Genomic DNA, 288,358 nt, shown 5'->3' on the forward strand with positions numbered 1-288,358 from the left:
ATGATGCCGCGTTGTCTAGCGGTAGGGCGCTCCACAGTTACTGCCGGATTTGACCTTTCTCCACGCCGACGCCACACGCGTCTGCGGTGACTATCACTGACAGAACAGAAGCGTGACTCATCGGAGAACACGACGTTCCGGTTCCGCCATTCCTTCATCCAAGTCGCTCTAGCCCGGCACCATGCCAGGCGTGCACGTCTATGCTGTGGAGTCAATGGTAGTCTTCTGAGCGGACGCCGGGAGTGCAGGCCTCCTTCAACCAATCGACGGGAAATTGTTCTGGTCGATATTGGAACAGCCAGGGTGTCTTGCACATGCTGAAGAATGGCGGTTGACGTGGCGTGCGGGGCTGCCACCGCTTGGCGGCGGATGCGCCGATCCTCACGTGCTGACGTCACTCGGGCTGCGCCTAGACCCCTCGCACGTGCCACATGTCCCTGCGACAACCATCTTCGCCACAGGCGCTGCACCGTGGACACATCCCTATGGGTATCGGCTGCGATTTGACGAAGCGACCAACCTGCCCTTCTCAGCCCGATCACCATTCCCCTCGTAAAGTCGTCTGTCTGCTGGAAATGCCTCCGTTGACGGCGGCCTGGCATTCTTAGCTATACACGTGTCCTGTGGCACACGACAACACGTTCTACAATGACTGTCGGCTGAGAAATCACGGTACGAAGTGGGCCATTCGCCAACGCCGTGTCCCATTTATCGTTCGCTACGTGCGCAGCACAGCGGCACATTTCACATCATGAGCATACCTCAGTGACGTCAGTCTACCCTGCAATTGGCATAAAGTTCTGACCACTCCTTCTTGGTGTTGCATTTGCTCTGTCAGTCAGTGTATTTTAGACCTGTTCGATCGTTTTTGGCAATGGGCCTTATTCTGTTTAAAATTTAACGTTTAAAAATCTATCCTCAGACGTTTGTAGATTTATTCCCCGCATGCATACTTGACTTGCCTGGGTTGTGTGGTCGCTAGTGCATTGACGTTTGGAACTAAAGTTTCAAATTTGAGTTCGACCTTGCTCAGCTCTTCTTTCTTTTACTGATACATCTATTATTTTCTTTTATTTTTCTGTAATTTATTTGCTGTGGTCTCTTTTGTTTTAGAGCTACTTGCAGTAGCTTGTCGCTCGATGGTGTCGTAGGTTTATTCGTTTGGAATTTAAATGCAGTGCGGCAGGCGAAGCTAACGAATAAAACTTACGACACGTTCAACCGACAAGGACGAATACCGATTTAAAATATTGCGAATAGCTCTGTCCGCCTCTGTGGTGTAATGGTTAGTGCGATTAGCTGCCATCCCCGAAGGCCCAGGTTCTATTCCCAGCTGTGCTACGAAATTTGATAAGTTGTACCAGGGATGGAACGGGGTCTACTCAATCTCGGGAAGTCACCTCAGCCATCCTCAACGTGGTTTTCCGTGTTTTAACACTTCTCCTCCAGACAAATGCCGGGATGGTACCTAACTTAAGGCCACGGCCGCTTCGTTCCCTCTTCCTTCTTTATCCCTTCCAATCTTCGCATCTCCCTACAAGAGCGCAACCAGTACCTCGACCAGGCAGCCTCACCTGCCATGTTGAACAGAGGGCTTGTGGGGATGGGAATATTGGAAGGGATAGGCAAGGAAGAGGGAAGGAAACGGCCGTGGCCTTAAAATGGGCACTATGCATTTGCGTGGAGAAGAAGTGCGAAACCATGGAAAACCACTTCTACTCAGTTGACCTCACGAGGATGAGTGGGCCCGTTTCCAGTACTCGTACCACTTTTCAAATGTAGTAGCAAAGCCTGGAATCGAACCCGGGCCTCCGGGGGTTGCAGCCAATCACACTAACCACTACACCACAGAGGCGGACATGTTTTCTGTTGCGGTTATTTACTGCAACCTCTTTTAGTTCAGTCAATGTATAGTTATACATTTTAGTATTGTACCTTTCCCCTGTCCCAAATGGCCCAGCTCAGCGGAGACGCTGAGTGGTGCGTCCGAAAACCTCATATGTCTAACAAACTTACAATACAAGATTGGGACAGGATCTAGAACTCAGCAAGATAAAGGAGGTAAAATCATAATTTATTGAGTCTAAACCATAAAGTTCAAATTCAAACAAAAACTAAACCCCAGTGAAAACTCCAAATTATATACAACAAAGAAATTACAATGTAAAATTCGACACTAAAGGTCGTTCAAAGTATACGGGTCAAGAACCCGGGTATATGAAGTTCAATAACTTCGGAAACGTGAAATCTACCTATTTGTGAGGAGATCGAGATAAGTCGACTGTGATTAGCCCGTAGGCTGCGAATAAGAATCGTCTCTTCCATGAATACATTAATGATCGATTCAAATATTGGCCTAACTACACTATGTCCGAATTTGTTGGATTAAATCAGTTAAAAACTCTTTGTTTGGGACTGGCCCTAAATTCAAACCACCAAAAGCACACTGACTCTAATACACGATATTTGGAAACCTTGCAATCCGACTACAGCCAACGGACTTTGGAACACTAATCTACACAAATAATTGAAAACACTATCACACACATAAGACACATATAAACAGTGAACACTTATAAACCACATCTGAAAAAGAAATACATGAATGGTTCTCGTTCAACATCGGATCGAGCGGCAATCGCGGGTTCTGCGGGTTTTTTGTGACAGTCAGAGTCACATTACACAGGTTATTCTTCGCTACATATTCTCAAACAGGTGGTCAGCTGGTTGGCAAGGGAACAAACAATCACAACCTTGGTCTGCGGTGTTCAAGCAATCTCCAAGTACGGCCCTTTCAAGTTAACGGGACTTTGCGCAAACTTTCACTCAAGGCCTCGAGCGGTATATATTCATTTTTGCTCTGTACCTGGGAGACAAAACTTGCCCATTGTAAAGACCATCTCGGCATATAGGACCTTAAATATATCATTCATTATAACATCTGGTCTGGGGTATACACTCTCAAAACCAGGTACAACTTATTACGCAAGCCACAATACTATTTCGGATTCTAGGCCTCAACGCAATAATCATAGCTCATCACGGCCTCATATTCAATAGTCCCCGGTTCAATTCTGGAGCGCAGATAGGGTTTGTCTGCCACTTTTTATAAATGACCCTCACTAAATTCAAGGATGGGGATAGCCCACTGCACACATCGTCAGCTGAAAAACACATGCAATAATACTACTTCATGCATAGCCTGTCTATAGATTAGTTCTACACATCTGTAAGTTCCCGTTCGATCCTCGGGAGGTCCAGTGCTCTCCAATTTGCATAGATGACTTTGACATCTCTTCTACCTTAGTGTCTGCATGACACGAGTACACATAAGACACACAATAATAATAATAATAATAATAATAATAATAATAATAATAATAATAATAATAATAATAAGAAAGCTACACTACATCCTAACATAGCCCTCGTATCCCAACTCTAAATAACACTGAAATAAAACTGGAGTATAGCATGAATCCATCCCCAAACGTTGTACACACAATGAATGAAAACAAACCAATGCCACTCTGGCTTACATTACATTTACTATTTACATTATTCGAAAGGGCCACATATGAATCTGATCAGTACATTCCATGATCATAAACGGTTTAACTCATCTTTATTTCCATTTCTGCTATTAGCGTTACCCTTGAAACCGCCGCATTGGCGTAATTTATTTCATGACAGCGTTGCTGTCGTCGGATCTAGGAATCTGCTGGTTCGGTCCTTCTGGTTCCATGATGTGCTGCCTCCGGTCACGTGCTGCAGATGTGTTCCTGTAACCTGGTAACGGTTGTCAATCTCAATTCTCTTCACCACTTCGTACGTACACGAATACACTGTCACAACCGGGGTAAGGATACAATTGACAATATCCCCTGTCGAGACGTGATTCTGGTCAAACGATAGTTACCAAATTACGGGATACTACCCGGTTCCGATCAAGTCCTTCTCAGCGGTAAGCCGTCTATAGCCGCACGCGGAATTATTACACAGAGCGAACTTGTTTTAAAACATGATTAACGGAGTAAATGTTGCTCGGGTGAGCTTAAACACATCGTTACGAAGTCTGCTCTATCACTGATACAATAAGCTTTGTTGATCACGCTGAAAATACGCACTCCTCGAATATCACTTAGCTACTGCGGGCACTGAAGTACTGGAGACAAATGAGACCGTTGCATTATCGGTTCCGTCTTTTATAGACTGAGTGGAGGAACGCGCGTTACAGTACATCCCCGAGATACACTCGGCTCGACTTGTGTTCGGCTAGCTACCTTCAACGGATATTTCATACACGTTGAAATGAACAAAACAGGCACAGTTACATCATTTTAATGGCTTAATCTACTTCGAAAATATCAAAGGAATTGTCCTATTCTTGGAACTGTCTGATATTCCTCTGTGACATATTCAGGATCGAATTCAAATGATTCCAGACCTGGATATTTCATGTTAGAGGCTAGCCTGGCCTGTTCAGTAGTTCCCCGCTTTCAGATCTCTCGCTCTTTCTCCTGCACTCTGTTTGCCGACTCTCTCTTCTCCTCGCGTATCAAAGCCAACGACGGGGTTTACTGTACAACAGTAAACTTACGACATCTGCATTGGTCCGTCTGCGGGAACAGCATCGCACCTTGCTTGCTACGGTGCGTATATACACACGGTCACACAGCGTTCCTAAGCTCGTTCCTCAGCGCTAAATTCAAAATGTTCCACAGTGTTAACACAATTTAATTGAACCGCAATTTGATACGGTTCAGTATCATTTATCCCTTATCTTCAGTTAAAGCTGTCGGGCTGACAAGGGGAAGTCACCATATGGTTTTCGAGGTTGAGTTGACCCAGTTCCAGCGCTGGTTCAAATTTTCAAATTTCGTAGCAGAGCCGGGAACCGAACCCGGGCCTCCGGGGATGGCAGCTAATCACACTAACCTCTACACCACAGAGGCGGACAGAGCTATTCGCAATCTTTTAAATCGTAGTTCGTCTTTGTCGCTTGAACGTGTCGTAAGTTTTATTCGTCAGGGTCGCAATGCATTTACATTCCAAACGAATAAAACCTGAGACACCTTCAAGCGACAAGGACGAATAATGATGTTAAAACTTCACGCTATTTGCTACTCCTATTCACACGGTTCAAAAAACAAAAAAGTACGAGTTTCTGTATTTTTAGAAGAGATTCCGAATAACAGTTTTCATGTCTGTAACATCTTCAGTTTGTGAGATGTAAGTATCCTCATAAGAGGTATTCAACCATTTTTTCACCATCTTTTTCACGGGATTTTCCAAAAAATACGTGTTACTTTATTTTTAAAGGAGATTATAAATACCAATTTTTACGTTTGTAAACTTCTAAGTTTTTGAGATACAGATATGCTCATTTAAACAATTCACCCCCTTCTCAGCCCGTTAGCGATGAAATATCAAAAAGCCCTCCCTTAGTAAGAACTTACTCTCTAATATAAATGTATCTGCAAAATTTCATTGCTTTATGTCCAGTAGTTTTGGCTCGGCGATGATGTATCAGTCAGTCAGTCAGTCTGTCAGTCAGGACATCTTATTTTATACATATACCAGGTGGCTCTCGAACGCCGTACTTTCTACTTATAACTGCCCCGCATGCACAAGTGATGAATGGGATGTTTACCAACTGATTTTCACAGGGGAACTACTGCCAGCGGGCAGGTTACGTCAGAACGTGAAGAGATAAGAAACGGAGTGTCGCTAGCAGCATGTACCGGTCTAATGCACCCCTTGCATTAGTAAACATCGTTTTCGACCGCATAGTTCTAGGCTGGTGTGTGGTACAGCCGCACTATATTTGCTGTTTGCATATCGGCAATGGCTAGTGTGATCAGCAGCGACGAATACACAGACATTATTTTAATCTGGACAATTTGGTCGCAACAGAAGCTCCAAACAGGCTTCTACACACGCACCGAACAATATTAATTTTCGTTTCATACAAGCAACTCTTCCATCGAGTGGAATGTCTACACGTGTATAAATTAATAAGTTATTAGATTTCCTTTTCTGCATCTTTGGCGTGTCTACAACCCGTAACGGCGATTAGGGGGTGGGGCGAGGAGGGATAGTCGCCCCCCGCACTTTGTGGAGTTAACATCACATTTCTATTCCACTTTAGCCAGCTGGAAGTAGGAATTATTAAAAAAAAAGCTGTTTGTACAAACCTTGTTATCTTATGTGCTAATCCTTCCTTTATTTGCTTTAATTATTAACGTAAGTATTGACAGAAATACGCACAAAATGCTGTTCGTCGCGGCTAACCAATTTGTATAGCACTACGGCATGTGCTGTAAGGAAGGGCAGTAGGGGTACATATTCTTTTTTGCCAAGGTCGTGGCCACTGAGTTATAATTCACCCGCTTGCCGTGCGCATTCATCAGTCTAGCAGTCTCTTTAATGTCTGTTAGTTTCTCAGTGAATATTCAAATACTAAATGATTTTAATTGCATAATCATGCTGTACTTATATGTAATTGTACCGGGCGAGGTGGCCGTGGGGTTACGGGAGTGCAGCTGTGAGCTCGGTTAGCCGCGACAAACGGCGTTTCGTGTGTATTTTCGCCAAGAATTATGTTAAATAAAGAAAATAAAGGAAATATTTAGCATATAAGACAACAAGGCTTGAACAAATAGCTTTTTTAAAATAATTCCTAGTTCCAGCTGGCTAAAGTGGAATAAACTGTAATGTTTACTGTACAAAGTGGGATTGGGAGCGACAGTCCCTCCTCGTTCCACCCCCTAACCGCCGCTAGTGTTTGTAGACCCGCCAATGATGCAGTAAATGAAATCTAATAACTTAATAATTTATACACGTGTAGACATTCAACTCGATAAAAGAGTTGATTGTATGGAACAAAAGTTAATACTGTTCGGCGAAACACAGTACGTGTGTAGAATGCGTACGTCCGTTTGGAGCTTCTGTTGCACTCCGACCAGGTTGTCCAGTTTAAAATAATATCTGTGTATTCACCCCTGCTGATCACACTAGTCATTGCCGATATGCAGACAGCAAATATGTTGCGGCTGTACCATACATCAGCTTAGAACTATGCGGTCGAAAACGATGTTTACTAATACAAAGGGTGCATTAGAGCGGTAACATGCTGCCAGTGACACTCCGTTTCTTATCTCTTCATATTCTGACGTAACCTTCCCCTCTGGCAGTAGTTCCCCTGTGAAAATCAGTTGGTAGACATCTCATTCATCATTTGTGCATGCGGGACATTTATAAGTAGAAAGTACGGCGTTCGAGAGCCACCTGGTATACATATGATTGGATCTGTTACCTTTAATTACAACCTCGTTAATGTGATTACGCTATGGACCCGTAGGTACTTACAGTGATCTGCATGATGTATTTTCACTCCATCAACACAGGAATCAAAACTGAAGGGACTTTTTCTCTCGGTGAAACTTTTAGCCTGTCTTTTCACCCCATTTACCATCATGCCATTGTTTGGTGTCAACTCATAATTTTGTTGAGGCCTTTTTTGCAGTCGCTCACAATTATTTATACATTATAACATCATCTACAAATATCCATATATGTGATTCTTGTTCTTTTCTACTGTCATTTATATACCGTATATATGATGTATAAGGAAACATAAAGGTCAATAATACTGCAATGCCGAACTCACCCTCTTTTTGCATTACAGGATCAAATAATGCTTCACCTAATCTAATTCTCTGAGTTCTGCTTTCTGGGTATTTAACGACCCATTCAATGACTCTTTTCTCTAGTCCAATAACTTCCATATCCGTCAGTAGTCTCTCATGATCTCCTGTAACCAAAACGTTGGCTAGGTCAAGAGCGATACAGTTCATTTTACCTTCTGAATCTAAACTATCTGTTACATCTTTCTTGAATCCAGCAAGTTGAGCCTCACTGAAATAACATTTTCTAAACCCGAATTGTCTTCTAGAGAACCAATTATTAATTTCAAAAATGTGTCAAATATAATTAGAAAAAATACTTTCCGAGAGCTCACATGCAACACATGTCAAGCTGACTGATCTCTAATTATCCGCTGTATGTTTATCACCCGTTACTTACAGTGATCTGCATGATGTATTTTCACTCCATCAACACAGAAATCAAAACTGAAGGGACATTTTCTCTCGGTGAAACCTATAACCTGTCTTTTCACCCTATTTACCATCATGCCATTGTTTGGTGTCAACTCATAATTTTGTTGAGGCCTTTTTTGCAGTCGCTTAAGTGCGGCCAGTATCCAATATTCGGGAGACAGTGGATTCGAATCCAACTGTCGGTAGCCCTGAATATGGTTTTCCGTGGTTTCTCATTTTCACGCCTTAATTAAGGCCACGGCCGCTTCCTCCCCAGTCCTAGCCCTTTCCTGTCCCATCGTCGCGATAAGACCTATCTGTGTCGGTGCGACGTAAAACCAATAGCTTATAGCAACTCTCCATTCATTTGGTAGAGCTCCTTCATGCAAACATTGATCAAGTAGGTATTCTAGATATGGTACCATATCCCAATCCATTGCCATTACCAGAAATATCATACAGCTGCTATTTTGCCTTTCACATTTTTCATCCTTTTCAAAATATTTGTATAATGATAAGTACTGTTCAGTACTTCTCGAATATTAGTCATCTCCTCAACATGGACATTATTCTTATGTTCAACTATCTGTATCTACTGTTGATTAAATACTGTACAATCACGCTCCTTTATGATTTTCTTATCAAATGATTCCAGGTCATCGTCAGCATCATGACTTCCAAGTCTACATACCCCCAAAGCGTCAAGTTGCCTATCACCTTTAGATATAAGCCTTACGTCTATAATTTCAGGTTTCTTATCTATAACTTTTCCGTAGCTTAAAACTTCTTCTATCGCCAGTGAGAGTACTCTCTCATATATCGATTTTATCCCGTCTCTACGATAAATACTCCAGTTCCGAGATAGAATTTCCGTATCCGTAATAACACTTCTCATACAATATCCGTATCTATTAGAACACCTAGTAAAATTAAATCTATTCTCCTTCATTTCTTGAGCGTTTGTCCCGCCTGGTTGCGGGGTCCGCTGCATAGTTCTGCTGTCTGCATTTCGTTCAATATCGGGCCACATTTGGATTGATATTCACACTCTTGAGGTCATTACGCAGTGTGTAGACCCAAGGTGGCTTAGGTAGTATCTTTGGTCTTCTGCAGAAGATCTCTAGATTGTAGTTTCTTGGCAATTATGTCGGCTCCTGTTCGTAAAACGTGCTCAAACCATCGCAGACGGCTCTCGAGCATTTTCTCGTGGATTGATTCAACGCCAAACCGTTTCCTGATGCTGTACAGTAGTTCGAAATGCGATGTAATTTAGTGATGCCAACTGTCCACCTCAACATCTTTGTCTCCATTACGCTAAGCCGGCGCTCTGTCTCAGTTGTTATCGGCCAACATTTCCAGCCTTAGAGTGCGACAGGGTGGATGACTGTGAGGTAGATTTGTGATTGTATATGTTCTTCCATTCTGCGTTCGCAAGTGACTCCAGTTGTTGTTCACAAATTAATCCAGGCTAATTATTCTCGTGTTGACATCTTCGAAAAATCCACCTATCGTAGAACCAAGGTATTAAAGTATTTTCACTAGCAGCAGGTCATCGCTGTCTGCTTTGATGGTTCCGATTTTTTGTGCACCATATGTTCGGATTTAATCCTGTTGAGGCGCAGATCGTATTTCGTCAGTTGTACATTCCTGAATTTGGCGTTGTAGATCCAGCCTATTTTCTGCATCCAACATGACATCGACAGCATAGAGAAGGTTCCGAGGTAATGGCCAGTGCAGGTCAACTGTCACTGTGTCCATCACTAAGTTGAATAGGAGCAGTGATTGGGCGGAACCCGGTTGTACGCCAACTATGATGAGAAAGTCTTTGGAGGGTGCTGCAAGTTTCGATGTAGCCGCTCGGTTCTACATAAAGCAGCTGCATCCAGTTGACAAAATAGTCTGACACATCATGTTTTCTAAGTGCTAGACAAATGAGGCTGTATACTACTCGATCGAAGACCTTATCGAGATCCAAGAATGCGAGATGAAGCTTCTTGTCTTTCTCAAGGCATTTCTCGACTAAGAGCCGTGCAGCATGAATTGCATCAGTTGTACTGCAATTCTTCACAAATCCAGCTTAGATGTCGGTACGGTTAATGTTCTCATGAATCCCTCTGTCTAGAATACGCTCAGAGACCTCCATAACGTGGCACAGCAGCCTGACTGGACGATAATTAGCACACTCAGCGCGAAGACCTTTAATTTTAAAGGTGCGTGTTGTGATGCTCCGTTGCAATTCAGTCGGGGTTCGTCCCTCTTTGACAACACGGCTGAAGAGTGTGCTAACCATCCTGCTGCATCCAAACAGTGAGAATACTATAGTTCTGCTGGAAGGTCATCTGGACCGGTGGCCTCTATTGGCGTCATTTTCATGAGAGCAGCCTTGATCTCTTCGATTTCAATTTCTTTCTCAGGCCCTTGGACAGCCGAAGTGGTCGGGATTGGCGAGTAGGAGATTTCTTCAGTTGAGATCGTCGTGAAGTAGTTTTTCCAGCGTTCTTCCACTTTTCTTTAATCAGTCAGAATGTTAACATTTTCATCACTGATGCCGTAAAATCGATGGATGTCTTCTATTTTGCATTGTATTGATTTAGCGAATCGGTAGATGTCTCTCCCCACTTCACGTGTGCCAACTTTTGAATACAGATCTGTAAACCGTCCGGATTTTGATGTGGCTACCTTCTTCTTCGCTTCGCTACGAGGTTTTCTGTACGCTTTTTCAACGAGGCGGTGTTTTGTCGGCAAGAGACTCATGGTACAATCTTGTCTTTTGTTCACTACGTCTCTGATATCGTCCGATGGCCACGTTACTTTGTCGATCCACCGGCGTCCTGGTTGTGTTGTTCCAAGAATGATATGAGCAGCTTCATGGACAGCCCTTTTCAATTTCATCCAGCTTTCTTCTACGGTGGTAATCAGTGGGAGTATAATTCGTGCAACGACTTCGGCCTCCTTCCCTTTGAAGCGCCACCATTTGATTCTCGCAGGTCCAGTTCACTTTACTTGTTGGTTTGTTGGTGGCTTGATACTCAGCTTGCAGATCAAACTTCGGTGCTGTATCGTGACAGTTTTATGCGTCACTACGTTTGCTTCAAGCACATCTTTGAGATCTTTAAGTTTGACAAGGATGTAGTCAATCTGGGTTGCATTTCTTCCTCTGTAGTACGTGATTGGATGTGGACAACGCTTCTTGAACCAAGTGATCACGATGATCAGGTCATGAGTTTGAGAAAATCGAGGATTCGCTCTCCATCGTCATCCTTTACATCATACTGTACTCATGCCTACCTTGGGCAGCATGGTCGTCTTTTCTGCGACCTAAATGCCCATTTAGACCGCTAGAGATGATAAGGTAGACTTCTGGGTCACTTTGGCGGTTTTTTCGTTAAGTGCTGCCCAAGAGGCATATTTGGTGGAAGTCGTTTGGCCATCAGAAAATCTGGAATTCAATGCGACGGCGGATTGATCCATGTAGCACTGCTACCGGCGGGCATTTTGAACATTTCATGTAAGAATGTTTCATGTGGTATACTGGTAAGTTCTGTTCCAGTGTGCCTCCCATCATCAGTGTACTACATAAAGTGTTACGAAATGAGTTATAACATGGAGATAGAGCATTTCCGAACCCATGTCCGTATAACATATATTATTCTATGCGTGACGAATGTGTCTTCATAATTTGGCCGTACCTTATTAGTACATCCTGCAGACAATTTTCATCAGGCAATCATAATACCGTTGAACATAGAGGGCATTACCGTCAAATTTTTCAGATATGACAATACCAACACCTCCAGTGGTTCCGCGATTGCCGTACAACATTTTTTCTAACCGCATTCGATACCGTATGACTTATTTCCACTCCATTGTGTTTCTTAGACTGAGCATATCTCGATGTATCGGTTTTCGAGAGCTTTTGCTATCTCGTTGTACCTTCCTCACAGTGGGCGACGATAAACCTTGTATAATTTTCACGTTGAACGGGCCTTGCCAAAACGCGTCGCTTACAGGGAATGCCCTACCCTTTGTAGTAGATCTGTTAGACAAGAATCCATCAACGTGTGACTATGTTATTACGGCCGGCACGTCACACGCCTGTCGCCAAGCATTTTAGTGCTACTGCCAACAGAAATTTAGACCGCTCCTATCATGGAGACCAGACGTCTTTTGTAGTCGGTCCAATGGAGTACAGACGGGACAACTAACGGGATTTCAGCAGAATTTCCTCTACTGAAGATCCATTACTCTCCCACAAGGGTTCATCCGTCGCAAGCCGTGGACACTTGTAGAGTGTCAGGTTATTTCCCACCGTCTGGAACTCGCCGTTGAGTCGCTCGCTGCAAGGTCCACTCCATACTGTAGCAGGGTGAACTTAGTCAGACATGAGGTAAATACGAGTGTTTCGACAGAAGTCATGGCAAGTAGTTTTAGCTCATACTTCATGGTGTTACCATACAATGTCCTGGAAAGCTGACGCTCATAGTGCATGGACACAGCACGCGTTGCTCAGGGCGGTGGGACTGCAGTAGTGAGTCGGGCTCCATACAGAAAGAATGTAACGAGACAAGGAGAGAGTGGGAAGTACTGGAACACCCGCCATACTCACCAGACCTATCTCCGTACGATTTTGACCTCATCCCCAAAGTGAAGAATCATTGCGTGGAAGACGGTTTGGGACACGAGAGGATATTGCGAAAGCTCTGAATTACGAGACTGAAGAATTCACACAGGGTGAGGCGACTCGTATCCGACGTCTCTCGCATAGTTGGCAACATGTTGTGGACCATCTAGGGGCAACTTTGAGGGTATGCGGTAAAGGTAACATTATGTAGTACAAGGGTTTCATGGCAGACAGATTCCTCACTCTGGTAAACCAACTCGGCATTATTCATACATTCTACAGCACCTTACGCTCCGCACTCCCAACTGCGTATTTCCATTTGTTTCTTAGATCCCGAATTCGTACGAAAAAAATTAGTTTTTCATGACTTATGCCCCAACTCGTATATTGCACCCGTAATACTACAGGGAACAATGTATCTATTAAATTACTTAATTCTATTCCTTTCCCTACAATACGTCACAAGTTTAACTACTTTGTCATCCTTACTTGACTTCCAGCTGCGTGTACTCTCATCGGCGCTTCCTTGTCCTCCCCGTTTCCCTGAATTACTTCCCTATAACCATTCTGAACAAACCCCCTAAAGGCTTGGTTTCTCAGAACTGACGCATGCGAGGTGCGAGGTGCGAGACCGACGTTGCGTACTTTCGTCCCAATGACGCTGCGAGGCTCGTGGTTTCCCAGGCTGCGATGCGGATCAGTTGCCGAGCACATGTTTTGTTCATTGGATCTCGCAGCCTGTGCGCTACTGTTGGAAGAGGAAGCGGATTTTGTGTCAGTACTGGAGGGTTTTCTTCACCCCTATAGCAGTATCAATGGAAACTGTTGATGATCTTGTGATGTCAGCCTGTATCGTCCACACCTTCTCCGGAATGAGCGAATTCCTTGCCCAAATGAACACTTTATTGGCAATTTGGAATTAACAGAAGAAAACATGATTCCTCTGGCATCTGACAACGGAGGTAATTCTACACATGATGCTTTCATGATAAGAGACAGCTTCAAGAAATATTTTTGTAGCAGGGAGAGAGAATCGGTATGACAAAGAGAATAAGCTAACAGGGTGGAGTGACAGTTTTTTTCTAACGGACAAACATGTATTTGTTTACCTATAGTTTACTTTTTCTGTGACCCAGTTAGCATAATAACGGAATGAACACGTGATTTTATTAAATGAACAATACTGAACTCAAATTTTGTAAAATTATATATATTGGCATATTTTATATTAAAATAATGGATTTATTGGTTGATATATCATTTCTAAATCTGTTAATTATTTAATCCTTTGAAACTGAACTCATTATATTTGTTATAACATTAATAATAATAATAATAATAATAATTTAATAATAATAATAATAATAATAATAATAGACACCCTACCACCGATCCACAGAGGCAGCTACCACATCAATGAAAAAACAAAGAAACCCAAGAACGGAGGTTCCAAATGACAGTAAATTAACATTAATCGTCCGGTACCTCCGTTTTTGGAGTTTCTATTTTTACGAACTCTTTCCTTCTCAAGACCATCGTATAATACATAAAACTAGCAACATTTATTAGCTGTTCTATCCAACTTCAGTGATATCATTTTCCATAAGTTGTCTTTCACAACGTTGTTTTTGTAGCTCTTGTGTTGTAGGTTATACAACACTGGGAGTATTCGAACTTCTTCAATCAGTTCCTCGTCCATTTCGGCCGTAAAGCTCATCGTGTTGCACAAAACAGTGAAAACAAGAACAGAAACAATGTCGCCTCGCACTGCTCTCGCCTCGCACAAATCTGGCCGGACGAATCAGTGCGAGGTGACGCTGCGAGGTCTCACTGCGAGGTTGCGCACACTGCGCACCGCGCAGCTTGAGAAACCACTTGCATAAGCTCGTGTAGTCTGGATTTGTGCGAGGCGGGCCTCGCACCTCGCACCTCGCATGCGTCGGTTCTGAGAAACCAAGCCTTAACTCATACTTACCTATGCGGTTCAAGTGAAGGCCATCTGAGCACAGATCGCTATCACCTACCCACTCGTGCTCAGTCCCGCTTTCCCACATACCCACCCCATACTCCCATTTAAATCTCCGACCACACTGCATTCAGTGCCCTTCTACACAGTATCACACTCGCATTTAATTCCAGCCAAGAAACATATTGGCGTACTTAAAAAAATCTTACTTGACAGTTTGATAACTGAGCAATTAAGCATTTCCAGAGCCATATCGATTTCACCTGTTTTTCCTCTCTACGTGTGAAGACACCATTCCTGAAATTTCGCCCCTTATCTTTATTTTAGGGAGATATGCAAATGAAAAATAGGAGATATGTTCTTGTTACAGCGGGGTCATCTTGAAACCATCAGTTTGGCAATAATAATTTAATAATGCCTGAATCTGAGCGTACGGAAGCACTCCTGTAATCTCAACTGCGGTGTTCATTTGCGCCCGGACAAAATTAGGATTTAATGAAAATATTCGCCATAACTAAGAGGGTGCTCAAATCTTCGGCCACGATACCACTCAAAACGCCCTGCCGATATTAGGGCAAAATTCTCACAATTTCCTTGTTAACGACCGGCGACTCAAACGTTAAGCATGATCACCCGCCGGTTTTCCGACTCATTGGCTGAATGGTCAGCTAAGTGGCCTGCGGTACAGAGGGTCACGGGTTTGATTTCCGGCCGGGTCGGGGATTTTAACCTTCATTGGTTAATTCCAATGGCTCGGTGTTTGTGCTGTCCCCAACATCCCCGCAACTCACACATAACACTATCGTCTACGACAATAACACGCAGTTACCTAAACATGGGAGATTCCCCCCACCCTCATCGGAGGGTCTGCCTTACAAGGGCTGAACTCGGATAGAAATAGCCACACGACATTTAAAAAGAATTCACCCGCCGGTTCGACTGCTTACCAATAGAAGAAGACTTATGTACGGCTTAGCTGTGGGGCGTCTTTTTCTAAGCCAGATCCACAACCCCGCACATTGTTGCGTATCCCACTTTTGCTCTCAGTACTTAATGAGTTTGCTCTTTACCGCAACTGATAATCTACCCCTTGTTTGTTTTACTTTACTATTCCCAAACTCTCGCATAACTAAACCAGCAGTTTCTAGGCGAGAGATTGTTTTAGACAGATCTCTATCATTTGAAGCAATATAATTATGTTAGTTCTCCCGACAAATCATTCGAAAACAATTCCAGTACAATCGTTACTGATGATGCTTCACTACTGTCAATATCAGAAACAGTTTCTCGCATAGTTTCGTAGAATTGATAGCAGTACTCCACTGCGTAAAGCCACGTCCGCCATCGGGTGAACACTGGCTGAGGAGGAAGAGAAAGCGAAAGCGCAAGGTCAATGAATTAAGGTCAACATCAGGAATATTCTGCCATATTTCCTCGGAAACCCTGTAAAAACCGCGAGGAAAACGCGTTAAATAGGCCATTTTTTGGTAGAGTACCCCAAGTCCCCCTGCTGCTTTCACCGTCATGTGCATCATCGGTTACTATCAACAAGATTCGTTCTCGCTTAAATTCACCATCCCACAAAAGTTTCATGGCACTGTAAAAAACAGTACTGCAATCGTGGACTTATTAGCAGCATCTAGAACCTCTGAATAAAGTAAAAAAAATACATCACCCGGACGATCCACGAGAAGAGTTCCAATTACTACATTCGCAACCTACCTCCCGCAAACATCCATAGTATCATCAACGATACACAGGTGCTATTGTTGATTACATTTCTGAAGCGTCTGTTCATAACAGGAGGGCAATTAACATTTTCGCATTTTGTGTATGTGGTTAAGAATTTTCGGAAGTGCTCGTTGTTCACTTCATTAAACGGAATATTGACAGGTAGCAACATTTCGCAGGTGTCTTTTGAGAAATCGAAAGATTTGGTAGACGAATATTTCGCTGTATCAAACAAAACAGCCTGCCTGATGTGTTCAGAAGACTTTCGATTCACACAGTTTTTATGCTCAGCCGTAGAGCAATGCTGTTGAACATGATATCACTTTCCCTCCGCCACCTTAACTTTACACGCTTTATAAAAAGGAGTTTTGGACGCATATAACAGGTACCTTGTTAAAAACGACGCCTCAATTTAAACAATAATGTTTTTTTTGCTAGTTGTTTTACGTCGCACCGACACAGATAGGTTTTACGGCGACGATGGGACAGGAAAGGGCTAGGAGTGGGAAGGAGCGGCCGTGGCCTTAATTAAGGTACAGCCCCAGCATTTGCCTGGTGTGAAAATGGGAAACCACGGAAAACCATTTTCAGGGCTGCCGACAGTGGGGTTCGAACCTACTATCTCCCGAATACTGGATACTGGCCGCACTTAAGCGACTGCAGCTATCGAGCTCGGTAACAATAATGTTCAAAATATAACCGAATATGACATTAACCAAACCAAACCCCACGGCACTTAACGCCCTTGAAAGGGTCTTGGCCTGCCCAGCGACGGCTGCTCAGCCCGAAGGCCTGCAGATTACGAGGGGTCGTGTGGTCAGCACGACGCATCCTCTCGGTCGTTATTCTGGGCTTTCGAGACCGGGGCCGCCATTTCACCGTCAGATAGCTCCTCAGTTCTAATCACGTAGGCTGAGTGGACCTCGAACCAGCCCTCAGGTCGAGTGAAACATCCCTGACCTGGCCGGGAATCGAACCCGGGGCCTCCGGGTGAGAGGCAGGCACGCTACCCCTACACCACGGGGCCGGCAAATATGACATTACATCACTAAAATGAGCGAAGTATGATCAAAACAGTAAAAATTACCGAAACATGCACTTTTATGCGACATCAAATTGTTCTAAACGGGGTCAGGGACCCATCATTCACACTTTTTTTTTTCAAGATTTCGCGTAGAATGACTTCAGGAAAGAAATATAACTTTTCCTTAAATCCGAACCTTACTTATCAGCTAACGAAGAACGTTGAGGTGTGGCGTTATCGTCCATAACACGAACTCGGAGCCAATGACATCTCCGGACAGACGTACACGAGAAATGATTGCCTCATTTCAGTAAGGCTCACCAGTTATACTTTCTTCCAGTGCCTGAAGCTTAGTAGGTCTATAATCAGTACAAAGTCTCCCTAGACGAGAACACTTCGACCAAAAACCTACCCTCATCGCTGATACTTGTGATGCAAGACGGTGTTTCCATCTCTTGTTGGAATAACTGATGTCCAGAGTCGACAATGACACGGGATAAAAGCGTAGTTATCGAGGGAATCGCAACGAAATATTTATTATAGAGCGGCAACAGATCGAAAGCAACATGTATTAGTCCGACTTCGTGGCTGAAAGGTCGGATCTGGAACCCTGGCTTCGATTTTAGGTAGAGTCCCGGGATTCTTTCAGGGTCTTCGTCATGCCCCTAACATTCTTGCACTTCACACACACGCGTGCGGAATTTCATGTGCACGGCAAATGCCATCTGCTCTCGTTGGAGGGTCCGGCTTACGAAGGCTGCACCAGGCTGCTAATAAGGTCAGTCGTGGAAGGTCTGGACACGGTACCACAATCCTCGGCGTATTGAGCCTTAAGCATTATTTTTTTACAATTTGCTTTACGTCGCACTGACACAGACAGGTCTTATAGCGACGGTGGGATAGGAAATGGCTCGGAGTGGGAAGGAAGCGGCCGTGGCCTTAATTAAGGCACAGTCCCAGCATTTGCCTAGTGTGACAATGGGAAACCACGGAAAACCATCTTCAGGGCTGCCGACAGTGGGATTCGAACCCACTATCTCCCGGACACAAGCTCACAGCTGCGCGCCCCTAACCGCACGGCCAACTCGCCCGGTCTTGAGCATTGTTGTGATGTGGGCGAGTCCGATACTGTGCTATACTAAATTGTCAGAATAAGTCAACTAGCGGGTTTAGAGTTTTTAGCTTTCCAGTGATAAGCAATGGTAAGATCAGAGGGTACGGTACAAACCTGCAGGCGTGATAAGTGGCAATCTACATATAATTCTGTCTTGTGCGAGGTTAGTGAGTTATTACAATTAAATTTGTTACCGTGGTTTGGTGGATCAGCAGAGGTGAAAGAAGGTGCTGGGATGAATAGGTCTCAATACACGAAATTAAAGTTAATTTAAAATTTAACAGGGTTATATTTTCTTTTCAAGATCAAGAAATAACAAATATAACAGGTACTCAGTAGCCTAGCAACAAATCAAGAATGTACAATTACAATTTGTCAATGGTTTTGGGCTTCGAGCCCCCAGACACACAATCGTTGAGCAAAGAGCCCAACTTTACTTATGTATAAGGTTCAACAAAGGGGCAGAAAACCCCAATCATACCAAGGAGCACTAGCTCCCATTTACCCAGTAAAGCCTCCTCGAGGCACACAGAACCCAAATTTAAGAAAGAGCAACCCGCTCTCAAAGTTCAAGCCTATCAAAGGCCTCACCAAACTCCACCTTCAAGCTGTCCTCCAAGCACATGAAAACAGAGGTAAAAATACCCAACCTACTGAGGCCTATTCAATAAAGAAACAGGGCAATTACATGGCCCCCAAAATACCAACTTGAGAGGAGGCGTAACTGCACTCCTAATACACTTCTTTAAAACCTACTTGGCACTAGGCCGCTTATACAAGGGCTAATCCCAGACTACGGAGGTGACACGATAGAAAAATGTTATGACATTACGAGTAGAAGGGAAACTGTTATAAAAACGTAGTCGCCTCAAAACAAAATGAATGGGAGCTAGAGAGGGTTAGGCACTCTCTATCCCAATTTGTAGTTAAAGAGACAGAATTTATACCAAGTGTATTTTGCATTTTAAATATAGGTTACATGAGGAAAGTTTCGAACCCGCCCCGAGGGTTAAACTGCTGAGCTAGCAAACAAAGAAGTTATTAAAAGGCCATTACCTGATGGATGAACTGCCGTCTGAAGAAAGGGGCGCTTCCCGCCCCCTGCTATATAATCACACTAGGAAAGATGTTACGGAAGTCGCCCCGAGACCAGAAAATCAGCAGTTTATATATCCTCGCGGAAAATTCGAGACGTTTCATGAATGAGAACCCACACCCCCTCAACTTTATTGACTAGGATCAAGCAACATATCCATATTGGAGAAGACACACATTATTGGTTGAAAATTAATTAAAGAAATTCGGGATTGGCTAAATTCAAAACAAGCGGAAAGAGAAGGGTTATACTGCCAACCCAAAAAATGACTGAAAGAAATTTAACAAAGGACAAACTTATGAACACAAAATTTCTCAAAAAACAGTTCCTTCACTTCGCACCAGGGTGCGCAATTTTAGTTCTTAAGTGGTGCCATCTAGAAGAGAATGTTCACACTTCTCACTACAGAGAAAACAAATATAAATCGAAAAAGACAGTTCAGAACTCTTCAAAATTTACAGTAGAGACATCTTCTGAGAAACTTTAGAATTAACATGGTTGTTAAAGTTCAGGCTTCCTCCAGTAGAGGAGTTTCAACTGGCGCAATGTTTGAATTAGCGGAGCGGAGGTGTACCGCCCGGTACAGACTTATTCCTGAAGAATCGTATGTTTATTTGAACGATTTTTTTATGGGTTCCATTATGTATTTTCTTCTGACAACAGTTTGATGAATCGCAGTTTGTACAGAAGAGTGTAGATGGACGGAAATACTGAAGTGGAATTCCATCCCAAAAATGTTCCTAACCTACCCAAGTTCTTAAAATATTCTAGGAAACCCCCAAACAAATATGTTTTTTTTAAAGAAGCAATAAAGGTAATAGTAACTGTATAATCATATTATTGGTGTTTTCTTTTTCGAGCTAATTACCCAAGGGAGATTGTTTAGGAAAAATTAAAGTAAGGAGTCTGGCATAAGTAAGTAGAAGAAATGACAGGACTCAGCCCCGTGGTCGTCAACCCGCTTTTCCAAGTTAAGAGTCCCTGGGAACCCTTTGAGTCACCTCTTACGACAAGCAGGGAATACCGTCGGTGTTATTCCACCACACCCACCCACAGGGGGTAAAGCTTATGAAAGCCTATACAAATCGGTTCGCAGTTATCTACCACAAGTCTTATACCACTCCTACAAAAGTGAGACATGTGACTGGAATGATAACTGTAGCCCAATATTCACCTAATGTCTAAATCTTCTTATTCTCCTTCTTTAGCCGGGCTGAGTGCTTCAGGCGATTGAGACTCTGGCTTTCTGACTCCAGTTTGGCAGGTTATATCCTGGTTCAGTCCAGTGGTATTTGAAGGTGCTCAAATACGTCAACCTCGTGTCGGCAGATTTACCAACATTTAAAAGAACTCCTGCGGGACTAAATTTCGTCACCTCGGCGTCTCTGAAAACCGTAAAAATTGTTAGTGGGACGTAAAGCCAATAACATTATTATTATTATTATTATTATTATTATTATTATTATTATTGTTATTATTATTATCTTGATTTTTTCGTGCCAAAAGACAACTGAAAACTGCAGTCCTACAAGTTATGATCACCAGTTTTCAAATGATGTTGACATAAACATAATACAGATACCGGCTTTGTGCTATTTCGTCGGGGCGGTACAATACATCCATGCTATCCCCTATGTGTCATAAAATGCGACTAAAAGGGGTCCCAGGAACTCTTAAATTGGGAGCGTAGGTTGGTGACCACGCAGTTCGCAGTTATTTGAGTCCTGGCATTGTTTCCATTTACTTGTGCCAGGCTCCTCACTTTGTCTATCCTATCCGACCTCCCTTGATCAACTCTTGTTCTTTACCGACCCCGACTGTGATACAGTATTCGAGGCCCAGGGGGTCTTTGATTTTCATGAACTTCGTGGCTTCTGTCTTTCTTTGGCTGATACCTTCACTGTCGAAGTGTCGAAACCCTTCCATTTTCTCCCTCTGATTAGTCGTAATAGAGGATGGTTGCCCAGTTGTACTTCCTCTTAAAACAATCATAACCACCACCACCTTGTGTTATTTAGCTGCATTGGTTATCCATAAACTAGTAAGTAACTAAGAACATTACTTTCGATGTATACATGAAGAGTATTTTTGCCTCAGAACCTAAAAAATTTCCACATGAATGGATAACAACAGTTAGCAGACATAATTTAATGCACTCAACTCAAGAGGCATTCAGTTTTGTCAACATGCTGAAGTAACTTAACCTTTTTTAAATGCAGTACCCCTAACTACTTTCTTAATAAAGAATATCTTGAAGGTAATTTACTGTCTTTAAGTACATTAAGTTCAATATTTCATGTAAATATAATATAACAGAGGTACCGTTCAGATTTCCATGTTTCTGTCAATGAGATTACCTATTTCGACAGATGTTATTAATAAGAAAGTAACCTCCGTTGCATAGGCAGCAGCGCGTCGGCCTCTCACCGCTGGGTTCCGTGGTTGAAATCCCGGTCACTCCATGTGAGATTTGTGCTGGACAAAGCGGAGGCGGGACAGGTTTTTCTACGGGTACTCCGGTTTTTCCTATCGTCTTTCATTTCAGCAACACTATCATTTCATTTCATCTGTCAGTCATTAAACATTGCCCCAGTGGAGTGCGACAGGCTTCGGCAGCCGGCACAATTCCTATCCTCGCCGCAAGATGGGAGCTTCATTCATTCCATCCCTGACCCGGTCAATGATTGGAAAACAGGTTGTAGGTTTCATTAGGTTTCATTATTAATAAGAAATACAGTAAGACCAAGTTGTATGGAAGTAAAAGAGCATATAAGAGCACTTCTGTTGATTATTATTTCTCAAAAAAAGAAATTCAGATTCCGTTAATTATATTCCTATTCAAATAGCTCTGAATGTATTCATGTCCATTTGTTATACAGTTACAGTATATGAAGCAAAAAAAAAAAAAAAAAAAAGCAAAGTCATCTCCGTACAGGCCATGAAGGCCCTTGAAGGGATGGACGGTAAAGGCTTCCACTATCCGCAATCCTCGGCACTTGATGGGGTTGAGTGGTTAGCTCTACGCCCGGCCGCCTTTGCCCCCAGGAATTAACCTGGTACTCATTTTTGGTGTAGGCTGAGTGAACTTCAGGGCCATGTGCACCTCCAGAAGTGGAAATCTCGTTTCTTAAATTTTACGAATTCCTGACGGGGATTCGAACCCACGTCCTTCCGGGCGAACCGAGCACGAATTCACCGCCTCGGCCAGGCAGCCCCTATACAGTTATTTGGACGGTAGATGCCCAATTTAATCCTACATGAAAAATAGTAGCTTATTTGTTCTTATTTGAATATTTGGTACCTAAATCCTCTAAATTTGAATACATTTGCTTTTGGTTACGCTTACTTAAAGAATCAACATGGCGGTTCCATAAGTAACATTCGTATCTTGACCTCCCTAGACTGAACTTGGCTGGTAATAATCACACGACATTAAGAAACAAGGGTAAAATACTATGTCGCGCAATACACTGATCGGGACCTTGGTGGGGTAGATGGGGAATCACTCATAATGTTTGCAAGCAAATACCGGTATAGAATACATTTACAGTGTGGCGTACGGTATGTTTTGTGAGGACCATGAAAAACCCATACAGAGAGAAACAACTGTATTACATAAAGAAATAAGACGAAGCTGCTCCATGCAAGAGTCCACTAATGCACAGCGTACTAATAAGTTATAACAAATAAATACACCGTCGATTTGACACGAAATTTAACTCAAAAGGTAACATAGTTTTGATTTTGGAAAGAATGTTGATATACCCATTCCCAAGAAAGAAGGCGCTGTCAAGTATGAAAACTACCGCACCATTAGTATCTCACGCCTACAAAATTTTAGCGTGTATTATGTACAGAAGAATGGAAAGAGTAGTTGAAATAGAGTTGGGAGAAGATCAGTTTGGCTTCAGAAGAAATGCAGGAACACATGAAGCAATCCTGACTTACGTCTGGTCTTACAGGAACGAATTGAAAAGGCCAACTCTGCGTACATGGTTTTCGTAGAGCTGGAAAAGGCATTCGATAATGTTGATTGAACCAAGCTCTTTGGCATTTCAAACACCTCTAAACTAACTGAAAGAGTTTTCCGATCATGAGAGAAATTATGATAAAAATAACTGAAAACTAATTCGAGCTGGAGTTCTGATGTGACATGATTGGCTTGGATTGGACAAGAAGAAAAAAAAGGTAAAATTGTAATACCGCAAAAGAAGAATATTGGGCAAGATTGCGTCATACAGACCATAATCTGTGTTAATAACTCTTATTCTTGTCAACGATATCAACGAAATGAATAAGAAAAGACCAAGAGAGTTCGAACCCCATTGTCGGCAGCCATTACGATGGTTTTCGGTGGTTTCCCATTTTCTCACCAGGCAAATGCTGGGGCTGTAACTTAATTAAGGCCACGGCCGCTTCCTTCCCACTCCTAGCCCATCCCTATCCCCTCATCGCCATAAGACGTATCTGTGTCGATGCGACGTAAAGCAAAGCGTACAAAATAAATACGAAAAAAGTCGCGCATTGTTCTGTCCAGGAGGATTTAGGAACACAATATTTAATACCAATTATATCGGTTTTACGTCCTACTGAATACTTCTGAGATTTTCGGAGACGCCAGGTGCTGGCAAGTTTATCTCGCAGGATTTCTTGAAGTAAATCTATGGACAGGACGCTGGCGTATTTGAGCACTTTACCACTAGACTGAGCCCGGATCGATGCTGTCACCTTGAGCTCAGAAAGCCAGTGTTCTACTATGTCAGCCACTCAGCCCGCTGGGAATCCCAGGCGCCTTGGTAAAAAGCCACATATGTTGACACTCAAGTACCATGCCTCAATTCCAATAGCTTTCCGATGATGAGCGAATTCATGATAATAATAACTGAAAACTAATTCGGGCTGAAGTTTTGACGTGATGTGATTTGTTTGGATTGGATGAGAACAAAAACAGAAAAGTAAAATCGCAATAAATCCACGTGATAAAGAAGGTTCTCCCTTTAATAATAATAATAATAATAATAATAATAATAATAATAATAATAATAATAATAATAATAATAATAATAATAATAATAATAATAACAATAATAATAATAATAATAATGTCCGCCTCTGTAGTGTAGTGGTTAGTTTGATTAGCTGCCACCCCTGGAGGCCCGGGTTCGATTCCCAGCTCTGACACGAAATCTGAAAAGTGGTACGAGGGCTGCAACGGAGTCCATTAATCCTCGGGAGGTCGACTGAGTAGAGGGGGGTTCGATTCCCACCTCAGCCTTTCTTTAGGTGGTTTTCCATAGTTTCCCACTTCCCCTCCAATCAAATGCCGGTATGGTACCTAACGTACGGCCACGGCCGCTTCCTTTCCTCTTCTTTGTCTATCGCTTCCAATTCCACCCCCCCCCCCCCCAAGGCCCCTATTCAGCATAGCAGGTGAGGTCGCCTGGGAGAGTTACTGGTCTTTCTTCCCAGTTATATCCCCCGACCCAAAGTCTCACGCTCCAGGACACTACCCTTGAGGCGGTAGAGGTGGGATCCCTCGCTAAGTCCGAGGGGAAAACTAACCTTGGACGGTAAACAGATTAGGAAAGAAAGAAAGAAAGAAATAAAGAAAGTAAGAAAGAAAGACAGAAAGAATAATAATAATAATAATAATAATAATAATAATAATAATAATAATAATAATAATAATAATAATAATCGTATGGCCTCGGTAACCATGTTCAGGCATTTTAATTTCATTTCGGTTGCCTGCGATTCAATTTCAACGTTCCGTTCTATTCTATAAGATGACACAGAAGCTGACCTCCATTAATTTAGATTTACGTTACCAAGCGAGTTGTCACGTGGTTTGAGGCACCCAGCTGTCAGCTCGGATTCGGGAGATAGTGGGTTCGAATCCCGCTGTCGGCAGCCCTGAGGATGGTTTTCAGTAGTTTCCCATTTTCACACCAAGCAAATGCTGGAGCTTTACTTTAAGGCCACGGCCGCTTTTTTCCTGCTCCTAGCAGTTTCCTATCCCAACGTCTCCTTAAGAGGTATGTGTTTCGGCGCGACGTGAAGCAAATTCTAATAATAATAATAATAATAATAATAATAATAATAATAATAATAATAATAATAATAATAATTCTCTTTTACTTGCCGATCTCATACGAAGTGGAGTGCGAATTAACATTGTTTCCTGTGTTTTAAAAATCTGACTACTTCAGCCGGGTTTGAACACTCGGTCTTTGATGAAAAGGGCGACATTCTCTCACTGATCCACGGTGAGAACTGCTTTCATGGTGCGTTTTAATGGAACAAAACTTTTCTTGCCATTTCGCCAGGGTTATACCGTTCCCCGAAATAAGACTGTAGATCTATATTGCCTGGTCACACACATCTGCCTTCGTTTACGTCGGTGAGCAACAGGCATTTCGTCAGGTGTGATTCTGTAGAGGTGGGGAGCGCGCTTGAGGGGTATAAACAACCTGCTCTCTGCCTCGCGGTGATTGGAGCATCAAAGACTGTTTTAAATCCCAACTGCGATTTTCTTCTAAACAATGAAATCTGAGTGAGCTGTTAGCTGGTAGTATTTAGTCCAGTCGTAAAGGCTGGGTTTAAAACGAGCAGACTGCACAGTGAAGTTGGCTTGGCTAGGAGACGTAACAGTGGGCGGGGAGATAGCCTGAGACCTCACAGCTAAGACGACTCTCCTGCAATTAAGAGGGGGTGTGTTGGACGCAACAAGCGACTTCCCATCCACCGTGTGTCTGGTCCGTTGTCACTCATTATCAGTGATTAGTACAGCATTAAGTGGTAGATAAGTGGCAATCCTCGTTTTACGATAAGAAGATAATCACCTAGGTGCTAATCAGCGCGTGCTTTCATCAGCCTGTATTTCAAGGTAAGTAACGGTAAAGTCCCGCGAAATTTCATAATAACAAACATCAACTTGGTTCTAGGCCATGATGATTTACTATGACAATAATAATAGTGCCTTACATTCCTCAATTTGCCATTGTACTAGTTTATTTCCGAGAAACGTCCAGGCAATAACACAGCACCTACCCTTTCATTTTTATCCTACAGCAAACGGAATTTTCATTTTAAACGAAACTGCTTGAAAGTAATAATTTCTTCCTGGCCTTTTTTCTAGTTATGTAGGATTTTCATTAATGTAGATTCAGCCCAGATTTACGGCCGGATGTCCTTCCTGACACCAACCATATGTGAACGGTTGCATTCACTATTGTATGTTTCTGTAGGGTTATGTGTTCTCTGTAAATGGAGATGAGTATTAAGACAATGACGAACACCTAGCCACCGAGTTAGAGGAGTTAACCAGACGCGCCTTAACTCTCTGGTCTGGCCGGGAGTCGAACCCGAGATCCTATGAACCCAAGTCCACTACGCTGACCATTCAGCTAAAGAACCATGCCTTATAAATAAATAAATAAATAACTAAATAAAAATAAATAAATAAATTAATTAATTAAATAAATAAATAAAATAATGCTATTTGTTTAATATAGCTTTAATTTCTATAGATTTCAAGATATATCGGATTGTATTAATTTTGTCCGCTTAAGAAGCGCTGTAACATCTCGGAAGTCAACGATACGGAGCTGGCGCATTTCAGCTTCAAATGTCAGCGACCTTATCTAGGATTGAACCAACTATTAAAACAGAAGAATGATGACTTTGCCACGGAGCTCGGCAAAAGTAATGAATTCTGTCAAGTTCTTAAGTTCGGTGGAATAGCAAGTTAAGGGTAAGAAAATATCACCTGTTCCCTTATTTTCAGTGCTCTGCGTTCCCTTCGCATTTCACTCATAGCTCATCATCACTCTGAACTCTCTCACCCAAATATTAACCACAGAAATAGCCCGGACGACGAAACACGCGCCTATAAGCAAGGCTTGTGTTGTTAATGAGATCCGTGGTTCGAGCTGTCCTGCCTGCCATCTTGTGTGAGGGTTTCCCATCACTCACTTCAAGCAGCTGCTGGGATAGTCGCTTTTCCATTACATTATTTCTTTAAGAGCAATGGGCACCTGTAGGTCTCCTTCTGACAGTTAAGTGTAGCAATCAGCCACTGTTACTGTAGTGTCAGTAGTTGGATGGACACCTGTAGGGTTTAAAAATCTTTTCTTTCTTTCTTAATCCGTTTAACCTCCAGGGTTGATTTCCTCGGACTCAGCGAGGGATCTCACCTCTAACGCCTCAAGGGCAGTGTCCTGGAGCGTGAGACTTTGGGTTCGGAGGATACAGCTGGAGAGGAGGACCAGTACCTCGCCCAGGGGGCCTCACATGCTATGTTGAACAGGGGCCTTGTGGGTGGCATGGGAAGATCGGACGGGATACACCATGAAGAGGAAAGGAAGCGGCCGTGGTCTTAAGTTAGGTACCATCCCGGCATTTGCCTGGAGGAGAAGTGGGAAACCACGGAAAACCACTTCTAGGTTGGCTGAGGTGGGAATTGAACCTCTACTGAGATGACCTCTTGAGGCTGAGTGGACCCCGTTCCAGCCATCGTACCACTTTTCAAACTTCGTGGCAGAGCCAGGAATCGAACCCGGGCCTCCGGGGATGGCACGTAATCACACTAACCACTACACCACAGAGGCGGGCACAAGGTTTACAAAATATAATACCAATAATGTTTCCGGTATTTGTTTTACGCCCCACTAATTACCTTTGTGGTTTTGAGAGGTGCCGAGCTGTCACGATTCTTTCCCCCAGGAATTTTCTTACTTCCTTGTACAGTAAGTCTACCTATATAAGGATTTATTATCGAGATTCTGTATTTCGATTTTCAAGCATCACTCGCAAGTCACCCTACAAGCCAGCATTCAGAGTAGCTTTCTCGTATCATACATGGGATGTATGGATTCGAATCATTATAGAAACTACATTTTCTTCCTTTTCCTGCGCTTCTCTGTATTTCCTTAAGAGAATGCCCCGGATTTTCATTAACATGCTATTACTATTATTTGCCTGAAGCGAATAAAAGAAATATCCTTGCCATCGATGTCTTTTGAAAATCCACAGCCTGTTTCCAGTCATTCGACCGGGTCAGGAATGGAATTAATGAAGCCCCCATCTAGCAGCGAGGATGGGAATTGTGCCGGCTGCCGAAGCCTGCCGCACTCTTCTAGAATGCCTTTTACTACCCACAAAATATTATGCTCTGTACCTGCCTGGGTCTTAGTCCTTGATACGGTGTCCTTTAGATGAACATTTGCCATCCACACACATCTTGATACGTAGTAATTCGAGCTAGTTGGCTACGCGGTTCGATCAGTGCCACTAACTATTTTCATAGACGTCGATGTGCCGGAATTTTGTCCCGCAGGAGATCTTTTACGTGCAGATAAATCTACCGACACGAGGCTGGAGTATTTGAGCGCCTTCAAATACCACCGGACTGAGTCGGGGTCGAACTCGACAACGTGGGCTCAGAAATCCAGTGTTATACCGTCTGAGCCACTCAGCCAGGCCTTGATAGCAAGCTCCAAACAACCGAGCGAACTGGCCACACAGTGAAGGTCGTGTAGCTGTGACATGAGTGGGTGGGTTAGATCCCCCACAGTCGGCAGCTCCCCGAAGTTTCCGTGGTTTCCTATTTTCACACAATGCAAAGGTTACAACTGAACTCTAAATTCAGGCCGCGGCAGCTACTTCCCCTATCCTAAATCTTCCTTACTTCAATGTTCCAAAACAACTTGTATGTCCTAAAGTGACGTTAAACCATTAGCAAAGAATCGCATAACCTACTGTATTGTTTAAGAATTACGCATTAAAAATATTGTCTACAATAATATAGCCTACATCTAAGAAAATAACACCGGGTTGCAATCTGTGAATTAAAAAACAGATTTGTTTTTGTTGTTATTGATCTTGTTGGTGACGATGATTCAGGAGTCTAGAGTATTCTGTTCAAAATTACTTCCGTACTTCAATTCCGTAACCTGTGTTCTTGTGATGTCTTTCCTGCTGCATACCTGGAATTAATTGGAGCTGGAATTGGGAACAGGAAAACAAAGTAAGCTTGCAGTTTTACGTAACTGTGAGCTTTAGAGATAGGATCTATGGCTTTACGTGGAAACCTAATCACAGGGACGTGAAGTTTTATTAAAGAAATCGCACGTGTTTTGGCCAGGTGTTAATCTGCTATGGTAAGAAGCCAGTGAAATGCTAAGCAGCTATCACGTCTCTGTAGATATCAGGCTTCCAAGACCAAGGAAACTTATCACCATAGTATTTACATATAATTGAGATTAAATCACCATTAAAATCATCCACCTCCGTATGTAACGGGTTATTAGCCTATGTTACCCCTGTAGTCCGAGGGGTACCGGGTTCGATTCTCAGTCAGGTCGGGAATTTTAACCTTGATTGGCTAATTCCTCTGAATGGACTGTGTGCGTGTGTGTGCTTTCTATTGTTATTACTATAAAATTAATTTCAAGGATATCTGATGACGAAATTCAGTCACATACCTCTCGAGTCCATGAAATCGTTCTTTAACGGGTTAAACCGTTCTCGTCTGTGCAAATAAACCTTATTGTGCAGTAGGTGTACACTATGAAACTACTCCTCTGCTGTATTTATTTCAGTCTAATATTTGACTCATAAGTAAATATTCACAATAAAACACACCGTCAAACAATACCGTATTTATAACTACATTAGTGCATGAGACCATATACAGTATTTGAGGGGCACAAGTGGTTAGGAATTAATTCCCTTATTCAGAGGAAAGATATTGAATCCCTAACACTAAGTTGACCGGGCGAGTTGGCCGTGCGCGTTGAGGCGCGCGGCTGTGAGCTTGCATCCGGGAGATAGTAGGTTCGAATCCCACTATCGGCAGCCCTGAAAATGGTTTTCCGTGGTTTCCCATTTTCACACCAGGCAAATGCTGGGGCTGTACCTTAATTAAGGCCACGGCCGCTTACTTCCAACTCCTAGGCCTTTCCTATCCCATCGTCGCCATAAGACCTATCTGTGTCGGCGCGACGTAAAGCCCATAGCAAAAAAACACTAAGTTGGCATTTAAGGGTGCTTAAGTGGGACAGAGACCATAAACGGTAGATATTCAGTCACGCTAAAGAACTGCTTTTAAGAACGGCAAAATTCCGATGTCCCTTAAAATTGGTGTTAGTTGAAAGGACGTTAAACAATGTTATTACAGTATTGTATGGTTTTCAATTAAATAACAACAGACCATTGTCTGACAAAGCAAGATAAGCAGATTGTAGATGTCATTTCCATTCCAGAGAGTTAAGTAGGGAGTAAATTGGGGATATTTCACTTCATATGTCTACTTCTATTTTCTTTTATTTCGTTTAATTCCACCTTGGCTCTCGTTCCTCTCATGTTGTTGACTGAAAGCGGCATTCCTTGTAGGGAGGGAGGAGAGGAGGTGTGTTCCGTAGGCAAGTTCAAAAAACAAGCGTATAGAAAACAAAGGATGAAAATAAACTGGGAACTGCGCCTTGCCAAAACACAGAGGCTAAATCGTTCCAACACTCTTGTCGTTAGAACTAATCACTTTCGTTTGCAAGAAAATAAAACAAAGGAAGCCAATAAAATTACTACAACAAAAAGAGTATTTGTCAGTACGTTACTTGTTTTGATCTTGAGCAACCGTGACTGTGAAACCTAGATGAGCTGAAATTGCTGACGTTCTTTGGGGTGTGTTGTAAGCTGTACAGGTTATCATACAAATAACTCCTAAAAGTATACAGGGTGGCCGAAAACAACGTGTGAACTGGGGATATGAACGTTAGAGCGTTGGTCATGATGATAAATAACTTGAAAGAACGATATCTCGCACCATTGCAATTTTCAAAGACGAAAGTTATGGTCTGCGATAAAAAAGCAGACTCAAGTATGAAAATATTGGTGGGCAACAAAACACTGGAAAATGCTAAAGAATTTAAATATCTCGGAAGCAAAATTACCAAAGATGGAAGAAGCAAGAAGGAAATCAAAAGTAGAATTTTACAAGCCAAATTACTATTTTACAAAAAGAAACGTTTATTCACTACAAATTCCATTAATCTTAAAACAAGAAAAAAAGATGATTGAAAGCGTATGTTTGGAGCATTGCTCTTTTGGTGGACAATTGGAAAGGAAGCAGAAAGAAGGTCAATTCCTTTGAACAATGGTGTTATAGAAGAATGCTAAAGATTAGCTGGTCGGAAAAAATAACGAATGCTGAAGTGTTTAAGAAGGTGGAGGAAAATTATACCTTACGGAAAAGTATAAAGAGGAGGAGTACTAGACTGATAGGAAATATTTTGAGACACCATAGCCTGTTGGAAACGGCATTGGAGGGGATGGTTGAAGGCAAAAGACGTCGAGGAAGACCAATATGCGCAGCAAATCATGTCTGATGTAGAATGCAGAAGCTATGAAGAGATGAAGAGGAAAGCTATGCCGCAGACCAATCGATGGATTGAATAGTTAAGAAGAAGATTACAATTTCATCAGCTGCTCGAGATAACCAATCAGATCAGATCGCAGACGAATAAAATAATCTTTATGAGGGTGTGTTGCTAAATCTGTACGTGGCTAAAGACCAGTTGAAGAAAGAAACTTCGCCCGGGGAGCGGTTTGTATACAGACCTCCGAGCTACGGTGTGTTTGTGTTTGATGCTGATTTCTGGGCATGACTCTCAAGCCGTTCTTAAGTCACGTACAGATTTAGCAACATCGCCGCGCAAAACCCGTTTGAATTCGTCCGCGAAGCGATCTGATTGGCTAACTTCAGAAGCTGATAATGACCACGGCGCGAGATATGGAATTATCTTGTTTCTTTCTTAATCCGTTTACCCTCCAGTGTTGGTTTTTCCCTCGGATTCAGCGAGGGATCCCACCTCTACCGCCTCAAGGGCAGTGTCCTGGAGCGTGAGACATTTGGTCGGGGGTATACAACAGGGGAGGATGACCAGAACCTCGTCCAGGCGGCCTCACCAGCTATGCTGAAAAGGGGCCTTGTGGGGGATGGGAAGATTAGAAGATATGGCCAAGGAACGGGGAAGGAAGTGGTCGTTGCCTTAAGTTATGTACCACCCCGGTATTTGCCTGGAGGAGAAGTGGGAAGTCACGGAAAACCATTTCGAGGACAACTGAGGTGGGAGTCGAACCCTCCTCTACTCAGTTGACCTCACGAGGCTGAGTTGACCCCGTTCCAGCCCTCGTACCACTTTTTAAATTTCGTCGCAGAGCCTGGAATCGAACTCGGGCCTCCGGGGGTGGCAGCTAATCACACTAACCACTCACCACAGAGACGGACTGTCAGGTCTGCAACCAAATAATTTCCGAATGATTGATGAATCCCCGATTCCTATTCAACGCATACAGTATGCATACGGTACTTGGAGAGTTATACCACACGCAATCGGAGTTTTGGCCTAGTGGTCACCGTACCTGTTTGCGAAACTCGAAGACGTGAGGTCGAGTCTCGTCGCAGCTATGTTTCTTGTACAAAATAAATCAATATTCGAGGGAACTTGAAGGTAGAAATGGGAACAAAAGTATTACGCAAATTTCAGTACCCCTTATTTTCTACCTGAAATTAATATCGGCCTAAACGTTCTTACAGTTACTGCTGGATATATGCAGTGTATATTCACAGTTCAAAAGAGTTAGGGGAACATGTTTTGTAACGTCTGGTATGTGAACGTTAATTTCGTAGATAGGGTTCCGATGGTCGTACAGCATACCATGAGACCTCAACTACTCAGGGTATGTCAAATCGAAGTCATACTCCATCTGTAGGCGTAGCCATGCATTAAACTGTCAGGTGACCCCTCAAAACAAAGTGAATAGCGGTGCGCCCGTGTGTCGTTGTGAGGTACACAGACTACTGCTGTCATTTGAGCACGTTGTATGTCAACGAGCACATCCCATGAGACATCTTAACGAGGTTTAAGTCGCAAGGGCCGTCACTTTGATCCAGGAAGGATGGACTTTCCGTCGTGTTGCTGTGGATCTCAATGTCTCTCCGTCAGTTATTCACCGCTTGTGGAATCGCTACAGTGAGACAGGTCAGTTCAAAAGGGGGGTTGGACAAGTTCGTGGACATATGACAACCCCACAGGATGACCGATATCTGACCATCTGTGCGTTGCGGCATCATTCAGCAACTGCCAGAGAGCTGCAACAAGACCTCAGGAGGGTCACTGGAATCACGGTGTCTGTCCAGACAGTAAGGAACAGGTTAAGAGAAGTATCCTTACGACTCAGACGTCCTGTTCAAGTGCCCTGTTTAACGCAGTTACATCGCGCAGCTCGCGTGACCTTAAATAAGGTACAGCCCCAGCATTTTCCTGGTGTGAAAATGGGAAACCACGGAAAACCTTCTTCAGGGCTGCCGACAGTGGAAATCGAACCCGCTATCTCCCGGATGCAAGCTCACAGCTGCGCGCCCCTATCCGCACGGCCAACTCGCCCAGTCGCCTTCTGCTTACCCGTACCACGTCAACTGGCAACTTCGCCAATGGGGACCTATGTTGTTCACAGACGAGTCCAGATTTTCCCTGACATAGCGTGATTGACGTCAACGTGTATGGGGACGCCGTAGTGAGCAGTACATCCCAAATGTCCAGGAAAGCGATGGATTCGAACAAGCTTATGTGATGGTGTGGGGTGGCATCAGTATTGATGTCCGTACGGATCTTGTCGTCGTCCGTGGTAATCTTACCGCTGCGGAGAACATCGAACAGATACTGCTACAACATGTGTTGGTTGCTGCATACGGTGTTGGCCCTGAATTCATACTCATTATTCCACTCCCTAACTCCTCTTCCTTCTTCTTCTTCTTCTTCTCTGTAGCTTCCAGGGTCGGTTTTTCTCTCGGACTCAGCGAGGGATCCCACCTCTACCGCCTCAAGGGCAGTGTCCTGGAGCTTCAGACTCTGGGTCAGGGGAGACAACTGGGAAGGATGACCAGTACCTCGCCCAGGCGGCCTCACCTGCTATGCTGAACAGGGGCCTTGCAGGGGGATGGGAAGAATGGAACGGAGAGACAAGGAAGGGGGAACGAGGAGGACGTGGCCTTAAGTTAGGTACCATCCCGACATTTGCCTGGAGGAGAAGTGGGAAACCCCGGAAAACCACTTCCAGGATGGCTGAGGTGGGAATGGAACCCACTTCTAGTCAGTTGACCTCCAGAGGCTGAGTGGACCCCGTTCCAGCCCTCGTACCACTTTTCTAATTTCGTGGCAGAGCCGGGAATCGAACCCGGGCCTCCGGGGGTGGCAGCTAATCGCACTAACCACTACACCACAGAGGCTAAACGAATATTTGCCCCAGTTTGTCCTCCTGAATACCAAATTTATCTTCTCCTTTTTAAAACACTATACAGGCTTATTTATCTACTAATGTCATTCCACGCCATCTCTCTGCTGACAGTTCTGAACACACCGCTTAGACGAGCAGCTCGTCTCCTTTCTGCCAAGTCTTCCCAGCCTAAATTCGGCAACATTTTCGTAACGCGACTTTTTTTTTTGAAATAACCCAGAAAAAGTCACGCTGCATTTCTTTGGATTTATTTTTTCGAAGCAAGTAATACTGTTGAGGGTCCCATTAACTGGAACAATACTGTAACTGAGGTCTTACCAGACAATTATGTGCCCCCTCCCTCGCATCTTTATTACAATCGCTAAATAACCTCATAACTATGTGAAGTGATATCTAACCTTTATATACAGTCCCGTTAATGTGTTTGTCCCAAGTGAATGTTAACACCTGGGTACTTATGATGATCTTCATGAGGAACTTTCACATCATCAATGCAGTATCTAATTAAATCTTAAAAGACTTTACCTCTTTGTGAAACTCACAACCTGAGATTTCATCCCGATAATCATCATACCATTACCTGCTGTTCATCCCACAATATTGTCGAGGTCTTCTTGCAGTCACTCAGAATCTTGTTACTTTGTACCAGGGGTTCTCAAACTGTGGTACGCGCACCAGCGCTGTTACACGTGCCTTCAGATACCGGTACGCACGATTGGTAGAAATATACTGTACAATTTGTTAAATTAACAAAAGTACACTTTTTCTTCTTTACTTCAATATTCGCAGCCTCTTTATTATTATTATTATTATTATTATTATTATTATTATTATTATTATTATTATTATTATTATTATTATTATTATTATTATTATTATTATTATTAAAGGCGTATGTATGTATGTATGTATGTATGTATGTATGTATGTATGTATGTTCACTCCTCAGTCCGAAGGCTGGTTGGATCCTCAACAGATCCACCATTAGCTGTCATAGATGGCATAGGCATCACTGAAGATGCGTACTAGGGAAATGAGGAATAAGGTAGTTTTCCATTGCTTTCCACACTGAGCCAAAAATTATTGTTATTACATAATTTTATCAGTCTGCCAAGCCCACTGACATGCATGCACGAACCGACCCTATGAGCAACATTTTTAAACCATTGAATGCGAGGGTCCTCCTCTGTGCTGTAGTGGTTAATGTGATAAGCTGCCACCCCCGGAGGCCCGGGTTCGATTCCCGGCTCTGCCACGAAATTTGAAAAGTGGTACGAGGGCTGGAATGGGGGCCACTCAGCCTCGGGAGGTCAACTGAGTAGAGGTGGGTTCGATTCCCACCTCAGCCATCCTGGAAGTGGTTTTCCGTGGTTTCCCACTTCTCCTCCAGGCAAATGCCGGGATGGTACCTAACTTAAGGCCACGGCCGCTTCCTTCCCTCTTCCTTGTCTATTCCTTCCAATCTTCCCATCCCCCCCCCCCCAGAGGCCGCTGTTCAGCATGGCAGGTGAGGCAGCCTGAGCGAGGTACTGGTCATCCTCCCCAGTTGTATCCCCCGACCCAGAGTCTGAAGCTTCAGGACATTGCTCTTGAGGTGGTAGAGGTGGGATCCCTCGCTGAGTCCGAGGGAAAAACCGAACCTTGCGGGTAAACAAATAAAGAAGAATAATGCAAGGACTGGCTGCATAAGGAATGGCATTACTATAACTGAAAGTCAACTCAAGAGCTCCGCATGTGAGCACGTCTCCTGTTCCCCCTTCCCGTCTCCGTTCTCTATCTCCGCCACAACCAGCTTATTATTAACTTCGTGCGTCTATCTGACAAGTACTTCATTCTCAAATACTGAAGCATCAAAAGAAATCACTTCCTTTCACATAGCTGTACTTTGATTACGTACCAAACCTATTTATTCCTTTATTGACCATGTAAAAGCTACAGATAACTGACGAATGCCGAGGCAAGAGAAGCAAGGGTTATTTTTATTTCATAATGCCATTTGTGTGAGCCACACGGGGACTTGCAGCATAAGTATACGATTGAGCTCTCGTGCAACGACTGTCAGTGGCAGTTTCTCACAGTTCAACAAACTGAAAAACCCACCTGTGAGTGGGATTGCAAAATACAATGTTTCCAGGAATGTTGTAAATGTTATAGTCTCGTCATTCGGAAGGTAAAGACGAACTCATGATCCCCTCATGACAACATTTCTGCAGGTAGAGGGCGATTGCGAATACAGATTATTATTATTATTATTATTATTATTATTATTATTATTATTATTATTATTATTATTATTATTATTATTATTATTATTATTATTATTATTATCGAATACACCAAGGATCTTATCCCCATACCGTGTTATAAGGCCCTTCCTGTTTTATTTACGGCGAGTGCATATTTCGAACTGAGCTGACACATGGGCCTACTGACGAACAGCCAGCGTTACCAGCGTTACACTACGTTTCCTCAAGGTAATAAACCGTGCGCTCCTGTTTACGTTAATCCTTGATTGACCTTAGGTACTTGTGACACCACTGAATTAAATCCGCTCGTTCCAGTAAAGCTGAAGCTCTATTCCGCCTCTTAAAGACAAATTGTAAATCCGTCATCAACTTCCGAATTGTACTCTCACTGAAATTAGGTAGCTCGGCATCCATATTTACTGCAGTTGTCACTTTCTTGACAGTCGGAATTTCGTTCTTAAGAAAAAACTGTGCACTTTTTTCCTAACGCCACTTAAAACAAAATCAGAATATTGTGACACACGTACTCTTTTCCCTTTGGACGCCGGTCGACTTGTATTTTCCGTGGAGTTTAAATTCCACGCGAACGGCGTAAATACTGTACACAGAAACGCCGGTCAGCTGCGCGGTCTTTTTCACCACGTCTTCCACAGGCCACAGCGGATTCTCATTTCGTAGGCTACTGTAAACTTTTAAAACACCTTGGTTTAGATTTCTTACTTAATTTTTCTCTACTTTTGTTAGCTTTAAAGTATTTCACAGTGGACTCAAGCGCCACAGCATCACACACGTGTTGCTCACAGCTGGCAGCCATCATGAATACTGAAAATGCTGTTGCAACCAGTATTGCCAAAAGTTTTCTTGGATCCATCTTCAACGTCGCAAATATCATGCGAACTCATCAGCAATGGAATGAACTCGAACAAAGCTTACACAGTGCAGTAAGATATCAATCTCATATTAAATAATTATTATTTTGCTACATACACTACTGAGAACAATAACTGTTCATAGCCATCTACGTATGAAATATAAAAGTTGGTTTGGTAACGAACCCGAATAACATACAACCTGCGATATATTTTCCATATTTATACAGGGCAAACATTTTTAATTCGTCAAGTCAGTTCACCACAATATCTAACCAAACTGAAGTAAGCTCCTGACTTTAGAAACAAGTAACGAACCTAGGGAACTATTTAGCGCTGCGGAAGCCTTTTCACCGACCAGAAGTCTAACATCAAAGGGACCGCTTAGGTCTTGAGTTGACTCTCGGTATAGCATCCTTCTCACTTTCATACTGTCAAAGCCAGGGATAAGACTGAGACAGATCAATGAAAGTAACAAAATTACTCTAACCCGTACCAGAAGATATAGTGCACTGTAAAAACTAGACCTCGCCAGCAAAGGCATATTATTATTATTATTATTATTATTATTATTATTATTATTATTATTATTATTATTATTATTATTATTATTATTTCGAACCCCACTGTCGGCAGCCCTGAAGAAGGTTTTCCGTGGTTTCCCACTTTCACACCAGGCAAATGCTTGGGCTGTAGGTTCATTAAGGCCATGGGCATTTCCTTTCGCCTCCTAGCCCTTTCCTATCCCATCGTCGCTATAAGACCTTTTTGTGTCAGTGCGACGCAATGCAGCATGAAAATTATTATTATTATTATTATTATTATTATTATTATTATTATTATTATTATTATTATTATTATTATTATTATTATTATTATTGTCCCCATTCGTGAATGTAAGAACTACGTCTGCGCAGTTTCAGTCTTGAGAAAGTGTCTCACTGTCCGGCCCCGCGGTGTAGGGGGCAACGCAGGCCCGGACAGTGGGTTGTGTGACGGTTGGTAATACTGCGTATATGAGGAGGGGTATGCTGAGGCAAACACAAACCCTGACCCCCGAAAGAGAGGAATTAACTAGACACTCAAAAATCCCAGACCTGGTCAGGAATCAAACTTGCGACCGTCTGAACGAAAGGCCATAATGCTGACCGTTCAACCGAGGAGCTGGACTAATTCATTGCTCGATACTATTTAAAAATAATATTAAGGCGCTGTCTTCAAAACGGGATACTAGGCTTTAATGGGTTAATGTAGGCATACTGAAGAGCGTTATGGAAATTAATACCGAGAAAAGACGAGCTGAAAAAGAACAGACGTACACCCAACCGTATAAAAATTGGCGGTAGAAGAAGATAAATTTCTTTCAAAAATATCCTCTTGTATGAAATAGAATGAATATATTGTGCAAGCGGTAGGATTCCAAGTGGACTACCATCTCTTCGGCCACCAGCTGTCCACATTTTACGAACATCGTCGCGTTTCGAGAAAGCATACAATTAAGTATTTCTTTGCTGGCCACACCCGCCAACTAACGACTTCGGTAATAATGACTGATATTATGCCAAACGGAAATGAATACTTTTCCTTCAGCGGCGAAACAGCAATGGGACGCAGCAAGCATTATTAACAAACGTTCTTAGATAGACGATTCTTGGCTTTGAAGCTTCCGCGGTCTGTTGAACTACTTTATGTTCTTGCTTTATAATTTTATTTTAAGTCGCACAGACTGAGAGAGGTCTTACGGCGACGATGGGATAGGGCAGGATGTGCCACAACAAGATAAATATTTTAAGGGGGCCATGCCAAATAAATAATAAAATGTTATCGGTTTTACGTCCCACTAACTACCTTCTACCTCGGAGACGCTGAGGTGCCGGAGTTCTGTCCCGCGGAAGTTGTTTTAAGAGCCAGTAAATCTACTGACAGGAGGCTGACATATCTGAGCACCTTCAAATAGCACCGGACTGATTCAGGATCGACCCTGCCAAGCTGAGGTTAGAACGCCAGCGCCTCAACCATCCGCGCCACTCAGCCCAGCGGTGGGGTCAAATACTTGGTAAGGTCCAACACAGACGAAGAACGTATTAACAACACGTTGTCATATTATCACTATCAATGAACAAGCTAGCAACCTTCATACGGATCATAATGGCCCTTAGAAGATAGCAACATAAAGGCTTCTACTATCTGTAACGCTGCACTAAGTGAGATTGAGTGGTTAACCCTATGCACGGCTGCCCGTGCCCCCAGAAATTAACCTAATTTTCACTTGTGTAGGTTGTGTGAAGTTCTGGACCGTTTACCAGTTCGAAAGTGGAAATCTCGTTTCTTAAATTTTGCACTTTCTAACGGAGAATCGAACTCATGTCCAATTTGGTGAACCGAGTACGTATCATCGAACTATTGAATAAAATGTTAATCGTGCATCATACGTGCCAAACCAACCAAGGAAGTCCCCGCACTAAATGTGGATGGACTTTGCTTATTTGGTTAAAGCCATTTTGAAACGTATTTGTGGTTTGAAAGTCACAGAAACTTTTCCGTCGCATGTATCACATCAAAATAAACGGAGTCAGTGTCCGACTCGTTGGCTGAACGGTGGGCGTACTGGCCTTCGGTTCAGAGGGTCCCGAGTTCGATTCCCAGCTGGGTCGGAGATTTAACAATTGGTTAATTCCTATGGCACGGGGGCTGGGTGTATGTGCTGTCTTCATCATCATTTCATCCTCATCACGACGCGCAGGTCGCCTACGGGAGTCAAATAGAAAGACCTTCACCTGGCGAGCCGAACCCATTCTGGGATATCCCGGCACTAAAAGCCATACGACATTTAATTTCATTTCATTTTTCAACGGAGTCAGAAAAGTTCAACCCTGTCACGTCCAGACAACCTACAATTATTTATTCGTTCACAAAGGAGCTACACTGAGCAATTCTCACTTGACCCGCCAACACCCTACATGAATTAACGAACGTATACTTTGATAATAACACATCACAAGCATAACAAATGAGTGCCAGCCCCGTGATGTACGGATAGCATACCTGCCTTTCACCGGGAGTTCCGGGTTCGAATCCCGGCACCTCAGTATCATGAGATCTACTTAGGAGCTGTCTGATACGACGGACATCGCACCCGGCCGAGAAAGCCAAGAAATACGGCTGAGGATGCCATACGCTGACCACGTGGAGCTCTAATATCTTCACATCATCTGGTTGGGCAGAAGTCGTCTTGACAGGCCAATGCTGTCACGTCCCTTTTTTTTATAACAAACGAGTGACACGATCAAGTACTGTACAGGTGGTGGTGGTGATTATCGTTTTAAGAGGAAGTACAACTAGGCAATCATCCTCTTTTCTATATAACACTAATCAGAGAGAAAAACACAGAAGGGATCCGACACTTCGAAAAATGAAGGTATCAGCCAAAGAAAGGCAAGGGCCACGAAAGTCGTGAAAATGAAAGACTCCCTAGGTCTCGAATGCTCTAATAGCGCCAAGGTCGGAAAAGAACAAGAGTTGACCAAAAGAGGTCGGATAGAATAGCTGAAAGTGAGAAGCCTGACACAAGAAGCAATGACAGACTCAGCTAAGGAACCTGTGGTCGTGAAAACACGCTCCCAGGTTCAGAGCTCCCGGGGCCCCTTTTAGTCACGTCTTTTGACAGGCAGGAGTTACTGTGGGTGTTATTGTACCGCCCCCATCCACAGGGGATCAGGTACCGTACATATAAATAACAACAATCCAAATCGAAACCAAGGAAATGCCCACCTCCATAGTCAAGTCACCGTACGTCATAATGGTTACAAATCATTTCACATCAATGATTTGTAAGAGTGGTAGTGGCGGTGGTGATTACTGTTTTAAGAGAAATTACGACTGGGCAACCATCCTCTGTTAACACTAAAGTAAAAAAAGAAAAAAACTCGAGTCTTCATCCCAAGGTGGCGTAGCTCTTGTATGACACACCCCCGATGGAGGTGAGCTCAACCACATACCAGCCCTCATGCCATTCTTAAATTTCGGGCACCGGGCGAGCTGGCTGTGCGGTTAGGGGCGCGCAGCTGTGAGCTTGCATCCGGGAGATAGTGGGTTCGAATCCCACTGTCGGCAGCCCTGAAGATGGTTTTCCGTGGTTTCCCATGTTGACACCAGCAAATACTGGGGCTGTACCTTAATTAAGGCCAATGCCGCTGCCTTCCCACTCCTAGCCCTTTCCTATCCCATCGTCGCCATAAGATTTGACTCTATCGGTGCGACGTAAAGCCACTAGCAAAAAAATCTGGCAGTACCGGGAATCGAAGCCGGGCCTCCGAAGACGGCAGCTGATAGCGCTAACCGTTGCACTACGGAGGGGAGAAGCGAAGAGGCCCGACACTTCGAGCAAAGAAGATTTCGGCAAAAGAAAGGGAAGTGCCACCAAGGGCATGGGAATGAAAGACTCCCTGAGCCTCGAAAACCTAATATTGTCGGGCTCGGAAAAGAACAAGAGTTGACCAAGGGAGGTCGGATAGGAAAGATGAAAGTGTGGAGCCTGACATAAAAAGTCGAAGCAGTGCCAGATTCAGCTAAGGGAACTGTGGTCGCCAACACACGCTCCCCAGTTCAGAGCCCCTGGTTTATTTTTATTTTTACGATGTTATTTACTCTGTTCAGGAATTTATCTCTTTCCTTCTTTCTTTCTTTCTTTCTTTCTTTCTTTCTTTCTTTCTTTCTTTCTTTCTGGATCAGTTTACCGTCCAGGGTTGGTTTTTCCCTCTGAATTAGCGCTGGATCCCACCTCTACCACCTCAAGGGTGGTGGCCTAGAGCGTGAGACATTGGTTTGGGAGGATACAACGGGAAAGGAGGTCAAGTACCTCGCCTAGGCGGCCTCACCTGCTATGCTGAACACCTTGTGAGAGGATGGGAAAAGGGAATGAAGCAGCCGTGGCCTTAAGTTAGGTACCATCCCGGCATTTGGCTGAAGGAAAAGTGGGGAAACCATGGAAAACCACTTCGAGAAAGGCTGAGGTGGGAATCGAACCCACCTCTACTCAGTTGACCTCCCGAGGCTGAGTGGACCCCGTTCCAGCCCCCGTACCACTTTTCAAATTTCATAGCAGATCCGGGTATCGAATCCGGGCCTCCGGGGGGGCAGCTAATCACACTAACCACTACAACACAGAGGCGGACAGGAATTTATCTCTACTTGATGATAATGCAAGCACGTGTTCCTCGTTAATATTGTTCAAAAGTGTTACAAGACTGGATACGTTAGAAAACTCTGAGAGCTTCTGCAGGTATTGTAAGAAAACTATATTTTCAAGATTCTCAGGGTATAAAATCTGTGTTAAGGCTTACACCAGCCCAATTTCAGGAACTGTCGCGTTTAACGACGCAAATTATTACATGTTCTGAACCGCGGTCCCTATGCACTGCAAGGAAGAACAAGGTTAGCTCCAGGAACCAATTTTTGAATGCTGCCATTGCTTTTAGAGTCCCCAAACTAAATCAAAAATAATTCCTGCTGTGTGATATGTTATCCACGGCGTCTCGAAGAATTTCATGAAATTAAGTGACCTCAAATAGTGTAGAGCAAGATTTCCCAAACATTTTGTCTGTGAGGTTCCCCGAGCATATCGCACGCATGTCCGAGGAGCCCGCAGCCACAGAACATAATACTGCATCCAATGAACAAAATACAGAATTCTGTAATGACACCGTGTTTGATTTTATTATTATAATTTAGGACTAATATTTACTTTCTCTGAAAGTTTGATTTCACTTCACCGAGCTCGATAGCTGCAGTCGCTTAAGTGCGGCCAGTATCCAGTATTCGGGAGATAGTAGGTTCGAACCCCACTGTCGGCAGCCCTGAAGATGGTTTTCCGTGGTTTCCCATTTTCACACCAGGCAAATGCTGGGGCTGTACCTTAATTAAGGCCACGGCCGCTTCCTTCCCACTCCCAGCCCTTCCCTGTCCCATCGTCGCCGTAAGACCTATCTGTGTCGGTGCGACGTAAAACAACTAGCAAAAAAAGAAAAATGATTTCACTTCTTTTATATAAAGGTACTTTATTACATGCACAGAATTTATAAAATAATGCGACACCTGGCTAATAACACGGGTTATAAAGGATAGATATCTGACGTGATGTTTACAGTTTCCGGTGCAGTTTTTCATGCTGATTTCAAATCTGGAAACCGACTTGCTCTATCTTATCAGATTTTGAAGATGCTGACATAGTTTAATTTTTAACGGAACAGTGTTCATAGAGAATTGTTTTCATAGTTTTTCGTTATATTTCATGCAAAGCCGAATATTTTAATTTGCTTCTTTATTTTCAGTGACAGTGGACATTATGGGATCCAGAGGTTGCAAAAATTCACCTGATCTGTTTTGCTACGTGTTTGGCTATGTAACAAACAAATCCAGTATGTGCCATTTGCACTCGTCTTAGCTAAAACCATGTTAATAAACACTCTATGTAGCAATCAATGCTCTAGTGAAACCTCTGTCGTCTGCGAGTTGCTTTCCTTGATACAATGTTAAACTCGTGTAAATGGTTGATGTATATCTAAAGAACGGTAGTTGATAGAGACAAATGGTTTGCATATTTTGAATCAACGTGTTTCAGTTGTCCTTAAAACGTGTGTTGAATACCAAGAATTCCGCCGAAAGTCATATTTTGTTGATCAGTATAATTACAACAATCTGGATCTCGAAGCTTACTTGAAATAAATTCATTTGTTGTGGTTGTTGGATCAATTGAGTGCATGGTGCTGTTTTCCAAAGACCAAGTGTTTTACAAGCGTAGTCACTCAAACCGAAGATCAGCCTCTACGTTGGCTCTGTTTCTGTACTTCGTTCTCATTTGTGTGAGAGCAGAAAAGGTACACTCACACGGGTATGTAATCACGAAAGGCATTAAATGCAGTATATCCTTTCTAGAAATTGTAAGTTAAGGGGGATGTAATGGACTCAACAGTAGATCAGAGACGTGGAGTTGCATTAAATGCAGTATATCCTTTCTAGAAATTGTAAGTTAAGGGGGATGTAATGGACTCAAAAGTAGATCAGAGACGTGGAGTTATGGAACCGATACATTCATGGAAATTCCTGGAGCTAAACATACCACTCAAACACATTCTCTACCCATGTCATACTTCAATTTATATTTCGCTTTCTCTGTGCCAAGATACTTCGGCTAACTGATCTTCCTCAAGGAAGGGCAGTTCATGTTCAGTTCCAAAGAAGGGATTTCTGGTCCACGAGATTTTCTCAACCAGAGGCGGAAAATATGATCTGAGTGTGGATACTACCAATTCCAAATGTCTCACAATTACACCATTTACACTGCCTTGTAGTATTTCTTCATTTCCAGCTGCTAACTTCTACTATCTATCGGTCAAGTTAAGATTTACAATACTGTATGTAAGTTATACAACAGCAGTTGAGCAGTGGTGGATGCTGGGATCAAGACGTAGGCTACCACTAGACTTAGGTTACCCCTTTTCGATGGTTGGTTAGTGAACGTCAAGCCTTAAGCATTTTGAGCTGCATCCAATAGGCACCGCAGAAGCCTGCTGTGTTGTCAAGGCTGCTTCACAAGCTACTGCCCTGGCCTCTGCTACTGTCAATACTCAACACCTGACCAGTGGAGGTGGTAGCCTAAGGTTTAGCAAATTAAGGTCCTTATCAAATTAAAGTCTCAGAATCAGACCCCTCGTACTGTCAATTCCCATTGCTTGGGGACTGGGTTTTTATGACATCTTCGCCATTTATTTTATCCTCATTAGGTCACCACCAAGCCTATAGGCCTACAGATGTCGTGCACCATTATTATTATTAAATAAAAAATTTGAATTTTACAGAGGTCGTACCCATCGTTCGCTGGTTTATTAGCTTCCTCGGGAGATCAGTGGTTGTGTCCGACCCATGATGACGGGTTCAATGCCAACCAACGAAAGAGAATACTAAACCTGTGTCCGGCTCTATGGCTAAATGGTTAACTTGCTGGCGTTTGGTCACAAGGACCCCGTGTTCGATTCCCTGCAGGGTCGGGAATTTTAACCATCATTGGTTAATTTCTCTGGCACGGGGGCTGGGTGTATGTGTCATCTTCATCATCATTTATCCTCATCATGGCGCGCAGGTCGCCTACGGGGTCACATCGAAAGACCTGCACCTTGAGAGCCGAATATGTCCTCGGACACTCCCGGTACTAAAAGCCATACGCCATTTCATTTACTAAACTTGAAAGACTGCATTTCATTTCAGCAGGTCTACCTGTAAAAAAAAAGAAAAAGAAAAAACTATATTACTCCTGTAACAGCAGTCCTGCAGTGTCTTCCTTCAAAGATGTAGAACTAAACGGGAGTGAAATACCAGCACTCTGTTATCTATGTAATTAAGTCAGAAGTATGAGGTGAGGAAGTATATACGATGAGGAACGCAGCAGTGGCGATCTGATGGAGCGAAGCCTAGCACACCTATTCCCCAGCACCTAGCGGACATACAGCAGTAAGTCGCGCGGGGTGGGTCGGGGGGTAGAGAGACGCAGATCCTGGGCTGCAGAAATACGTGCGACGTTTCTTTCTCATTGCTTTCAAGTTTTGTAAATGGAACAATGTGTCAGATGCTTACTTTATAATGTGCTTTAGGTTTCCACCGTTCTCATTTGAGGTTCGGGCTTCACCGGTGCCTTGGTAGTCCTCAGTATGCGCCACTGGTGGGGAGATACGCCAGTTGCAGTCAATTCTATTATACATGATTTCACCCGAATGGATAGCTGCTGGTATACTGGCTTTTCCAGCGACTGGACATAGTTGTTTTCTTAATGACATCGAGCCAGTCATCCGCTAAATATCTGAGCTTCATCTCGGGTTCACGCAGTTGTGCGAAACATATGAAGATGATAGGTCGTCCATGTGGAATGTATCTTACTCCACTCTTCTCGGTCCACAGTCAAAATGGGCGGCGCGATGTCAGTCACGTGATGTGATTAAATTCCAGGGTATTCTCACACATGGGAGTGGTTACGAAGTGTGTGAGACCTCGAGGTCATACAGTGGAGATCAACTTACCGGTTAAAAAAAAAAAAAATAATAATAATAATAATAATAATAATAATAATAATAATAATAATAATTGTTACCGTGTTTTTGCGGTAGTTAGAGGTGAAAGAAGGTGCGGGTGTGAACGGGTCTCAAACTACGAAATTAAAGTTACTGTAAAATTTAACAAGGTTATATTCTCTTTCCAAAATTCAAAAATAACACGAAAGACAGGTACAGAGTAGCAAGGCAATAAAAATACAATTACAATATTTACAGGATTTGGGCTTCGAGCCCCAGCCTCACAATTCTTGAGCAATTAGCCCAGTTTTACCCCAAACACAAGTTTCAACAGAGGGGCAGAAAACCCCATTCATGCCTAGGAGCACTTGCTCCAAATTACACAGTAAGGCCTCCTTGAGGCGCGCAGAAAACGAAATTTTCGGGAAAAGAGCAACTTGCTCTCAAAATTCAGGCCTGTCAAAGGCCACACCTAATTCCACTTTCAAGCTGTCCTCTAAGGACATATACACAGGGGTAAAGTACCCAACCTACTGAGGTCTATTAAATGAGAAGAAGGTTAATTACATGACCTCTAAAATAACAATTTGAGAGGAGGCGATCTGCACTCCTAATGCATTTGTTTTAAAACCTCATCTGGCTCTAGGCCACTAATGCAAGGGCTAATCCCATACTACAGAGGTGACTTTAGAAAAGAACAATTTACTTTACATTAATGAAGAATCGGTTGTGAGAAATAAGTTCACCTCAAAACAAAATGAGTGGGAGCTCGAGAGGGTTAAGCACTCTCTATCCCAATATGTAGCCTTAAAAGATAATAGATGCTAAGAGTAGTTACATTTTAGGAAAAGGTTACATGGTAGAAACGCTTCGGACCCGCCCCGAGAGTTAAACTGCTGAGCTAGCAAGAAAAGAAGATATTAAAAGGCCATTACCTTGGTGTAGAACTGCTCCCCGAAGAAAGAGGCGCTTCCCGCCCCCTGCTATGTACTTTACACACTGAACGATGGTACAGAAGTGGCGCAGAGACCCTAAAATCAGCAGTTTATATACTCTCGCGGAAAGTTCGAGGCGTTTCAGGAAGGAAAACACCCGCCCACAATCCTTTTATTGGTGGACTAGCAAGATACCCGTGCTTCGCTACGGTATTATACTGAAATTTATAATTGAATGCTTAAAGTTTTATAAATAATCTTCCGAAATTCACGATTTGACTCGTTTTCTGAGAGATTACGGCAAAGTTCCTCACATTTTTCAATCCTTATTTGCAACAAACGATTTCGTACTTCCCGGGGTAGGTCTAGGTATTCCACGCGGTCAGTTGGGTCCCTAAATCATTGCCATCTTTTCCTATAAGCATTTTTAGTATGGATCAAATCCTGAAGGAGATCCGGCGTGGTGTCGTCTTGGGTGCCTTGGCGGTACTGAACCCGCGGCTGGACTGTATTCGTAGTCATTACCAGGCCAGCAGCCGTTTATAGCGCGGTTCGCACAATTTGACGACGGTCCAGAACATTATTATTATTATTATTATTATTATTATTATTATTATTATTATTATTACACCCCACCGCAGTTAAGATTATTTACCCCCCCCCCCAAAGAAAAATTGAAAGAAGGCGTGTTTCTTTAAAGGAAATTCCAAACACAAATGTTCACGTCTGTTACCTTCAGTTTTGAGATATAAGTATCCCCATAAAATTAATTAACATTTTTTCACTTCCTTTCACACTCCCCCCGCCCCAAGTGAATTTTCCGGCAAGAAATTACTTGTTTCTTTAATAGTAAAGGATCTTCTAAATACCAATTATCACGACTCTAACTATTTCAGTTTTTTGATTTATGTGTCCTCGTGAAAGGAATTCAACTGCTTTTCACTCCCGCCCCGCAAGATGGTTTCCCCCTAAACGCGTTTTTCTTTGTTTTTAAAGGAAATCCAAATACCAATGTTCACGTCTGTAACAACCTTATATTTATTAGATGTATGTATTGTCATACAATTAGGTAAATTAATTTTTCAATTCTTTCACCCCCCCCCCTTCATTGGATTTTCCGAAAATACGTGTTTCTTTACTTTTAAAGCAGATTCCAAATATCAAATTTCACGTCTGTAACATCTTCATTTTTGAGATATCAGTAGCCTAATTAAAAGAAATCAACACCATTTTCAGTCACTTTTACCCCCCCCCCTTCCACCCGAGTGGTATTTCCGAAAACTAAAAATACATGTTTCTTTATTTTGAATAGAGATTTAAAAAATACCATTTTCACTTCTGTAACATGTTAAGTTTTTTGACATATACTGCAGAATTTCTCATTTTAAAATTTCACCCCTTTTCATTTCCCCTTAAGGGGAGTTTCCAAAAACAAATCACCTATGTTTCTATACATTTACAGGAAATTACAAATACCCACTTTTTACGTCTGTAACATTTTACCTTTCTCAGATATTCTGTAGATATAGTCTTTCAAAAAATTCACCCCAACTTGTCACTCCTGTTTAACCGCTATTAATTGGATTTTCCAAAAACAAAAAAATACGTGTTTCTTTATGTTTAAAGTAGATCCCACATACAAATTTTTACATCTGTAAACTTTTAAAGTTTTAAGATGTAGACACACTCATTTTAAAAATTCACCCCCTTTTCAACCCCATTATTTGGATTTTCCTAAAACGAAAAAATACCTGCTTCTTTATTTTTAAAGTAGGTCCCAAATATCAATTTTCAGGTCTGTAATATCTTCAGGTTCTGAAGTATAAGTATCCCCATTAAAGGCATTCAACCCCTTTTCCCCCCTTTTCCACCCTTCACATTGGGATTCTTCGAAAACAAAATAATGCGTGTTTCTTTATTTTTAAAGGAGATTCTAAATACCAATTTTTACATGTATAAACTTTGAAAGTTTTGAGATATAGTTACACTTATTTTATAAATTCACCCCCTTTTCACGCCTCCCCCCCATTAATTGGATTTTCCAAAAACAAAAAATACATGTTTCTTTATTTTTAAAGGAGATCCAAATACCAATTTTCAGGTTCTGAAATATAAGTAGCCTCATTAAAGTCATTCAACCCATTTTCACCCTTTTCCACCATTCCTATTGTAATTTTCCGAAAACAAAAAATACGTGTTTCTTTATTTTTAAAGGAGATTCTAAATACCAATTTTTACATGTATAAACTTTGAAAGTTTTGAGATATAGATGCACTTATTTTATAAATTCACCCCCTTTTCACCCCTCCCCCCCATTAATTGGATTTTCCAAAAACAAAAAATACATGTTTCTTTATTTTTAAAGGAGATCCAAATACCAATTTTCAGGTTCTGAAATATAAGTAGCCTCATTAAAGTCATTCAACACATTTTCACCCTTTTCCACCATTCCTATTGTAATTGTTCCGAAAACAAAAAATACGTGTTTCTTTATTTTTAAAGGAGATTATAAATACCAATTTTTACATCTATAAACTTTAAAAGTTTTGAGATAGAGATACTATCATTTTAGAAATTCACCACCTTTTCACCCCCCCCCCATTAATTGAATGTTCAAAAAGCAAAAAAATACGTGTTTCTTTATTTTTAAAGGAGATCCCAAACACCAATTTTCAGGTCTGTAATAACTTCAGTTTCTGAGATATAAGTATCCTCATTAAAGGCTTTCAAACAATTTTTCACCCCTTTTCACCCCTCCTATTGGGATTTTCCGAAAACTAAAAAATACGTGTTTCTTTATTTTTAATGAAGATTCTAAATACCAATTTTTACATCTGTAAACTTAAAACGTTTTGAGATATACATGCACTCATTTTAAAAATTCACCACCCTTTTTACCCTCCCATTAATTGGATATTCCAAAAACAAAAAATATGTGTTTCTTTATTTTTAAAAGGGATTAAAATTACCAATTTTCAGGTCTCTAATATCCTCAGTTTCTGAGATATAAGTACCGGTATCCCGATTAAAGGCATTCAACCCCTTTTCCACCTTTTTCCCCCCACCTATTGGGATTTTCTTAAAACAAAAAAATACGTGTTTCCTCATTTTTAGAAAAGACTCTGAATACCAATTTTTACGTCTGAAAACTTTGCAAGTTTAGAGATTAAGATACACTCATTTTAAAAATTCACCCCCCTTTTCACCCCCTTAGCGACGGAATATCCAAAAATCTTCTCTTAGTGAGCACTTACATCTTAATATGAATGTATCCCCAAAATTTCATTTCTTTATGTCCAGTAGTTTTGGCTCGGCGATGATGAATCAGTCAGTCAGTCAGTCAGTCAGTCAGTCAGTCAGTCAGGACATGTTATTTTATATATATAGATAACGAAAACCCCTACACAATATGAAGAAGAAACACATTATTGGTGGAAAATTAATTAAATAAATTCGGGATTGGCTAGATACAAAACAAGGGGAAAGAGAGGGGTATACAGCCAACTTAAACAATAACAGAAAGAAATTTAACAAGAAACAAACTTTTGAAATAAAAATTTCTCCAAAAAAAAACAGTTCTTTCACGTCGCACGAGGGTGCACCATTGTAGTTTTTCAGTAGTGTCCTCTAGAAGAGAAAGTTCACACTTATTACTACCGGTAAAACAAAAGTACATCAAAAGCGGCACAGTTCAAAAACTTCAAACTTTCCACGTAGTGACATCTTCTGAGAAACTTGAAAATTAATACCGTCAATAAAGTTCAGACTTCCTCCAGCAGAGGAGTTTCAATTGGCGCACATTTTAAATTAGCGGCGTGGAGGTGTACCTCCCGGTACAGACCTCCCCTCCCAAAAGTTCCTCCAGGGGTGACACATGCAATTTGTTTGGAAACAAGGTCCAAGTTTTGATGTTGATATGGAGATTAATTGCAGAAGTATTTATAAGATTTTCTTAATGTGGTTTGATTCAGTTTCAAAATTTTGTTGTAACTGGTGAAGTAAAGTCTTTATGTTTGTAGAAGTTGAATTCAGAAGATAAACTTTTAATACTTGAAAGTGAAGAAAATTTTTGCAAGGTCCACCAAATATTGCTGTTGAATTCCCAAGTGTAGTAATTGCTGATAGTAACTGTCCATGTAGTTGATGTTGATTAAGTTGGATGGCCAGACCGGCCGTTGCAGCTTGCGTCCAAAGGCGGCTGCTCGGACCCCACAAGTACCCTGAGATACCGCTCGCCCGCACTATGAGGGGAGCAGTGGTGTTGAAGCACGCCGCGCCCGCGGTGAACATATACAGGCTGCGGGCAAGTAGCAGGTCGTGCGCCGCACATCAGCCTTGGCCGGGAGGAGGGCTCCGGCTCGCCGTACACTGGTCGACCTCGCTGGAAGAGAGGGGGCCCTTCCTCTATTCCAGTAGCGGTACAGCGCCGCGCGGCTGCGGGGGCACTGAAACATTAAAGCTAGGCGGCAGAATTTGTTGGACCATCATCTTTTTTGAGGGCACAGGCTTTGTGGAGAGGTTGAGGGGCCAGCGGCGTGCAGATATCCATGGCATTTTATATAAGCAAGCCACTGTGTGTAGTGGAGCAGGGGACGGGAGCGTGGTAATGGCCGTGGCAAGGACAGGATGGCAGTTCAGCTGATCGGGGGAGGTTTACAAAAATGCTGACATATAAAACAAAAGATTATAGAAGGGGCAGAAAGCCTTAAAAGTGAAACTTCTCAGAGAAAGAGAGAAAAAATATATAACCTTCCGATTTCTTTCGAAATAATATGAAGCAAATTAACACAGAAATTACACCGGTTTCACCTGTGACAGGTGAACCCTAAATATCCTCTCGGTGGCTGGATTACTTAATAACAACGTAACCGGCGTAAGGAAATCTAGAATAGTATACGGCCCATGAAATCTGGGGGCAAGCTTGCCCGCGGGAACAAAATTCTTGACCATCACTTGGTCGCCTACCTTCAAATTGGTGGGTCTCCGTCCACGATCATACCTTTCCCTAACCTTTTCATGAGACACTTTAAGATTGGCTTTAGCCTTCTTCCAAAGATCTTTAATGTTGTCCGGATCTATTGTCTCAGGTAGAATGTCACTCAGAGACCAGAGGTTAGAGAGCGGCGTGTTGGGAACAAACTTGAACATCAAAGAGGCTGGAGTAAATTTATGTGATTCATGAACCGCCGAATTCAAAGCAAAAGCTAACCAATGCAGGGACGTGTCCCACCTGGAATGATCTTCATGATGATAGGCAATAAGCGCGGACCTGAGATTACGGTTAACCCGTTCAGCCAGAGATGGTTGAGGGTAATAAGCAGAAGTAGTTACATGAGAGATGGACAAGTCAAAACAGAATTTACGAAAAAGATTTGATGTGAACGCCTTAGCATTATCAGACACAATATATTGGCACGGACCAAAAGAGGCAAAAATAGAATTTAAGCAAGTAATGGTGGACTGAGCGGTAGCCAGCTTAGTCGGAAATAACCAGGAAAATCTTGTAAAACCATCTACGCATACAAGGATGAACTTGTTGGCATTTCCCTTTGGCTGGGGGAAGGGTCCTACATAATCAATATACAGGCGTTCCATGGGGCGCGACGCTTGATGCGAAGACAGAAGGCCTACCTTGGTGGACATGGTGGGTTTACTGAGCAAACAAGATTTACAAGCTTTTACTAGTTCACGGATTTCACCGTCCATACCCTTCCAGATGAACCTTTCACGAATCTTTTCACGAGTTTTAAAGATTCCAAGATGCCCCCCTAATGGGGCCTCATGATAGTATTTGAAGATCATAGGCACAAGAACAGCTGGAACGACAACCTTCATCATCTTATCATGCCTCGAAGGGCAACATAGAACACCATTCCTCAGAACATAAGGGACAACATGTTCCCCAGAAGAAAGGGTTTCCATTATTGGAGCCAGCGTCAGATCTTCACGTTGGTATTTCTCGATATCCCTAAAGAGCATGGGAGCATCTGTTAAGATGGCATTAACATCAGATAGCATGGACTCGGGAGGAGATGAACTATCGACCGGTTCATGGTTCTCAACGTCGTTGGAAAACATACGGCTGAGTCCATCAGCAACAACATTTTCGGTACCTCTGATATGCCGGACATCGAATTGGAAGGCAGAAATACGGATGGCCCAACGGGCTATACGACCAGTACGACGCGGCCTACCTAAGACCCAGCTTAAGGCTTGATTATCTGTCTCCAGGTCGAATTTGACATGTTCCAGATAGAGACGGAACTTCTCTAAGGCAAATAAGACTGCCAACCCTTCGAGCTCATAGATAGAATACATGGCTTCTTCAGCCGATAGAGTCCTAGATGCATAGGCGATGGGTCGCCTCCCTAGTTCAGTCTCTTGAAGAAGGACTGCAGCTACTGCTGACAACGACGCGTCGGTTTGGACGATGAATTTCTTAGAGAAATCAGGCATAGCAAGTACAGGGGCATTACAGAGAGCTAATTTAAGATCCTCAAAAGCGGCTTGTTGAGAAGGTCCCCACTCGAATTTGATGCCTTTCCTACGAAGAAGGTTTAAGGGCGCCGCTCTATTAGCGAAGTTAGGAATAAACTTCCTGAAGAAATTCACCATACCAATGAACCTGGCGATACCTTTGATATCCTTAGGGGGTTTAAAATCACGGATGGCCAGTGTTCTAGAATGATCGACTGCCACACCATCAGGTGACACAATATGCCCTAGGAATGACATAGAAGGCTTAGCAAAGGCAACCTTGGACAACTTGACAGTTAACCCAGCCTTACGAAGGCGATTGAGAACTTCTCGCAGATGATCTAGATGTTCTTCAAAGGTCTCCGAAAATACGACGACATCATCCAAGTAGTGATACAAGTACTCAAATTTGATGTCGGAGAAGACCCTATCTAGCAGCCTAGTGAGTACAGCTGCTCCCGTGGGGAGCCCGAAAGGCACGCGGTTGTATTCGTATAAGTTCCAGTCCGTGGCAAACGCTGTAAGATGTTTAGACTCTTCGGCAAGGGGAATTTGATTATAGGCCTGATTCAAGTCCAAGATAGTAAAGAACTTGGCCTTACGAAACCATGAAAAACAAGAATGAAGGTCAGGAAGGGGCACAGATTGCAACACCACCTTCCGATTGAGAGCCCTATTATCAATGACAGGCCTGAAGCCTCCTTGGGGTTTCGGGACTAGAAAAATAGGCGAAGAATACGCCGACTTAGAGGGCCTAATAATACCATCCTTCAACATTTGATCGATGATTTCTTTCAATGCCTTCATTTTAGGTGGAGATAGCCTATATGGTGGAGAACGGACAGGAATCGAATCCGTGACCTCAATTTTGTATTCAATAAGGTCAGTAACACCAAGAGTATCAGAGAACACCTCTGGAAATGACTGACATAATTTACGAATACTATCAGCCTGCTCCTCAGGTAGATGTCTAAGGTCTAACAACATCTCGTCTTGGGTAGGCGAAATAGATGAACATGATACAGAATTACACTTTAACAAGGGAATTTTACAATTGGACAAATTTGAATGTGCACGACCTACTCTGAAGATCGAGCACAAGACCAGTGTAAGAAATGAAGTCGGCTCCCAATATAATGGGGCAAGACAAGTGCTTAGCCACAAACAATTTGATTTTCCATGTAAATTTAAAAATACGAATTTTGACATTTACAGAACCTAGGATTTCCAATGGGGATGAATTAGCCGAAACATATTGAACAGGAGATGAGATATAGTCAGGTAGTTTACAAACAGATTTCAATTTTGAATACCATTGGTCCGAAATAATTGAACAAACACTGCCTGAATCTAATAGAGCTGTTATAGGCTGGTTATTTAACTCAATCTTAAGAAAAGGAACAGGTGCGGGGTATCCGACGCAATCCTAAGACATTCTTTGGGGCATTCGAAAGATGAATTTGAAGATAGAACATTCCCTGAATTTTCGACCTGTTTACCAGGGGCTGAGCCTCGGGAAGAGGGATTAGTCGACTCAGCCGAAGCCACTAGTCATTTTTTATTATTGGCATTGGTGGAGTTTGCACCAGAAGTTGAGCAGGAGGGGGTGCTATTTGAATTTGGGCAATTTTTGGCGATATGTGAGAAAGCCCCACATTTAAAACAGCCTTGTGATGAACCAGCCCCATTCCTTGTCCAACTCGACTTGATCAGTGGACACTTATTGCGCAGATGGTCGGGCGACCCGCAAGCATAACATTTACGGGGTGTGACTGGTCGGCGAGGAGGAGGCCGAAGATTACTAAAAGAGGGAGGGGGTTCTTTCGCGACACGCAAAGAGTCGGCGTATCTAACTCCTTCCGCTGAGACGGCCAATGCTTCAAGTTCAGAGAAGGTTTGCGGGCACGCCGCGAAACACAAATATGACCTATAGGATGGTGAAATTCCTTCTACAATAGCCTGTACAATCTGATCTTCAGGAAAATGAAGGGCAAACACCCTAGTATAGAATTTAATAGCTTGGATGAAGTCTGCTAAGTTTTCATCCAAACGCTGTACACGATAATAGTACTTCTGAATAAGGGAGGATCTGGTCCTAGCCGGGATGAAGTTAGCTAGCAATTGGGCGTGGAAATCCTCAATAGATGATTGCTCGGCAATGGCTCTTACTATTTTGTCTGAGAGAATACTAATTGCATAGGGATAGATGATTTGCAAAATCTGACATGGGGACAGAGAAAACACAGGGGCATGATCCTGAAATTCAACTAAAAATCTTAAAAATGAAATTACGTCACTGGTGGTATTAACGGAAAACTTAGAGATACCTCTGAGCAACATTGCCAATGGATGAGGCAAGCTGCTAAACCCGGGTGACATAGTAGGTAAAGGTTTCAATGGCAAGGAAGTTAATTCAGAACGTATATTATTCAACGATGCACGGCGTTCAGACTCGTTGTCCAATGGGGCAGAGATAGTTTGAGCAGCAACGGTTAACCTATTGGCTTCTCCCTTAGGAGGCTCTTCCTCGCTACCTACATTCATCGTGGTGGGTTGATCAATTTTGGGAGAAACTTCCCCAGTTAACAATTGAGTGACCTTGCTAGATAATTCAGAAATACTTTCAAGCAACGTACTAGCTTCCTTCCTCTGAACGTCATTCAACTTCAGAGACAACAGATCGTTAACTCTATTTGAAAAATGATATAGCCTGGCTTGCACACGCTTAATTTGATTAGGAGAAGGATCATTTTCGTCAAAAAACTAACTACCGATGCTAGCCCAGTAGTATTCTCGGTGATCGTGGAAAGAGAGTCGTCAATTTCTTTCTCTCCCAAGGTGGGGATGGAAATGGGCAAATCAAGGGACTCTCTAAGCTTGTTGGTGTCTATCGCAACCGTGCCTCCAGATTGCACATTTCTGATAGTTAACTCATAGATCAACTCCTCCTTGCGCAAATAGTTAAGATGGAGAACATCGCGAGGGCCGGGCATGATGACAGAACAATTTTGAAAAAATCAGAAAATTCCAGCATCTGAGAAAATTGTTAGAGTTTGAATCAAAGCAATGTTTAGCCGTCAAAAGGGGCTAAATTGAGACCCATTCAACCGCGCTCTGCTACCACTTGTTACCGTGTTTTTGTGGTAGTTAGAGGTGAAAGAAGGTGCGGGTGTGAACGGGTCTCAAGCTACGAAATTATAGTGCATGTAAAATTAACAAGGTTATATTTTCTTTTCAAAATAAAGAAATAACAATCATGGCAGGTACAGAGTAGCAAGGCAAAAAAAATACAATTACAATATTTACAGGATTTGGGCTTCGAGCCCCAGCCTCACAATTCTTGAGCAATTAGCCCAGTTTTACCCCAAACACAAGTTTCAACAGAGGGGCAGAAAACCCCATTCATGCCTAGGAGCACTTGCTCCAAATTACACAGTAAGGCCTCCTTGAGGCGCGCAGAAAACAAAATTTTCGGGAAAAGAGCAACTTGCTCTCAAAATTCAGGCCTGTCAAAGGCCACACCTAATTCCACTTTCAAGCTGTCCTCTAAGGACATATACACAGGGGTAAAGTACCCAACCTACTGAGGTCTATTAAATGAGAAGAAGGTTAATTACATGACCTCTAAAATAACAATTTGAGAGGAGGCGATCTGCACTCCTAATGCATTTGTTTTAAAACCTCATCTGGCTCTAGGCCACTAATGCAAGGGCTAATCCCATACTACAGAGGTGACTTTAGAAAAGAACAATTTACTTTACATTAATGAAGAATCGGTTGTGAGAAATAAGTTCACCTCAAAACAAAATGAGTGGGAGCTCGAGAGGGTTAAGCACTCTCTATCCCAATATGTAGCCTTAAAAGATAATAGATGCTAAGAGTAGTTACATTTTAGGAAAAGGTTACATGGTAGAAACGCTTCGGACCCGCCCCGAGAGTTAAACTGCTGAGCTAGCAAGAAAAGAAGATATTAAAAGGCTATTACCTTGGTGTAGAACTGCTCCCCGAAGAAAGAGGCGCTTCCCGCCCCCTGCTATGTACTTTACACACTGAACGATGGTACAGAAGTGGCGCAGAGACCCTAAAATCAGCAGTTTATATACTCTTGCGGAAAGTTCGAGGCGTTTCAGGAAGGAAAACACCCGCCCACAATCCTTTTATTGGTGGATAACGAAAACCCTTACACAATATGAAGAAGAAACACATTATTGGTGGAAAATTAATTAAAGAAATTCGGGATTGGCTAGATACAAAACAAGGGGAAAGAGAGGGTTATACAGCCAACTTAAACAATAACAGAAAGAAATTTAACAAGAAACAAACTTTTGAAATAAAAATTTCTCCAAAAAAAACAGTTCTTTCACGTCGCACGAGGGTGCACCATTGTAGTTTTTCAGTAGTGTCCTCTAGAAGAGAAAGTTCACACTTATTACTACCGGTAAAACAAAAATACATCAAAAGTGGCACAGTTCAAAAACTTCAAACTTTCCACGTAGTGACATCTTCTGAGAAACTTGAAAATTAATACCGTCAATAAAGTTCAGACTTCCTCCAGCAGAGGAGTTTCAATTGGCGCACATTTTAAATTAGCGGCGTGGAGGTGTACCGCCCGGTACAATAATAATAATAATAATAATAATAATAATAATAATAATAATAATAATAATAATAATAATAATTGTATGTCCTCAGTTATCATGCACAGGCATTTTGATATGACGACATTTATGCTGCCTCTACGTCAGTTCCCATGTTCTGTTTTACTCTACCATGTTGCAGAGAATCCGAAATTGCTGAGTTTTAAATCAATTTGTTGGGTAAAAGTTGCTCTTGGAACAGATAATGTCCCAGTGGTGCTAAGGTTAAGGATGCCTGATCTGCATTTGGGCAGTCTCCCGGGTGGCAGATTCCCTATATGTTTTTTTACCATGTCTTTTCTTAAATAATCGCAAAGCACTTGGAAATTTATTGAACATCTCCCTTGGTAAATTATTCCAATTCCTAACTCCTCTTCTTATAAAATAATATTTGCCCCAATTTGTCCTCTTGAATTCCAACTTTACCTTCATAACGACGTGAAAAATACTTCTTTCTTTTCTTTCTTAATCCATTTACCCTCCAGCGTTGGTTTTCCCCTCAGACACAGCTACGGATCCCACCTCTACCGCCTCAAGGGCAGTGTCCTGGAGCGTGAGACTTTGGGTCGGAGGAAAAACTGGGGAGTAGGACCGGTACCTCGCCCAGGTGGCCTCACCTGCTATGCTGAACAGTGGCCTTGTGGGGGGATGGGGAGATTGGAAGGGATAGGCAAGGAATAGGGAAGGAAGCGGCCGTGGCCTTAGGTTAGGTGCCATCCCGGCATTTACCTGGAGGAGAAATGGGAAACACGGAAAACCACTTCGAGGATGGTTGAGGTGGGAATCGAACCCACCTCTACACCGTTGACCTCCCGAGGCTGAGTGGACCCCGTTCCAGCCCACGTACCACTTTTCGAATTTCGTGGCAGAGCCTGGAATCGAACCCGGGCCTCCGGGGGTGGCAGCTAATCACATTAACCACTACACCACAGAGGCGGTTAGATACACACTTTTACGGAGAACTGTCGGTAAATTATCGATATGTTGCGCAACTGCGGTATCGAAACACACTTCAAAACATGTAAAATAAATTCATAATCGATCTGTTCGAAGGACGACTGGTGTTTGTCATCTCACATTTCTAGTCCGAAATTGCGGGATTTTTAAAAATCGGGAGAATTAATATGTTAAGCGGGAGGGGGAAATGGTGCAAAATCGGGAGTCTCCCATCTAATCTGTGATTCCATCAGTAGAAATTAAACGTTACTCTAAGTCGGCCATGGAGAACGGAAAGAGAAATGTTGCACCCTGGACCAAAAAGCAAAATTATACGAGAAGTGGACAATAACCCACATACAACTAAAATTTAAATAGCTGGAGGTTTAGGAATTGCTTATACCTCACTTTGCATAATCATTAGTAAAAGAAACTCTATTTTAGAATAATCTTTAAACATTGGGTGCAAAATCAACAACCGAGCTCGATAGCTGCGGTCGCTTAAGTGCGGCCAGTATCCAGTATTCGGGAGATAGTAGGTTCGAACCCCACTGTCGGCAGCCCTGAAAATGGTTTTCCGTGATTTCCCATTTTCACACCAGGCAAATGCTAGGGCTGTACCTTAATTAAGGCCACGGCCGCTTCCTTCTCACTCCTAGCCCTTTCCTGTCCCATCGTCGGCATAAGACCAATCTGTGTCGGTGCGATATAAAGCAAAAAAAAAACCCAGCAAAATCAACAATTCTGATTAATAATGTCGCAAACATGATATGTTATTGAAATAACCTTTCTTTACTCTTTGTCCTGAAAATATGGGAAATTATTTTAATAATTGAAGACATAATAACTATACCGGATTTTTGTTAGGCCTATACGTAAAATCTGCTCTTAACCTTGATGTACGTCAGGCAAGTCACACGAACTTATTGACAACTCTGCTTGCACGAGAAACATCTGTTACGAGCGCTAGCCCAGGACGGTATAACATAGCGCAAGCCCGGGGGGGGGGTATATTATACTTTCTTAACTACGGTACTCCGTACAATAAGTGTACAATTATATTATTTCATATAAGAAAGTACATTATTCAAGGTGATCAACACGGCGAACAATATAATCACCACGTACCAGAGAAATACACTGACTGACAGAGCAAATGCAACACCAAGAAGGAGTGGTCAGAACTTTATGCCAATTGCAGGGTAGACTGACGTCACTGAGGTATGCTCATGATGTGAAATGCGCCGCTGTGCTGCGCACGTAGCGAACGATAAATGGGACACGGCGTTGGCGAATGGCCCACTTCGTACCGTGATTTCTCAGCCGACAGTCATTGTAGAACGTGTTGTCGTGTGCCACAGGACACGTGTATAGCTAAGAATGCCAGGCCGCCGTCAACGGAGGCATTTCCAGCAGACAGACGACTTTACGAGGGGTATGGTGATCGGGCTGAGAAGGGCAGGTTGGTCGCTTCCTCAAATCGCAGCCGGTACCCATAGGGATGTGTCCACAGTGCAGCGCCTGTGGCGAAGATGGTTGGCGCAGGGACATGTGGCACGTGCGAGGGGTCCAGGCGCAGCCCGAGTGACGTCAGCACGCGAGGATCGGCGCATCCGCCGCCAAGCGGTGGCAGCCCCGCACGCCACGTCAACCGCCATTCTTCAGCATGTGCAAGACACCCTGGCTGTTCCAATATCGACCAGAACAATTTCCCGTCGATTGGTTGAAGGAGGCCTGCACTCCCGGCGTCCGCTCAGAAGACTACCATTGACTCCACAGCATAGACGTGCACGCCTGGCATGGTGCCGGGCTAGAGCGACTTGGATGAGGGAATGGCGGAACGTCGTGTTCTCCGATGAGTCACGCTTCTGTTCTGTCAGTGATAGTCACCGCAGACGAGTGTGGCGTCGGCGTGGAGAAAGGTCAAATCCGGCAGTAACTGTGGAGCGCCCTACCGCTAGACAACGCGGCATCATGGTTTGGGGCGCTATTGCGTATGATTCCACGTCACCTCTAGTGCGTATTCAAGGCACGTTAAATGCCCACCGCTACATGCAGCATGTGCTGCGGCCGGTGGCACTCCCGTACCTTCAGGAGCTGCCCAATGCTCTGTTTCAGCAGGATAATGCCCGCCCACACACTGCTCGCATCTCCCAACAGGCTCTACGAGGTGTATAGATGCTTCCGTGGCCAGCGTACTCTCCGGATCTCTCACCAATCGAAGACGTGTGGGATCTCATTGGATGCCGTTTGCAAACTCTGCCCCAGCCTCGTACGGACGACCAACTGTGGCAAATGGTTGACAGAGAATGGAGAACCATCCCTCAGGACACCATCCGCACTCTTATTGACTCTGTACCTCGACGTGTTTCTGCGTGCATCGCCGATCGCGGTGGTCCTACATCCTACTGAGTCGATGCCGTGCGCATTGTGTAACCTGCATATCGGTTTGAAATAAACATCAATTATTCGTCCGTGCCGTCTCTGTTTTTTCCCCAACTTTCATCCCTTTCGAACCACTCCTTCTTGGTGTTGCATTTGCTCTGTCAGTCAGTGTAAATAATGTTTTAAAGGTTGCCATAAGCAATGAAGTAAAAATTAATAGGCATTTACTTTTTAGGGACATGCTCAATCTCCTGTGAACAATTATGAAGTAGAATAATACCCAATACTATGCCGCTACTACATCGCTTCCACAGCAAAACTTACACAAAATATCTTTCTTTCTTAATCTGCTTACCCTCCAGCGAGGGATCCCACTTCTACCGTCTCAAGGGCAGTGTCCGGGAGCTTCAGACTCTGGGTCGGGGATACAACTGGGGAGGATGACCAGTGCCTCGCCCAGGCAGCCTCACCTGCTATGCTGAACAGGGGCCTTGTGGGCGATGGGAAGATTGGAAGGGATTGACAAGGAAGAGGGAAGGAAGCGGCCGTGGCTTTAATTTAGGTACCATCCCGGCATTTGCCTGGAGGAGAAGTGGGAAACCACGGAAAACCACTTCCAGGATGGCTGAGGTGGGAATCGAACCCACCTCTACTCAGTTGACCTCCTGAGGCTGAGTGGACGCCGTTCCAGCCCTCGTACCACTTTTCAAATTTCGTGGCAGAGCCGGGAATCGAACCCGCGCCTCCGGGGGTGGCAGCTAATCACACTAACCACTACACCACAGAGGCGGACTACACAAAATATACTTTTTTTTTAAAAAAAGGAAGCCATACTTTCCAGTGTCCACTTAGTAAAATGTAACATAAAAACTTTCGAATCTGTCAAACACACAGCAATTTCAATATAAATTATAACACTATAAACATACCCGTCCCTGCGAACAGTATGCTATGCCCAAAATTTTCCATTAGTCTCTCATCACGTGAATACTTGTAAATCATTATTTGTCAATACTTGTTCATATTATCACCCAACTCCCTATCATTGACAAGTTTACGCAACGTAAACAATACTGTGCATACATACGCATGTTTTAAATATGATTTGATAGAATCTGAGGATGTTCTTGTAGAACAAAACGTGCCATTCTTTGTATAATAGTGTACATATTTTCAGGTATGTTTATAGTGTTATAATTTATGGTGTGTGTTTGACAGACTGGAAAGTTTTTATGTTACATGGTGATGCAAGAGTATCCAAATATAAGCACACAATAACAAATTAATGTGTCAGTCCTTATGTCACAGCCTATGCCGCTGTATGTTTCAGTCATTAATTGTAGATAAAATGGCGTATGGCTTTTAATGCCGGGTGTGTCCGAGGACATGTTCGGCTCGCTAGGCGCAGGTCTTTTGATTTGACTCCCGTAGGTGACCTGCGCGTCGTGATGAGGATTACATGATGATAAAGACGACACTTACACCCGTGCCAGCGAAATAACCAATGATGGTTAGAATTCACGACCATGCCGGGAATCGAACCCGGGACCCCTGTGACCAAAAGCCAGCACGCTAACCATTTAGCCATGGAGCTGGACATTAATTGTAGATCAAAACAGATAACTGGAGCCTCTCCCCGCCAGGCGTGCACAGCCCTGAGTCAGCAACGTGGGGAAGTACAAGCCGAATGAGCGGAAGCAACTTACGCCCTCGTGCACAGGTATTTCTAGTACGGGCACTGCGCGTACGGCGGGCAAGTTTTGACACCCGTGATATACTGTATGTTTGCCTGTGTGTGGTCGTATCGACATTTCATAGCGGAAGACGTCAGATTACTTGCTGCTATTGTACAGAATTGCTTCCTTCCTGCCCATGAAAGTCAAGCAATATGGATGTGGAGTCGTTAACCACGTGGCAGGCCAATATCTGCACGCTATAGCAGTCGCCTTGGGTGGTCCAAATCAGTTTATGAACTGCGTGTTTTCATATGTTCTTGTCGGGCTGCGCGGTACAAACGGTACAGTGGAGTCCAAGTTAGCAGGTTCGATCCCGGCTCAGTCCGGTGGTATTTGTAGATACTCAAATACTCCACCCTCGTTTCGGTAGATTTATCGGTATAAAAAATAACTTCTTCAGCGTCTCCGAAAATCATAAAAATACTGGGATGTAAAACTAATCACATTATTATTATCATTGTTATTGTTATTTTTGTTGTTATTATTGTTTTCTTGTGTATAACAGAATTAGTTAGAATATTAAACTTTTCTTTCTTTCTTTCTTTCTTTCTTTCTTTCTTTCTTTCTTTCTTTCTTTCTTTCTTAATCTGCTTACCCTCCAGGGTTTGTTTTTCCCTCGGACTCAGCATGAGAGATTGGGTCTGGGGATACAACTGTGGAGGATGGCCACTACCTCGCCCAGGCAGCCTCACCTGCTATGCTGAACAGGAGCCTTGGTGGGGGATGGGAAGATTGGAGGGGATAGACAAGAAAGAGGGAAGGAAACGGCCGTGGCCTTAAGTTAGGTACCATCCCGGCATCACGGAAAACCATTTCCAGGATGGCTGAGGTGGGAATCGAATCCACCTTTACTCAGTTGACCTCCCGAGGCTGAATGGACCCGGTTCCAGCCCTCGTACCACTTTTCATATTTCATGGCAGAGCCGAGAATCGAACCCGGGACTCCGGGGATGGCAGCTAATCACACTAACCACTACACCACAGAGGCGGACTATTTCTTTCTTTCTTAATCCATTTACCCTCTAGGATTGGTTTTCCCCTCGGACTCGGCGAGGGAACCTACCTCTACCGCTTCTAGGGTAGTGTCCTGGAGCGTCAGTCTCTTGGTCGGGCGATATAACTGGAAAAGTGCTCCAGTCCCTCCAGGGGGCCTCACCTGCTATGCTGAAGAGGGGCCTTGTGGGGGGATGGGAAGATCGGAAGGGATAGACAAAGAAGGGGGAAGGAAGCGGCCGTGGCCTTAAGTTCGGTACATCCCGGCATTTGCCTGGAAGAGAAGTGGGAAAACACGGAAAACCACTTCGAGAATGGTTGAGGTGGGAATCGAACCCCCTGTACTCAGTTGCCCTCTCGAACCACTTTTTAAATTTCGTGGCAGAGCCGGGAATCGAACCCGGGCCTGCGGAATTGGCAGCTAATCACACTAACCACTACACCTAGAGGTGGACATAATATTGAATGATGGTAAGATAATTTAGACTGAGTGCGTTGGCTACACGGTACGATCTTCCCTATTCTTAAAAACTCCATCCAAGCTTATTCGTCTACTGAAATGTCGTATGGCTTTTAGTGCCGGGATATCCCAGGACGGGTTCGGCTCGCCAAGTGCAGGTCTTTCTATTTGACACCCGTAGGTGACCTGCGCGTTGTGATGAGGATGAAATGATGATGAAGACAACACATACACCCAGCCCCCGTGCCATTGGAATTAACCAATGAAGGTTAAAATCCCCGACCGAGCCGGGAATCGAACCCGGGACTCTCTGAACCGAAGGCCAGTACGTTAACCGTTCAGCCAACGAGTCGGACATTCGTCTACTAATTTCATTCCACGCCACCCCTCCACCCACAGCTCGCAACATACCACTTACAATTAGTCGAGCAGCTCGTCTCCATCCTTAAGTCTTCACAGCCCGAAGTTTGCAACATTTTCGCAACACTACTCTTTTATCGGAAATCAGCCAGAAAAAATCGTGCTGTTTTTCTTTGGATCTTTCCCAGTTCTCGAATCAAATAATCCTGGTAACAGGTGACAGGTAACCCATGCGGAGGTAAAATATAATTCTGACCTTTTGGCTGTCCAATTAGGCTTCGGCGACAGCACCCTAAATTACATCCATTCCGTACCGTGCGATTTGGCCGTGCGGTTAAGGGCATGCAGCTGTGAGCTTGCATGTGGGAGGTAGTGGGTTCGAGCCCCGCTGTCGGCAGCGCTAGTGATGGTTACACCAGGCAAATGCTGGGGCTGTACCTTAATTAAGGCCACGGCCTCTTCCTTCCCATCCCTAGGCTTTTCCTGTCTCTTCGTCGCCGTAAGACATATCGGTGCCGGTGCGACGTAAAATCAATTTAAAAAATCTTCGTTACTATAAAAGCCACTCGACCTTCCTCTCGAAAACTTGTAACTTCTCCCATGTGCAATTTTCGAAATAGAAGGCACATCCTTCTAGTCGGGATTCTACGACAAACTGTACGCCCTATGCCTTTGATCGCAAGAGTAACAGTGACGTGAAGTCAATCTTGCTTGGCAAACGACACGGTTTGAATCCTGATACAAGGTGGACAAAATAAAAATTGGCCTGGAAAATATTTATAAGACTGACACAGAATTGACCCGTGTTAATGAACAGGAGAACTGCCCGTCATAGGAAAAGCTGGAAACCGTCATTTCGATGCACCACTCGATTGCTGTAACATGTCTGCGCGTGCGCATATCTCGCATGCTCTGTCCCGAGTACGTCGCTCTGTCGGTACGTGTAAGTGAGTGGGAAGAGCAGACGTGATTAGTGACCAGATGAATGAAACACAAAATGGCGATCACGATAAAACAGAGCGTGTTTGTTGTCGAATGTTATGAGAAGCACGATTCATGGAATACCTGTGCGGAACTGTTTGCGAAAGAGTTTATGAGTGGAAGGGTTTTGGCAAAACCTCCAGCAATGTCTGCAATGCAAAACTTAGTGACAAAATGGCGTTAAATGGCCTTTGTAGCGAATAAAATCCGTAACTATCCGAAAAGTGTTCGAACACCAGAAAACATTGCTCGAGTGAAAGAAAGCCTGGAACGAATTCTGATGAAATCTCAACGCCGTTTACCTGTGAAAGTGGAAATTACATCGTCGTGTCGAAACATTTTCAAAAAGGTCCTGCATCAGTAACCTTACAAATTTAGTTTTGTGCATGCTTTATAGAGCCCAGACGAACCTTCGCATGTTGAGTTCTGCCAGCGGTTTGTGAGTGAAGTGGAGTCAGGACTTTTGAATACTCAGTTTTTCATTTCTTCAGATGAGGCCATTTCCAGCATCTTCTGTGATGTTCATTAACCAGGGTCAATCCCGCATCAGTCCTATTGTAAATATTTTACGGGCCCATCCGATATATCCTTAACGAACACACAGTATAACTAGTTCAGTACACCGAACGACCTCGGGAGGTGGGCTTTTCTTCAGATCATAATTCCAGGACCTCGGCAAAAGCAAAATTGTTTCTCAAAGTTTAAAATGTCTCCTGATCATAAAAAAACAAGTAAAAGATAAGGTAAGGTAAGGGTGTATTCTGACCGAAGGCAGGTTCGAACCTCCGCAGAGGTGTGCCTGAGCCGGAGTTTACGTATGGTAGGTTGGCCAGTTCCTTTCCGCTCCTCCATTCCCTTACCCCCACCAACAGCGCGTGGCAACTTATTCAAATCTTCACCACGCCCAATGTTGCTTAACGTCGGTGATCTAACGGGATCTGGTGTTTCAACACGGCTACGGCCGTTGGCAGTAACATATAAGTAAATAATTACATTTTTCGATAACCACTGAACGGATTTACATAGTTGATGCGTTAAATCAAGAATGAAGTTTCAATATCAGTTCAAAATTTTAAACTCAAATACTGAGATGTATGCAGGGTGTAACAATAAAGTAGGCCAAACTTACAGGACACATTTCTCACACGTAGAAGAAGAAAATATGTTAGCTTATATGGACATGAGTCGGGAAGTGCTTTATATCCATGGTAAAGCTTATTTTCTGCAATTCTACATAGCACATTAATCATGGGAAACACACAGGAACAGAACGTACCAGCGTACCACATGCAACTCTTTCTCACAGGAAATGTTGAATATGCCCTCCGTGAGCTTTCATACATGCTTGTCACGGTCGTTCGTACTGATAACTGAAACAGTTGTTGTTACCTGTAAACAAGCAATGACGTAAGTCGCATAGCAACAGGGGCATGTAAAACAAAACAAAACACTGGCAGCGCACCTACCCTAATGATACCGTTACCAGACGTAACCAAGAATGCATGATTCCCATGATTAATGAGCTGGAGAAAATGAGGTGTAACATGGAAACAAAGCGTTTCCGGACCCATGTTTATATAACATAATTTCTTCATCTACGTGTGAGGAATGTGTTCTGCAACTTGTGCCGTGCATTTTTGTTACACTCTGTATACATCAACCTGTAGTCCGCGCATTTGGCATATTGGGAGTTTGGTCGTACCTTATTGTTACACCATATGTATTCAAATAAACCTTCTTCTCATTTTCAGCTCAATAGCTGAGCGTATAACCTGAGACGGTCGTCAAGGAGGGAGAATCATGTGATCGCCTAATGGTTGGCAGTTTCGAAACAACTTGACCGTTGGCCGTTCAGTTCTCTTGGTGCTTCCAGCGTATTCAACGGAATTGGCTTGCGTCTACTTTACTTGTGATGAGTACCGTTACATTAGGAAGGTCAACAAAACGCAGCCATGGTTTTCATAATGAATCTGAGCGAAGAAGTTTCGTACACACATGTGTTCTATTCATCTCAGGGTAGGTACATCGTACGCCGATCTGTCCTTTTGAAATCTGTGCTGGATGGCTACCACCTGCGAGTATTGCGTAAGTGCTATGCATGTTCAGTATGTCCACTGCCATCCCTTGCTGTTTATTAACGAGGCAGCTAGTGGTCTGTTCAATTCTTGACACACGGAAGTACTGCTGCAGAACGAATTAATCACCTTAGGTGCTTCCTGATTTTATTATAGAACAAGTCTTAATAAACTGGTTTCTCACTGCATTGAAATATATTTATAACTAGCAAGATACCCGTGCTTCGCTACGGTATTATACTGAAATTTATAATTGAATGCTTAACATTTTGTATACAATCCTCCGAAATTCGCGATCTGACTCGTTTTCTGAGAGAATACGCCAAAATTCGCGATCTGACTCGTTTTCTGAGAGATTACGGCATAGTTCCTCACATTTTCAATCTTTCTTTCCAGCAATCGATTTCTTACTTTCCGGGCTAGGTCCAGGTAGTCCACGTGGTCAGTTGGGTCCCTAAATCTTTCCCATCTTTTCCTATAAGCATTTTTAGTATGGATCAAATCCTGAAGGAGATCCGGCGTGGTGTCGTCTTGGGTGCCTTGGCGGCATTGAACCCGCGACCGGACTGTATTCGTAGTCATTACTAGACCAGGACCCGTTTCCAGTGCGGTCCGCAAAATTTGACGACGGTCCAGAACATTATTATTATTATTATTATTATTATTATTATTATTATTATTATTATTATTATTATTATTAGATGGTGTGGACCCCACAGCAAGATGCAAGACCGCTACTTGGCGGTAAATTACATCTGCTGCCATTGTCATTGTTGACAATGTGACCAGCAGCATTGTCGCGCGTACGCAAGTGTGCGGGATTTCTGGCGATACGAATGACATACTTCCGTGCATTAATGACATTATAGAGGTGAACAATTTGACGGTCAATCTCATTCCTATCGTTTATTTCAAATGTGTTTAATTTTTTTATTTATATGCCAGGAGAGTCTACTGTAATCTAAGAACGTTCTCCGAAGGAAAAGATGGCTGTTGAAATCGAACACAGGAAAGATTAAAAATGATCGGTTTATGATCAGAATAAGTACATCGAAAATCTACAGCCTGTTTCCAGTCATTCGACAGGGTCAGGAATGGAATAAATAAAGCCCCATCTAGTGACGACAATAGGAATTGTTCTGGCTGCCGAAGCACTCCTCTGGGGCAATGATCGATGAATGACAAATGATATAAGATATTGGACAGTATTGCTGGAATGAATGATGATAGGGAAAACCGGAGTATCCGGAGAAAAACCTGTCCCGCCTCCGTTTTGTCCAGCACGGATGTCACATGGAGTGACCGGGATTTGAACCACGGAACCAAGCTGTGAGAGGCCGGCGCGCTGCCGCCTGAGCAACGGAGGCTCCTTATAAGTACAAACACAAATGTTCACGTCTGTTACCTTCAGTTTTGAGATATAAGTATCTCCATAAAAATAATTCACTTTTTTCACTTCCTTTCACTCTCCTGCCCCCCCCCCCCCCGCAGTGAATTTTCCGGCAAAAAATCACTTGTTTCTTTAATGGTAAAGGATCTTCTAAATACCAATTATCACGCCACTAACTTCTTCAGTTTTTTATTTATGTGTCCTCGTGAAAGGAATTCAACTCCTTTTCACTCCCGCCCCGCAAGATGGTCCCCCCCTCACCAAACGTGTTTTTCTTTGTTTTTAAAGGAAATCCATATACCAAATTTCACGTCTGTAACAACTTTATTTTTATTAGATGTATGTATTCTCATACAATTAAGTCAATAAATTTTTCAGTTCTTTCACCCCCTCCCCCTCTTCATTGGATTTTCCGAAAATACGTGTTTCTTTACTTTTAAAGCAGATCCCAAATATCAAATTTCACGTCTGTAACATCTCCATTTTTGAGATATCAGTAGCCTAATTAAAAGAAATCAACACCATTTTTCAGTCACTTTTACCCCCCTCCTCCCAAGTGGTATTTTCGTAAACTAAAAACACACGTTTCTTTATTTTTAATAGAGATAAAAAATACAATTTTTCACTTCTGTAACATGTTAAGTTTTTTGAGATATACTGTAGAAATTCTCATTTTTAAATTTCACCCCTTTTTATTTCCCCTTAAGGGGAGTTTCCAAAAACTAATCACCTATGTTTCATTACATTTACAGGAAATTCCAAATACCCACTTTTTACGTCTGTAACATTTTACGTTTCTCAGATATTCTGTAGATACAGTCTTTCGAAAAATTCACCCCAATTTGTCACTCCTGTTTAACCGCCATTAATTGGATTTTCCATAAACAAAAAATACGTATTTCTTTATTTTTAAAGGAGATCCCATATACAAATTTACAGGTCTGTAATATCTTCAGGTTCTGAAATATAAGTAGCCTCATTAAGGCATTCAACCCATTTTTCACCCTTTTCTACCCTTCCTATTGGAATTTTCCGAAAACAAAAAGTACGTGTTTCTTTATTTTTAAAGGAGATTCTAAATACCAGTTTTTACATCTATAAACTTTAAAAGTTTTGAGATATAGATACACTCATTTTTAAAATTTTCACCTTTTCACCCCCCCCCCCCCAATAATTGGATTTTCCAAAAACAAATAATACGTGTTTCTTTATTTTTAAAGGAGATTCTAAATACCAATTTTTACTTCTATAAAATTTAAAATTTTTGATATATTGATACACTCATTTTAAAAATTGCCCCCTTTTTCACCCCCCGTTAATTGGATTTTCCAAAAACAAAAAATACGTATTTCTTTATTTTTAAAGGAGATCCCAAACACCAATTTTCAGGTCTGTAGTATCTTCAGTTTTTGAGATATAAGTATCCTCATTAAAGACAATTAACCCCCTTTTCACCGCTTTTTACCCCTCCTATTGGGATTTTCCGAAAACAAAAAATACGTATTTCTTTATTTTTAATGAAGATTCTAAGAACCAATTTTTACATCTGTAAACTTTAAAAGTTTTGAGATATAGATGCACTCATTTTAAAATTTCACCCCACTTTTCACCCTCCCAGTAATTGGATTTTCCAAAAACAAAAAAATGCGTGTTTCTTTATTTTTAAAAGCGATCAAATGTACCAATTTTTAGGTCTGTAATGTCATCAGTTTCTGAGATATGAGTAACGGTATCCTGATTAAAGGCATTCAACCCCTTTTTCACCCATTTTCACCCCTCCTATTGGGATTTTCTGAAAACAAAAAAATACGCGTTTCCTTATTTTTAAAGAAGATTCTAAATACCAATTTTCACATCTGTAAACTTTTAAAGTTTTGAGATATAGATACACTTATTTTAAAATTTCACCGCCCTTTTTTCCCACTTAGCGAGGGAATATCCAAAAATCCTCTCTTAGCGAGCACCTACATCTTAATATGAATATATCCCCAAAATTTCATTTCTTTATGTCCAGTAGTTTTGGCTCGGCGATGATGAATCAGTCAGTCAGTCAGTCAGGACAAGTTATTTTATATACATAGATAACAATGTTATAATGTTATTTGCTTTACGTACCACTAACTAATTTTACGGTTTTCGGAGACGCTGAGGTGCAGGAATTTAGTCCCGCTGGAGTTCTTTTACGTGCCAGTAAATCTATCGATACGAGGCTGTCGAATTTGAGCACCTTCAAATACCATCGGACTGGGCCAGGGTCGAACCTACCAAGTTGGGGTCAGAAGGTCAGCGCCTCAGCCGTCTGAGCCACTCAGCCCCGCGAAATATGTTTAAACACCCTCAATAAATTCGGGCTGCTCTTAGAAGCCACCAGACTTTAAGTCGGCACAAAAGTAGCTTTTTTTTCTCTCAAGCTATGACAGCGTTATTCAATATGAAGAAGGCTGATATTAAAGAGGATTATTGCAGCCCGTTATTGAACAACGTAGACAACATTGAAAATATTACCATCATTTCAGCAACGCCTAACGGATCATGGTGAAGCCCGTAAGGCAAACAAATAAGATCGCTACCTAAGGACTGGTGTAAAATAAGTATAAGGTATTTCCAGTCTGTTGTTGTATGCGGCAACTAAAAATAGATGAACCCGTAGAGACAGTGTGTATGATGACTTGGTGAGGTGAACTACATGTACTATTTTAAACGCGTACCAGACTCATAAATATGTGGCAGTGACGAGAATTGAATCTCGGCCGCAAAAACGAAAGCTAATAGAGCTTATGGAGTTATACGACTCGATCGTAAGTCATAAATATATTGTTTACGGAAGTTGATTAAAAATATGAAAATAGTAAAACACAATTTGCGCAAACACAGTAGTTCTGTATCTCTAAACATTCAGACGGATGTCTTAAATATGAAGAAGAATATAGTAATTTGAGGAAAATATTGAAAATGGAACGCAGTCTAGGAACTCCAAAACCAACTATATTTACAAATAATTGGAACACATGCATACTGTACATACCTACATACGTAGAGTACTCATTATAGATTGTTATGACTTTCAGAGTTCAGTCTGCGAGTGTCAGAAGTAAGTACCTCCGCAATCCTCTTTGGCAAATAGTATTGTGGCCTCGTTTAATTCCACAACTCGTATCATTAAATCATTAAAACTGAATTTAACATTCGTCGTCTTTGTCACCCTCTACATTATCTTTTAAAATTTGCAATTTGTTTTACGTCGCACCGACACAGACAGGTTTTATGGCGACGATGGGATAGGAAAGGTCTAGGAGTCGGAAGGAAGCGGCCATGGCCTAAATTAAGGTCCATCCCCAGCATTTGCCTGGTGTGAAAATGGGAACCACGGAAAACGATCTTCAGGGCTGCCGACAGTGGAGTTCGAACCAGCTATCTCCCGAATTCAAGCTCACAGCTGCGCAGCCCTAACCGCAAGACCAACTCGCTCGGTCCCTCCGCTTTTCCTTCCAGGTCCAAGTCCAGTATCCTCTTAGGCAACTTCCTTCACTCGCCTCACTTGCCCCCATCACTAAGGACGGTTTATGTGCATAGCTTCATCCATCGAGTTTATTTCTAACTTAGCCTTTATCTCCTCATTCTGAGTACCCTTCTGCCATTGCACCCACTTGTTTGTACCAGAAATAATTCTCACTATTTTCATGTCTGTTACTTCCAAGTTACGAATAAGATATCATGAGTCCACCAGCATTCACTCCCGTTCAGCGAAGTCGGCCTGAAAATAGACCCGATGTAAAGACAGCTTCGTCTGAGAACTTAGTTCTTCTTACAGAATACCTCTGATCACAAGTGCCAGCATACTTCCTTAACTTTACTGTACCGTGATTCAATTTCACTTAGTATACTACAATCCTTCCGTGGTTCAAATCCCGGTCAATCCGTGTGAGATTTGTGCTGGACAAAGAGGAGGCGGGATAGGTTTTTCTCCGGGTACTCCGGGTTTCCATGTCACCTTTCATTCCAGCAACACTCTCCACTATCATTTCATTCCATCTGTCAGTCATTAATCATTGCCCCAGAGGAGTGCGACAGGCTTCGGCAGCCGGCACAATTCCCATCCTCGCCGCTAGATGGGGCTTCATTCATTCCATTCCTGACCCGGTCGAATGACTGGAAACAGGCTGCGGACTTTCATTTACTTCATACTACCATCCTTGGAGAATGCTTTTGTTTCAATCATCAGTCCATAGACTGGTTTGATGCAGCTCTCCGTGACACCCTACCTGTGCTAATCGTTTATTTTCTAGGTAACTACTACATCGTACATTTGTTCCCAAGACGATGGGTTCCATCCTGATTGAGATCGGTTGCATTTGAAGCTGTCTAAATGCGACAACTCTGTGTCGTTGTCTTCCCCCACGTCCAAGAACTCACGTGGGACAAAATTCCGGCAGCCCAGATTCTATTAAAATCTATAGCAATTGAAGGTCACGATTGTAACATGTGGTAGATGTTTTTGGTGACTCCTATGAATCTGTCAAATTTCAGGACAGTTACCAACATAATGCGAAAATAGTCATACATACAAAACAGTTCTCTGCAAGGAAGACATCGAGTTGTTTACGAAATAATACCTGGAAAGTCTTATTCAGACTTTCAATTAATCAATAAACTTACATTCTTAACAGATTTTTATAATTCTTGATTTCGATTTCATGGAATATGTACCACTCGGACAATTATTTTATGATTCTCAAAGAACATTCTCCCATTTTCTGCGTATTTATAGGTTACCTCCTGTTAATAACAACGACAATAATAATAATAATAATAATAATAATAATAATAATAATAATAATAATAATAATAATAATAATAATAATAATATTACCATCAACAAGGCATCTACCTATTGTTAGGCAATACCTTAAACTCCTGAGGACGGCGAACTCTTCTGGAAAATTAATATACTGAACTTTTTGAAGAGTACGTGATTTTCTAGTTTATTTACAGATGTTACTACTTTTGGTTTTGGAGTGCCACTTAGGGACTTTGCCTGTGCACAACTTCGTAGAGTACTGTAAAAGTTTTGAGGGTTGGCACAAGAAAGCTTACGTCCTCTCTTTCTAAGTTACCACTATGGGTATTTCAATTCATTATTTTTTTGCTAGTGGCTTTACGTCGCACCGACACAGATAGGTCTTATCGCGACTATGGAATAGGAAAGGCCTAGGAGTTGGAAGGAAGCGGCCGTGGCCTTAAGCTACAGCCCAAGCATTTGCCTGGTGTGAAAATGGGAAACCACGAAAAACCATATTTATGATTACCGACAGTGGGATTCGAACCCACTATCTCCCGGATGTAAACTCACAGCTGCGCGCCCCTAACCGCACGGCCAACTCGCCCGGTGGTATTTCAAATTAAGCCAGCCAATTATCGCCCAGTTCGCACCTATAAATAAACAAATAGGGGCAATCTTGGACCTTATGTATCTATCTGGATCTTGACCAGTGCAGCAACAAGTGAAGTTCTCCTCACAGAAGACTACAGGCGAGCTGGGGCAGCATCTAATGTAAGCGGTAAGACTTTTTTTTCTCTATCATATGATAGATACGATATCAGCGTTCTCCTCCAGCATGTAATTGATAGGGTTGAGCCGCGTTTACCTTTATCTATATCTCCACTTCCTTTAAGTTTTTAACTTTTAGGTTTTTAGGTTGTCTTCGGATGGAGTGTGTCCACCCTAGTGGGTGTCACGTAATGTCTTAAGGATCTACGAGTGTGGACTCCCGTTTTCCCTTCGTTACTTTGCTTTATGGTGACTAAGTTTTCTAACCTCTAAATTTTCTATCTGCATTTCGATCTGTGATTGTCTTCCTTGGTCTTAGTCACCAACGTAGTATGGCTTATCGTCTGTGTCACCTGGCCTTCTGTCCCATTATGTTTTATGGTAAGTCCTATCACGGGATTGCTTGAGTGGGTTCAGCATCCCATTCTATTTTGTTCTCGGCCTTTCTATTAACCTTTGCCTTGCTCTTCCTTGGCCGTGTAGTACGGTATGAGCTTCTGTTCGTGCTTTTTCTGCATCCTTCCGATCCATATGTTGAGAGTTGTTTTCCTCTGAATTAAGGGCAGCGAATGTCAGATCGGTGTAAAGGCTGTTAAGATCTTAAGTGGACAAAAAGGTACCTTGATGTGAGGTTCAGGCTCGTTCAGGCCATTAATAGTGAAATTTTGGCGTTCTGTCTCCCTTTGCTTTGTGTAACTGAACTATTCGAAGCCTCCGCTTCTTGATTGCAAGACCAAAGATTCCTTTGCCAAAGATGTGTAAATACTAATAAGTCTTTTGAAATGGCAGCTTCCTCTCCTCTGTTGTTTATCTAGATCTGGAGGTTATTATTCTTAAAACATTCCCTTCTAATGTTTACTCCGTGTTAAATTATTGTTGCTGTTGTCATAGAAAATAAAATTGGAACAGTAAAATTAAGAAAAGAAGAGATAATTTAGGAAATATCTTCAAAATTTAATTTTTTGTGTGGTCATTTTTCCAGTAGCCTATGCCCTGCGATTCCATCCCCTCTCCTGCCCTTGTTGGTGTAATAATAATAATAATAAGAAGAAGAAGAAGAAGAAGAAGAAGAATACGGTAGTAATAATAATAATAATAACAACAATTGTTAGGTTTTTTGCTAGGGGCTATACGTCGCACCGACACAGATAGGTCTTATGGCGACGATGGGATAGGAAAGGCCTAGGAGTTGGAAGGAAGCGGCCGTGGTCTTATTTAAGGTACAGCCCCAGCATTTGCCTGGTGTGAAAATGGGAAACCACGGAAAACCATCTTCAGGGCTGCCGATAGTGGGATTCGAACCTACTATCTCCCGGATGCAAGCTCACAGCCGCGAGCCTCTACGCGCACGGCCAACTCGCCCTGCAATTGTTATATTAAATTATGCCACCATTGTAGTTGGACTACACCCTCCTGTTTTTATCCTGCGCTCCAACTACCTATTACGTCAAGAATTTGGTGCAGCAGACCTTTCGATACGACCGACGACCCTCCTTTACCCTTTTTTACTGTAGCCAATACTGTGCTCCAACTTGTCCTACCTCTTAAAACTTCCTGCCGTGATCAGTTTAATTTTTGGGGCTAGTATCTCCTTTCTTCGGAATTGTTAACATGGTACTAATTGTGCCCAATCACCTGCCAGCCTCTCGCCTATAAAAAGGCGGACCAGAGACTCAGTGGTGATAATCTCGGTCTCCTCTTCTTGTGAAACAGGTAAGGTCAAACTTCAAAAAGTGAAAAACTCCTATGTTCGACGCCACTCTTCTCCTGGTGCAGGGAGGTATTTTATAGACTTTTAATCTAAAGTGTAGGCGATCATGTAAAAGTTATGATATAGGATTTTCAGGGTATTCTAACTAAATCATGTAGGCAATAACTGTTACTTTTAACGAATTATGGGGCAAGTGTTGGCTCACCTTATGCGATTTTGCCATGTCATGCTAACGTAGCCATGTCACCAAAATGTTCGAGTGATGTACAGTTTCTTTCCTTTTTACAAATTATTTTACGCCACACCTACACAGGTAGGTCTTACGTCGACGATGGGTAGAGAAGGGCTAGAGGGGAGAAGGAAGCGCCCGTGGCGTTTACTTCCCTGTATTTACCTGGTGTGAGAACGGGAAACCACCGGAAACCATCTTCAGGGTTGCCGACAGTGGGGTTCGAACCCACTATCTCCCGAATGCAAGCTGACAGCTACGTGACCCAAGCCGCGCAGCCACTCATTCGGTCGTCTCTTTTCTCATATTGCGCCTAGGCGTTTTCAAAATTTAAAAATCTTGATCAATACTTTTAGGATTTTAATTTGCTTTTTCCTAATCGTAGCATAGTTTGGGCTAATCACCTGACTCGTGGCATTCGTGCCCAGTTAGGTAGTTTTCCTATGTCAATCTTTGGGGATTTCATATGGTATTTAACACCTACCCTTTTGCTATTTCTGCCCTTCTAAACGTTGCTTGCAATGGTTTTGGTGTACATTTTCGTTCCACTCATTTTGTAGTATGAGACTACTGAAGGTCTACAAAGAAATCCCAATTAGAATCGAATTTTTGAACCGTCGAGATTGCTGAGATGTAAATACTCGAAAATCTCCCTGAAGCACGTGAAAGTATCATGTTTACTGAGTAAAATTGGTTTCCTTCCTACTTTCTTTGAAACTGTATTGCTCTGTGAGGAAGGCAATCAGGAGACTGGATCTGTGATGTTTTTATTAACCTATATTAATTGTGTTTTGATGATTTCGCTTTATTTTCCTGTTATTAAGTACTGTACAGTATATAATTAATTACTCTTGTTAATTACTTTTTGATGCATTAAAATGAAATAAAAAACAAGAGTAGTTAAATAAGTTACATCTTACATTCAAGTGTTCTTTTCGCAACTGCCTTGTTCAGACATGAGGGCTTCCACTGCTGTTACAATGAAACGATCATCACACAAGAATGATTGGACAGTAATGGGTTAATGTAATAGAAGATATATTCAGTTCTATACTGAATTCTTAAGTCCAACAGCATTTTGCAGACGGTAACATTTATGAACACAAACTAATCCTTTTTTAAAAATTAATATAATAACTTGATCATTTCATTTGGTGTCCGACTCGTTGGCTGAATGGTCAGCGTACTGGCCTTCGGTTCAGAGGGTCCCGGGTTCGATTTCCGGCCGGGTCGGGGATTTTAACCTTCATTGGTTAATTCCAATGGCCCGGGGGCTGGGTGTTTGTGCTGTCCCCAACATCCCTGCAACTCACACACCACACATAACACTATCCTCCACCACAATAACACGCAGTTACCTACACATGGTAGATGCCGCCCACCCTCATCGGAGGGTCTGCCTTACAAGGGCTGCACTCGGCTAGAAATAGCCACACGAAATTATTATTATTATTTCATTTGGTCAATGCGTGTTAAAATTCGAAATTAATTTATGCAGCTAACAATGCTTAACATCTACAAAAAAAGTAGCTCCACTCCTGAACATGGTGAACGGTTCCAAATAATAAGTCGTCGTTGCGCGTGCGAAAACTGTTATGTGACAATTTAGTGGGATGATTTTTTTTTTTTTTGTTAGTGGCTTTACGTCGCACCGACACAGATAGGTTATATGGCGACGATGGGATAGGAAAGGCCTAAGAGTTGGAAGGAAGCGGCCGTGGCCTTAATTAAGGTAGAGCCCCAGCATTTGCCTGTTGTGAAAATGGGAAACCACGGAAAATCATCTTCAGGGCGCCGACTCAGACTGTGAGGCACTGGCCTTCTGACCCCAGCTTGGCAAGTTCGATCCTGGCTTAGTCCAGTGGTATTTTAAGGTACTCAAATACTTCAGCCTCGTGTCGATATATTTAATGGCACGTAAAAGAACTCCTGAGGGACTAGATTCCGGCACGATGGCATCTCCGAAAACTGTAAAAGTAGTTCGTGGGGCGTAAAATCAATAAACCTAAAACATATTTTAAGCTGAAATATTTCACATAACGGTTTTGGAAGGCGCGACGGCGAAATAATGTTGGTGTGATCGTCAGAAAATAATTTTCATCGTCTTGAAGTGCTAACATTGAAAAGACGAAAAAGTAATTAAGTAAATTTTCTGTTTCATTTTTATCTCGATAGTTCATCGGTTATTCCAAATTTTGAATTTTACTCCGTCAACTTCGTGTTAGACTTTATTTGTCTTCACCTCGCCCCTTATGAAGGTAAGTGGTTTTTTTTTTTTTTTTGAAATCTTCGCTACTGACAGAGAAAACACATGAAGAAACAGTACTACTCTGGGAAAAAAAAGAGAGATTGCATTTGCAGAGTGTGAAAGAAACTCTGACAACGGTCAGAAATAGAAATATATTATTACCGAGCAAGTTGGCCGCGCTGTTAGTGTCGCGCAGCTGTGAGCTTCCATTCGGGAGATAGTGGGTTCGAACCCCACAGTTGGCAGCCTTAAAGATGGTTTACCGTGGTTTCCCAATTCCACACCAGGCAAATGCTTCAATTAAAGCAAAGGCCGCTTCCTCCCACTTCTAGCCCTTTCCTATCCCATCGTCTCCACAGGACCTAACTGTGTTGGTGTGACGTAAAGCAAATTGTAAATGTATACGTGAAGTGTGTAGGAATAGCCCTGTACATTTGATTGGGGCACGATTGCAAGCAGGAACTGAAATGAAAGAAACCTGGTTTGCTGGCCGTGCAGATTACATATATGGAAGGCAAGGTGAAGTGTTTCGATTCTGGGCAATATGATATTCAGTGGCTATTCTGAATACATCCTCAATTTACTTCTTTACTTACCGGATTCTGCACATTTCGCGAAAAAGTTGGAGCGTTGCCTTAACTCAGTTCCCGGAACACCCATCCCCATTGTAAACATGAATACAAACAGCTGTAAATTCTAATATTATAACACGTACAACATGCTGGAGTATGGGGTACTGATCTAAAGGTCCCCGATCTTAAATTAAGAAACGACGAAAACAGACGGCATGTAGTTATCACGGAAGAAGATACCTTGAGAACGCCACACCGTTGGCCTTGTCAATCATAAACAAGGGCCTATAGGCCAGCTGCAACGGAAATATAACCTGATATTTACAGTCGCCTTTTTAGAGCAAAGCTACCTTGCTCGTCTAAATTTGTCTCGTGAGATTTTCTCGGAAGTCGCCTGCACTTCTGCGTTCTTGTAACTAGGTCCAGTGCTCTGGATAACATTTCAGTGGAGCTGGATATGACTTTCTCCAGAGAAATACAGCATCGAGCAAATACTTAGGCTGAGACGGACTACGCGCGACTGATGATGGTGCTAATAATAATAATAATAATAATAATAATAATAATAATAATAATAATAATAATAAACATCGGCGTGGTGTCTTGAAGTGTGTCGAGATGCAAAACCAGCTGACAAGACACTTGACTCTCCCTTAGTGCCTTTTAATCGATTGATTTTAGTATCAATTCTTCAATAAATATACATTCAGTTGGTTTGCGCAGATATTCTTAGCATTATTTAAGCGAATCAGTGCAGACATCTAAATTTTACGGACGTTACCAGGAGGCTGAATGATGACAAATGCAGTGTGATGATAATAATAATAATAATAATAATAATAACAATAATAATAACAATAATAATAATAAAATGAAAATCCACAGCCTGTTTCCTGTCATTCGACCGGGTCAGGAATGAAATGAATGAAGCCCCATCTAGCGGCCCGTTCGGTCAGGGGTACATGGCTGTGAGCTTGCATCCGGGAGATAGTGGGTTTGAATCCCACTGTCGGCAGCCCTGAAGAGGGTTTTCCGTGGTTTCCCATTTTCACACCAGGCAAATGATGGGGCTGTACCTTAATTAAGGCCACGGCCGCTTCCTTCCAACTCCTAGGCCTTTCCTATCCCATCGTCGCCATAAGACCTATCTGTGTCGGTGCGACGTAAAGCAACTAGCAACTAGCATCTACCGGCGAGGATAGGAAATTTGCCGGCTGCCAAAGGCTGTCACACTTCTCTGGGGCAATGATAAATGACTGACAGATGAAATGTTAATGGAGAGTGTTGATGGAATAAAAGATGAAAGGGAAAACCGGAGTACCCGGAGAAAAACCTGTCCCGCCTCCGCTTTGTCCAGCACAAATTCCACATGGACTGACCGGGATTTGAACCACGGTATCCAGCGGTGAGAGGCCGGCGCGTTACCGACTGAGCCAAGGAGAGCTTAATAATAATAATAATAAAAATAATAATAATAATAATAATAATAATAATAATAATAATAATAATAATAATAATAATAATAATAATCTACTTCTTCAGTTACTTACCCACAACCTGGTGAGTTCGCGGACTGTGTCGCACATGTGGACTTGGCCCTGTTGCCTGGATACCCTTTCTGACACGGACCTTGTAATATGGAGGGATCTGTTTACTACTACATTTTTCTTTAGTGGTTGGTTGTGTGGTGAGTTGTGTTGTGTGTAGCCTATATGAAGGGGTGTGTATTGGGACAAATACACAATCCCCAAGTCAGAGTAGTTAACCAGACGCGGCTAAAATCTCCGACCCGTCCGGGAAACGAACCCGGGACCCACTGGAACAAAGGCCGTGACGCTGACCATTCAACCAATGAACCTGATAATAATAATAATAATAATAATAATAATAATAATAATAATAATAATAATAATAATAATAATAATGGGTTTACCTTGGAATTTTGTCTCACAGGAATTCTTTTTCGTGTTGGTAAGACTACTGGCTACTAGTTTCGAATACCACTGGGCTAAACTAGAATCAAACCCTCCATCTTGCGCAAGAATGCCTACCGTTTTAACCACCTAACCCGGCCCGCTCTGACATTAAGCCACGCTGCTGGAGTGTGATGGACTTCTTTGTCCTTAGAAAAATGTAAAACTAGATCTCGTGCCATTAAGAATGAACACACATTTCGTGCACGTTGTCAATGCAGTGTTCTAACACCGTAGGCCCTAATAAACTGTTTTCCTCTAGTTATTTAAATACAACAAATAAACGCTGGAACTCATATAAAGAAACGGTATGTGTTGTTTTGGCTGTCAAATGTGATAATATATTTGCATGCCTCTCGTTTTCCTTCTTGTGTTCATTGCACATGCAGTTCTATTTCAGCACATGTGTCGTGCGCATTTATAGCCCATTAACCTTCCAGTGGATATTTCCAACCTCACTCACTTCTGCTCTGTTGCTGAAGCTCTTGGAATTGTTTCCCGAGATACGTCAACATAAGTATATACTGATGTGTCTGATAAATTAACATCACGATTACCAGGAGATTATAATATATATATTCGTATGGCTATAACAGCCTTGTTACAAACCTCCGACGAAGGTGGGCCATAGTAAGTAAACTGTGTGTTGTGTGAGTTGTAGGAATATTAAGGAGAGAGCCCCCACGCCCCGAATTTTAGTAATGAGCCATATGCGGCTAAAGTCAGTCGACTCGGCCGGGGATCGAGCCCGCGACCCCTCGTCCCGAAGACTGTAACACTAATCTTTCATGCATGGAGCCAGGCACCAGAAGGTTAATAGTTATTCATCAGGATTCAGAAAGAAGTGCAGAAAGGCTTTTATTTTTAGAATCCTAGGAAGATCGAGCAACTTGGCCTCGTGGTCCGACGCACGTTGCCGTAAGCCTTCATTCGGGAGATGGTGGATTCGAATCTCACCGTCCGCGAGGGCAGCAGCCCTGAAGATGGCTTTCTGTGGTTTCCAATTTTCACACCAGACAAATGCTGGAGCTGTACCGGTACCTTAATTGAGGCCATGGCCGCTACCTTTCCCTTCCTATTTTTTTTTTTTTTTTTTTTTTTTTTGCTATTGGCTTTACGTCGCACCGACACAGATAGGTCTTATGGCGACGATGGGTCAGGAATGGGCTAGGACTGAGAAGGAAGCGGCCGTGGCCTTAATTAAGGTACAGCCCCAGCATTTGCCTGGTGTGAAAATGGGAAACCACGGAAAACCATCTTCAGGGCTGGCGACAGTGGGGCTCGAACCCACGATCTCCCGAATACTGGATACTGGCCGCACTTAAGCGACTGCACTATCGAGCTCGGTTTTCCCTTCCTAGCCCTTGTCCATTCCTACATCGCCGAGAATCCTTCGATGTGTTAGTGCGACGTCAAACGCTAGGAAAATAAATAAATAAATAAATAAATAAATAAATAAATAAATAAATAAATAAATAAATAAATAAATAAATAAATAAATAAATAAATAAATAAATAAATAAATCCTGGGAAGTTCGTGCCCTTGTCACGAGATTGGACCACACTCATCATTTAGAGTCAATTTGATACTGAATGAGTCACAAGAGGTAAGATGATGTTTTCTGTCTCTCTGTCTATCTGCCTGCCTGTCCTTCTGTCAGTTTAGTCCTCAGTCCAGATGTTTGTTCGATCCTCAACTACCACCCCTCGTCATCTGTATGAACCACCTACTGTATCTCCGGACGGATAGGTGGTTTGTGAACTACAGACACCGGTGCGCCTCTGCACTCCTCTTCGTGTTCTTCGTGTTCTTTAATAAAGTTTTCAGATAGTTTAAGAGGAGTTTTAATAGTTTTAGGGTTGTTTGGTGGTGTGTGTAGGACATATAAGTGTGTATAATGTTTTAGAATTAATTGACAAGATGCAACGTCGCATTGCTCGTTGACCAGGCTGATAGAGCGAACAGTGCGGTTCGGTATGTGGCGGACATGGATGCTCACCCATCCAAGCACTGGCCACGCCCAATGTTGCTTTTGGAATTGCAATGGGGCTATACCGGTTGCATGTTACGCAGAGGCAAATATGTATATAAACAGTTGTTTATATGTTTAATATAAGTGTGCAGATGTTACATTTGGAAAAAGCAGTATTTATTACAGCGTTTACCTCTGCAGCTGCCTCGGCTACCTGTTTTCTAGTGTTTCAAGGTTTGAGAATGGATCATGGCTTTAGCGAAAGAAGGCAGCGTATTGGTAGTTGCCGTGAAGTGACAGGTTCTTTGCTGTGTGTTTGGAATAAATAAATTGTTTCTTGGGAGTATGGAGTTTATTCAGTTATAGGGAAACCGCAAAGAACCGATGGCGATGCGATAATGAGACGAAGGCTTGATAAAACGTGACGTAGTTTGCCACTGCCTTCCTCATTGAGTTAGAAAGTGCTATTGCAGAACGAATTGCCCTATAGGTAGCACCACTCTGATCTTCTAGACGCAGTAGTCGTGCTCCGACTGTTATAACTCGTCACCCACACCTCAGCAACTTCCAAACTCTCACAGCCATAAATGAGATAGAGACCGCGTTGGAAGTTAGGTTTTACTCTGGCCTATGCCAAGAAACGGATACAAAAAAATACTGCATCCGTCAAGAAATATCTGCTATTCTTGAGAAAGAACGGGACAGGTTTGGTGAGAGTGAACAAAATGGCTGCTCACCTGGTTACTACTGGCTGTTTTCTTCGTATGCCTCCTTTAATCATATCTTCCTTAATTAACCTAGGTCCTTCATATTCCTTTTTTCTCTTCTCATTGCTGTGCCCTCTATTGTACATTATGTAATACATCTTTTTTTTTACTGTCCTGTGCTGTTATTTGCCGACCCCATGGTGTAGGGGTAGCATGCCTGCCCCTTATCCGGAGGACCCGGGTTCGATTCCCGGCCAGGTCAAGGACTTTTACACGGACCTGAGGGCTGGTTCGAGGTCCACTCAGCCTACGTGATTAGAACTGAGGAGCTATCTGACGGTGAGGTGGCGGCCCCGGTCTAGAAAGCCAAGAATAACGGCCGAGAGGATTCGTCGTGATGACCACACTACACCTCGAAATCTGCAGGCCTTCGGGATAAGCAGCGGTCGCTCGGTAAGCCAAGGCCCTTCAAGGGCTGCAGTGCCATGGGAAGGGGGAAGGAGTTAAACCGTTATTTATGTGTCGTATCTGTATTTATGTTACTGTGCCTAGCTATAAGTACTTCTCTACGTTTTAGTCTTTTCTTCTTCTTCTTCTCCTTCTACTTCTTCTTCTTCTTTATCTGGTTACCCTCCAGGGACCGTTTTTCCTTCGGACTCAGCGGGGATCCCATCTCTACCGCCTCAAGGGCAGCGTCCTGGAGCTTCAGACACTGGGTCGGGGGATACAACTGGGGAGGATGACGAGTACCTCGCCCAGGTGGCCTCACCTGCTATGCTGAACAGGGGCCTTGAGGGGGATGGGAAGATTGGAAGGGATAGACAAGACAGAGAAAAGGAAGCGGCCGTGGCCTTAAGTAAGGTACCATCCCGGCGTTTGCCTGGAGGAGAAGTGGGAAACCACGCAAAACCACTTCCAGGATGGCTGAGGTGGGAATCGAACCCACCTCTAGTCAGTTGACCTCCAGAGGCTGAGTGGACCCCGTTCCAGCCCTCGTACCACTTTTCAAATTTCGTGGCAGAGCTGGGAATCGAACCCGGGCCTCCGGGGTTGACAAGTAATCTCACTAACCACTACACCACTCTAAATCCTTAACTTTCCTCGCATTTTCATTTGTCATTTATTTTGGTTGTGCCGAGCTCGATAGCTGCAGTCGCTTAAGTGCGGCCAGTATCCAGTATTCGGAAGATAGTAGGTTCGAACCCCACTGTCGGCAGCCCTGAAAATGGTTTTCCGTGGTCCCCCATTTTCACACCAGGCAAATGCTGGGGCTGTACCTTAATTAAGACCACAGCCGCTTCCTTCCCACTCCTAGCCCTTTCCTGTCCCATCGTCGCCATAAGACGTATCTGTGTCGGTGCGACGTAAAGCAACTAGCAAATATATATATATATATATATATTGTTTACCTGAAATTATCTTGTTAGTTTATAATTTTCTTCCGCTACTTTTGTCATTAGTTGATTTTTCTTCGTTGCTCTTTCATTTACTTTTTTAAATTTGCATTGTGCTACTGTATTGTAAACATATTTCTCACAGGGATCTCTGTAATTCGGCATCTCTCTGTTTCGGTTTCCTGAATAAAAATAAATAAATCAATCAATAAATAAATAAATAAATAAATAAATAAATAAATAAATAAATAAATAAATAAATAAATAAATAAATAAATAAGAGATGCCAATGTTCGCTTCTGGGATCAAACGGTCACACTGAATTAACGCTGGTAACATAAGTTTGATCATAAAAATCTTGTTGTTTGAGTCAGCAGTACATAGACTGATTTGATGCAGCTCTCCATGCCACCTATCCTGTGCTAACCTTTTTATTTTTACGTAACTACTGCATCTTACATCTGCTCTAATCTGCTTGTCATATTCATACCTTGGTCTATCCCTACCGTTCTTCCATCTATACTTCCCTCAAAAAACCAAATGCGCAAGTCCTGGGTGTCTTCAGATGTGTCCTATCATTCTATCTCTTCTTCTTATCAAATTTAGCCAAATCGATCTCCTCTCACCTATTCGATTCAGTATCTCTTCATTCGTGATTCGATCTATCCATCTAACCTTCAGAATTCTTCTGTTAACACCCCATTTCAAAAGCTTCTATTCTCTTTCCTTCTGAGCTAGTTATCGTCCATGTTTCACTTCCATACAATGCCACGTTCCCGACAAAAGTCTTCAAAAATATCTTTCTAATTTCTATATCAATGTTCGAAGTGAGCAGATTTCTTATCTTTAGAAAGGCCTTCTTTGTTTGTGCTAGTCTGCATTTTATGTCCCCCATACTTGTGGTAGGGGCTGCCTGGCCGAGGCGGTAAAGGCGTGCTCGGCTCGCCTGGACGGACGTGTGTTCGAATCCCCGTCAGGAAGTCGTAAAATTTAAGAAACGAGATTTCCACTTCCGGAGGTGCATATGGCCACGAGGTTCACTCAGCCTACAGCAAAAATGAGTACCAGGTTAATTCCTGGGGCTAAAGCCGGCCGGGCGTAGAGCTAACCACTCTACCCCATCACGTGCCGCGGTTAACAATGGTGGAAGCCTTTACCTTCCACTCCTCCAAGGGCCTTCATGGCCTGTACGGAGGTGACTTTGTCTTTATCTTGTCTTACTTCTGCTATCGTGAGATATTTTACTACCCAAGTAACAATATTAATCTACTTCCTTTAAGATTTAATTTTCTAATTTAATGAACTTGTACTCGGATACTTCTGGCACTAAACGCCATACGGTAATTCATTTCTTTTTTTCTAATTCAATATTTCCAACATCACCTGACTTCATTCGACTGCACTCCATTACTTTGTTTTGGACTCTTTTATTTTCATCCTGTACTCCTTACCCAAGACCCTGTCCATACCATTCAGCAATTTCTCCAGATCTTCTGCAGTCTCAGATAAAATAATATCATCAGCAAAGCTCAGGGTTTTGACTTCCTCTCCTCGGATTGTGATTCCCTTCCCAAATTTTTCTTTGATTTAAATAATGAAAAGTAGGGGGAAAACTGCAACCTTGCCTCAATCCTTTCTGGATTGCTGTTTCTTTTTCAAAGCCCACGATTCTTATCACTGCAGATATACTGAATTTTTATACAGATTGTAGATAATTCCTCGTTCTCGGTATCAAATCCCGATCATCTTCAGAATCTCAAATAGCTTAATCCAATCAACATAACATGACGTTTCAAGATCTACGAACGCCATATATGTGGACTTGTCTTTCTAAATGCGATCCTCTAAGATCAGACGTCAAGTCAGGATTGCTTCGCGTGTTTGTACATTTCTTCTGAAGCAAAATTAATCTTCTCCCACCTCAGTTTCAAATTGTCTTTCCATTCTTTTGTAAATAATACGTGTTAATATTTTGCGGGCGTGAGATACTAAACTAATGGTGCGGTAGTTTTCACACTTGTCAGGCCGGCTTTCTTGGGAATACGTAGCCTATAATAATATTTTGCCGAATATCGGATGACACTTCTCCTGTCTCATACATCTTACACACTAAATGGAATAACCTCGCCATGCTGGTTTCTTCTAAATCAGTCATTAATTCAGAGGTAATGTCATCAATTCCAGATGCCTTGTTCCTATATAGGTCTCTCAAAGCTCGGTCAAATTCTGCCTCAAAATTGGGTCCCCCATTTCATCAGCATCAAGAGCCTTTGCTTGTTCCAGAACAGTATCAACTACGTCTTTACCTTGATAGAACTGTTGGATATGTTCCTGCCATCTTCCTGCCTTGCCTTCTTTCCCTTGAAGGTGCATTTCCATGCAGGTTGGAAAGAAACAGAGTTAGAAATGGCTGTGGAGGTAAAGAGAAGTTGAAGGAACTTACTAGGAAATTGAATCTAGCAAAGAAGGCAGATAAGGATAACATAATGGCAAGCATAATTGGCAGTCATACACATTTTAGTGAAAAATGGAAGGGTATGTATAACTACTTTAGGCAGAAACAGTTTCCAAGAAGGACATTGCGGGAATAATTAATGAACAAGGGGAGTGTGTATATGAGGATCTTCAAAAGGCAAAATTATTCAGTCAGCAGTATGTAAAAATTGTTGGTTACAAGGCTAATGTCCAGATAGAGGAGGAGACTAATACTAAAAAAAGTATTAAAATTTACATATGATAACAATGACATTTACAATAAGATACAAGAGTTGAAAACTAGAAAAGCGGCTGGAATTGATAAGATTTCTGGGGATATACTAAAGACAATGGGTTGGGATATAGTACCACATCTGAAATACATATTTGATTATTGTTTGGTCGGAGGAGCTATTTCAGCCCGGCAAGGATGTAAAGGAGAGGGGCGGAAGACCCCATATAAAGTATGGTTCCAGTGTATGGGACTCTCACCAGGATTACTTGATTCAAGAACTGGAAATAATCTAAAGAAAAGCAGTTCGATTTGTTCGGGGTGATTTCCGACTAAACAGTAGCGTTACACAAATGTTACAAAGTTTGGGCGGGGAAGACTTGGGAGAAAGGAGACGAACTGCTCGACTAGGTGGTATGTATCGAGCTATCACTGGAGGGATGGTGTGGAATGACATTAGTAGACGAATAAGTTTGAGTGGTTTCTTTAAACGTAGGAGAGATAACAATATGAAGATAAAGTTGGAATTCAAGAGAACGAATGGGGGCAAATATTCGTTTATAGGAAGGGGGATTAGCGACTGGAATAACTTACCAAGGGAGATTTCAACATTTTTCCAATTTCTTTGAAAGTATTCAAGAAAAGCTTAGGAAAACACCATGTATGGAATCTGCCACCAGGGCGACTGCCTTAAGTGCACCGAACTCGATAGCTGCAGTCGCTTAAGTGCGGCCAGTATCCAGTATTCGGGAGATAGTGGGTTCGAACCCCACTGTCGGCAGCCCTGAAGATGGTTTTCCGTGGTTTCCCATTTTCACACCAGGCAAATGCTGAGGCTGTACCTTAATTAAGGCCACGGCCGCTTCCTTCCTATTCCTAGGCCTTTTCCATTCCATCGTCGCCATAAGACCTATCTGTGTCGGTGCGACGTAAAACAAATAGCAAATAGCCTTAAGTGCAGATCAGTAGTAATTAATTGATTGATTGATTGATTGATTGATTGATTGATTGATTGATTGATTGATTGATTGATTGATTGATTGATTGATTGATTGATTGATTGATTGATTGATTGATTGATTGATTGATTGATTGATTGATTGAGCTCTTAATATTCATACACCTAATTTTCCTTTCTCTAAAGGTTTCCTTGATTTTCCTGTATGCAGCATCTACGTTTCCCAGGACCATACAACCTTCAGCATCCTTGCACTTCTTCTTCAGCCATTTTTCCTTAGCTGCCCTGCACTTTTTATCTACTTCATTCTTTAATCATCTGTATTACTTTTTGCCCTCTTCATTTATTTATTATTTGCATTCTTGTACTTTCGTCCTTTATCAATCAATCAATACTGATCTGCATTTAGGGCAGTCGCCCAGGTGGCAGATTCCCTATCTGTTGCTTTCCTAGCCTTTTCCGAAATGATTTCAAAGAAATTGGAAATTTATTGAACATCTCCCTTGGTAAGTTATTCCAATCCCTAACTCCCCTTCCTATAAATGAATATTTGCCCCAGTTTGTCCTCTTGAATTCCAACTTTATCTTCATATTGTGATCTTTCCTACTTTTATAGACGCCATTCAAACCTATTCGTCTACTAATGTCATTCCACGCAATCTCTCCGCTGACAGCTCGGAACATACCACTTAGTCGAGCAGCTCTTCCTCTTTCTCTCAATTCTTCCCAACCCAAACATTGCAACATTTTTGTAACGCTACACTTTTGTCGGAAATCACCCAGAACAAATCGAGCTGCTTTTCTTTGGATTTTTTCCAGTTCTTGAATCAGGTAATCCTGGTGAGGGTCCCATACACTGGAACCATACTCTAGTTGGGGTCTTACCAGAGACTTATATGCACTCTCCTTTACATCCTTACTACAACCCTTAAACACCCTCATAACCATGTGCAGAGATCGGTACCCTTTATTTACAATCCCATTTATGTGATTACCCCAGTGAAGATCTTTCCTTATATTAACACCTAGATACTTACAATGATCCGCAAAAGGAACTTTCACCCCATCAACGCAGTAATTAAAACTGATAGGACTTTTCCTATTTGTGAAACTCACAACCCGACTTTTAGCCCCGTTTATCAACATACCATTGCCCGCTGTCCATCTCACAATATTTTCGAGGTCACGTTGCAGTTGCTCACAATCTTGTAACTTATTTATCACTCTATAGAGAATAACATCATCTGCAAAAAGTCTTACCTCCGATTCCACTCCTTTACTCATATCATTTATATATATAAGAAAACATAAAGGTCCGATAACACTGCCCTGAGGAACTCCCCTCTCAACTATTACAGCGTCAGACAAAGCTTCACCTACTCTAACTCTCTGAGATCTATTTTCTAGAAATATAGCAACCCATTCAGTCACTCTTTTTTCTAGTCCAATTGCACTCTTTTTTGCCAGTAGTCTCCCATGATCCACCCTATCAAATGCTTTAGACATGTCAATCGCGATACAGTCCATTTGACCTCCAGAATCCAAGATATCTGCTATATCTTGCTGGAATCCTACAAGTTGAGCTTCAGTGGAATAACCTTTCCTAAAACCGAATTGCCTTCTATCGAACCAGTTATTCATTTCACAAACATGTCTAATATAATCAGAAAGAATGCCTTCCCAAAGCTTACATACAATGCATGTCAAACTTACTGGCCTGTAATTTTCAGCTTTATGTCTATCACCCTTTCCTTTATACACAGGGGCTACTATAGCAACTCGCCATTCATCTGGTATAGCTCCTTCGGCCAAACAATAATCAAATAAGTACTTCAGATATGGTACTATATCCCAACCCATTGTCTTTAGTATATCCCCAGAAATCTGATCAATTCCAGCCGCTTTTCTAGTTTTCAACTTTTGTATCTTATTGTAAATGTCATTGTTATCATACGTAAATTTTATTACTTCTTTGGCCTTAGTCTCTTCCTCTATCTCGACATTATCCTTGTAACCAACAATCTTTACATACTGCTGACTGAATACTTCTGCCTTTTGAAGATCCTCACATTCACACTCCCCTTGTTCATTAATTATTCCTGGAATGTCCTTCTTGGAACCTGTTTCTGCCTTAAAATACCTATACATACCCTTCCATTTTTCACTAAAATTTGTATGACTGCCAATTCTGCTTGCCATCATGTTATCCTTAGCTGCCTTCTTTGCTAGATTCAATTTTCTAGTAAGTTCCTTCAATTTCTCCTTACTTCCACAGCCATTTCTAACTCTATTTCTTTCCAGTCTGCACCTCCTTCTTATTCTCTTTATTTCTCTATTATAATAAGGTGGGTCTTTACCATTCCTTACCACCCTTAAAGGTACAAACCTGTTTTCGCATTCTTCAACAATTTCTTTAAACCCATCCCAGAGTCTGTTCACATTTTTATTTACCGTTTTCCATCGATCATAGTTACTTTTTAGAAACTGCCTCATACCTGCTTTATCAGCCATATGGTACTGCCTAACAGTCCTACTTTTAAGACCTTCCTTTCTATCACATTTATTTTTAACTACCACAAAAACAGCTTCATGATCACTAATACCATCTATTACTTCAGTTTCCCTATAGAGCTCATCTGGTTTTATCAGCACCACATCCAAAATATTTTTACCTCTGGTTGGTTCCATCACTTTCTGAATCAGCTGTCCTTCCCATATTAACTTATTTGCCATTTGTTGGTCATGCTTCCTGTCGTTCGCATTTCCTTCCCAATTGACATCTGGCAAATTCAGATCTCCCGCTACAATCACATTTCTTTCCATGTCGTTTCCCACATAGCTGACTATCCTATCAAATAATTCTGAATCCGCATCAGTGCTACCCTTTCCCGATCTGTACACTCCAAATATATCAAGTTGCCTATTATCTTTAGAAATGAGCCTTACACCTAGAATTTCATGTGTCTCATCTTTAACTTTTTCGTAACTTACAAATTCTTCTTTCACCAGAATGAAAACTCCCCCTCCCACCTTTCCTATCCTATCTCTACGATACACACTCCAGTGCCGTGAGAAAATTTCTGCATCCATTATATCATTTCTCAGCCATGATTCAACTCCTATTACAATATCTGGTAAATATATATCTATTAAATTACTTAATTCTATTCCTTTCTTTACAATACTTCTACAGTTCAACACTAACAATTTTATGTCATCCCTACTTGATTTCCAGTTCCCTGTTCCCTTATCACCGCTCCCTAGGCCATCCCGTTTCCCTGAATGTACCTCCCTATTACCCTTCCAAACAAATTTCCTAACTTATACGTACCACTGCGGTTTAAATGAAGGCCATCCGAGCGCAGATCCCTTTCTCCTACCCACCCATTAGGATCTAGAAATTTCACTCCCAGTTTCCCACATACCCACTCCATAGTCTCATTTAAATCCCCAATCACCCTCCAGTCAGTATCTCTCCTACACAGTATTCCACTAATCGTGTCTATATCTCCATTGATTCTTAGGTGATCTTTTCTTTCATTCTATCGTTTCTTTAGCAGCCCTAGAGACCTCATTCTTAACGACTGTCCATTCTTCCTCTATTGTGCTTCCTTCAGCTTTTTCTTTTAGTTCTTGTCCAACATGTTCCTTGAAAAAGTCCCTCACATTCTTTTCTTTCAACTTGTCTAGATCCTATCTCCTTGCATTCGTTCCTTTCTTCAGTTTCTTCAACTTCAGGTGGCATTTCATGACCAACAAGCTGTGGTCAGAGTCCACGATAATAAAAATGTAACAATTTTATTATTTTTTACGTAGAAGGATATTTCGTCGTTTCATCGTTGTAAGCGTTTACTGACGTGCTACAATTCTATCCGTCTTATTTTAAGTCCGTTGGTTGTTGTAGCTATTTTTATTCTTGTTGGTAAATGTAACTCTTCTTTTGTTATTCCTGAATATTTATTGTTGCTTATTGTGTAACAAACAATAGCTGTCGTTGCCATAAGACCTATCTGTGTCGCTGGGACGTAAAGCCCCTAGCAAAAAAAAAAAAAAAAAAAAAAAAAACAATAGCTGCTCGTAAGGAAAGACCTAGAATTTGACCTCCCCTGGCCGTGGTGTGTAAATATCACATTATTTTAAAACTAATTGTGTGAAAGGTTTGAAAGATTATTATTTCTTCTAGCCACAGTGTTCAGACATTCCTGCTTTCTGAGCAGCGGGACCCGATAAGGCACCGACATCTAGCTCTACAATGATAAATGTAACGTCTTTATTAAATGGTTAGTTCAATATAATAAGAACCATACCCCTTACTAGCGATGTGCACGAATGACGCCTGGAATCGCGAGAATCGGTTCCTACGACTCCGAGGCTGCACTCATTGTGGCATACGAGGTGCCGGTTCCGCGATGACGTCACCAGTGTGTGCTAGGCTCACCTACTAGAGACAAGACACACTGAGCTCTCCATTGCTTATCACTGGAAAGCGAAACACTATAATCCCGCCAGTTGACATTTTCTGACAATTTGGTTTAACGCAGTATCTCATTTCTCTCAAAAATGCAAATATATTTCATATTATCACATCGGGCCCACCCACATCATAACGATGAGGCAGTTTCTAAAAGGTAACTATGATCGGTGGAAAACGGTAAATAAAAATGTAAACAGACTCTGGGATGGGTTTAAAGAAATTGTTGAGGAATGCGAAAACAGGTTTGTACCTTTAAGGGTGGTAAAGGAATGGTAAAGACCCACCTTATTATTATAGAGAAATAAAGAGACTAAGAAGGAGGTGCAGACTGGAAAGAAATAGATTTAGAAATGGCTGTGGAAGTAAGGAGAAATTGAAGGAACTTACTAGAAAATTGAATCTAGCAAAGAAGGCAGCTAAGGATAACATGATGGCAAGCATAATTGGCAGTCATACAAATTTTAGTGAAAAATGGAAGGGTATGTATAGGTATTTTAAGGCAGAAACAGGTTCCAAGGAGTACATTCCAGGAATAATGAATGAACAAAGGGAGTGTGTATGTGAGGATCTTCAAAAGGCAGAAGTATTCAATCAGCAGTATGTAAAGATTGTTGGTTACAAGGATAATGTCGAGTTAGAGGAAGAGACTAAGGCCAAAGAAGTAATAAAATTTACATATGATAGCAATGACATTTACAATAAGATACAAAAGTTGAAAACTAGAAAAGCGGCTGGAATTGATCAGATTTCTGGGGATATACTAAAGACAATGGGTTGGGATATAGTACCATATCTGAAGTACTTATTTGATTATTGTTTGGTCGAAGGAGCTATACCAGATGAATGGAGAGTTGCTATAGTAGCCCCTGTGTATAAAGGAAAGGGTGATAGACATAAAGCTGAAAATTACAGGCCAGTAAGTTTGACATGCATTGTATGTAAGCTTTGGGAAGGCATTCTTTCTCATTATATTAGACATGTTTGTGAAAATAATAACTGGTTCGATAGAAGGCAATTCGGTTTTAGGAAAGGTTATTCCACTGAAGCTCAACTTGTAGGATTCCAGCAAGATATAGCAGATATCTTGGATTCTGGAGGTCAAATGGACTGTATCGCGATTGACATGTCTAAAGCATTTGATAGGGTGGATCATGGGAGACTACTGGCAAAAAAGAGTGCAATTGGACTAGACAAAAGAGTGACTGAATGGGTTGCTATATTTCTAGAAAATAGATCTCAGAGAGTTAGAGTAGGTGAAGCTTTGTCTGACGCTGTAATAGTTGAGAGGGGAGTTCCTCAGGGCAGTGTTATCGGACCTTTATGTTTTCTTATATATATAAATGATATGAGTAAAGGAGTGGAATCGGAGGTAAGGCTTTTTGCGGATGATGTTATTCTCTATAGAGTGATAAATAAGTTACATGATTGTGAGCAACTGCAACGTGACCTCGAAAATGTTGTGAGATGGACAGCAGGCAATGGTATGTTGATAAACGGGGCTAAAAGTCAGGTTGTGAGTTTCACAAATAGGAAAAGTCCTCTCAGTTTTAATTACTGCGTTGATGGGGTGAAAGTTCCTTTTGGGGATCATTGTAAGTATCTAGGTGTTAATATAAGGAAAGATCTTCACTGGGGTAATCACATAAATGGGGTTGTAAAGAAAGGGTACCGATCTCTGCACATGGTTATGAGGGTGTTTAGGGGTTGTAGTAAGGATGTAAAGGAGAGTGCATATAAGTCTCTGGTAAGACCCCAACTAGAGTATGGTTCCAGTGTATGGGACCCTCACCAGAATTACCTGATTCAAGAACTGGAAAAAATCCAAAGAAAAGCAGCTCGATTTGTTCTGAGTGATTTCCGACAAAAGAGTAGCGTTACAAAAATGTTGCAATGTTTGGGTTGGGAAGAATTGAGAGAAAGAAGAACAGCTGCTCGACTAAGTGGTATGTTCCGAGCTGTCAGCGGAGAGATGGCGTGGAATGACATTAGTAGCCGAATAGGTTTGAATGGCGTTTATAAAAGTAGGAAAGATCACAATATGAAGATAAAGTTGGAATTCAAGAGGACAAACTGGGGCAAATATTCATTTATAGGAAGGAGAGTTAGGGATTGGAATAACTTACCAAGGGAGATGTTCAATAAATTTCCAATTTCTTTGAAATCATTTCGGAAAAGGCTAGGAAATCAACAGATAGGGAATCTGCCACCTGGGCGACTGCCCTAAATGCAGATCAGTATTGATTGATTGATTGATTGATGCTTAAGACCCAATATGGCTGTCACCGCAAAGGATTGTGGTAGCATGACCAGACCTTCCTATACTGACCTTGACTAGAGAGAGTCGTCCGTGTATAGCTGTGGCAAATTCGAACGTGTAATATTATATACATATTGAACACTTTAAGGTCAAGGTCATGGGTTCAATATATATGTTTACTTTTGCTTTACGTCGCACTGACACAGAAAGGTCTTATGACGACGATGGGATAGAGAAGGCCTAGGAATGGGAAGGAAGCGGCCGTGGCGTTAAGGTATAGCCCCAGCATTTGCCTGGTGTGAAAATGGGAAACCGTTTAATACCATCTTCAGGGTTGCAGACAGTGGGGTTCGAACCCGCTATCTCCCGGATTCAAGCTCTCAGCTGCGCGCACGTAATCGTACGGCCAACTCGCCTGGTAAATATTTATTTTGCATACAGTACAGTATGATATAACACCCATTTAAATTAAACTACTTATTGGTTGTTGTGAATACCGAGCTCGATAGCTGCAGTCGCTTAAGTGTGGCCAGTATCCAGTATTCGGGAGATAGTAGGTTCGAATCCCACTGTCGGCATCCCTGAAGATGGTTTTCCGTGGTTTCCCATTTGCACACCTTAATTAAAGCCATCTCCGCTTCCTTCCCAGTCCTAGCCCTTCCCTGTCCCATCGTCGCCATAAGACCTATCTGTGTCGGTGCGACGTAAAGCCAATAGCAAAAAATAAAAAAATAAAAATTGGTTGTTATGAATGAATTATGCCTCATAATAATGAACTAACAATTTAACCTTCATATAGTAGTAATAAGATTAGAATGAAATGTTAGTAAGGTACCTTCTCATTGGACGAAAGTAGTAATTGCATTTACCTATAAGCAATGGGACAGGAAGAATTACAACAACTATTGAGGTATTTCATTAATATATATATATATCAGGCAAGGTGTTCACTGACGTTTTGGAAGGTTGGGTGCGATGATTGAATGACAATAAGTTACATGGATTCCAGTGTGGTTTCAGAACACAGAGGTGCCATCGGGATCAGATTTTCAGTATATTCCAGGTAACTGAAAATTGCTTTTTCTTTTTTTTCTATTTGGTTTACGTCGCACCGACATAGATAGGTCTTATGGCGACGATGGGACAGGAAAGGGCTGGGAGTGGGAAGGAAGCGGCCGTGGCCTTAATTAAGGTACAGCCCCAGCATTTGCCTGGTGTGAAAATGTGAAACCACGGAAAACCATTTTCAGGGCTGCCGACAGTGGGGTTGGAACCTACTATCTCCCGAATACTGGATACTGGCCGCGCGTAAGCGACTGCAGCTATCGAGCTCGGTCTGAAAATTGTTACGAGATGTTTAGACAGTTATATTTATGTTTCACAGATCTAGAGAAGGCACATGGCAGAGTGTCGAGAGAAGTTAATGGCAGTAATGCGGGAGATCGTGATTAAGGGTAGAACATTAAAAGCAATGAAAGACTAATTGGGCTGCAGTGAGAATTGGTGGTAGATAGTGAGTTCTTTGTTCAAGGTATTTGCAGGGGTTGGACGAGACCGTAATCTTTCGCCTTTCTTGTACATAGTTTACATGGATTATCCACTGACAATTATAAAGTAGCAGGGAAGGATTCAGTTAGGTGAAAATGTAGTGTGCAGTTTGGCCTGTACCGAGGACTTGGTCTCAATAACAAACTGTGCTGAAAGCCTGCAATTTCATTTCTCTGAACTTGAAAATGGATCCAGTTAGTACGGTATGGAAATTAGCGTCTCCAAGACTAAAGTGACGGTCTAGAAAACCAAGAATAACGGCCGAGAGGATTCGTCGTGCTGACCACACGACACCTCGCAATCTGCAGACCTTCGGGCTGAGCAGCGGTCGCTTGGCAGGCCAAGGCCCTTCAAGGGCTGTAGTGCTTTGGGGAGGGGGGGACTAAAGTGATGTCAGCAGGGAAGTAACCTAGGAGTCAGGCTGGGAATACAAAACTGGAGGTGGTAGATCATTCCAAGTATTTGGGATGTGTATTCTCCCAAGATGGTAGTACAGTAAGTTAGGAGTTGCGACCGAAGGTATTCTGTAAGAAAGAATTAACCTCCCGGAAGAAACAAACTTTACACTGATCTGTCTTCAGCTCAATTTTACTGTATGCTGGGTGGACTCTTGGTATCTGAGGATATGTTATTTTTAAGTTAGAAGTAACAGACATGAAAGTAGGTAGCGAGAATCATCTCTGGTACAAACATGTGAGAACAATGGCGGGAGGGTACTTAAAGTGAAGAGATAAAGTCTAAGTTACGAATAAACTCGATAAATGAACCAGTGCGCATAAACTGGGTTTGACATTGGGAACATGTGAGATGAATTGTGGAGAATAGGATAGCTAGCATAATAATGAATTCTGTCCTCAGGGTAAGAGAGTAGTGAGAGATAAAGACGACGATGGTTAGACTCAGTTTCCAACGATTTAAAGAAGAAAAATGTATAGAACTAAACCGGGCCACAGAGATAGTTACAAATAGAGAATTGTGGAGGCGTTTAGTAAAGTCACAGAAGCTTGCAGATTTAACGCTGAAAGGTATAATAGTCTGTAATGAAGATGTATATTATTATTATCGTCGTTGTCGTCGTAATCTGTTTACCCTCCAGGGTTGGATTTTCCCTCGGACTCAGCGAGGGATCCCACCTCTACCGCCTCAAGTGTCGGGGGATAAAACTGGGGAGGATGACCAGTACCTCGCCCAGGCGGCCTCACCTGCTATGCTGAACAGGGGCCTTGCGGGGGGATGGGAAGATTGGAAGGGATAGGCAAGGAAGTGGGAAGGAAGCAGCCGCGGACTTAAGTTAGGTACCATCCCGGCATATGCCTGGAGGAGAAGTGATAAACCACGGAAACCCACTTCCAGGATGGCTGAAGTGGGAATGGAACCCACCTCTACTCATTTGACCTCCCGAGGCTGAGTGGACCCAGTTCCAGCCCTCGTACCACTTTTCAAATTTCGTGGCAGAGACGGGAATCGAACCCGGACCTCCGGGGGTGGCAGCTAATCACACTAACCACTACACCACAGAGGCGGACATATTATTATTATCATCGGAGCAAACAACATTCCCAGTTATTTCTGAAAGCTGCGATTCCACTTTCGTAGCCACGAGGATATGAATCGGACACAGTGAAAGGAATGAGGGACCGGAGTTATGCAGATGGAACCCGGGCCATAGCTCTGTTCCGAACGTGTGTTCTATTGTTTCTACTTGTGTATCCATGATGAATACCACCTCACTGTAGGAGGGAGCCCACCCTAGTCATAATTTTCTTCTTCATCTCCTTCAACCGATTTCTTCCACACACTGGCTGGATGACGGGTGCGAACTGAGTCACGCATGTGTGGATTGGTCATGTTTTACAGTCGGATGCCCTTCCCGACTCCAACCCAATGTGGAGGAATATATTTACCATTGCGCGTTTCTGAGGTAGTGTTCTGATTTGTATATATATGAATAGGAGTGTATTGGGGCAAACACAATCAAGCAGTTCCTCGGTCAGGTGAGTTAACCAGGCGCGGTTAAAATCTGCGACCCTGGCGGAAATCGAACTGGGGACCCTCTGAACCGAAGGCTTCGACGGTGAGCATTCAGGAAAGCAGCCGAACAACCCAGTCATAACAAACACAGTTAAATACACTTGACCTGCCGTAAAGCACGGTCGAACTCACCACCTCCCGAATGCAAACTTACAGTTATAGGCCTCCTACCTTTTAGACAGCACGTTCGGTGAAGCTTCGAGCTTCCAACGTGAAGTAACAACGTCAAGCAGAAATAGCTGCAGCAACAACAATTGGTATTAACGTTCAAAGGCTCGCAATTCTAACCCGAGCGCGATAAAACGGCGCTAAGATAATGGCTTTCTGTTTACTACGCAGGTATACGAGTGCCAAATGGTTGTGTGTTTATTGCTCCTTCCTAACGAGTTTTGGCAACTGATGTGGGCAGGACCCCAGGTGTCGCAGACACACCTCCTAGCCGCCCGCTATTTATACACCCGCACTCTATATTCAGCACGCCACTGGATTTCAAATGTTGAGAAAATGAAATCATTTATGGAGCTCTTTGTCGTCAGTTGGAAACATCAAAACGTATCTTATTGTACGTTAGCGCCGCTATAGATTGTTACAATAATAATAATAATAATAATAGTTTGTTTACAATTTGTTTTAGGCCTACGTCGTACCGACACAGATAGGTCTTATGGCGACGATAGGATAGGAAAGGGCTAGGAGTGAGAAGGAAGCGACCATGGCCTTAATTAAGGTACAGGCCAAGCAAGCAATTGCCTTGTGTGAAAATAGGAAACAACGGAAAACCATTCTCTGGGCTGCCGACACTGGGGTTCGAACGCACTATCTCCCGAACGCAAGCTGACTGGTACGTGACCGAAACCGCGCAGCCATTTGCTCGTTATGTAATAATTTAATAATAATAATAATAATAATAATAATAATAATAATAATAATAATAATAATAATAATATCCGACTACTTGGCTGAATGGTCAGCATTCAGGCTTTCGGTTCAGAGGGTCCCGGGTTCGATTCCCGGCCAGGTCGGAGATTTTAATCGCGTCTGATTAATTCTTCTGGCTCGGGGTCTGGGTGTTTGTGTATATTCCAACACTTTCCTCTTCATTTTCAGACAACACACCACACTACCAACCATCACAGAAACATGCAATAGTAAGTACATCTCTCGATATAGGGTTGGTGTCAGGAAGAGCATCCGGCCGTAAAACAGGGCCAAATCCACATGTAGATACAGTTCGCACCCGCGACCCCACAGATGTGGGAAACCTAATAATAATAATAATAATAATAATAATAATCTCGAGCGAGGTGACTACACCGTGCATCTCACGTTGCTGCTAGCTTGCATTTGGGAGACAGTGGGTTTTTCCATGGTTCAAATTTTCGCAACAGGCAAAGTTTCTTTCTTCCTAGCGTTTTCCCCACATTATAAGTGATATCAGTGGGGAAGGAACTTAAAGGGAATTAATGTCATTTCGAGAATACGGAACTGAAACGGGGAGATTACTTCAGTTATACAGGATGTGTATTCTCTTAAGATGGTAGTATAGTAAGTGAAACTGAATCGAGGTGTAGTAATGCTAATGCAGTGAGCTAGCCAGTTGCAGCATGGTATTCTGTAAGAAAGAAGAGAAGTTTTCAACGAAACTATCATTACATCGGTTCTTCAGACCGACTTTGCAGTACGGAAGTGAAAGCTGGGTGGACTCAGGATATTTTATTCATAAGTTGGAGGTAAAAGACATGAAATTAGCGACAATGATTCCCGTACAAACAGGTGAGAACATTCGTAGGATGGTACTCGGAGTAAGGATACAAAGGCAAATACATATCGAAAGAAACCGGATGGATGAAGCTGTACACTTAAGTCGGGTTCGGTGGTGGGGTCATGTGAGGTAAATGCAGGAGAATAATGGACTCGGCTGTAGAGGGTAAGAAAAGCAGAGGATGACCAATGTGACGATGGTCAGACTCGACTTTGAACAATTTGATGGAACACCACGAGACCACAGAGTTAGTTGGAAATAGAGGGTTATGGAGGCACTTAGTTCACAGAGGCCTGCGGACTGAACGCTGAAAGGTTGATGCTTGTTGTTTAAAGGGGCCTAATATCTAGGTCATCGGCCCGCGCTGAAAAGCATAACGTTTCTATAATTATGATGTATATGGATAATGGGCCTAATAATAATAATGAGAAGAGGAAAGATGTGGGATGTGATAGCTTCTCACCAAGGCGTCCACGGTTTGAATCCCGGTCAATACATGTGAGATTTCTGAAATAAAATGTTACGTCTCTGTGTTTCGAATTCCACGTGCACTTGGAGACCCCATGTATGTATGTAAGTAGTATAATGGGAGAGTTCGGCCGCCACCACCGCCACCGGGTTCCCAGGGGCCTCCTCCACCACCACCACCCGGGAGGCCTTCCCAGGGGCCCGCTCCGCCACCGCCACCCGAGGGGCCTTCCCAGGGGCCTGCTCCTCCTCCCGCGGGAAATTTGAATTGGTAAACAAAGTCACGTGCTTTTTGACAGCTATCATCGACAACAACGCATCGCTAACCTCACTGCTGCCATCTTGACGGGCCTAAACCTTAGTGGTACCAACTTAACCTAACTAGCGCGAGATTTGAATCGGTAAACAAATACACGTGCTTTTTGACAGCCACGTGCCTGTTTGACAGCTATCATCGACAACAACGCATCGCTAACCTTAGTACTGCCATCTTGACGGGCCTAAACCTTAGTGGTACCAACTTAACCTAACTAGTGCGAGATTTGAATCGGTAAACAAATCCACGTGCTTTTTTGACAGCTGTCATCCGCCATATTTAATCAACAGAGCACCATGCTGCCCTCTTTAGCTACATATCTTTGAAATGTGGTGCCGGATAATTTGAAAAATGCTTTTTGATAGCAACCATCTTTAATCGACAGAGTACCGTGCTGCACTCTTTAGTTGAAATGTGGTGGCAGGCAATTCTACGTGACAGCAGCCATCTTTAAACAAGAGAGCACAGTGCTGCACTCTTTAGTTGAAATGTGGTGGCGGCAATTTGAAAACTTCTACGTGCTCTTGTTTGGAAACAAAGCCACGTGCTTTTTTTGACAGCTACCATCCGCCATCTTTAATCAAGGGAGCACCGTGATGCACTCTTTAGTTGAAATGTGGTGGCGGCAATTTGAAAAATTCCACATGCTCTTGTTTGGAAACAATGCCACGTGCTTTTTTGACAGCTACCATCCGCCATATTTAATCAAGAGAGCACCGTGCTGCACTCATTAGTTGAAATGAGGTGGCGGCAAATTCGAAGTGCTTTACAAACTCAAGTGCTTTTTCGACAGCTGTCATCCGCCATCTTTAATCAAGAGAGCATAGTGCTGCACTCTTTAGCTACATACTTTTGAAATGTGGTGGCGGCAATTTGAAAAATTCTACTCGCTCTTGTATGGAAACAAACCCACAATTAAAATTGCAGCACCATAATGAATGAGAATCATATGTACTCTCTTCTAGACTAATGTATATGAAAACATCAATATTTTGTGAAACCTCCGCGAGCTGCAATGCGTCGTGATATTAAATCAACGCGGCGTTAGATATCTTCCCGGGGAAGTGACTGCCAGGCTTCTTGTGTCCGAGTTGACAGTGGGTGGGCGCTGGAGGTCTTTGGTGGGAAGATTGTCGACCGACCATAATATCTTACGCATTTTCAATAGGCTACATGCCTGTTGTTTCGATAAAACCTTCAACATTTCTAGCAGCATATGCTCGGAGTAGAATCCTAGCAGAAAGACTCCAAGTATACTATAACATATCACCTCTTGAGATTAAATATACAGGGTGTATCAGAACTATACCGACAAAAAAAATCAGGGATGTCGTAACATCCGGACGCGCGATTCAAATTGACGAAATCGCCGTAGGCCTATTTGCTAGGTCAGAACACAAGCCGCTGCCGTGCTTGAGGGAAGAGTGGGGGGGGGGGAATTGGGGTGTATGGTGGAGACAGAGGTAATGCTCCGCGCGTATGCATAAGTTTCCTCGTTCAACTCGCATAGGATTGTCCTTGCCTCTGTGACTTCCCCTCTCGGAGAACAATCATCAAATGAGAAATGCAACCAAGCAAGCAAAGGGCGCCAATCTTTAAGTTGAGGACTTAAAGATAAAAATTTATAATCAAGCTTGGACGGATTCTTATCACAGGGGTGGGGTGATAGTGCACTAATCATTAAGCAGGAGAATTAAAAATCAAAAGGCTAATTAAGGCAGATTGATTAAAGTGAACAAGAAAAATACTATTTATTATATTTAATATAAATGACGACGGTTTAACGAGAACTGAATTTAAAATAGAAAATGAATTTAACAAAAAATTGAATGACTCTACTTCGCGAAAACTTGCAATATCTTTAACTCGCTTGCTCACCATGTAGTCTTGTTCTGCTGGTCCTGGGAAAGCTTCCATCCTTGTAGCTGGAACATCACCGGTCGTCTTTGAGATCTCTTCATCTGCAGCTAAGTACCATTCCTGCCTTGCCAATTGCACCCACCACTAATTGGAAGATGACTTCAAAACTAACACTCCCTATTATGCTTTATCCCATATATTGGAGATAAGCCCTAAGTCATAGTTAGAAGAACCACCTTGGGTTATATGGAGAGGATACTCAATTAAGAATCCTTCCAACTTTACTGAAAATGTTCTCTGAAGTTTCATTTCTATCTAGATTAAAACTATCTATTGACTTAGACTGGTTCAAACCGGTCTTGTAGCCGTGCTGTACGTAATTCCTGATGAGAGTGGCTCTACACCCCTCATTCAGAATTTCTAAGTATCGAGACGAAGAATCAAGTAGATTATCACGTAGAAGATCAAGTAGCGAATGAATACGTAGAAGATCAGAAGATCATAAGAAGATGAAGCCACGAGCTCCAACACGCCCTTTTATAACCTTCTCTCGCGCTAATTACAGGTCGCTACACCTGGTCCAATCAGATGACACGTCTCTCCCCACTCCAGATATTAGAGTTGACGGGCCATAACCAAGATATCAACTGTTCTTCTATTCGTCCTTTCACTCAGTATCCATGGCAACATGACGCTCCTTTGAAAATATAGGCGTTGATCAGTTTGAATAATTCTGGTCGAAATACGGTAGCTTACGTTACCACGCTTGAACACGTGCTCACTTTTCTCAGAACTTGATGTCTAAATTTGTCCTTCCTTCCTCCTCGGTGATGTGGCAAGATAGAGGAAATCTACTGCAAGTTAATTTTAACCGACTGTCGCAAGAATCTAAGTGAATATGAGGATATTCAGCCCTCGTTTACAAGTCGTAGTTACAAAGTAATGAAATGATAGTGAGCAAATGATTAAACATGAATTATAATACAATTACATACCAAGATAAATATCATGACGTCAAATTCCTGAATTAATTACACATAATAAAATTAACATAATTACACTGTAACGTCTGGAACGTTACATACGCCCCCATGAGTTCTTAACAAATATCACATGAGTTGAGAACTCACACACTTACTCCCACATTGACTTGAAATACCTCTATTACCTGCCCATAACGAGCGACATTATTTTCATACAATTAATTATATCTCACTCTTTCCATATCTCTCTTAGACTGCTTACCATTGCGACTGTCTGTTATTTCAGTTGATCTTGAGGTTTAGATACAAAATTATGCCCAACACAAGCAACTTTCCATTTTTGTAAAAAACAAGATTACCCTAGAGAATATCACATAATATATACAATTCAGATTACAAACTCTGCCGAGTGTCTTTTTGTCCTTTTTACTTTCCATCTTTCCGACATTCTTTGCTAGATAGCAGTAACACGGTCTCTTCCAATCTCTTACATTAAAACCATGGAAAACAAATGATACAAACAATTTACACTTTTATCACTCTTTCGAATGTTTCAACCTTATCTTGAAGCAGGATGCAATACACTTCACACAAATACACACGTGATTTAAGCTCACGGTAAAATTATTGCAAGTTAGAAATGCACATACGGGAAAATTAATTATTTGCCGTCGTCAGCTTTAATTAGCCTTCTGTAACATCTCAGAAAACAAATAATATATAAAATTTCATGGCCTCACATACGGAAAACAGATTATCTATCGTCAATGAACGAGCGTAAATCTACCGCCACACAAACACCTTCCTTGTTTACAAACACAACTAGGAAATACCACAACAATTGAGACGTAAACACATACCGCTCGTAGTCTGACATAACAAGTAGCAACTTCCCCGAGTTACTGACCTATATCTCACAATCCGGTTCAGCCACCTCACACGACAGGTATCTCCGTAAACTACTAATGTTATATGAACCATTCATTACGCTCTCGCCATCCGCTAACTTGTAAGCACAGGGTCCTAGTTTTCTATGTACTTTATAAGGGCCTTGATATAAAAGAAAAAATTTCTTTGTTACCTTATCCTCACTATTTGACAACATGGGAACTCTCACCAAAACCATATCACCTACCTCAAAGTTATCAAGTACTTTACGTTTCTGTTGCCTTCTACGTTTATCTCCAGATTTAATCAGGTTCTCCCGTGCCAGTCGGACGTAAAATTCAGCATTACGAGGTGGTTCCTCAGGCAAACCTAACACTCTCACTAGTTCATTCTGAGGCTTACAACCAAAATGAACTTGTGACGGCGTCAATCTAGTGCTTTCATGTTGAACTGCATTGATCCATGTCTCTATGCGGGATAAATGAGCCACCCAGGCTGTATGCTTATCGAACACTAAGCATCTAAACATGCGAGATAACTCTTTCATAACGCGCTCACACATATTACCCTGAGGGTATCTAATAGATGAATGAACCTGTGTAATACCTAGCTCTCTAATTATGGACTTCCATTTTCTCGAAATAAATTGCGGTCCACTGTCTGATAATATTCTAAGAGGAGTACCTAATTCAGGGATATACTTCTCTTTGATTATACGACTACAAGATTTTCCAGTGGCTTTTCTCATACCGTATAATCTGACCAATTTCGAGAAGGCATCAATAATGACTAAAATATATTGGAAGCCGAACTGTCCCTTTACCACAGGTCCAAATAAATCAGTACACACCAAGTCACCAGGTCTTTCTGAGATTACTGCCTGACGAGGTCCTTCTAAATAGCGGTTAGGAACTTTGCTACGCTGACACAGATCGCAAGTGGAAAGAATTTTTCTTATATCTCTTCCCATCTTGTCCCATATAAAATTCTGTCGGATCTCATACAGAACTTTATTAGCTCCAAAATGTCCTAATTCCTTGTGAATAAACCAAATCAATTCCACACGTAGCGCTTTGGGTACACAAATCCCCCAGAGATCCTCGCCACATTTCCTGGCTAGAAACCCGTTAACCAGTTTGTACGTGTGCCTACTATGCGACACAGTGAGCTGCTCTCCTCCCTGAAGTACAGACAAAGGTTCCCGACATTCTTCGTCTACCGACTGTTCAACCAATAGGTTACGTAGTCTATTTAGAGCAGTTTCATTTTCCTTAGACAGACATGTACATATAATAATGCCCTCACGTGGCTCTAGAAGGCTACCTTCTTCGCACAACTTCGGATCACGTGACAATAAATCAGCAAGGACATTATTCTTTCCCTTAATGTGAGTTACCTTAAAATCATACTCTTGTAGGGCGAGTATCCATCTACTAACTCTGTTAGATGATAATTTACACTTGGATACAAAAGAAAGAGCATGATGATCCGTCCTAATTTCAAATTCGGTACCTAAAACATACATCCTAAATTTACTTAGGGAGTATACGATAGCTAGGAATTCAAGTTCCGTTATAGTATAACGCTTTTCAGCAGCACTTAAACCTCTGGAAGCTAAAGACACAATCCCTAAATTACCATCATCATCTACTTGACATAATGCACCAGCGATACCACAGTGAGATGCATCCGTCAGCAACACATACTTCCTATCGGGCATGGGGTATCTCAAAACAACCGCCTGCCTGAATCCTTCTTTTAATTTTAGGAAAGCTCTATCATGATCTTGTGTCCATTCCCACTTACTGCCAGCTTTCAATAGTTCTCTAAATGGCTCTAGTAAGTTACCAAATCTCACTACAAATCGTCTGAAAAAATTACATACACCAATATACGATCTGAGCTCCTTAATATTTCTAGGTGTCGTAGTATTCAATATTTTTTCAATTCTTGTGCTCTCAGGCGTCACTCCCATTGCCGATACACGGTGCCCCAAAAAAGTCACCTCTCGTCTACTGAAAACACATTTGTCAAGTTTCAGAGTAAAACCAGCATATTCTAATTTAGAAAAAACCCTCTCCAAGTGGTCCAAGTGCTCTTCAAAGGTACTAGATCCTATAACCAAATCATCGATATAAATAGTAGCATAATCTCCAGTATCATCTCCCAAGGCAATACTAAGTGCGCGAATAAGAGCTGCCGAACTCGTACGGGTCCCAAAAGGAACACGCCTAAATTGGTACAAACTATGCTTATAGCTGAAAGCAGTAAGAGGCCTGTCTTCTGATCTTAAAGGTATCTGCCAAAAACTACTCCTAAGATCTAACGTAGAAAACCAACTCTTACCCTGAAAACTCTGTATCAACTCTTCAATGGTTTGTGATCTCAACTGATCAGCACCAATACGTCTGTTCATCTCCCTGCCATCAATACACAAACGTATTGATCCATCAGACTTAGGCACGACAATTAAGGGATTAACATATTGACTGTTTGATAATTCAATCACATCGTCTGCTAACATAGCTTGAATTTGATCCTCTACGGCTTTTGCATATTTGTGTGGTATCGGATATCGCGGTCCGCTGAATGGAGTCTTATCCAGCACAGAAAAAGAATGTTCATACAGATGGGTAACACCAGGTTTCTCGGAGAAAATCTCCACGTGTTCACATAACACTTCAAATAACTTGTCCTTCTGGATTTCATTTAACTCATTTCTACTTACGGCTTCTTTCAAGCCACATATTTTATCCTCATGAATCTACAACTGGCATAACTTCAGGCCCTCACTAGCCTCTTCATTAACTTTAGAAACCTCTCTCATACTCCACACTGTAGTAACTTCCGTTTTCCTCTGAATTTCCTCCTCAAACTTGACCTTGATATCCTCATTATTCCACCTCAAATTTAGCACTAGATCATTGTAATTTAACTGAGCCAATTTTAACGTTAACCAGTCAGATCCCAAGATAAGATCATATATCAAATGCGGAATTACCAAACATATCTGAACGCTAATAGAATTATTAATACAGATCGGGACAGCTACTTGTTTACAAATTTGCTTAGACTTCTTTCCAACAGCCGTAATGATGAAAGTAGACTTAACAGGCATTTCCTCCAACTGAATACCCTGTTTCACTAATGACTCATACCACTGAGAACTAATACATGATATTTGGCTACCAGAATCAATCAAAACTTTAACCCACGCCCCCCAGACTTTCAATTTAACAACGGGATTGACTACTTTATTACTTGAATCTCCATTATTCTGCTCGGGTTCATCCAACAAATCGTTTCTAATATCTAGGTCATATGGTAACACTTTCATGGCAAGACACTTCGCTACCTTCGTACTAGGCTGGAATTCTGACCTAACATTACAGCCTCTAGTTAGTTTAAAGGTTCCCTTTGTGTATTGACGTTGGACTCATTAGTACATTGCTCTGGCCTCCGTTGGGAATTTCCTGTCCTATATTCAGCTGCTCCGCTCCTGCTGTTCTGCTGAGGTCTGAACTGATTGCGAGCTTCGTGATTCTGTGTTCTACCGTTATGTCTCATTCCGTTGTGATGACTAAAGTTCTGAATATTCTCCGTTCTACTTCTAAGGTTACCTAACGCATCAAAACTGCCTAGTAGGTTCTCCATCTCCTGAATAGTTCCAACTTTTTGCATGCAGGCCGCTTCTCTCACCCTGTCCGGAAAATGTCTTAAAAGTAGTCTTACTACATCAGACCCCTCGGTTATACCATCTAAGTTCTGACAAATCATGACATGTGCCAGGAAGTACTCGGTCATAGTAACTCCTTCATGCTGTTTGTACCTCCCAAATACCACCCTTTCTCTCTCCCGAGCTTGTATCGCTTCATTCCAGAATTTCTCTCTAAACTTATTTCTGAATTCTTTCAGGTTCGTCATCGTCTGCCTATATACCATGAACCAAGACCGAGTTTCTCCTACAAAAGCATGGTCAATATTTTCCATAACGTCTTCCCAGTCCATAGACCCTTCCTCTAGACGCTTTTCAAATCGTTTTTCAATCATCTTAAGGAAATCTAGCGGGTTCGTTTGTTTCCCATTAAATTTAGGTAGTTCGATTTCCCTAATGTAGCTATTTCCTAGACATTGCCTTCCCGTGAAAACCTGTTTATCCTTTGCCACCTGTTTTAACTTATTTTCTGCTTTCTCTATCCGGCATTCTACATCTCTGTCTCTCCTATCAATTTCGCTCTCCAAATTAACCTGCTTCTCTTTCAATGTCCTAATTTCAATCTTATTCTCTTCAGCTATCGCAAACCTTTCTTCACTTGCCCGGGTCTCATCTTCTATTCTAAGCTTTACCGTATCAATCTCTTGTTGTACGTGGTCTTTAAATATCCGTATTTCCCCTCTTTGAGTCTCAACTCTCTTATCAATACTAGTTACCTGCCTCATTACTTCCTCCCTAGTAGAGTTGTTTTCCTTCCCCATTAATTCCAGGAATTCACTTCTCTGTTCCGCAAACTTTTCTTCTACCTTTTTCCCTTGCCGTACATATTCACTTTCCTGGTCCTCTAATCGCTTATTAAAATGTTCATTTTTTACCACCAGATCGCGTAACTGCCTACTGTGTTCGTCCATTCTCCGATTCGCTTCCTCCTTATTTTCCCTCATCTCCCTACTTAATTCAGCTTTAGTTTGCTCTAACTGTTCTTTAAGTTCATATTTAATGTTCTCAATTTTAGTGTTAGTTTGTTCTAATTCACTTTTAAGCTCAGATTTAGTTTGTTCTAATTCACCTTTAAGCTCAGATTTAGTTTGTTCCAATTCATTTTTAATTTCAGTTTTACTGTCCTCTATCTTACTTAACATTAACTGCATCATTCCCATTAACTGATCATTATTATTACTTTCATTGTTAGTATTTACTTCCGCTTCGCCCCCCATCCTACTATCATCTGACTCCATACTGACTTCTTTCTGCTTGCCTTCACTCTCCATACTACTTACACTTCTATCTTCAATTTCCTCTACAAGACTACACAACTCTTCCTCTGAACTCAATACATTATTGCCTTTTATCGCCCGTCCACTGCGCAACATCCTCTCCTCTTTCGTCTGATCAGCCATGACCCTTCCCACAATCAAACACTCTTAATGAAACGTGGATATCCAAATTTTGCCCATAATACGAATTCTGATATCGTTACTGTCATTAACTGCTCCGTACTTAATGATTTTCTCGCCACACGTTGGAGCGGCATTTATGTGACTTCCCCTCTCGGAGAACAATCATCAAATGAGAAATGCAACCAAGCAAGCAAAGGGCGCCAATCTTTAAGTTGAGGACTTAAAGATAAAAATTTATAATCAAGCTTGGACGGATTCTTATCACAGGGGTGGGGTGATAGTGCACTAATCATTAAGCAGGAGAATTAAAAATCAAAAGGCTAATTAAGGCAGATTGATTAAAGTGAACAAGAAAAATACTATTTATTATATTTAATATAAATGACGACGGTTTAACGAGAACTGAATTTAAAATAGAAAATGAATTTAACAAAAAATTGAATGACTCTACTTCGCGAAAACTTGCAATATCTTTAACTCGCTTGCTCACCATGTAGTCTTGTTCTGCTGGTCCTGGGAAAGCTTCCATCCTTGTAGCTGGAACATCACCGGTCGTCTTTGAGATCTCTTCATCTGCAGCTAAGTACCATTCCTGCCTTGCCAATTGCACCCACCACTAATTGGAAGATGACTTCAAAACTAACACTCCCTATTATGCTTTATCCCATATATTGGAGATAAGCCCTAAGTCATAGTTAGAAGAACCACCTTGGGTTATATGGAGAGGATACTCAATTAAGAATCCTTCCAACTTTACTGAAAATGTTCTCTGAAGTTTCATTTCTATCTAGATTAAAACTATCTATTGACTTAGACTGGTTCAAACCGGTCTTGTAGCCGTGCTGTACGTAATTCCTGATGAGAGTGGCTCTACACCCCTCATTCAGAATTTCTAAGTATCGAGACGAAGAATCAAGTAGATTATCACGTAGAAGATCAAGTAGCGAATGAATACGTAGAAGATCAGAAGATCATAAGAAGATGAAGCCACGAGCTCCAACACGCCCTTTTATAACCTTCTCTCGCGCTAATTACAGGTCGCTACACCTGGTCCAATCAGATGACACGTCTCTCCCCACTCCAGATATTAGAGTTGACGGGCCATAACCAAGATATCAACTGTTCTTCTATTCGTCCTTTCACTCAGTATCCATGGCAACATGACGCTCCTTTGAAAATATAGGCGTTGATCAGTTTGAATAATTCTGGTCGAAATACGGTAGCTTACGTTACCACGCTTGAACACGTGCTCACTTTTCTCAGAACTTGATGTCTAAATTTGTCCTTCCTTCCTCCTCGGTGATGTGGCAAGATAGAGGAAATCTACTGCAAGTTAATTTTAACCGACTGTCGCAAGAATCTAAGTGAATATGAGGATATTCAGCCCTCGTTTACAAGTCGTAGTTACAAAGTAATGAAATGATAGTGAGCAAATGATTAAACATGAATTATAATACAATTACATACCAAGATAAATATCATGACGTCAAATTCCTGAATTAATTACACATAATAAAATTAACATAATTACACTGTAACGTCTGGAACGTTACACCTCTTCCAGGCAATATCCACAGTTCGTTTATTAAACAGCCGTAACTGCACACACAAAGTACAAGAACGCACAGTAATTAAGACATACTTGTCTGTCAAGGAATGCACCAAATCGTTTCTCCTCTCGTCCGTTGTTCGCAGTAACATTCTTTATTGTTTAACATGCTCGAAGATTCAACGCTGCTGCCCCACGATTGTGTATTCCTTCACTCACAACATTGTAAATGGAATGAAACACTGAGCGAAGGAATCAAAACGCCCAACGGTTTCATTCCAGTAGATGTTCAATATGCCCCGCTTTTACTTCGATGCACAGTTCACAGTGACCTTTGGACTCTGTTCAGGATGTGTGGTGTGTCCCGAACGACCCGGAAAGCTGCCTGTATTCTTGGTACAAGTTCATCTTCTCTTTCTACGGGGTTCACATAGTAGTCAATTTGTGCAGAACAAACTGTGCACTGCCTACCGGGGCTGGGAAGCGACTAAGCGAAACGAACGAAAAACCTGTGCATTCGCACCGAGCATTAGCTCTGTCTCCCCCTTCCCTTCCCTCCTCTGACTCACAGTAACAGGCAGCGGCTGGATCTCTGGCATAACAAATAAGGCAAGTTTGTCAATTCGAATCGAGCGCCCGGAAGTAACAATTTAACCTAATTTTCTCGAAACGAAAAAAAATGTTCTCCGCCAATAACACATAACACGAAGAGGATCCCAGAAGAAAATTACATTTGTAACTAAAGAAAGATAAATCTTCCGCCATTACCCACATCCCTATGCTCCACACAGACCACCATTGGATGCATTTTAGGGACATGGCGTCGTTCTCTAAATTCAACGCAGTTAGAAGTAATAGCCAACTAAGGAAAAAGTTGAAACGTCAGATGCGTGGCTGGCACCAACAAAGTGGGCCAATGGCTGACACGAATCTGAACTCTCCTTCACAAGGCTCTTATGCCAAACACCCCTGACGCGTTAGACCAATGATATTTTGTTACTGGCTAGGACGTGCGGAAACCAGTGAAGGAAATACATTCCCGTTCGGTTTCACTAGCCAGGGCGTGCGCAAACCAATGAAGGAAATACACTCCCGTTCGTTTTGACTAGCCTGAGCGTGCGCAAACCAATGAAGGAAATACACTCCCGTTCGTTTTGACTAGCCCGAGCGAACACAAACCAATGAAGGAAATACACTTCCGTTCGTTTTGATTAACCTGAGCGTGCGCAAACCAATGAAGGAAATACACACCCACAAAAGCACACACAGGCACACATGTAAAGAAAGCGCAGTGAAAGGAATATTTAAAACCTACCTCAATGCAGAGAGGGTAGATTTCTGCGATTCCCGGACTTCCACTAAACGGAAATGCACTTTTACAGTGGAATTCGGCAAGGTAGCCTAGATAATCGCCCTTTTCTCTGCCAAATGCTGGAACTGAATAGCTCCCATGCTTCAGATATCGCCTGCGATTTTGTACATATTGTGTGCAGACAAGCAATCCACCTGCCGCCTGTTCGCCCTGTTAATACGGCCACTCTTCCACGAATCAACAAACTTAATCGAATGATCCACTCACTTCCGCACTTATCGCAACTCCTCTCTCTCTTCTTACCAACCTGTGCCGTTCGTAATTGTTTAAGAGATACTTCATATTATTAACAAAACGAATGAAATGATTAATCTTCAATCGCAGGCTGAACATACAGCCATAGCATTGTTGAACTAAACTCCGTATAAAGTGTCAGCCGCATTCCACAACAGTCTGCAGCACTCAGTGACACTCATATCGGGACTCCAGTGAACTAACAACAGACGAGCATGACCATATATCGGCACTCTCGTGGAAAAAGAAGAAAAAGATTTACCTTGCGCTGAATATCAAACTCTACTCTCTACTCGCCCTAGAACTGTGCTGCCAAGACAAAAAAGTATCTTCTTTCCATCTTAACAACAAACTGGCCAAAAGAGAAGTGAATGTCTATTTTGGAAATATACTACTTCCACGTAATAAGTATCCCAAGGGTCTGGGAGTTACTTTAGATGGGACTCTAAGCTTCAAAGAACATCTTACTAAAACAGTCGCCAAGTTTAGAACCGGAAACAATATCCTGCAGAAATTGTGTGCGACGTGGAATTCTTCAGTTTCTACATTTAGGACTTCTTCCCTTGGACTGGTCTACCTAGTGGCTGAATATTGTGCATCAACCTGGTTGGATAGTGCTCACATCAGGCTTGTTGATTCTCAACTCAACCAAATGATGCGTTTCATTGCAGGGACGTCGGACTCGTTGGCTGAATGGTCAGCGTATTGGCCTTCGGTTCAGAGGGTCCCGGTTTCGATTCCCGGCCGGGTCGGGGATTTTAACCTTCATTGGTTAATTCCAGTGGCTCGGGGGCAGGGTGTTTGCGCTGTCCCCAACATCCCTGCAACTCACACACGACACATAACACTATACTCTACCACAATAACACGCAGTTACCTACACATGGCAGATGCCACCCACCCTCATAGGAGGGTCTGCCTTGCAGGGCTGCACTCAGCTAGAAAGAGCCGCACGAAATTATTATTATTTCAGGGACAATCAGATGCATTCCAGCATTCTGGTTGCCGATGTTAAGTCATACACCACCTGAATCTTTTAGGTGAGAACACGGACTGCAATAACACTTTTCTCCCTGTTTATCATGATCTCTTTATATTAAAAATAACACACCTCACTCTCGTCATCCTCCCCTGAACACTGCAAGGAGACTTATTAAAAGTGGATTTAACATGACTAAGCTTTGGAAGCAATTGTGGACGATCTCTGCTTCATCAGAACTGCAAACTACCCCATGCATTACAATTAAGCCACCAGGTTTTGAGCTCCCCAGAAAGATCTGGTCTACTCTAAACAGAATCAGAATAAACTGTGGCCGATATGCAGATTCCCTTTACAAATGAAAGAAAATTCCTTCTCCTGGACGTAACTGCGGTGTTGAAATACATGCCAGCAGCAATGTCGCGTTACGAAAATGCACCCTCACGCTGACTGATCATTCGTCCTCGATCAAATTCCGTTGTTTGTTTATACTGAGCCCTTTTAACTGGACGAAGTGAAGTAGCTGTTGGAGAAAGGTTTACCGCCTGTTGACTCTGATACACTAATTGCATGGCTCCTCAACAGCCCTCTATTTATAAGCCTAACAACGAGAGTCCTGAGGCCACTGCTAGGTCCAGGAACGCAAAATGACTCTGCAATTGTAACCACTTGCTTGTCATACCCTGCTTTCAATTTACTGTAAGTTTCACAAGCGTTTCAACCTGCTGTGTGTTTAATCTTTCACATGAAGGGTACAGAAATGTGCGCTTCCATTTCTTAACTATTTAAGTCACTTCCTTGGTTTGTTAAGTGAAATGTGACTTTAAAAACACATTTGTGAATGCCTGAGTCCATGAAATCCACACCAGTGGCAGCTCACACCAGAACAAGACCATGCTGAAGAGAAATATCGGGAAATACCAAGATTGCGGACCAGTATAAAATGCTTTCTAACAAGTATCATTATTGGATGCGCTTGTGAATGGTCGGCTGTTGAGAATGCTCTTATATTGTTGTAGTGATAAAGTAGTTAAAACCGTTCGAACTGCTTAATTTATTGCGTGTGTGATCCATTGAGCGCTATTTATATATGGGTGTTGAGAGCTTTTTGGTAGAAATTGGGAGTACTGCTATTTATTTGAATTTTATAATTAGTTCAGTTGGTGTTCAGTAGATTACGGTTTCTAGGTTAAGTAGGCTAGCTAGGTGTACCTTGTTCCGAATTTAGGTTTATGAAATACGTTAGGTAATAACATTAAATTTAAATTAAGTTTTTATTAAGATTAAAAATCAATATTTTTAACCCACAAACTCACGCGTATGGGGTGGAATCCACCCCAGGTCATTTTATTTCCTATTGAAATGTACAAATAACTTTTCTGTGCTCTTCCCGCTCTTGTACCTTTCTGGCTGAATCCCCGAAGAAAGAGTCATTCTTACATAATCTATCTTAAAATCTCCAATTGGGAACATGCATCATTTTCAAAAATATTTTTTTTGAAAAGTACACCAATGAAATAGTACGTAAACGTATTACATTGTGGTATGTTGCCTTGTTTTCTAACATTAATAAAATATTTAATAGTGCCTTTCCCCAAGGCGAGTGAAACGGCCTCTGACGTAAGCGGCGCGCTGTGACGTCACGATCCAGTACCGCATGGAGCTCTACCAGCCGTTGTGCATCAGCCGTTGCTAAAAGCCGATTGTTTATTATTCATGATCGCGAATAACTTCGAAATGACAGAAGAAATGTTCAAAACAGCACAGTCAGACAATCTACCATGTATAGATGTCATCATTCTTCAAAAATGTGACTTTTGTGGCCGCAGAAATTAGCGGATAACAAGCAAGTTTGTAAGTGGCGTCTTTTATATACGTGCAATGTACTGTAACCCATAATATTAGGATAACAACTGAACCTGGATAGATATCACATCACTTTCAACATTTCCTTCTAGACTGATTCCCCTATTAAAGAATAACATTACATTTTCGGGCTTTCAGCATTAGTAAAGTAAGAAATCGGATTTCAGCACTAACATAAACATATAGGTAGCATTATAGTACTAGTCCGCTTCTGTGGTGTAGTGGTTAATGTGTGCCACTCCCGGAGGCCCGGTTTCGATTCCCGGCTCTGCCATGAAAGTTGAAAACAAATAGTACGAGGGCTGGAACGGAGTCTACTCAGCCTCGGGAGGTCAACTGAGTAGAAGGGTTTCGAATCCCATCTCAGCCATCCTCGAAGTGGTTTTTCGTATTTTTCTACTTCTCCTCCAGGCACCTAAGGCCACGGCCGTTTCCTTCCCTCTTCCTTGTCTATCCCTTCCGATCCTCCCATCCTCCAACAAGGCCCCTGTTGAGCATAAGAGGTGAGGCCGCCTGGGCGAGGTAATGGCCCTCCTCACCAGTTTCATCACCATACTCAAAGTCTCACGTTCCAGGACACTGCCCTTGAAGTGGTAGAGGTGAAATCCCTCGCTGAGTCCGAGAGAAAACCAACCCTGAAGGATAAACTGATTAAGAAAGAAAGAAAGAAGGAAAGAAAGAAAGATCATAGTACTGTAGGTCTATAACCTATCATTTCTGAAAAAATATATATGTATGGTTGGGGCAACTGGCCTACCCACTTCCGGGGCCCATGAAAGAAAATTAAATATCTTTGTGGAGGGAAAAAGTTAAACATGATAAAGATAAATATGACTTCATCTAGTTTTCACAAGTTGGGCTGAGTGGTTCAGACGGTTGAGGTGCTGGCCTTCTGACCCCAACTTGGCAGGTTCGATCCTGGTTCAGTCCGGTGGTAGTTGAAGGTGCTCAAATACGTCAGCCTCGTGTCGGTAGATTTACTGGCAAGTAAAAGAACTCCTGCAGGACTAAATTCCTGCACATCGGCGTCTCCGAAAATCGTAGAAGTAGTTAGCGGGTCGTGAAGCCAATAACATTAATTACATTTGGCTTTTAACAACCTGAGCATATCAGGAAAGAAAAGTGTCCTGGTGACATTTTAGTCGCTCAATACAGGAATGTCTTTGGGTGCTGTGACTTTTACTTTTTTTGTTTTTGCTGTTTGCTTTACGTCACACCGTCACATATAGGTCTTATGGCGACGATGGGACAGGAAAGGCCTAGGAATGGGAACAAAGCGGCCGGGGCCTTAGGTACAGCCTCAGCATTTGCCTGGTGTGAAAATGGGAAACCACGAAAAACCATCTTCAGGGCTGCCAGCAGTGGGGTTCAAACCCTTCTATCTGATGCGAGCTCACAGCTGCGCGCTCCTAACCGCACGGCCAACTCGCGCGGTATTTTTACCCTTCGGTTTATTGACTTGGCTTGTATAACCTAAAACTTAGGCTAAGTTGGATAATATTTTAAACACCTACGTCACTATTTCCACCTGTGTGCAATTATGTTATTTATTTCATTAATATTATGATAATTATTATAATTGAGCATTGTTAACTTATAAGACCCCGACAGACAAGCATTGGTTTTGTGTAGAGTTATACATTTGTTAAATTCACGTTGTTTCCTTTCATGATGTACACGCCTATTTTTTGTTACATTATAGAGTATTTAGATATAGCCTAAATTTCATTACCAATTAAGCTCTTCAATAAAGACATACATAACTGTCCCATGCCAAGATATATTGGTAGAATTAGAGCTGTCAAAGTGGTTCATAACCCCTTTGATTTATTATCTTGACATGGATCACCCAAAACATAGGATAGGTTTGGAGAATACTTTAATAATCAGCATTATTTAATGCACTGTTTATTACTTTCATATTCCAAGATGTAATTGAAGCATTTAAATAAAGCATCATACATTAAAATTTAAAGTTTTACCACTAGAACAGCTGACATGGAAAAGTGATTTGAAAATTCAAACTAATTCATCTTACGTTATAATCTTCAAAAAAATAAACTGTAGACTTTTCCGATATATCACCAGCATTTCTCCGCCTCGCCAAAATCCATTTCTCCCTAGTTTTAGCGTCTTTGGAACATGTATAAACAATTTGTTTGGTATGGTATGCGATGTGCTATTGCACATCGGAACTCTACACCATTTATAAGTTTTCTGCCTCACTGTCTGCGCAGGATTCATTTTAAGTCTAAAATATACCACTCAGATTATTATCCGATGTATAGACCTCGAATTTAACCATACTAGACACTAACGTAAAGTAGAAATACGCGAAGTGTATCCTGCTTCTCACAGCACACTATGTGTTATTTCGTTTGCTAATTCAGTCAACCTGTACGATGACGTCAGACCAATGAGATCGCGTACTTGCGTGACGTGACATTTTCGTAGATTTTAATCATGTTTGGAGTTATTATTTGTACATTCTGATCACATTTTTGAATTCTGCATGAAATTTTGAATCAGATTAGCATATTTTAAATTAAAACCCCGGATCATGCATGTTCCCTATTAATACAGTAATTCTTATTTTACAATACAATGATATGCGGGGTGGAAAGGACCCCCACGCGTGTGTCTGCGTCCTAGGATCTGGCGCGTGTGCTTGAGGGTTAAATATCTGTAGGTTCGTTGGTATAATACTTACAGAGGCAGATTATCATAAGGAGATATAACTTCCGCAACATTTCCGGTACCGTACCAGTATTCCGTATAGATATACGTCAAACTGTCACGAAGGTAATAATTTATTAAATTAAATAACACGATACGCCTGTAAACTTTGATTTAAAAAGAAGTTACTGAGAATATACGGTATTTCTCTGGAAAATTACGGTACTCAACAGTCTTTGGATTGTTGACGATCGTTGCTGCATTCCGACGAGATCAAAGAGCACATGCACATGGTAGTTGTGTAAACAAGTACAAAAATCAGTTGATTACTTTATTCCGATAATTTGTAGTCTCAGTTCCCGGCATGCTTTGTACTTTTTACCTTTGTTTATACATCGAGTAAATGTTAATAATCAAATTCTTATATCCCAATAATATTGCAGTTCATGCCCTCAGCGTAGTTTTGACAGAAATGATTGTAGACTACCTGTTATTTTTCAGCATTTAAGGACACTTTTATTCTCTGTCCCACGTAGTAGAGAAAATAATAATAATCCCCCAGTGGTAAAAATAATATAAATACATTTCAGTTGACAATTGTTGTGTAGATACGGTATATTTAGATAGTACAGAATCTTGCCTGCTATATGCGTGTGTATCTTTGTGTATGTATCTTTCGTGTGTATCTATTAGAGCATGGTACTAATAATAATCTGTCTAAGCATTTAGATTTGTTGGTAATCTTTGAGTAATTCGTGCAAATTTCAAATTTGCAATTATCATTTCTGTTTGTGCTTAATAAAAACATACGTTATTGTAAGTAGGATACGCCTGAACGTAGTTTAAAATTATTGTAGTGTACTGTACAGTAGAATACGAATAATATCTTATTAGAAATTAGTGTACTTATTATATTATTGTAAAATGTTTGTGTAAGTAGAGGTATCCGTAGAAATTCTCTTACTAGAATTCTGTAGTTGTAATTAGGATAGGCTTAACTGCAGTTTAGAATTGTATAATTCTTGCGTATTCCTTTCGGTATTCAGTAATTAACGGCAGTTTTTATCTTGTTGTGGTGTTGTAGGACAAAAATAGAGTACGACTAAGTAGTATTGTAGTTTAGTGGTATATTAATTACCATATTGTCGTGTGATCTTTGTGTACTATCCTAGACTACATTTCTTACATTTTTTTGCACATGATATGTTATTTTATTTTTCCTTTTTTCATTTTTCCGTAAAGAATGGCTAAAGACTGCAAGTGTAGGAACTGTGAGTGTGGTGAGGCATTGAGGAGAATGAGGGAGGAGTTGGAGAGTTTGGGGGAGATAACTAGGACTCTCTCAGAAGACAGGAAGGAAGGTAGGTCTCCCACGAAAAATATACAGGATACAGTAGGTGTAAAAGAGGGATGGGAAGGAAAGGGGGAAATTGTAGAAGACAAGTGGTCTAATGTTTTAAGGGGAAGGAGATCGCAGGCTAAGGTCTTTATTCAGGATCAGAAAGGTGTCTGTGAGAAATCAGTACGTGTCACTGCAGGTAGAACAACAGAGAGAAGATGAGGAACAGGGAACAGTTGCTGAGATGTGTGGAAGGAGGAGGAAGGGAAAAGGTAGGAAAGGGAAAGGTAGAGTAGAGAATATAAAAAGACAGGTGGAGCAGGGTAATGGGAGGGAGAAAAGGGAGGAGGAAGTAGCTTCTGCAGCTGTCAGGAAAGATAGGGCTGACCAGGACGGGAGGGGATCAAATGTGGTGGGTAGGGTTGAGGCTCTGGTCATGGGAGATTCCACTGTTAGACATGTGGGGAAAGTGTGTGGAGGAAAGTGCACCAGGGTAGAGTGTTATCCAGGAATTAGGTTGAGGCAGATGTTGAGGAAAGTAGAAGAGAAGGAGGAGGGGAAAGAGAAGGTGGTAGTGTTTCACGTTAGTACCAACAACGTAAGGCAAGCTGGTATAAGTACCAACATAGTTGGGGATGTGTGGGATCTGGTAAATGCAGCACGGGTGAAGTTTCAGGAAGCGGAGATTGTTATCAGTGGAATACTGTGTAGGAGGGATACTGACTGGAGGCTGACTAGGGATTTAAATGAGACTATGGAGTGGGTATGTGGAAAAATAGGAGTGAGACTTCTAGATACTTATGGGTGAGTAGGAGATGGGGATCTGCGCTCAGATGGCCTTCACATAAACCGCAGTGGTAAGTATAAGTTAGGAAATTTGTTTGGAAGGGTAACAGGGAGGTACATGCAGCGAAACGGGGTGGTCTAGGGAGCGATGATAAGGTTACAGGGATCTGGAAGTCCAGTAGGGATATACATAAGAATGTTAATGTTGAACTGTAGAAGTATTGTAAAGAAAGGAATAGAATTAAGTAATTTAATAGATATTTACTTACCAGATATTGCAATAGGAGTTGAATCATGGCTGAGAAATGATATAATGTATGCAGAAATTTGCTCACGCAACTGGAATGTGTATCGTAGAGATAGGGTAGGATTGGTAGGAGGAGGTATTCATTCTGGTGAAAGAAGAATTTGTAGCTACGAAAAAGTTAAAGGTGACAAACATGAAATTCTAGGTGTAAGGCTCATTTTTAAAGATGATAGGCAACTTGTCTTTGGAGTGTACAGACCGGGAAAGGGTAGCGCTGACGCTGATTCAGAATTATTTGATAAGATAATCAGGTATGTGTGAAATGACATGGAAAGGAATGTGATTGTAGCGGGGGATCTGAATTTACCAAATGTCAATTGGGAAGGTAATGCGACCAACAGGAAGCATGACCAACAAATGGCAAATAAGCTAATAATGGGATGGACAGCTGTTTCAGAAAGTGATGGAACCAACTAGAGAGCTAATGCTGGATGTGGTGCTGATAAAACCATATGAGCTCTATAGAGAAACCGAAGTAATAGGTGATATTAGTGATCATGAAGCTGTTTTTGTTGTAGTTAAAAATAAATGTGATAGAAAGGAAAGTCTTAAAAGTAGGACTATTAGGCAGTACCATACGGCTGATAAAGCAGGCATGAGGAACTCTTTAAAAAGTAACTCTGATCGGTGAAATCGGTAAATAGAAATGTAAACAGACTCTGGGATGGGTTTAAAGCAATTGTTGAGGAATGTGAAAATAGGTTTGTACCTTTAAAGGTGGTAGGGAATGGTAAAGACCCACCTTATTATAATAGAGAAATAAAGAGACTAAGAAGGAGGTCCAGATTGGAAAGAAATAGAGTTAGAAATGGCTGTGGATCTAAGGAGAAATTGAAGGAACTTACTAGCAAATTGAATCTAGCAAAGAAGTCAGCTAAGATTAACATGATGGCAAGCATAATTGGCAGTCACCCAAATTTTAGTGAAAAATGGAAGGGTATGTATAGGTACTTGAAGTCAGAAACAGGTTCCAATAAGGACATTCCAGGAATCATTAATGAACAAGGGGAGTGTGTATGTGAGGATCTTCAAAAGGCAGAAATATTCAGTCAGCAGTATGTAAAGATTGTTCTTTACAAGGATAATGTCCAGATAGAGGAGGTCATTCCGCCATTCTTAAGCATGTGCAAGACACCCTGGCTGTTCCAATATCGACCAGAACAATTTCCCGTCGATTGGTTGAAGGAGGCCTGCACTCCCGGCGTCCGCTCAGAAGTATTAAAATTTGCATATGATAACAATTACAATAAGATACAAAAGTTGAAAAGTAGGACATAGGCTGGAATTGATAAGATTTATGGGGATATACTAAAGACAATGGGTTGGGTTATAGTACCATATCTGAAATGCTTATTTGATTATTGCTCGCATGAAGGAGGTATACCAAATGAATGGAGAGTTGCTATACTAGCCCCTGTGTATAAAGGAAAGGGTGATAGACATAAAGCTAAAAATTACAGACCAGTAAGTTTGACATGCGTTGCATGTAAGCTTTGGGAAGGCATTTCTTCTGATTATATTAGACATGTTTGCGAAATTAGTAACTGTTTCGGTTTTAGGAAAGGTTATTCCACTTGTAGGATTCCAGCAATATATAGCAGATATCTTGGATTCAGGAGGTCAAATGTACTGTTTCGCGATTGACCCGTCTAAAGCATTTGATAGGGTGGATCATGGGAGACTACTGGCAAAAATGAGTGCAATTAGACTAGACAAAAGAGTGACTGAATGGGTAGGTATATTTCTATAAAATAGATCTCAGAGAATTAGAGTAGGCGTGGCTTTATCTGACCCTGTAATAATTAAGAGGGGAATTCCTCAAGACAGTATTATCGGACCTTTATGTTTTCTTATATACACTGACTGACAGAGCAAATGCAACACCAAGAAGGAGTGGTCAGAACTTTATGCCAATTGCAGGGTAGACTGACGTCACTGAGGCATGCTCATGATGTGAAATGCGCCGCTGTGCTGCGCACGTAGCGAACGATAAATGGGACACGGCTTTGGGGAATGGCCCACTTCGTACCGTGATTTCTCAGCCGACAGTCATTGTAGAACGTGTTGTCGTGTGCCACAGGACACGTGTATAGCTAAGAATGCCAGGCCGCCGTCAACGGAGGCATTTCCAGCAGACAGACGACTTTACGAGGGGTGTGGTGATCGGGCTGAGAAGGGCAGGTTGGTCGCTTCGTCAGATCGCAGCCGATACCCATAGGGATGTGTCCACGGTGCAGCGCCTGTGGCGAAGATGGTTGGCGCAGGGACATGTGGCACGTGCGAGGGGTCCAGGCGCAGCCCGAGTGACGTCAGCACGCGAGGATCGGCGCATCCGCCGCCAAGAGGTGGCAGCCCCGCACGCCACGTCAACCGCCATTCTTAAGCATGTGCAAGACACCCTGGCTGTTCCAATATCGACCAGAACAATTTCCCGTCGATTGGTTGAAGGAGGCCTGCACTCCCGGCGTCCGCTCAGAAGACTACCATTGACTCCACAGCATAGACGTTCACGCCTGGCATGGTGCCGGGCTAGAGCGACTTGGATGAGGGAATGGCGGAACGTCGTGTTCTCCGATGAGTCACGCTTCTGTTCTGTCAGTGATAGTCACCGCAGACGAGTGTGGCGTCGGCGTGGAGAAAGGTCAAATCCGGCAGTAACTGTGGAGCGCCCTCCCGCTAGACAACGCGGCATCATGGTTTGGGGCGCTATTGCGTATGATTCCACGTCACCTCTAGTGCGTATTCAAGGCACGTTAAATGCCGACCGCTACGTGCAGCATGTGCTGCGGCCGGTGGCACTCCCGTACCTTCAGGGGCTGCCCAATGCTCTGTTTCAGCAGGATAATGCCCGCCCACACACTGCTCGCATCTCCCAACAGGCTCTACGAGGTGTACAGATGCTTCCGTGGCCAGCGTACTCTCCGGATCTCTCACCAATCGAACACGTGTGGGATCTCATTGGACGCCGTTTGCAAACTCTGCCCCAGCCTCGTACGGACGACCAACTGTGGCAAATGGTTGACAGAGAATGGAGCACCATCCCTCAGGACACCATCCGCACTCTTATTGACTCTGTACCTCGACGTGTTTCTGCGTGCATCGCCGCTCGCGGTGGTCCTACATCCTACTGAGTCGATGCCGTGCGCATTGTGTAACCTGCATATCGGTTTGAAATAAACATCTATTATTCATCTGTGCCGTCTCTGTTTTTTCCCCAACTTTCATCCCTTTCGAACCACTCCTTCTTGGTGTTGCATTTGCTCTGTCAGTCAGTGTATATAAATGATATGAGTAAAGAAGTGAAATCAGCGATAAAGCTTCTTGCGGATGATGTTATTCTGCATAGAGTAATAAATAAGGTACAAACTGTGAGCAACTGCAAAATGATCTCGACAATGTCAGGTGGACAGCAGGGAATGGTATGATGATAAACGGGGTTAAAAGTCAGGTTGTGAGTTTCACAAATAGGAAAAGTCCTCTCTGTTTTTATTACTGCGTTGATGGGGTGAAAGTTCTTTTTGGGGATCATTGGAAGTATGTAGGTGTTAATATAAGGAAAGATCTTCATTGGGGTAATAACATAAATGGGATTGTAAATAAAGGGTACAGATCTCTGCGCATGGTTATGACAGTGTTTGGGAGTTGTAGTAAGGCTGTAAAGGAGAGGGCATCGAAGTCTCTGGTAAGACCCCAACTAGAGTATGGTTCCAGTGTATGGGACCCACACCAGGATTACTTGATTCATGAACTGGAAAAAATCCAAAGAAAAGCAGCTCGATTTGTTCGGGGTAATTTAATTAATTTAATTTCGTATGGCTATTTCAAGCCGATTGCAGCCCTTGTAAGGCAGACCCTCCGATGAGGGTGGGCGGCATCTGCCATGTGTAGGAAAGTGCGTGTTATTGTGGTGGAGGATAGTGTTATGTGTGGTGTGTGAGTTGCAGGGATGTTGAGTACAACACAAACACCCAGCCCCCGGGCCATTGGAATTAACCAATTAAGGTTAAAATCCCCGACCCGGCCGGGAATCGAACCCGGGACCCTCTGAACCGAAGGCCAGTACGCTGACCATTCAGCCAACGAGTCGGACTGTTCGGGGTGATTTCCGACAAAAGAGTAGCGTTACAAAAATGTTGCAAAGTTTGGACTGGGAAGACTTGGGAGAAAGAAGACGAGCTACACGTCTAAGTGGTATGTTCCCAGCTGTCAGCGGAGAGATGGCGTGGAATAATATTAGTAGACGAATAAGTTTGAGTGGTGTCTTTAAATGTAGGAAAGATCGCAATATGAAGATGAAGTTGTATTCAAGAGGACAAACTGGGGCAAATATTCGTTTATAGGAAGGGGTTTTAGGGCTGGAATAACTTACCAAGAGAGGTGTTCAATAAATTTCCAATTCATTCGAAAACTTTTAAGAATAGATAGGGAATCTAAATGCGGGTCAGTATTGTTTGATTAGATTGATTGATTGATTGATTGAAGTTTATATTTTAATGCTTTTTGTTTGTTTGTTGCGTCTTTCAAATATCTTTTCTCGCACCTTGCTGCTTGAAGGCCGCATTCATTTCACAGTTGTTTCAATAATACATCTCAGAATATTGTAATTCCATATACATATTGCGGTAGAAAATAGCGATCGAAAATTACCACAGAAGTTTCAAAACGGAGCGGGTAAAGGAAGCGAAATCATTTAAAAATTCCTTCGCATTTGATATCGTCATTTCACCGTTAAAACGTTGTATTCCTCAAAGCTCTTCCTATCAATTATTCTCCTTAAGACTGGTCACGCCTCCCAGCCACGTATGGATATGCAGTCCATCAGAACAAATTTCGTTGTGTTCATTTTCCTATGCCTATGTGTAAAGGAAAATGAACCTTACTGTACCGTACTGTAGGATTGTATGTTTGTATTACGGTACGTATTTACGCACTCCTAGTGTATAATGCATGTAAGGTTCATTTTCGTTTAATCGTCGGCATAGGAACACGAACACAACGGACATTGTTCTGATGGACTGCGTATCCATATGTGGCTCGGAGGCGTGACCAGTCTTAAGGAGAATAATGGATAGGAAGAGTATTGTGGGATACAACGTTTTACCGGTGAAGCGACAATATTGAATTCATACTTTGTATTGCAACCTTTCCAAGGCATCAGTACATGAACCAGTTACCATTGTTCATAAATATGACGTTAGAATGGAGCACCATCGGTGAGCTTCGAACTCAGCCCGGTTTGTCGAAGCCTCACCCTCCCCTACTAGAATAGTTCGCTAGCCGAGTCGGTATCGCATTTTCGGGTCTGTGGACTGTCCGATGGGGCGGTAAGTCCTTTAGTAATAGTCTCTATAGTAGGGGGAAAAGTTAATTATGAGAGGAATACCATTTCATTACTAATGAGAAGAGAGACAATATCTTGTATAATAAAAATTTTACTTATACTAGTGAAACACATTATTTACATGGGTATGCCATACAAACACCTTACATATAGTAACTTGGGTAATCTTGACGTTTAAATGTTCGGTAGTCCTTTCTACACTTCATTATACGTTTAAATATTCCAACTTAAGAAGGCGCTCCCTCTTGGGTTATTTACACTATCTCAGATTTAGAGAGGCGTTTTCTCTCTAATTATTTCACTTTACATTTACACTAATCACTTTACACACAAATCTATTCAACATAGGCATACCCAGCTGTAATTCTGTTTGTTTGTCGAGAATTAATATATTCAATTTGCATCAAATTATGATATAAGTTTGCTAGTATCGTATGAACTGAGATAAGCAATTTACACTCCCAATCCTTTGAAAGTCGCGTTACAACACTACTTTAAGTTAAACGTTGCCAAATATGCAATATGATAAACACGCTCATTTCATTAGGATTTTTATCACCACATATATCAGGACATTATTTACACAACGATGTTACCTATGGACAAGCATTTAGCGACTTCAATACCAGACATCATAAACAAAGTATTATAGCACTACCTGCAACAAATGGACAAGAATATCTACACTTCACATACACATAATGGGCCGCAGGTGGTCTTATTCCTGCCGTTCGTGACAGTAGGCTTTACTGTCTCCTGCAATGAACTCAGGACCTTCTGAGACGGGGTATATCTGACCTGGAATTCCCTATACGCTGTGGATAATTAAAGAAATAAATTGGAGGGATCCTTCATTTAATGCTCATTTGGAATCTCTGCGACGTTGGCTCTATTTAAATTACTACACATAATCTTTGTATCGAAAGGAAAAGAAACTCGCCACTTGTATCTGTTCTATTTCACTGAAGAAACGCCTTCACTCCCCCGTTTAAAGGGGCTCATAAAACTCCCGCAGTGAGCTACCCGTGCCACACTTTCAAAGAGCGGTCCACTAGCCTTCTCGGCCAATGACTTCACGGCAAATAATCTATTCACTTCTTTCAATACTGGCCATAAATGGCATCACACAAATCACGGCCCTATATCCGGCCTAATCAACATATTCACATCGCGATATGCACCTCGCGTGTCTTAATGACAGATTCCAAGGGAACTTCACATTTCATTTCCCAATATATATTGTGGCTACAGCCTGTTCAGCCATTTCATTTCCTCTCGGTACATCGACCACGATGCAGATCTAATGATGATCTCCTGTCACCAGGGTCCAAATTAACTTGCACATTCGCGAACTAATTAGCGATGTAAGATATATACCCCAATCTCATGCTCCATTCGTTGTTCCAGCAGTTTTAATTTCTAGTAAGGAAGATTTCCTAAGAGCTTGTGAAGTACAAAAAAAAATCAGTTACTGAGATATCTCTGAGGACTCCTATTGGCTGTAGAAAGATGATAACTGGAGTCGCTTACGTAGAATATTTAGGCCCTTTTACTTGACGGTACTTCACACTTAATTAATCTGAGGTCCTTAAACTTACGTCATGCATTATCAAACCCTTGTAAAAAAAAATGGAAGTAAAATATGGTCGTTCCCAAACCATGAAGAAGTATTCCATAAAAGACCCAAATAAAAATGAAATTATAATTATTATCCCTCTGAAATGGCGTGCTTGCAGTCTACGTTATATCTAAGTGAAAAATTTACATATTTACAATGGGACACGACCTTCAAAGATATAAATACTTGGAAATGTACTCAGCCTTCTGGATACCACGTTCACAGCTTTACAGGAAGGCACTCCATGGATTTAGACTGCTTGCATCACGTCATCGGCGATGTGAAGACCCATGATGACTTCCTGGCAGGTCACGAACATGACGGCTTGATCTGGTATGACGTTCTCGACGTTCTCTGCTACACCAGGCGAAGACAGCTAGGCGTCTGGTTCTCTCTAATATGCAGGCAAAATTCTGGCATTCAGATGGACGTCGGCGTTCACTCCGGCGTTCACGTAGACATGTAAATGAGGGGAAATTATCTCAAGTGAATACGTTAGTTTATCACACACCACAATTTGAATATATGGTTGGATCTGCTCAATAGCACGAGCATTCCAACCCAATGCCGGTATTGTCTCTGTAGCCCGACACTGCTCCCTCCTCATGTACCTATTCTTTTATAAACGGCATACAGCCATTCTAGGTCCTGAATAAAGAATGTCACTGGTTAGGCCACTACTGGATTAAAATTTCTCGTCTCACACGACCACACTTCAAGCATATTCTATCTCGCCTAGTCATGCGTAAGTCAGGCTCTCAACTGCATTATCGATTTATAGACGTGACACTACCCTTAATTATGCCGACACTGAGCCGTTCACGCACTTTCTTTGTATCTATCAATTATGTCGAGACACACACACAACTCCACGCACTGAGTTACCTGGCTATTGTGGTTAATTGAGCCGTATTAGTATCGGCACATATGAGGCTCGACGCACGACCTCTTCGACACACGGACAGCAGTCATTTCGGTTTCGTGCTGCTCCCACTATATTAAATAGCGACACACTATACTCGCAAAAAAAGAACTTAGTTCAATTGTGGATATTTTCGCAGATGTTCACAGGGTTTATTGAATCTGCATAACACTGCTCAAATTACAAGATTATTTCTTCACCACGACGAAACACTACCGTACTGGCGTCACATTGAGAATGCACTGGATGGTGTCTCCTTCTCAGCTCATGAATATATAGGCGCGCTACGCTAGAGACCCGAATGCTGAGGGTGGGGGAAAAATGCAATCCTTTCTCACACATTGATCCGTTAATACGCAACGTACAGTGACGAACGGGGTATCGAAACGTAGCTCCTGTATTCCCATCTCCACTGAGTGACTGTTATTAAAATAACTTCGTAGGTTTTGAAGCAATCTTAAAAGCGTCCTTTAGCCTCTGGCGGTGAATGATGACGAGCACAGGGGATTCCTTGTGTTCCTTGGCACGGTTAGAGTCCAACATCTGTTAGTCATTAAGACGCGCCCTTGTTTACAGCGCAGTTACTGCCCTGTCAGTTAAGTAGAGCACTTCTTGGTCTCATAATTATGCGTAAAATTCCCTGATTCAGATGAATGTTTGCGCTTAATTATCCATTGGGTATTTTGCGATTCATGAAAATTAATAGAAATAAAACAGTTGAATGCGTTAAGTTGGCAGTGGTGAATAAGCGAGGAAAACAGGGTATAATGTTAGTTTTCACGTTGGACCTACTCTCTGGGCTCAGTTAGTGACCTAGATTCTTTGTCACGTGATAACGCGTATCGTTTCGTCTCGCTCGCGGTGGGAGTGAGAGAGCTTCGAGTACAAGCGCTCTTGCACCGCCTTGCTGCTAATTACCAGCAACTAGAGCTGGGTCGCGCGACTCTGGATATTGCAACTCGAGTCCTGGAGCGGGCAGAAAAATTCTAACTTGGGCAGTTTTTATCGTAGAATAACGCGGAAAACAGCATATTTCATCTCCTGGATATCATGACATACCATAGGTGACGTTGTGAACGGTCACAGTATCATTGACGCCCCTTTTACGAAACCTACCTTTGCAGTTTTGAAATCAAGAATTCTCTAAGGCGGCGAAACGGGAGGGTCCCAAAAATGAATAACGTATTCTCAAAGACTATAGGAGGAAGAAGATAATTCGTAATATGTGAGGGTGCAGCAAAATATGGTGACCGAAAATTCCCAGGGCAGGTGGGGGTAGGGGATCTGAACATGGAGTTTCCGAAACAAACCGAATTTGCAAAGAAAGTCCTTTCGATTTTCCCACTTACGTTTTACTCTCAAACGCCGACAGTTTCTCATGATCTCGGCTACTTTATTACCGCCAATTAAGCCTTCAACAACTTGGGGTCTTTCCTCATCTTCGTAACATTCATAACGTCTTAGCAAATACAATTTAAACTTTCATCGATAGCTCTTTCTGATTAGTTTGTTGAACATGTTATTTTTTCTTGATTTTTTAGGAATCGAATTTCATGATCATAGCCAAGGAACGTCCAGTTGAATGTAGAATCCACCGGGAGAGCAGGCTGTGCGGTTAGGGGCGTGCAGCAGTGAGCTTGCATCCGGGATATAGTGTGTTCGAACCCCACTGTCGGCGGACCTGAAGATGGTTTTCCATGGTTTCCCATTTTTACACCAGCCAAATACTGCGACTGTACCTTACTTGAGGCGATGGCCGCTTCCTTCACATTCCTAGGCCTTTCCTATCCCATCGTCGCAATAAGACCTGTCTGTGTGGAATCCGAATCACAGAGTCGAATTTTCTCGTTAAAAAAATTTTCACATGTGTTGATTATGGTATTTAACTCTACCTAACTCACTATTGAGGAAACGCCAAGCTTTAGTGTAAATACAACATGAAGTACCTCATCTAAAGTGGCACATAGTCATCTGGTGATAAATATAGGTGTCTCTTCATCAACAGAGTAGCGAACAGATTTATTTAATTCAAGTCCTTCGACATTTTATTAGAATGGTTTTATCCGAAGAAGCTCAGTAATGCAACTACAAACATTGGCGTCTCATTGACAAAATAGCTGGGTGCTCACACTAGCTGAAAACAGACAGTAAAGTAATATAAAGGAATAAACTCCGATAATATTTATAATATAAAACGATGTAGGCTACACGTAGCAGCAGAAATAATACTGCAACCCTCACACACACACGAAATTACTCCGTGATTTTCTAACTGGTACCAAAACTGTTATTTATTAGCTCTTATTTATTAACAGTGCTCACAAATACACAATCCCACCAAATCACTAAATAATTATAGTCATTCACTAAGTTACAAGAATCTGGCAAGAAAATTAGCTTAAGAATATCATGAAAATCCACAGTATTTTTCCAGTCATTCGAATGGGTCAGGAATGGAATGAATGAAGCCCACATCTAGCGGCCAGGATAAGAATTGTGGCGGCTATCGAAGCCTGTCGCACTGCGCTAGGGGGATGATTAATGACTGATAGATGAAATTAAATGATATTGGAGAGTCTTGCTGGAATGAAAGCTGACAGGGAAAACCAGAGTACCTGAAGAAAAACCTGTCCCGACTCCGCTTTGCCCAGTAAACATCTAACATAATGTGACCGGGATAGGAACCACGGAGCCTAACGGTGAGAAGCCGGTGCACTGCCACCTGATCCACGGAGGCTCGTAAAATTATAATAATCCTCCTATTACACGCTTATAACACCACTTTCAAATTACGAACACAGGCTGGCACATGTTAACACAAGCGGTACTGCTTGCTACTGCATAATAAATGTTTGGCGCATATTCATGCTGTCTGTGCGTACCAATTTAAGCCCAATCCTATGAAAAGAATTGCATAAGTGTTAATCTAACATTTTCGGAGAAACTGGAATCATTTATATCCATATCTTAACAATTATACACTATATCACGAAATCAGGTAGCACTTTTTATTTTTAAGTTGTAGAAATCACTAACGTCCGCCTCTGTGGTGTAGTGATAGTGTGATTAGCTGCCACCCCCGGAGGCCCGGGTTCGATTCCCGGCTCTGCCATCCTGGAAGTGGTTTTCCGTGTTTTCACACTTCTCCTCCAGGCAAGTGCCGGGATGGTACCTAACTTAAGGCCACGGACGCTTCCTTCCCTCTTCTTTGTCTATCCCTTCCAATCTTCCCATCCCCCGCCAAGGCCCTGTTCAGCATAGCAGGTGAGGCAGCCTGGGCGAGGTACTGGTCATCCTCCCCCGTTGTACCCTTCGACCCAATGTTTGACGCTCCAGGACACTGCCCTTGAGGCGGTAGAGGTGGGATCCTTCGCTGAGTCCGAGGGAGAAACCAACCCTGGAAGGTAAACAGATTAAGAAAGAAAGAAAGAAAGAAAGAAAGAAAGAAAGAAAGAAAGAAAGAAAGAAATCACTAATAATAGTGCCAATGATATATTTGGAGAATTGTAACGGTTAGGAACAGCACCTGGCATTACACTGAGTAGCTGCGGAGTAGCTGAGCAGTCTGTCACAGACACCAGTGTCCTGAAGATGGCAACACGACGGGAGTTAACCGACTTTAAACATGGGATGATAATCGGCTCACGGCGCATGGGTCGTAGCATTGTCGAGATTACACACGAATTCGAGCTTCCCAGCTCAGCAGTGTCGCGGGTAGATGTTCAATATCGCAGAGAGAATGTTACCAACCGCGTAAACCACCGCAGGGGAAGAATACAAGTGTTTAACGAACGGGAATCACGTCGCCTCCACAGAACCATACTGGGCACTCGACGGGCTACTGTGAGCCAGATCACCGTCCAGTTGAATGTTGGGAGTCAGGAACCCATTTCTACTAGGGCTGTAGGGAGGCAACTGCACCGCATAGGCTTCATCAGCCGACGACCAAATCGTGTCCCTTTGCTGACACCTCGACGCAGAGCTCAGCGAAGTGCATGGGCCCGCGAACATCGGCAATGGACCATGGAACAGTGGCGGCGTGTGGTATGGTCCGATGAATCCCGGTTCCAGTTGTATCGAGCTGATGGGCGGGTGAGAATGTGGCGTATGCCGCGTGAAGCTATGGATCCTGCATGTCAACAAGGTTGTGTCCAGGCGGGAGGTGGCTCAGTCCTGGCCTGGTGGCCTGGGCGGCGTTCTCATGGTCGCAATTATGCCCCGTCCGGCTGCAGAGAGCGCTGACATGAGCACGTTATGTGGATATTCTTTTAGACCATGTGCATCCCTTTCAGGTCTTAGAGTACCCTGATGGAGATGCCATGTTTCAACAGGACAATGTGCCATGTCACCGCTCTGTGGTGACACGCAGGTGGTTGAAGGAGCACTCCAGTGAAGTTACGACCATGCATTGGACTTCCAGATTCCCCGATCAAAATCCAATGGAGTATTTATGGGATGCTGTCAATGCTGGTGTACGCTCCATGAACCCCGTACGAACTACACAAGACCACTTGTGGGTAGCAGTGCAAGATGTGTGGGGCCAGATCCCTCCAGAACGATCCTAACACCTTGTAGAGCCGGTGCCTCGCCGTAGTGCTGCTCGCGGAGGAGCAACTTGTCATTAACATCACATTCAGTGTCTTTCCATGACTTTTGGCCACTCAGTGTATATACAAGGCCAACCTTTCAAAAACTTAACCAAGGAAATATAGTCAAGCGTAGTAAAATAAACCCGGCTCCTGAAAGGCAGATCCAACTTAGAATTATTTGAAATAATTCTAAATCTACTGCAACTACCAGTTTTCGGTCATAGTTTGACTACATTGAACGCTCCTAGAGTCAGCAGACACCAGCATGTTTGACTCACAAGTCTGGTCATATAGCACGTGGCCGTGGCGTTGACAAATACTGCCCTCTGTAGAGTTTCATGTCATCTTGTACCTCTGCATGCCAGGATCACAAAAAAAATCTGTGCTCCGTATTTCCGTACAGGCAGCATTGACCCTGCGCACCCCAGTTATGCAAACTGTTACACTCTTTTTACAAGTTGCTTTACGTCGCACTGACACAGATATATCTTACGGCGACGATGGGACAGAAAAGGGCTGGGAGTGGTAAAAAAGCGGCCGTGGCCTTAATTATGGTACAGCCCCAGCATTGGCCTGGCGTGAAAATGGGATACCACGGAAAACCATCTTCAGGGCTGCCGACAGTGGGTTTCGAACCCACTATCTCCCGAATACTGGATACTGGCCGCACTTAAGCGACTGCAGCTATCGAGCTCGGCGCCAAACTATGTAGCCCTGTTAGAATGATAATTTTCTTAACTTTAGCTCAAGGTGCTGCTTAGGGCTACTGGCCTGTGATCGCTTGGCAGGATCACTATATTTGAATGGTAGTATGGTGGAAACGGAAATATTTAAAACTAACAATTGGATCTGCAAAATGATACTCAAATGTTGTTTGTGCAAAATCATTATTACCGTAAATATAATGTCACTGAAATAATGTGGGTGTTCACGTTCTTCTGTAATCATATACATGAGACGCTACTGATCGCAAAACATACCAGTTTGCCACGTTGGCATGACAATGACCAAAAAAAGGAAAACCATTATGTTTAATAATAATAATAATAATAATAATAATAATAATAATAATAATAATAATAATAATGCCGTTTAGATACTATTGGTCTTAAGAGACGTCAGAATGCCATGAATTTACCCTGAAAAACTATTTAAGTATGGTGGTTCTACTCGCGTGGATCTCTCCGGTTTAAATCCTTTTTTTGTTTTTTAATTTGTAATGTCATTCTCTCCTTGCATAAGGAGAGCGAGAAAGGAAATCTCTTAACTTTCGGCCAGAGTACTTACAATAGTGAGTGAATAGAACGAATGAGACAGGCAAGTTTACAAATATGACAAGCTTTTACAGCAGCGACAACAAAGAAAAGATACTCAGTTGGTTATCAAAGTAATGGAAACACCTGCACGAATATGATTAATACAGTGCTGGACCACCTTTGGCTAATACACTTTCATTCGTCGCGGAATGGATGCGTGCAATTCATGAGTTAGTTCCAGAGAAATGTCGTCGTAGTTACTTGACTGAAGTAGAGTTCTGTAACTCTTTTTAAATCTACATGTGGAAAAACCTAAATAAGTGGTTCACTGACATTATTTAGCGAGAGCAGTTCTTAACGATGCATGTGGACGTGTTTCTACATAAGTTTTAGTTTATTTAAAGGGAACCAGCCCACCCATTTGCAAGTTGTACACATTCCAATAATTAGAGTATGTACCGTCTATCATCTTCAAGACAACGATATCTTCAAGTGGAGGAACGATAAGAAACCTGTAAACGTCCTGTTCTATTGGAACTCTTAATATCGCCTTCAAGAATTCAAAAGGATATTTTCTATTAGGGCGAAACCATCCTCGCTACTTGAAAAGATACTCAATTTATTGATTACAAATATTCTACAAATGCCTTTATTCAAGTTATTTTTTGAGGCTTATTAGTTAATTTCATCCTAAAATAATGTTTCTTGTTTTGCTAGTGGTTTAATATCGCACTAACACATTGAAGCTTTTCGGCGACGCGACGCAAGGGTGGGAAAGGGCTAGAATTGAGAAGGAAGCTGCCGTGGCCTTAATTATGGTACAGCTCCAGTATTTGCGTGGTGTGAAAATGGGAAACCACAGGAAACCACCTTCAGGGATTACGAGAGTGGGATTCGAACCCACCATCTCCCGAATGCAAGTTCACAGCTACGCGACCTTAACCGCACGGCCAGCTCACTCTGCAATTTATTATTTTTGTGCAAACTATAGATTGGACATATCCAGCGAAAGCCTGTGGGACTTCAATCAATCAATCAATACTGATCTGCATTTAGGGCAGTCGCCCAGGTGGCAGATTCCCTATCTGTTGCTTTCCTAGCCTTTTCCGAAATGATTTCAAAGAAATTGGAAATTTATTGAACATCTCCCTTAGTAAGTTATTCCAATCCCTAACTCCCCTTCCTATAAATGAATATTTGCCCCTGTTTGTCCTCTTGAATTCCAACTTTATCTTCATATTGTGATCTTTCCTACTTTTATAAACGCCTTTCAAACTTATTCGTCTACTAATGTCATTCCACGCCATCTCTCCGCTGACAGCTCGGAACATACCACTTAGTCGAGCAGCTCTTCTTCTTTCTCTCAATTCTTCCCAACCCAAACATTGCAACATTTTTGTAACGCTACTCTTTTGTCGGAAATCACTCAGAACAAATCGAGCTGCTTTTCTTTGGATTTTTTCCAGTTCTTGAATCAGGTAATCCTGGTGAGGGTCCCATACACTGGAACCATACTCTAGTTGGGGTCTTACCAGAAACTTATATGCCCTCTCCTTTACATCCTTACTACAACCCCTAAACACCCTCATAACCATGTGCAGAGATCGGTACCCTTTATTTACAATCCCATTTATGTGATTACCCCAATGAAGATCTTTCCTTATGTTAACACCTAGATACTTACAATGATCCCCAAAAGGAACTTTCACCCCATCAACGCAGTAATTAAAACTGAGAGGACTTTTCCTATTTGTGAAACTCACAACCTGACTTTTAACCCCGTTTATCAACATACCATTGCCTGCTGTCCATCTCACAACATTTTCGAGGTCACGTTGCAGTTGCTCACAATCTTGTAACTTATTTATCACTCTATAGAGAATAACATCATCCGCAAAAAGCCTTACCTCCGATTCCACTCCTTTACTCATATCATTTATATGTATAAGAAAACATAAAGGTCCGATAACACTGCCCTGAGGAACTCCCCTCTCAACTATTACAGGGTCAGACAAAACTTCACCTACTCTAACTCTCTGAGATCTATTTTCTAGAAATATAGCAACCCATTCAGTCACTCGTTTGTCTAGTCCAATTGCACTCATTTTTGCCAGTAGTCTCCCATGATCGACCCTATCAAATGCTTTAGACATGTCAATCGCGATACAGTCCATTTGACCGCCAGAATCCAAGATATCTGCTATATCTTGCTGGAATCCTACAAGTTGAGCTTCAGTGGAATAGACTTTTGATTTCATGTAAAATTGAAGGTCCTGTGGTTACGATCACGATTTTAAAATAGTATTTCCGTTGGATTGATTTGCTTAGTGACCAGTTTACATATCCTCAAGCTACGTTTTCAGGTGTGGGTGATGTAAGGCCTACCATCGGAATTGGATTTCCGAATTAATAGACCCAGCATGAGATCTATAAACTTCAACTGTGACGTATTTAATTTTGGTTTTGAATTTAATTTATTCCGAAGTTCATCTTCCTGGCGCCCAACAGTTACCGGTACTTTATATTTTGGACGGTCGCACTCGATAAAAAGACCTTTTTGAATTCTATTAGTTTCCATCAAACTCGCGCTGTGCCGTTCTAACGACGCCTCGAAGAGTCCAAATGATGTATGGTTGTACGTAGGTAATGAGGCCTGGCGTGAAATTTCGTGAGCTTGGGTGATGAAAGGGCCAAGTGAACCGGCCAAGTGGTTCGGGTAGCGTAGCCGTGAGCCTGCATTCTGGAGATCATAAGTTCGAATCCCATTGCCTGCAGTCTGTTGAATATCCTTTTCTATGGTTTCCCACCTCCTCTGCGAACCATGTGACCTTGCCGCGGTAGGGAGGCTTGCGTGTCCCAATGATGCAGATAGCCGAGCCGCAGGTGCAACCATATCGGATGGGTATCTGTTGAGAGACCAGACTAACGAATGGTTCATCGAAAGGGGGGTAGCAGCCTTTCGGTAGTTGCAAGGGCGGCAGTCTATATGATTGACTGCTACGGCCTTGTAATAATACTCAACATGGCTTAGCTGTGTTGATACTGCTACACGGTGTGACGATTTATAGCAACAACGTATAGGTTGATTAAGATTCTTTGACAAGACGTTCAAGGAGAAAAGAGCTGGGACCAATTGGAGGTTAGTGGATGTAATAAGAAGAAGAAAAAAAAAGTTAATCAAAACAGTATATTGTTTCTACAAAGGAAATCAATTTTAAATTTTACAACTCAATTTTGTAACCTGACACACACAAAAGAAAACACTCATCGTGAATGACGTACATTAGAATAGAATCCCTAGACCATTTACAAATTATAATATTTGTCTAATCAAATGAACGCGGTAACCTATAAAGCCTCGGAGAATATGGACACAAATTTCCAAAAAGGTAAACAAAGAGAGAAGAAAGGCACGGGAAGGACCAAGGACGGGAATCACAATAATGGGAGTCGCCTGAGTATAAACATTGCCAAATGCAGGAACAGTTTTATGTGATAAGTTGTACCGTCCAGGCCACAAGTTCAATCACTCACCAACTCTTGAAATTGGATCTTACTCAATGTTCATTTGTTAAGAAAAAATATCACTCATATCATACTTAAAAGAAAACCGGCCACAACAATGAGGATAACTCCAAAATCCATAGGAGGAGAATAATAGTTGTAATTATAAAATAAATACTCTGTTGCTCACCCAATGCAGCAAAATAAAAGAAGTGGAGCTTCCCAGCAAATACTGGGAAGTCCTCAGACGACCCTCCAACCACACTCGGAATCAGTGCTGGACTGAAGACCGAGTATGTGGGGGAAGCCTTTATACCGCTGCAGAAAGTTCCGGAAAAAAGTACACAAAACGTCGAGAAATATCGGACACTGACGTAGCAGATGACGTAACGCAGAGGAGACTCAGTGTGTAGTTAGCAGTTCACCAGGACGGATGCACGGCGCGGCAGCAGAGAAGGTCCAAGGCCGGTTAGATGAATGAAGTATCGGCGAGTATATGAACATAGATGAAGTTCCAGATGACGGTAGCCGAAAATAGGTGAGTGATCGTTACATATTCCCCCGCCGGCCAGGAATCCGAAGGATTCCGGAAATCAAGATGGACCCGACGAATGGCGACGGGCGAAGAGGAAGGAAGAAAAAGAGGAGCTGGAACAAAAGCAGACTCGGCAAGAAACAAAGTTTAAATAAACATAATAAAGGCACAAAGAAGGGAAGGGGGGGGGGGTGTATTAAAAAATTTACAATAAACAAACACAGTATGGTCTAGGGTATTTAACATACATAATATATAAAAAAATAAAACAAAAGAAGGGGAACATTCCCCAATGTTCACCAAGATGGGAGAGTCCAGTTGACCCGGGTGGGGTTGAAGGGTCACTGGGTAGAGCAAAAGAGAAAAGAAAAAGAAAGAAATTACTGAAAATACTGTTTCAACTGCGAAACATGGGCCTTTTTAACAATGGAAGGATCATTTGCATCCTGTAATAAAACAGAAACCGGAGTAGAGAAGTGAATGATTGAAAAAGGGCCTGTCCAACGAGGGCAAAGTTTAGCAGATATATGATCATTGGCGGAACTTTGAGGATGATTCTTTAACAGTACTTTATCTAAAAGTTTAAATTTTGATGGACGGTGCCCACGGTCGTGAACCCGTCGATGGACCTCCCGTGCCTGGTGCAATTTAGTTAAGGCCCTTTTCCACTCCGCTTGAGTGACTTGATTAGGGGGGCAAAGGAGCAAAGAAGGTAGATCCCATGTTAAATCCAAAGGAGTTTGCAAATCTCTACCCAAAAACAATTTCGCCGGGGAAAAAGAGGTGGAGTTATTGATGGCAGAATTAAGTGCTAGGGCAAAGGCAGGTAATTCAGAATCCCAATGGCGTTGATCTTCGGAATGAAAAATGGACAATAGAACTTTCAAATTTCTATGATATCGTTCAACGAGATTGGCTTGAGGATGGTAGGGGGAGGTAAAGACCTTGTTAATACCATTCATAAAGCAAAAGTTGTAAAAGGATTGTGAGGTAAAAATGGTAGCGTTATCCGAAACTAGGTATTTCGGTAGACCAATAATAGGGAAAATTTGGTCATTCAAAAGCCGAATAATAGTCTGAGCAGAAAGCGTACGCAACGGACGCAAAATCAAAAATTTAGAGAAACCATCAAGCAGAGTAAAAATATATGCATTGCCGTGGGAGGATTTAGTGATAGGTCCGACAACATCAATATAATACCTCTCAGCAGGATAAGTAGAAGGTGTGGCGGAATGAGCACCAAAGGACAATGCGTTCCGGGGTTTGTGTTTTTGGCATAAAGGACAAGATTTAACCCAAGTGAAGACATTCTTACGCATATTGGGCCAAAAGAATTGAGATGCCAACCGAGAATAAGTTTTAGCGCGCCCAAAGTGTCCCCCTGTAGGAGATCCATGATAATACTGAAACAGCATCGAACGTAAAGGGGAAGGAATGACTACTCTAGGGGTTGATTTAGGAGTTGGTTTAAAAACCAGCAATTCATTATGAATCCGGAAAGGTCCGTCATAGTTAGTAGCAGAAAGAGAAATCTTAATATCTTTACAGTAAGAATCGGTAGATTGATGCTGATGACACGAGTCAAAAGATAATGGAAAATCAATAAGAGAAGAAATCGCATTGATTTCATAAGAAGGAAGTTGATCTAAAGTTGAAGAGGGAGATTGGTCAAAAAGGCGAGAAAGAGCATCAGCGACTGAATTTTGATAACCTGAAACGAATTTTACAGAAAACTTAAAACGAGAAAGGCGGAGCAGCCATCGACCGGTCCTGCCTATTTTAGGGGCATTGTTGAGTAGCCAGGATAAGGCCTGATTATCAGTTTGAACAAGAAATTGCCGATGGTCAAGGTATTCCGAAAAATGCTCAATAGTGAGGATTAACGCTAATGCTTCCCTTTCATAAACAGAATACTTACGTTCAGTAGGCGAGAGCAAGCGACTAAAATAAGCAATAGGAAGAAGTTTACCGTCTCGGTTTTGATGTAAGACTCCTCCAACCGCAACGTCAGAGGCGTCCGTAAAAACTTCAAAGGGTAAATCAAAGTCAGGTATTTGAAGAACAGGGGCTTTGGTTAAGGCAGATTTGAGAGAAATAAATGCAGTTTGTTGCTGTTCTCCCCAGTGAAATTTCATGCCTTTTCGTTTAAGTAAATTAAGTGGCTCAGATATGCGAGAATAGTGAGGGATAAATTTACTATAAAAACCAACCATACCTAAGAATGTTCGCAAGTGCTTCAAATTTTTCGGTGGAGGAATGCGATCAACTGCAGAAACCCGATCCGGATCAACAGAAATGCCATTATTGGACAGAATATGGCCCAAAAATTTAATGGAAGTCTGTGCTAAAATAATTTTAGAAGGATTGACGGTAAGATTAACCGAACGTAACCGAGAGAGTACTTCGCGAAGATGTTTAATATGAGTGTCAAAATCAGGACTATAAATCAAAAGATCATCCACATATGGAAATAGATACTGATATTTTATATCAGAAAAAAGATTGTCAACAAATCTTTGCATGATTTGTGAACCAAGGTTTAATCCGAAAGGTACTTTCGTGAATTGATACAGCCCAGTAGGAGTAATAAAGGCAGTATATTTAGAGCTACTATCATCTAAGGGTATCTGATTATAGGCCGAATTGAAATCTAAAAGGGAAAAATACTGTGCATTGGAAAAATGTTGAAACGCAGTTTGAACTTTAGGCATGGGGTAAGCATCGTAGAGGATCTTAGAATTAATTTTACGATAATCAACTACAAAACGAAAGGACCCATCAGGTTTATCAACAACGAACGCGGGAGAGGCGTAGTCCGAAGTGGAAGGTACGATGGTATTATCAACCAGCATTTTCTCTACAAGTTGATTAAGAATTTTCATTCTGGGCGGACTCAAATGATACGGGGGAGATCGAACAGGCGTGGTATCAGTGAGATCAATATGAGCTTGAAAATTGGAAACTGTTCCAAGTTTAGAGGTGACAACATCAGAAAATTCAACTAACAAATTATCAAGTTGGGCAGATTGAGAACGATTACAATACACATGGTCCTTACGAACCGAAGGAAAATGTGAAAGAGGGAAATCAGAACAATTCACTAATGGAATCCTAATATCCGAAAAGGTGAAATGAATAGAGGAAGAAAATGAATCAAGTACCAAACCAGTATGACGAAAAAAATCATATCCTAGAATTAATGGATATGATAAATTTTCTACAACATTAAAAGAATAGGTCCACGAAAAATGTTGAATTTTTAAGTTGAGCTTGACTTGACCAAGAGTCTGAAGTAGATTATTTGATGCAGAAGTACAACGAAGGGAAGACTGAGAAAGTTGAAGACGAGAAAAAATAGTCTGAAGAGATTGGAAGAGTTCTAAACTAATTAACGAAGTCGTTGAACCAGAATCTAAAAGTGCAATAGTAGGAATATTGTGGAGCAAGACTACAATATGTGAAGTTTTGGGTAATGAGCAAAAAATGTGAGAATCATATTTGACGCTCGGTTGAGTGTAAGAAGATCGAAAAGGTTGCCGAGTGGTAAAGGTGTGATGAAAAGCAGGTATTTGATCAGGCAGATTTGCCCCGTGAACGCGTCCACTGCCTACGGACGAGGGTTGGGGGCGTTTCCCGAGATGGGGGAGGCACAAAATTTAGCTATATGTCCTGTACCTCTACAGCGGTAACAGAGAATAGGTTTACTGACTGTAACAGAACGAGATATTGGTAATGATAATGACACCGGGGGAGAGGTAGTCGCAGAAGGTAAGACTGGTGGTGGTGGTGGGACACGAGCATAGTAGGAAATATCTGCATACGAGTAAGTCGTATGAGCTTGTGCTGCGGTATACAATTGTAGCAAAGAGGTAGGGGGGGAATGTATCTGAAGAAGTTGTCGGAAAGAAGGTACAGCATAAAATGTAACAATTGAAATTAATTCCGATGGATTATTAGCGATATTAAGAACATCACTAAAAGTAAGAAGTGAGTCTAAATAATCATGTACAGGTTCGTCAGAACGTTGATGACGGCGGACAAATTCCAGACTCAATGTATGACGTACCTCATAAGGTAAAAAGTAATTATGGAGACATGTGCGAAATTGAGTCCAATCCTGAAAATGTGCCATATTTTCAAGCCAAAAATTCGTTAAATGTCCAGTAGTTTTAGACGTTAATAAACTAATGAGTTGAGAAAATGGGGCAAGGTTAATTTTAAGAAATTTACGGACAAAAAATAGCCATATAGTTAAATTTCGAGGATTTGTATCAGTTAAATGAGGCACTTGTGTTAATGACTGTTTAATAATCTCTAAATTTAATGTAGAAATGAGTGGATTTGGGGAGATAGGCGATGAGGTGAGTGGCCTAGAAAATTCAGGATGTAAATGATAAGCGGTACTTGGAAGTTTTGGTTTTAGGTCTTGATCAGATAAGTCTGAAGTGGAAGAATGCGAAGACGAAGAAATGGTGGATGAAGGTTCTGAGGACGAAGTGTCATCAAAAGTAATTAAATCCGTATGAGGTGGATTAGGTAGAGACCGGGAAAACGGGGGTAAATATAAAGAATTATCAGAAGAGTTTAATGGAAAATTATCGGAAAAAGTTGCCATGTTGAAAAAGAGAGCACCGTAACAAAGAGTAAAAAAAGAAAAAAATTGAAAAAAAGACAACAGTAAATAGATCGGGTGAGTTACTCTGCTACCATTTTGTGACGATTTATAGCAACAACGTATAGGTTGATTAAGATTCTTTGACAAGACGTTCAAGGAGAAAAGAGCTGGGACCAATTGGAGGTTAGTGGATGTAATAAGAAGAAGAAAAAAAAAGTTAATCAAAACAGTATATTGTTTCTACAAAGGAAATCAATTTTAAATTTTACAACTCAATTTTGTAACCTGACACACACAAAAGAAAACACTCATCGTGAATGACGTACATTAGAATAGAATCCCTAGACCATTTACAAATTATAATATTTGTCTAATCAAATGAACGCGGTAACCTATAAAGCCTCGGAGAATATGGACACAAATTTCCAAAAAGGTAAACAAAGAGAGAAGAAAGGCACGGGAAGGACCAAGGACGGGAATCACAATAATGGGAGTCGCCTGAGTATAAACATTGCCAAATGCAGGAACAGTTTTATGTGATAAGTTGTACCGTCCAGGCCACAAGTTCAATCACTCACCAACTCTTGAAATTGGATCTTACTCAATGTTCATTTGTTAAGAAAAAATATCACTCATATCATACTTAAAAGAAAACCGGCCACAACAATGAGGATAACTCCAAAATCCATAGGAGGAGAATAATAGTTGTAATTATAAAATAAATACTCTGTTGCTCACCCAATGCAGCAAAATAAAAGAAGTGGAGCTTCCCAGCAAATACTGGGAAGTCCTCAGACGACCCTCCAACCACACTCGGAATCAGTGCTGGACTGAAGACCGAGTATGTGGGGGAAGCCTTTATACCGCTGCAGAAAGTTCCGGAAAAAAGTACACAAAACGTCGAGAAATATCGGACACTGACGTAGCAGATGACGTAACGCAGAGGAGACTCAGTGTGTAGTTAGCAGTTCACCAGGACGGATGCACGGCGCGGCAGCAGAGAAGGTCCAAGGCCGGTTAGATGAATGAAGTATCGGCGAGTATATGAACATAGATGAAGTTCCAGATGACGGTAGCCGAAAATAGGTGAGTGATCGTTACAACGGCTGAAAGCAACGGGAAACTACAGTCGTAACTACCTCCCGAGGACATGCAGCTCTCTCTGTATGCATGGAGAGCTGCATCAAACCAGTCTATGGACTGATGACTCAAACAACAACATGGTTTCCCATTTTGACATCAGGCAAGATATGGGGCTGTACCGTAATTGAGGCCATGGCCTTCTTCACCTTTGCGAAGTTAAACCATTAGCCATGAAAAAAAATGTTAAATGATGTTAGTCGGGTTCTTCTTTCGGAGATTTCAAGTACTGATGTATTGATTTAGTGAGGCGGGAAGATGACAATTCGTGTTTAAGCGCTCCTAAATGCCTGCCGACTGTACCGAGATTTCTATCTCCAGTCTTGACAACAGTAAACGAGGCCGTAACGAACTGACTTACACAGCTGTTCTGATGAATATAACGATACGATGTTGTTGCGTTTCATCATCCTTGCATCACGGCGGTCTGACATAAAATCGAACCTGTAAATTTCAGGCTCAATCAGACAGGTGCGATAGCTGAGTGACTTTATCGCTTACTCCTCTCTTAAGTAGCTGAGGTTAGAGTTACTGTCAATTTACATGAGGTTTTCGAAATGGAAAATCACGGCACAGTGATTTGAATTACACATACAATTGTAGATCTCCTGGCTTGTAACTTAAGATTAATTATGACGTAAACCCCCAAGCATTCTGGCTGTAATAATAATAATAATAATAATAATAATAATAATAATAATAATAATAATAATAATAATAATAATAATAATAATAATAAAAGATTTGAAGGCCGACCGGCCCGGTTCCGATTTCCAACTCTGCTACTTATCTGAAGGGCTACGATAAAGATCATACATCTTCAAGTAACATAACTGCGAAGAAAATTTGGTTCATACCCCTCTGTTCGGCCATACTACAGGTGGTTTTCCGTGGTGTCCATACCTCTACTCCTATTGAACGTAAAGATGAAATCTTACACTTCACAATCCTTCAACAATTCCTTATAAATATGCTCACCATTACATGTACTGCAGCGGTACATGTTTCAGATCTGCTGACTGCGTAATGTTGTCCTGGCCGGGTCAGGGATTTTTACCTGTACGTGAGGGCTGGTTCGAGGTCCAACTCAGTCTAGGTGATTAGAATTGACGAGCTATCTGACGGTGAGATAGCGGCCCCGGTCTAGAAAGCCAAAAATAACGGCCGAAACGATTCGTCGTGCTGACCACACGACACCTCGTAATCTGCAGGCCTTCGGGCTGAGCAGCGGTCGCTTGATAGGCCAAGGCCCTTCAAGGGCTGTAGTGCCATGGGGTTTGGATTATTATTATTATTATTATTATTAGTAGTAGTAGTAGTAGTAGTAGTAGTATATGGCCTCAGGCACCGGCTTGCATACCTTCTGAAGTGGTGTCATCTAGGTGACCTGCCAAACAATTTCGCAGCTATCTAGCAAAGATAACGGAATTCAAATGATTCCCTCCTAAGGCTTCGCCATCAGAAATCTTTGACATACCAACAACATCGACATTGAGTCTCAGTGATGTTGACGGTCCTTCAAAAATTGCCATCATCCAAGATCGAACCCGCGAACCTGGGAGCATGAGTTGGACAGACTATCACTGGTCCACCGAGGCAGCTGTCAAGTGAACTAAATAGCTGGCGGATATGGAAGGCAGTGAGCTAAGTAATACTGTTTAAAAGTCACAACGTTGTTCAAGCTATATTCCAATATTTACAGTGAACTTGGTAGGCTAAAGATCCTTAATACGCTGTACTGGCCTCGGGATTTCATTGCGTGATTAACACATTTGGATAAAGTTCCTGAGGCCAATCTTCTTCTTCTTCTTCTTCTTCTACTACCGCTTTTCCCACACCTGTGGAGTCGCGGGTGCGAACTGTGACGCACATGTGGATTTTGCCCTGTTTTACAGCCGGATGCCCTTCCTGACGCCAACCCGATATGGAGGCACGTAATCACTATTGCGTGTTTCTGTGGTGGTTGGTAGCATAGTGTGTTGTCTGAGTGCGAATAAGAAAGGGAAAGTGTTGGGACAAACGCAAACACCCAGTCCCCGGGCTGGAAGAACTAATCAGAGGCGATTAAAATCCCCGACCCGGCCGGGAAACGAACCCGGGACTCTATAAACCAAAGGCCTCAACGCCGACAATTCAGCTAATGAGTCAGACTTCGTGAGGCAAATGATCATGTTAAATTACGCGCTCTCCAGTGTCTAAAAGGGTGATAAACATTCTTTCTTTCTCTTTCTTAATCTGCTTACCCTCCAAGGTTGGCTTTTTCCACAGACTCAGCGAGGGATCCCACCTCTACCGCCTCAAGAGCAGTGTCCTGGAGCGTGAGACATTGGGTCGGGGGATACAACTGGGGAGGATGACCAGTACCTCGCCCAGGCGGCCTCAACTGCTATGCTGAACAGGGGTCTGGGTGGGGATGGGAAGTTTGGAAGGGATAGACAAGGAAGAGGGAAGGAAACGGCCGTGGCCTTAAGTTAAGTACCATCCCGGCATTTGCCTGGAGAAGTGGGAAACCACGGAAAACCACTTCCAGGATGGCTGAGGTGGGAATCGAACCCACCTCTACTCAGTTGACCTCCCGAGGCTGAGTGGACCCCGTTCCAGCCCTCGTACCACTTTTCAAATTACGTGGCAGAGCCGGGAATCGAACCCGGGCCTTCGGGGGCGGCAGCTAATCACACTAACCGCTACACCACAGAGGCGGACGTGATAAACATAAAGTCGCAAATTACAGGCCAATCAGTTTGACATGTGTTATATGTAAGCTTCGGGAAAGCATTATTTCTGATTATACTGTATTAGGTATGTTTGCGACATTAATAACTAGTTCGATAGAAGGCAGTTCGGGTTTAGGAAAGGTTATTCCTCTGAAACTTAACTTGTAGGATTCCAGCAAAATACACCAATATCCTAGATTCGGGAGGTCAAGTGGACTGTATTGTGATTGACCTATCCAAGGCATTTGACAGGGTTGATCATTGGATACTACTGGCAAAAAAGAATTCAATTGGACTAAATAAAAGAGAGTGATTAAATGGGTGGCTATATTTCTAGATAATAGAACTCAGATAATTAGAGTAGGTGAAGCATTATCTGATCTTGTAACCATTAAGAGGGGAATTCCTCACGGCAGTATTATTGAACCTTTATGTTTTCTCATATACCGTATATAAATGATATGAGTAAAGAACCGGAATCAGAGATAAGGTTTTTGCGGGTGACGTTATACTGTGCAGAGTAATAAATAAGTTACAAGATTGTGAGCATCTGCTAAAAGACCTCGAAAATGTTGTGAGATGGACGGCAGCCAATCGTATGAAGATAAATGGAGATAAAAGTCAGGTTGTGAGTTTCACTAATAGGAAAAGTCCTCTCCGTATTAATTACTGCGTTGATGAGGTGAAAGTTCCTTATGCGGATCACTGTAAGTACCCAGGTGTTAAAACAAGGAAAGATCTTCATTGGGGTAATCATATAAACGGTATTGTAAATGAAATAAAATAAAGGGTACAGATCACTGCACATGGTTTTTAATTTCTTAATTTCGTGTGGCTATTTCTAGCCGAGTGCAGCCCTTGTAAGGCAGATCCTCCGATGATGGTGGGCGGCATCTGCCATTTGTAGGTAACTGCGTGTCATTGTGGTGGATGATAGTGTTATGTGTGGTGTGTGAGTTGCAGAGATGTTGGGGACAGCACAAACACCCAGCCCCCGGGCCATTGGAATTAACCAATTAAGGTTAAAATCCCCGACCCGGGAGCCTCTGAACCGAAGGCCAGTACGCTGACCATTCGGCCAACGAGTCGGACTGCACATGATTATGAGGGTATTTAAGGGTTGTAGTAAGGATGCAAAGGAGAAGGCATATAAGTCTCTGACAAGACCCCCAACTAGAGTATGGTTCCAGCGTGTGGAACCTGCACCAGGATTACTTGATTCAAGAACTGGAATAAATCCAAATGAAAGTGATTTCCGACAAAAGAGTAGCGTTACCAAAATGTTGCAAAGTTTAGGCTGGAAAGACTTGGGAGAAAGGAGACAAGCTGCTCGACTAAGTGGTATGTTCCGAGCTGTCGGCAGAGAGATGGTGTGGAATGACATTTGTAGACGAATAAGTTTGAGTGGTGTTTTTTAAAATAGGAAAGATCACAATATAAAGATAAAGTTGGAAATCAAGAGGACGAATTTGGGCAAATATTCATTTACAGAAAGGGGTCCGTGGGTTTTCAGCTTGGGCGCGTGGGTTGGGGACCACGAGGCCCTTAGCTGAGTCGTAGCATTGCTTCCACTTAGTTGTGCCAGACTCCACACTTTCATCAGTCCTGCCCAACCTCCCTTGATCAACTATTGTTCATTTCCGACCCCGGCGGTATTACATCTACGACTGCTACGGAGTCTTTCATTTTCACACCCTTTGTGACCCTTGTCTTTCTTTGGCCGATTCCTTCATTTGTTGAAGTGTCGGACTTCTTCCTGTGATCAGTTTGTTAAGCGTTGACGGTTGCCCAGTTGTATTTGTGAGGCCTCCCGAATACAAAATAGAGTCACTGTAGCTGTGAATGTCCTCCAACGCCATCTTTTGAGAATGGCATGAACTACATGAAGCTAAGCATAGGTTACACCGGGATGGATCTGACGGAAGATGGTGCCAAGCTCAACGTGAGGCTGGACTGTAGCGTGCATATTAACTGGAACGTAAATTCTTGACCATAAAAGGAGAAACACAAGTTGGAGAAACATGGCGCTACTGACTCCATTTAATATCAGGTACGCCTGCTTTATCCTTTTCGACAAAATTGCTTGCGAAGCAGCACTGGACTTACCACGTTGACACTCGGCTAGACCAAGAAGCTTGGAGGCTAGTTAGACTCCTTGTATGGATTTGCCATCTAGCGGAAACGCTAGGTACTTCGTTGTTGAAAATACCTCGGGATGGTGGTTCTCATTTTGTCCACTAGGGAGAAATAAATCGTACTCAGCGCTACAGCATAGCAGCGGGCTGTGGAGCAACTTAACAGATCATTTGGACGCGCGGAAGTCAAAATATGTTTCATTGTTGACCGTGATACCAATAGGTTCGGAGTTTGGAATTTAGTTCAAATTGTCTGGAGTGAGACGTAACATTTTTTAATTGCCATATTATTAGAAATGTTTAGGCTTCTTCGATTTAATGGGTAAGTAGTAATTAGTTTCGCTTATATTGGACTTGAAAATTGTCAATTAGGAAGGGTAATTCCTTGTTTGGTGGGCCGCGCATGGCATGGCATGGCACGGCTCGGACGATGTCACACAGATCAAAAGCAACTTAGGAAGTAGTCACAAGACAATTATTTGTTTTAAAAACCAAGCTAATTGAAAGGTTATTGGTCTAGATATGTTAGATCCAGCTAGTGACAAGACCATTGGTCTGGATACGTTAGGTCTGGCTAGTGACAAGACCATTGGGTAGGATTGGTTAGTTCCGGCTGGTGACAAGACCATTTGACTGGCGGTAAGCAAAGTGGGTGTGGGTTCATAAGCCCCCAAGTTAGAGCTGAAAAGTGGCCCCCAGGCCTCAAGTATCCTGTATGACAACACCATTGGTCTGGATTGGTTAGGTGTGCCTTGTGACAAACTCATTGGTCTGGATTGGTTAGGTCTGGCTAGTGACAAGACCATTGGGCTGGATTATAAGAAAGTCCTTCAGTTTATGTTAACACACACACACTTTTCATGACCTGTATTACAACCCGAGATACAATTTCACTGAATTGGTAACCCTCTGGCCACGGATCCTGCAATTTCTGTTGGTAAAATAAATTACATAGATTTAGTCCCAGCCATCACAGCTGATCCAGTGGGTTTCTAGCAAGCATAGAGGATCGATCCCTCATCTCTGGTACTTCAGGTATCATAAAACATTAGTTACAAATAATTCCAAATGATTCCCAACTGCGGACCGCTTAACGAAATGTCACTGTTAGGAAGTGTTCAGTCATCAACCAGTCATCAGTTATCTGCATTTATGCCTGTCACCCAGGTGACAGATTTCCAATTAGTTGTTTACCTAGTCTTTTCTTAAATCATTTCAAAGAATTTGAAAATTTATCGAACACCTCCCTTGGTAAATTATTCCAATCCCTAACTCCCTTCCTTTAAATGAATATTTGCCCAAATTTGTCCTCTTGGAATTCCAACCTTATCTTCATATCGTGATCTTTGCTACGGTACTTTTAAAAACTTCACTGAAACTAATGTCATTCCACACCATCTCCCCACTGACTGTTCGAAACATACCGCTTAATTGAGCTACTCATCTCCTTTCTCCCAAGTCTTACTAGCCTAAACTTTGTAGTATTTTCCATAACACTACTCCTTTGTCAGAAATCACCCACAACAAATCGAGCTGCTTTTCTTGGGATTTTTTCCAGTTCTCAAATCAGGCAATCCTGGTGAGGGTCCTATACACTAATTGTGGTCTCTCATTTACATCCTCACTATAACCCCTCAATACCCTCATAACCATGTAAAGATATCTGTAAAGTTTATTTGCAATCCCGTTTATGTGATTACCTCAATAAGATCTTTCCTTATATTATCACCTATGCCCTTACAGTGATCCTCATAGGAACTTTTACACCTTCAACACTGTAGTTAAAACTGAGAGTACTTTTCTTCTTTGTCAAACTCACAACCTGCCTTTTTGTCTTGTGTACCATCATACCATTGTATACTGTTCATCTCACCGAGCTCAATAGCTGCAGTCGCTTAAGTGCGGCCAGTATCCAGCATTCGGGAGATAGTGGTTCGAACCCCACTGTCGGCAGCCTTGAAGATGGTTTTCCGTGGTTTCCCATTTTCACACCAGGCAAATGCTGGGGCTGTACCTCAATTAAGGGCATGGCTGCTTCCTTCCCACTCCTAGCTCTTTCCTATTCCATCGTCGCCATAAGACCTATCTGTGTCGGTGCGACGTAAAGCAACTCGTAAATAATGAAATAAACTGTTCATCTCACAACATTGTCATGGTCTTATTTTTTTTTTTTGAGTCAGTCATAATCTTGTGTCTTATCTTATTTATTTCTCTATATAGAATAACATTATCTGCAAATACCTTATCTCTGAGTCCATTTCTTTACTCATACCGAGTGAGTTGACGTTGCGGTTAGGGGTGCAGAGCTGTTATCTTGCATTCGGGAGATAGTAGGTTCGATCGCCACTGTCAGCAGCCATGAAGATGGATTTCTATTGTTTCCCCTTTTTTCACACCAGGCAAATGCTGGGACTGTACCTCAATTTAGGCCATGGCTGCTTCCTTACCACTCCTATAAATAAGGCCACAGCCGCTTCCTTCCCACTCCTAGCCCTTTCCTGTCCCATCATTGCCATAAGACCTTTGTCGGTGCGACATAAAGCCTATCGTAAAACACATGACATTTAAAGGTCCGCTAATACTGCCTTCAGGAATTCCACTCTTAATGATTACAGGATCAGATAATGCTTCAGTTACCCTAATTCTTTGAGTTCTGTTTTTTAGAAATATAGCTCTCCATTCAGTCACTCATATGTCTCATCCAATTACATACATTTTTGTCAGTAGTCTCCCATAATCTACCCTATAAGAAGCTTTAGATAGGTCAATTGTGACACAGTCCATTTGACATCTTGAATCTAAAATATCTGCTATATCTTGCTGGAATCCTACAAGCTGAGCTTCAGTGGAATACATTTTCGTAAACATTTCTATCAAATCACTTAGTAATTTTGCAAACATCTCTAATGTAATCAGAAAGAATGCTTTCACTAGGCTTACATGCAACACAAGTCAAGCTGACTGGCCTGTAATTTTTGGCTTTGTCCCCCTTTTCTGTATACCCAGTGGATACTGTAGCAACTCTCAATTCATTTGGTATAGTCCCTTCAGGCAAATAACTACTTAAGATGTGGTACTATATCGCAGCCCATTGTCTTTAATATATCCCCAGAAATCTAATCGATTCCAGCTGCTTTCGTAGTTTTCAACTTTTGTATCTTACTGCAAATGTCTTTTGGTTACTGTAGGTAAATTTCAATTCTTTGTTAGTATTAGTCACCTCCTGTACCTGCTCATTATCCTTGTAACCAACAATCTTTACATACTGCTGACTGAATACTTCTTCCTCCAGTAAATCTTTGTGTGTTTCTTTGGTGGGATATCTGAAGTCATCTCTTTTCACTTTTGACTCAGTTAATTTATAACTGTTATGCTTTTCAGTCTGCCAAAACTAATTTTAAATAAATACATTTATAAACCGCATGAAAAAGATAGAAATCATATGATAACAGAATTGAGTTGTTTCATTTTTCAGGTATAACTGTTACCACATGTCTTCTTTTTCAGGTAGTTTATAAATTTATTTATTCAAAATTAGTTTTGGCTGACTGAAGAGCTTAACAGTTATTTTTAAAAATCCTGCAAATTCTCAAATATACACTCCCTTTGTTCATTAATGATTCCCTTAATATCCTTTTTGGAACCTATTTCTGCCTTAAAATACCTATATATACCCTTCCATTTTTCACTAAAATTTGAGTGACTGCCAATTATGCTTGTCATCATGTTATCCTTAGCTAGTTTCTTCGCTAGATTCAATTTCCTAGCAAGTTCCTTCAATTTCTCCTTACTTCCACAACCATTACTAACTCTAGTTCTTTCCAGGCTGCACCTCCTTCTTATTCTCTTTACTTCTCTGCTATTATATAGCAGATCTTTACCATTCCTTACCATCTTCGAAGGTACATACCTGTTTTCACATTTCTCAACAGTTGCTTTAAACCCATCCCACAGATTGTTTACATTTGTATTTACCATTTTATATGGTTCGTAATTACTTTTTACAAACTCTCTCATGCCTGTCTTATCAACCATATGTTACCGGTATTGCCTAATTGTCCTACTTTTACAAGCTTCCTTTCTGTCACATTCATTTTGAAGTACGACAAAAACAGTTTTTTGATCAGTTAGGGCTATAATATCTATTACTTTGGTTTCGCTGTAGAGTTCATCTGATTTTGCTAGTACCACATCCACAATATTCTTCCCTCCTGCACTTTCTGATTCAGTCGTCCTTCCCAGATTTACCATTTGTTGGTCATGTTTCCTGTCATTCGCATTTTCTTCCCAAGTGATGTTTGGTAAACTGAGATCACGTGCTTCAATCACGTTCATTTCTGTGTCATTTTCCACATATCAAATCATTCAGCATCAGTATCAGCACCAATTTTTCAAGGTCTGTATATCCCAGAAAACATCAAGTTGCCTATTATCTTTACAGATCAGTCGTTAGTCAGTCAGTCAGTCAATGATATGCATTTAAGGCTGCGCCCAGGTGGCAGATTCTCTATCAGTTGTTTACCTAGCTTTTTTTAAGCATTTTCAAGAACTTGGAAATTTATCAAATATTTCCCTTGATAATTTTTTCCAGTCCATCACTCCTCATCCTATAAATGAATATTTGCCCCAATTTATCCTCTTGAATTCCAACTTTATCTTCATATTATGATCTCTCCTACTACCATGCGCCTTGTATATGACAGCCAGGGTAACTAGACGCTGGCCAATGACCCTATTTTTTCAGCATTAGAATATAGCCTAGCAGGCTTCAACGCAGATGTAATATGATTCAACATTCCTACTGTTATGTTATGTTGCTTATGCTACCCCACATATCAGCAGGTTCTAGGAGAGTGAATAAATCTCACTTCATGAGCAGATTACAATTTATTAAGATGATTAACATCATGTCCACAAATTATTATCAGTACATAGGAAGCTATGTCTTCTTTATCCTCGCCTGTTAACCAAGGAGTATACAGAAAAAGAAAAAAAAAGAAATAATATTGTGAATCAATTACCTCACATCCACCTTGATTTGGTGGTAGACATCTCAAAAATAACACAACAAAAAATACATTAAATACAGCTAAAATACAGGAAAAAGATGAAACACAACAAAATGTACAGACATTTTGGTCAATTAAAAGCGACTTTCAACCTATTAGGTAGTGTTATACGTACACAGTAAGTGTTGAAGAGATGTTAAGTACAGAATAAAAATGGCTAACTCGACACCAGTGGGGTCTGAACCCACAACCTCGTGATTTCACGTTGGTTGCTCTACCAATTGAGCTATGGGGCCTAGGTCATATTTGTTCTGTTAGAAAGGATCTAAGCTACAGGTCTGGCACTACTGCCATCACACTGTAGAGTACATGCTAGTCACCCATTATGAGCCAAGTCAGTGAATACTGAATATTCGTGACCACGTTGTAATCAAAATCGACTTTCGACCTATTAGGTCCTCCCGATTTTGCATCAGTTGCTTTTGGCCCTCAATGGGCGACTTGCACACACTCTACAGTTTGATGGCAGTAGTGCCAGACTTGTAGCTTAGATCCTTTCCAGTAGAACAAGGATGACCTAGGCCACCATAACTGAATTGGTAGAGCAATCAACGCAATATTGGGAGGTTGTGGGTTCGGAACCTACTGGTGTACGGTTGGCCATTTTTGTTCTGTACTTAACATCTCTTCAACACGTACTATGTACGGATAACATGACCTAATACATTGAAAGTAGATTTTGATTACAGTGCGGTCATGGAAATTCAGTATGCATTTTGGACAATATCCTGAGCATTTACAAATTCAGTTTTTTGGGCACTTTGATTTGCCTGCCACTCCTGGTGCTCCTTGATACTCCTTTCGAGGAAGGACCAGATGATTCAGCAACCTTATCAGATACTTTCACCTCTTCCACCCATTCAGCAGAGACTTCTGAAGGATAAACCCTTTGGATTGGTCTAAATAAGGTAGATGTTGCCGTCTGCAATCGTACTAGGTGTCCGACTCATTGGCTGAATGGTCAGCATACTGGCCTTCGGTTCAGAGGGTCCCGGCCGGGTCAGGGATTTTAACCTTCATTGGTTAATTCCAATGGCCCGGGGTCTGGGTGTTTGTGCTGTCCCCAACACTGCTGCAACTCACACACCACACATAACACTACCCTCCACCACAATAACATGCAATTACCTACACATGGCAGACGCCGCCCATCCTCATTGTAGGGTCTGCCTTAGAAGGGCTGCACTCGGCTAGAAATAGCCACATGAAATTATTATCGTACTAGGTGGGTAATATTATCCTTACTCGGCAAAATCTGAATTACCCTCCCCAATGGCCAGTCCGTCCAGTTTTCACTGTGACTTGCTTTTAGGACTATGTCTCCTAATATTATTTCAATTTTACTGCATTTTACTTCTGACCTCTGGATTAATAGACTTAAATACTCTGACCTAAATTTGTTGCGGTGATCTGTCCTTATTTTCTGCCGATACTGCAACCTCTTGTTGAGGGAGTTTCCCACAATGAAATCGCAATCTGGCACTTGAGTTTCAGAGACATCATGCAAGAACAATGCTGGTGATAAGGAAAATAATTCTCCATCAGTCTCAGAAATATAGGTTGATGGTCTGGAATTTATAAATGATTCTGTGTCACAGAGGACAGTGATAATTTCTTTGTAGAACAACAAAGCTTTACCCAGAAACTTTCGTAGAATCTGTTTCGTAACTCTAATTAACCTTTCCCAAAATCCAACGCACCATGGTGCTGCAGGGGAGTAAACTTCCATAAAATTTTCCTAATGCTACCGTAACATGCAATATCATCCCAGTAAACTGATTTGGGCTCATTTGAAGCTTCAGTAAAATTTCTCCCTTTATCTGATTCAAGAATTGCTTGTCTCCCATGGCTAGCAATGAATCGTCTAAGGCCCTGCAGAAAGTTTTCCGAAGACAGTGTAGACAACAATTCAAGGTGTACTGCCCTATAAACAGTACTAGTAAAGAAAGCAATCCAGGCTTAGACACCACCTTTCAGATGAACAGGTCCAGCTGTCAATACCAATCACTTCAAACACAGATGAATCTTTGATTCCGTCTTTAGGAAGAGGCTCTGCTGGGGCATTTAAATTATGTCCTACTTGCCTCAAACAAATTACAGATTTTGACAGTAAATTTCAGACAGTTTTCCTTACTTTCAAAATCCAGTATTGTTCCCTCAAATATTACACAGGGTCTGGATGCCCACATGTGAATTATATTTGTGTTCATTCATAATTAGTGATTACACTACAGGATGAAAGGAAAGCAGGATGACTGATGCACGAAAATGCTCATTATCTTGCCTGTTGACTAGTTTTGTCTTCAACCTAAGAATGCCTTCTTCATCCTTGTGTACCCTTAGGCTATTTAAACATTTGTCATCCTCTAAAATGAAAGTTTCTTCTTGTACAAGCCAGATTACTAATTTTTCGGCCAAGCAGATCTCTTCGCATGATAATTCCCCACTTCTCATCGTCTTTGTGTTCTGGGAATTATGGATGAATCTCTTCATCCATGCAGTCATTCAAATCTTTTTTTTTTTGCCAGTGGCTTTACGTTGCACCAACACAGATAGATCTTATGGCGACGATGGAATAGGAAAGGCCTAGGAGTTGGAAGGAAGCAGCCGTGGCTTTAATTAAGGTACAGCCCCTGCATTGGCCTGGTGTGAAAATGGGAAACCACAGAAAACCATCTTCAGGGCTGCTGACAGTGGGATTTGAACCCACTATCTCCCTGATGCAAGCTCACAGCCACGTGCCCCTAACCGCACGGCCAACTTGCCTGGTCGAATCAGTTTGTCATAGCTTGAGAAGTATCTGCATTATCAATTAAAGCCATGGTATTTACACTGTCGATTATGCTTTTCCTTAGGACTCTTGCACCAGTAACAAGTAAACGACTCCTTCACAAAACAACTCTGACTGTGATGATTCATTCATCTTTAGGGAGATCAGCTGTTTATCCACTAGTATCTCTCCCAACGGCCACTCTTGTTCTGGTTTCTTAAGCTAGTGTGATCCCTCCCACCATTTCAGTGTCAATAGTTTATCTGCGTGGCATATTCTTGAAGCAGGATCCACAGTGATTTGGTGGCCAGAGATGTGCTTCCACAATACAGGCTGAGTCAGACTGTGAATTTCTTTTACAGAGTTGTCTACGAACACAGTGCAGTTGTCTTGCTTCTGGATCCAAGTCAAAACAGTGGTAGAGTCTGTCCAGAAATGCAAGTCAGTATCGTTCATATCAAGGGCGTCCAGCACAGACTTACACATTCTAGCCCCTACCAGTGCAACAATCAACTCCAATCAGTGAATGGTCGCTGCCTTAATAGGAGCTACCCTTGCTTTAGCTGCCAGAAGACTTACCTTAACCACACCATTGACATCCAACCTACCGGGCGATTTGGCCGTGCTGTTAAGGGCGCGCAGCTGTGAGCTTGCATCTGGGAGATAGTGGGTTGCAGTCCACTGTCGGCAGCCCTGAAGGTTTTCCATGGTTTCCCATTTTCACACCAGGCAAATACTGGGGCTGTACCTTAATTAAGGCCACGGCCGCTTCCTTCCCACTCCTAGGCCTTTCCTATCCCATCGTCGACATAAGACCTATCTGTGTCAGTGCGACGTAAAGCCAATTCTTTAAAAAAAAGAAAAGAAAACATCCAGTCTTATGTACACAGATGCAGCATAAGCTAGTTCACTGGCATCACAGAAGGTATGAACACTTACACCTGATTTGTCGGTTACATAATGGAACCAACATGGTACCTCCAGTCTTTTAAGAAGGAAAAGGCTTTGGTACCATGTCAAACATTCTATCCTAGTATCTGTATCAACTGCCTCATCCCATGATATCCCATGCTTCCAAAGTTTTCTTAGTAACAGTGTGGGAATTAACAGTACTTGGCTGGCTATCCCTATAGGGTCAGGATCCTTGGGGCTTCTGAATGAACTGTTCTTTTCGTCACCTCACCTAGCACAAAGTTGTCCAGCCACTCCAATTTTGATGTGTCTAAAACTACAGTATATCCCACAGAAAACCTAATACCACAACCTTTGTAATCCCATTAAAGCTATTATGGTTGGACTGCCATCCCCTTGAATTGAATTTACTGTCTTCCATATTACCTTAACAGCCTCACTGATGAACTGTTTTAATTCAGATAGAGACTGTACTAGTTACTATATTATCAACATGTATGTTGGGTATTCAGCCCAAAGGCTGGTTGGATCCTCAACAGGTCCACCATTAGCTGTCATAGATGGCCTAGGTGTCACTGAAGAGGTATACTAGGGAAATGAGGAGTGAAGTAGTTTCCCGATGCTTTACTCACTGAGCCAGAAGTTGCCATTGCATATCAGTCTGCCAAGCCCACTGAAATGCATGCACCAACCAACTCTATGAGCGACATTTTCATACCATTCATACCAGGTACTGGCTGCATAAGGAATGGCATTACTATCATCACTCATACCTCAGCCACTTTCATATTGTCAAAGCCAAGGTTAAGACTGAGACAGGTCAATGAAAGTAACAAATTTATTCTAGCCCATACCAGAAGACATAGTGCACTGTAAACACTACATAGGGACTTCGTTTCATTTCCAGCATAACATCACTGTTGTATTGTGAGCTACAAATTGCTTGACTGGCGTGATGCTCCCATGATGAAAGGGTTACATTTCAACCCAAACACCACCTGCTGGTGCCAAAACACTCCAACCTTTGCCCTGCCATCCTTATCCCACCAGAGGAAACAAACACTGTCTCTGTCTTGTTGGTGAATACTTATTTGCAGGAAGGCTTTTTCTATATCTGCTACTACCCCAAACTTTCCTTTTCAAAATTTGAATAATATGAAAGAGATGAGCTCAATGAGGTTGGACCCACATTCCAAACACTGGTTCAGAGAGGGTGAGCTTCTCTCTCCCTCTTGCAGAAGTATCAAGTACCGGATGCACTCCACTACTTCTGTAGCATGCAAACCTTTTACAGTAGCTTGCACTAGGTGCTGAAATTTATCTTCTGGTACAATATCTGGGTCTTTATCAATTTTTCGAACCGACCCCAGAATTGTAACCACTGTCTAATATTACTGTCAAATTTTCTAAGTTCCAACTTTGGGAGCTTGAACTTTTGCATACTTGCCATATCAACACCACCACTGATGCTAATCTCCATATCAGGTAAGTTCATGGAGGAGGTTAATAACTCACCTGCACTTACCTCTGCATCCAGGAACTGCCTTTGATAGTCGTCGGCAATCTGGCATTCATCTTCCATGTCCTCCTGCCCGATGTCTGTTATCAAACTTAAGATCTTACCATCTAAGAAAGTAAATATTCATTTTTTTTTCTTCATACTAACAAGAGTGAAACCTGAATGCTTCTTCTTCTATCCTCTTCATTTAAATCCTCAATATCTCGTCGTAGAATGTTTAATTGTCCTGTAAACGCCACATGTATAACCTTTCTTGACTTCAATGAACGTTCCAATTCCTGCATCAGACACAATATTACATCAGAACATACAGTCGCCACCATGTTACGTTATATTGCTTACGCTACCCGTGTATCTACATGTTCTAAAAGAGTGAATAAATCTCACTTCAGGAGCAGATTACAATTTATTAAAATGATTAACATCACGTCCACAAATGATCAATACATAGGAAGACACGTCTTCTTTTTTCTTACCTGTTAACTAAGAAGTATAGAGAAAAAGGAAAAACAAAGAATATTGTGAATCGATAACCTCGCACCTACTTTTAAAAGCTCCACTCAGGCTTGTTTGTCTATTTACATAATTTATAATACCAATATAAATGTTTATTCAACATTATAAATTTTCCAGCTAACTCACTCCCGGCTGCCAGCGTTTTGCCCCAGTGTGTTAAGTTGGGCCCATCAACTGGCAAACAGCACACCCACCAAGATTTACAGCTAGTGCATACCGTGGAGGCCAATTCCGATTCCAGTTGAGAGGTTTTCATTCCCCTCTTCAATCGGGGGAGGGGCGGGCCACTCAGAAGGTGACGCCTTCTCTCTGGCCGGGAGATCTGTGGGGGTTTGATGAGTTGTGGGAGTAGGTTGGAGGGGGGTGTGGATTGACATTGTAGAGGAGGGAGGGGAGGGAATGTTTACCTCTCATTTATTATCTCCTTCGTTATTTACAGTTAATAGTACACAGTTTAAATTGGTATTGGAGAGGTACATTAGTAGGTTGATGAAACATTATTACAGTATATTACAGTATAGTGTGCTATTATAATATTTACAATATAATTACAGTTAATGGTACACAGTTTAAATTGGTATTGGAGAAGTACATAAGTAGGTTAACAAAACATTATTACAATATATTACATTACAGTGTGCTATTACCATATTTACAATACAATTACAGTTAATAGTACACATTTTAAATTGGTGTTGGGGAGGTACATTATAGCAGGTTAACAAAATGCTATTACAATATTTACAGACTAATACACAATTAATACTTAATTGTTTATAGGGTAGAGGAATAAAATGATTACACAGGAATTACATAGAATGCAGTATGGTTATACGGGTTCATTATATTACATGTTACAATATAGAGATGTTGGTTGATTAATACAAAATTAGTACTTAATTGTGTAAAGGGTAGATAAATAAAACGATTACATAGAAATTAAATACATTACTATGTGGTCATTTGGGTTCATTATATTACATAATAAACTATATACAGATGTTGGTTGTTTCTATTACAGATTAATACAAAATTAATAGACACAGGTTTTTTTTTGGGTTACAATGTGGTAAATCAAATCAAATAAATAGAAAATAACAAAAATTTGGCTGTGATGTGGTTTCTGCACACAGGGCAGGAGGACATCGGATTGAAGGAGTGGTGAGGATACGTGTGCGTGCTCCCAAGTGTGTCATGTATTGTATTATTACTATTGGGGGATGGGGGCTATTGTGGTTGGTGAGATAGGGTTGGAGAGTGGGAGGTGGTGTAGTGTGGTCACAGTCCTCAGGGTGGGGGCAGGGAGAGGTATAAGTGGAAAGATGTTTGGATGAAATGTGGGGAGGGGGCCATAGAGGAGGTGGTTTAGAGAGGGGTGGTCACGGTCGAGAGCTCGTCAGTAGGCGCGCTGGAATTAGGTGAGGACGTAGGAGTCAGGTTTGGGGAATGGGAATATGTTGAGGAGGTCCTAGGTGGGATAGCAGAATGGGAGACGGAGGGTGTGGTGTACGGTATGCCGTTCTATGGAAAGGAGGCCGCGAGAGAGGTTAGGGTTGGATTTGGCTATGGCTGCCCAGGTGGTGAGTCCGTAGGTAATGAGAGGTTGGACAAATGTCTTGTATGTATGGAGGAGGAGGAAAGATTGGAGACCCCACCGTGTGCCGGCCAGGCAGCACACCAGTTGGGCACGGGAGGCCGTCTTGGACTTGATGTGTTGGAAGTGGGGGCAAAAGGTTAGGTGCTGGTCAATGAGGATGCTGAGGTATTTTAAAGTGGGTTGGGTGCGGATGTGGGTGTCCTGGACTTCGAGGTTAAGGTGGTCGGGGTTGCAATTGGTGTTGGATTTGCCACGGTTGCGGTGGAACAGGATGGCTTGGGTTTTATCGGGATTTATTTTTAGGTGCCACCGGTCGCACCAGGAGATGAAGGTGTTGAGGTAAGGTTGGGTGGTTCGGTTGATGGTTTGGACTGATTATAGGGGGGCCAGAATTGCTGTATCGTCTGCAAACTGGAGGAGTTGAGCGGGAGCAGGGGGTTGCGGGATATCAGCTACGAAGAGGATAAAGAGTAACGGGGAGAGAGGCGATCCTTGGGCTTACTCCTAGAGTGAGAGGAAAGGGTAGGGAGAGTTGGTTGTTTATGGATAACTGGTTAGTGTGGTTGGTTAGGCATGAGGATATCAGGCAGCTGTAGGAGATGGGGAAGGCGAAGAACCTTAGTTTAAAGAGGAGCACGGGGTGTCAGACAGAGTGAAAGCCAAATTGGAAGTCAAAGGTGATTAGGAGCGTGGGACGAGCTCGGTTAAAGTTATTGGATGTGGTTTGGATGAGACGGAGGAGTTGGAAAGTTTGGGCCAGAAACCGAATTGTGAGGAGGGTAGGAGATGGTTGGATTTCAGGTGGGAGTGGAGGCGGCAGACTAGGATTTTATTCAAGATTTTGGCTAGGACTGCTATCAAGGTAATGGGGTGGTAGGAATCGAATTCGGAGGGGGGTTTACCAGATTTATGGAACAGGAGCATTGTGGTAAGTTTCCAGGGAGTGGTATAGAATCCTGCGTAAAGGGGCAAGGTGTAGAGGTCGGCCAGTAGGGTGAGGAGGGGTAGCGGGGCATGTCGGATGTAGAGGTGGTGGGTTTTGTCGAGTCCGGGGACTGCGTTACGGGATTTGGACAAGACCGATTGGATTTCGGTAGGTTTGATGGGGGTGTGAAGGGCATTGATTGAGAGGGTGTGGTTGTTTGAAGGGGTGAATGGGGGGGAGGAGGCAAAGAAAGATATAGTGGGGTATCGGTGTTGTCGAAGATGGAGTCGAGGTGGGTATAGGCTATTGCGTAGGCTACTTGGAGCCACCGGCAGTGCCAATGCACTATGAGAGACTTTGTCTCATTACCAAAAATTGATGCCTGCCTGGCCATCAGACAGTATAGATGTTGATTTCCATAGGGAACCAGAAATATTTGTCCCAAATGAGTAAATTTATAATACCAATATAAATGGTCCGTTATTGGGCATTATAAAATTTCCAGCTAACTTACTCCCGGCTGCAAGCGTTTTGCCCCAGTGTGCTAAGTTGGGCCCATCAGCTGGCAAACAGCACACCCACCAAGATGCATGGCTAGTGCATACAGAGGAGGCCACTGCGTAGGCTACTTGGAGCCACCAGTATAGCCAATGCACTATGAGAGATTTTGTTTCATTACCAAAAATTGATGCCTGCCTGGCCATCAGATGATATAGATGTTGATTCTCATAGGGAACCTGAAATATTTTTCCCGAGTTTGTAAATTTATAATACCAATATAAATGGTCCGTTATTGGACATAAATTTTTCAGCATACACACTCCCAGCTGCCAGCGCTTCACTCCAGTGTGCTAAGTTAAGCCCATCAGCTGGCAAACAGCACATCCACCAAGACACATGGCTAGTGCATACCGTGGAGGCAATGAATCAATTAAAGTTTTAATTCCCCACCTGAAGGGCAGGGTGGCCCCCCTAGAACGTAATACGCTCTCTTGGGCCGGGCGATTTATGAAAACGAGGAGAGGTGTGTGATGCAGAAGAGGGGAAGAGGGTGTGCTGAATAAAGGAGAAGTGATGCAGTGGGGTCTCTTGGCTAGTGAGGTGGGAAGGAGTTGGAGATTTAGACTGGAGTGTTATGGGTAAGGTGAAGAGCAAGGATGTGAAATGTGGAAGCGTAATGAACGAGAGAAGTTAGGAGGAGTTGGAGAAGATCGGATGTTGACGGTGGTGGATGGAAGAATTTGGGTGTGAGAGATTGAAAACGGACATAATGGTTAGGTTGGAATGGAGGAGGATCCGGCCGGGGCGGCGACTGGTTGTGGTGGTGGTATGTCGGGTCATGAGTTGGGGAGAGGAGCGAGAAGATTCAACTTTGTAGTGACGGCCATAGAAGCGAGCTTCATGGGCGATGAGATGTTGAACGTCTTCTTGATGCGGAAGATGGAGGTGCACAAGGTAAGTTGGTCCGTGGGTGTTGTATATTCGGAATGCTCTTTGGACGGGGAAGCCCTCCAGGTGGAATCCCATGGAGGCTTCGTTCATTCCCCACCCTGAAGGGGTGGGTCGGGCCACTTGAAGGGTTACGCCCTCCGGCTGGCCAGGAGATTGAACGGGGAAAGGAGATGCGTTACATGAAGGAGATGGGTAAAAGGTGATATATAAATAGAAAAGGAGATGCGGGGAGGTGGCCTCTTGGGTGAGGGGGTGTAGATGTATTATGAGCTTTATTTACAATAAGATACAGTGGTACAAAGACATGAGAGAACAGAGACATGATTTACAGCATAAGCAGTAGGGTAAATGTCATGCAACTGAGATGAGACAAAGAAAAGGTTATGCTAGATTGGGAGGTGGAAGGTGAAGGGCGAGGATGTGAAAGAGGGAAGAGAAGTTGAACAGGGAAGTGAGTAAGAAATGGAAGAGGGGCGATCGTAGGGAAAATAGGCTGGGCGGACTAGATGTTTGGCAAGGAGGAGCGGCCGGGGACGGTGACGGGATGTGTTAGGGCGGTTAGAAGGTTGGGGAGGAGAGCGAGACGGTTCGATGTGATGGTAGCGGCCGTGGAGATGTAATCCAGTGGCGTGATAGATGCGGGACGCTCGTCGAATAGGCGTGCCTGCCATGCAGAGTGCCTGGGCGATGCCTTTGGCTTGCAGGAGTGGATCCACGCCGCGGACGATGCAGATGCAGTACATTGGTGGTGATGACGAGAGATGTGCCGTGTCTGTTGCAGGTGAGGGTAGAGATGCGGGTTGTTGAATAGGTTGGGCAGGGCTGGGAGGGGTGGGGAGAGTAGTGGTCATTAGAGGGGTTGGATGGGATGTAATCAGAGTAGTGGTAGGGGTTGTGAAGGAAGGGTGTGCTGGGGAGGTGGCGGTGATCGTAGTAGTGGTCGTGGTGCAAGGGAAGGACAGAGGTTGTGGCAGGGGGATGTATGGAGGTGGCATGGGGGCGGCATTTGAAGCAGCGGTGGCAGATGAAGTGGCATGGAGCACAGCAAGAAGATGTCCAGGAGGAGTGACCACTCTATGGAGGCGACGACTGATGCATGCTCCAGTATGAATAAGATGATCACGTGCTGTTGGAGTGGTGCAGTAGAAAAGGACGGTAGATATTGGTTCAAGTACGTCATATAGCCGGGTAGCACTGTAGACTCCAGTCGTGCTGAGGTCGTAGAGGATTGAGTCTTTGGAAAGAGCAGTGTCGACATTCAGGACGAGGCAGGTGTATACTTGGGGGCAGCCAACTTCCATCGTGGTGTCAGCCAATATGCTTTGTTGTGTCGGCTAGATGAGAGAGTAAAGTTGTGGCGTCACCCGGCTGAACCAAAAATAACAGTATAAGGGACAGAGGAGTAAGCAGTCCACTTTGGAGACGGCGAAAAAATCTCCCCCCCCCCCCCCCCCGTGGAGACAAAGTCTTTCAAATTTCATTGGCAATGCTGGTGGCTCCAAGTAGCCTACGCAGTGGCCTCCACGGTATGCATTAGCCATGCATCCTGGTAGGTGTGCTGTTTGCCAGCTGATGGGCCCAAATTTGCACACTGGGGCAAAATGCTGGCAGCCGGGAGTGAGTTAGCTGGAAAATTTATAATGTCCAATAACGGACCATTTATATTGGTATTATAAATCTACTAATTCGGGACAAATATTTCAGGTTCCCTATGGGGATCAACATCTATATCATCTGATGGCCAGGCAGGCATCAAATTTTTGGTAATGAGACGGAGTCTCTCATAGTGTATTGGCACTGCCGGTGGCTCCAAGTAGCCTACACAGTGGCCTCCACGGTATGCACTAGCCATGCATCTTGGTGGGTGTTCTGTTTGCAAGCTGATGGGCCCAACGTAGCACACTGGGGCAAAACGCTGGCAGCTGGGGGTGAGTTAGCTTGAAAATTTATAATGTCCAGTAACAGATGTTGGTATTACATGACACAGTCGATCTCGTCTCCTTACTCCCACATCTTCCCAGCTCAAAGTTTGCAGCATTTTTGTAACACAACCCCTTTGTCAGAAATCACCCAGAACCAATCATGCTGCTGTCTTTAGAAATTTTTCCAGTTTTCTTATCAGGTAGTCCTGGTGAGGGAACCATACACTGGAACCATACTCTAGTTGGGGTCTTACCAGAGACTTATATGCCCTGTCCTTTATATCCTTACTACAAAACCTAAATACCCTTGTAACAATGTGCAGGGATCTGTACCCCCTCTGGGTGGGGTACACAGATTAAGAATACACCTACAGTATCCCCTGCCTGTCATAAGAGATGATTAAAAGGGTCTTGAGCCATGAGATTATCTGTGATTTGTGCATTAACTGTGATTAGTAACAATGTGAGAAACTCCATGGGTCTGGGTGTTGCCTGTGATTAGTACCACTATAGGAGCGACACAGCGGGTCTATGTTGCCTCTGAAGAGTACCACTATGTGAGGAACACCACAGCTCTGTCCGGCTCCTGTGATTAGTACCACTGTGTAAGGAGCACCATTAGTCTGCATTACCTGTGAGTGGTGCCATTATGCAAGGAACACCATGGGTCTCAGTTACCTTTGAGTAGTACATTACCTGTGATTAGTACCACTATGCGAGGAAAACTGTGAGTCTGCATTACTCGTGATTAGTTCTGCTACATGAAGAACACCATGGTTCTACTTTGCCAGTGATTAGTACCATTATGAGGGGCTGGTTACCTGGAATTTGGAGCCCTTTAGACAACAAGCATCTTCGATATAGGATTTTGTCTTGGAAGCAGTCCCTTGTTCAGTTTATACCATTGATTTAAGTTATATTATGGGAAGGTGAGACATTGCGGGTTGGATCCACTGATTGTCGTAAGTTCAAAATCATTTTTCTTCGTTGTCTTTTTGAATTCTAGTCAGTGGATGCATTATGGAATTATTTTTACTTTCAGTATTGTAAGTTGGATCTGCTAATTATTTTAAATTCATATTCATTCATGTTTGTGGGTTACTGTAGTCACGTCCTAGTTCGTGAACCATGGGCAAAGGCTGAGTGGCCTAGTAAGTGGTCCTGAGAGTCGGGATACTAGTTGCTATGGAATGGGAGTGGGCATCTCGGACATATTCTGAGTCATGGCCCTCCTTGTGTTCAGGTGGCTAGGACTATACAATTCACCGGTGGTCCATAACCCGTTAGAGGAGTGATCCTCACTTGGACTATGTGCAAGTAGGATAGCATCCTGCTTCATGAATTTACCGAGGTCATAACATTTTAAGTAAGCCTCCCATTTGATAGGCGAGGGACTCCTTGGAAACAACTTGGCGAACAAAATGGAATTCGATGGGGAGCTATCATTATTAATGGGGCTTATGGAAGAAAGAAAGTAGAACTGGGTAAGTCAGCAAAGAGGATGCATTTGGATGTGCTAGGAGTAAGTGATATTCGGGTAAGGGGAGATAACGAGGAAGAGATAGGAGATTATAAAGTGAACTTGACGGGTGTTAGAAAGGGAAGGGCAGAATCTGGGGTAGGGCTCTTTATCAGTAATACCATTGCATGCAACATAGTTTCTCTTAGGCACGTAAATGAGCGAATGATGTGGGTAGATTTGTCAGTTGGAGGAATTAGGACTAGAATTGTGTCCGTGTATTCACCATGTGAGAGTGCAGATGAGGATGAAGTTGACAAGTTTTATGAAGCATTGAGTGACATCGTGGTCAGGGTCAACAGCAAGGATAGAATAGTGCTAATGGGCAATTTCAATGCGAGAGTTGGGAATAGAACTGAAGAATACGAAAGGGTGATTGATAAATGTGGGGAAGATATGGAAGCTAATGAGAAAGGGAAGCGTTTGCTGGTCTTCTGTGCTAGTATGGGTTTAGCTGTTACGAATACATTCTTCAAGCATAAGGCTATTCACCGCTACACATGGGAGGCTAGGGGTACTAGATCCATAATAGACTATATCTTAACAGACTTTGAATTCAGGAAGTCTGTTAGGAATGTACGAGTTTTCCACGGATTATTCGATGATACAGACCACTATCTGATCTGTAGTGAACTAAGTATCTCTAGGCCTAGGGTAGAGAAAGTGAAATCTGTCTGCAAACGAATAAGGGTAGAAATGAAATGGCGTATGGCTTTTAGTGCCGGGAGTGTCCGAGGACATGTTCGGCTCGCCAGGTGCAGATCTTTTGATTGGACACCCGTAGGTGACCTGCGCGTCGTGATGAGGATGAAATGATGATGAAGACGACACATACACCCAGCCCTCGAGCCGGCGAAATTAACCAATGATGGTTAAAATTCCTGACCCTACCGGGAATCGAACCCGGGACCCTCTGACCAAAGGCCAGCACGCTAACCATATAGCCATGGAGCTGGACATAAGGGTAGAAAATTTCCAGGATGAGGAAATTAGACAGAAGTACATGGATATGATTAGTGAGAAGTTTCAAACAGTAGACAGTAAGCAGGTTCAGGATATAGAAAGTGAATGGGTGGCATACAGGGATGCTGTAGTGGAAACAGCAAGGGAATGCCTAGGAACAACTGTGTGTAAAGATGGGAAAAGGCGAACATCTTGGAGGAATGATGAAGTGAGAGCAGCTTGTAGACGTAAAAAAAAGGCTTATCAGAAATGGCTCCAAACAAGGGCCGAGGCAGACAGGGATTTGTATGTACACTGACTGACAGAGCAAATGCAACACCAAGAAGGAGTGGTTCGAAAGGGATGAAAGTTGGGGAAAAAACAGAGACGGCACGGACGAATAATTGATGTTTATTTCAAACCGATATGCAGGTTACACAATGCGCACGGCATCGACTCAGTAGGATGTAGGACCACCGCGAGCGGCGATGCACGCCGAAACACGTCGAGGTACAGTGTCAATAAGAGTGCGGATGGTGTCCTGAGGGATGGTTCTCCATTCTCTGTCAACCATTTGCCACAGTTGGTCGTCCGTACGAGGCTGGGGCAGAGTTTGCAAACGCCGTCCAATGAGATCCCACACGTGTTCGATTGGTGAGAGATCCGGAGAGTACGCTGGCCACGGAAGCATCTGTACACCTCGTAGAGCCTGTTGGGAGATGCGAGCAGTGTGTGGGCGGGCATTATCCTGCTGAAACAGAGCATTGGGCAGCCCCTGAAGGTACGGGAGTGCCACCGGCTGCAGCACATGCTGCACGTAGCGGTGGGCATTTAACGTGCCTTGAATACGCACTAGAGGTGACGTGGAATCATATGCAATAGCGCCCCAAACCATGATGCCGCGTTGTCTAGCAGTAGGGCGCTCCACAGTTACTGCCGGATTTGACCTTTCTCCACGCCAACGCCACACTTGTCTGCGGTGACTATCACTGACAGAACAGAAGCGTGACTCATCGGAGAACACGACGTTCCGCCATTCCCTCATCCAAGTCGCTCTAGCCCGGCACCATGCCAGGCGTGCACATCTATGCTGTGGAGTCAATGGTAGTCTTCTGAGTGGACGCCGGGAGTGCAGGCCTCCTTCAACCAATCGACGGGAAATTGTTCTGGTCGATATTGGAACAGCCAGGGTGTCTTGCACATGCTGAAGAATGGCGGTTGACGTGGCGTGCGAGACTGCCACCGTTTGGCGGCGGATGTGCCGATCCTTGCGTGCTGACGTCACTCGGGCTGCGCCTGGACCCCTCGCACGTGCCACATGTCCCTGCGCCAACCATCTTTGCCACAGGCGCTGCACCGTGGACACATCCCTATGGGTATCGGCTGCGATTTGACGAAGTGACCAACCTGCCCTTCTCAGCCCGATCACCATACCCCTCGTAAAGTCGTCTGTCTGCTGGAAATGCCTCCGTTCACGGCGGCCTGGCATTCTTAGCTATACACGTGTCCTGTGGCACACGACAACACGTTCTACAATGACTGTCGGCTGAGAAATCACGGTACGAAGTGGGCCATTCGCCAACGCCGTGTCCCATTTATCGTTTGCTACGTGCGCAGCACAGCGGCGCATTTCACATCATGAGCATACCTCAGTGACGTCAGTCTACCCTGCAATTGGCATAAAGTTCTGACCACTCCTTCTTGGTGTTGCATTTGCTCTGTCAGTCAGTGTACATGAAAGAAACAGAGCGAAACAAATTGTTTAATCCAAAAAGAAGTCGTGGGAAGATTTTGGTAACAACCTGGAAAGGCTAGGTCAAGCAGTAGGGAAACCTTTCTGGACAGTAATAAAGAATCTTAGGAAGGGACTGAAAAAGGAAATGAACAGTGTTTTGAGTAATTCAGGTAACTCATAATAGATCCCAGGGAATCAATGGAGAGGTGGAGGGAATATTTTGAACATCTTCTCAATGTAAAAGGAAATCATTCTGGTGGTGTTGTGAACAGCCAAGCTCATGGGGAGGAGGAAAATGATGTTGGTGAAATTATGCTTGAGGAAGTGGAAAGGATGGTAAATAAACTCCATTGTCATAAAGCAGCAGGAATAAATGAAATTACACCAGAAATGGTGAAGTATAGTGGGAAGGCGGGGATGAAATGGCTTCATAGAGTAGTAAAATTAGCATGGAGGGTTGGTAAGGTACCTTCAGATTGGACAAAAGCAGTAATTGCACCTATCTATAAGCAAGGGAACAGGAAGGATTGCAACAACTATCGAGGTATCTCATTGATTAGTATACCAGGCAAAGTGTTCACTGGCATCTTGGAAGGGAGGGTGTGAGCAGTCATTGAGAGGAAGTTGGATGAAACCCAGTGTGGTTTCAGACCACAGAGAGGCTGTCAGGATCAGATTTTCAGTATGCGCTAGGTAATTGAAAAATGCTACGAGAGGAATAGGCAGTTGTGTTTATGTTTCGTAGATCTAGAGAAAGCATATGACAGGGTACTGAGGGAAAAGATGTTTGCCAGATAGGGGGACTATGAAATTAAAGGTAGATTATTAAAATCAATCAAAGGTATTTATGTTGACAATTGGGCTTCAGTGAGAATTGATGGTAGAATGAGTTCTTGGTTCAGGGTTCTTACAGGGGTTAGACAAGGCTGTAATCTTTCACCTTTGCTGTTCGTAGTTTACATGGATCATCTGCTGAAAAGTATGAAGTGGCAGGGAGGGATTCATTTAGGTGGAAATGTTATAAGCAGTCTGGCCTATGCTGACGACTTGGTCTTAATGGCAGATTGTGCCGAAAGCCTGCATTGTAATATCTTCGAACTAGAAAATAGGTGCAATGAGTATGCTATGAAAATTAGCCTCTCAAAGGCTAAATTGATGTCAGTAGGTAAGAAATTCAACAGAATTGAATGTCAAATTGGTGATACAAAGCTAGAACAGGTCGATAATTTCAAGTATTTAGGTTGTGTGTTCTCCCAGGATGGTAATATAGTAAGTGAGATTGAATCAAGGTGTCGTAAAGCTAATGCAGTGAGCTCGCAGTTGCGATCAACAGTATTCTGTGAGAAGGAAGTCAGCTCCCAGACGAAACTATCTTTACATCAGTCTGTTTTCGGACCAACTTTGCTTTACGGGAGCGAAAGCTGGGTGGACTCAGGATATCTTATTCATAATTTAGAAGTAACAGACATGAAAGTAGCAAGAATGATTGCTGGTACAAACAGGTAGGAACAATGGCAGGATGGTACTCGGAATGAGGAGATAAAGGCGAATTTAGGAATGAACTCGATGGATGAAGCTGTACGCATAAACCGGCTTCAGTTGTGGGGTCATGTGAGGCGAATGGAGGAGGATAGGTTACCTAGGAGAATAATGGACTCTGTTATGGAGGGTAAGAGAAGTAGAGGTAGACCAAGACGACTATGGTTTGACTCGGTTGCTGACGATTTAAAGGTAAGAGGTATAGAACTAAATAAGGCCACAACACTAGTTGCAAATCGAGGATTGTGGCAACGTTTAGTAAATTCACAGAGGCTTGCAGACTGAACGCAAATGGTCATAAGATTCAGGTGCCTTCTTCATATTAGCTCCTTGGTCGGTGATAAAGTAAAATTTTGTAATATCATTCTTGTTAATTGCTAAGTCTTCGATTTTGTGCCGAATGTTCTCTCTTGTCTTAGGTATGTCCGGAAACTCAGTTGTTAGCAAAACAAGCGTTTCTAGCTGCCACTCATCGTTAACATAATGCGATGTCACAGTAAAAAAAATTCTCTGCTTGTAGTTATCAGACCACAGATCAGCGTCTAAAGCGGACATTTTGTTCTTTAGGGCACATATTAGCTTGGGCACCATTGTCGCCCGTATTTTGTCGGCCTTTTCTTTAATATGCCGTGATACAGTGGTAGGTTGCGGAAGAACATCTTCTATATTGACTTTGCCATATGTGGCGCCAACATTGATTAGCTCCTGACAACAGTTCTTGAAGTATTTGATGGTAGCAAATCTATTCCACTCATATCGTCCAACTTATCAACAACAACTTTCTTTACGCTGCTTGGTACTGCACGTGTTCGGTGGAATTCTGATCCGCAGTTGCTTTTGCAGTGCCAAATCATACCTGTTGTGCTTGACTGGCAAGAAAGTATAGTATCACATGTGGTACACTGCACAAACCCAGAAGAAGCCTGCGTGACAGGATCCACTACAAGTGCAAACGATTTCCAAGCTTCACTCTTCGCCTCCTCTTCTGACATATCTTTCTTCTTCAGGGCTAACGAGCCACTCCTAATTCTCTCCAGAATACTTCTCTTCGTTTCTTGAATGCAGCATTTACGACCTATACTTGGTTGATCCAAAACGCTGTCTGCACTGCTCAAAGCCCAGTCACCAACTGATTTTACACACGATTTCTGATGCAAATCTGCACTGTAGAGCGCGCGGTGGTTTTACTGTCACCGACCGGGATTATGATTACGCTAGAGCGCCCGGCAGTGCTCAACAGTTCCATTGATCGATTCATTGTATAGACAAGAAATGTGTTTTTCCACCAATCAGTACACAATTTATTGTAAATAGTTCCTACTAGTACCGGTTTCGGCCCTTAACAGCCATCATCAGCTAGTACGTGATTAGTTTCCAGCCATTAGACAAAATCACAAGTTGTTATTATGTTAGACATCCGGATGTCTAATGGGGGATGGAAATGAAGCATACAGTAGCATGAAGTTAAAATATCTGTGGTCAGAGGTAAAAAGTTACAATAAGTTAGAACATGAGTATACAGAACACACTAAAACATATGGGCCACAATATAAAACACTTAAAAAGCCTTAACACATTAAAATTTGATATGTATAGGTTAGACACTTATTAAAATTTGAGTTCGTGTTGCTTAGATTCCATTCTTCTATCTTCTGTGTGGTTCCTTTGCTTCTATGTCATGTCGGTTCAGCTGTGTGAGGTAATCTTCAAGAATGTTCTGAGGCTGATATGTGTCATATTGGTGTGGACCTTTGTCATGAAAATTTTTTTGTGTTATATAATCCAACTGTGATGTACTCCAGTAAATTTTAATATAATAAACTGCAGGTCTTGAGTTTGAATTTAGAAGCTGTTGGTGGCAACACCTCTCTCGTCTATGTTCGTTTGTGGTTGTCTATAAAGATAAGCTAATATAAGTATAGTGTGTGTATGAAGGAATGCCTTGTGTGTATATGGAAAGAGTACTTACTATTGTTGTTATGGAGGTCTTGTACCAATATGTCTGAAGGCTTGCCGTGTTCTACTACGAGTGCGTCTGGGGCTCATATTAGCTGTGGAGGGGGATGTAGGTGGAGGGGAAGAAGGAGTGACTATTGGGGAAGTAGGGGCGGGGTCGGGCTTGTGATTCGTTGGTTTGTTAGAGCATGTGTTTACTATTTTGAGGTAATCATTCTTTATTGCCGGAATGGCTTTATAAAAAATGATGCTGGTTTTCTCTGTAATATCGGTAATGTTATGATTGGGATTAGCGTATTGGTCCAAAGAAATATAGAAATCTTCGGTTATGTGAAGGACAGCCAGCCACATGGTCCATTAGACGACCACAGCCTTATCACAGCGTGGGCTTCTCCCAGCCGTCGAGCAGCGCACGAAGTGGGCAATGCTCGAGCGGTTGTTTTCTTCCAAATGCAGAGCTCTAATATATACCTGTTACAAAGTTACATTGACATCTGACTATTTCTTCTGGGTGCTTCAATTATTTTGTCAGGCAGTGTAGAATGAACCCCCTGAACACTTCTTTTCTTTTTTCTTTTACTTTTTGATTATTCGTATCATTGTTGTGTTTGTGACTAATACTGAATTCACGGTAATGTGTTGAATGCGACTTTCTTTGAAACAGGTTCTGCTGGGTATTCTGTTTTATTATCAGTATTATATAATAAACTTGTGATTCTCTTTGTCTAGATCTGTGAGGAGAACTCCATTGACCTTCATGTGGAGGGCAGTGACGGACATATCAACCGTTCAACTAATTAAGAAGCACACTGTTGTGTCTAGGAATCACATGACTCCAGAAATAAACTTGCATCTAATAACACCTTCCTGTCCTCTATGGACAGCTCGTCCAGGTGAAACACCATTCAAGGATCCATTCTGGGCCTTTTACTGGCCAGGTGGGCAGGCTGTTTCCAGGTAGGATATTATGAAAATGTTAAAAATAAAATTCATCATTCAGGGCATGAAGTATGCAGCTATATATCACAATGTTGGTCAAGGTACTGTTCTACAATATCAAAGATCATGCGTTTCAAAATTCCGTTGTTAGGTAGGCATAAAGTTTATAAGATCGAGTTCTCTCCAAGATGGAAAGATACTGCCACTTAACACCTCATACGTATATTTACTATGTAAGTGATCTTGTCTTTACCTTTTTCTATAGTCATCGTTAACCTCAGTTATGTTGCATCATGTAGCTATATACCTTGTGATATAGTGCAGTGTGCATGTTAATCTTATTCCCAGTTTAATACAGTAAGTAAAACATTTTATTTTCTAGTACAGTACTGTCAATGATAATTTCTTGCTATAAATGCTGTCTTTATGATGAAAATTACTTCAGTGGTGATGGTTATTGTTTTAAAGTGCAAAAGAATGAGGTAATAATAATAATAATAATAATAATAATAATAATAATAATCATATGAATCATATGAATAAAACACTGTCTGTTATATTATGGTAATTTATTTCAGAATGACCGAATAAATGCACACACGTATGCACACACACGTGCACACACACGTGCAGACACACACAGTTCTATTCAGCCATGAATGACTGCACTCACTAATTGCTGTCTATTTATAAGTCTCTGTTCCTTACACACAGCAAGGAGTCCAGCTCTGTCGTATTACACGGGGGACAGTAATCCTGATTAAGAGGCTCGCCTTACCTTCACTTCTCCAGGTCCAGTCACTCCACACAACAACTGCTTGCAGACAGCCAGATTTGAATGCTAGGGCTACTCACTATGCAACACACAATGACTGTTCCTTGGTTTGACTCCAGAGACAGTCCAGTAATTCCCACAGTCAAACACAGTGAACAATTAAACAGCAACAGTGTTAAACAGGAGGACTATACTCCTCACAGCAACCACCATTAACACTGTTCTAATTACACTCACGATAGCTGCTCCAGTCGCTGACTCTATGATGCTTCTCAGTCCACAGAAGCACACACACACAGAGTACTTTAAGGCAATACACAGTCTTCTGTTCAGTATGCCGTCTTCAGTCCAGCTACTCACTCGACACTTTGATGCAACAACAACCGACCTCATTCATGGCGGTCTTGTATTTATACAGAACAGATGTAAGGCTTTTCAGGCATTTGCTCTATTAACCAGTGTTTTGTCCTAGGTCTGACACTAGACTCATCAGAGTGGAATGTGTCAGACCCTACCCACTGACGCTGGGGTGTTTGCAGGTGAACTTATCAGAAGCCCTATACAACAGGCACAGTCTGATAACTGCATACCTCAATGATGGGTTACTAGAATATTCGAGATTTGGCTAGAGATGGAAAATTCCCATTGTACCTTCCAGAAATCATAAGGAGAAACTAGATGAAGGGAACAATAGAGGAGGGGCCGTGGCATGTCCTCGGGCAGGTTGGGAAGCCCCCCGAGCTCAGTTAGTCATCCCTTTCAGGAAATACCGAAAAAGCTGTGACAGGACTGACAGTTGCTTGGGCACATAACAACAATAATAATAATTTTACAATTGGGTTTATGTCGCACCGACACAGATAGGTCTTATGGCAACAATGGGACGGGAAAGGGCTAGGAGTGGGAAGGAAGTGGCCATAGCCTTAATTAAGGTACAGCCTAGTGTGCCTAGTGTGAAAATGGGAAACCACGGAAAACCATCTTTGGTCTACCGACAGTCGGGTTTGAACCCACTATCTCCCGAATGCAAGCTCACAGCTGCACGTCCCTAATCGCATGGCTAACTCGCTCAGTAATAATCATAATAATAATGGTCAAAGGTCACATATATGATCGAAATTGCAATCCCAGCTCCTACGAACATCTAGATTATCAGGGAGAAGAATATCCGCAAGGATCTGCCTCTGGCACATGAAATAAGAGGGATTTGGTATCTGGAAAGCATTATATGGTAACAAATTTTCCACTTGCTGTATGATTCACTCTACCAGCTTAAGCTTAAGTAGAACAGCTGCACTGAGCTGCTGAAGGCTTTGGTTTTAGCAACCTGCAGCTTTATGAGCTAATTGGAATTTGAAGGATTTTAAAATTGAGAAAAACAGATCAATACTGTTTCACTAGGCTTGGTTAGTAATCCCGCCTAACATAACTGAACACTGGGAAGTCCCAAGAGAACCTGGATAACAACTACAGTGATGATGAGGATGATAAATCTTCCCTTAAACATCAATAATGGGTTCACAGGAATAAGACATTATATCACTACAGTGGTAGTGTTCTATAAATTTTTTTTACAAGTCGCTTTACTTCGCACCAACACAGATAGGTCTTGTGGTGACAATGGGACAGGAAAGGGCTACGAGTGGGAAGGCAGCGGCCGTGGTCTTAATTAAGGTACAGCCCCAGCATTTGACTGGTGTGAAAATGGGGAACCATGAAAAACCATCTTCAGGGCTGCCGACAGTGGGGTTCGAACCCACTGTCTCCTGAATGCAAGCTCACAGCTGCATGCCTCTATTCCCATGGCCAACTTGCTCGGTCATAATCATAATAATAATAATGGTCAAAGGTCACATATATGATCGACATTGCAATCCCAGCTACTACGAACATCTAGATTATCAGGGAGAAAAATATCCGCAAGAATCTGCCCTTGGCAAATGAAGTAAGAGAGATTTGGTATCTGGATATTGTCATTGTTCCCGAAGTGCTGGAAGCACTAGGACAAATTTCCTACCAGTTGTATGATACAATCTACCAGCTTAAGCTTAAGAAGAACAGCTGCACTGAGCGGCTGAAGGCTGTGAAATTAGCAACCTGCAGCTTTATGAGCTAATTGGAATTTGAAGGATTTAAAAATTGAGAAAATCAGATCAATACTCTTTCACTAGGCTTGGTTAGTAGTCCCGCCTAACATAACTGATCATTGGGAAGTCCCAAGAGAACCTGGATAACAACAACTACAATGATGATAATAAGGATGATAAATCATCCCTTAAGCGTCAATAATGGGTTCACAGGAATAAGACATTATATCACTATAATCGTAGTGTTCTGTATTTTTTTTTTACAAGTCGCTTTACGTTGCACCGACACAGATAGGTCTCGTGGTGACGATGCGACAGGAAAGGGCTAGGAGTGGGAAGGCAGTGGCCATGGCCTTAATTAAGGTACAGCCCCAGCATTTGCCTGGTATGAAATGGGAAACCACGGAAAACCGTCTTTTGGGCTGCCGACAGTGGGGTTCGAACTCACTATCTCCCTAATACTGGATACTGGCCGCGCTTAAGCGACTGCAGCTATCGAGCTCGGTAGTGTGCTATACAATAGCTTGGACAAATTATGCAGTAGAAACTTGATTCAACGCGGTTGTCAGGTGACTAGCTTTACCCTGTTAAAGCTTAAGCACTGTAAATGGAAAATGACCTATAACGTGACCGAAGATTGGTAAAATAGTAAGCTACAAGAGAACACTGTTTTATGAAAGACACTGTACCTAAAATACACACATTCATCATTCCATTCTATAGCTATTTGAGCCCCCATCTTGACCTCCTTCCTTGTTTGAATATCATAATGCAATTTGTTTCTTGCAGTTCCATTCTTCACACGATCAATTATGTTCAATTTATGGTTCACAGTGAAAGCGAAAGCTTTTCTTTATTGTGACATCACAGCACCTGCACCAAGCTCAAGATTTAACTCAGAGATGGTCTGACAAACTCTAAAAACCAACACAGTCACTCATTTTATAAGCGCAAGTGCAGGAAAATAAGTGTAAGTTGTTGAGGGGGATGGAGAAGGTCATCTTAACTTTCCCCTATGTACACAAAAGCTTGGCAAATTGCTCATGTCCCGTTACTTCTGTGAATAGCCAAGTATGCAATTATTAAAATCCCAGCCAGTAATTCCTTGAAATTCTGTTTAGTGTGGAGTTGGTGACAGTTATTGATTGTAAAGCGGAATTCCGCTATGCAATGCAACACCCCCTAACAATGATGGTAAATCATGTTCGGCTAGTAAATGTCATAGGGAAGTGCGCATACAAGAACAAGAAAAAAAATTAGACCAAACAGACCAGAACAATCAGGCGATAATTCATCAAGCATACGAAGAAACCAGGAAGAGTGCTGAAACCCACCCATATAAAAAAAGAAACAAGAGGTAAGGATCCCAAGGAATTACTTATGCACTCACCAAAAAAGACACCAACTTTCAAAAATTTTAAAATAAAACTATAATTTGATAAATAATATTTACATTAAAATTAAATTTGAAAAATCAATAATCTTTGGTGAAATAATAATGAAGAAAAACTTGCAAAGAACCAAATAAGTAGTATAATTAATATTTAGTAAATAAGTAATTTAAATTTAAATAAACATAATTCTATAGTAAATGGTACCATTTTATCAGATAAAGAAAAGTCATGGTGCACCAGCAGACCCCAAACATCACAAATAATATATATACATATTGAATAGATTTAAAAAAAAAAAAAAAAAGGTTGGATAGCTAAATAGAGGGCTTTTGACAGAACCCAGTGGAGGATCATTCCCCGCAATACCCACATAAACGATGGTCCCACAACACATCACATTAAATTCAAAACAGCACACAAATACAGACCATAATGTCCCCAGATGCCCGCACAGAATCGAGAATATTAACCCAAATAATACACAATTTAAATCACAAAAGCTGTAGTAGACTTGGATAATCAATAAACACCCAATATTAATAAGTAAGAGAACTAGCCAGTTCAATTAACATAACGGAGTCAAACACACGAACACCACTCAGGATGAAACAATCCATTATTATATTCACGATGTCACACACAAATAAATGCAATCACAGACAAGACAATAATGAATAATGATCAATTACATAACTGCCAAGCCACGATGAGATAAGCAACAACAATACGAAGATGAGATAAGAACCAAAGTCCAGATCGCTCACACTAGGGCTGTCCAAAAACATAACATAACAAGTTACATTGTTAAAATTTTACTATGTTACAATTCATGCAGGTATAGCAATATAATTAGGACAATAATCTCATAAAACACCTGCAGTAATGATTAAAACAAAGTATCCGAACCCTAAATATATGCCCCAAAGAAATATTAAAGTTCAGAAAACTGATGATAATAATAATAATAATAATAATAATAATAATAATAATAATAATAATAATAATAATAATAATAATAATAATAATAAAATTTTAAAAAACGTGAGAATAGTGCAAGCGTAGTATTAGCTCAAAACACGGTGATGAGATGGCCAAAACACATGAAAGGATGCACAAATAACAAAATGAGAATCACAACAAATAAACACAGGTGCGATCACAAAACACAGCAACGACTGCGATAACTACAAAATAGTAACCACACACGCATCCAGAAAATAGCACAGAAAAACACTCACAAATACGCAGGAAAACAAAATAAACCCAAAGGAAAAACAAATTTAAATCAAGGCAAGGAAAATTTCAAAAGTTACCTAAGCAGCCATGGCCTTCACCGTTACACACGGCACACACTTGAAGCTAGAACGCCATACCACAAAACTGATATATAATTTAAGTTACAATAAACACACTAACTAGAATATAAATAACACACACCAGGAAAGTAACTCATATAAAGGCATACTTACATTGATGCCATTTATGCCTAGGTAACTCACCCGTGTTTCGAATTACTACTACTACACTTACCAGTAAGAAATAAAATAAACTGCTACATATTTACACACACAAAACAATTATAGTATAATAAGAAGGTTAAAAAAAGCACAATTCTCTTGCTGGGGTAGATATAGCCCCTTTTAGCCTATACCCGAAGGTAGGCTCATAGTCTTAGGAACGGCTATGTACTCCATTGCTGCAGTTAGCGTCTGCATTCAAAACAGTCTACCGGTCGACAGACACACTCCACTATAGGCCACTAGAAGCGACACCGTCTAGCATAGGTACGTGCTCTGGCGAGCACAGTCAGTACACAAATTGGAGTTCCAGTTGCCGCACATAGATGGCGTAGGAGTTCATTTAGCAGTCTCCGCAGTACAAACATACACACCACAGGTAAATACCTTCAGAATAATTAGGTGACGAGATGTCCCAACAGCCACATATAAAATGAATAGTAGACATGTAGACCAAATGTTCCGTGCGCCCTTGCACAGAAGATTATCTGTGTCATACAGACACGTAGATTAATAATACAGTTCATATAGTAGCGTCGGATCCCAATTTAATATGGTTATAGTAACAGTAATAATGTCATCGCTCGATACACATGTACCAGGCCAAGTATGCAGAGTTCAATTGCACAAGGCATAAATCACAGAAGATGAGCTGTGCCAATAAGGCACGCAGTTTAAATATATGTCTTGTATAAAGTTCATAGTCCAAAACCCCCGCCTGGAAAAGGACACCAGGGTGCCGAGAAGAGGCATGTAGCATAAAGTTATATGCACAAGAAGTAGTTCCAATCTGTCACAGAATACAGGAACGTCCAAAGAATTTGGCGTAGGTCATAAAGTAAGTTCAATAATTAAGGCGTCACCATAATGGTATCACAATTTATCAACGCCATCGAGAATACTCCTTTCCATGCAATGAGAATAAAGTTTTGGAACAGTCTTACTTGGTATTAGATGACATTGAAGAAGCAGCACAGGGCATAACACGGACTGTTCAATGTGCAGGAAGACGGTGTACGAATGGCCAGTAAGTACAGCGTACAAACGCACCAAGTGGAAAACAGACACATGGCTTGCAAAATGCAGCACCAAATGTTGAGCTCCAATGACACCCATGTGATGTACCAGACCTCGGGTGCTTCAGGAAATAGCAGCTTCAGGATGGAGAATGTGCGCACAAGCTGCAACATGAACAAGGAAGCAGACAGCGAGGAAACAAGTAAAATGCACATATACTAAGGAACCCAAAATGGTCCAGTCATATACATTAGGGAGTTCATTTAATCACAAACTGGGTTCTCACGACCCTATGTAACAGTAAGGTTTTAGAAAATCATGAGGCAATAGTAAGTACCAACACTTACAGTGACATGAGATATCATCTCAAAATTTTCCATGGGAAAACACGTGCACACAGCACGGTAAATTGCATTACAATTTGCCAAGGTCTACCATAACAGGTACAGACCCACATAATTATCACAAGGCGTCATAAAGAGCACTTAACCATCACTAGTTACATCGAATTACTTAAGCCATCAAGGCCAAACACATGAAAAGGTACATAAAGGATGTACATATCAGATCATACAACTAGGGCTTAATATTTACAACAGATATTAAGAAACAAATTAAGCAGGCTTTACTTGGCTGAGATGTACTCTATGGATTCTTTTACAATGGGGGTCATTTACCAAAACAGAAAACAGGGGTCAAAAATTCAAGTATGGTACAAGGACCATGAAAACGGGGAGCAAGCTTGCGAGTAAATTTGTCAACTGCCTTACTTTGGTAGTGAGCCTTGACAAAGACTTCATCACCAACAGCCAGGTCAGTAGGTCGATGATCCTTGTTACACTGCTTCTCAACTTTAGCATATGAAACTTTTAATCTATCTTTGACTTTCTTCCACACTCTTTTAATCTCCTCAGGATTTTTTTCTCAGGAATTAACTCATCAATCTTCAGCAAATTAGAAATGGGGGAAAAAGGGGTGAAGGCAAACATAAGTGACATAGGGGTTTGCATATGAGATTCATGAACAGCGGAATTTAATGCATATGTTAACCAGTGCAAAGAGGAATCCCAGTTTTGATGATCTTTGTGATGAAAGCCATTCAACGCTGACTTAAGGTTTCGATTCACTCTTTCAGCATATGATGGGGCAGGATGGTAGGGAGAAGTAGTGACATGGGAAATAGACAAGTCGAAACAGAATTTCTTGAACCAATTACATGAGAAGTATTTAGCATTATCCGTTACCAAAATTTTAGGTGGGCCAAAGGATCAAAAGATGGAGTTCAAACACTCGATTACAGTAGAAGCGTTAGCTGAACGAGTCGAGAAGGTTCAGGAAAAACGAGAATATCCATCTACACACTTAAGTATGAATCTGGAGCCTCGCCTCGAACGAGGTAACGGACCCACGAAGTCTACAAATAGCCTTTTCATGGGCTTAGAAGCTTGGGATGATGCTAACATACCAATCTTAGTGTTCAACGACGGTTTACTAATCGCACACACATGACAAGATTTTACCATCTCAGCAATTTGAAAATCCATACCTTACAACACAACACACCATTGTGTATACAACAGGGTTTTACAAGTTTACCAGCTTTGATATCATTGATGATCAATTTCAGCTCAGGGTCGTCCCTCTGATGCTTGATATAACAATGGGCAATCGGATAATATTGCATTGACACAACCAGAGACACAATGACATGGTTGAGGAACATTTAAATTAGCATATGGCGGGTTCCACCTTTTCAATACATGTACAATGTTGTTAGATGATATTTACAACATTATTTATTACAGATTACAGAACATGTTTCGGTGTACAATTTTTAACACCATTTTTAACACACTTTCCATGCAGCTGATGATGGTGTTCAAAATTGTACACCGAAACATGTTCTGTAATCTGTAATAAATAATGTTGTAAATATCATCTAACAACATTGTACGTGTATTGAAAAGGTGGAACCCGCCATATGCTAATTTAAATGTGATCTCAGTTCAATACGGATAAAAACATGAAATTCCTTACGCTTAATGGTTGAGGAAGATCGACAGTCATAGGTTCATTATTCTCACCAGGAGAGTCACCAAACTTACAACTTAGACAGTCTGCAATGACGTTATCAGTCCCTTGTATGTGACGTACCTCAAATTTGAAGGCGGAAATATGAATCGCCCATCTAATAAGACGACCGGTCCGACGTGGGCGATTCAGTACCCATCTTAAGGCCATGTTATCTGTCTCCAAGAGAAAAGGAGTATGTTCAATATACATGCAGAATTTTTCCAGATCAAAGATGACCACCAAACATTCAAGTTCATACACAGAGTACTTAGATTCTAATGAGCCCAACGCATGAGATGCATAAGCAATCTACCAAGTTCAGATTCTTGAAGAAGAACTCTGGCAACAGCGGAACAAGAAGCATCAGTTTGTATAATAAATTTTTTGGAAAAATCAGGAATGGCCAAGACGGGAGCGTTAGACAGTGCAATTTTCAATTTTGCAAAAGCTTCTTTCTGAGGCAGTTCCCAAACAAACTTAACATCTTTGCATCTTAACGCATTGAGAGGGGCAGCAATGTCAGCGAAATTGGGAACAAATTTACGAAAGAAGTTAGCCATGCCAATGAAACGAGCAATGTCTCTAGGAGGAGGGAAGTTGTGCATTGTTTGAGTTCAACTTTTATCGATAGCAACTCCTTCAGGAGACACAATGTCCAATAACGGACCATTTATATTGGTATTACCGTAGACACAATGTGTCCAAGAAAAGACATCTGGGGTTTGGCAAAGGACACCTTAGCAATTTTGACAGTCAGGCCAGCTTTCTTTAACCGAGTAAGGACCTCTTGAATATGTTGGACATGTTCCTGGAAGGTTTTGGAATACATCCAAATAATGATACACATACTGGAATTTAATGTCCGATAGAATACAATCAAGGAGGATTGTGATACAAAATTTATGAAGAATAATATTGAAGGGAGGTTTTGTGCATGCCGGGCCATGCGATTAACAGCAGGCCGGGTGGTGAAATCAGCCGCAGTGTTGCTGTGTACACTCGCCCGGGGCAGTTGTGAAACGGAATGCCCATGACCTTGGATTGTCCGCAAGCTAATTTCATTTGTTCTGTGTTCTGCATGTTGGCCACGTCACTTCAAGATGCCTCATAGAGCGCCATTATCAGAGGGTGAACTTGCAATCATTTTGAGTGCTATGTGTTTCTGTCAATATCAGGGGGGTGGGGGGGGTAAGTAGGGGACAAGAGGTTCCCTGTGTACCAGAAGGTGGCAGATTGTCTTGAATTATTGCTGTCATCAATGAAGAGAGTAGGAGCCGCTTCAAAGGAGAATGATGGAAATATGCCATCCAGATCAAGAAAGAAGCAATGTGTGAGACCGGGCCGTCCAAAAATCCATCTCGATGACTTTACTTTGGGCACAATACGAAGAAATACTAAACAGAAAACCAGTTCTAATGGAATCTGTGACAGTTGCTGCATCCCGATGCCGTTAATTTAAATTAAAATTTATATTTTCATTCACAACAATCTTGACCAGCCTACATGTAACAATCAGTTCTAAATCTCTACTTGTGGTTGACAACACATTCCGACATTAGTTATGTCAAGAACATGAAAATGATATAGTATGTGGGTCAAATGAACCCCGGTATGAATATCCTCTTTACCCAAGACTTATGTTAGAGGAAGAAGATCCATTGTAGTTTTGGAATAGTTTTAAGTTAGATAGTATAGGACCGACAAGTTTTAATTGTGTTAAAACACCCATTAATTTATGTTATTCACATTTATGTTTTGTTCACATTTTAAAAATTATTATCCTGGCATGTTAGTCTTAAGAGATTATTAATGTTCATATATTATACTATATATGGTTAAAAAGGTTCCAAACCTTGACCTAAAGGTTGTCTACAGACTGAAGATGCCTAAATAATGGGTGAAACATGTACCTGATAAGTCTACTTAAATTAATGTAGATTCAAACCACAATAAACATGGAAAGTATTGAATAGGTGGTTTTATTGAATTATCCTTGAGATTTTATGCCTAACGTCATCTTCAATACAGAACAATAATGAGACTTGTTGCTTGTAATACCTACCTTAGATGAATTAGAGACTTAAGAGCACAGGGCTACAAGATCTTCTTTACAGACGAGACCTGGTGTGGACAGAACCATACTATGAAATATGGGTGGCAAGAAAACGTGGTTGAGGCTTTAGAAAACAACTTCCTTCATCTAATTAGAAAATGGTAGAGGTATGGAAGCAATAGCGCTTTATGCCGAGAAGCGTTACGTACCATGACTCCTGAACTCTGGAAGCAGTGTAGTAAACATGCTAAGAAAATTGAAGACCATTACTGGGGACAGATAAACTGTTTGAAAATGTCCCTTATTTCGAGCCAGTCGTAATCAACATGCATGACAGCAGTACCGATTCATCGGAATACAGTGATTTTTCAGATGAAGAAAATTGATAGAATTAAATATTGTAAATATATGTAAATAATAATGCAAATAACTCTTGTAAAAATTGTACAGTGTGATATTTCTAAATTCAGAAGCCAACCATTTTTAAACCTACCATTGAAGGTTCAAAGCCCTTATGAGGAAAGGTGATGGGAAGTGGAATTTATGAGAGGAAATAAAATTGAAGGTTGAAAGTAAACAGAAAGGTGTGTTCGTTGCACATGAAGGGTATAGAGAAAGAACGATCAGAGTCAAAGAAAGCTATTTTTTTAGTTATTGGTTCCATTGGATTCATCACTATGTATAACCACGTGCAGACAATCCAGAGAATAAACGAACGTAGTCTGTGTTATGCACTGGAAAATATTTTGTGCACAGAGAAGTATCGATCAGAGTCAGCCTCAAACTGCGAAGAAACGCACAGTCAGGATATTGCCTAGCCTGCCCCTGCATACTGCACATGGCATCATAGCTTGCCAGTTGAAACTCGTCTGAGGTTATGGTGGTTGTGAATTGAAAAGTCATTGTTTAGAGACCGTGTTCATTAATCTGTTTATACACAGTTTTGTAAAAGTTCGCAGAGATGAGTGCAGGCTCAAGTGATGGTGAACAGTGTAATGTCAGTTAAATAAGTGGTTCTTCCAAAAAGAAATGTAAATATGGCAGTATCTTTAGTGCATTAAAAAAGTTAAGAGAGACAATGTATGAAACAGGCAGTGACTGCGGCTGTAAGCGTTATGAATGTTTGAAAAATGTTTCAGAACGTGAGCGAGATGCCCTCATTAGGGATTTTAATGCACTTGGAGACAGAAATTCTCAAAACGCTTACTTATCAGGTTTGATCAGTGTAAATGCAGTTAAACAAAGGGGACCTAGGCAGGATGAACAAAATGGCCATTTAAACAGCTTCTCGTACAATACAAGGTACGAATATCCCGAGGTGAAGACCTTGCTGAGATTCCGGTTTGTTTTAAGGGCTTTTTGTCTATATTCGGCTTCATACAATTAAAACATCATTATCAAGACTGGAAGAGCTCCAGTGGATCAAAGGGGAAAACATGAGAATCGAGGGGGGGAATAAATTACCTCAGTCAACTTATGAGGCAATGGACACTTTTTTCAAATCTCTGAAAGGGCGTAATGCACACTACAGTCTTTGAGACACACAGAAGGTATACCTACCTGAGGATTTAACTGTCAAAAAGCTTTTGGGAATGTTTCTGCTAAGTAACCCTAGTGTTCAAATTTCATACGGAAAATTTAGAGAACATTTTGTAACACATTACAACTTTTCCTTTGGGTACCCACATTCCGACACCTGTGGCACCTGCGATGTTCAAAAGGCACAAGAAGTTAATATAGAAAAATCCAAAAGTAACTCTGCAGATCCAGAGAAAATTAAGGAATTTCATCAACAATTGAAAACCCTTCACAATGAGATGCAGCTTCATAGAGCAACGCTGACTGGTTTTACCGTGTGAAACGGAATGCCAGAAAGCATGCACAGAAGACTGAAGGATACGAAGCAATCACTATAGAGTTTGGTAAAAACTTGCCTGTTCCTAATATAACGAGGAATGATGTGTACTACAAAAGACAACTGTCTTTTCATCTTTTTAGTGTACACATTCTTCCCAATGGACAGCTGATTTTTACACTTATGATCAAACAGTTGCCAGAAAGGGAAGTGATGATGTGGTATCTATGCTTCACCACTTTTTTACAAGCTTTCTAAGCCCTGAAGTCCGTGAATTACACATTTTCTGCGATGCCTGTAGTGGACAGAATAAGAATTTTACAATTATTCGGTTTCTGCATTACACAACGGTTGTGTTAAAAAGGTTTGACAAAATTACAGCGACTTACCCTGTGCGAGGGCATTCATATATGGAGTGTGACCAAAATATGGCCCTCATTAACACAATTTCTAGTGCCAGGGTCGAACCAACACCCTTTGGGATCGTGGAATGCGCTTTGGAAATGTTCAAAGCTTGGGGAAATGCCTTGCAACAAAACTACAGCAAGAAGTTGGCAGTTGCTACACACCCTATAAAGCAGATTGTGGTTACAGCTGAAAATACTCAGACGATTCAGCGTCGGGACATGTACAATGGTGCATACAGATCAACAGTCACTGTAAAAAAATCAGGTAAACAAAGTAACAAACAACCTGATCACCTTCGGCACATAGAACCCAAAATGTTATATAAAGAATGTATTCCTTTGAATGCAGCAAAATACACAGACATTCAATCCTTGAAGAAATTCTGCAGACAGGAAGCACAAAATTTTTTCGACACACTTCCAGTAATCAGAACCGAGAAGAACCACCCTGAGGAGAGGGACAGCGATTACTAGAGGTATGAAATTTTACGTCACTCTTCACTTCTTCATCACTTCGAACTTCTCAGAGAATAAAAAGTAATATTAAATTTTTTTCCATTTCAGACACAAAAATCAAGACATCTCTTCTAAAACAGTAGTAAGAAAGAAAGAAAGAAAACATGGACATTCAAGGAAAATTTAACATTCAAATTATAATATATGTGTAGTTCAATCCTCAGTTTATAACTGCTATCATTAACATAATAACAGAAATTATTGCTAGTATTTTGAGTGATCTACAATTTGCAATAGACTTATCGGTTCGTTTGTAATTAAAGCCTAAACTCGAGTGTGCATAATAAAAAATCCGATGGTTGTAATACTGATACGTCTAGCGGATTCATCATAAAAAAACAAACTGTTGCAAAAGCTCACAGTACAGCATTGCACAGTACTGAACTAATGTCACTTGAAATACTGGCCACCAGTTGCTTCAGCACATTGTTTTGTATGTCCTGTAAGTGACAAGGTTAATGTCCACTAGTAGTGCTACAGTAGTATTTTGTTTCTCCTTTCTAATGCTGAATTTATTTTTGACACTATAATTACTTTTTCTTTTTAATGAAATATATTCTCTCAAAGATAATTATGTGTTATATTCAAAAATAATTATTAATTCTTTTGTGGAAAGCTCAAATATAATAGAAATTAAATATTTACCGTACCATGTAATATTTATTCCAAATGCAGAATAACGAAAGAAAATAGGCATGCACTGACCTACCACCTATAGAGATATTAACGTTAAAAACATCAGCCTTATTTAAATATTTTATATTATAGTACTGCCAGACTTCATTAACACAAACCTATCATTTGTTCTCAGATACATACTGGACAATCCATCTTTGGTGGAAGGTCGACGTGTTCTTGACATAGGCAGTGGAAGTGGTGCTTGTGCTATAGCTGCAGCATTAAGTCGAGCTCAACAAGTGACAGCAAATGATATAGATCCAGGTAATTACACTGAATTTTATTATATTAATTGACACTTTCATAAAAAGAACATGGTGTGGACACAGGTATCACATTTTTATTAATCTTTTCATGGTCTGGAATAACAGACATAATAACCTTTTAGGATTATGCTGCACAAAATTGGCAAACTTCATGATACATTCATGTCTTGTGCAGAATTTTCTCTACTTGTTCAGAAATAAAATACCACTGCTCTAAGAATTCTGAAAGATTTCAATTTAATTTCTCTGATGCTCTGTTGATGAAATGGTATCCTTACTTATTACTGAATGATCAACTATGCAATGTGAATCATATTTTTGTGTACAATAAACAAAATTGTATAAGCTATGCTATGTTTGAGCTGGCCCTGCAGTCTAGGGGTAATGTGCCTGCCTCTTGTCTGGAACAACAAATCCTCCAAAAATAAGGATACAATGGGTGCACATTTCCTGTTTAGGATGATAACAGCCGTGTGCATCAGGGTGTACTGATGGGTGACTACCTGAAACCAAGTATGTTGCCCATTTGACCTGTCTGGACTCCCTGATCAGAACTCTATCCATCATACTTGGAATGCAATTAAACGTTGTGTACCATAGTGTCAGGCACTTTCACAAGCCATCCAGGAGATTTTTTTTGTCTGTAGTGCATGAGTGAGACCCTTTAACAACAATTACTATTGGACGATGTTGTTCTCAACATGGGAGCCTTTAGTACTGCATGTGCTGCTATCCAGCATGACCCTATGCCAAAGTGATTTCTTAATCATATCATCCAAGTGATTGGTATCATTCGGTTTATGTCAATTTCATGTAACCTACTATCATAAGACAGCTATTTGAGTGAAGTTTCAATATCTGGTGTCAAAAATTTCATTTTTGGAATCCGTATTGAATCGAGATTTACATTCAAAATTGTTAGGTATGGGGATCCACCTATTCAGTACAGGAAATAGTGATAATTATATAGTCATCACATATTCATTTATTTGGGATCAGTTTCGGCAATAGGTTATGCCATCATCATCGTGACGTGAAAATGGGAACTAATATTTATTGGACATAACTGAATTATAACATCAAAACATTTACGAGAATTTTTTTATTTATCTGGCATGTCTGCTTGTGTATCGAGCCGTTATCTACATTATCGGCCATTGTTGGAACTGCAGCCTAACTGTGGAATTTACCATCAGCTTTTAATTCAAAACTATATCCCTAATTGTTACGTATTTGCTGGACATTTGGCTGGACTAATGTGATTCGCTGAATTGCCGTTTGATTTCTGCGCGCCTTAGCGGTGCGCGCTTTGAATCATAGGAATTTTGCCACTTCCGCCTTCTCTGTGAGAGAGACCAGTCACTCTCTTGTGGTTGAGTATTCAACATGGCTACATTAAGCCGAGCTGCTGAAGTGACATCGTTGCGGGATCGCAGCGCTTTAATAATGGAGCTTGACTCTGGAAGATAACTTCGACAACCTCAGGGCTATGCCCTTTAATTTTTTTAAAAATATTTCTCAGTGTGCTCCAGCCTTAATTCCTTGTTATTGGTGTAAGAAGAAAACTTCATATGAGTGTTTACCGTTAACTAGGTGGGATGGCAAAATGTGTTGTAAGTTGGATATCTTAACTCTACCCAAGTAAGTACTGTAAAGCATATATTATTAAAGTGACCTCGTACGGCCAAGGAGCACATCTTCGAAATGTCTGTTTGTTAATAAAAAAAAACTGTAAACGTCTGGTAACAAAATTTACTGTAACAGATAGGATTTAAATTTGTAAAAGTATGTAACAAAGTTTTACGGGAACTTGGAATCGCTAGGTGTGCGTGTATGAGGCTGTAGTTCGTGGGTGTTGTTTATACTTACTGTGTTGTGGTTCGTATCTTGTTTGCCTACCCATTCTTTGTGATGTTATTATTAGTATTATCTCTGTCGTGACCATTATTATTATTATTATTATTATTATTATTATTATTATTATTATTATTATTATTATTATTTTTCTATGTGTATTTTCCTCCCTATTTTTCTTCTTTGTTTGGAATTGCCTTCCTACTGTGTTGCTTTTGCGTTTGCTGGCTGACAATTTGTAATTTGTATGAGGTCGTTATTTGCATTGTCGGGACGTTAATTAAATGACACCTCATATATGCATCTTAGCGTTATCCAAAGCCCCCTCCATTCTAAATTATCTAAGCTGTTGGTGTACTGTTTAAAAATAGGTAAATGTAATTTCCTACTATAACCCATGGGAGTAATAATAATTATTATTATGATTTTTAGTAAGGTCGAATCTGTGAAAAATTGAAATTTGCTGGTCGACATTTAATTTAATGTATGCCATTCTCTTAACGTTTACTTGTCACATCTATCCATTGTTTGAGTTCCTTGCCTTTGTGGATTATTACGTAATGGTCATCCTTTTTTTTTAAATCTTATCTGATGACACGTTATTAATTTTGGTGGCTTTGATGATTATAATGAGGTGATGGCTTGGCGTCGGTAAATGTTGCTCCGGGTGTGTGCTTCGAGTTCTGTTGTTGTGTGGGCACGCATTGTGTATCTTTTCCTTTGATATTTTCTTATTTGGTTGGGATCATTATCCACCTTGTTTATTATTATTTATTCTGGTTTCCTTTAATTGTGTAGTTTTTTTTTTTTACTCGCGGTTGGAGCCACTGATTTATTATTATTATACTCTTTGGTGTGTGTTTTTTTGGGGGGCGTGTGTCCTCTTATTTGTAGTGTAGCAAATTTCAATTTGAAACAGATTTTATATCGCGGGCCCGCATATCGGTTGCAACCAAATTTTAAGATTAAATTTTTAATCTTTCTGTACATAAGGTAACGAGTTAGTTATGAATTTCAAACTTCGATTTTGGTGGAAGCCAATGCTAATTTAATGTAAGCTTCATTTCATTTTAATTTCAATTTTATTTTAAAATACTGTTTCTCTCATTTAGTTTAATTGCATTTTAAATTTTTGGAAAAAGAAATATATATATATATATGTATATTCATTGTTCTTATTTTATACCATTTTCAAATTAAATTTACATAGTAAATTTTCTTCATTTTAAATTTATCTCGTGTGTCATTTAGTAGCTAGCAATATTTACCTGGCAACCTGTCAAAGTTATGTAAGACCCTGGCCTTTTAATTCTCGCCTTTGCCCTCCATGCTTCGTCTTTGGTGCTACTGCCCTTATGGTAAGTATTGTGTTTTGTTTTCATTGTTTTTTTTTTCTATTTGCTTCACATCGCACCGACACCGATATGTCTTATGGCGATGGTTTTCATTGTTGTTTGGGTTGTTTGGTGCATTTCTGGTAAGGTTGCAATCAGCCTAGAAAGTAAGACAAAGACATTGGAAATAGAGTACATTACATTTCTTTAAATTAATATCAGTACTTTTTAAAATGTATGTGCTTGAACTAAATTACTTTATATTTGTACAAAAGGGTTTTTAACATTAAAATTAAATATAAAAAGGTGTACACCAAAATATTTGTACAGTTAAAATTACAAAAGTGGAATGCATTTTTGTCACATTTTAAGAACAATATGGGTCATTAGCTACTTTGTAGTCAAAATGGTATATATGAAATTGAGTTTCTTAGTTCAATATTTTCATTTGTAGTCATTATAAATAGGCTGATGGACTAATTGCAACGACCAGTTGTTTACTTAAAGTTCCTCGTAGATGTTCACTAAGTGATTTCTAATATATTCAACTTAGATATAGTAATGTGAGATGTTTAAGATGTCTTATACGACTAAAATATAATATGGCTTCTCTGTCACAGCTTATTATAGCCACAAAAGTTCAGTAAATAAAAGGATAAGTCCATTGTATAGCTTGGTCTGCGTGTCTGCAGGTTGTTAACTACTTTCCAGTTCTTGCGGTATATGTAAAATTTGGTTTATCTATTTCGAACGTCTTGATTCAATTTTTAAACATTTGTAAACAATATAGATATGCCAATGAGCTAGTTGCTACAACCAGTTATTCAATTGAAAGAAGTTCCTCATAAATGTGTACTGCATCATAAACATTCCCCTTCCAGCCACTTTGAAAAACTCATTGCTCGTGTTGGACACTGAGACAGGTCTCGTGTCCTTTCAGACTGTTCCAATGATATCTGTTTCTTCTGACTTCATTTCATTATTGCTCCCATATCGTCATTGCCGGGACAAAACCTCCTGTGTGATAACATTTTTGGAGATATACTGACCCGCAACACATACATCATGAGGAGCAAGAATGCCTTGACTATATTCACACAGTACTGCACCTTAGATGATAGAACCTTACCAGCCAAAGTTCTGAGCTAAAATATTTCATACCGAGCTCGATAGCTGCAGTCGCTTAAGTGCGGCCAGTATCCAGTATTCGGGAGACAGTGCGTTCGAACCCCACTGTCGGCAGATCTGAAGATGGTTTTCCGTGGTTTCCCATTTTCACGCCAGGCAAATGCTGGGGCCACGGCCGCTTCCTTCCCATTCCTAGATCTTTCCTGTCCCATCATCGCCATAAGACCTATCTGTGTCGGTGTGACGTAAAGCAAATAGCAACAAAATATTTCACATAGGAGGTTTTGTCGTGGCAGCGACGATATGCATCTCAGTATAACTATTATGCAGGAACGAACACAGACTAACTGACGACAGAACATCACTCTACCCACCTTTAAAAAGAAGGGAAGTCTTGCTGAGTGTGTTAATTTCTACCTGATCATACTTGTAAGCTATATGATGATCTTCTAATGCATTCTGGATGACCGGATTTGCAAGATTGTTAAAATGACCAAGAAACAAGCTGGATTGGTGGAAAGTAGGAGTGCAACCAGTGCAATCTATACTGCATGACTCGTAGTTGAGAAACACTATGAGGACAGTGTCAAGTATTCGGGAGACAGTGCGTTCGAACCCCACTGTCGGCAGCTCTAAAGATGGTTTTCCGTGGTTTCCCATTTTCATCTCTCTTTCTCTCTTTCTCGGACCCTAACAAAGCACACCATGTGTTGTGTGTCCAGTAATCTCCTCATTGTTGTTATTCTCAACATACTTTGGTCGATATTCAAGATCAACAATGGATTTTCAATTCATATTTAAACTGTGACAATGCAGCAATCTCTTTAGTGTAATGACCTCAGTGTAGAAGTGACGAGAGCAACACCTAGAAGTAAGCAGTCTGGCATTGGTAAGAGTGAACCCCACGGTGTAGGGGTAATGTGCCTTCCTTTTACCCGAAGGCCCTGGGTGATTTCCGGCCAAGTCAAGGCTGGTTCGAGGTCCACTCAGCCTACGTGATTACAATTGAGGAGCTATCTGGTGGTGAGATGGCGGTTCCGGTCTAGAAAGCCAAGAATAATGGCGAGCGGATTCGTTGTGCTGACCACACAACACCTCATAATCTGCAGGCCTTTGGGCTGAGCAGCATTCTCTTGGTAGACCATGGCCCTTTGGGGCTGTTGCACTGTGCGGGTTGTGTGTTTTATTTCGTGCATTTTCTAGTGTTTTCCTCATGTTGAATTTATTGTATAGTATATTAATGAGAATATGGATAATTATTTAGATCTTCTGTGTTGAACTGTAGTTTCGTTTTATGTACAGTGCACTCCCGATAATTCGCGGTAATTAATACACGCACTTCCGCAAATTATCGAAACCCGTGAATTATCCGCAGTCATTTTTAAGCCTGGTAAAAACAAAACAATAGGTTAAAATAATGTTTATTTTATGAACAAGCAGAAAATAATTATAACACTTCACATTGTATTGTAAGACACGCTAGAGAAAAATTACAAAATGCCATGTGGATTATGCCAACATTCGTATCTAACGAAAAAAATCGGTCACCACTTTTTGTTTCTTAGATGATTGTTCGTTTTTCCTAATTTTGGATCATGCATTTCTCAAGAAAACAATACTCGTATCTGAAAATGAAAATTCATTTCTCTTTTCTATTTAAGAGATAAGTATGTCTGTAGAGACACTAACTTGGCTGTGGGAAACTTTCGGAGTTTCTGTTGCATCACTCCTGCACTTGATATCATCTGAATCTCCTTCTTCCGCACCAACCGTCAAATTCCGTACAATATCCTCCTCGCTTTCATATCTGAAACCCTAATCGTCCTTATCGACGTCTAACCACTCAATAATGTCACTTTCTTCTGCATCTTGGCATTTACCCAGGTTTTTCAATAATGATATCATCGTAGCGAGACTACGTTGCCCGTTCGAAATATCATCGTCACTGAAGCCAGCAAATGTTTGCTCTTCACCTAGAACAGATTTCCATGATCATGCGAGCATAGTAGCGGTAATTTTGTCCCATGACTTATTGTCTGCATGAAGAGCATCCAACATACTTAAGTCCTTCCAAAATGTTCGAATATCGATGGCTTCCTCAATCAATTGCTGTAACAGAGATGACCTGTAGTTCTTCTTTAAAGCAGCAATAACACCTTGGTCCGTAGGTTGGAGAATAGAAGTTACATTAGGGGGAAGGTATTTCACGTAAATATCACCTTCTTTAAGTTCACTTTAGTGTGGGATGAGAAGGCGCATTGTCAATCAAGAGCACTGTTTTGATTGGCAGTGACTGCGTAATTAGGTAGGCCATCACTTGTTTCACAAAATGATTGTTAAACCAGTCGTTAAATATCTGTGTGTCCATCCACGCTGCCTTTTGATGGTAGTACTGCAAAAGTACGTTCTCTTGTTTAAAACAACGGGATTTTCTGGATTTCCCTATCTCTAATAATTTTAATTTATGATCGCCACTTGCGTTAGCACACGCCATAATGGTTATTCTTTCCTTGGAGGTTTTGCGGCCTGAGGCGTGCTCTTCTTGTTGCATCATTAATATTCGGCATGGTAAACATTTCCAGTACAACCCTGTTTCGTCTGCATTGTAAAGTTGTCTAAGGTCAAGCTGTTCTTTTTTTCAATGAATGATTGAAATTCCTGTGCAAACTTTTCAGCAGCATCCGTGTATATGCTGAGACGCTCACCGTGAATAGAAATTTCTCGTATTCCGTAGCATTTCTTAAACCGCGTAAGCCAGCCAGAAGATGCTTTAAAATCGCCTTCTAAGCCAAGAGCATCATGAAAATGTTTTGCTTGCTCAGCACACATTGGGCCGGACACAGGAATACATACCAATATAAAAGGTCCGTTATTGGACAATATAAATTTTCCAGCTAACTCATCCCTGGTTGCCAGCGTTTCGCCCCCGTGTGCTAGGCTGGGCTCGTCAGTTGGTACCTAGCACACCTACCAAGATGCTGGTTAGTGCATACTGTGGGGGCCACTGCGTAGGCTAATTATAGCCACCGGCAGTGCCAATGCAATATGAGAGACCCCGTCTCACTATCGAAAAATTGATGCCTGCTTGGCCATCGGATGATATAGATGTTGATTCCCATAGGGAACCCGAATTATTTGTTCCGAATGAGTAAATTTATAATACCAATATAAAAGGTCTGTTATTGGACATTATAAATTTTCCAGCTAATTCATTCCTGGTTGCCAGCGTTTCGCCCCCGTGTGTTAGGCTGGGCTCGTCAGTTGGTACCTAGCACACCTACCAAGATGCTGGTTAGTGCATGCTGTGGGGGCCACTGCGTAGGCTAATTATAGCCACCGGCAGTGCCAATGCAATATGAGAGACCCTGTCTCACTATCAGAAAATTGATGCCTGCTTGGCCATCGGATGATATAGATGTTGATTCCCATAGGGAACCTGAATTATTTGTTCCGAATGAGTAAATTTATAATACCAATATAAAAGGTCTGTTATTGGACATTATAAATTTTCCAGCTAACTCATTCCTGGTTGCCAGCGTTTCGCCCCCGTGTGCTAGGCTGGGCTCGTCAGTTGGTACCTAGCACACCTACCAAGATGCTGGCTAGTGCATACTGTGGAGGCCACTGCATAGGCTAATTGTAGCCACCGGCAGTGCCAATGCAATATGAGAGACCCCGTCTCACTATCAAAAAATTGATGCCTAGGCTGGACTCGTCAGTTGGTACCTAGCACACTTACCAAGACGCTGGCTAGTGCATACTGTGGAGGCCACTGCGTAGGGTAATTGTAGCCACAGGCAGTGCCAATGCTATATGAGAGACCCTGTCTCACTATCAGAAAATTGATGCCTGCTTGGCCATCGGATGATATAGATGTTGATTCCCATAGGGAACCCGAATTATTTGTTCCGAATGAGTAAATTTATAATACCAATATAAAAGGTCCGTTATTGGACATTATAAATTTTCCAGCTAATTCATTCCTGGTTGCCAGCGTTTCGCCCCCGTGTGCTAGGCTGGGCTCGTCAGTTGGTACCTAGCACACCTACCAAGATGCTGGCTAGTGCATACTGTGGAGGCCACTGCATAGGCTAATTGTAGCCACCGGCAGTGCCAATGCAATATGAGAGACCCCGTCTCACTATCAAAAAATTGATGCCTGCTTGGCCATCGGATGATATAGATGTTGATTTCCATAGGGAACCTGAATTATTTGTTCTGAATGAGTAAATTTATAATGCCAATATAAAAGATCCGTTATTGGACATTATAAATTTTCCAGCTAACTCATTCCTGGTTGCCAGCGTTTCGCCCCCGTGTGCTAGGCTGGGCTCGTCAGTTGGTACCTAGCACACCTACCAAGATGCTGGCTAGTGCATACTGTGGAGGCCACTGCGTAAGCTATTTGTAGCCACCGGCAGTGCCAATGGAATATGAGAGACCCCGTCTCACTATCAGAAAATTGATGCCTGCTTGGCCATCAGATGATATAGATGTTGATTCCCACAGGGAACCTGAATTATTTGTTCCGAATGAGTAAATTTATAATACCAATATAAAAGGTCCGTTATTGGACATTATAAATTTTCCAGCTAACTCCTTCCTGGTTGCCAGCGTTTCGCCCCCGTGTGCTAGGTTGTGCTCGTCAGTTGGTACCTAGCACACCTACCAAGACGCTGGCTAGTGCATACTGTGGAGGCCACTGCATAGGCTAATTGTAGCCACCGGCAGTGCCAATGCAATATGAGAGACCCCGTCTCACTATCAAAAAATTGATGGCTGCTTGGTCATCGGATGATATAGATAGAGGGCGAAACTTTGACAATACGGGCTCTAATATGAAGTTTATAACGTGCAATGGTTTATACCTGATCGTGCAGCCTCACCGTGCAGTCTGTCATCTCATTAGATATTTGAGCGCATGACCTCCGATTGGGTCACGCCAGCAGTCTGTTGTCTGATTGGATATCCAAATGCATGACCCCGATTGGGTCGTGCCGAGCAGTCGTTCCTCTGATTTGCCGACTGTGATACCACCGATCCTAGTTGGCTTCAGCCATGAGTTATATAAGGAGGAGTACCAGGCCTTGCTGAGCTTGAGTCCTTCCCCCTTTCTGTTGAAGTTATCCAGATATTTGTGTATTTCCCTTTAGAGGCAGGCATGAAGTTGAATGTTGTGGCCAGTATATCAATATCCTCATAACAGATTTTGTGCTGTCTTCAAGCAGCTCATGCTCCACTATTGTTGACTTTTCGTATTGTCCCAGGCAACTGTTCCTTTTGTGCTCCATCAGGAGAGCCTTAACATTTCTGTCAGTCGTGCCAGTATAAACAGCTCCATAGCTGCACGGTATCCTATAGACTCCAGTAGTAGTTAGAGGGTCACATGGATCATTGGCAGAAAGGACATGTTTCGTAGCTGTCCAGTCAGCTGAAATATGTTCTTAACATCAGAACGTTTCAGGATCTTCCAATATGATCCATAATGTGGTTATCGTAATCTATAAGTTTCATTTCTGTATTGATGTTGTACACAAATGCAATGAGAAGAAGGCTTCCACCTAATCAATACTTAATTAATTTTTAATTTAATAAACAAGTATTGATTAGGTGGAAGCCTTCCTCTCATTGCATTTCCGTAACGTGGTTCTTGTTTATTGTCAGCTGGTTTTCTTCTGGGATGGAGTGCCCTCCTGACCTCTTGTACTGTATAGCCATTGAATTGTAAGGCTTGATCAAGATAACATAGTTCTTCCTCGATGTACTCTGGTTCACCAACTCAGCGAGCAAACCACCAAGGTCTTCATCGTGGTGCGCTTCTGACCAGGATGGTGATTGGAATCTTCATTTAAGTATCGATCTGTGTGTGTTAGTTTTCGATACACTTGATGTCCCACGGATCCATCATTCTTCCACTTCACCAGCACATCCAGGAAGGCTAATTCCCAATCCTTTTCCTTCTGCACAGTGAATTGTTTGCGAGCATGAATGCTATTTGGATGTCTAAGAAAACTATCAAGTGCCTCCTCTCCATGTGTGACACAGTAGTGTCATCCACGTAACGGAATCAACAACTGGGTTTATTTAAATTAGTCTGCAGAGCTTCCTTCTCAGAGAACTTCATACAATAGTTGGCAATAACAGGGCTAAGCGGGCTTCCCATGGCAACACCATCGGTCTGTTCACAAAATTCATGTTTCCATTGAAAAAATGTTGTCGTAAGTATATGTTCAAATAAAACTGTTATCTCATCTAGAAAAATATGTTGAATATCTTCAAGAGTATCCTTGATAGGTACCATGGTAAACAGGTCATCAAGACTGACGAGTATATCCCCTGGTTGTACTCACAAGTGTCACAATCTATCTATGAAATGTGCAGAGTCTTTTTCCGCAAGAAACATACAAGTGTTTCTCTATTTTTAAAGGAGATTCCAAATACTAATTTTCATGTCTGTAACATCTTCATTTCTTGAGATATAAGTATCCTCATAAACGTAATTCAACTAATTTCGCACCCCACCCTCCCTTCCTACCCGTTAAACTGATTCCTCCCTCCCCAAAAGTGTGTTTCTTTATTTTTAAAGGAGATTCCAAATACCAATTTTCACGTGTTTAACTACAGTTTTTGAGATATAAGTATCCTCATACAAAGAATTCAACAAATTTTTCAATTCATTCACCCTCCTTAAGTGGATTTTCCAAAGAGAAAAGAACATGTGTCTCTTTACTTTGAAAGAAGATTTCAAATACAAATGTTCATGACTCTAACATCTTCAGTTTTTGAGATATAAGTATCCTCATAAAAATAATTCAACTCCTTTTGTACCCCAGCCCATTAAGTTGATCCCTCCTCCAAAAAATGCGTGTTTCTTTATTTTTAAAGAAAATGCCAAATACAAATTTTCATGTCTGTAACATCTTTAGTTTTTGAGATATAAGTATCCTCATGAAAAGAATTCAACTCCTCTTTCACTCCACCCCTACCCGTTAAGTTGGTTTCAGCCCACCCAAAAAAATGCGTGTTTCTTTATTTTTCTAGGAGATTCCAAATACCAGCTTCTATGTCTGTAACCTTCAGTTTTTAGATATAAGTTTCTCCGGAAAAAGAATTCTATTTCTTTCACTTCATTTCACACTCCCCACCTAAGTAATTTTCCAAAAATAAACAGTACCCGTTTCCTTAAAAGAGCTTCCAAATACGAATATCATGACTGTAACATCTTCATTTTTTGAGATATATGTATCCTCGTAAAAGGAATTCATCTCCGTTTTCATCCCCCACCCTAGCAATTTGATTTCCCCCCCCCCCCAAAAAAAATGCGTGCTTCTTTATTTTTAAAGGAGATTCCAAATACCAGTTTTCACGTTTGTAACATTTTTAGATTTTTTGGTATATATTCATAAAAGTAATTCAACTAATTTTCCAATTATTTCACCCCTCCCCACCCCCATTAAGGGTTTCTCCAAAAACTAAAGAATATGTGTTTCCTTATTTTTAAAGGAGATCCCAAATACCAATTCTCACATCTGCAACACGTTAAGTTTTTGAGATATAATGTAGATATGCTCGTTTTAAAAATTCACCCCCCTTTCTAAGTTTCCCTTAACCCGTGAAAGCCCAATGTCACCTACAGGTGACACCCAATATTAATAACATTTCCTGCTCATCAGGCTGCTTGAATTTCTCTGCCTGTTGGAAGTATTTAAAGAAAGATCTTATAATTTGAAATGGACCCTTTGTAAACTCACAGCCTGTACTGATCAGTCAGCTCTCGCTCAGAAAAAAAGAGGAAACAGACTGCATTGAAGTGGTGAAGCAACCGCATGTTATTGTGTCATGGAAAGCATGTGATAAAACGTAATTTTATTTTGCATTTTATGCATGTATATTGCTTAAAGGTTCAATAGTGAAAATGATACATTCTTAAGCATAATATTATAATTTAAGCATATGTTATTGCCATGAAAAAGCATGGTGTCACCTGTAGGTGACATTAGTCACATCAAGTAAGCCTTTTTGTCCAGTTTCAATTATGAACAGTATGTGATATTCACTCCATGTTTTTTCTCTCTCTTCAGTCTGACACTGGATGAGTTACTACAAATGTTGGAAGATGACAGTAATAATGCACCCCAGATGATATTATTATGTTTCCTCAGAATGATGGGCAGTTTACAGATGAGGGAGGTGGCGATGAAGCAACTGATTCTGTCAATGTCAATCCCCTTCCTGGTAGAATATCGAGGTTGACAGTGTAAATATATGTGATATCGGCTTATGATGGTAAACCGATACCTTCTAATGAAATGCAGCAGGCATCTAGTCTTTCTAGGACAAATAAACCAGCATCTTCTACGAAAAGATACAATACATTGCGAGCAGCTACAGAGAAGAATAATTCTTATTCTTATCCTTATTTTATTTTCCGATTGGGTGAGGTGAGGTGCATGAGGAACCTTCTGAATATGATGGATCGCAACTGTCTGCAGTTCAGTTTTTTGAGTTACTGCTCATTGAAGAAGAAGAATCTCATTGTGAAAATGTCCAAGTTATACGCTCCGCACACAAACCATATGCTAGACATAACTGTGGTCAATTGATACGTGATTTGGTTACCTCATAGACTTGAGCCTTACCAAGGGTCTAAATTGGCTCCGAATTCGGGACAGTCCGAATATGCGTTAGGGGCAGCAGTTGTCCTCACACTTAAATGTATGTTACCAGCAAGCTGCGAACTGTAACTATACTGACCAATGTCACCTACAGGTGACACCCCTATATTTTCTTTTTGGACCACGTTTCCTGCAGAGTTTTGGTTTTGCATTGTTGTAGTGTAGCTAACATAATCTGAAAGGAAATACATAGATTTATTTCCTGCACTATGTTTGGGCTTTGACGGGTTAAGTGGATTTTCGAAAAAAATATTTATGTTTATTTATTTTACAGGAAATTCCAAATACCAGTTTTCAAATCTGTAATTTGTTACCTGGCTGAGATAATTTGCAGATATAATCTTTTCAAAAATTCACCCCGTTTGTCACTCCTGTTCATCCTCTATTCCTCAGACTATCCAAAAACACAAAAATACATGTTTCTTTATTTTCAAAGGAGATTCCAAATACCAATTTTCATGTCTGTAACATCTTCAGTTTTTGAGATACAAGTCTCCTCATGAAAGGTGTTCAACCCCCATTTTTCACCCCCTTAATGGGATTTTCCCAAAACAAAAAATACATGTTTGTTTATTTTTAAAAGAGAATCCAAATACCAATTTTTACATCTATAAACTTTTATGTTTTTGAGATACAGATATCTCCATTTTAAAAATTCACCCTCCTTTTCACCCCCGTAGCACTGGAATATCCAAAAATCCCCCCTTAGTGACTACCTACACCCTAATATAAATGCATCCCCAAAATTTCATTTCTTTACGCCCACTAGTTTTGGCTCGGTGATGATGAATCAGTCAGTTATTACTTATTACAAGTACTTATTACTTTTTCAGGAAGTAATCAGTAAAATTATAATTACAATTACTTCACAGAGCATGAGTCTTCAGGGAATCACTGACATTTTTTTCATATGGGGATGGAATGACACCCAAGTTTGCAAAGAAAAATATTACTCTATTTTGTGCCTTTTAGCATAGAGACATTTAAGTAGCTCTCATCACTAGGTGAGACTAAACAAATTTTCAAAATGATTGCTCCCAAGCAAAATTTAAATGTCACTTTCAAGTTTTCATTATTTTCAGGATAACTAATTCAAAATTTTTATTCAAATAGGGAAATGGAAGTGCCATAACTCCTTCGTCGTCACATGTTTATTCTGGCTCCATTCTCGACACTATAACTCCATTGGGTGGGGTGGGGGGTGGTGGTTCAATAACATCCATGGTATTCCCTGTCTGTCGTAAGAGGCATCTAAAATGGAGACCAAGGACTCTCAACTTGGGAGCATGGGTTGGCGTCCATGGTTCCGCTAGGTGAGCCTGGCATTGCTTCCTTCCACGTACTTGTGTCAGTGTCCTCGATTTCATCTTTCCTATTTGAACTCCCTTGCTCAACTTTTTTCTTTCCTAATCTCCACAGTATTAGGTTTTTGAGGAGTAAGGAGCCTTTAATTTTTACGCCCTTCACAGCCATTCCTTTTTTTTTGCTGATACCTTCACTTTTCAAAATGTCTGATCTCCATTTTCCTTCTGATTAGTGTTAATAGAGGAAGGTTGCCCAGTAGTACCAACTTCCTCTAAACCAATAATCACTACAGCAACCTAGTATACAATTATCTAAACCTCAACCAGTAACCACAAGAACCTGCGAGTAAATGAATGAGTGTGCATCGTATCTTGGAATTATTCCCTTTGCACGACACCTTGTGAGTGCTGGGTGGGTTATTGGTTTACAAAAGTAAGATGACCATGGAAGTAACGTATTTGCAAATGCTGGGGAACGACAGGCATGGATGGTACAAAAGTGGAATAATAATAATTAGAATGAGCACACATAAGGGTGAATATAAAGGGAGACAGAAAGATAAAATGCTCTCGATGCATTGTACGTTGATTACTGGAATTTAACAATTATCAAAATGTAACAATTACTAAAACAACTTTAAACTGAAACAGTTATGGATTCACCGACAAAATCTATTGTCAGAAAGAGGGATTAACCATGGGCTCACCAATATCAGGAATAATAGCAAACATATTCCTAACTAATATTGAAAACAATTTCTTAACCAATTAAGAAAAACAGAGGAAGACCAAGGTGGTCAGTTTTAAGAGGTGAAGAACTAAAAGAGGCTACAGAGCTGGTAACAAATACGGGATTATAGAAGCACTTAGTTAATTCACAGAGGCTCACAGACTGAATGCTGAAAGGCATAACAGTGTACAATGAAGATATATGTATGAGATTGTGGTGGGCTGGTTATTGGTTTATGAAAATAAGGTGACCATGGATGTAACATATTTACAAATGCTGTGCAATGAGAGGTTAACCGTAGGTGGTAAAAAAGGGAAATAATAATAATAAGCAGAATGAGCATGCATAAGTGCGAATATAAAGGGAGAAGGAAAGATAAATCTGCAATGCCAAAATCAGTTTTAAAAAACTGATGTATTTCGACACAAAACACGACAAGTTACCAATAGTGAAACTAGAAGATCACAACTCATATCATAACAGATCAAAGAAGAATATTACAAAGATTCATTACAGATAATGCATGGCAATCTTTGATAAGTTAAATTTGAGTATATTTGTGAAATACACATACGAAACAGAACAAATGTTTCTCAACCAAGTTGTACACAAATGTAAGAAGAAATAAATAGGAAAAATAGAGGTAAAGGCCATGAACAGGACAAAAAGGGACTCCAAAATAATCACCAAAGTAAAAGTATCCACAACGTAAAATGAGATTGTGCAGAATCAAGCAATAGCGTAGGAAGGGAGCTAAATAAAAAACAATGCACTGTACAGTTCTTTTAACCAAATTCAGGAAAGCAGGCGATGTTGAACAGATACTGTACATTACACCCAATTACAATGCCAGATTAACAGTCCACAAGTTCAAAACAAGGCATATTCACAATTAGTAATGAGATATAATCAGCGTTGAGGTACGAGGTTTCAAAAGTATTGAAGGAAGAATGCTCATTTGCATATTAATTCAGGTAGCATTTCAAGTCAAAGGAATTAGAAATCGAGTGGCTCTCATATCAGTTATCAGATTAAGTACAATTGCTCGAGAACATTTAGTCACATGAATGCGAAGTGCACAAAAAACGGGCAACAGGGGTTGAATACCATTTTATATCTCAAAAACTGGAGATGTTAAAGACGAAAATTGGTGTTTAGAATCTCCTTTAAAAATAAAGAAAAACACATTTTTTTTGGAAATTCCAATTAATGGGGGTAAATAAGAGTGACAAATGGTTGATTTAAAAAAACTATATGTACAGTATATGTCAAAAACGTAACATTTTACAGACGTGAGATTTGGTATTTTTAATCTCTTTAAAAAATAAAGGAACATGCATATTTTTGTTTTTGGAAAAACCACTTAAGGGGGTAAAAAGGACTGAAAAGGGGTTGAAATCTTTTTATTAGGATACTGACATCTCAAAAATTGAAGATGTTACAGACGTGGAAATTGCTGTTTGGAGTCTCCTTTAAAATTAAAGGAACACTTGTTCTTATGATTTTGAAAAATCCACTCAAGGGGTTGGATGAATTGAAAAATTAGCTGAATTCTTTGTAAGAGGATACGTATATCTCAAGAATTAAAGATGTTACAGATGTGAAAATTTGTACATTATTTGAAATCGCCTTTAAAAATGAAGAAATACATCTTCTTTTATTTTTGGTCATCGCACTTAGGGGGGGTGAAAGAATTGAAAACTTAGTGAATTCTTTGCATGAAGATACTTATATCACAAAAACAAAAGATGTTACAGACTTAAAAATTGGTATTTGGAAGCCATTTTATAGACAAAGAAACATGCATTTCTTGGAAAATTCTCTTATAGGGAAGGGTGAAAGGAAATGAAAAAATTAAGTTTTGTCTGGATAGTTATCTCTCAAAAACTGAAGGTTACAGATGTAATAATTGGTATTCGGAATATCCTTTAAAAATAAAGAAACATGCATTTTTTGGGTGGAAATCAGCTTAACGTGGGGAAGGGGGGTGAAAAAGGAGTCTTAATTCTTTTTATGAGGACACAGTACTTATATCTCAAAAACTGTAGATGTTACAGACATGAAAATTTGTATTTGGAATCTTCATTCAAAGTAAAGAGACACATATTCTATTTACTGTGATTAAGTCAATACGGACCCAATACTGACCATTATGGTCAAGATTATTAATAGTATTCTTTTGTTTTCAGAAAATCCACTTAAGAGGGTGAAGAATTGAAAAATGAGTTGAATTATATGAGGACACTTATATCTGTAAAAACTAAAGATATTACAGATGTAAAAATTGGTATTTGGAATCTCCTTTAAAAATAAAGGAACATCTATTTTTTGTTTTTAGAAAGTCCACTTGAGGGGAGAAGGGGTGAAAAGAAGTGAGGAAGAAGTTTTTATACTTTATGGACTTTTCAGATAATGTCTTAATACAGTACCGAGGAATGATTACATCTAACAAATTATGAAATCCACGTGAGTGAAGCCGCAGGGAATTGCTGGTAAGATATAAACACCGCTGAAGTACGGAAGGTTTCGAAAATATTGATGGAAAAATGTTCATTTGCACACTAATTCAAGTAGCATTTCGAGTCAAAGGAATTAGATCCATTGGCTCTCATGTCGATTATCAGATCAAGTACAATCACTTGAGAACATTTAGTCACATGAATGTGAAGTGCACAAACTTTAAGTTTGCAATACTTCATGATGTAATCAGAAAGTCCCATGCTGGTGTGGAAAGGTCCGGAAAATAAGTAGAAATTGACACCAGTATTATAAAGATGACTCTTTCTGCTGTAGTTGAAGTACGTCTGAAATTAATGCTACCTTATATTGGCAAGTTTGTGGAAGGAGGGACAGAGGGGAAGTTATGACATACTTGCACTAGCACACGCCAAGGAATATGCTAGAAGTTAGGAGTAGAGTCTAACGCCGATGACATAGTCCAGCGCGATAGTACAGACGAAAGCTATCAGTCTTTCCACACTTGAAACGGACTGCGGAGGCAGAAAGGTGGTTGAGGTGGAGGTTACAAGATAATGTTCCATCATCTAGGAACCCTATTTCCATGTGTATGTGCTGAGGATCATCATCCATAGACTTAAGCAATTATTCAGTTGGGATCTGCAATAGCATAGGTCTGTTAATCTGATGATAGTACAAAGGAACAAATTTCTTAGGCTGTACCCAAGCATTTATTTATTTATTTATTTATTTATTTATTTATTTATTTATTTATTTATTTATTTATTTATTTCATCATCATCATCTTTTCCCCTTATCCAGCTCCTGCCGGGTGAGGGTATTTATGACACTTCTCCACTTTCCTCTCTCCTTCCACCATTCCTCTGCCATGATCTTATCTCAGTCTAAATTTTGTCTTCTTATGCCGCTCTTCACTGATTCAATCCACCTTGTTCTAGGTCGTCCTCTTATTCTCTTGTCCTTGAACTTTACCTCCAGCATCTGTCTTGGAATTCTGTTCTCCTCCATCCTCTTTACATGTCCAGACCACCTTAGTTTATTCTTTTCAACTCTCTCATTTAACTTTCCTATCCTAACTTCCTTCCTAACATCTTAATTTTTCACTCTGTCTTACCTTGTCTTTCCTGTCATACTTCTTAGGAATTTCATCTCACTGGCTGGGATTCTACTTTCTTGCCTGCTAATCAAAGTCCATGTCTCAGCTGCATAAGTCATTATGGGTACATAGTTTTTGTACATTATCTCTTTACTTTTCCTTGGTACTTCTTTGCTCCAAACAAGTTTTCTTACACTTTGATAGAATGCATTACCCTGCTGTACTCTCCTGCTAATCCCCATGTCCACCCTAGCATTCTGCATTAATTCACTTCCTAGGTATTTAAAGCTGTTCACAATTTCCAGACTCTGACTTCCAGTTTTCATAGTGCCCTTTCCTTGCCTTTCCCCTCTCGACATCACCGTAGTCTTGCCTTTATCTGTACTGATTTTCATGTCATACTTCTCAGTTTTTCATTAAGTACATCTAGTTGTCGTTTTAATTCTTTGCTGTTCTTTTCCCAGATCACAACATCATCTGCAAATAGCAGTAGCTTCATCTTTTTATCTTCATAGGTTTCCTTTGTTTAGTTTACAATTTTGTCCATGACCATAATAAACAAAAGAGGTGACAGCACACTCCCCTGTCTTAGTCCAGTCTTCCTAAACCATTCTGTCATCCCAACTGAGGTCATTACTCTGCTAACACACTTGTTATACATTGCTTGCACCATTTCTAACATTTCTTTTGCAAGTCTTTTTTTAATCATGGTTTCCCAAACCTTCTCTCTGGAGACACTATCATTTGCGTTTTCTATATCTATGAAAGTCATGACCAGATCCTTTCCATATTTCCAGTTTTTTCCAACAGCTGTCTCATGCTGAAGACTGGGTCCTCTATAAACATGGCGTCGGCAGTGCAAGCTTCTAATGAGTGTTCCCAGATTTTGTTAGAAAACGAAGTGAAATGTGCTGTAAGATATACAGAAAATGTTGCAGATGGTGAGAAGAACAGTCAAGGTATTCTCAGTAGTGAAAGTAATCACTCCTTATCTCCAGAAAAAGACATTTGTACCAGTAATATCTATGAACGCGCGTGTGTGTAGGCCTAAAATGACGCCTTCATCTGGCCATGAAACTGTTGAATCACTACACAAAATAATAGAAGTGCTACATAAGGATTTGGTAGAAGCAAACCTTGTAATTAAAAATTACGGTCTGAAAAGACAGATCTGATTGAAGTGGTGGAAAAACTTTAAAAAATGCGATGGTGTTGGTGTTGGCGCGTCGTGGAGTGAGGTAATGTAACGACAAAGGAAAGTGTTACTAACTAGGCCTAATTCATTTGGAAATCATCCTGCAGTAATGAACAGATTCAGCGTTCTACACAAAGTTCGGGAAGAGCAAGGAAGCACTTCTTTCTCCCAAGATGCGAGTTCTCCGACAAAAAATGCCGAATTCACACTGATAACATGATCAAGAAAGTAAGGAAGGAGAAGAAAGTGAAACTGTTTGGTGATAGTCACGGTCGAGGCCTTTCAGCAAATCTAGTAGAACTGCGAGCCAACAGTGAAGTGACAGGTGTTATTCAACCAGGTGCCCCTTTTCAGAAGTAGTGAAACCCCTCTTGAGTAATGCTGATAAACTCTCCTCAAACGACATCATAGTTATTGTCGGTGGAACCAACGACGTAGCCAGAAATGAAGGCCATCAGGTTGCAAGTATTCTGAAAAGGACTCTAGGTAAGCTGACCCATACAAATTTGATAGTTACAATGTGCCCCATAGACATGATTTAACTGACTGGTCAATTGTGAATAAAGCTGTCAAGGACACAAATGAGAAATTCAGGCAAATATGTAGTCATTTCAAAAATTTTACACTGTTAGACATTAGTAAATTAAACCGAACTTCTCATACGAGGCATGGCATGCACTTGAATAGACTGGGGAAGCAATATGTAAGCAAGTTAATACGTAACATAATCACAAGTAAAGATCAGGAAAAGACTGTCCTAGAACTACCTAGTCTGGGGAACATGTGTTAGATTCTGGACCCAATAACATTTCAATCCAGAATGTGGGTCCAGAATTAAATATCAGTAATGACTTGGAGGGTGGGAATAGGCAGTTCAAAATATTTCATCAAAACATTCATTGTCTTAAAAATAAAATTTTAGAATTACATGTAATTTTAAATTCAATACAGGATGTTATGTTTATCTGTTTGGATGAATATTGGTGTAATAATGATGAACTCATTACTCTGGCAAGTAATTGCAGTCGGGTTAATAAAGAGCATGGGGGAGTTTGTATTTTTGCTAAGTCAGGAATTGAATGTAAAGAAAGGAAGGATCTTGAAGTGAATAATTCTGAATTAGAATTTGAACTAACTTCAGTGGAATTTAAGGTTCCCTAGGGTAAAAGGGTAATTCTGTTAACCGTGTACTGATCACCGGATGCTGATGTGGAGATTTTCTTAGGAAAATTAGATCAAGTCCTTCGTAACATTTTTGGTAGGAATAGCAGCGCAGAAGTAATAGTTTGTGGTGATTTTAACATAGATTTTGCTGAAGAAAACCATCAACATCATAACTACTGCATCTTCTTCAAAGCCGTAATCTAAAACAATTTTTACACCCACCTGGGTAATTGCCACCTAAGCTACAATGATAGACAACATTTGTATTAATTTCCATGCAAGCGTCCAATATATATTTTGGATTATCAGATCATCATGCTCAAATTTTACAACTAGAAATTGAGAATGCTAATAAGCATTCAACCAAAATGAAGCAAGCACAATTAACTAATTTTTTCTCTGCAGTTGCATGTGGCAGTTTTATTGAAAGTCTTAAACTTCAGACCTGGACTCCAATAACATTTGGTCGTAGCATTGACCAAAAGTATAGAAACTTTTTAAGAATATTTTTAACACAATTTGAATTACATTTTCCAAAAAACTTGCAGTAATTAATGAATCTTCAAAAAAGCCATGGATCAGGAAGGGTATACGGATTTCAAGTCAGAAATATAAATTACTAAGTAGATTAGCACAGCAGAGTTGTGACCGGGTTTTTTATAAGTATGTTAAAAACTGCAAATCAGTCTATCGAAGAGTTCTTATGGTGGCTAAGATAATTCACAATAACAAGAAAGTTAAAGAGTCGTGCAATAAATCACAAATCATATGGAATGTAATCAAGGGAGAAACCAACAGACACGCAGTTGGAAATAAAGTTGCTGCCATAAATAAAAAAATATAAGGGAATACAAATGAATGACCCTTATCATTTGGCTAATTCTTCTTCTTCTTCTTCTTCTTCTTCTTCTTCTTCTTCTTTTATGACCACATAGGATCACTTTAGTCAGTCCGTTGTTCAGGTCTCTTTGAAGGGATTGTTCGGGCTTTGCGGTCCTCCCAGTACTTCTTCAGACGCTCCGATCTTCGTGCTCTTTCCTCAGTTGAAAATGTTGTTGTTGGTTTGTTTTGTGTAAGGGTAAAGCGGAGGTTTGTATTCTTGAGTTTTGTATTCAATTTTATCTTATTTTTGGTGTCTTCTGTTGTAAGGCCTATTTCCTTCAGATCCTCTCTTACTTCTCTGATCCATTTACATCCTGTTGTGGTATTTTTTGAGACGAGATTGTGTTGTACTAGTTGTTTCAGAAGTCTCGAGTCCTGCATCCTCATGATATGTCCAAAGAATCCCAGTCTCCTCTTACGCATAGTATCTGTAATGGGTTCTAGCTCTTTGTACACGACTTTGTTAGGTATTAACCGCCACTGTCCATCTTTCTGATATTTTTTGTTGATACAGGTTCTTCCAATCCTCCTTTCAATTTTCTGAAGTCTGTCAGTCTTTGATTGTTTATTCAGGTAAAAGAGTGTTTCTGCTGCATATGTAGCTTCCGGTTTTATAACTGTGTTGTAGTGTTTTATTTTTGTATTTATTGATAGACATTTCTTTTTGTAGATATCCCATGTTAATTTTTGTGCTTTAGCTAATCTATTTGTTCTTACTTGGATTGAGATTTTTTCATTTAAGTTATGTGTTATTACTTCTCCAAGATATTTAAACTGAGTTACTATTTTGATTTTATTACCATTTATGATGACTTCTTTTAGCTGTGTTGGTTTTTGGGGCATAATTTCTGTTTTTTCAAATGATATTTTGAGGCCAATTTTATTTGCAATGTTTTGAAGTTCTGATATCTGGGTTTTTGCTTCTTTTATGTCCACTGCTAGTAATGCTAAATCGTCAGCAAAACCCAGGCAATTTGTTTTGATTTTTCGGCCAATCTTTATTTTGGGAGGACATTTTCTAAACCATTCCCTCATTACCATTTCTAGAGCACAGTTAAATAATAGTGGTGAGAGCCCATCTCCCTGCCGTAGTCCAGTTTTAATTTCAAATGTCTCTGATGTTTCACCCCTAAACTTCACTTTTGACTTGGTATTGGTGAGAGTCAATTTTATCATGTTTATTAATTTGGGGTGTAGTCCAAGGTGTCTTAAAATTTTAAACAGAGATTCTCTATGGATGCAATCATAAGCTTTCTTGAAATCTACAAATGTTATCACCATATCTCTGTTTCTTCTCCTGTTATAGTCCATTATCAACTTAAGACTCATGATCTGATCAGGACAGCTCCTCCAGGGTCTGAAACCTCCTTGATATTCTCCTAGTTCTTTCTCAAGTTGTAAACTTATCCTATTAAGGATGATTATTGAAAATATTTTGTATGTTATGTCTAGGAGCGAGATTCCCCTGTAGTTATTAGGGTCGGTTTTGTCCCCTTTTTTGTGCAGAGGATGAATGAGGGCTGTTGTCCAGTGTTCTGGTAGTTCTTCTTTAATCCAGATAGAGACAAGTTGTTGATGGAGGGCAACTTTTGCTGAGGTTCCTGCATATTTCCAGATTTCCGCAAAGGTCTGATCTTCTCCTGGCGCTTTGTAGTTTTTTAATTTATTCAGAGCTTGGTAGACTTCCTTTATTGTGGGGGGATTGATGTTTTCTGGTGATGTTTTTATCGGGGTGTTGGTGTCCAAATGAAGGAGTTCTGTAGGTTCCTCACAATTTAAAAGCTTGTTGAAATGTTCAGCCAGAATTTCTGCATTGTCTTTATTGTTATTGGCTAATTATATAAATGATTTATATTTATCCCTACCATACAAACTTGAAAATGCAAATAAAACAGTTGTATTACCAGAACTCCCAACCTTTGTGCAAAACTCTATGCAGTTAATTCCAGTAACAGGATTGGAAGTTCTTAAAATTATACAGTCTTTGAAGAATAAAACTTCCACAGGTGTAGATGAAATTCCCACAAAACTCATTAAAAAATGTGCTCCTTATCTGGTACAGCCTTTAACTTATCTCATCAATGAATCATTTTCTAGTGGTCAGTTTCCTAATCTTCTAAAAATAGCTGAAGTTATCCCAGTCTTTAAACTTACACGATTTACATAATTACAGACCAATACTTACTGTTATTTCAAAAATATTTGAATGTGCTATGGAAGATCGGCTTACTAAATTTTTAATCAAATATAACTTGTTAAATAATGCACAACACGGGTTCAGAGCTGGCAGAAGTACTTTGTCTGCTTTATCACATTTTACACAGTTGGTTGTAAATGCTCTTGATAATGATGAAACCGTGATTGGATTATTTCTTAACCTTTCAAAGGCATTTGATACTGTTGATCATGAAATATGGTTGCACAAATTATATCAGACTGGAGTTAGAGGAATTGATAACAACTGGTGTAGATCATACCTGGATAAACGATGCTGGTTTGTTGAAATTACACATAGTAACAGTAAAGGGCATATTGAGACATATCACTCTCAGGTAAAAAAACCAACAAAAAAAAAAACAAACATAGACTTAGGTATTCCTCAGGGTAGTATTTTGGGGCCTGTTCTTTTCTTGATCTATGTGAATGATCTTCCTCACAATAATCAATAATTATTAATAATTATTATTAATTAATTATTAATAATCCTGATCCTATGTCTATAGAAACTGCAGCAAATACAGTCCTGTCTAGGTTAGAATCATGGTTCAGGAAAAACAAATTAACATTGAACTTAAAAAAGACCGAATACATGGAATTCAAGGCATCTAACTACCATGACAAAACTGCAAAAAAAAAAAAAAAAAAAAAAAAAAAATCATATATTAAATGCAAATGCAATTGAAAATACATTGACCACAAAATTTTTAGGTGTCCATATAAATGAAAAATTAAGATGGGATTGTCATATTAAAAAAATAGGGAAGTCTCCAAATTCTGTTTGTTTTGCCTTAAGGATTTTGTCTAATAGTTGTCGTGAAGAATATGTCAGAATAGCATATTATGGATATTTCAATTCAATCATCACTTATGCTATTGGTCTCTGGGGCTGCTACAAATCACATCATCGTCGACATAAGACCTATCTGTGTTGCTGCGACGTAAAGCCTGTAGCAAAAAAAAAATCTTAATGTTATTTTTCAAATACGGAAACGAGCTATCAGAATTATATCGAGACGTAACAGGTTAGATCATTGCAGACCATTATTTAAGAGACTAAGGATACTCCTAGTACCAAGCATATACATCATGCAATGCATTCTACATGTAAAAAAAAAATATTGATCACTTCAGAAAGAATTTTGACAATCACAATTACCAGACGCGAACAAGAAATAATATTTTTATCGAGTACAAGAGTAAAACCTTTGCCTTTAGACATGCAGACTCTATTGGAATCAGATTTGTATAATAAGCTTCCAAATAAGATTAAAGATATTAGCCCATCAGTTCATTTACCACAGCTTTAAAAAATCTCCTGCTGAGTAGCTGCTTCTATAGTGCAGAAGAATACACAATAAAGTGCTGGTAATGATGCTATTACTTATTAACTTGTAAATGTTCTTAATATCTAATATATAGCTTTAAAAATATGTTAATGTCACATTGATTATGTACATATTATTAACACCAGACCAATAGATTTTTATTTTGTCTTATAAATATTGGTTATTAATATTATTTCTTATTTAAAAAATTAAGATGTGCTGTCCTAAAAGTGAGGTATTTGGTGTTTCTGTTTTTTTCTTTTTCTTCTTTTAAAAAATGTTCATTATTGTGCATATATTATTGTTAGTATTAGGAAATCACTTGACAACTCCTATACTGTTGGCATATTTCAAAATATGTAATTGTACAGGCTATGGAAGCTAAATAAATGAATGAATGAATGAATAGCTCTTCCACTCCTGAAACCATATTGTTCCTCTTCTAAATCTCCTTCAATCTTTCTTCTCACTCTTCTTTCTAATATTCTTTCCATTATTTTAACTCCCTGCGATGTAAGTGTGATTCATCTATAGTTACCACAAACTTTCTTGTCCCCTTTCTTAAACACTGGTATTATTACCCTTTCTTTCCAGTCTTCTGGCACACATTTGTGTTTCCACATACACTTTAGCGGTCGGTACAACCATTGCATGCCAGCAGGTCCAGCAGCCTTTATCATTTCCACATTGATTTCATCCATCCCTTTTGCTTTTCCCATCTTCATCTTTTGTGCCGCTAACTCCACCTCCAGCATTGTTATATCGTCCTCTATTGCTGAGTCCTCACACTGTATTGCTTCTGTCTCCCCTGTACAATTGTTCACATTCAATAGCTTATCAAAATACTCCTTGCATCTTCTCTTTATCTCTTCTAGGTGTGTTAACAATTCCCCATGTTCCTTTTCCACTAGCTTTGTGATTACTCTTTCTGTCCACTTCTTATAAGTCCATACAGCATCCTTTTACAGCCACATACATACACTTCCATTTTTTGTGTAAATTCTTCCCATCTTTTCTTCTTTTCTTCTTCTACCACCTTACATCTCTGTTTGCTGTTGAAATACTTCCTTTTGCTTTCATTCTGTTTGATCGCAGTTCCATTCTTGCCAGGCTGTCTTCTTTTCTATCACCACTTTCCTATCATCCTCATTCCACCATTGTGTCTTCCGTTCTTTCACTCTTGTAGATGTCCTGCCACAAGCAGTCTCTGCTGCACTAAGAAATGCCTTTTTAAAATTGGTTAACTCCTCTTCTATATTTTCCACTTCAGTAACTGGGATTTTTTGCTTCAATCTCTCCTGAAAATCTTCCTGTACACTTTTGTCTTTCCATTTCCATACTTTTATTTTGCTTTCTCTGATCTGTTTTAGTTTTCCATTTTTCCCAACTGTAATTTTTCCACCACAACTCTATGGTCCCCATCAAATGCTCCTCCTGGCAATGCTGTCACATCCATCAACTTCCTGCAATTTGTCCATTCCCCAAGTATTTCAGGTTCCCTATGGGAATCAATATCTATATCATCTGATGGCCGAACAGGCTACAATTTTTTGGCTATGAGACAAATTCTTTCATTGTGCATTGGCACTGCCGGTGGCTCCAAGTAGCCTACGCAGTGGTCTGCACGGTATGCACTAGCCATGCGTCTTGGTGGTATTGCTGTGTACCAACTAATGAGCCCAACGTAGCACACGGGGGCAGAACGCTGGGAATCAGGAATGAGTTAGCTGAAAAGTTTATAATATCCAATAATGGACCATTTATATTAGAATTATAAATTTTCTCATTCAGGACAAATATTTCAGGTTCCCTATGGGAATCAACATCTATATCATATACAGAGCAAACACATAAGGTTGGTAGGTGCATATGTCCTGCGATTTGTGGTCTATTTCCTGTTGCCCTGCTTACTCGCAACTTATGCTTAACTTTTGGACACCAGTGTATATAATATATACTATGGAAAATTACTACTTTTGCTGAAAATTTTTTATTACAATTTTAGAACATTATCATTAGCATTGTCCCCCTCTGTACCGTAGTGGTTAGTGTTATAAGTTGTCGTCCTTGGGGTCCCAGGTTCGATTCCCGGTGCTGCCAGAAATTTAAGAATGGTAAGAGGGCTGGCACGGGGTTGAAATGGTACGTGCAGCCCACCTTGGGGGGTGTGCCTGAAAAGAGCTGCACCACCTTGGGATTAGGACTCAAACTTATTTTATTTATCATTAGCATTTAACCAAACTACAGTTTTCATTTCTTCCAGCCCCATGTTGTAGGTGTAGCAAGCCTGCCTCTTACCCGGAGGCCCTGAGTTTGATTCACGGCCAGGTCAAAGATTTTTACATTGATCTGAGGGATGGTTTGAGATCCACTCTGCCCACGTGATTAGAATTGAGGAGCTATCTGATGGTGAGATAGCGGCCCTGGTCTAGAAAGCCAAGAATAATGGTTGAGAGTATTTGTTGTGCTGACCACATGACACCTCGTAATCTGTAGGCCTTCTGGCTGAGCAGCGGTCGCTTACTAGGCCAAGGCCCTTCAGGGATGTAGTGCCAGGGGGTTAGGTTTTTAGTTTTCATTTCTATTAGAGCATAGTAAGATAAGATAGTGCCAATAATAATCTGTCTACGCATTAACTTTGTTGGTAATCCTTGAGTAGTTCTTGTGAATTTCAGACTTTAATTGCAATTTTCATTTCTGTTTGTGCTTAGTAATAACTTATTGCAATTAGAATATGTCTGAACATAGTATAAAAATTATTGTAGTGTATTGTAGTATCTTATTAGAAATTAGCGTGATTATTTGATTATTGTAAAATATTTGTGTGGTAGAAATATCTCTAGAAACTCACTTACTAAAATTTTGTTGTTATAATTAGACTAGCAAGATACCCGTGCTTCGCTACGGTAATATACTGAAATTTATAATTGAATGCTTATTGTTTTAGATATATAATCCGCCGAAATTCGCGATCTGACTCGTTCTCTGCGAGAATCCACCAAAATTCCCGATCTATTATTTTACGGCATGTTTCCTCCCATTTTTAAATCTTCCTTTCCAGCAATCGATTTCGTACTTCCCGGGTTAGGCTCAGGTATTCCTCCATGTCAGTTGGGTCCGTAAATCTTTGCCATCTTTTCCTATAATATCTTTAATACGGATATAATCCTTCAGGAGATCCGGCGTGCTGTCATACTGGGTGCCATGGCGGCACTGAACCCGCGACCGGACTGCATTCTTAGTCATTACCCGTCCAGGAGCCGTTTTCATCGCGGTCCGCAATTTGACGACGGTCCGGAATATTACTATTATTATTATTATTATTATTATTATTATTATTACTATTATGTGTTGCTGGAATGGCTGATGACAGGGAAAACCGGAGTATCCGGAGAAAAACCTGTCCCGCCTCCGTTTTGTCCAGCACGAATGCCACATGGAGTGACCGGGATTTGAACCACGGAATCCAGCTGTGAGAGGCCGGCGCGCTGCCGCCTGAGCAACGGAGGATCCTTATAAGTACATTAATAACAGTAAAATCAATTGGTCTCACCTCCTTCTACACCCCACCGCCGTTAAGTTTATTTACAGCCGCCCCCCCCCCCCCCCCGAGAAAGAATTAAAAAGGATGCTTGTTTCTTTATGTTTAAGGGAGATTCCAAACACCAATGTTCACGTCTATTACCTTCAGTTTTGAGATATAAGTATCCACATAAAAATAATTTACTTTTTTTCACTTCATTTCACAATAATCTCTCCTCCCCCTAAATGAATTTTCCCGCAAAAAAATACTTGTTTCTTTAATAGTAAAGGATCTTCTAAATAACAATTATCACGACTCTAACTTCTTCAGTTTTTGATTTATGTGTCCTCATGAAAGGAATTCAACTTCTTTACACTCCCGCCCTCCAAGATGGTTTCCCCCACCAAAACGCCTTTTTCTTTGTTTTTAAAGGAGATCCAAATACGAATTTTCACGTCTGTAACAACTTTAGTATTAGATGTATGTATTCTCATACAATTAAGTCAACTAATGTTTCAATTCTTTCACCCCCCCCCCCCTGCATTGGATTTTCCGAGAATACGTGTTTCTTTACTTTTAAAGCAGATTGCAAATATCAAATTTCACGTCTGTAACTTCTTCATTTTTGAGATATCAGTAGCCTAATTAAAAGAATTCTTCACCATTTTCAGTCACTTTTACCCCCCCCCTCCCCGTCCTCCACCCAGGTGGTATTTCCGAAAACTAAAAATACACTTTATTTGTGTTTAATAGAGATAAAAAAATACCATTTTTCACTTCTGTAACATGTTAAGTTTTTTAGATATCCGTAAAAATTCTCATTTTAAAATTTCACCCCTTTTGGGTTCCCCTTAAGTAGAGTTTCCAAGAACAAATAACCTATATTTCTTTACATTTATAGGAGATTTACACCCACATTTTACGTCTGTAACATTTTACGATTCCAGGATATTCTGTAGATATAGTCTTTCAAAAAATTCACCCCAATTTGTCACTCCTGTTTAACCGCCATTAATTGGCTTCTCCAAAAACTAAAAAATACGTGTTTCTTTATTTTTAAAGGAGATCCCATATGCGAATTATCAGTTCTGTAATATCTTTCGTTTCTGAGATATGTGTATCCTCATTAAAAGCATTCAACCCATTTTTCACCCTTTTACACCCCTCCTATTAGGACTTACTGGAAACAAAAAAATAAAAAATACGTGTTCCTTTATTTTTAGAGGAGATTCTAACCACTAATGTTTACATCTGTAAATTTTAAAGTTTTAAGATGGTGACACACTCATTTTAAAAAATTCACCCCCGTTTTCACCCCCCAATATTTGGATTTTCCAAAAACGAAAAAATACCTGTTTCTTTACTTTTAAAGTAGATCCAAAATACCAATTTTCAGGTCTGTAATATCTTCAGGTTCTGAAATATAAGTATCCTCATGAAAGGCATTCAACCCATTATTCACCCTTTTACACCCTTCCTATTGGGATTTTCCGAAAACAAAAGAATGCGTGTTTCTTTATTTTTAAAGGAGATTCTAAATACCAATTTTTACATCTATAAACTTAAAAAGTTTTGAGATATAGATACACTCATTTTAAAAAATCACCCCCTTTTCACCACCCCCCCATTAATTGTATTTTCCACAAACAAAAAATACGTGTTTATTTATTTTTAAAGGAGATCCCAAACACCAATTTTCAGGTCTGTAATATCTTCAGGTTCTGAAATATAAGTAGACTCATGAAATGCATTCGACCCCTTTTTCAACCTTTTCCACCCTTCCTATTAGGATTTTCCGAAAACAAAATATACGTGTTTCTTTATCTTTAATGGAGATTCTAAATACCTATTTTTACACCTATAACCTTTAAAAGTTTTGAGATATAGATACACTCATTTTAAAATATTACCCCTTTTTTACCCCCCTTAATTGGGTTTTCCAGAAACAACAAAATACGTGTGGTTCTTTATTTTTAAAGGAGATCCCAAACACCAATTTTCAGGTGTATAATATCTTCAGTTTCTGAGATATAAGTAGTCTCATTAAAGGCATTCAACCCCTTTTTCACCCCTTTTCACACCTCCTATTGCGATTTTCCGAAAACAAAAAAATACGTGTTTCTTTATTTTTAATGAAGATTCAAAATACCAATTTTTACATCTGCAAACTTTAAAAGTTTGGAGATATAGATTCACTAATTTTAAAAATTCACCCCCTTTTCACCCTCCCATTAATTAGATTTTCCAAAAACAAAAAATACGTGTTTCTTTATTTTTAAAAGAGATCAAAAGTACCAATTTTCAGGTCTGTAATATCTTCAGTTTCTGAGATATAAGTACCGGTATCATGATTAAAGGCATTCAACACATTTCCCCCCATTTTCACCCTTTTTCACCCCTCCTATTGGGATTTTCTGAAAACAAAAAAATACGTGTTTCCTTATTTTCAAAGAAGATCCTAAATACCAATTGTTACATTTGTAAACTTTTAAAGTTTTGAGATATAGGTGCACTCATTTTAAAAATTCACCCCCCCTTTTCACGCCCTTAGCAACGGAATATCCCAAAATCCTCTCTTAGCGAGCACCTACATATTAATATGAATGTATCCCCAAAATTTCATTTCATTATGTCCAGTAGTTTTGGCTCGGCGATGATGAATCAGTCAGTCAGGACAAGCTATTTTATATATATATAGAATAGGCTTAAATGGAGCTTAGACTTGTGTAATTCTTGTGTATTCCTTTCGGCATTCAGTTATTAATGTCAGTTTCCATCCTATTAGGGTGTTGTAGGTTAAAATATATAGTATGACTAAGTAGTATTGTAGTGTGGTAGTATATTAATTACCATACTGTTGTGTGATCTTTGTGTACTATCATAGACAATATTTCTTTCCCTTCATTTTTTGAGCACAGAAGAAGTTATCTTATTTTTCTATTTCTTTTCATTATTCAGTAAATAATGACTAAGTAGTGCAAGTATAGGTACTGTGGGTGTGGCCAGGCATTAAGGAGTATGAGGGAGGAGTAGGAGAGTTTGAGGGAGATAATTAGGATTCTCTCAGAGGACAGGAAGAAAGGTAGGCCTCCATCATACAATGTACAGGATACAGTAGGTATAAAAAAGGAATGGGAAGAGACTGGGGAATTGTAGAAGGCAGGTGGTATAATATTTTAAGGGGAAGGACATTACAGGCTAAGGGCTCTATTTAGGATCAGAATTCAGGACAGATGTCTGTGAAAGATCAGTACGAGTCACTGCAGGTAGAACAGCAGAGGGAAGATGAAGAACAGGGAACTGTTGCTGAGAAGTGTGGAAATTGAATGAAAGGAAAAGTAGCTTCTGCAGCCGTCAGAAAGGATAGGGCTGACCAGGAGTGTAGGGGATCAAATGAGGTAGGTAGAGTTGAGGCTCTAGTCATGGGGGATTCCATTGTTAGACATGTGGGGAAAGTGTGTGTGGAGAAAAAGGAACCAGGGTAGAGTGTTATCCAGGAATTAGGTTGAGGCAGATGTTGAGAAAAGTGGAAAAGAAGGATGATGGAAAGGAGAAGGTGGTAGTGTTTCACATTGGTACCAACAACGTAACGCAAGCAGGTATAAGTACCAACATAGTTCGGGATTTGTAGGATCTGGTAAATGCAGCGCAGGTGAAGTTTAAGGAAGCAGAGATTCTTATCACTAGAATAATGTGTAGGAGGGATACTGACTGGAAGGTGATTGGGATTGGGTGTTTGGGAAACTGTTAGTGAGATTTCTAGATCCTAATGGGTGGATAGGAGATAGGGATCTGCACTCAGATGGCCTTCACCTAAACCGCAGTGGTTTTGTTTGTTTAGAAGGCTTATAGAGAGCTACATTCAGGGAAATGGGATGGTCTAGGGAGCGGTGATAAGAGTAAAGGGATATGGAAATCAAGCAGGGATGACATAAACATGTTAGTGTTGAACTGGAAGTATTGTAAAGAAAGGAATAGAATTAAGTAATTTAATGGATATATACTTACCAAATATTTTAAGAGTAGTTGAATCATGGCTGAGAAATGATATAACGGATGCAGAAAATTTTTCATGGAACTGGAGTGTGTATCATAGAGATAGGTTAGGAATGGTAGGTGGGGCGGGGGAGTATTCATTCTGGTGAAAGAAGAATTTGTAAGCTACGAAAAAGTTAAGGATGAAAAACATGAAATTCTGGGTGTAAGGCTCTTCTCTAAAGATAATAGGCAACTTGATGTCTTTGAAGTGTACAGACCAGGAAAGGGTAGCGCTGACGCTGATTCAGAATTATTTGATAATATAATCAGCTATGTTGGAAATGATATGGAAAGGAATGTGATAGTAGCGGGTGGTCTCAATTTACCAAATGTCAATTGGGAAGGTAATGCGACCAACAGGAAGCATGACCAACAAATGGCAAATAAGTTAATATGGGAGGGGCAGCTGATTCAGAAAGTGATGGAACCAACTAGAGGGAAGAATATTTTGGATGTGGTGCTGATAAAACCAGATGAGCTCTATAGAGAAACCGAAGTAATAGATGGTATTAGTGATCACGAAGCTGTTTTTGTCGTAGTTAAAAATAAATGTAAAAGAAAGGAAGGTATTAAAATTAGGACTATTAGGCACAGTACCATATGGCTGATAAAACAGGCATGAGGGAGTTTTTAAGAAGTAACTATGATCACTGGAAAATGGTAAATAAAAATGTAAACAGACTCTGGGATGGATTTAAAGTAATTGTTGAGGAATGTGAAAATAGGTTTGTACCTTTAAAGGTGGTAAGGAATGGTAATGATACACTATATTATAACAGAGAAGTAAAGAGACTAAAAAGGAGGTGCAGGTTGGAACGAAATAGAGTTAGAAATGGTTATGGAAGTAAGGAGAAATTGAAGGAACTTACTAGGAAATTGAATCTAGCAAAGAAGTCAGCTAAGGATAACATGATGGCAAGCATAATTGGTGGTCATACAAATTTTAGTGAAAAATGGAAGGGTATGTATAGGTACTTTAAGGCAGAAACTGGTTCACAGAAGGACATTCCAGGAATCATTCATAAACAAGGGGAGTGTGTATGCGAGGATCTTCAAAAGGCAGAAGTATTCAGTCAGCAGTATGTAAAGATTGTTGGTTACAAGGATAATGTCCAGATAGGGGAGGTGAGTGATACTAAAGAAGTATTAAAATTTACCTATGATAACAATGGCATGTACAATAAGATACAAAAGTTGAAAACTAGAAAAGCAACTGGAATTGATAAGATTTCTGGGATATGCTAAAGACAATGGTTTGGTATGCAGTACCATATCTACTTATTTGATTATTGTTTGCATGAAAGAGCTATACCAAATGAAAGGAAAGTTGCTATATTGTTCCCTGTTTATAAAGGCAAGGGTGATACACATAACACTTAAAATTACTGGCTAGTCAATTTGACATGCATTGCATGTAAGCTTTGGGAAAGCATTTTTTCTGATTATATTAGACATGTTTGCATAATTAATAACTGGTTCAATAGGAGGCAGTTCGGGTTTAGGAAATGTTATTCCACCGATGCTCAGCTTGTGGGATTCCAGCAATATATAGTAGATATCTTGGATTCAGGAGGTCAGATGGACTGTATCGCGGTTGATCTACCTGCGGCGTTTGATAAGGTAGATCATGGGAATCTACAGGCAAAAGTGAGTGCAATTGGACTAGACAAAAGTGTGAGTGAATTGGTGGCTACATTTCTAGAAGATAGACTCAGAGTATTAGAGTAGGCATTGCTTTATCTGACCTGGCAATAATTCCTCAAGGCAGTATTATTGGACAGTTTATGTCTTCTTATGTATATATGAATGATTTGAGTAAATAAGTGAATCAGAGATAAGGCTTTTCGCAGATGATGTTGTTCTGAATAAAGTAATAAAAAATTCACAAGTTTGTGATCAACTGCAAAATGACCTCTATAATGTGGGATGGACAGTAGGCATTGGTATGATGATAAATGGGGTTACAAGTTAGGTTGTGAGTTTCACAAATAGGAAAAGTCCTCTCAGTTTTAATTACTGCATTGATGGGGGGTGGAAGTTCCTTTTGGGGCTCATTGCAATTACCTAGGTTTTAATATAAGGAAAAATCTTCAATGGGGTAATCACATAACTGGGATTGTAAATAAAGGTTACAGATCTCTGCATATGGTTATGTGAGTATTTAGGGGATGTAGTAAGGATGTAAAGGGTCCGACTCGTTGGCTGAACGGTCAGCGTACTGGCCTTCGGTTCAGAGGGTCCCGGGTTCGATTCCCGGCCGGGTCGGGGATTTTAATCGTCTCTGATTAATTCTTCTAGCCCGGGGACTGGGTGTTTGTGTTTGTCCCAACACTTTCCTCTTCATATTCACACAACACACTACACTACCAACCACCACAGAAACACGCAATAGTGATTACATCCCTTCATATAGGGTTGGCGTCAGGAAGGGCATCCGGCCGTAAAACAGGGCCAAATCCACATGTGCGACACAGTTCGCACCCGCGACCCCACAGGTGTGGGATAAGCGGTCGAAAAAGAAGAAAGAAGAAGTAAGGATGTAAAGGAGAGGGCATATAAGTCTCTGGTATGACCCCAACTAGAGTATGGTTCCAGTGTATGGGACCCTCACCAGGATTACTTGATTCAAGAACTGGAAAGTATCCAAAGAAAAGCAGCTGGATTTGTGCCTGGTGATTTTCGACAAAAGAGTAGCATTACAAAAATGTTGCAAAGTTCCAAGCTGTCACCAGAGATATGGCATGGAATGACATTAGTAGACGAATAAGTTTGAGTGGTGTCTTTAAAAGTAGGAAAGATCACAATATGAATATAAAGTTGGAATTCAAGATGACAGATAGTGGCAAATATTCATTTATAGGAAGGAAAGTTAGAGATTAGAATAACTTTCCAAGGGAGATGTTTAATAAATTTCCAATTTCTTTGCAATCATTTAAGAAAAGGCTAGGAATACAACAGATAGGGAATGTGCCACCTGGGCAACTGCCCTAAATGCAGATTAATAGTGATTGATTGAATCTTTTTTTTTTTTTTCTTTCTTCTGTCCTTTTTCACTGATTGAATCATTATCTTTCAGTTGCTGGTGTTGCAGTTGCTATGAATGCTGCCCTAAACAAGGTGATAGTGGATGTTACAACAGAGAATCTTGTTGGACGGTTGGATCTTACATGGGATTGCATTCTAGTTGGAGATTTATTTTATGATGAAGATTTTGCAATTAAGCTCCTTCCCTGGCTTCAGAATCTCAAACGTCAGGGAAAATCTGTCTATGTGGGTGATCCAGGCAGGTTGCCATTTAAGAAAATCCAGGAAAATATAGTTCGTCTTGTAGAATATTCACTTCCAGAAGACTTTGAGAATCGAGGATTTACCACAGCCTGTGTATGGAAATTTGCTTAAAAATTGGTTGAAATTTCTCTCTCACAATGGCCAGTCTGGTAAATGTAATTGAAAATGAATGAATGAATGAATGAATGAATGAATGAATGAATGAATGAATGAATCTGAGATTTGTGCCATATGAAATGAAGACTGAACTTAATATATATTTTCCATATAATTGTGTCAAATACATAACTATTTATTTGCTGATCTTTTTATACAGTAGAGCCATAGATATTATTCTGTCACATGAGTTTCAGTGTCTCAGGAAATTGAAGTCTTCAGAACTTAAATTTTGAGTATGTTGTGGCAAAAAATATTCAATGATTTGTTTTCTCACTCAGCTGCCAAACAAGGTAATTGAACCATCAATAACAGTGAATGATGTGTTCACATTTCTAGCTGTAGTATACCTCCATTGAATTTAATCCTTTATTTGGCAAATTGTGACCAAAATTCCTAAAAAAAAAAAAAAAAATTAATAGTGTTGCAATTCACATTGACATCCACATTTTAAACTGAGGGATACAGAGATCAAAATGCTTATGTCTGCAGGCATTAGATTGCTTGTGAACAACTTTACAAATAAAGAGTTAAAGTGTTTCATGGAGAAATGCTCACTTTATGTGAAACATGATTTATTCTTTTGTTGTATTTTAATATTATGATGAATATTAAAAAACTCTGAGATCGTAGTTAAATTCAGATTTACGCAGTATAATATGAGAGAAAACTAAATTAGTTTCATGCAATATTTCTTTGGAGTTATGATCAGCAATTTTATATATAGACTTTGTCACAACCTAAGGGAAATATGGTTTTTACTCACGTGTATCTACACGTTTTGAAATGAAAATTCAAGCTTAAAATTTGGGATACAAGGTACAAGTGGGAAGTTACTAAATCCACTTTCATTAGAGTTCAAATACTTTTTAAATGTAATGACGCCTCAAGATTTTGCATAAGAGATTGTGTTTCATTATATTCTGTAACATTTTATTGAATATTAAAAAAGTATTATAGTTTCTAGGACTTCATTTGTAGCCGAATACACTCCCTTGCCATTTGCACTTCCATTTTATCACACAAAAAAGTGGAAAAATATTAGGCCTGTTACCAGCCCTTGTTATGTAATACATAATTATAATTTTTATTTACAGGTATACATGAAACTGTTTATTTAATATTAATATAGTTCTTTTACAGAAACCTGTAAACTTTGACTTACCTGTTATCACATAGAATTCTTGGTCTGTAGCATGATTACAGTGTTTCTCTGCAAATTGAATCACTTCAGGTTTGAAACTTGCTGTAAAACCTTTCTCCCTAACTCACTTATGAGCAGAGTTACACTAGAACGCAAATTATGGGATCGTAATTACTGGACTCGATCTTACACCTTACATCTTGCACATGCCATATAGGTATTGGTATACTGAAATTGCAGCCAGTTCAAAAGTGTCACATTCTGTCTATCTCATTAGGGCAGGGGATCCATATTTACCTATTTATTTTTCACCAAACAAGAGGAGAGAGCTGCTGCAACTAAAGCGAATGAGACAGTCCCACCTTGAACTGAGAGTAGGCATTTGTGCTGTGGTGTGTACCTTGTATTTATACTGAGATATCGAAAAAGTCAATGCAAGATAAGCTCACCAGACAAAAATTATTCACCCCTGGAGATATCGTTACAAGCATTATTTTATACCATGTAACTCTGCCTCTGGACTTGATAACCGCCTGGAGTCAGTTAGGAAGTGAGTCTACAAGGTTGTGCAGGTATCTTGTATGTTGATGTCGGTGTTTTACTGGCTGTTCCAACATGTCACACACAGATTTTAAATGGGGTTCAATTCAGGTGATTTTGCAGGCCATTTGAGATGTAATGGGGTGGAGGAGTGTTCATAAAATCAGTCACATATACATCCAGCCTGATGAACTTTGCTGTTGTCATCTTGAAAATTCAGGTTATCAATAACATACTCATCATGCAGATGTTGACTGAAAGGACAACACCTGATCATCCAGTATGTTTAAATAAACATGCTGGTTCATGTTAGTGGTCACCTCAGTGAGTGGGCCCAATCCGTGATACGAAAAACACCCCCAAAATATCACAGACCCAACTCCGGTTTGCACCTGACCTTGCATACATCCAGGATGAAATGCTTCATTTGGCCTTCAATGCACTTGACAATGCGCGTCATTGAAATACAGGCAAAAATGTGATTCATCAAATTACGTTACATTTCGCCACTCAACTACTGTCCATGTTCGATGATTTCTAGCCCATTGGAGATGCGCAGTTTTATGTGCCTGTGTAAGCAATGGCATCTTCTGAGGTGACCAACTCCAAATGTTCACTGCATGCAGTTCCCGTCGCAATGGTCTCTTAGTAACAGGTTGGTATGGACCTTCATTCACTGACAGCATTAATTCCTGTCAGGTTTGGAAGTGATTTTAATTCACAAGCAGTGAAACACGTCTCCAGTCCCTCTCAGTCAGGATCTTTTTCTGACCATAATTCTGACATCGTGTTTCGTAGCCACATGTAATACACCACTGCTTGCAGACACGTTGGACAGTCTGCTGCAGATCACCAACAAATCCAGCAACATCATGCACCGTACAGCCATGAGCACGGCCAAACACAATTGCCCCTTTTTGCCATTCTGTCACATCCTTACATCTACCCATGTTGACATACACTGCCCGCATGAAACATCAATGTCTCACTGATTGTTGCCGCCTTATGCTCACATAAAGGTAGTGCACATGCGCTTAAGCATGGGACTCATTCGCTTTGCCATGTGTAGAGGCTTAACGATCCATCTGCATGTGCACTAGGGTGAATAATTTTTTTCTGGTGAGCTTATGAGTGGAGATAAATTTTCTCCTTCAATTTCATATTGAAAATTAGGGTGTGTGTGATGTACATGATAGGGGGATATACATGAATAAAAATAGTATTGGGTACTCTCAGCAAACTACATTTGAGAGTTTTGTACAAAGCATGGGAATGAGTTATCTTTCATGCTTCAGGAATGAAATTGTATTTTACTGAGAGTCAGAACAGGACCTGTTCAAATAAAAATAAAACTTTGAAAATAACTTTAGGGGGATTATCTTCAGCCTTATTAGCTCTGTCTCCTTTTGAATGTTATAATAGAATGCTCCTAACACTGTTTCCACTCATGAAAGTGGTCCTGGTAGGCAGTGCATAGTAAAGTCTGCAATTTCAGTTTGGGAAATATTAAAAAATTTTCTATGGCTAGGTCAGGTGAGTAGGAGGAATGGGAAACACATTTGTCTTCCTGATCAAAAAAAAATCATCAATTAACAGCGATTTTTGAACTGGCACTTTTTCATGTTGGAGTATCCATGTGTTGTTTCTTCACAAGCATGTATTTTTTTCCCTCCTGATATCTTCTCTCAAACATCTCAAGACATCAAGACCATGCCAGTGGTTCACCATTTGACCCTCAGACTGGAATTCATGGTGTACATCACCACTGATGCCAAATAACCCTTCAAACATGGGAACTACTTATAATACTGCACACAACACATTTTCTGGTAACCATAGAATTTCTTCATGATTTATTACGTCCCCATAAGCATTTTCCTCAGTTTGAAGCAGGATCAAATTTTGATAAGATGCTCGTGATATTCCAGACATCTCGAGAATCAAAACACATACTCAACACATTCGGAAACTAACAGCTGCTGAGTGATAAAAAGTTGTTTTAAGAATGTGCGGCAAATGGCATGTTTCTTTGGAAGGATACCACTGTATAAGGTCACTCACTTGAAGCCACTGAGATTTTGCGTCAGTACAGTATTTTCAAAGTTTGGTTATTTCTTGAACAGGCCTCATAAGTACTAGACTGTTATCAGTGTTATAACAAGCTTGTAATAGGAAAGTACTTTTGAAATTTTTCTTATATAGGCCTAATCTTTTATTACTGGCCTAGCTGGATTGCTCATGGCAGGTGTTTGTGTTGTTACCTTTCTTTATTCAGTCCTTAACATCTTACATATGGTGTAAAAAAAAATTCCTCGGGGCCAATTTGTTATATCTTATTTTTGAGAATAAAGTTGTGCATCTCATTATAGAAACTTGTCTTTTATTCATATTGGACCAAAATTGTGGTCGTAACATTGTGTTGAAATTGTGGTGACACGTTGTTCTCACATGGCCACTGACATTACCTTCCAGCTGTTAAGGCCATGCGTGACCAATTTTTCATCACGTACCCTAGCACAATTCCCGCCTTCCTGATCCACTTACCTTAACCCAACTGTGCACAGGTAAGTAATTGCCGTTCATATTGACACTCATCTAGGAAATAGGAGTACATCTGTTGCCCAGTTCAAAGAAAACATTGTCGAACGGCTAACGGGTACCGGTATCAAAAATCTTGACATTCCCTCACAAGTACCTGAAGAACAGGTAACCCCACCGTCTGGAGGTTGTAGGTCAGCAGGGAAGATAGAGATGCATTTAGCATTATGAAGAGATCTATCGGGAATCAGGAAAGCAGTTCTTGAGGATGAAAACTCTATTGTCTAAGTTCAAATGCCCAATGCTTAAAAAATTCTTCCTGTTGGACTTTTTCTTCAAAGTGCACATATTTGTGAAGTGATTGTGAACAAAACCCTGATTAAAATATATACCTTCAAATTGTTATATTTTATATTTTGAATTCATATAAAAATGTAGATTGATATTTGGTGTGGTTGTGAACAAGACAAAGTTACAATTTTTTTCAACCAATGGTAAACGAAATTAATGGTATTACAAAAAAGTATGGAAGAAATTAAAACCAATATAAAAATGAATGATATCACAATCGATCAGGTGAAACAATTCTGTTAACTTGGTAGTGTGATAACAGAGGATAATAGATGCTTCCTGGAAGTAAAGAGAAGAATAGCACTGGCCAAACAGGCATTTATGACTAAGAAAAACATTTTAACCCGCACGCACATGAATATAGATGTCAGAAAATCCTTTGCAAAATAATTTCTATAGAGTACACTGCAGTATGGAAGTGAGAGTTGGACTGTGGGTAAATTAGAAAGGAATCAACTTGAAGCTGCTGAAATATAGATATGGTGGAAAATGACCAGAATGAGCTGGACGGAAAGAAAAACCAACTTGGAAGTCTTAAGGGAAGTTAAAGAAGAGAGAAGATAGGAAATTAAAATTTATTGGACATGTCATCAGACACAACACTTTCATCATTGACATTCTTGAAGGGGAAGTGCTGGGAAAGAAAGGAAGAGGAAGACCTAGGATGAAGTATTTAGATGACATCAAGAAGAGGTTAGGTTGTGAAAATTACATGGAACTGAAACAAACAGCCAGTGAAAGAAAAGAGTGGTTGCATTGCAAAAGGCATTAGCCTTTAGAATATTGATTGATTGATTGATTGATTGATTGATTGATTGATTGATTGATTGATTGATTGATTGATTGATTGATTGATTGATTGATTGATTGATTGATTGTATTTTTTATGATTTACGGTATGTTTTCAGTTCATCTATAGACCCGGCTTGAGGCAATGAATAATGAATACCACTATACAGTCTAATCAATACTTTATTATTTGTTTGAATGAGACTATCTAAAAACAATGAATACCAGTAATGTCATTTTAATTTATTTATTGTGGTTGATATATTACAGTGACATGGAAGTCATGTGGTGCCACACTGAACTCTCAAATGAACAGGCCAGGAAGAGATTCATGATCTACTGGCCACCTACTTTCATTTAACATGTGTTTACATATCAAGCTTGATGCCAGTATGACATGACGGGCCTGAAACTTGGAGAGTGCATATGAGTCCATAGCTGACCCATGCAGCCAAAATGGCATTAAGCCCTGTGAGTTAACGTAGGTCTCACCTGGCACTTCGGGTGTTAAATATATTATTTTCTATTGCATCATAACAACTAGGATTTGAAGTTACTTTGTGCCAGGATCATTTATGTGTGAAATCTCTCCTGGTCCCTAATTTTTAGATTTGATGTAAGGATATAAAAGAACTTAAAGTTGATGCATGCTGAGAAGTGTGTGTTGATAATGCAAATTATGAACAGAAGAGATGGAATTTATAATATCAGTGTAATTATTTGTACAAACTTCCTATGGCTGTAACAACAAAAATGGCACTTTATGTACATTTTCTGAAGAATTAAGGTAGTATTTATTCATTAAATAATTGCTTCATAACAGGATTTTAAAAGTTACTCCTCTTGCACCTTTAGTAAGAGCTTCATTACACACAAATACATACATACATACATACATACATACATACATACATACATACATACATACATACTGCCCCCCTTTTACCTAAGCACAGCCGACAGACACGAGGATCCCACTGTGGACCGTTCATGTGTGAGGTCTATTACTATTTATCAGAGGCATTAAAAAGCATAGGATGGCATCAGGCATAAATGACACAACAGAAATAAAACATGGGCTAGGCATTTATTGTCAGTATGACATAAAAACAAATTTACACCAAAATAATACAATGGCAATTGATTCTTGACAATAGATAATTGACAGCAAAGACTTCTTTGAAATTTGACACTGAATTTAAAATGCTATTGATTATAACACTTGATCGTATTCATCATCCACTCCCATTGGTGCTTGTCATAATACTTGAGGCTAGTATCACACTGAAATTAAACATAAATTGGAAACAATTCATTCTCCATTAATATTGTAACAAGTTGGAGGGGTATATATGAAATAAGCACAGGAACTGGTAGTAATCTACTCAAATAATTACTAAAACCACATCAATATACACAGGCATGCCAAGATCACCACTTATGCTCACAATACAGGATGCACCATTACACAGTTTGCACTCTCTCTCTTATTGACACTAATTAATTCAGTCTTTGATCGCTAGCACTACTGTCTCTTCAGTCACTCAATTTCTCCTTGCCACTGTAGCAGTTCACAGCCGGCGTGTCAGTCTCGCATTTCAGGATGGTACATGCTGTCCACACACTTCGGTAGAACTCGTCTCACAGCCTCATGCCTGTTTCCAGTCTCCTCTTCCAAGCTGCACCAGAACGCATGATGTCTTTCTGCAGCAGCCAGCCCCAGAGGCGCATACGATGACAGGATACAGAACGAGTCCTCAGCTCCAACTTGTGGACACTCCAACAGATTCGTACACTCAGCTCAGGCTGTAACTCACTCATACTGAACCCATGAGTAGTACTCGTCACTCTTTTTCGCTCACAGTTCACACTGAACTGAACTCCTCGTACTTGTCCACCACCTTTATATAAGGGGGTAGTCCGTTCAAGATACATCGGCCTCTCAAAGCTCGTGGAAACCTGCAGATATGGAAGGCTCTCAGTTTGCGGCCTCATCATATCTGCACCGTTGAGACCTCCATCGATGCAGTGGCCAATGGCAGCACTTGCATTGGTGTCTGACCCATGTGCACTGGCTCTCTCCGAGGATGTTCTGGCACAGTGACGTCAGATGGATATGTGCGCTGGCCTCACTCAACATCAGAAGAGCATGAAACCTTCCGTATAGGTAATGTGGACTAGACAAAAGAGTGACTGAATGGGTTGCTATATTTCTAGAAAATAGATCTCAGAGAATTAGAGTAGGTGAAGCTTTACCTGACCCTGTAATAATTAAGGGGGGAATTCCTCAAGGCAGTATTATCGGACCTTTATGTTTTCTTATATATATAAATGATATGAGTAAAGGAGTGGAATCGGAGGTAAGGCTTTTTGCAGATGATGTTATTCTCTATAGAGTGATAAATAAGTTACAAGATTGTGAGCAACTGCAACGTGACCTCAAAAATGTTGGGAGATGGACAGCAGGCAATGGTATGTTGATAAACGGGGTTAAAAGTCAAGCTGTGAGTTTCACAAATAGGAAAAGTCCTCTCAGTTTTAATTACTGCATTGATGGGGTGAAAGTTCCTTTTGGGGATCATTGTAAGTATCTAGGTGTTAATATAAGGAAAGATCTTCATTGGAGTAATCACATAAATGGGATTGTAAATAAAGGGTACAGATCTCTGCACATGGTTATGAGGGTGTTTAGGGGTTGTAGTAAGGATGTAAAGGAGAGTGCATATAAGTCTCTGGTAAGACCCCAACTAGAGTATGGTTCCAGTGTATGGGACCCTCACCAGGATCACCTGATTCAAGAACTGGAAAAAATCCAAAGAAGAGCAGCTCGATTTGTTCTGGGTGATTTCCGACAAAAGAATAGCGTTACAAAAATGTTGCAATGTTTGGGTTGGGAAGAATTGAGAGAAAGAAGAAGAGCTGCTCGACTAAGTGGTATGTTACAAGTAACTATTCTCATTTTGGTTCCGTATTGAAGTTGACGTATGTCTCAAGTATTATTACAATATTATAAGTCCACCTGTTCAATACAATACAATATGATCCTCTACAGAAGTTCCATTTTCTTCTTGACTTTCAGATACCCCAAACATATACATTTTAAACTTGTTTATTACATTCCCACTTCCGTTTTAAATAACTGACAGTGATTTTACCACCTTGGATTCAACTTGGGAATTGAAGAAACATCCCCCTTTGATGATTGTGTTTATACTCAAGGCCACCACAGTCTTAATGATATTATAAAAATATGGATCCATTTTAGTTTTAGACTCTCAAAATTTCATGTTTAATCACGTTTTAATCTTCAAAACTGTTAATTTCACTCTCTTTTAGCATACTTTGGTGCATTATCGTTGTTTTAGATGTTATTGTATAATGTTTTACGAAACCATTTTTTCAACATTTTAACCTATAATTTATAAGTATATGTATTATTTTTAAGATTGATATAGGCTGATGATGCCCGTAAGGAGGGTGAAACATGTACCTTTGACTTTTATGTATTATGTATAAAAAATATTTGACCATATGAAACAGTGGATCATATTGTATTGTATTGAACAGGTGGACTTATAATATTGTAATAATACTTGAGACATAAGTGGTATGTTCCGAGCTGTCAGCGGAGAGATGACGTGGAATGACATTAGTAGACGAATAAGTTTGAATGGCGTTTTTAAAAGTAGGAAAGATCACAATATGAAGATAAAGTTGGAATTCAAGAGGGCAAACTGGGGCAAATATTCATTTATAGGAAGGGGAGTTAGGGACTGGAATAACTTACCAAGGGAGATGTTCAATAAATTTCCAATTTCTTTCTAATCGTTTAGGAAAAGGCTAGGAAAGCAACAGATAGGGAATCTGCCACCTGGGCGACTGCCCTAAATGCAGATCAGTATTGATTGATTGATTGATTAATTGATTGATTGATTGATTCATTTTGATTGATATGTAGCAGCCATCTTGCCCAGTATCCCTTGCGCCAAAAGCCTGTGAGGTAATGTAGGGAAGGGCATCTTGTTAAGAATAATAATAATGATAAGAAGAAGCTGCTGAGCTGTCAACAAATTGTCCAAATTTATAGCAACCATCTTACCTAATGGCCCTTGCATCAGTTCTGAAAAGTTAGGCTGATAAAGCTAGTAGGTCCTAAGTTTCAAGTTGTGAGCCCATATGGTAGCTTTCCAAAGTTAGGTCCAGTGTATAGCCACCATCTCTCATAGTTCAGTTAAACCTGGGGTTGAACCTGAGCCTGTAGAAGCCTGCACATGCAGCCAGCTGTCCTACTTTTCAAATCGCCATGCTCACTATTCAAATTTTCCTTGCTTGGTCTGGATCCCGTGGAAGGTAACTACTGTGTGAACTCCTTCAAACTCATAGAGTTATGAAAAAATAGCTTGTATTGTTGGATGTTGTTAAAAATGCCTGGTTATCACACTTCTAAAAGGAAAGAAGGCTATGTAGTATTGTTATACAAAACATGGCCTCCATCTAAACCGTTCAAGTAAACGAAAGATTGCTAATATTGTTCACGATTTTTTAAGTCATAAGATATGTACTTTGAAAAATGCAACTACCTTAGGTTATAATACCCACCAGTAAAACTAGTAGAAAGAGCCAGCTGTTCTTCAAGCTGGCTCAGTCAACTACAAAATGTTATGAATTTTAAGAGGCCATGTAAACCAAAACTAGCATTTGTAACTGAATCAGAACGGTCACCAAATCAAACCATTATCAAAGATAGTTTAGTAAGTAGCCAAACTCAGGTATGTTATTCTCCTAATCATAAAATACCAGTACATGAAACATCAGGTTAGAAATCTCCACGAATAATGAGTGATACAAAAAGTAGTTGCCGAGAGGTAAATGGCATCCAAAAAAAGGATAGCTAGGGTAAATCTCTCAATTTATTGTAAGTGAATATCCAATGCATTAGAAATAAGTTTTTAGAATTAGAACACTTTTGCCAAACCGAGAAAGTTGATGTAATTTGTGTATCGGAGCATTGGCTTTCTGAAAATCAAGTAGAATATTTTGTGCCCCATGAATATACTGTTGCAGAAATGTTTTGTAGGAGTAAGAAGGAATATGGGGGAGCTGGGATCTTAGTATTGTAAATTTGTAAAAATTAATTTAAGTCAATATTGTGTGGAATTAGAGGGAGAATTTAGTTGTGTGAAGCTGGTTGATCAGAATTTGATAATTGTTAGTTTGTATAGATCTCCAAATGCCGATGCTTATGTATTTCTTAAGAATTTTTAAGAATTTTTTAGTGAAAAATGGAAGGGTATGTATAGGTGTTTTAAGGCAGAAACAGGTTCCAAGAAGGACTCGACTAAGTGGTATGTTCCGAGCTGTCAGCGGAGAGATGGCGTGGAATGATATTAGTAGACGAATAAGTTTGAATGGTGTTTATAAAAGTAGGAAAGAACACAATATGAAGATAAAGTTGGAATTCAAGAGGACAAACTGGGGCAAATATTCATTTATAGGAAGGGGAGTTAGGGGTTGGAATAACTTACCAAGGGAGATGTTCAATACATTTCCAATTTCTTTGAAATCATTTAGGAGAAGGCTAGGAAAGCAACAGATAGGGAATCTGCCACCTGGGCGGCTGCCCTAAATGCAGATCAGTATTGATTCTATTCCAGGAATAAGTAATGACCAAGGGGAGTGTGTATGTGAGGATCTTCAAAAGGCAGAAGTATTCAGTCAGCAGTATGTAAAGATTGTTGGTTACAAGGATGATGTCGAGATAGAGGAGGAGACTATGGCCAAAGAAGTAATAAAATTTACATATGATAACAATGACATTTACAATAAGATATCAAAGTTGAAAACTAGAAAAGCGGCTGGAATTGATCAGATTTCTGGGGATATACTAAAGACAATGGGTTGGGATATAGTACCATATCTGAAGTACTTATTTGATTATTGTTTGGTCGGAGGAGCTATACCAGATGAATGGAGAGTTGCTATAGTAGCCCCTATGTATAAAGGAAAGGGTGATAGACATAAAGCTGAAAATTACAGGCCAGTAAGTTTGACATGCATTGTATGTAAGCTTTGGGAAGGCATTCTTTCTGATTATATTAGACATGTTTGTGAAATTAATAACTCGTTCAATAGAAGGCAATTCAGTTTTAGGAAAGGTTATTCCACTGAAGCTCAACTTGTAGGATTCCAGCAAGATATAGCAGATATCTTGGATTCTGGAGGTCAAATGGACTGTATTGCGATTGACCTGTTTAAAGCATTTGATAGGGTGGATCACGGGAGACTACTGGCAAAAATGAGTGCAATTGGACTAGACAAAAGAGTGACTGAATGGGTTGCTGTATTTCTAGAAAATAGATCTCAGAGAATTAGAGTAGGTGAAGCTTTGTCTGACCCTGTAATAATTAAGAGGGGAATTCCTCAAGGCAGTATTATCGGACCTTTATGTTTTCTTATATATATAAATGATATGAGTAAAGGAGTGGAATCGGAGGTAAGGCTTTTTGCGGATGATGTTATTCTCTATAGAGTGATAAATAAGTTACAAGATTGTGAGCAACTGCAACGTGACCTCGAAAATGTTGTGAGATGGACAGCAGGCAATGGTATGTTGATAAACGGGGTTAAAAGTCAGGTTGTGAGTTTCACAAATAGGAAAAGTCCTCTCAGTTTTAATTACTGCGTTGATGGGGTGAAAGTTCCTTTTGGGGATCATTGTAAGTATCTAGGTGTTAATATACGGAAAGACCTTCATTGGGGTAATCACATAAATGGGATTGTAAATAAAGGGTACAGACCTCTGCACATGGTTATGAGGGTGTTTAGGGGTTGTAGTAAGGATGTAAAGGAGAGTGCATATAAGTCTCTGGTAAGACCCCAACAGGAGTATGGTTCCAGTATATGGGACCCCCACCAGGATTACCTGATTCAAGAACTGGAAAAAAATCCAAAGAAAAGCAGCTCGATTTGTTCTGGGTGATTTCCGACAAAAGAGTAGCGTTAAAAAATGTTGCAATGTTTGGGTTGGGAAGAACTGAGAGAAAGAAGAAGAGCTGCTCGACTAAGTGGTATGTTACATGTTATAAACCTCATTTTAGGTCCGTATTGAAAACTTAACAGTTCAACAATAATAAAGGTGTTTTAATTTGTTGAAAATATAAGTATTGAATAGGTGGAACAAATTAAAACACCTTTATTGTTATTGAACTGTTAAGTGGTATGTTCCGAGCTGTCAGCGGAGAGATGGCACGGAATGACCTTAGTAGAGGAATAAGTTTGAATGGCGTTTATAAAAGTAGGAAAGATCAGAATATGAAGATAAAGTTGGAATTCAAGAGGACAAACTGGGGAAAATATTCATTTATAGGAAGGGGAGTTAGGGATTGGAATAACTTACCAAGGGAGATGTTCAATAAATTTCCAATTTCTTTGAAATCATTTAGGAAAAGGCTAGGAAAGCAACAGATAGGGAATCTGCCACCTGGGCGACTGCCCTAAATGCAGATCAGTATTGATTGATTGATTGATTGATTGATTGATTGATTGATTGATTGATTGATTGATTGATTGATTGATTGATTGAATTTTGAATTAGTAATGGAAAAAATTTGGAGTTTAAGCCCAAAGTTGCTCTTTGTAGGGATTTTAACATAGAGATGGCATATTCAGATGGGTAGATTTCTAGAAATTTTCTGAATTTACTAAGAACACTAAATTTAACTTGCATAAACAAGCTACCTACAAATAATAATGCAAGCTTGGAAAATATTATTGCCGGGCTGAGTGGCTCAGACGGTTGAGGCGCTGGCCTTCTAACCCCAGCTTGGCAGGTTTGATCCTGGCTCAGTCCAGTGGTATTTGAAGGTGCTGAAATGGATGAAGCTGTACGCATAAACCGGCTTCGGTGGTGGGGCCATATGAGGCGAATGGAGGAGGATAGGTTACCTAGAAGAATAATGGACTCAGCTATGGATGGTAAGAGAAGTAGATGTAGACCAAGACGACAATGGTTAGACTCGGTTTCTAACGATTTAACGATAAGAGGTATAGAACTAAATGAGGCCACAACACTAGTTGCAAATCGAGGATTGTGGCGACGTTTAGTAAATTCACAGAGGCTTGCAGACTGAACGCTGAAACGTATAACAGTCTATAATGATGATGTATGTATGTATGTGATGTACCAGGAAAGCCTAGGTCCTGGTCCATATCAATCGAAAGAAACGTTATTCCAGCATAAAAGATCCGACCGACGTACGAACATCTATGTAAAGAATGTTCCAGTATGTGCCAGACCCCACGAGTGCACTAGGCGGAGTCAAGTGACGTCACCTGTCGCTCGAAGCTCACCTCCCTTAAAGATATTTCTCGAAAAGAATTTTCTTTTGCCAGCTTTTCAACGCCTTAACCAATTTCAACGGGACAAACGCTGAATCGTAGCGGACGTCATAAAAGTTAATCCCTGTGAATTTCGAATTAATTCATCCCATGGTTGTTGAGTTATAATAATTTAAAGTCTAAAGAAATTACGCACTCACGGTCACATGGCCAAGAGATGCTACCCCTCCCAGCGCTGGTATCTATATATGTCAAGGCTAGCCAGCAAGCAGGCCAGTACAAGGACGAGTATACAGATGTGTGTGAGTGAGACAGAGGAGAGACCGACCCGCGTACAGTATGTTCGCGCAGTCACGGTGAAAGTACTTGCCGTCGCATTTCCGGAACACGAAGTTATATCGCCGACAGAATTATAAAAGACGTCGCACTGTATTTAGTACATCGCGTCGCGACTACAGTCTAATTCTAAAGACATTTAAGAATATAATACGAGTGAACTTATTGAAGTGCAAATATCAAATATTTAACGTTCACAGAATATGTCATTACGTGTAGACTTAGGTTACTTCAAATGATATTGAACTTCTACAGAAACTAATGTGTAGAATCACCAGAACTCATTTCTTTTCGAGTATTGAACTGTATTTCTTTATTTACGCCACATCAGTATACGACTTACAGTAGTAATTTGAGTGAAAACTAAGAACCTTTTCTGAGGTAATATGACGTTATAATAATAAAGATAAGCAGAAAATAATCCTTAGTGACTTAATGACTGTGTTCAAAGACTGTGATTATAGACTTTGATTTGCCTTTTCAAGTGTGAACTGTGTAATTATGAACGTTTCAGTAACGACTTTAAATAGTATTTCATACAGGAAGGACTGTGATTCTTCATACGCCATAAATAGTGTTCAACAGTAAATGACAGTGTCAGTGATAACTACTCGCACTAACTGAATTTTTCGTGTGCGAAAAATCACCCTAACAAGCTGCAATTCTACATGATCCAGTTCCAGCCGTCATCACTTCATCGGGAACGTCAACGTGGTGTGTTAAGGGAACATCGCCGATCCTGATTCTCCACGGAACATTCCAGATGTCCATCCTTCGACATTTTGTAGCAACATTTCTTTCAGTAAGTGAGTAGTAACAAACTGACTAAAATTTTCTCATTAATTTTGAACAGTGGAAACTTCAGTGCCGCGTGTGAACAAATATTTCAGAGTTCTCATAATTTCAGAAGTGATTAATTTAATTTCAAATTTCATTTTTATATCTCACAGAAAGACTTTAGGCTTTTCAAGTGTGCTATATATCAAGGTTTACAAACTGAAAACTGAAAACTTTTAACAGAAATTTAATTTCTCATATCAACTTACAATTACAAGTGTGTGCTTAGGTTTAGAAAGACTTTAGGTGGAAATCCAATACCTCATATTCTCACATATGAAAGACTTTGGAATCAGTGATATTCATTCCATTTTCATGAACAGAATTCAGGAAGATTACATTCAAACTTTTAATTTCAATGCCAGATTTGAGTCCAATAATCATATTGCAGGGTGAAGAATTAATAAATTGTTTTGAAAAAAAAATTTTAACTATCTATTATTCGCTCTGCGAGTCTATCCTACTCTGTATCGGCTCCAAAACCAAGTTCCACTCCCTGAGGTCCTACTCATGCCCTTTACCCAAAACTTTTCCTGGTACAGAGAGGATAGAATAATAATAGATGGCGCCGCAACTTCAAGGGCTCGATTTGGAGCCGTGCCATAATAATAGATGATGCGCATGTAATAATCGCAACATTCAGGGTTCGATTCAAGTCATAATAAATTGTATTTTGAACACAGGATCCGACTGCAACTATTACGAACACAAAGAACTTGTTGTATTTGACTTATTCGAATATTCCGGAAACATGGATAACTTACTTGCAGCAATCGAAGCTCTCAGGCTTAGCATTAACGATCAGAATGCTAAGATTGATAGGTCTAATTCCCAATTGCAGGCTCAAATTAACACACAAATAACCGCACTACAGTCACAGATAGTTGACTCTAATTCTCAACTACAGGCGCAGATGGTAGAGCCTAATTCCCAATTACAGGCTCAACTTCAACAACAAATGCAGACTCAAAATACTCAACTTCAACAACAAATGCAGGCTCAAAATACTCAACTTCAAGCGCAGTTAACTGAGTCAAATAGTAAGGTTGAAGACTTAACTTCTAAAATTGACAGGACCTTGGACACTTAAGTTTGCTGAGGCGGATAAAGTCATTAATAAAAGGCTCACTGAATCTAGTGCCCTTATCGAGCAACGATTCCGTGAAGCTGGAACTCGCCTCGAAAAGAAACTTACTGATTCTAGTGCACAAGTCGAAGCCACATTGAAAAACATGCGGGATCATTTTGTTGAAAACTTACAGTCTATCAAGGAAGAAATAAAGACAGAGGTCGTCAAGTCTTTAGACAAAGATCTTAGAAATGTTCTTCCTTCCGTTCAAGCATTTTCCACCGAACTCAAAGATTTACGGACTGAATTTCAAGAATCCCATGGTAACATCTCACAAACTCAAGTAAAGCTAGCTCAGGTGCAGGAAACCTTGCGAGATGCATTAAAGAACGATGTGGGTAAATTACGAAGCGAGATAGGATTAATTAAGAGCACGCAAGGAGAACTCGACAAGCGTATTACAGGACAGCTAGACAGCACGCATACCCAGATAGCCGCTTTCTGTAAAGACGTACAAGTCATTAAAACTGACTTGAGAAATGAAATAAAAAATTTAGACACCTCAATTAATTCTAAAATTAAAAGTTTGTCTGAAGAAATGAATCAAATTAAACTCAAAGAACATACAACTGACGTCACAATTCCTGGTTCGTCGAGGGAAGTACACAGCACAACAACCCTTATTAAAATACCAGATGACAAACCAGTCAAATTTTCAGGACGTGACGAGTATACTGCTCGAGAATTTTTGTTAAATGTCGATGATTACCTGGAAGAGAATAGGGTAGATGACGATAGGAAACTTAGAGTAGTATCCAAAATTCTAGAAGGACGAGCCTTATCATGGTTCATAGCTTTTAAGAGCAACTTTAGAAACTATGACGACTTTAAAAAGGCACTTCTTAAACGCTTTTGGGATTCAGAAAGACAGCACCTTGTCAAGATGAAACTCTACTCTAGTAAATACAATACTTCAGTCAATACTTCCCGATATTCCGATTATTGCCTAATGCAATTAAAGAAGCTACAGTTTTTAGATCCACCTTTGCCAGATAACGAACTTATTCAGATCCTGACACTTCAATATCCGCCTCATGTTCAAGAGATACTAGTCGCTGCCAACATTAAAACATTGGAGCATTTTGACGCTACTTTGCGTAGGTTAGATACGGCTAATACCCAATCTAGTCCGAAAACTAACAGGAGTCGAGAAATAAATACGAACTCTGCGGAAATAAAACCGCCGGAGAGAGAGGAACCCAGGACACGTGAAGAAGGCAGATTAAGCCCTACCAACCCAACCAGATTCCAGAATTTTAGACGTCAGAGGAATCAGGATAGACACCCTTACCAACCTAGGAATTTATGGAGACAGCGCGAAAGCACTCCTGAAGGAAATCGTGAGTCCAGACGACGAGAACTCGAAAGTAGATGGAAGGATACACGGGAATACATCAGGGAGAGAAATCGTAATCCTGATGAGCTTGGAGCTACATCCCTGGAATACCAACGTCAATTCGGACCAAGAGAACAAAGATCACCTGATCCTGAACCAACAGGCCCTATAAAAAACGCCGATCTCGCAATAGGGAGATTAACTACAGAACACGATAAGGACGAGATTTCAAATTATTGTACTGCTGTTATCAATTACTGGCATATTGACGATTCCGAATTACTATTCGAAGACGCACAAACACTAAGGCCAATTATTACACGTTCATTACCTGTCATAACAGTACGCACAGGCAACCTACAGGTGATTACGCTCATCGATTCTGGAGCGCAAGCTTCTTTAATTTCTGATAGGCTTGTAGACTCGCTTAAAAATCAGAACAATGTTTTGTTATTGCCTGCAGCTCAGATTAAAGTAAGAGGGATAATTCCTGATAAAATTGTTAAATGTAAATCCCAGGCATTTTTAGAGTTTGAAATTAACAGTCAGACATTCGAACACATATTTTTGGTAGTATCACGTCTTAACTTCAACTTAATACTTGGATCAGATTTTATGATCAAATACAAAGGAACCATTGACTATGATGCCAACCTCGTAAGATTAAAGAATAATTCCGTAGGACTACAGCTGGTAGGAGGAAGTGACCTGGAAGTTCAAGAGAAGGGAGCCCGTTTCGAAGAAGCCGGTGGTGACATTATTAAGCCCGCTGTAAGCGAGGTTGCGCCAGCCGTAGCAGAAAGTAGAAAGGGTGACCAAAGTGAGGACGATGCAGAGACCCTATTCAATGAGAACTCCATCATAGGTCCGGACTATATAATGTCAATAGCCAGTGTGGTTGAAGACCCGGAAATTAAATTAAAATTGGAGGGGGCTAAAAATGACGTTCTACAAAAATTTGCATGTGTATTCGATGACAAGCCTGGAGAGATAGCTGGCTATGAATATCATCTTGATGTAAATGACTTGTCCCCTTATCAGAAGAAACCATATCCCGTCCCCGAGAAATATCGAGAAGAAGTTCGTAACTTAATTCATAAAATGACAGATGATGGGATAATTTCGCCTTGCGTAACTAAGTACTTGAATCCATTGGCCATAGTGCGTAAGCCTAACGGCAGTATCAGAATTTGCCTTGACGCGAGGGTCCTAAATGACCGACTGACCTTAGAATATGACCGTCCTCCATTACTTAGGGATATCATCAGAAGATTCCACGGCATGAATTTCTTTAGTTGCCTTGACGGAACTTCTTCATATTATCACATAAAATTGGATGCTGAAAGTAGGCTATTCACAGGCTTCTTATTTGAAAATAGGACCTATGTTTTCAACAAAATGCCCTTTGGTATTAAAAACTCGGGAGCTGTTCTAATCAGAGCCTTGGAAAAACACTTATCAGATGATGTAAAGGACATAACTACGATTTATGTTGACGACATTTTGATTGCCTCGAGAACTTTCGAAGAGCACGTGAGAGACGTCAATCTGGTCCTGCAGGAATTGGAGAGGAAGAATTTCAAGATAAATGCCCAGAAAAGTCAACTTTTCCAAACATCAGTATTATTCTTAGGACATGTAATTAGTGGTGATGGAATTCAACCCAACCCTGCCAAGATTAAGAGTATCATTGACTTTCCTAGACCTCAGCGCATTAGAAACGTGAGACAGTTCCTAGGACTTTGTCAGTTCTTTTCTCAACACTGTCCAGATTACACTGAGACGGTAGCTCCTCTTCTGCAACTACTACTTAAGAATAATAGGTGGAAGTGGACCGAAGAATGTGAACGAGCTTTCCTTGCCACCAAGGACATGTTGAAAAACTCTGTTAAACTAGTTTATCCGGATTTTTCTCTTCCATTCTTCATAGAGTGTGATGCCAGCTCTGTAGGAATAGGCGCAGTGCTGTATCAAGCGAGACCTGAAGATCACGATTACAGACTTTTCATCTCGTTTCTAAGTAGAAAACTACGACCTCACGAAAAGTCTTATACCATAACTGAACTCGAAGCTCTGGCTGTTGTTTTTTCTCTCCAGTATTGGAAGAAAATCATCTACGGCTATCCCATTACGATTTACACAGACCATAAAGCTTTGACATTCATACTGTCATCTGACATGACGAATGAGAGAGTTTCCCGATGGGCTCTTTTTATTCAACAGTTTGACCTCACAGTAATACATAGGCCTGGCCGGAAGAATGCATTAGCAGATGCCCTCAGCCGCAACCCTGCTGAAGTTATTGAAGTTCACGAGGTTAACATCATGACTGATGATGACGAAGAATGTCTTCGCAAACTGCGTTACCTTGCCCAGATGCAACGAAGAGACGCCAATTGTAGGGAATTAATTCGATTTTTATCAGGTTCGATTCCCGCCGATGATGATGAATTCCCACGTCTCCAACGACTTTCTTCAAACTTCTGTTTACGGGATGGGATTCTTATGAAATACATTGACTTAGCCAAGACGCAATGCAGGATTTATGCACCTGTTAAAATCAGGAAGGCTATCATATGGCATTGTCACTCAATTTCAGGTCATGCTGGTACGGATAAAGTTCTCAACCTTATTAAGGAAAGGTTTACATGGGAATATCTTAGGCGAGACATTAGGAGAATTTTGCGGTCCTGTGATTTATGCCAGCGGATCAAGTCGAATAATTATCTCCTTAAGGAATTTCCCAAACCGCTGATCCCGGAAAAGCCCGGGGAAATAATGGCAATCGATCTGTACGGCCCTTTGCCAAAGGCGACCAGGGGGAACAGACATGTCATTGTAGTAGTGGATGTCTTTTCCAAATATACTATGCTATTGCCTATCCAGAAAGCTAACGCCGGTAACATCTTAAGGAGGCTGAAAAAGAACATCATCCCTGAGATGGGAAAGCCTGAATACCTACTGACGGATCACGGAACGCAATTTACTTCCGTAGAATTCCCACAGGCTTTGGAAGAACTCAACATTCGACATATCATGAATTCTATTAGGCATCCGGAAGCTAACCCTGCTGAAAGAATAATGAGAGAACTCGCCAAATTCTGTCGAATTTATTGTAGTGAACATCACTGGAAGTGGATCGAGGTCTTGCCAGTAATGCAAAAAATTATAAACTCTATTGTGCATGAATCTACTAATGACATTCCTCTCAGCCTACATCATGGGTCAAAACCAGAACGACCTTGGGACAGAATTTTACCAGCTCTACCAAATGCTATTGTGCCGCAGCAAGTTAAGATCAACGACGCGCTGACCAGGTTAAGACATGCAGCCGCCCTCAGAGAACGACGCCAGCGTAATAGGAAGTTCAGAAGATCATTGAATCCTGGAGACCTTATTTTAATACGGAGGCCAGCTACTTCCAACCCTGAGAGAAGGATTTACGCTAAGTTCTGTCCACTATTCGTAGGTCCTTACCGTGTCCGCACTGTATTGAGAAACGGGGCTTATGAAATTGTAAAATTGGACGGCACTTTCGAGGGTATTTATAACTCAGCCAATTTAAAACAATATGTACCACAGGAAGAGTAAAACCTGGAAAAGAAAATCCTGCGTATTTTCTTTTCGTCCAACCAAGGGGAAGATGTACCAGGAAAGCCTAGGTCCTGGTCCATATCAATCGAAAGAAACGTTATTCCAGCATAAAAGATCCGACCGACGTACGAACATCTATGTAAAGAATGTTCCAGTATGTGCCAGACCCCACGAGTGCACTAGGCGGAGTCAAGTGACGTCACCTGTCGCTCGAAGCTCACCTCCCCTAAAGATATTTCTCGAAAAGAATTTTCTTTTGCCAGCTTTTCAACGCCTTAACCAATTTCAACGGGACAAACGCTGAATCGTAGCGGACGTCATAAAAGTTAATCCCTGTGAATTTCGAATTAATTCATCCCATGGTTGTTGAGTTATAATAATTTAAAGTCTAAAGAAATTACGCACTCACGGTCACATGGCCAAGAGATGCTACCCCTCCCAGCGCTGGTATCTATATATGTCAAGGCTAGCCAGCAAGCAGGCCAGTACAAGGACGAGTATACAGATGTGTGTGAGTGAGACAGAGGAGAGACCGACCCGCGTACAGTATGTTCGCGCAGTCACGGTGAAAGTACTTGCCGTCGCATTTCCGGAACACGAAGTTATATCGCCGACAGAATTATAAAAGACTTCGCACTGTATTTAGTACATCGCGTCGCGACTACAGTCTAATTCTAAAGACATTTAAGAATATAATACGAGTGAACTTATTGAAGTGCAAATATCAAATATTTAACGTTCACAGAATATGCCATTACGTGTAGACTTAGGTTACTTCAAATGATATTGAACTTCTACAGAAACTAATGTGTAGAATCACCAGAACTCATTTCTTTTCGAGTATTGAACTGTATTTCTTTATTTACGCCACATCAGTATACGACTTACAGTAGTAATTTGAGTGAAAACTAAGAACCTTTTCTGAGGTAATATGACGTTATAATAACAAGATAAGCAGAAAATAATCCTTAGTGACTTAATGACTGTGTTCAAAGACTGTGATTATAGACTTTGATTTGCCTTTTCAAGTGTGAACTGTGTAATTATGAACGTTTCAGTAACGACTTTAAATAGTATTTCATACAGGAAGGACTGTGATTCTTCATACGCCATAAATAGTGTTCAACAGTAAATGACAGTGTCAGTGATAACTACTCGCACTAACTGAATTTTTCGTGTGCGAAAAATCACCCTAACAAGCTGCAATTCTACATGATCCAGTTCCAGCCGTCATCACTTCATCGGGAACGTCAACGTGGTGTGTTAAGGGAACATCGCCGATCCTGATTCTCCACGGAACATTCCAGATGTCCATCCTTCGACATTTTGTAGCAACATTTCTTTCAGTAAGTGAGTAGTAACAAACTGACTAAAATTTTCTCATTAATTTTGAACAGTGGAAACTTCAGTGCCGCGTGTGAACAAATATTTCAGAGTTCTCATAATTTCAGAAGTGATTAATTTAATTTCAAATTTCATTTTTATATCTCACAGAAAGACTTTAGGCTTTTCAAGTGTGCTATATATCAAGGTTTACAAACTGAAAACTGAAAACTTTTAACAGAAATTTAATTTCTCATATCAACTTACAATTACAAGTGTGTGCTTAGGTTTAGAAAGACTTTAGGTGGAAATCCAATACCTCATATTCTCACATATGAAAGACTTTGGAAACAGTGATATTCATTCCATTTTCATGAACAGAATTCAGGAAGATTACGTTCAAACTTTTAATTTCAATGCCAGATTTGAGTCCAATAATCATATTGCAGGGTGAAGAATTAATAAATTGTTTTGAAAAAAAATTTTTAACTATCTATTATTCGCTCTGCGAGTCTATCCTACTCTGTATCGGCTCCAAAACCAAGTTCCACTCCCTGAGGTCCTACTCATGCCCTTTACCCAAAACTTTTCCTGGTACAGTATGTATGTAAAAAAATGTTTATTTTTAATGAAGATTGTAAATACTAATTTTTAGATCTGTAAACTTTCAAAGTTTTGAGATATAGATACACTCACTTTAAAAATTCACCCCCTTCTCACCCTCCCATTAATTGGATTTTCCAAAAACAAAAAAATATGTGTTTCTTTATTTTTAAAAGAGATCAAAGGTACCAATTTTCAGGTCTGTAATATCTTCAGTTTCTGAGATATAAGTACTGGTATCCTGATTAAAGGCATTCAACCCCTATTTCACCCTTTCTCACCCCTCCTATTGGGACTTTCTGAAAACAAAAAAATACGTTTCCTCATTTTTAGAGAAGATTTTAAATACCAATTTTTACGTCTGTAAACTTTGAAAGTTTTGAAAGGTTTTTACCCCCTTAGCGACGGAATATCCAAAAATCCTCTCTTAGCGAGCACCTACATCTTAATATGAATGTATCCCCAAAATTTCATTTCTTTATGTCCAGTAGTTTTGGCTCAGCGAGGATGAATCGGTCAGTCAGTCAGGACAAGTTATTTTATATATATAGATTTATTGAAAATCTGAAACAAATTAACTGGGGCTTTGTATTTGAATTTCAAATGGGAGAAAATGATATTGAAATTGTATTTGGAAACTTTTTAGATAAATTGGTTGAATTGTGGCATTTATGTTCACCACTGGTAAAAATTAGTCATAATGGTAAACTTAAAAGAAAGAATTTGAACTGGTATATTGAAGAATTGATGCAGTACAGAGAAAGAATACTTTTGCTTATAGAATTTATAAAAACTCTTGTCAAGGAGGATTCGAGCAGAATGGCGTGTATAAAGCTTATCTTAATTGTAAAAATTTACATAAAAGGAAACTTATCCATGCCAAAACTTTAGCTTGCGAAAAATATATTGAGAATGCACCCAACAAATGCAGGGCGGCATGGGATGTTATAGTACAAGAAAACATCCCTACTCGAACTCAAGACACATTCCTCGATCCGGAAGAGCTGAATAATTATTTCTTAAACTCTGTAAAAGAAATCGGAGATCAAATTAAGGCAACAGGTTCAGCTGCACGTAACTTTCTTCACAATCAACCCCCCTGCTAAAACACTTTCCATTGGGTTGAAATCACATCTGATGAAGTAATTAAAGTTAGCTTAAAATTATCAAACTCTAAGGGTATGGATTGTTATTGGTTATCTAATTACACCATCAAAAGAATAATAGATTTGATTTCTGAACCTCTAGCTTTTATTTTTAATAAGTGTTTAGAGTTTGGAGTTTTTCCTGATCTACTTACAATTTCTAAAGTTATTCCAGTATTTAAAAGTGGGGACAAAGTATTTCTTCAGAACTATCGTGCAGTCTCAATTGTTCCAATAATTTCTAAAATTTTTGAATCACTTTTGCGCAATCAACTTAGCAATTATTTTGAAACTTACAATCTCCTATCCAACTGTCAGTTTGGGTTTCCACAAGGTAAATGTACTACTACTGCTGTTCTTGAAATTGTTAATCAGATATTAACAGCTTTTGAAAACAAGCAGGCGATCTCTTTGGTGTTATGTGATCTAAGTAAAGCTTTTGATTGTATTATTCATGAAATCTTACTTACAAAGCTTGAGATGTATGGTGTCGAGTATCCCTCACTGAACATAATTAAGTCATACTTAAAAAACAGATATCAGTTTGTCTCAATTAAAAATAGGTACTCCACTTTGAAGAATGTTACAACTGGTGTACCACAGGGCTCTATCCTAGGTCAATTTTTATTCATTCTGTCAGTCAACGATTTACCACAAAATGTCAAATGTCATGCTCTTATATTGTATGCGGACGATACAACGTTAATTACAAAACACCAGATCATCTCGGGTTTGCATCAGATGTCACAGGTGGCTCTTGCAACTGCAATGCATTGGTTTTCATCCAATAGGCTGTTGTTCAATGAGTATAAAACTCAATTTCTCATACTAGGATTATCCAGAGATATTGAAAGTCAGTCAGTCAAACTTTTGGGTTTTCATATCGATGCCAGATTGAACTGAGTAACACACATTGATCATGTTTGTAAAAAAAATATCAAGAGTGGCCTATTTGATATGGAAATTGAGGGATTTAGTTAGAAGTGACTACCTAAGGATGGCATATTTTGGTCTCTTCCAGTCACACATTACTTATGGACTGTTGTTATGGGGGCATTCTTCTTATGTATATAATATTCTTCTAATACAGAAAAAGGTTGTCCGAACAATGTGTAGGGCTGGTGCAATTGACCACTATCGACCTCTCTTCAGTAAGTTTAAAATACTGAGGCAATTATAAATTTGTATATTTATATATCTTTGACATATGTTAAAAACAACATAAATGAATTCAGTACTAGGGAAAACATTCACCTTCATGATACTCGGGGCAAAGCAGACGTTGACATCCCAATTCGCAGGCTGTCAAAAACTGCTCACTCACATAAAATCAGTTGTTTAAGATTATTTAATAAATTACCACATCCTGCACGGTCCACTCCTTTAAATAATTTTAAAAGAAAAATGTATGATTGGTTAATAGAAAATCCATTTTATAATACCTCTGCATTCTTAGAAATGCATAATGTTAGTATTAAGTTTTAATAAAAGGTGTATGTTCATTTAGCCTTAGTAATATTAAGTACTAAATTATTATCAGTTGATGAAGCCTATTTCATTGTATATGGTCAATGGCAAATAAAGATTCTTGATTCTTGATTACCTGAATAAAAGTAAGCTAGTTGTCCATAAATGCTCATTTGCAAAAAAAAAGTCCCTTGCATACTTTTGGGGTCCTGAGAGAAGGCAAGCAAAATAGGTGAAATGATCCTATTGCCTCAGCAGCCACCATCTTGCTCAATTAGCCCCTGCTCCAGAATATACCATCTTTCCTACTGCCGATATGCCAGGCAAATTTAGAGGTGGCATGGCTTTTGGTGTTAAGAAATCCATTACAACAAAACAGTTCTCCTGTTTTAACAATGATTTTTCATAATATCTTAGCAGATATCAATATCAACACATACAATGTAACTCAGTCTAATACCTTTACTACTTTACTTTCTGAACTCCAGGACATGCAGATTCCATTCCCCTTCCCACCTGTTCTATTTCCAATTCCACCTCTGATGCCCTTATTGTATCGCCTTCTCTCTCCTACCTCACTACTGATAAACACCTTCCTATCAATTCAGACCATACCCCAGCTTTCTATAATATACCAAATTCTCCTACACATCCCTGACTTCCCAATCCTGATCCCCACCTTCGCAACATTTTCCCCAAGCTGATTGGACTCACTATTGAACAACAATCACCGACCTCCTATGCGATACCCCTTTCCTACCTATCTATTGAATCTCAATACCCTCATTTGTCTTGTAGAGCACACACTCATCATATCCGATAAACTACACATATCCTGCCACTCCTTCCATCCCTCCAAGCCACCCATCCCACCCAAGGCCTTATCACTTGCCCATAATTACTACAATTCATATTTAAGAAACCGTGACTCTCCAACTTTACGTGAGCATCGACAACTAATGAGGCATGCTAGATCTTATATTAAAGCCATGAAAAACGTCAGTGGATGACAGCCTGTTCTGAGCTTAAAGACATGCACGAACCACAAAATTCTGGGCAACTTTCTGATATCTTATTAAAACTAAAAAACCAGACAAAGAAAAAGCAGACACATTCACAGACTACTACTCTAACCTATTTTCTTCCTCCTTTTCATCTTGCTATTCCCAACCTGATGAACTCCTTATATAACAACCCAATAATCCTAGTCAACCACATTCATAACCCCCATTTCTCCTGTTCCATGACATACGTTTTACCCATCCTCTTAATACTCCTATCACTCGCACAGAAATACTCATCTTTATCCAAAATAAAAGCAATACTGTTCCTGGACATGATCATATCGCCTACTGTCACGTCCGAGAAGTCCCCTTAATCCCAATCTATATACTCTGTTCCATTTATAATACCATATTTTACACTGGCATGTACCCCGAACATAGAGGCAATGCCGTCATTCTCCTGTTTCTTAAACCAAATATGCTCCCATTCGATATCCACTCCTACAGGCCCATATCACTTTTATCCATGTTATCAGAATTTTTTGAATGAACCCTGTGTAAAACACTTTCCCATTACCTTCAATCCTTGAATCTACTCTCATTCTCCCAAGCTGGTTTTCATACCCATTATTCCACTCAAGACCATCTCTTTCACATCACCACCTCCCTAATCACCTGCCTCAAAACCCACTGTCCTGCCGCTTTAATCTGCCTAAATGTAGATAAATCATTCAATTCGGTACCGGTATGCATTCTGGTCCTTTTTACAAATTAAGTCTCTCCCTGCCACTATCCTGTGGCTCATATTTAACTACTTTCAAACTAAGAAATAGAGGTCTGCATTATCTCTGATTTTTACCGGCAAGTACCGCTCGCCTCTCTGGCTCTCGGGAGTTTGCGGCCGAGCGTCCTGTGCAGCCGGTTGCGGGCTACCGATCATCAGCGACTGGCCGAGCACGCCAAACGCTCGGTCGGTCGCCAGTAACCGGCGGACTCAGTGCTAGCCAGCCAGCGAGCTGCGCTTCGCCGGGCTCGAGATCATAGGCCACTACTTTACATTAATACTCACCTATTTCTTTTACAAATGTCTTTCGTTTTCTACTATCAGTTCTATAATCTAAATAATACAATTGTATATGTTACATTTGAAGTGTGTTAATATGTTGCAGAGTATTGGATTTTCGTCTTTGAGGTGTTCATGTATTCCAATAATTGTAATGTTATGAACTGTCAAGTCTTCATATAGTATTTTGTTCCGTTCGCTAGATAAACGGGGACACAGTAATAGTGGGCTGTGTAGCCTATCTCCAGACTCGGCCACATATACACTGTACTAATATCAAGGAGGAATGCAGGATTGTTTTTAAACAAATACTCATCGATTTTCTTTTTACAAGCGTTAATTTATAAACAAATTATGACCTGTAAATAAAGTTATATGTGAACCATAACTATACAATTCGTTTTTCGTCATTGGTGCTGCCTGATGCACAGGATTCATTTGTTCCTGGAGCTACTACTACAGCTGGCGGTTTGCACTTCTCCCTGTGAAGTAAATGAAAGTAGAATCATACATTTATAGCGTTTGAGGCATGTTTCCTTTCTTGTGATTACGTGGTATGTTCAGAATACTTACAAAATTGTGATGGATCAAAAAGAGATCATACACCTTGTCTGATTCCAAGCACGATCTTTTGATGGACAGCAGGTGACCGGCCTGGCTAAAATTTCTCTCGCTGGCAGCACTAGTGGCAGGAATGCAGAGTACTCTTCTGGCTACTACCGACAGAATTGGAAATACGCATGCGTTTTCCACCACTTCAAAATGTGTCCTTCGGCACAGCAACAGCCGGATTTGGAGAGCGAAAGGTACCTGTCGAGATCATTAGTAGTATTTGTGTGTCCATCTTCGTCGTCCTCATCTGAACTCCAGTCCACCTTGGACTTTTTCATGGGAAGAACTTCGTCACTATTTGCTTGAATGGACTCTAAAAATGAACAAAACATCCGTAATGCATTCCTGTAAACTTTAAATATGTATAAAACTTAGGATTACTGGTTACTATAAAGCTATATTTCCAGTGAATTCCTATATATATCGCAAAAATTACATTAAAACGCATTGTGGAATTTTTAGGCTGCGAAACCCTTCCCAAATATTGTACATTTTAGACGGCATAATTGCTGATCTAACGAAAGGTGGAAAATTAGACAAACAAACATTCGTTTTGTTGTCATTAATGCTTTCCCAGCCCGTACTTAAAGACATGATACTGTATAGGCTTTTGGACTTATGCCTTATTCTCTTGACACGGCATAAGGCCAAAGTGATTCGACCCTACCATTTACAGGCAGTTCCGAGAACAATCGTCGAACTTCAGCATAAGCGACCCCCTTTTCTTCTGCCGTGACTTTCTTCAAATGACGTCGTGATGGCTACAGAACCGTGGCAACGTAATGGATAGCCTCCAATTTGCACTTCTCTCTGACGAAGTATGCTGCTCTCGTTTTTATTATCGTCATGCACTGAAAAGTATAAACAATATATACATAATTTAATTCCGATAATTCAGCAGGTTTATAAACGATCGTAACTTATGAAAGTATTTATTACTTCGTTGTCACACTCTTCTGATTCACAATAATGTAACAGACGCGTGTACCAAGGCAGCATACGTTCCAGCATTGTTACACTTTCCAAATCCAAACTCGCTTCTTTAAAAGGGGTTAGAAAAGCGATAACTGCTCGTACGCACTCTTCATGGAAAGTTTCTAAGAGTTTTGATTGCCCGCGGGATTCTAGTAGATCTCGAATATCGTCAATTTGACTTATGATGGAATTGAGCATTAACAGTATACTGTTTCACCGCGTTACAGCTTCTTGCGTCACAGAGTGCTGCAAACGCCCCGAGTGACCCGATCTCTTCAAATAGCCTACTATAGCTCTTGCTGATAGCAAACACGACAGGATTTCAGGAGCTTCGTTTTCTAAAAACGTCTCTTGAAATGTGTGACGAAGCGCAGTAATCAGGCAGTGATCAAAGCAAGGCAAACGGTCGTAAGATGTAAGTGCCTTCTTCATATTAGCTCCTTGGTCGGTGACAAAGTAAATTTTGTAAGATCATTCTTGTTAATTGCTAACTCAAGCAACCGCTCTTCGATTTCGTGCCGAATGTTCTCTCCTGTCTTAGGTATGTCCGGAAACTCAGCGTTTCTAGCTGCCACTCATCGTTAACATAATGCGATGTCACAGTCAAAAAATTTCTCTTCTTGTAGTTATCAGACCACAGATCAGCGTCTAAAGCGCACATATTGTTCTTTATGGCACATATTAGCTTGGGCATCATTGTCGCCCGTATTTTGTCGGCCTTTTCTTTAACATGCCGTTTTTTTAAATTTCGTGTGGCTATTTCTAGCCGAGTGCAGCCCTTGTAAGGCAGACCATCTGTTGAGGGTGGGCGGCATCTGCCATGTGTAATTATAACTGCGTGTTATTGTGGTGGAGGACAGTGTTATGTGTTGTGTGTGAGTTGCAGGGATGTTGGGGACAGCACAAACACCCAGCCCCTGAGACAATGGAATTAACCAATTAAGGTTAAAATCCCCGACCCGGCCGGGAATCGAACCCGGGACCCTCTGAACCGAAGTCCAGTACGCTGACCATTCAGCCAACGAGTCGGACTTTAACATGCTGTGATACAGTGGTAGGGTGCTGAAGAACATCTTCTATATTGACTTTGCCATAAGTGGCGCCAACATTGATGACCTCCTGCGAATAAATCTTGAAGCCAATCTTACTACAAGTGTTTAACGGTAGCAAACCTATTCCACTCATATCGACCAACTTATCAACACCAACTTTCTTTATGCTGCTTGGTACTGCACGTGTTCGGTGGAATTCTGATACTCAGTTACTTTTGCAGCGCCAAATTATACCTGCTGTGTTTGGCTGGTAAGAAAGTACAGTATCACTGCACGAACCCAAAAGAAGCCTGCGTGACAGGATCCACTACAAGTGCAAGCGATATCCAAGCTTCACTCTTCGCCTCCTCTTCCGACATATCTTTCTTCTTCAGGACTAACGAGCCGCTCCTAATTCTCTCCAGAATACTTCTCTTCGTTTCTTAAATGCAGCGTTTACAACCTATACTTGGTTGATCCATAACGCTGTCTGCACTGCTCAAAGCCCAGTCACCAACTGATTTTACACACGATTTCTAATGCATTCCGCACTGTAGAGCGCGCGGCGGTTTTACTGTCACCGACCGGGATTACGATTACGCTCGAGCGCCCGGCAGTGCTCGACAGTTCCACTGATCACCGAGAGGTGAAGGAAGGCCGGCCACATGGTCCGTTAGACGGCCACAGCCTTATCGCAGCGTGGGCTTTTCCCAGCCGTCGAGCAGCGGCACGAAGTGGGCAATGCTCGAGCGGTTGTTTTCTTCAAAATGCAGAGCTCTACTAAGAAAGCAGAAATATCAATCCCTGGTACACTTTCATATACCTTCCCTATAACGTCCGGCCTAGCACTAGGTTCACCTCTCTCCCCTCTCTTATATGTCACATTTACCTATGATATTCCCCATCCAGAACCCCTGTTCCACCTATACCAACACGCAGATGACCTTGCCATCCTCGCCCTTCACCATAACTAAAAATGAAGTACAAAAATACCGTACTTCCCTTGAATCCTGGTTAAACTCATGGCACATTTCTGTCAACCCGAACAAAACTCACTTCATTGTTTTCTGGAAGAAATCCTTCATTTGCCCCTTGCCCCACATCATAAAATCCAACTAGCCATGTATAATGTACCTTTTATCGGAACTAACAAACTAACCTACTTCGAGATCAAATTTCGCCTCCCATCACAATCCAATAGTTACAGAAGCTCTCTCCTTATCTCCTTCGGCCACTTCCATCCTTAAAGATACTCGTACCTCTCAAATTTCCTATCTCTTCCCTCCAGCAATCCCGTAGCTTCCATCCATCTCCCAAACTTTACCACACCACTCTAACAATAATAACGATAATAAATAGCAAGAGCAGAACATATACTTCGCAATGCTCCTGGCTGTGGCAGTACGGCAGTACTCTTTCCAACCACCAATAATGGCACCACAAGCGCCCTCTGTGTTTATATCCTCCGACAAGTGCAATGCTAACCGTATGTTTTTACTATTTTCAATTATATCTCTACTTTATATAAGTTGAACTTTGATGTATTCATGACATGTTATACTTTCAACCTGATGTACCATAGTACTGATACAATTTTTTACGTCTCCTATTGCAATTCACCTGTTATACTCTTAACACTGTTATACACCTCTTATGATTTAATTTGAGAACAAATATGTATTGTATTAGTAAATGATGACCACTAATAGTGTGATGAATATGTATACTACTTTATGTGGTATTATGCATTAAGTCTCTTCTTTTCTTCTATTGTACATAGAAACAAGTTTCTTGCTATTGATGCTATTATTCATATATAGATTTTTATTATTTTGACATCAATTCTACCAGTATTTTAATTTCATGATGTAACAAGTGATGATATTTTGGTTTCTTGGATTATTAATGTAAAATTACGGGTGCTATGATAGCACAAGAAGAATTTTGTGTTAATTGTATTAAGTCACAGTGCTGAGCATGAGAAAGACTTTAATTCTCCACTTCTTACCTGTATATTTACTACAAAGACATTAATTTATTTGTACTGATGTCTGATGTGCAGTAAGTGATATTATGGTTCATGAATATTCAGTGCAAGTGAAAAGTGCTAAACAGCATAACAAGACTATTTTGTGTTAAAAAGTATTTCAAGATTCAGTGCAACGGTACGCGAAAGACTTTAATTTCCATCTTTTATAAAGTCATTGAATGTTATTTACCCTACAGTGTACAATTTTTATTCTGAAATAAACGGGGATTGCGGAGTGGACTATGGAGGTGTGCGGTGTGGGTCCTCCCTGGGGTTGCGGTGGTGCCTGCGCCAAGACATTCTATATTTCTTTTCCCGTAGACTTATATAGCACAGATACATTTCTAATATTTATATACTTCTCAGTTTCCTTCTCCTCTTTGCAAGGGCCAAGCACTTCTTTGTTCAGCTGCACTATATGCACTACCCATGTGTCTTGGTAGATGTGCTAGTTACCAACTGATGAGCCCAAATTGGCACACGGGTGAAATGCTGGGAACCAGCAATGAGTTAGCTGGAGAATTTATAATGTCCAGTAATGCACCATTTATATTGGAATCACTTTAGTTCAGCAAATACTTACGGAGGTGTTACTACTTGAAGGATCAAATGTTCTGCAGCTGTTTGGATGTGATTTGTTAACTGTCATTTCCATTGTTGCAGTTGACATATTTTTCTCTATTACACTCAACTCTCGATTAACTGAGATAATGTAGAGTTAAGGCTCCTTGGGTAAGTAAAATCGTGGTTAACCCGCAAAAAGTTAAAAATAGAACAGGCGTACTGAAAGTACAGTGAAAATGATAATAAATGATACTACTGTATTGTTTTTTATTAACTTAACCAATACATTGCTGTAAAAGTACCACTTAGGAAATGAATTAATGGAAAAATAAACAACACTTTTCGTTGAAACTAATAAGGCAAAGAAAAATATCAGACTACTTAACTTTACCGTTTTCGAAAATAATCAGTCACGGTTTTCTGCTTTTGTGCCAAAAAACATTTTTTCTTTATCTTGCTTCTCTAGTTTCTCAAAATAAGTTTTTCGGTGGTGAGAGCATCATCCTGGCCCTCGATATACTCTAGCAATCACTGAACATTTGCCAATGCAGCCCCATGCGTAACTGTTGGTTGTGCTTGGCAGTGCGAGCAGACGTTTTTCCCCTTCTTCACCACTTTCACTTCCTGCTCCCTCCCTGCCCTTTATTTTGTCAACAGTCTGTTAGTCTATCAGCTCTTTGTAGCCTTGGTCGTTCTGGTCACAATCGAACCACTGACGAATATTGTCTTCGTCAACATCCTCTCCACCTAGGAAGTTTTTATGGCTTTAGTCACTGTACTAACTGTGTCAGCTTCATCAAATCTGAGAAATCCATCGTCTTCAGAAATATCTGGGATGATTTTTTTCCAAGGCTGCACAATTGTCAATGGTTTTGTTTTTTCACAGGCTGAATGAATCTCATAAATAGCATCGAGAATTGTAAATTCTTTCCAAAAAGTTTTGAGATCCTTGCCCTCTTCAGTCCCCTTTTGAAGAAGAGATGACTGATAATTTCTTTTAAGTGCAGATATTACACCCTGGTCCATAGGCTGGATTATTGCAGTGACATTGGGAGTCAAAAATTTACATAAATGTTACCATCTGCTGATTTTAAAACGGTTTGATTTGAATGCAAGTGTACATAATCTATCTAAAGAACAGCCTTTTCTGAGATACCATTTGACTTAAAGTATTTATGAATTTCGGGGACGAAGTTATTGTCAAGCCATCGTTTAAAAAACTCACTGTTCATCCAAGCAGACTTGTGGTTCTTTGATTAATGTGATCTAAAAAGATGTCAAAACTTAATCTCCATTCATCATCACTGCAGTATGAAGACCTTAAATGTGCTGCTGAGTTACTTAAAAACATTCTAAATTTAGATGAACTGTATGAGGAGTATGAGGAATTTTGCACCCTGAAACATTTTCCTACTTAGGAGGGCATAAATTCAAAAGCAAAATGCAATGCCAGTGATCGATGGGTGGTACTACTTAAACTTGCAAAACCACAGGAATTTTAAAACATAAAAGTTCGTATCTTTTTTATTTAGCATTCCATAGCTCAGTTCCCATACTGTAAGTGTTCCTCGTTGATGTGTGCAAAGTGGACAGATTGCAGAAATAGGTGCAGTGTATGAATGATTAAAGTAGAGCTTCCGGTCACAATTCAAGTCAATATGAATTGTAAGGAATATTTTTAGCATATTCAGAATGACAAAGTGTTCCAGTTTTCCTGAAAGAAGCAAAACCTGTGTGCAGATATTCGTTGTTGCATAATGTGAACAAAGTAAGTAAATCAAGGATTTATAGTAACTATTACACTTTTTGTTTTCTGCTGTTATATTTTTGCTCCATCAGTTAATTTACCCCAATTTTGCCATAATAGTTTTGTGGTCAAGAATTTTACTGATGTTTGGTTGGCAACTCTTCCTGCATGGATGGATACAGCAAATTCTACATTGGGGAGTTTAATTTCTTCTGTCTGGAAATGTTCTGGTCTGTATGAAGAGTTTCCAATTGAATTATTTTGTAAACACTTCTAGGGAAACAAATGGTTTGCATGCTCTGAAATGGAAATAATTTTATTTACATCCTTGATAGAGTGTGGGGACCTGATTTTCTGGTTTCAAAATTACATACCCTGAATTACTCACAGTCTGCATACTTGGCTATATTAACATGTACCCCCCCCCCCCCACTCTATGTAAATATAGAAACTGTGCCTGAAAGGATATTTACATATTTGACAAACAAGAAGCTGCTTGCAGAAGGAAAGTGTAGCAGGAGCAATACTGTATTGATTTGGACTGCATCAGAAGCTCTTAGTTATTGAGACATTATTGAGAGAGCTGAGAGCCCACCTGGTGGCCATCATCGTCACGACATCAAGTCCATATTGCCTTACTCTGTAGTTAGCTGGTTCGAGTTGTGTCGGTCGAAAAGTTTTCACCATCAGAATTTCGGCTGGAAATTTAGCTGAGGAGGGCCCAGTTGGGGTCAAAACATGTCCTATTAAATATCATGTGCTGTACTGAACTGGTAGATTGACCTTGTGATTTCTTTCAAAGAAATTTTACGTAACTATCGTATAAGTCAATAGTGCCAAATTATGAAGTTTATCACATGTAATTGGCTTGCCTATGCTGATGGATCTAAAGGTTTTGGAAATCTCACATCATATCTCGCAGTAGCCACCACATTAGTTACATCACCTCAACGACTGTAAGAGTGTCAAAATTTACAGATTGTTCCTTATTCACCTCTAATGTCTGAACATCTCAGTTATATGAAGTGACATGACTGGGAACTTTTGCACTCTTGTTGACAACATTTGGATGTCTTAAGTACATGTTCTATTCAATTAGTCATCTTAAACCAGTTACCCCACAATTATTTTTTAAACACTCCAATTCTCAACTTTTTACTGTTTTTCATTTCTCGCTACCTAAGGCAATAAACTGTTTTGCGATATCTATGCCTTGTAGTTCTCCCCAACAAAACAGAAATTTCTTTACTCCTTTATCCCTATGAATGCAGCTCAGGAGAAATACTTGGACCTTAATCAACTCACTTGATGTCAAAGTTTCACAAATTTGGCAAATCCTGTTTCCACTCCTTGGATAACAGCACTACTGTGCACGTCCCATAATCCAAAGATATAGCCCACCTGGGCTGTGAACATGAAGGTGTCATGTCTATATGGTGGTGGTATAAAATTTCCAATCACTAGCTTGCATGTCAAAAGCCTGGATTCAATTCCAAAACTATCCACTCTGTTCATATGGAGTGAGGGCAAATGATGCTGTTGATTATGATTAGTACTTTGGATGTGGACGTTAAGCATTGAGCAGAGCCCTGGTGTTGATTTTGAATGGTTTAATCAATCATTCATAATTAATTTCCATTTAGGGTTCTCACCTTGGTGGCAGATTCCTTACCATTTGTTTATTTAGCCTTTTCTTGAATGATTTCAAGGAACTTGGACATTTATCAAACATTTCCCTTGATAAATTATTCCAACCCCTAATTCCTCTCCCTGTTGTTGTTTGAGTCATCAGTCCATAGACTGGTTTGATGCAGCCCTCCATGCCACCCTATCCTGTGCTAACCTTTTCATTTCTACGTAACTATTGCATCCTACATCTGCTCTAATCTGTTTGTCATATTCATACCTTGGTCTACCCCTACCGTTCTTGCCACCTACACTTCCTTCAAAAACCAAATGAACAAGTCCTGGATGTCTTAAGATGTGTCCTATCATTCTATCTCTTCTTCTCGTCAAATTTAGCCAAATCGACCTCCTCTCACCAATTCGATTCAGTATCTCTTCATTCGTGATTCGATCTATCCATCTCACCTTCAGCATTCTTCTGTAACACCACATTTCAAAAGCTTCTATTCTCTTTCTTTCTGAGCTAGTTATCGTCCATGTTTCACTTCCATACAATGCCACGCTCCACACAAAAGTCTTCAAAAACATCTTTCTAATTCCGATATCAATGTTTGAAGTGAGCAAATTTCTTTTCTTAAGAAAGCTCTTCATTGCTTGTGCTAGTCTGCATTTTATGTCCTCCTTACTTCTGCCATCGTTAGTTATTTTACTACCCAAGTAACAATATTCATCTACTTACTTTAAGACTTCATTTCCTAATCTAATATTTCCTACATCACCTGCCTTCGTTCGACTGCACTCCATTACTTTTGTTTTGGACTTATTTATTTTCATCTTGTACTCCTTACCTAAGACTTCATCCATACCATTCAGCAACTTCTCGAGATCTTCTGCACTCTCAGATAAAATAACAATATCATCGGCAAATCTCAAGGTTTTGATTTCCTCTCCTTGGACTGTGATTCCCTTTCCAAATTTCTCTTTGATTTCCTTTACTGCCTGTTCTATGTAAACATTGAAAAGGAGAGGGGACAAACTGCAGCCTTGCCTCACTCCTTTCTGGATTGCTGCTTCTTTTTCAAAGCCCTCGATTCTTATCACTGCAGACTGATTTTTATATAGGTTGTAGATAATTCTTCGTTCTCGGTATCTGATCCCTATCATCTTCAGAATCATAAATAGCCTGGTCCAATCAACATTATCGAATGCCTTTTCTAGATCTACGAATGCCATGTACGTGGGCTTGTCCTTCTTGATTCGATCCTCTAAGATCAGACGTAAAGTCAGGATTGCTTCACGTGTTCCTACATTTCTTCTGAAGCCAAATTGATCTTCCCCCAACTCAGCTTCAACTTGTTTTTCCATTCTTCTGTAAATAATACGTGTTAAAATTTTGCAGGCATGAGATACTAAACTAATGGTGCGGTAGTTTTCACACCTGTCAGCACCGGCTTTCTTGGGAATAGGTATAACAACATTCTGCCGAAAATCGGATGGGACTTCTCCTGTCCCATACATCTTGCACACTAAATGAAATAACCTTACCATGCTGGTTTCTCCTAAGGCAGTCAGTAATTCAGAGGGAATATCATCAATTCCAGGTGCCTTCTTCCTATTTAGGTCACTCACAGCTCTGTCAAACTCTGACCTCAAAATTGGGTCTCCCATTTCATCAGCATCAACAGCCTCTTCATGTTCCAGAACCAAATTATCTACATCGTTACCTTGATACAACTGTTGGATATGTTCCTGCCATCTTTCTGCTTTGTCTTCTTTCCCTAGAAGTGGCTTTCCATCTGAGCTCTTAATATTCATGCACCTAGATTTCCTTTCTCCAAAGGTTTCCTTGATTTTCCTGTATGCACCATCTACCTTTCCCAGGACCATACAGCCTTCAACATCCTTGCACTTCTCCTTCAGCCATTCTTCTTTAGCTACCTTGCACTTTCTATCCACTTCATTCTTTAATCGCCTGTAATCTTTTCTGCCCTCTTCATTTCTAGCATTCTTGTATTTTCGTCGTTCATCAATCAGGTCTAGTATCTCCTGAGTTATCCACTGATTCTTAGTTGATCTTTTCTTCCTTCCTAACATTTCTTCAGCAGCCCTACTGACTTCATTTTTCATGACCCTCCACTCTTCCTCTATTGTGTTTCCTTTGGCCTTTTCATTTAGTCCTTGTGCAACATGTTCCTTGAAACAATCCCTTACACTCTTTTCTTTCAACTTGTCTAGATCCCATCTTTTTGCATTCTTTCCTTTCTTCAATTTCTTCAACTTCAGATGGCATTTCATGACCAACAAGTTGTGGTCAGAGTACACGTCTGCTCCTGGGAAAGTTTTGCAATCCAACACCTGGTTTCTGAATCTCTGCCTGATCATATTGAAGTCTATTTGATACCTTCCAGTGTCTCCAGGTCTCGTCCACGTATACAGCCGTCGTTTGTGGTGTTTGAACCAAGTATTGGCGAGGACTAAATTATGATCAGTGCAGAATTCAACCAGCCGACTTCCTCTTTCGTTCCTTTGTCCCAATCCAAATTCTCCTACTGTGCTACCTTCTCTTCCTTGGCCTACCACTGCATTCCAGTCTCCCATCACAATTAGATTCTCGTCACCTTTGACATATAAAATAATATTTGCACAAATTTATTCTCTTGAATTTCAATTTTGTCTTCATATTATGATTCTTATTACCTACCTTTAAACGCTTCACTCAAGAGTACTTGTCTACTAATATCATTCCATGTCATCTCTCCACTGACAGCATGGAACATACCACTTAGTCAAGCAGGCCATCTTCTTACTCTCTAGTTTTCCCAGGCCAAATTTTGCAACATTTTCCTAACACTACTCTTTTGACGGAAATCACCCAGAACAAATCAGTAGTATAATAGGCACATTCGGCGGCCACCTCCTCCTCCTCCGGGCTCCCAGGGGCCCTCCGCCTCCTGCGGGAAATTTGAATTTTGGCGGGAAATTTGAATTTTGGCGCGAGATTTGAATTTGTAAACAAAGCCACGTGCTTTTTGACAGCTGTCATCGACAACAACGCATCGCTAACCTCACTGCTGCCATCTTGACGGGCCTAAACCTCAGTGGTACCAATTTAACCTAACTAGCGCGAGATTTGAATTTGTAAACAAAGCCACGTGCTTTTTGACAGCCACGTGCTTTTTTGATAGCTGTCATCCGCCATCTTTAAACTACAGAGCACCGTTCTGCCCTCTTTATCGCAGTAGCTGCAAATTCGTCACCTGTCATCGGCAGTGCTGCCATCTTGGCGGGCCTAACCCTAAGTGCTACCAACTTAACCTCACTAGCAGGAGATAAACAAATCCACGTGCTTTTTTGACAGCTGCCATCCGCCATCTTTAATCCATAGAGCACAGTGCTGCCCTCTTTAGCTACTTACCTTTGAAATGTGGTGGCGGATAATTTGAAAAATGCTTTTTGACAGCAGCCATCTTTGAGCACCGTGCTGCACTCTTTAGCTACTTACCTTTGAAATGTGGTGACGGTAAAGTCCACGTGCTCTTGTTTGGAAAAACTCTACTTGCTTTTTTTTGACAGCTGTTATCCGCCATCCTTAATCAACAGAGCATCGTGCTGCCCTCTTTAGCTAATTACCGTTGAGGCGGGCAATTTAAAAATATTCTATTTGACAAGCTGCCATCTTTAATCCACAGAGCACCGTGCTGCTACCTTGCGGGCAGTTTCTACGTAACAGCTGTTATCCACCATCTTGCATCGCTAACCTTAGTGCTGCCCCCTTTGGCTACTTACCTTTGAGGCGGACAATTTGAAACATGCTATTTGACAGCAGCTATCTTTGAGCACCGTGCTGCCCTCTTTAGCTACATACCTTTGAAATGCGGTGGCGGACAATTTGAAAAATTATATTTGACAAGTTGTCATCTTTAATCAACAAAGCAACGTGCCGCACTCTTTAGGTACATACATTTAACATGTGGTAGTGGATAATTTGAAAAATTCCGTCAGCTGTTATCTGCCATCTCGCATCGCTTACCTCAGTGCTGCTATCTTTATGGTACTAAACTTTATCGTGGCGGCGGTGGTGGGAAATTTAAAATCTACATGCTTTTCTGACAGCTGACATCCGCCATCTTTAATCATGAGAGAACCATTCAATCAATCAATCAATACTGATCTGCATTTAGGGCAGTCGCCCAGTTGGCAGATTCCCTATCTGTTGCTTTCCTAGCCTTTTCCTAAATGATTTCAAAGACATTGGAAATTTATTGAACATCTCCCTTGGTAAGTTATTCCAATCCCTAACTCCCCTTCCTATAAATGAATATTTGCCCCAGTTTGTCCTCTTGAATTCCAACTTTATCTTCATGTCGTGATCTTTTATAAACGCCATTCAAACCTATTCGTCTACTAATGTCATTCCACGCCATCTCTCCGCTGACAGCTCGGAACATTCCACTTAGTCGAGCAGCTCTTCTTCTTTCTCTCAATTCTTCCCAACCCAAACATTGCAACATTTTTGTAACGCTACTCTTTTGTCGGAAATCACACAGAAAAAATCGAGCTGCTTTTCTTTGGATTTTCTCCAGTTCTTGAATCAGGTAATCCTGGTGAGGGTCCCATACACTGGAACCATACTCTAGTTGGGGTCTTACCAGAGACTTATATGCACTCTCCTTTACATCCTTACTACAACCCCTAAACACTCTCATAACCATGTGTAGAGATCGGTACCCTTTATTTACAATCCCATTTATGTGATTACCCCAGTGAAGATCTTTCCTTATTTTAACACCTAGATACTTACAATGATCCCCAAAAGGAACTTTCACCCCATCAACGCAGTAATTAAAACTGAGGACTTTTCCTATTTGTGAAACTCACAACCTGACTTTTAACCCCGTTTATCAACATACCATTGCCTGCTGTCCATCTCACAACATTTTCGAGGTCACGTTGCAGTTGCTCACAAACTTATTTATCACTCTATAGAGAATAACATCATCCGCAAAAAGCCTTACCTCCGATTCCACTCCTTTACTCATATCATTTATATATATAAGAAAACATAAAGGTCCGATAATACTGCCCTGAGGAACTCCCCTCTCAACTATTACAGGGTCAGACGAAGCTTCACCTACCCTAACTCTCTGAGATCTATTTTCTAGAAATATAGAAACAAACTTACTGGCCTGTAATTTTCAGCTTTATGTCTATCACCCTTTCCTTTATACACAGGGGCTACTATTGCAACTCTCCATTCATCTGGTATAGCTCCTCCGACCAAACAATAATCAAATAAGTACTTCAGATATGGTACTACATTCCAACCCATTGTCTTTAGTATATCCCCAGAAATCTGATCAATTCCAGCCGCTTTTCTAGTTTTCAGCATTTGTATCTTATTGTAAATGTCATTGTTATCATATGTAAATTTTATTACTTCTTTGGCCTTAGTCTCTTCCTCTATCTCGACATTATCCTTGTAACCAACAATCTTTACATACTGCTGACTGAATACTTCTGCCTTTTGAAGATCCTCACATACACACTCGCCTTGTTCATTAATTATTCCTGGAATGTCCTTCTTGGAACCTGTTTCTGCCTTAAAATACCTATACATACCCTTCCATTTTTCACTAAAATTTGTATGACTGCCAATTATGCTTGCCATCATGTTATCCTTAGCTGCCTTCTTTGCTAGATTCAATTTTCTAGTAAGTTCCTTCAATTTCTCCTTACTTCCACAGCCATTTCTAACTCTATTTCTTTCCAGTCTGCACCTCCTTCTTAGTCTCTTTATTTCTCTATTATAATAAGGTGGGTCTTTACCATTCCTTACCACCCTTAAAGGTACAAACATGTTTTCGTATTCCTCAACAATTTCTTTAAACCCATCCCAGAGTCTGTTTACATTTTTATTTACCGTTTTCCACCGATCATAGTTACTTTTTAGAAACTGCCTCATACCTGCTTTATCAGCCATATGGTACTGCCTAACAGTCCTACTTTTAAGACCTTCCTTTTATCACATTTATTTTTAACTACCACAAAAACAGCTTCATGATCACTAATACCATCTATTACTTCAGTTTCCCTATAGAGCTCATCTGGTTTTATCAGCACCACATCCCAAATATTTTTCCCTCTGGTTGGTTCCATCACTTTCTGAATCAGCTGTCCTTCCCATATTAACTTATTTGCCATTTGTTGGTCATGCTTCCTGTCGTTCGCATTTCCTTTCCAATTGACATCTGGCAAATTCAGATCTCCCGCTACAATCACATTTCTTTCCATTTCGTTTCCCACATAGCTGACTATCCTATCAAATAATTCCGAATCGGCATCAGTGCTACCCTTTCCCGATCTGTACACTCCAAATATATCAAGTTGCCTATTATCTTTAGAAATGTGCCTTACACCTAGAATTTCATGTGTCTCATCTTTAACTTTTTCGTAGCTTACAAATTCTTCTTTCACCAGAAGTAAAACTCCCCCTCCCACCTTTCTTATCCTATCTCTACGATACACACTCCAGTGCCGTGAGAAAATTTCTGCATCCATTATATCATTTCTCAGCCATGATTCAACTCCTATTACAATATCTGGTAAATATATAACTATTAAATTACTTAATTCTATTCCTTTCTTTACAATACTTCTACAGTTCAGCACTAACAATTTTACGTCATCCCTACTTGATTTCCAGTTCCCTGTTCCCTTATCACCGCTCCCTAGGCCATCCCGTTTCCCTGGTATCTTGGGGGTAATTCCGTCTACTGTCATCTGCCATCTTTAATCAACAAAGCATCGTACTGCTATCTTTAGCTACATACATTTAACATGTGGTGGCGAATAATTTGAGAAAACTTCCGTTAGCTATCATCCGCCATCTTTATTCAACAGAGCATCGTGTTGCTATCTCTAGCTGCATACATTTAACATGTGGTGGCGGCAATTTGAAATTCTATCTAGATGCCATCTTTAATCAACAGAGCACCGTGCTGCTATCCCTTTGAATTGTGGTGACGGATAATTTCAAATTCCGTTAGCTATCATCATTAAACATTAGTGCATTCGCTAACCTAACCTCTCATCTACTATCTTGAAGGAGACTATACGACACCTCCTCTACCTCCTGCTCTTCCTGCTCCTCCTCCCCTACCACCTCCGCCTCCTCCTCCTCCTCCTCTGTCAAGGCATAGTTTTATCGAACACGCATCGCGAAGGCAAGAGAGTGCAGCGATAACATTATTATGCATGTTTAGACTTGCGGATTACGAAAGAAACATAACAAGACTAAAATCGATGTTGTTATCTTCAACCTGTGATTACAACATTGATTGATGTGTTCAGATCACTAAACAAGTGATCAAGACTAGAATCGAACACGGTACTTGATACAACATGTGTTTAGAACATGCCAGGGGATACCTTTGTTCTAAGAAAATCAGATTGAAACATAACAAGACTAGAATCGATGCCGTTAACTTCAACATGTGACTAGAACATTGATTGATGCGTTAAGATCACCAAACAAGTGATCAAGGCTAGAATCGAACACGGTACTCGATACAACATGCCAAGGGATACCTTTGTTCTAAGAAAATCAGATTGAAACATGACTAGAATCGATGCCGTTAGCTTCAACATGTAACTAGAACATTGATTGATGTGTTCAGATCGCTAAACAAGTGATCAAGACTAGAATCGAACACGGTACTCGATACAACATGTCAGGGGACATCTTTGTTCTAAGAAGATCAGATTGAAACCTAGCAAGGCTAAAATCGATGCCGTTAACTTCAACATGTGATTAGAACATTAAATCAGATTGAAACATAACAAGACTAGAATCGAACACTGCACTCGATGTTGTTAACCATAACATGTGATCAGAACATTAATTGATGTGTTCAGATCACTAAACAAGTAGAACCGAACACTGTACTCGATACAACATGTCAGGGGATACCTTTGTTCTAAGAAGATCAGATTGAAACATAACAAGACTTGAATCGAACACTGTACTCGATGTCGTTAATTTCAACATGCGATTAAAACACTGTTTGGTGTGTTCAGAACACTACATAAGTAGAATCGAACGTTGTACTTAATACAACATGTTAGGGGATACCTTTGTTCTAAGAAGATCAGATTGAAACATAACAAGACTAGAATTGAACACTGTACTCAATACAATACGTCAGGGGATAACTTTGTTCTAAGAAGATCAAATTGAAACATAACAAGACTAGAACCGAACACTGCACTCGATGTCGTTAACCTTAACATGTGATCAGAACATTGATTGATGTGTTCAGATCACTAAACAACTAGAATGGAACACTGTTCTCGATGTTGTTAACTTCAACATGTGATTAGAACATTGTCTGATGTGTTCAGATCACTAAACAACTAGAATTGAACACTGTACTCAATACAACACATCAGGGGATAACAAGACACATAACAAGATAACAAGAAACATAACAAGACTAGAATCGAACACTGCACTCGATACAACATGTGATCAGAACATTGATTGATGTGTTCAGATCACTAAACATGTAGAACCGAACACTGTACTCGATACAACATGTCAGGGGATACCTTTGTTCTAAGAAGATCAGATTGAAACACAACAAGACTTGAATCGAACACTGTACTCGATGTCGTTAATTTCAACATGTGATTAAACATTGTTTGGTGTGTTCAGAACACTACATAAGTAGAATGGAACGTTGTACTTAATACAACATGTTAGGGGATACCTTTGTTCTAAGAAGATCAGATTGAAACATAACAAGACTAGAATTGAACACTGTACTCAATACAATACGTCAGGGGATAACTTTGTTCTAAGAAGATCAAATTGAAACATAACAAGACTAGAACCGAACACTGCACTCGATGTTGTTAACCTTAACATGTGATCAGAACATTGATTGATGTGTTCAGATCACTGAACAACTAGAATGGAACACTGTTCTCGATGTTGTTAACTTCAACATGTGATTAGAACATTGTCTGATGTGTTCAGATCACTAAACAACTAGAATTGAACACTGTACTCAATACAACACGTCAGGGGATAACAAGATACATAACAAGATAACAAAAAACCTAACAAGACTAGAATCGAACACTGCACTCAATACAACATGTGAACAGAACATTGATTGATGTGTTCAGATCACTAAACAAGTAGAACCGAACACTGTACTCGATACAACATGTCAGGGGATACCTTTGTTCAAAGAAAATTAGATTGAAACATAACAAGACTAGAATCGAACACTACACTCGATGTCGTTAACCTTAACATGTGATCCGATACAACATGTTAGGGGATTTCTTTGTTCTGAGAACATTAAATTGAAACATAGCAAGACTAGAATCGAACACTGTACTCGATACAACATGTGATTAGAACATTGTTTGATGTGTTCAGAGCAAAAGTACAACTTCAATGATTTACCTAGTGTAAAAATCAAAACCACACTGTGCACATATCGCGTAGCTATCTCGCTTAGTAAACGATACAACTTTAATGATTTGCCTAGTATGAAAATCAAAAACACACTGTGCACATATCGCATAGCTAACAGAAGCCTTGAGTACTTTACTAGACCTCCCATTACAGTGCAATTTCATAAAAGGACAGGCTAGAATGAGTTCATATAGATTGGCACAATCAGAGTAATAACAGAGGAAGTTGTACACGTGCCTTCTGATCACATGATACCAAAGTACAACTTTGAAAAACCGTTTGAAGCCCAGATAATAAAAAAAGAAGACTGGGATATCAAGAAGTGGAATACTGAAAAGGAAGATATAGTGTGTTCGACTGATGACTCAAAGACTGTGGATGGCATAGGAGGAGGGATCAACAGGGAAGACCTGAGAGATCAATCCAGATGAGCCTGGGCAGACACACTACAGCCTTTCAAACTGAAATGTTAGCTTTCACAACATATCTTGAAGAAAATCCGAAAATAATTGATAGGAATAAGAACATTTTCATTTTTACGGACAGCCAAGCGGCCATTAAGGCACTAGAGGCAGTCCAGATAATATCCAGAATTGTCTGGTATTGCCACTCACTTCTCCTGAAGCTCTCAAAGTATAACATTGTCAAAATAATATGAGTACCAGGGCATGCATGTATAGAGAGAAATGAAAAGGCACATAAACTGGCCAGGAAAGGAGCAGAAACACATTTTGTAGGCCCAGAACCTGTATGCGGGACTTCGTATGGACAAGCCTGACACTACATAGGAAAATGGGTACAAAAGAAACAAATGGAAAACTGGAAGAATACTCCAGGATGCAAAGGAACTGATAAAAGGACCAAACAAGATGCATACTAAATAACTGTTGAAACTCAGCAGAGAAAATATAAGATGGGTAGTAGGACTGTTGAGAGGACACTGCCATCTAAAAAATCACCTACATAGAATTGGAGTAATAAGAGACAACATATGTAGGAAATGCAATGAAGCAGAGGAATCAGCTAGACACATACTTTTTGAATTTGAGGCGCTGTGTTTAATCAGACTCTCCACCTTAGGACTACCAGGTGAAGAGAGAGAAAAAATCCATGAAGACCCAATAAGAACAACCTGCAGCTTTGTGAAGGAAGCAGGTATATCTAGGTAAGAATGAAGGAAAAACATGGTAGCAAAAGATCTTAGAGGTCAACACTAATTAGGAACTAATATTTAGAGGCCCCATGAAGAAAAGAAGAAGAAGAAAAATAGAGTGCATCATCTTTTGTGTCTGTCATCGCATGCTCTTGTGCTGCTAGCATGGAACGTTTATGGAAGGTTCCAGTACCCAAACTATCAAACCAGTTAGTAATTTCACAAATATGTCGAATATAATCAGAAAGAATGCTTTCCCAAGCTTACATGCTAAATATATCAAACTGATTGGCTTGTAATTTTGGCTTCATTCTTATCACCATTTCCTTTATACAAAGGGCCTACTATAGCAAGTCTCTGTTCATTTGGTATAGGTCCTTTGTGCTAATAAAAATCAAATATGTATATCAGATATACTGTATATATACCCATCACCATTTGTATTTGACCAGAAATCTCACCAATTCCATTTGCTTTTCTAATTTTCAAATTTTGTACCTTACTGTGAATGTCTTTCTTATTGTAGGTAAATTTCAGTACTTCATTAGTATTAGTCACTTCCTCTACTTTGGACATTATCATTATAACCAACAACCTTTACATACTGCTGACTGAATATTCCTGCCTTCTGAAAATCCTCACATATACAGTACACTCTCTTTGTTCATTATTGATTCCTGGAATGTCCTCCTTGGAACCAATTTCTACCTTAAAGTACAAGTGCATACCCTTACACTTTTCACTAAAATTTGTATGATTGCCAACTCTCCATTCATCTGGTATAGCTCCTCCGACTAAACAATAATCAAATAAGTACTTCAGATATGGTACTATATCCCAACCCATTGTCTTTAGTATATCCCCAGAAATCTGATCAATTTGCCTAGCAGCAGCCTGGCTATATTGAGCAGATGCAAGGAACCCTGTGAGTGGGCTGCAGAAGAAGGACATCTTAGATTATTTCCATTTCCTGGTTGATGTGGCAGAAAATCTTATACATTCCAAAGAGGTTACATTTCAAGGTAGCTTCTCAGATGATGAAGAATAACCTGCTTAAATCCCTGACACCAAACGACAGAAACCAGTTCCAATCCCACATCAAGCAGCAAGGCAATCAAAAGGAATGCACCTCCCAGTTAATATATCTAAGAAGCAAGAATCCCACTCTAAATGCAACTTGCCAGGCACCATGTCACTTACCTGCATGCAGTGTTCTTTGTTTTAATAATGACAGAAATTGTTTACACAGACTTTCATTTGTGAATTGAAATGTAGTCATAAAGACCCTAAGTATCACATATGATACTTCTATTCAGGCCTTTTGTAAGAAACAGATTGGCTTTTTTACATGCTAGTATGTTTTTAGTAATCATTACGGAATAAAAAGCCAAATTTCAATACTTCATTCGTTTTCATTTTACCATGGGTCCAAGGAGGTTAATAACTATTATTTTAGTTTTAACAACATTATATATACCAACAAAATAGTCCAGCGATGTGGGCACCGGCCTCAGTAATCTTAGCTGAAATCTACCTTGAAAATTTAGAACATACCAAAATTTTTAACAGTAATGTTTTCAACATTGAGATTTGGGCCAGACACGTATAAGATACTATAGTTATAACAGATGAGAATTTAGCCGACATTACCATCACCTCTCAACATTTAAATTTTTTTTTACAACTTGCTTTACGTTTCACCGGCACAGACGATGGGGTAGGAAAAGCCTAGGTGTGGGAAGGAATCAGCCGTGGCCTTTCAAGCTTAAACGCATTTGATCCATATATCAGACTCACTCTAGAATCAGAAACAGAACATAAAATCAATTTTTTAGACAAAAAATCTCAAGACACCATCATACTCTTAGCTACAAAATTTAGAGAAAACCTGCTAAAACCATAAACACATTCATACCGTGTGAGTTGGCCGTGCAGTTAGGGGTATGCAGTTGTGAGCTTGCATCTGGGAGAGAGTGGATTCGAGTCCCGCTATCGGCAGCCCTGAGGGTGGTTTTCTATGGTTTCCCATTTTCACAGCAGGCAAATGCTGGGGCTGTACCTTAATTGAGGGCACGACTGATTCCTTCCCACTCTTAGGCCTTTCCTATCCCAATGTCGCCATAAAACCTATCTGAGTCTGTGCAACATAAAGCAAGTCGTAAAAAAAAACCCACACCATTCATCAAGACTCTTTACATGCACAAGTCCACATACTACAGCATGGTTCATTGTGCATTGTTTGTCCCAATGTTGAAAAAAGATCTTATACATGAATTAAACACAATCAGAAACATAGCCAAGGCCAACGGCTATAATAAACATTTCATTAAAGGAATACTAAATAAAGCCAGACATCGACTTTCCACTACCCTCACTAAAGAAGAAAAACTAACAAACCCTTATTTTCCACTTTCACATTTAATAATCCACAGAGACAACAAATTTCTAACATAAAAAAAAAGATTTAATCACATTCAGAAACATAGCCAAGGCCAATGGATATAATAAACATTTCATTGAAGGAATAATAAATAAAGTCAGACATCAACTTTCCACTACCCTCACCAAAGAAGAAAAATTAACAAAACATTATTTTCCACTTTCACTTTAAATAATCCACAGATAAACCAAATTTCTAACATTTAAAAGAACTTGATATAAAAATTTCTTTTAAAATAGACAATAATAATGCAACAATTCTACACAAGACAAACTCAATTAATAATAATAAATTCTACAGTTCAGGTGTTTATATGCTTAAATATAGTAGCTCTCCGTCCACCTGTATCGGCCAAAAAGGTAGAAACTTTGACACAAAGTACTAACAACATGTAAATATAATAGATTTTGTGCTATGGGAAAATATATGATGGACTCGAACCACAAGTCATGAATATTGTTCACGATCTAAAAGTCTTAAAAGTGGTTAATAATGGCTCTCGGCTCAATATCCTTGAAAATTGTTTCATCCTTAAAAGTAATAAACTTTATTGTTAGGTTCCGTATTGAGTTGAGACTAGGTATGCTTAAAGTAAATACAAAATTTTAATATTCCACCTTCTCAATACTAAAAAAAATCATTTGATGTTTTTACAAAAACATTACAATGATATTAAAAGGTACTAGTTTCGGTCCACTGTGGACCATCATCAGCCTAGCCAAATTACAACAGTAAAAGACATAGTGATAAAAATAGTGTGGAGAAATGAGAGAGGATCTAGAAGGATGGGATGGTGGTGGAATGACAGACAAAAGTGAAAAACCGTACTTGCGAATAATGATAAATGTAACAGAAGTGTTCACATTGACAAGTAAAATCTTGTGAAGTCACGTAAAAACTCTTGATGAGTTAGTCTTTGGTTAGCAGTTACTCCTGTGTTGCACGATTGACATATATAACTAAGTATATGCTTCTAGAAAGTTGTAGATGTAAGTTCCACTTTTGCGTAAGGCAGGTGCTCCCATTCGTCCAATCATCAATTTCAGACCGAGCCCTTTATATAAAACCGCACAATTTATTCAAAAGTTCCTAAGCAAAAATTACCGTTTGTCATCCAATAAATCGGTTAGAAATACCTTTGAATTAATAGACAAACTTAATAAATTTAACATGCAACCTCACTCCTTTGATATCGTAAACATGTACCCAAGCATTCCAATTTCTAAATTAATTCCCATCATCAAAAGTAACTTACACAAAAACAGTCATTTGAGTAAATTGGAAATTCAAGATTTCCTTACGTTGTTAAAATTAGTCGTAAATAACAACTTTTTACGTTTAATGGTAACATCTATCAACAAAACGGTCTGGCAATGGGTTCACCTGCATCAGGAATTCTCGCAGAAATCTATCTGGACTTTCTCGAGAATACTAAAATCAACAATAAATTCGACAATATTCTCCTTTGGGCTAGGTACGTCGACGATGTCCTAGTAGTTATCAACGAGAATTTGGAAGATGCTCACACCACACTTCAAACACTTAATAACATCGATCCGCATATTAAATTCACATTGGAGTCGGAAGTAGATCAAAAAATCAATTTTCTGGATCTTACGATCACTAGACAACAGGAATCTTTAACCTACAAGATCTACAGAAAGCCCACCCAATCGGCCGTCACAATCTGACAAGATTCAGCTCACCCCCTCCCCCACAAAGAAGCAACATATAACAGTCTTGTACAAAGAGCATTTAACGTTCCTATGAAGAAAAAAGATCTTCATACCGAATTGAATGCTATCCGCTACATTGCCAGATTCAATGGCTTCAATACCCATTTCATAGAAAACATCATTAACAAACAAATTTCGCCCCAAGACCACACTTAAAAAAGAACCACCTAAACATGACTCTTTTTCCATCTTCACTTACGTCAATGGAATTCACAAGATCACCAATGTTTTAAAGAAAACAGGTATGAAAATAGCCTTTAAAACCAACAACAACAACACACAAATCTTACATAACACATCACATATTAATAAAATAAATAGGTACACAAAATCAGGCGTCTACAGGATTAAATGTAATACATGCTCTAATATTTCTTATGTGGGGCAAACCGGCCGGAGCTTCAACATTAGATATTTAGAACATTTCAATGCAGTCAGATACAATAAATTTTCAGCTATCGGCCAACATATGGTCGATTATAACCACAAATTCACGAATATTGAAACAGACATGGACATTCTCAAAATAGCTAAAAAAGGACCCCTACTCAATATAATAGATAACTTTTACATTCATTTAGATCAATACTTTAATGCCAACTATAACCTTAACGAAATAACTGAGAAACCCAATATTTTATTTGACCTTTTCATTACTTATTACAGAAAAAACAAATCGGTCGTTCAAAATTCTTTCTTTAAGTCAATTAAGGGTCGCCCGACAATACAAACACCATCACTTCCTCTCCCGTCCGCCCGCCTTGAACCTTTCCCATCCCTCCCACCCTCCACCACTTACGTCATTCCTCCCCTCCGTATTCACCTACCCCTCTCCTGCTGATCTGCATCGCGCTGCGCTCACTCCGCAAGTTGCATTCATTAGAGCAAGTTTGTTCCACGTAGCGCAAGGTGAGTCATCGTTTATATTTTCCGGCGCCTCGCTTGTTCTCTATTCGATTACTCGCGTTAATACTATCTTCTTTCCCCAGGTTCATTGGGGTCCCGATTGAACTGAGACTACTTCTGTTTAACACAGCAAGCTTATCTTTCCACCATAGAACATGTTCAACTTTGTCAATTTTTAATCTTGTGCTGGTCTCATCGGAGAATTCTTCCCTCTACGCAAAAGTGGAACTTACATCTACAACTTTCTAGAAGCATATACTTAGTTTTTACGTGACTTCACAAGATTTCACTTGTCAATGTGAACACTTCTGTTAATTTTATCATTATTCGCAAATACGGTTTTTCACTTTTGTCTGTCATTCCACCACCATCCCATCCTTCTAGACCCTCTCTCATTTCTCCACATATTTTTATCACTGTGTCTTTTACTGTTGTAATTTGGCTAGGCTGATGATGGTCCACAGTGGACCGAAACTAGTACCTTTTAACATCATTGTAATGTTTTTGTAAAAACATCAAATTTTTTTTAGTATCGAGAAGGTGGAATATTAAAATTTTGTATTTACTTTAAGCATTGTTTCATCCACCTGGATCAATTTTTTAATCCTTATTTCAACCTTAATGAGATATCAGAAAAACCAATATCTTTATTTGATCTACAACCTGTGACAATAAAGTTTGGTGAATTAAGTCAGAACGGTCAATCCGGCAACACTGGCGACACACAACACTGCACCTGCATAGCGGCAGGGTTTGACCACCTGCTCCCAACGTTGTTCAGTTGAGCATTGTGTGTGAGACGTGTAAGGCCTGTTTGACACAGTGCGTGTTTAGTGCGTTGATTCTGAACTGCGAACAGGAACATGAACCACCAAAAGATCAATGCACAGTTTTGTTTTAAGCTTGGCAAGACACCGAAAGAAATGCATGCGATGCTGCTACGTGTTTATGAAGATCAAGCACTGTCCTTGAAGTGTGTGTACGAGTGGTGTGCCTGTTTTCTAGGAGGCTGGGAAAGTGTTTCTGACAACCCACGTAGCGTAAGACCGGCGACCGCAGTCAGTGACGAAAACATTGAGAAGGTGAGGACATTAATCACGAACGATCAGCGATTAACTGTGCGCATGATAGCACATGAACTGCAGATTAACCGTGAATCCATGTGACAAATCGTTACCCAGAAGTTAGGGAAGAGGAAAACGTGTTCTCGTCTTGTGCCACATCACATGACTGACGATCAGAAACAGGCATATTTAGAGGCTTCACAGGACTTTGTCGAAATGGTGGACGTGACACCAAATTTCTTGAACTGTATTGTCACTGAGGATGAAACCTGGTGTCTCAGGTACGACCCGGAAACAAAACGGCAAAGCATGGAATGACGTTCTCCGGGATCCCCTCGTCAGAGAAAGGTCAGAGCCGAAAAGTCACGCATCAAACTCGCTTTGAAAAGAAAGAGTTTTGATGATATTCTTGACATCAAACGAAACGTGACGAGACTTTTGAACACCATCCCAAAGGAAGCCTTCTTGCAAAGTTTTCAGGACGTTTATCGCCGATCTCAGCAGTGAATAGGTATGGAAGGGGATTATTTCGAAAGACAGTTCATCTATGTTGATAGTACAGGACTATTTACCGAACTTTATTGTCACAGGTTGTATTAATTCCTATTTTCAATATAAAGAAATTAAGTACTCAAAACGCTCTTCTTTATTTTTCTCCAAATTCCCTCCAGCAATCACCCACCATTTCACATCCCTCAGCCCCACCTTAGGCTACACTCAGCTCTATTATATTTCTTTACTTTTGCTCTTTCAACTTTTCTAATGATACATATTGCAAACAAATGAACAGCTCATCAACATCATTCTATTTACACTTGTTTCAGCTGCACTGAATTCTAGAAGATTCTTCAAGTACTAGTTCACCTGGTCTTCTGTGAGCTGCATTATTCAAATTGGAAGAAAACTGAGAAATTACACAAGTCATGTGATTGTGATGAGTGTTTAATATCCAAATCTTTGCTTGTCTTGCACTGAATTTCAACAACACATGCTTGCTTCATAAATTTTATCTATAATACATGTCTTGCCTTAACTTTTATTGGTTTTGACTGATGATATGCCTTTGCTGGTGGGACGTAGTGTTTACATTGCACTATGTCTTCAGGTATAGGGTAGAGCAATTTTGTTACTTTCATTGACCTCTCTCAGTCTTATCCTTGGCTTTGACAATATGAAAGTGATGCTAGTAATGCCATTCCTTATGCAGCCAGTCCCTGCTATGAACGGTGTGAAAATGTTGCTCATGGGGTCGGTTGATGCATGCATTTCAGTGGGCTTGGCAGACTGATATGTAACATCAATTTCTGGCTTGGTGAGGAAAGCAATGGGAAACTATCCTCATTTCCCTAGCATGCCTCTTCAGTGATGCCTAGGCCATCTATGACAGATGATGGCAGAGCTGTTGAGGATCCAACCAGCCTTAGGCCTGACGATTGAACATGCATACACACGATGGTTTCTAGCAACACCGAAACTATTTTCATCAAATATATGTAACTTTTTAAAGGTTATAATAAATAGTATTGAATAGGTGGAAACCTTTAGCTTTTGTTTTACATTATTAGCTGGATATAATATCACACTATCAGCATTATAGGCAAGTAGAATGGAGTCAACGCCAGGACTCTGCTCTGCCTGGGCATTTCAAACAATTTTTGTAAGATGATGTCCTGTATCTGCATCTCCGACACCATCAGATGGTGCAGGGACGTCTTCACTGAACACGTGATGGGGCATTGCCAGTACACCAAGCGCGACTAAGGTGTCGTGCAGTGTTATGACTGTGCGTGTGCCTGCTAATGAAGTGATAGTGTGATAGTGATAGCATAATGTGCAACAGTGTGTTAGGGTGTGCTTTTGCACGACTGATGATTCTGTGGTTTGTGCCCAGAATTATGTAGTGCTTTCTTTCCCATATTATTTATATCAGTGCACTGTTGTAACATATTACAGGTTATGTGTGTGTGAATGCAGTTGGGAGTGAGGGGTAGTTTGGGTGAATGACGAGTGGAAGACTGGATGGTTGAGTGAGTCAGAGAGCGTCTAGATGAGTATGATCTAGAATGGATGCTTGGTGCGTGCATGAGAGTAAGAATAGAATAGAAATATAGAAATATATTTATTTAAAGTTAATATGAAGTAGGACCAGAGGTCCCTTTAGCTGTAACTAACTGCCACTTTCAATTAAATGTATCAACTAATATACACAATCTAATAAGAAGAATACATGAAAAGCATAAGATACGTTTTCCTACTGAGGATATAATAACAAGATTAAAACGTTAACATCTAAGAGTTTAAAATGATACTTTTACCATTTCATAGACTATACTAACAAGGAAGAGAAGACATAAGAGAAACCTAAAAATTTTAATGCCGAGGATGAATTAAGAATAAAATTGAGCATCTAAAATGTATCTAGGATATTATGATATTTTGTACTATTTAATTAATTTGGTGAAAATTCACTTACATGGCTTATAAGTGGAAATGTAGTGGTATTTAAGACATTTTTTCTGAGTTCCGACACTACTTTGTTGTATTTCATATAGTTTAAGATTGTCGTATAATTGAGAGGCAGTGACAATGAACGACTTACTGCACCTTACTGTACAATGCTGTGGAACCTGAAGGGTGTTAACTGTAAACATATTGTCCTGATCATGCACTTGACTCATCTGAACAAACTTGGTCAAATATGAGGGAGTATAAGATTTTAAAATTCTCAGAAGTAAACAAGCAGCTGAGTATAATCGTCTATCCCTGAGTTTCAACCACTCTACAGCTTTGTAGTAAGATGTTACGTGACTGTCTATATGAATATTGAAGACGAATCGTACACAGGTATTCTGAATACACTGGAGTTTGCTATTATATTCCTCTGAGATATCGCTGTAAATTACAGCGCTGTAATCTAAAGTAGGAAATACCATAGTTTGGATCAACATCTTTCTCACCAAAAAAGAAGATACGGCAAGTTTCGACAAAACTGATGAAATATTCCAGACACTTTCTTGACCAAATGCTTGGCATGAAAGGTCCAGGACAGAGTGTTATCCATTAGAGTACCTAAATTCCTAACACATTCCTGATACTTGACTACAGAACCGTTTACAATTACTGGAGGAATGTCCCTGTTGAAAAGGTTTGATAAATTTCTTCGATATCCTAGAAAAATAGCTAGGGTTTTGCTTTCATTTAATAGTAAATTATGTCATAGTGTACATTGATGTAGTCTTTCTATATCTAGATTTATTTTACTAACTTTCGACAACACGATTCACAGGAAAATGGTAATAGATCTGTAAATCATCGGCATACATATGGTCTCTCATGTGGCGTAAAACTCCAGGCAGGTCGTTTATATACAGCGAAAACAAAAGTGGAGCCAACACGGAACCCTGAGGGATGCCAGAATGTACACTAGACCATTTAGAGAAATTTTGTTAATTAAATACTACACGCTGTGACCTCCCTTTCAAGAATGCTTCAAACCAAGAGAGAGCTGATAGAGATATGCCCATTGTATGTAATTTAGTCAGAAGGAGGTCATGATGAACTCTATCAAATGCTTTGCTTAAATTGAATAGTACTAGAAGTGTTAGTTCCTTTCTGTCCATTGCAAACTTGATATCATTGGTGACTTTGAGAAGTACCGTCGTAGTGCTATGGCCTGTTCGAAAACCAGACTGAAACGTGTTAAAATAGAATGAGTATTTAAATATGAAGTGAGCTGTTGGGAAACAATCCTTTCTAATCCTTTACCTAATATTGACAAAATACTGATGGGTCCTAAATCATCAAATTTTTGAGCAGAAGGAATTTTAGGAACAGGTCAGATATTGGCCATTGTCCATACAGCTGGGAAGACTCCTTATTGTATACAGAAATAATACAGGTGAGCTATAACCGGAGTGATTATATCCTAAGAGTTCATTAGGAGGGAATGTGAGATACCATCTGGTCCAACATTATTTTGGAACTAATTGTAGGCTGATAACTACTGCTCTGAATATGGAAGCAAAGATTGAAGTCTGGCTGGATAAAATATCAGAAAAACAAGCTGTGGACTCGGAGGAAGGTAGAGACTCTGCTGCTGCAGACCATGTCCATTACTCTGATAAGCAAAAAGAATGGTCAGGCCACACAACCTATTAAGTTTGGAATTCCTATACATGGTGCCTTATAGGTTCAATTTTATCTTTTATTGGCAGGTGAAGAAGTCAAGAAGATGGTGGCTCAAGATTTTTTTACTTCCTGGATACTATGATTGTCAATTCATACATAGTGTACAAAGCAGAAATGAAAGAGAAGAAGACAAAAGATACGTCACATCTGAAGTTTAGGTCACAACTAGTAAATGAACTGATGCGGTCATTTTTGAGCAAGAAACACCCTGGTTATTCCCCAGCAAACGGGCGTGGAAGGTAGACTAACAGGTCTGACGGACAACCAACAATCGAAAATACGGTGAGATTATGAGATATCGGCAGCCATCTACCTGAGCTAATAAAAACATATCGTCGCTGTGCACAGCGTAGTACCTAGCAGAAGGAGAAACACAGTAACATGAAATGTAATGCTGCATTGTGTAAATCACGCCTTGGACCATTTCACAAATCACAGACAGTATTTTCAAAGTTTTCTACAACCAAACTAAATTAGGTTTGAGAGATTTCATTATCATATTTTATTCCATAGGCCATGCAATATGTTATGTTATTATATTATATTGATGTCAATAAAGTAATTAATACATAATCGGCACATTATCATAAATATTTTTAATGGGAAAATATTATCCCACTGCCCACACACAAATATTAACTATCTGGAACGGTCAGTGGGATAATAATTTCCCACCCCATCCATAGTCATACATATATTTCATGTACAAATTAGCCATAAAATATTTTTTTTAATACCCTCAGTCTTTTGTCCTATAAAGAGTGAAATACTTTGACTACATTCTCTGGGTAAATGTACAAAAAATGAAAGAGATCATGTTGAGGTTCATTTGTGTTCATGCAACTATGAATAATTTTGGATACTCTGTGAGAGTTGTTCACTGGTGAAATTTTTAAGAAATAATCATTTTACTATTCTGCTGATATGAGTGAGGAAGTAAGTTGTGAATTTTCCTTAGCAATACCTAATGATTTTATAGTTTCCCAGAGAGCAGTATTCATTCTCATGAAAGAATAATTTGTAAGCAACGAAAAAGTTAAAGATAACAAGCACAAAATTCTAGGGTTAAGGCTGATTTCTAAAGATAATAGGCAACTTGATGTTTTTGGAGTGTACAGACCAGGAAAGGGTAGCGCAAATGCTGATTCAGAATTATTGATAAGATAATCAGCTATGTTGGAAATGATATGGAAGGGAATGTGACAGTAGCAGGTGATCTCAATTTACCAAATGTCAATTGGGAAGGTAATGCGAACGACAGGAAGCATGCCCAACAAATGTCAAATAAGTTAATATGGGAAGGGCAGCTGATTCAAAAAGTGATGGAACCAACTAGAGGGAAGAATATTTTGAATGTGGTGCTGATAAAACCAGATGAGCTCTATTAGGCAGTATCAGATGGCTGATAAAACAGGCATGAGGGAGTATAAAACATAACTATGATCGCTGGAAAATGGTAAATAAAAATGTAAATAGACTCTGGGATGGGTTTAAAGCAAATTGTTGAGGAATGTGAAAATATGTTTCTTCCTTTAAAGGTGGTAAGGAATGGCAAGTATCCACTATATTATGACATAGAAGTAAAGAAACTAAGAAGGAGGTGCAGACTGGAAAGAAATAGAGTTAGAAATGGTTATGGAAGTAAGGAGAAATTGAAGGAACTTACTAGGAAATTGAATCTAGCAAAGAAGTCAGCTAAGGATAACATGATGGCAAGCATAACTGGTGGTAATACAAATTTTAGTGGAAAGTGGAAATGTATGTATAGGTACTTTGAGGCAGAAACAGGTTCAAAGAAGGACATTTGAGGAATCATTAATGAAGAAGGGGAGTGTGTATACGAGGATCTTCAAAAGGCAGAAGTATTCAGTCAGCAGTGTGTAAAGATTGTTGGTTACAAGGATAATGTCCAGATAGGGGAGGTTACTAATACTAAAGAAGTATTAAAATTTACCTATGACAGCAATGACATTTACAGTAAGATACAAAAGTTGAAAACTAGAAAAGCAGCTGGAATTGATAAGATTTCTGGGGATATACTAAAGGCAATGGGTTGGGATATAGTACCATATCTGAAATGCTTATTTGATTATTGTTTGGTTGAAGGGGCTATACCAAGTGAATGGAGAGCTGCTATAGTAGCCCCTATGTATAAAGGAAAGGGTGATAGACATGAAGCTGAAAATTACAGGCCAGTCAGTTTGACACGCATTGTATGTAAGATTTGGGAAAGCATTCTTTCTGATTATATAAGACATGTTTGCAAAATTAATAACTGGTTTGAAAGAGGGCAGTTTGGGTTTAGGAAAGTTTTTCGAGTGAAGTTCAGCTTGTAGGATTTCAGCAAGATATAGCAGATATCCTGGATTCAGGAGGCCAAATGGACTGTATTGCGATTGACCTATCTAAAGCATTTGATAGGGTAGATCATGGAAGACTACTGGCAAAAATGAGTGCAATTGGACTTGAAAAAAGAGTGACTGAATGGGTGGCTATATTTCTAGAAAATAGAACTCAGAGAATTAGAGTAGGGAAAGCTTTATCTGACCCTGTAATAATTAAGAGGGGAAATCCTTAAGGAAGTATTATTGGGCCTTTATATTTTCTTATATATATCAATGACATGTGTAAAGAAGTGGAATCAGAGATAAGGCTGTTTACAGATGATGTTATTCTCTACAGAGTAATAAATAAGTTACAAGATTGTGAGGGGCTGCAGGGTGACCTCGATAGTGTTGCGAGATGGACGGTGGACAATGGTATGATGATAAACGGGGTTAAAAGTCAGGTTGTGAGTTTCACAAATAGGAAAAGTCCTCTCAGGTTTAATTACTGCGTTGATGGGGTGAAAGTTCCTTTTGGGGATCATTGTAAGTACCTAGGTGTTAATATAAGAAAGGCCCTTCATTGGAGTAATCACATAAATATGATTGTTAATAAAGGGTACAGATCTCTGCACATGCTTATGAGGGTATTTAGGGGTTGTAGTAAGGATGTAAAGAAGAGGGCATACAAGTCTCTGGTAAGACCCCAACTAGAGTATAGTTCCAGTGCATGGGACCCTCACCAGGATTACCTGATTCAAGAACTGGACAAAATCCAAAGAAAAGCAGCTCGATTTGTTCTGGGTGATTTCCGACAAAAGAGTAGCGTTACAAAAATGTTGCAAATTTTGGGCTGGGAAGACTTGCGAGAAAGGAGATGAGCTGCTCAATTAAGTGGTATGTTCTGAGCT

The 288,358-nt window shown here is 40.6% G+C and overlaps 1 protein-coding gene across 2 annotated transcripts; it reads left to right on the forward strand.

Moving 5' to 3' along the window:
* Window positions 1-26,153: 26,153 nt before the first annotated feature.
* On the forward strand, window positions 26,154-232,078 carry LOC136863916 (electron transfer flavoprotein beta subunit lysine methyltransferase). 2 transcript variants are annotated; one of them, XM_067140338.2, is made up of 4 exons: window positions 26,154-26,540; window positions 176,792-177,019; window positions 191,507-191,637; window positions 227,662-232,078. In XM_067140338.2, exons 2-4 carry the CDS (start codon window positions 176,820-176,822, stop codon window positions 227,982-227,984), a joined length of 654 nt encoding a protein of 217 aa, XP_066996439.1. In that variant the 5' UTR covers window positions 26,154-26,540; window positions 176,792-176,819; the 3' UTR covers window positions 227,985-232,078. The 2 variants fall into 2 exon arrangements, with proteins under 2 accessions (XP_066996439.1, XP_066996438.1); XM_067140337.2 differs by lacking the exon at window positions 26,154-26,540 and adding an exon at window positions 151,467-151,604.
* Window positions 232,079-288,358: the final 56,280 nt, after the last annotated feature.

This window comes from Anabrus simplex, chromosome 2 (assembly GCF_040414725.1).
Source record: "Anabrus simplex isolate iqAnaSimp1 chromosome 2, ASM4041472v1, whole genome shotgun sequence".
Taxonomy (NCBI): Eukaryota; Metazoa; Arthropoda; class Insecta; order Orthoptera; family Tettigoniidae; genus Anabrus; species Anabrus simplex.

Coding starts and splice junctions, on each gene's coding strand:
- LOC136863916 (XM_067140337.2), top strand. CDS start 151,576: ATGGCGCTACTGACTCCATTTAATATCAG. Junction 177,020..191,506: donor GGTGGGCAGGCTGTTTCCAG/GTAGGATATTAT, acceptor ATTTGTTCTCAG/ATACATACTGGACAATCCAT. Junction 191,638..227,661: donor AGCAAATGATATAGATCCAG/GTAATTACACTG, acceptor ATTATCTTTCAG/TTGCTGGTGTTGCAGTTGCT.